At 38.4% G+C, this 285,510-nt stretch overlaps 7 protein-coding genes and 1 long non-coding RNA gene across 9 annotated transcripts; 3 read left to right on the top strand and 5 right to left on the bottom strand.

The window, feature by feature from the left end:
• Positions 1–67,667: 67,667 nt before the first annotated feature.
• LOC131971648 (uncharacterized) lies at positions 67,668–90,462 on the bottom strand. Its single transcript, XM_059333181.1, has 17 exons — positions 90,385–90,462; positions 87,495–87,599; positions 87,116–87,199; positions 86,933–86,979; positions 86,079–86,702; positions 85,091–85,717; positions 83,518–84,156; positions 82,428–83,156; positions 81,348–81,980; positions 77,359–78,096; positions 76,277–76,909; positions 75,281–75,934; positions 72,694–74,488; positions 71,536–71,712; positions 70,243–70,410; positions 69,495–69,541; positions 67,668–69,197 (listed from the first exon to the last, which is right to left on the bottom strand). Exons 2-17 carry the CDS (start codon positions 87,530–87,532, stop codon positions 68,644–68,646), a joined length of 8,187 nt encoding a protein of 2,728 aa, XP_059189164.1. The 5' UTR covers positions 87,533–87,599; positions 90,385–90,462; the 3' UTR covers positions 67,668–68,643.
• A 3,120-nt stretch (positions 90,463–93,582) lies between these two features.
• LOC131971649 (uncharacterized) lies at positions 93,583–110,359 on the bottom strand. The gene is made up of 3 exons (XR_009394398.1): positions 110,283–110,359; positions 109,405–109,616; positions 93,583–94,056 (listed from the first exon to the last, which is right to left on the bottom strand). It is a non-coding gene; the product is annotated as an uncharacterized LOC131971649 (long non-coding RNA).
• Positions 110,360–126,767: 16,408 nt separating this feature from the next.
• On the top strand, positions 126,768–128,678 carry selenok (selenoprotein K). The gene is made up of 4 exons (XM_059334102.1): positions 126,768–126,885; positions 127,598–127,688; positions 127,997–128,071; positions 128,579–128,678. The coding sequence occupies exons 1-4, from the start codon at positions 126,867–126,869 to the stop codon at positions 128,676–128,678; spliced, it is 285 nt and encodes a 94-aa protein (XP_059190085.1). The 5' UTR covers positions 126,768–126,866.
• Positions 128,679–129,501: 823 nt separating this feature from the next.
• On the bottom strand, positions 129,502–138,077 carry actr8 (actin related protein 8). The gene is made up of 13 exons (XM_059334101.1): positions 137,769–138,077; positions 134,919–135,089; positions 134,676–134,786; positions 133,764–133,868; positions 133,455–133,628; positions 133,205–133,298; positions 132,941–133,073; positions 131,768–131,921; positions 131,488–131,583; positions 131,199–131,339; positions 130,799–131,105; positions 130,531–130,694; positions 129,502–130,108 (listed from the first exon to the last, which is right to left on the bottom strand). Exons 1-13 carry the CDS (start codon positions 137,901–137,903, stop codon positions 129,965–129,967), a joined length of 1,929 nt encoding a protein of 642 aa, XP_059190084.1. The 5' UTR covers positions 137,904–138,077; the 3' UTR covers positions 129,502–129,964.
• Positions 138,078–139,698: 1,621 nt separating this feature from the next.
• On the bottom strand, positions 139,699–145,147 carry LOC131971812 (interleukin-17 receptor B). Of its 2 annotated transcripts, XM_059333434.1 has the most exons (10): positions 144,953–145,143; positions 144,842–144,866; positions 143,391–143,504; positions 142,600–142,706; positions 142,366–142,492; positions 141,901–141,930; positions 141,803–141,823; positions 141,614–141,727; positions 140,774–141,048; positions 139,699–140,691 (listed from the first exon to the last, which is right to left on the bottom strand). In XM_059333434.1, exons 1-10 carry the CDS (start codon positions 145,016–145,018, stop codon positions 140,266–140,268), a joined length of 1,305 nt encoding a protein of 434 aa, XP_059189417.1. In that variant the 5' UTR covers positions 145,019–145,143; the 3' UTR covers positions 139,699–140,265. The 2 variants fall into 2 exon arrangements, with proteins under 2 accessions (XP_059189417.1, XP_059189416.1); XM_059333433.1 differs by having other exon boundaries at positions 141,614–141,823; positions 144,953–145,147.
• A 709-nt stretch (positions 145,148–145,856) lies between these two features.
• chdh (choline dehydrogenase) lies at positions 145,857–160,745 on the top strand. Its single transcript, XM_059333989.1, has 10 exons — positions 145,857–146,006; positions 148,654–149,086; positions 150,407–150,641; positions 151,357–151,519; positions 151,662–151,813; positions 152,885–153,014; positions 153,369–153,503; positions 154,267–154,409; positions 157,313–157,415; positions 158,693–160,745. Exons 2-10 carry the CDS (start codon positions 148,683–148,685, stop codon positions 159,109–159,111), a joined length of 1,884 nt encoding a protein of 627 aa, XP_059189972.1. The 5' UTR covers positions 145,857–146,006; positions 148,654–148,682; the 3' UTR covers positions 159,112–160,745.
• A 2,426-nt stretch (positions 160,746–163,171) lies between these two features.
• On the bottom strand, positions 163,172–283,616 carry cacna1db (calcium channel, voltage-dependent, L type, alpha 1D subunit, b). The gene is made up of 50 exons (XM_059333992.1): positions 283,240–283,616; positions 280,395–280,887; positions 279,515–279,620; positions 229,277–229,416; positions 228,749–228,891; positions 227,466–227,618; positions 223,858–224,054; positions 220,462–220,565; positions 220,170–220,339; positions 206,952–207,026; positions 204,749–204,833; positions 204,567–204,593; positions 203,402–203,562; positions 203,079–203,304; positions 200,415–200,622; positions 199,203–199,323; positions 197,820–197,934; positions 197,639–197,699; positions 197,459–197,519; positions 196,008–196,152; positions 195,769–195,898; positions 194,297–194,356; positions 192,157–192,263; positions 191,925–192,012; positions 190,146–190,253; positions 189,959–190,011; positions 189,353–189,499; positions 188,524–188,725; positions 188,139–188,297; positions 187,865–187,975; positions 186,256–186,339; positions 183,966–184,007; positions 181,778–181,906; positions 181,521–181,586; positions 181,269–181,360; positions 180,630–180,789; positions 180,397–180,524; positions 179,144–179,240; positions 178,947–179,049; positions 176,461–176,562; positions 172,451–172,587; positions 170,942–171,058; positions 169,729–170,183; positions 168,839–168,865; positions 168,433–168,573; positions 167,244–167,401; positions 166,845–166,957; positions 166,568–166,702; positions 165,899–166,084; positions 163,172–165,547 (listed from the first exon to the last, which is right to left on the bottom strand). The coding sequence occupies exons 1-50, from the start codon at positions 283,265–283,267 to the stop codon at positions 165,242–165,244; spliced, it is 6,762 nt and encodes a 2,253-aa protein (XP_059189975.1). The 5' UTR covers positions 283,268–283,616; the 3' UTR covers positions 163,172–165,241.
• Positions 212,639–214,489, top strand: LOC131972205 (lactose-binding lectin l-2-like). Its single transcript, XM_059333990.1, has 2 exons — positions 212,639–212,897; positions 213,730–214,489. Exons 1-2 carry the CDS (start codon positions 212,825–212,827, stop codon positions 214,071–214,073), a joined length of 417 nt encoding a protein of 138 aa, XP_059189973.1. The 5' UTR covers positions 212,639–212,824; the 3' UTR covers positions 214,074–214,489.
• Positions 283,617–285,510: the final 1,894 nt, after the last annotated feature.

The raw sequence follows: 285,510 nt of genomic DNA, 5'->3' as shown, positions 1-285,510 counted from the left end.
ATTCAAGATAATGAATCTGGTGCATCTTCATCTCCACATTTCTGCCCGCTGTGAGCCCTGTGCATGCTTGGCCTCTCTTAACCCCTTCAGCGCCAACGGGACGTGTTCAGTAGTTTAATTAAGTTTTGGGGTTCCCATCCTGTGTGTGTCTATTCACCAGCAAGCCCACAAGTGAACACAGGGGTCACGGCTGGGTGAAGGAGAGCCATTCAAGGTGTCAGTGTTACTGCAACCCTGAGTCTTTTGGGAGCATTTGTTTGTAGCAGGAAAGAGGCTCCCATACATGTTTCATATAGACGGAGAGGCAGAAAGTGGGGGAAGAGAGGAGTGATAAAGGGTTGGAAGGAATGCTGTGGCGATTGAGATGACAGCGTGTCTCGTAGTCGTGCCGAGGGCTTGTTTGTGCCAAAGAAGGGGCTCCCATGTGCACTTCAAGTTTTGGTTTCATCGAGGAACTCTTCTAGTCCTGGCAGATCTGTGCAGTGACACAAAGAGTTAATCGTGTGCTCACAACAGTGTTGTTTTGATTCCATTTTAGCTTTTGTCACACCATCATAAGCCCCACAGTTAGAGGGTATACTTGCATAAATATACTGTTTTTATTGTGATGAAAATGATCTTTGAATGTGTATCTTGGAGATTCACAACTTGCAAATACTTTTCAAACAATAACATATCAAATGTCTTATTTATGGATATTCTAAAAGTGCATGTTTTTGCTGTATTATGGATAAGCCATATGCCAACAAAACCTCAAAAATGCAATTGGAAATGCATGTTTTCCTCTCCAGATATCAAGTCATACCATGTTTTTGCAGTGTTTTCTCCCAATTCTCTGATCAATATTTTTCTTCTTTTATTTCCATTACAAAGTGAAGACTGACTTGTGCCTTCTGCCTTCTGCTTTAATCAAGTGTTTTCAACATTGATAAATCACTGAGAAAATGATCAAAATGCCTTTTGTATAATTACTGTAGACATTAAAACCACAGAGCTGACAGCGGGTAGCCTCCGTCTCATTCCAGCGGTATTGTGCTTCTTGAAATTAAGATCATGTTTCGAGTAAACACTGATGCTTACTGATGAAGTAAAGATGTTGCTACTTGTCCTTCACCTCCGGCACATGTTTTTTGTGTACTTTAGAGGACAAACATGTAGAAAAGGATTTTTCCATCTGCCATTTTCTGGTTTCATTATGGGCCATTGCCAGAAACTCTGAAATATTATCTGTGTTTACTACTTGAAGCAATGTAGCAGATTTCACAGTGGCACATAACATAAAATGTTGTGTCATTGATGTTGTTGTGATTGGTGGTTTTTCTTAGACTTCATCACCATTGATGTGGTTTTCATTACATGCTACGAGCGGTGGAAGAAGTATTCAGATCCCTTACTTAAGGAAAAGTACTAATACCACACTGTGAAATTATCCACTACAAGTAAAAGTCCTGTATTCAAAACTTACTGAAGTAAAAGTAGAAAAGTATCAGCATCAAAATGATAAAAGTATCAAAAGTAAAAGTACTCGTTATGCAGAATGGACAAACACAGACTGTTTTATATATTCTGAATATATTATTAGATTCTTTGTATTGATGCACTTATGTAAGCAGCATTTCAATTTTGTAAAGACAGGGCTCATTTTAACTACCTAATATACTGTTATGAGGTTTAATTTAAAAACAAATGTCTAATCACATTAAATGTATCATGTTTTTCAATGTTAAATATTGATCCAAAAAGTAACTAAAGCTGGCAGCTAAATGTAGTGGAATAAAAAGTGCAATATTTGCCTCAAAATGTAGTGTAGTAGAAGTATAAAGTTATACATACAAAGGAAATACTCAAGAAAAGTGCAAGTACCTCATAATTCTACTTAAGCACAGTACCTGAGTAAAAATACTTTACATTCCACCACGGCAAGCTAAACATGGTATTTTAAAAGTTTAAGAATTTTAAAAAATTAACGAGGAAGTTTGCTTTTTAATCACAATTACAATGCTTTAAAATGAAGTAAATTTGTTATAAACCAAAGAATCAGTTATTACTGCAGTTCAAATGTATGAAATTGCAAAACAAATCTGTGTTGCATTTATACTGTTTACATGTAAATTATGCGAACAAACCAACTGAAATGTGTCTTTTTTTCTGACTTTCAGTTCTAAAAATCATGTCTGAAAAGTATTTTGCTGCATTAAAACCATAATTGACTCTTTATCTCTTTAATTAGAGCCATTCGAGCATAATCTTTGCACATATTCTATGCAAATGAAGTGTGTAATTCCAATTAATACAAATAGCAGCTCTAAATTGTACTGTTTACATGAATAATTCTAAAGACAAAGACGTTTTTTTATCCACAGCAAACAACACACCAACCGATTTCACAAGTGAGCGAGCACCTGTGATTGAAGTTGTTCTGATGGTGTTTCTGTTGGAGTGAAGTGCTCTCAGCCCTGAGTGGCACATGATTGGATAACACTCGTCCAAGTGTAGACTCTGTGAGAAGGACAAACAGACGTGGGAAAGCAGCAGAAGAGGTCACAGGCAAGTGTCAGTGTTCAACAGCTGAATTAATTAAGTTTTTTGCAACGCCGGCCATTTAAACATCCGGGATTGTAGTGGTTACTGGAAATGACCTGAGAGAAGAAATGCCTCTTTAACCACAAGATTGTAAGAGGAACATGAGGAAAGCTGATTAAACAAAATGAATTTCCTCTGCTCTTTTTCTTTTTTCTCTGCTTTAAATTCCTCAATGTCGTTTCCAATCACTGACATATGGCCTTCAAACATGGTGCTTGCTCTTAAAAATCCAGCTTTTGTGTCTCAGTTTTGCCATCCAAACTCCTGAACAATTTAATTCACTCTGAAACAAGCGCCATACTCCTCAAAATTCCCTCCGTTTCACAATTGCCGCCCATTCTCTGATTGAATTGTTCTGTCTGAGCGAAGGACCTTCACAAAACCCTCCCGGGGCTGAATTATGCTCTTCAGGCTGTCAGTGGAGTCGAAACGTAAGACCACTTACCAGCATCTTGACATTGCGTCACTTTGACAAATCAGATTGGTGCTCCTTGAGTGGTGATTGGGAATGGCAGGGCAGAAGTTCATGAATTCACAATGTGGGAGGTAGGTGCGGGGAAAGAGGACAGGGAACAAGGCGGGGAGACAGCTGGCGTGTTTGTGTGTGTGCCTGAGGGGTCATAAATGTTTCATCTTTCCTGGCAATAAATGGAGAAAGTGGGATAATGGAGTTGACAAGAGTGGAGACACAGTAAAGGACAAAGTGACTCAGGAAAGTGTGGAGACTGCAATGAAGGAATGTAACATACTAAGCAGTGCCAACACACACCTCAGTTATGTGCCATGAGCTACACTTTGTTACAAAAATAACTTGAGATTGGAGCACAGTTGTGATCAAAGATAAATGTGAGCTGAGGAAGACACAAGCTGTAAGCAGAGTTGGCCACTGAAGACCTAGTATGTATGAAGCTCAAAGAAGATGTACAGTACAAAATAATTATTTATTCACTCATTATTCAAGGTGATAACATGAAATGGAGATTCTGTATGCAACTGTTTTTCTTTACTCTGCGAGATACCAATTTAAAGGGAACCTATGTACTCATTTTTAGACTCAAATTTGTATTTTAGGTTTCTCCTTTTTTTTTAAAGCACAATTATTTTAAATTAAAATGACACATACAGTCTAGACATTGTTAATGTGTTAAATGACAATTAAAATGGAAACGGCTGATTTTCTTATGAAATATCTATTGTATATTGTCAGCAACCATCACTCCTGTGTTCCAGTGGCACATTGTGTTTATCCACGTTTATAGTGCTGAAAGGCTGATTGATCATTAAAACACCTGAGCATTATGTTAGCACAGCTGGAAACTGTTTGTGCTGATTTGAGAAGCAATAAAATGATCCTTCCTCAGGCTGGTTGAGTATCTAGAGGTAAAATTGGAGATTTGTACAGGTTGAAATTATTATTTCTACCCTTTAGTAAATGTCTTTACTATATTTTGGATTCATTTTGAAACTAATTTCATGAATAAAACAGTTTGTTTTCAGGGAAAACAACAGAGACATTTTCTGGGTGACCCCAAACTTCTGAGCACTAGTGTATCTGTGTCCACCTTTTGTCTAAAATGTTCCATTTTTGCGCCTGACTCTTTAAGAACACCTATATACAGGAAACAACGTCATGTTCTCTAGCCAAGCACAGGACAGAGTTTATGTCTTGTTTTATTTGTGTAATGAAATAACCGAAATATTGGTCAGTTGTTAGCAAAACATTAAGATAACTTATAGCTCCAATCCAAGGTCAGACAATGGGCTTCATGCAAGACAAAAACATTTTTATCCTGTAATCTTAACTTTCTCTTACTTTGCCATTTAATATTTACATGGATTTTGTACGGATATGGAGTCAAAATCAATAGTAATGAAATAAACAATCCAAAAAACTTCACATGACTCCTACAACAGGTCTGTACATTTGTAAATTGTCTTTGTGCCAAAGGGGAAATTCAGAATAAGGGAAAATTGGTGAATGCAGTAAGTTCTCGTTCAGGCCACTTCAGAATAAATCTGTCCAAACATATTCTTGCATGAGGTCCATTGTTCAGCTTCCAGTCACATTTTGTGCAAAAAGCCAGCTGACTTGGAACAAATTGCATGCAAGGAGCACTAGCAAGAATGGACAGCAATCAAATACAGAACATTTCCCATCAATTAAATAAAAAAACAACAAAGAAATAAATTGAGAAAAATGCTTTTGCAACAGCTGCTGCCTCTGTGAGCAGAGGGATGTGACCCAGTTTCCACACAAATGTAACATTTGGCCCCAAATGTAGAAACAAAGCCATCTATCTTTGACTGTGTTGTTATTTTTATGGTTTAAGTTCATGTTTGTGTGTTTTTTAAGTTGTGTGTCAGTGATATTATTTCCATACCAAACGCATACAAAACCACTTTCCTCACAGTATTTCAGCGGCTGTCTCGGACCAAGCATCTGTGATAATAAAGATCACTTTGAATATCATTCACTTGTGTTCTGCTTTATTGATTTTCTAATTTCATGTGGTGCAAATCACAGTCTGGAAAACGTCATGTTGGAATGATGTTAAAGCGAGCCAGTTAAAGGGGAGCATATGGCTGAGTAGACAGCTATTTGGATGTGATGAAATAGTGAGACTAACAAGCCAACTGTGATTCTTTTTGAAAATATTCCACTAGAGTTTATGTTACCGGTGCACATATGTGTCGGAAAAGTTACTCACCAGAAGAACCTAGACCTCCATCATTTTCCTCTGTGGAATATTTGGCTTTTCAAGAGCTTTATGTGCTGTTTGGGATGGGTCATAAAATTTAAGAAATCCCAACAAAAACACAGCTGTAATAATTCTCTCCATCTTAAAAGTTGAGGAAATCGAACTAGAAGTCATAACTTTACTTCAGGAAGAGCTGTCAAAATGCTCCGTGCGCTGAACTTAAAAACAGCACAATTTGCATGTAAACTTTAACTATATAGGATGGCAATGTCAGTTGGGCGGTCGGTTGGTCCAGAGTAAGTACTCTGGAAGTACTCGTTATGCAGATTGTTTTATACAGTCATGGAAAAAATTATTAGACCATTGTTTTCTTCAATTTTTTGTTCATTTTAATGCCTGGTACAACTAAAGTTACATTAGAAAGAACACATATAATGATAAAAACAAAAATAGCTCATAAGAGTTAAATTTGAGAGCTGATATCTAGCCATTTTCCATGGTTTTCTTGATAATGATTTTGGTTATTATCATATTACAAGGCATTAAAATTAACAATAATTTGAAGAAAACAATGATCTAATACATTTTTCCATGACTGTATATTTCAAATATAACATAGGATTATTATCATTGATGCATTTATGTATGCAGCGCTTTCTAATTTTCTCAATGAAGGGCTCATTTAAACTATTTAATATACTGTTATGAGGTTTAATTTAGAAAAAAAATGTCTAATCATTTCATATTAATCTTTTTTTTTTTTTTTTTTTTTTTTTTAATCTCAACCTGAAAAGTAACTAAAGCTGGCAGGTAAATGTTCTCAATAAGCGGCCAGTTTGTTATCAGAGATGTGAGAGCCATTGGGTCAGACCGGGACCGTCAGTCATGTGCAGAACATGCATCAGTGTGAACAGCCTCTTGGCATTATCAATCATACTCAAACACTGCTTATCATTATGTCAAGAATGTTTGAAAAATGAGTTAGTGCAGTGTTTTGGTTTATGACCAAATTCCTGCAAAACTAATGACATCCGATCTGTAATGACATGCCATCCCCAGCTGTGCTTTCTTTACTGCAAATATTAGCATGCTAACACATTGAAAGGAATTTGTTAGCTCTTTGTCTTCTTCTTTTTGTCTTTTTTTGTGGCCATATTTGGGTTTTTTGTTGTAAATCTGAATTTCACATTCACCTTTTTTTTTTCACTTTTTTAAAATGTATTTTTATTTTGGCTGACTAAAAGAAAAAAAATGCCTTTCAAAAATGTCTGTCTTCAATGGGAGCATCAGAGCTGAGGTTTGATAGCTACAGTAATAAAAGCATGATGGAATGAAAGTTTTTGCAATATCTTCTTAAAGATTTATGTTGGAGAAGGATGGATACAATTCATAATTTAAAAACAAAACCCAGATGCTGCTCACACATAATGAGAAGGATATGTGACTTAAGTAGCCATATAAGATGAACTGAATGTATAGGCTGCAGATAAGTGGAAGTGAGAGTTAAGAGGAGAGAAATGAGACGAGATGTTAGGTAACCCTCCCCAGAGAAAACTGTTTCCAGTGAGTCGTTGTGATGCAACAAACTTACTGTCCTCTACTGGATGAGTTATGTACAGTAAGAAGGAAAGAGATGGGGGGAGGAAGAGAGAAAGGAAAGGAACCACATTTCCTAGTGTGAGGTAAAAGGGACAAATGGGAGAGATGAATATAAAAGGAGTAGATGGGAAGGCAAGGAATGAGGAATTGAAGAAAAAGGAAAATGAGTGAAGAGGATGAAGAAGGGATACAGGAGTTTGAAGTAAGAGAGACAGATACCCATTTTAGACCATAGCCGGTCCCAGGCCGGTGCTCGCATGGTTCGCAGTTGGTTCAACTTGCAAACCAGCTGTGAACCAGTTTGCTTTTGCACAGGCTCTAGAGCCACGTCATTACGTCACTGTTAACGTCTGTATATGTCTCCGCCTTCTTGGCAAGTACAATAACAATGGCAGACTACATGCCTCTACAACACATCTGTGCTGCTCATTTTAATGGACACCGAATACATTGAACGTAAGATGTTAATGTTGGACATTTATTTATTTATTTTTTGTAAGCTAACGCGAGCCCGCTGATGTTGGAATGCTAACTAGCCCGTATCAATAACACTGCAGTTAAACAAATCAAATAAATGAATGATACACATTTCAGTTGGTCTCTCTCAATGGCACCGAGTTGGTCTTGTTGGTCAGATAACCAGCCCCTGAAGGACGCGGTTCTCTGTTCAAGACCAGCAAAAGAGTTGGTGCCACTATGGGACAAGTTTTCCCAGCCGGGAGCCGGCTCTTTGGCGGTGGTAAACCAAAGAACCGTTCACAACTGGGCACTGGCCTGGAACCAGCTCTGGTTGAAAAAAAGGTAAGAGGTAAGCAAGAAATAAGAGTAGAACAATAAGTAATAGAGAAGTGGAAGAGAAAAGTGACAAAGGATGAGACAGAAAGGAGTATGGAGAGAAATACATGAAGAGAACAACAAAGATAAAAGGAGAAGAGGGAGTGGGAGAAGGAAGGAATACACACTAACACATGTGGTCTGTGCGTAAATTTGGTTTGGGACTTTTGTGGAACTGAACACACACACACGCACACGCACGCACACGCACACACACACACACACACACACACACATGCACACGCACACGCACACACACACAGACCTACTTCAGGAACATTGTGTGTCCCAAGCCTCAATTCAGACTGATTGGAGTCTGACCTTAGCAGTGAACTCTCTCTCACACACACAGGACTCCTGCCTGTCCTGATTAAGCTGCGACCCTGCCACTGACCACTGGACACTAAACACTCCCAGACCAGGATAAAACACAGCTGACGCACTGGAGACCACATGGGGACTTCCATTATGCAGAAAAAAAAGAACCCCTAAGCTGTGAAACCATGAGGAAGTCATTTAGAGGTCTGTGGCGTCATTTCAGTTCACCACAGCACAGGATCCTACTATTATGACCCTTTGACCTTTTGATACTCTTATGAAACATTTACTGACGTAAAATGAATCAGTAACTGTCATCGGCTTCATCTTCAGAGCCATTAGTAGTTTCATTTTCATTTTTTCATTTTCAATTACTTTTCTCAGTAATACACACTGAACTGATTCCATCCTTGTCTTTAATGTAATGTCGTTAATGTTAATGCTTTTGGTCTTTCATACTTTGCTCTTTCAGATGCAAATCTATTTTAAAAAAGTAAATCAAATCATGAGTGTCCTTTTCATGCAGATGTCGCCACCATGGAATTTCCCTGCTGATTGCTGCAGTTCTGCTGTTGATCAACAGCTCAGAATAAATGTTTAAAAAATCCTCTGCAGCTGAAAATGAAAAATATTTCCCATAACTTGGTCGACATCACATGAATACTGTATTTCGATATAAATTATTTTATCTTTATTATGCTCTTTAATGTCTTCCAGTATTGGTGGTGTTTTTCATAGTTGGAATACGCTAACAGTTTATGGTAAAAAAAAATAAAAAAAATAGGGCATAACCAATATGGGATTTTTAAAAACCAAAACAGATTTAAACAGGGATTTAAAAAAAATCAGATTACAGATATGGCAACCAATATCATGACCTGAAATTAAAATAGGCTTTTTCTCTGTGAATTATGCCACGATATGACTCTGCAAAGGTACTTGGAATGTATTTTAAAACTAAAGACTTTCTTAAAAAATATTTAGCATTGTTATACAAGGTCACCCATAAAGTTGGAATAATTTTATTTTTAGACACAATCCTCTGTTAATTGTGGTTTCATTTCCAGTGAGTTAGGTTTGGAAGAGATTGATAAAGTTTTCAGAAGATCTACACTTTATCTGTCAAATAAATCATTGTCACAGTCATTTCATGGAAAGTGGTAAAGCACAATTTAACAACGGTGTATGTTGAACATTCAATGTATTACGTTGTCGACAACATCATTATCTTTGGAATTAGTTTCCTTACTGCCCGTTTGGTGATGCTATCAGCCACCTGTAAGTCCATCCATCCACATATTATCCTTAAACTCGGGTCATGGGGGGTGGAGCAGTTCCCAGTTGACATTGGGCAATAGGCGGGGAACATCCAGACTATAGCAGGCTGACACATAGAGACAGACATCCATTCACGCTCTCATTCATTCCTACAGCCAATTTAGAGTTACCAATAAACCTAAGAGCATGTCTTTGGACTGTAGGAGGAAGCCGGGGAACCCACACTGACACAGGGAGGACATGCAAACTCCACACCTGCAGATGATAAAGAAAAAATTGTCCAGTGCTCTGCTGATCGATGTGTATCGGACAAATTTATAATGAGCAAATATTAGTTGATAAAATCGGCTGACAGATATCAGTCTTGTTGTTCTAAAAATGCACATCCTGTTCTGTTTTCTTTCCTTTTTTTCTCCACAAAACTGAGAATGTTAACTGCCTCCCCTGTTTGTTCTCAGAGATAATTGTGTCTCTTAAATTTATAATTTACTCCATGTTTTCCCAGAAACCAACTGGGTTGTGTCGTGTGGTGGGAGGAACAAAGTCAGGTCATCAAAGATGAACAACATCTTTATTCTGCTGCCAAACACCTACACACTTACAATAACACACACACATGTTGGAACACAGTCCTGTCCTTAATATAAAAGCCTTTATTTTATTTAATCCTCATTGTGACTCCCACCTTTAAAAAAAAAACTAAAAAAAAAATAGTTTAAGTAAGAACCAAAACAAATGTTGACTTAATATCCATGTCTTATGATCTCTTTTTGCATTTCTATCAACACACACACATGCACGCACACACAGCTTTATCCTGGGTTAAATCCCACTTGAGCAGCCTCTCCTGTCTTCACCCTCCTCTCGCTCATCTAAATCATCTGCCCTCTCTCCCCCGCAGCGAGCACTCAGTAGGTTTCCAGCCCAAATGCATAAAACAGACTGTGAGGATAAAAACTAGCAGCGACCTCCTTATCAGCAGAAATGCCAACATAAATTGTCTTTATGGTTCGTTGGGAGAACTTTTCTTGTACGAAGCATTCCTCAGCACAAAAGTAATTAAAGCATTATTGTAGGAGTGCATTGCAGATAGAATTACTGCAGGAAAGTGATTAATGAAGTCCCCTTTAATAGAATGTAATGAGCAAAACTGTATCTTATAACAAAACCTCTAAGGAAAAACTAGTATGTTTATTTTTAACCTCCTGTAAAATCGCTTTGCACTCTCCTCCCAGTGGTTCCGCGATGTCTCGTCACTCATCGCTGTTCAGCATCTACTAAAGCAGAAAAGTCTTAAACAATAATCATGAAATGAAGGCAAAGCGCCGGTCGTGTGCATCCACTCTGAGAGAACAAAGTGATGACTGTTGTGTGGTTCCTACAGCACGCCGAGGTTGTGACCCCAAACTAAGGGTTACGAACCCTTAATGTGGTTGATCAGTATGATGGTGTCATTAACTCTTACACACACACACACACACACACACACACACAGACATTGGCCATGGTCTACAACCTCTTGACCCATAGATCACGGTGCCAGATGTTTATTTGTTGATTCCCTCCATCCATCATCACTGTCAGAGTGGAGGTGGAGTGTGTGTGTTTGTGTGAGTATGACTGTAGCATTATGGGTGCTGAGTGATATGCTGTGTGTCAATATTTAGCTCTAATAAAATTTAAGAGATCATGACATGGGTGGTCGTGGCGTGTGTGTTTGCTCTTGTACTTGACTCGTTTGAGTTGAGTTGAGAAGACTAAGTTTGGGTATGTAGTTGTGATAGTTAAAGTTAGATGTTACAGGTCTTCACAAAAATAAATATAAATGTGCATTGCTGGATAGCAACTTAGTACATTTACTCAATTACTGTACCTAAAGTGCCCTTGCAGACGTGTTTTTGAAGTATCTAAAATAATCTGCTATGATTAGGATTTTACTCAACTCTTTTTTTCCACGAATGGGCTAAATCTACTCTTCCAAACTCTGACCTTTTACCTACACTAACTTATATCTGGAGACATTTAAAGGGTCATAAAAATCATTTTTGCTTCATGCTATTGCTTTTGTACTTTTACTTAAGTACGATTTTGAATTGTTGAGTATTGTTACCCTGCATGTATGATAGACAGGTTATACATATGTTAGGACCTCATTTAGCAGTGTCACCTTTACTGCTCCCCTGCGCACAAACACACACACACACACACACACACACACACACACAGACTCATGCAGGCTCACTCCCAGAATACTAAACTTACACTCCTCGCAAACTTTTAACACTCCCAAAAGATGAATAAAAAACATTAAAAACCTGAAACAAAAATAAATACTACATCCTGTGTGTTTACATCATGTTCAAAGAAAACAGCACTTTTGTTCACTCTTAAAACTGATTTGTAATTTTATGTTGTATTTTACATTCCACTTACGGTTTCCTCTACTTTAATCCTATATTTCCATAAGTTATTTTTAGAAACCTACAGCGTAGAGTAGATTTTATGGAGTAAGGAAGACAATTTTTTATTAAGAGGAGAAGAAGTTGGTCTCTGTACACCTGCCAACTTTATTCTGCAGATTTCTGTCTGTATAATGACACTGATAATTGCAAAAGTCCTAAAATAGGACTTCCCTTCGCCAGACTATATCACAAATGAGATATAGTCTGAAGACTACCTATTCATTTTTCCGTAGAGGAGGCGTGGTTTACGATCGTCCACAGTCGTTTATTGGGCGCTACAAATGTCTATCATAAGTGTCTGTACATACGTAGCTCTTAGCCAATCGTATCAGTTATACCAGATGACGTATGTAGAGCGACAGAAATTCAACGAGGAAGCATTGAGAAAGAAGACGACTGATGTTTACAAGATGGCGCCGAACAATTATTGCGTTTGTGCGCTAGATAATATGAAGGAAGAAGGACACTCCATATGTGCACACTCTTCAGACATATATTTTTCCCAAAAAACAACGATCAATGGTGAGACAACCACAACGACCGGGGTCTCGCTAAACCCCATCAGCTTAGCCACTAACAGGGCTAGTTAGTAGATTGGCTTTACACTCCTCTATCACCACCAAAACGGATGTTTTAGCCTTGCGTACAACAGGATTTGGCAAAAGCCTAAACGTTCTTTTAAAATAAACTTTCGCCCTAAACTATCTAAAACACTGTCTACAGCTAGATTGAAAGAGAGCTTTGCGTCAGCTGCAGCCATGTTGGATCTGTAAGCAAACTACAGGCTTCCGTCTGTCGAATAGAACACGTCATCGTCTTGCCGTCCCTCCCCGTTCTGTGATTGGATACCAAAGGCAGGGCTAAGAATCGGCCATGGACACTATGCCGCCTTGCAGTTTGAAACAAAATCGAGCGTGCAAGGCAGCATGGGTATTCCCAGGCTAGACTTCACTTGTAACAGACCCACAAATTCAAATCAGTTTAGGTATAACCAATACATGGAAATTAAGTCCATGTCGATTCTCGTTTCATATCATAAATGTTTAATTCCTCATTATTGCAGTCAAAATAAAATCAACTGTACAAAATATTGTGACAAATTATTATCTCAAGGCACAAAGTATTTATTTTCATCAGTTAGTCAGTGGTTGAAAAGATCGAGTGCATTTTTTTCAAAACACACCTTTTGTGATCAATGATCCTTTAGAAGATTAAAAATCTTTCTTCCATTACACTCATGGCTATTTTGGAATCACATCAATTTGTCAAAGTTTTAACATAAAAAAAATTCAACACACATCACCAACAGCTGCTACATTTTTGTTTTAAACATGTTCATTTGGGGGGATTGGTCCTTTTTAATGAAACAAATTTTAATTGTTTCATTACCTATATCCTGAGCAGATCTGAACTATTCTGTTATGTTTTCTTAAGTAGAAACAGTCTGCTACCAACACTAACTGTGTTGTTAATGAGAAATGATGTCACCTGCTGACCTGCTTTTGGTGTATTTCCGGCTGTCTGGAAGTCACATATCCAAAACTAACAGCTAAAGTGGATTGACTGAAATAATATTTTACTGGATTGCATATCACATTTTTCAAACGGTGAACACATACTCCAGACACTACACACAGCCAAAGGTTATGGGCCAACTAAATCAAACTCGCTGAGCATATTGACAAATGAAAACATTCAATTGAAACAAACGTTTCACTTTCGATTAAATAAAAGATCGCAAGCCAAATTTTTTACATTTATTTTTCAAATATCTTATTTTGCCTGGAGATGATAAACACCAGCCCTGCTCCTGCTGTGGTCCCGCTCCAGGCTTTAAAGGTGGGCTGTTTAATGTCCCGTAACCCTCACCACATAATGGTTTTCAAACCTCTGAAACGAGGAAAAACAAGGTGCCACCTTAAAATTTATGAGACATTAAATTTCTTTCCATTAAATCTCAGTCAATCCATCATCATTAAGACTTATGAAAATAATCACCAAGCCTGTAAAACAACTTAACCACTGTTTCTGCTGTTGTGTGAGGAAGAGGTGTGTGGGGGAGTTTACGTGTGTGTGTGTGTGTGTGTGTGTGTGTGTGTGTGTGTGTATGTGTGTGTGTGTGCACGTCCCACCCTAACTTTCCTTCAGTTTGGGAAGGAATAAATTATACTTTTTGAAGTTAACTGTCTTTCACCCTTTCATCTCCAGGTATTTCTCTTTAAATAAAAGGTGGAGAACATTTCCAGCTATTTCCATCATTACAGGCTTGGTGTGTGTGTGTGTTTGTGTGTGTGTGTGTGTATCCACATTCAGCAACAGTGGACATCATATACCCTTTTTTGACCAGAGCCAGTAGCCGAAGCTAACAGCATATAAAGTGTAAGAATAAGGGAAACTTGCACTTTATATTTTTGTGGAACCCGAATGTAGCAAACTAACCTCATCTACTGTTGGCAATACCCCGCTAGCTGGCCAGCTTACATTACCCGGGGGTAAGCATAGTTATACTTAAGCAATCAGTATCTTGCTAATCTAAATAGCGATGAAATCCAGAGTTGTTAGCAACAAGACGAACTTACCAGGATCCGTGGAGGTTTGCAGCATGGTGCCATCCACCATTGACATAGCCATCGCGGATACAGAGTTTAAGTCCAGAATCTCAAAATGAGGATTTAACCTCAGTCTTCCATTGCCACTTCGACTGAGGGACTTTTTGGTCCTTTTTTTATTAGCTTTTTAAAGTTTTTGGTAATCTGCTCTATGGTACGATCGTACCCGGCTGCAGCCATCTCTCGTTGAATTTTCAGCAAAACTGGCTTTGTTCTGGCAACCCTTTCAACTATCTCTGAAATCTCAGCCAATGACCACACTGCAAGAAGGCAGTTTGTCTCCTCCATGGACCACTGATTTTGCATCCATTCAGTGTTTTTCATTTGGTCTTGTCGGTCCCGATAACCCAGCCCCAGGTTCGTGGCTTAAGACCAGCGAAGAGTTGGTGCCGCTGTGGAACCAGTTTTCCCCACTGGGAGCCGGCTCTTTGGCGATGGAAATCCAAAGAATCGTTTGCAATTGGGCACCGGCTGGGAACTGGCTCTGGTCGAAAAAGGGTAACAGTCTATCAAACATTTTGATAGTCCTGCTTTAAATCAGGCTAAAATCATGTTTAAATTTTCTATTTGAGCCTAGAGTGGAGGTGTGTAAGTAAGTTGATGCATAGCATAATGTGTGATATTATGAGCCTTTTGTTCCCCTTATCCATTGCTAATTGGTACATTCCCCCACATTATTACATGCATTTGTCCTTCTCTGTCCTGCCACAGAGGAGTTCTACTATAGTATAAAGATCAATAAAGTCCACATAAGGAGAAGGTCAGGGTGGATGGATCGGTCAAAGAAACACAGAACCTTGACCCAGGATACTGGTGTTAAATTATTTTAACTCATTAACATATATACCCATAAACCTACCTAACATAACTACGTTGAATCTTATCACATACTTGTTTTGACCCAAACCATGATCTTTTTCCTAAACCTGACCAAGTAGTTCTGTTCCACAATGTTAACCACATGTTTAAAACTGCATCTGTTATCCTCTCACAACATTTGATAGAATGGCTGTTAGTCATTTTGGGAGTCACTGGCAATTTTCTCTTAGGTGTGAGTGAAAGTATGAGAAAAATGGTGAATTCTCTTAAAGCAGCGGTTCTTGCAGGACAACAGATGAAAAGCCATATGCAGGAAGCTAACATATTTAAAACAAAGACAAATTTAGGTGACAGCATCACTATGTTAAAAAGCATTTTTTTTTTTTACTACAGGGCATTTACAATTTATCAATCTGACTTGGTATAATTATCTTGTGTCTGAATCACCTCCTTTACTTTTCATCTCACCATCTGATGTGTGAGTTCAGTGGTAGCAGTAACAGTCCAAAGAGAAATGCTCTTCAGGTGGCTTAGATACTTTGTTTTTGGACTCTTGAACAATAGTGATAACTTACGATGATCCAACGATGAAATATAAATCCATCTCATCATGTTTCACTTTCTCATCCTCCTCGGATTCCTTTCTCAGTTCCAAACACTTTTAAATAAAAGTCTTTATGCTTCGCTGACACTCAGTCTAGCGCCCCGTTCTTTTCTCTCCTCTTAAAAGGCAGCACCGCCCTTCCCTGTCGACAGACCGAGCCAGTGGACGCTACAGAGCGTGCCCAGTGGGGCCAGATTACAGCCCCCAATGGTTTCTGCCTGGCAGATCACAGCTTTACTGAAAAGTTAAAACGAGAAGCTCAGAGTCATCACCACTCTGTTTTCTGCCAACATTTACCTCACATTTTTTCAGCATTTTGGCACTTTTCACAAAAGGGATTTACAATGACGACTGAATCAGCTCCTCGGCTGCCAACATTACAGAGGCAACCAGCAGTCTAAGCTGTTTAAGTTAATCATGTGTCAAGGCTTAAAATATTCTTGTGCTTTCGTTCTTTATTTGTGCAAATAATAAGATAAATAAGAAAAAAGAAGATTATACGGCAACATAAGAAAATGCAGAGGGGGCATGAAAACTCTTAGGGCTTGTAAAAGTGCCACACCTTCTACTGAAATAAAGACAGCTGTTCGGTTTCACCATCACTTTCCAAACAAACCTATTACTACTACCATATTTGTTTTAGAAGAAAGAAAGGAAACAATTTCCAAACAAGAAATGCAAGTGATTAAAGTAAAGAGAACCCATGTGACATGTTTCCTCATTTTCTGACAACAAAATGTTGCATCATATCTCAGGGAAAAAGTCACAGAATAACAGTAGGGAAACCTGGTGTGACCCTTACATAAGGCTGGTTATTTTCTCCAGAGAAAACTGAAAAAAGCTCACACTTGGCTTTGATCACACTTTAATGTTCATGCACTTATTTGACCGCATAAAGGCAGTATATACAGTGTGTACAGAGTGCCAAAGTGAGCATAACTACTTGAGGTTCATTTCCAAAGAGATAGATTTTTTTAATACTAGATTCATCGCTCTTTATGCCGTGTGTCTACTTCTACCACAGTTGGCAGCTTCGTCTGACTTGGACCCAGACTCACAGTGAGCAGAGGGTTGCTTACTTGCAGAGCTGTGTCATCATATTATTTGTCAATGTGTGATGGCAGGACCCAGTGTAACTGATATTACTAGTTCCCAACCCACTTAGTGTTTTTATTCTGTGTTTCACCTTCTCTTATCCTCCCCTATGAAAGATTTCTTGGCATTTATTACTTTATTACTTTTACTGAAGTAAAGGATCTGAATACTTCTTCCACCACTGTCCTTTTTACTTCTTTACATTTTTTTTTATTTTATTTTAAAATTTAAAATTTTATTTAATTTTACTTTTTGAATTATTATTTTTTTCCACAATGCGCATGCGCGGCCCTGCTGCACAATGTGGTTATGGATATGAGCTTTGGCCAAAAATAATATGCGCAATTCTCTGAATACTTCTTCCACCACTGTCCTTTTTACTTCTTTTGTTTTTTTTTTAATTGATTTATTTTTTTAATTATAATTTTTTTAATTTTTAATTTGTTTAATAATTTTTTAATTTCTTAATAATTTTTTAATTTTTTAATTTTTTCTGCGCAATGGCCCCGTTGCGCTACTGCGCATACGTTGCCCCGTTACGCTAAATAAATAAATAAATACATTTAAAAAATTAAAATTAAAAAAAAATGAAAAAAAAATCAATAAAAAAATTAATAAAATTAAAAAAATTAAAATTAAAAAGTAAAGAAGTAAAAAGGGGGGGCAAGATATTTGCATCTAGTCTTTTTAATGTTCATGTCTCTGAAAACACAGTGGCACACTTCTGTTGACAAATTGATGATGTTTTCTCAATTTGCTTGTGTTTTGTGTATTTGCATGTGTTTTCTTAAGTTGCAGCGCTGTGAGCTCTCAGGGCCACCGTAAATATAAAAGGCTGACAAATTGTATCCTTGGTGTATCCTGGCATACAAATGTTCTTTTGGTAGCTCTTTCTCCACTCTCTAGTCTTCTGTCAGTCTTTCTTTAATTTATTCTTTTGTGGCCAAAAGTTTATCTTCTTTATCTCCTGTTGTCTCCTTTTAATTTTCTAAAGCAATCAGCCTCTCTATGACCCCATTCATCTCCTTTCTTTCATCAGAAGCTGGCCCTCTGTCACCGATGTCTTCAGTGTTTCCTTCCTTCCTCTTTCTGTCTGTTCCCCCCTTGTCCTCCCCTTGTTCTTTTATCTCCCAACTTTCCTTTTTTTTCTGTTCTTATTAGCCTGTCTCCATGCATTCCTCTTCCCCTGTCTAACATCCACCAGCTCTGTCTGCCTGTCTGGATATGCACATACACACACATTTTTGTAGAAGCACTTCTGTCCATTACTTTGTAACATCATACACATAAAATACATTTACCGTGCACATAAAGCTGCACAGTCCACCTCACAGTGTGTGTAAAAAGCTACATGAATAATGCTTGACAGGCAGCCTCAGGAACTAATTAAAGAGAGTGCACTCAGTAAATGCAATACAGTTTTTTATTTAAATGTTTTGATTTCATTCTGTTGCAAATTAATCCTCTTGCTTTTTTCTTAGTTTAATAGTCCATAACTACTATTGTATAGTAACTGCATAACTCCATAACTGAAAATTGATGAGCAAACTTTACAATTTTTTCATGTAAATCCAAAATTCCCCTGTTCCTGAGGGATCGCCTCGCTGGGCATAAATATGTAATTAGTACAGAAATAGTGATTACCCCATGGCTACACACTTAAATTTCACACAGCTAATAACTATTTATTGGGGGGTTTATCAGCAGGGAGACCAAATTCAGAAACATATTAAAAGATACGTTTTTGGATCCATTTACTGGATATGTTAAAAGATCCTGGTCTTAATGAGGACACACTGAAATCTATGCGTTTGTCTTTATGGGCTTCCCATTTTTACTTCAAGGCCTTTATTTCTACAAATGGGCATTTTTCTTCCATGTGTAGATTTACATCGCCCGTAAATAAATTGCTTCATATCTCAGAGAAAAAGTTACAAAATAACAGTAGGAAAACCTGGTGTGACCCTTACATAAGGCTGGTTATTTTCTCCAGAGAAAACTGAATGTGAAAATAGCTCACACTTGGCTTTGAACAAACTTTAATGTTCATACAATTTGACAGCATAAAGGCAGTATATACAGTGTGTACAGAGTGCCAAAGTGAGCATAACTACTTGAGGTTTACTTCCAAAGAGTTATTTTTTATTATACTAGTTTTATAACTCTTTATGCCGTGTGGGTCTGGATGTGTTAAAAGATCCTGGTCTTAATGAGGACACACTTAAATGCCCATTTATATAACTAAGGGCTTTGAAGTAAAATGGGAAGCCTATACAGACAGATTTGTCTTCTATGTTAAATGGTGTATATTTGTTTCTGTCTGATCTCTTCTCATGTTCTTGTGTTGGTTTTATTATCCTCAATTGGTTTCACCTGCCATGTGATTATCCTGGTCACGTGTTTGCCTCCTGCTGCTACAGCTGCATCTCAATCAATAAGTATATCATAGAAATGTTTATTTATGTCATTAATTCAATTCAAAAGGTGTAAATAACACATTATATAGATCCATTACACACAGAACGAAACATTTCATGTCTTTACCTAATTTCTTCTCATAATAATGGTTATAGCCTACATTTAATGAAGACCTAAAATTCAGTGTCTCAAAAATGTTTAATATTACAAAATACCAATTTTAAAAAGTGTTTCATCTCAAAATGTTTGCCTCCATCTATATGCACTCAATACTTGGTTGGGGCTATTTGACTTGAACTACTGGAAATGGACTTTTCCATGATATTCGAATGTATTGAGATGCACATGTTTTTTGGGCTTAAAAACACACAAAAAATGAAACCACCCTCCAGAGTGGAAATCTTAAACGCTCCACGGTTGTGTTTCCGTTTTAAGGGTTAAAAACACAAGTGTGCTCTGATCAGCTCATGCTGGCTCTTGTTGCGAAGGTGTTTACGTAACATCCATGTGCAGTCCAGGCAAACGACAACAAACATGTCGGACTATTTCCATCAGTCGGACATTGAAATTGTCCTAGCAGCTCTGATAACTATCAAGGAGTCATTTCAACAGTTAAGCAGAATTATCACAGAGAACAGAGAAGACGCATTAATTACCTATGGCAAATTTTTGATGTACCAATTCGGCACCAATTTGTGTGGCAGGGCTTCACAGCACCACCTAGCCACCTGTTGTGCATACTACATCAAATTTCACAGACTTTTGCGTCACCGTATGCAAGCAGATTTCCCTCTAAAGATGCTCGTCTAAACGTGCAATAAAAGTCAGAACACACCACCACTTTTGCGCTTTCTGTCCAGATCATCTCCATCTAAACAGGGCCTTAGTTTGTTTTACAGCTCTGATAAAGACCTTGTGGTCTAAACATGTTGACTCTCTCCTTCCTGTGCTTTGATCACATTTGTTCTGCCTTATTTCCTGTTTTCAAAGAGCACCCAACACATTTTTTATTTATGGTCCAAAGTCCAGTTTTCCCTCCTTGTTCCTTACATCCAGTTTTTTTTTGTCTTCAGGTTCGATCTTTCTGTGTCCTGCTGCTGACTCTCCTGTCCACCTGAATTAATCATTCGCTGCACATGGTACCAATCAGTTTAACCATCCAGATACGTTACACCAGCGTGTGTGTGTTTCACACATGCAGACTTTGAAAGTGAGATGGTTAAAAAGAAATATATACCACCATTATGAGAACTTAACCCCACTGTGATTTACAATAGGTGTCCAGTCCAATTACCTCGTCCATATCCTTACTTCACTTCTTCTCTTTCTCACACACACACACAAATGCACGCTCCTCAAAGTTTACTGCACCTCTCACTACACCTGAGAGACCTGGGTCACATGTTTATGGCTTGAGGTAAAGGGCAGTGGGAGGAACGGTGAAGTAGAGGAAAAAGGTGAATGGAGGTAAAAAAAAAACTGAGAATTGAGAGTGGAGGCAGAATGGAGATGAATTTTGTGAAATGCAGTTTTACTGTTTAATAACTTCTTAAAATGCAAAACAAGAGAGAAAGAAACCAAAGAGGACTGAATATTAAATGTCCTGTAGTATCTCATCATCTTTTCACGCTCGTACTTGCACTACTCCCACATTTCAGATTTCAGGAGTCGAGTGTCTTGCTCAAGGGTACTGCAAAAGTTTGCTGTGCAGAGCGTTTCGCCGCCTACACCTTTTTCCAGCTGCTTCAGAGTTTTATATTTTCAACTTTCTGTTCCCCCTGAGGACTCGTACTGCCAAAGTCTGTCAGTAACACAATGTGCAGTAACAGAAGTCAAGCAAAGCTGAACTACACTAAATATTATAAACCATGTGAATAAAATGTCTAATTTTTAAAAGTACAATTCTACAATGTCATTTAGCAGACGCTTTTATCCAAAGCAACGTACAAATTACAGTATTACTCTCAAATGAGAGTATTACTCTCATTTGTACGTTGCTTTGGATAAGTTCGAGTCCATTAGGACACAAGTGCTTTATAGGTCGCACAATCGGTCAGTGCGATACTTGTCGTAGTCGTCAGTGTAGCTCAAGAGAGAAGGTGTTCAGTAAAGAGTTGGTCTTCAGTCTCTTCTTAAAGATTGAGAAGGACTCAGCGGAACGGATGGAAGTTTGGAAGTTCGTTCCACCACCGGGGCACTACAGAGGAGAAGAGTCTGGTTTGAGACACAGAGGCCTTCAGCGCACAGGAGCCAAATAATCTGATTACTTATGCCAGAAATAAATTCTTCACACCTAATATATTACTTGTTGTAACACCTCTTTTTCAGAATAAAGGGGGATGCAGGTGAATCTTTACTGCACTGCTCCACCTGCCAAATGAGGAAAAATCAGATTAACAATCACCATATTTCTGCAGCAATTGTTGATAGGATTTCTCAAACTATGTTGAAATCAATACTGTAGTCTGCTACACACATCTTTACTGGAATCATACTGGCACTGGAACTTGTTTTTTTCTAAACTATATGAACCAAAACATAACATAAAAGAAAGCTGGGTTGTTATGTCAGGGTCTGATAATGAGCCGCTTTTAATCCTAAATTGGTGGTTTTAACCCCCATAAACACAGATGAATGTGTTTTAATGAGTGGTTTAAAAAAAATAAGCTTCACTGCTGTATTTAACGATGATGGTTTTGCCCATCTAAACACAAGTGTGGGCTTTAATGAGCAGCATTACCCACATAAACATAAATGCGTTTTTTTAACAGCGCGTTATAACTGTATAAATATGGGTTTGTTTTTTCTGCGGTTCTGACACTTCCTCTGATCCTGCCACTCCTGATGAAGCACAGACCGCCCCTTTAATCCCTCGCAGTCCCCCCCCCCCCCCCCCCCCCCCCCCCCCACACACACACACACACACCTCACCTTTAAGTCTGGCTTTTATAGTAAACATAACTCACTGCCCGGACGCTTAACGATGTCTTCCGATGAATGAGGCCTATTTAATCCCTGTTAGAAGGTCATGTGATGAAGTGAATGTTGGAGAGCACTCACACAAACATACATCAAACATGCATGCAGACCCAAACACTCTCCATATGTGCAGCAAATACACCCACAGCCAACCCCATCTGCTGCAGAGTATGATTGTATTATATGCAACTATTGTGCATTATGATTTAATAATCATTTCATTAGTTATTAGTTATTCATTTTTATTTTCTGAAAATGCTTAGTTTTAGTTTCGTTTTTATTAGTTTTAGTGTTGGTTTTAGTTTTTTGTTATGGGGTATTTGTTGGGTGTGAGATTGAAAAAAGTCCTTTATTTCCTTTGCCTTATCCATCTCAGCCCCAATAAGGTTATTAAGTCTTGCAGCTCCAGGTATTTTGAAATTTGGTTCGAGTGAAGAGCTGAACTTTTTGAAGGCAATCAACTCACATAGTCCTGTAGACATCCCAGTCTCCATAAAAAAATATTTGTCAACTTTTTTCATACAGGAAGCATTGGTAAAGAGGAAAAACAAGGAACATTTTCACTTTAATTTTAATTCATTTTAGTTAGATAACTAACTGAAACTGTATTGTGTGGTTACAAAACTATTTTTAAAAACTGTCTTTTATTTTTATTTCAGTTAACGAAAATGTTTTTTCAACTCTAGTTTTCGTTATTTTATTAGTCTTTGTTAACTGTAATAACCTTGGTGAGATGTTAATATGGAAAAGTGAAAACAGGTGGTGGATGAGTCTATGAGTTAGTATCCCATAGTTTACTGAATCTTGTCTGTTAGCAAGTTGTAGCACTTAAATCTTGAAACGTGTATGATTTACATTGATTTTTGACCATTTTCAAATGCATACTTTACAGTATTAGATTTAAAGAATGAAAAACTAAACATGAATGTAATGTATCACTTCTTTGCTGCAGTAAAGGTGTGTTCCAGTAGAGGATGTCGTAGTTTATTGTATCTAGAAAAGATAATTCTTTTGACGTTTGTTGTTGGGGCCGTCACACAACAAACTGCCTGCCTATTCTTTTACCCTGGTGATGTAATTGTCTTTTTCCGAGGTGATCAGCTGGTGCCACCAACCTGATCTGGAGCACCTGTCCCCGATGTTCAAGCTGGATAAAAAGGGCAGCTGGCTGCCTGGTGGGCTCTCTCTCTCTTTTTCATTCATTTCCACTCCACAGCACCCTGTCTTACATGATCAATACACTCACATGTACATGACTGGAACCACTGACGTACACACCTCATGCTTGTGTTACTTTAGGTTGTGTTACTTTATTTAAATAAATTTATTTGTATATTGGCTTTGCACTGCGTCTCTCCCATTTGTTGCATTTTGTGAGCGTTTGTAGTGATTAGGGGAGAGATCACGGTGCATGTTGGCGGATTGATCAGTTTAAGTATCAGATTTAGTGTGGAGGTTTTTTGTAGATTTATATTTTCACATGAATTTGTGTGGATTTTCTTACCTTTGGCTAAGTGAAGGGGGAGATTGCATCCTTTGGGGCCGCCCCCTTAGTTTGTGCCAGTAACAGGCGGCCGGGTGACAGCAGCCGTTTCATTTATGAAGAGAGGCAAAGGAGAAAGTCGTATAAGAGCGAAATTCCATAAAAGGACAAGGTTGGGGGTGGTGGATGGGTCAAAAAGTACATGAATTTAACCCAGGAGATCACTGTCCATGTCCCATGTAAAATGTTACATATGCAAGCTAACTTTGTGACATAGTTGAGTATCAAAGTTATGTTCGGAAGTAGTTATTTTAACCAAACCCATGATCAGTCCAAAGATATCACATGAACATTGGTGCAAAAGTTTCCGTAAGATATCATACAAACACTTTTATCTCTGTTTTTGGTCTCTACCAATTCACGAGTGAAATATCTGGCACTTTAGCTGATACATTAGACACTAGCTGACCTTTGTGACATCACGCCTAGACTCCTGCAACTCTCCCTGCATGCACATTCACGCCTCCGCAGATTATTCAGAACGCAGCGTGGCAACTCGATTTCTAATCTCTCTGCACTGGCTCCCAGTCGCAGCTCGCATCAAATTCAAAACCCTGTCTCTTGCCTGGCAAAGCTCCCACCTACCTGATCTCCTTTATTCAGGTCCACAAACCCTCCCACTCACTGAGCTCTTCCACTGCCCTGGCCCTACGTTCCACAACCGGGGACGTAGGGCCCTGCAGTGGCGGAGTTACCAAACTACATCTGATCTGCTGAGTCCCTCTCATTCTCCCTCTGAGGCAAATTGTACAGTTTGCCCCCACACCAGTAATCCATGAATAAAGAGCATGTTATAATCCTGCAGCAGATAACCAAAGATATGAATGTAAATATGCCCTGCAGTATTTTTTCTGTACGAGCATTTTATGGTTTAAAAGAAAATGTCGTCCTAGTGGTTTCTATGTTGATACTGCAAAACAACTGCACTTCTCCGCATTAGCTAGGCATACAGTAACAAGGTATCCTTATGCATATTTTAACATTTTTAAACATCCCAGTGCCATCGGTGATAAATTAGATGCAGAATATTACAGCTGTAAAAGTGGCTCCAGGTCTGTTTGTGATGCAGAACGAACAGTAACCCTGAACACTAAACAAACATCAGAGGTCTGCAGCCCCTCAGTAAAACCTGTGTGAGGTGATTAACATGCATTATCTTCAAGTGTTGTGGAAAAAGGTTTATAGTTTTATGGGGGTTTTTTATGGGGCAACATATATTTTGATTCTTTTGATATTCTCTGTCTCTGTCTCTGTCTCTCTCTCTCTCTCTCTCTCTCTCTCTCTCTCTCTCTCTCTCTCTCTCGCTCTCTTTCTTACATGCACATTTCAGCCCACACATCAGTTTCTGTGAATGCGCACATACAAACCCCTCTTCAACCCTCAGGCTAATTTCCTATTTCCACGTGGCGCCTCGTCCTAATCCTTGGGTTAACTCTGCTGAAATGACTCCTGAAGCTAAACCATACACACACAAACACACTCCTGCACACACAAACACACACACAGACTGCAGCCTTCCCACCAGCAACCCTGAGGAAGCCCCGAAGGCCTGCTCGACCTCCGTGCACAGACACAGATGTGCTCAGGTTGCGAGGTCACTTTAGGTATATATCATTATGGACTTTGCTTTGACAGATTAATGATCATATATAATTATACACTTTTTAAAACTTTGGCAGATTGAAAAATGTGATGGATTTTTATTTTCTTATTATATACGACAATTATGTACAATTTGTTTTTAGAATAAAGATGGGTACAGACAAAAACAGAAATATGCACACACAATATTTGCACCAGATTTATGAACCCCTGCACATACTGTACTACTATATATATTTCCAAAATTTCAGTCATCATGAATTATGCAATGCTTCTAATGCACAGCTCGCAGTTATCCATAGATGTTGACACACTTTTTGTTCTTGTACAGTCCCCAGGAAAATTTCTGTGTTCTTCTCCATGAAAACAAACTGTTTTATTCATGAAATGAGTTACAAAATTAATCGAAAAAATAGTAAAGACATTGAAAAGGGCAGAAATAATAATTATAATATGTACAAGTCTCCAACTTTACCTCTAGATACTCAACTAGCCTGAGGAAGGATCATTTTATCGCTTCTCAAATCAGTACAGAACAGTTTTCAGCTGTGTTAACATAATGCTCAGGTGGTTTAATGATCAATGAGCCTTTCAACTCTAAAAACGTGGATTAACACAATGTGCCACTGGAACACGAGTGATGGTTGCTGACAATATATAATAGATATTTCATAAGAAAATCAGTCATAAGAAAATCAGTCATTTCCAGCTTTAATTGTCATTTACCACATTAATAACAATGTTAATAATGTTATTTTAATTTTTTTTTAAATAGTGCAATGCCCGTAGGAAGTATGCATTCATACATTACGTGCCACCCTACAACGTCTGCAACTTCATAAAACAGTTACTTTTCATAAGGTATGCACACCATCCAGCACATACACATTGAACATTGATATTCACTGGAAACTATTCGAATATTATTGGAAAATCGAACCTTGTAGCGCACTTGAAAACTCTGAAAGATAGGTAGGCTAAATAGACTTACAGATGAGATGAGTCAGGCGTGGAAATCCAGAGTGAATTGTGTTACTGACCAGGTGTAGGACTATCACACAATGGGGCGGAGCTCCCCTAAAAGGCGTCCGATTGGAAACAGTGCAATGCCGCAACACGTCCTACGTTAATCATGATATTTTGAAAAATGTCAAAAATTTTCAAAATCGAGGATGCACACCTTCGTGCCATGCGCAAGCCATATACAAAATCTTAAGTCAGTCTGACTAACGGTCACCGAGATATGCCCTAGACACACACACACACACACACACACACACACACACACACACACACACATACACAGATGCTTCTTGCTTTATAGATAGTGTTTTTCTTTCAAAGGCAAATGACATATCTAAGTGGCCCCAAACCTCTGAGCGGTAGTGTATATCAACCAGATTCAGTCAGTGCTTGGTCTGTAGATGATATGAGCTTTAAGTTTTTTAGTTGGTGGTACAAGAAAGCCAAATTTAAGATTTGAGAGCATATTATTGTATGCATGTGAATGCAATTTTTATTCACCAATGAAAAAACTATCAACAGTATCACCCAGAACCCTTCAATTTTCTACAACATACTAAGTTTGTGTGCATGGGTTCAAATCTGCAATCAGGCACCCTTTTCTTCAAAACAAGGGCTGTTTATGGTTTATTTTATATTTCTTGTACTTGAAAAGTGGTACATTCAATCTACTTGCATACTAATGTATTATCGTGTCTGATATTTTAGGCCTCTTTTTTTTTTTTTTGAAAGATCGTCTTATTAAAAGGAAATAAATGCCATTTTTTTCTTCTTTCAACAAATTTTAGAAGAATTGAGTAACAATAGCAGCCCTGACTGAATAACAAATCATTCACATCATAAAAAAAAATCAAGGAAAGTAACAAGAAGACACTTATCAAAAAGCTTGATTGACTGGCATTTCTTTCTGAACTAAACTAAGAACCTTTAAAAACGCCAAAGAACCTTTAAAACCTTTAAAAACGCTAAAGAACCTTTAAAATGACTTTCTTAGAACGGATGGTTGTGATGAGATACTAAAACCTGACATTTTTCAGTTTAACCACTGTCTCCATAGAAATGAAAGGCTTGTAACAGCAGAATGGCGAGAAGCTCCTCAGTGTGATATTGCCCACTCTGCACATTCAACAGCAAGAGAGAAAAAAATAATCCACCATTTATGAAACAGATCCAAAAGCATCTGACTCATTCCAAAACTTCAAAGAGTAAGATGCGGCCTGTTGCTAAGCGAAGACACTGCTGATGACCCCGAAATATGGACCATTGATAGAGAAACTAACACACAAATACAGTAAATGGACAAAAACACACCGCACACACACAGAGATTTGGTGTTTCACTTCCTGATGTGATAAGTCTTAATCACAATTCAATGGAGCAGTCAGAGTGCAGCTTGGTGTGCACAGGAGTAGGTCTGACACATACACACACACACACACACACACACAAACACATACACACACACACACACACACACACACACACACACACACACACACACACACATAATTCATTCAATTCATTCCACAAACCCAATCCAGTGGTGGGCTCTGCAGACTCCCTGGGGACTCACAGATTAGCCTTGGCCAAAGCCACTAATCCCCTCACATACCTACACACACACACACACACACACACACACACACACACACACACACACACACACATTCCTGTATGACCAACAGTGGACTATAATGCTACACTGACCAAATGTGGACCTTTGCTTCTGCTTATTAAAAATATAAAATATAAAGAAAAATGGCGTCAACATTGTACTTTTTGAGGGGTTTTCCCCACAATTTTACTGCAAATGTGTGTCTAATGTCAAATGTGTCAAACTTTTAAACTGCAAAAACACTTTTAAGATGGAATTTCCCCGTTGTGGGACGAATAAAGGAAATCTTAAAGTGTTCCAGCAGCAAAGTGGATAGCAAAAAACAATAAAAAGTAAACAGCAGGATAAACTAGAAATATAAGTAAATAAACAAGTAAAAAAAATAAAGTATTAACAATTTACAATATAAACAAGTAAAAAATATAAAAAGTATGAACAATTAAAACAAATTAATTAAAAAAACATAGAAACATTATCTACATTATATTATACATTATATACATATATTTTGAAGAATATTGCGAAGTGGGGACTCGCATCTTTGAGCAATGTCAACATATCAAAGAGGGGACCTCCAAACACTGCAGATGAACTATGGGTACCCATTCTTTCATCTAATGAGTGTTTGTTTACAACAAAGACTTTCTCTCTCTTTTTTTCAAACATTTTTGAAAATAATTCAACTTTAATGTTATCATCAATTCATTTCATTTAATCTTTAAATCAGAAGAGACTTAGCTGCATGTGCTCATACCAGGACTACAGTATTAGCATATTCTGAAGTTCCATTCTAAACATAGATTACAGCAGTACGATCATTTTGTTTTTCTTTTGGGAATTCATATTCTTTTGTTATTGTTGGTCATTTGTATGACCTGTTTGGAATGGTGAATCATGTCTTTTATAGGTGGCTCCCAACATGCTGTGGACTAAATCTGATTTTGTATTTACTCTGCAAAACATAATTTGTAGTAAAGAGGGGAAAAAAGTGTCATATAGGCAGGTTTTGAATGATGGTTGACACTTTGTTGTGGCTGTTCAGGCATTTTCGGAGCATTCGTTTAAAATTCAATAACGAATATAGCAATGTCATGTTAAATATACACTTATCTGTTCTTTTTTTTAAAAAGATAATTTGTTGTGTTTTGCTCTTCAATCCTTATTTTACTATACTTGTGCATTAATGCCGCTTCTGTCAGTCTGAACAGTACAAGAGAGGACCTTCAGTAGAATCTAAATTGCGTATAACACACACACAAAGAAGAAGTGAGCGATGGAAACTGAGAGAGAGCGAGGTGAGGGGGTTTGTCTCCAGAGGGTTTACTGAAACCACTCTGCCCTACCTTTAACCTCTCTGTTCCATGCCATCTGAAGAAACCCATGTGAGAGAGAGAAGAAAACCTTTTACATGCTCTCTGAATTTTGTTAGGCTCTGACGCATCGGCAGAATCAATGATCCATATTTTAACATCCTCTCAAGGCTTTACAGGAATGCATGGGAGGGAAAGATCTGACCCACTGGAAGAGTTACGGTCTGTAGTCACCAGAATAGAATGCACGTTAGTAGGCACAACTTTGTTTGCAAGTGCAAAAACGTTTGTTAAAAGAAATTGCAAGTCTCGGGGCACAACTGATTTATCTGTACTTCTCCCTTCAATCAACATATAACTGCTCAACATCGTCAGGTGTGGTATAGCAAGCAAATTCAGGAAAGTATTCCTCGATTTTGGACTTCCCTGCCAGCACCTTCTCTGCTAGCAGGTCCTGTTTATTTGGGAACAAAATGACAGAAATAGTCCGAAGCCACCTGAATAGAAAAAAAACCCACCAAGAGTCAGCATCACACACTGAACTGTCGAGTGTGAAAAGAGACACAAGGAGAAATCTCTGCTTGGAGATGATCAAATGAATACAAACAGGCCAAAGTGTGTCTGCAGCGGTTCACAATTGCACAAAAACTTTTTGTTTCCTGAATGGTTTATCAACACATAGGGGAACATGTCAGATTATTAAAGACATTTCAATTAATTTTAACAAATTGTTTTTTGTTTTCATTGGACATGAATAAACTGATATCTTAAAATTAACTAAAGCTGTAAAAGAAATGTAGTACAGAAATATAAAGTTCCATATAATGGTATAAAGTACAAGAAGCACAAATTTGTACTTTAATGCAGTACTTGAGTAAATTTACTTACTTTCTAAAAAGAAAGAATGAGAATTAGTATGCTGCAGAATTCTTATTATTTCCAAAAGAGTCACAACATCAAGAAATATGACTCTACATGCAATGCAGCGAGTCAAATCAGAAAAAAAACTACAGAGGCGTTCGACACTTAATTCAGGTAGGTGGTTTAAAAACACATAATCACTCCCTGGCTACAACTTATTTACCACAAGTATCTGATGGTTTCACAGTGGCTAAGCTAACTGCGCCGTAACTAAGACGAGGTCACAAGGTCAAAGGTTAAAACCACACTGGCTCCTACTGGGAGATTCAGTTTCTTAAGGTGTGTGTGTGTGTGTGTGTGTGTGTGTGTGTGTGTGTGTGTGTGTGTGTGTGTGCCTTGTTTAGCCACTTCAACACACCGTAACAATCACTCTCCTCCCGCTGACCACCAACTCAATATCCTGTGTGGTTCAGTATGTTGGTTCAGAGATGTTTGCTTCTTTTCTTCATGGTCTTTTTCACCATAAACCTTTTTTTCTTATTTACTTTGTCATTCTTTCACTCGTCTCTTGTTACTATCAACCCGACTCTCATTATTCCTTTCTTTCCTTCGTTTTTTCTAAGTTGTTTCATTAAAATTATCCAGTTTCCCTCTTCCTGTTTCACTTTCACTTGTTTGTTTCTTCTTCTTTCTCTTTCTTTTCTTTAAAATAGGCTTTTCAATGCGTCCACTTATGCACACAATCCATCATCTAGACCTGCCCTCAGATCCCCACATGCCTATTGGTGGAAAATCCAGCACCAAACTAAAAGCAGATTACACTACCTTCTTAAAACGGGAAGATGAAGAGAGCGAGAACAAGAGCCGGTCCACTTTTAAAGGATTACTGGTTTTAGCCCCTTAAGAAAGAAAGGGATACCCTTCCAATTTTAAAGGATTACCTTTACGCCTTGAAAATGGACAATGCCCAAGAAGAAGAAAAAAAATGTGCCCTGTGGGTTAGGGTTTCTTAACAAGAAGCTACGCATTTTGCTTCAGGATTATCATTGCATTACACCTCTCTGGTGGCCTGTTGGTGGTCTCTTTTAAAGCTTGGTCTCAGCGCAATCTCATTCTCCACAAAAACTGTTGCATCAGCTTGCCAAATTACTCGGAAAATTAAAAAACAGCTTGTTGAAAGTGAGAATACAACTAACATTTATTCATAGTGACTTAAAAATATAAATCATAATACTTAACAACACCACAAGACCCTTAAAGAGTAACCCCACCCCCCTTAACAGATGGACCTTTCAGTCATGTTCATGTCTGGAATGTGCATTACTTTGGAAAGATGAACCCTGTAATTTATTGATGTTTGAAACTGATTAAAATTGTCAGGAATCTTCCATTGCCACACTGAAATGGCCAAAAGTCCAGATCAAACACACTCTGACACACTCTAAACCACAGACATGAACTTAAAGTTTTAATACTAGCTGAATTATTATATTATATTTTGTTTATTTTGAGGATTTTGATTATTAACAGCAGGAATCAGAAAATGTCATCACCTGCCAAGACAAGAAACTGTCCAAGCTTGTCTAGCATAGCTTTTAATGCATATTCTGACTTGTGTGATGTATTTATTATTATGCCATAGCCGATGCAGATTCTTAACTTTCTGGTTTCTAAAAGTTGATTCAGAACTTCCAGCCAATCAGAATTAAATGTTGATGCTAGATCCCAAACACCGAACACTGGTGATTTTCCTCGGATGACAAAAGCATGACCACCCTACTCTGATCTGCATCTGATGGGCTTATCCTGATAGTCTTACCTTAACCTTAACCAGTCTCACTTCTCATCGTCCAATTCTAATCAAACTACAACTATTCGGAGGTTGGTGTCAACCCCTACAGTATCATGTTGTAGGCGAAATATGAACTCTTGTAGCCCATTAGCTTATCCTAACAGAATGGAACTGAACACTTGAACATACATTAGCTAGAGAGGGACGTCTCTCCAGGCACGTCCGTACTTTGCTTAGCTTGCTGCCCCCGCGACCCGGCCCTGGATAAGTAGATGAAAATGGATGAATAAAATGAAAGAGACCACCTGGCGAGATTCTCCAGCTATACTGCAGCCAGCCACCAGGGGAGATGTTTTGGCTTCACTTTTGTGGAGCTGTCATGTTGTCTGTCTTTTATATGCAGTCTGCTAACAGGTAAGACAATTTGGACTATAAAGTCATGTAATAACATTGTATTCTGATGAGGAGCTTTGTGCTTTAAACAGAACTTTGTCATGTTTTTTGATTGCATTTAGTGATATGTATTTTCTTGATTTTACAACCTCTTGACTAATCTCTTCTTAAAACCCACCTCTTCTCTTTGGCTTTTGACACCACGTAGAGTGTTGATTTTATATATACATATAAATATGATTTTATGTGTATACATGCATATATTATTTTATGCGTTATTTTTATTTTATTCTATATTTATTTTATTTTATCTTATTGTATTTTATCGTTCTGTTGTCTGCTTATCTTTTTTATTGTGCTTTTGTGTGTTATCTATTTATTGTGTTTATCTTTTTGTGCAGCACTTTAGGCCTTGTGTTTACTTAAATCGTGCTATATAAATAAAGTGGATTTGATTGGATATACAATAAAATCTACATCCTACTGACAGTCAATCTCTAGAAGGCAAACATCACCACTATTTGCAATAACTGTTATGTATCCCGATGATAATAGTGGAATCCAACCATATTCACAGTAGCCCATAGAGAGACAATGAAAGATGAAAGGAGAAGAGAGCAAAATGGAAACGAACAGGAAGGAGGTCAATAGAAAAATTACACAACAGAAGAAAAAGTTGAAAAGAAGGGAGAGGTTAAAAACAGTGAGAGCGTAGAGGGAAGTTTGGGATCCGACTGGGGAGGCAAAAAAAGTGAAGGATAAAGAATAATGATAGGGGAGAAAAGACGAATGAGAAAAGAGAATATAAAGACAGTGGGAGGGCTCTCGGTATCCATGGAGGTAAATAATGAGAATCTCATGACATGGGGCCTCCAGGAGTGCGTCCCACTTTTCTCTTCCTCCTTTTCTTCTCCTCTCCCCCTTGTTTTCATCTGTGCCCCTCTTAGCCGACTCCCTTTTCTCTTCCTAAATCCTTCCTTTCTCTCAAGCAGCAGCACACACACACACACACACACACACACACACACACACACACACACACATATAAATTAATCTCAGCTTCATTTACATAAGAAGAATTCTTTTTTTTATTATTATTCCTCATGGAGCAGATCCGAGACAGTCATTAATGATTAAACAGTGATTACTGACGCGTCTGCCTTTTGACTCTCCACTGTCTGGGATGCCATGAATAAAATGCTAATCTGTGACACAAATTAGCTCTTCTGATATCCATGCCTCTCTGGAGGAATGTAAATGTGTCCCCCCACCCCTTGTGTGACCTTTATACTTCTCTTAATTATTTATTACCTTTATTTGTTCCATATGTGATGTTAATTTTTTTAACAATTCAATGGGGCATATTGTCAGAGCACGTCCTCCTGATCTTGATCTACTTATTTGCTGCAAGCACATCTAAGAGTTCACAGCTGTACAACAGAGACCCCGAACCACAAAAATCCCCTTCAGCTCACTGTGGTTTAAACATCAACTGCAACCTGTACTCATTTTCAGTTTCTGCTCTTTTTATGGCTTTATTGGAAGTTCTAACCAAATCAGAGATTGTATCATTAAAGTAAAAAAGCAATTAAATATCTTATCAAAGTTCTAGGGCAAAACAACCAACAGCTTATCATCAAGAAGAAATATTAATAGGTTTATTTATATTGCATCTTTTAAGAGCAGAAGTCACAAAGAGCTTCACAACATAAAACCTAATAGCAAATTAAGACATAATGACAGATATAAAATGCAAACAGCCAGTTAAAAACAAAAAAGAAGCACTAAAATAAGATCTGTGGACTATGTGGAGACTTTCAAAAAGCTGCTCAACATCCCACTTGTTTTGACTTGCTTTTTAAGTCCAATGGAGGTGAGTTCCACAGAGTGATACGGATGTTCTTGTGGGCTTTACCCATTTCTCACCACATCAGCTCTTATTCTTGACCCGGTCCTGGTCAGGATTCTCGAAACCTTGGTGCTATTTAAGAAACCAGCATGCGTTTCCACCACTTTTGAGTGGAATCATTATAATCAAAGACGCATCATCAACAGAGGGCGTGGCACAATGCACAATGGAAGGAACAACAAGTTCTTCAACCTAAACGACAGAAGAGGTCGTGTGTCAGTACCACCCATTATGACACGTACATACGTATCGCACCTTGCGGTACAGCGGCACGTTCTAAAAATATCACACACATCGCATTTGTAAATAAGGGTGCAGTTTCTATGAATTTATGCTACATAACCACTGACCTAGATTTAGGGCAAAAAACTTCCTGGTAAGACGTTATAAAAGATAGTTTAAACAGTAAATAAATGTACATAAATGTTGGAAGTGAAGTAGTTACAAGGGTCACGTGACTACTGCAAGTTCGGTAAAAAACGTAACTTGCATTAAAAAATGTTCACTTTTGTTTTCACACTTTCTCCTAGGTGAAAGGTCTGCCCTTTGTTAAACAAATCCACCACACCAACCTCCTACCGAAGGTGGAAAATTTTACACTTCGATTCGCTGTCAATCACTACTACGACATGCAAGATGGCGGCGGACGCATTGCGGCAGACGGTGAAATACGTCAATATCGCTCGTATTTCGCTGCCTGTACAAACGTCCTACATTGATGTTTTTGAGAGGAGAACAGGCTGGAAGGAAACAGTCGTAGCAAAACAGGGGGTCACATTAATTAACTGTGAGCAGATATCTGTTTTAATCCAAAACATAAGCATGGACTAACTACTGATGATAAAAAGATGTGGAAGAATACCACATGTAGGTCTCCATCCTCAGAATAAAACAGTGACGTGGAAGCAGCTGTGTTCTTGATGAGTCTAATTTGGGTTTGTCACTTTCATCATGTTAAATACGATTTCATAAGAAAATCTCTAATTTGCTTTCACAAGGGTCTTGGACACTCATTTCCCCAGTACAATTTACAATTCTTGTAACTGGCAGTGGTGGAAAGTAACTAAGTACATTTACTCAAGTACTGTACTTAAGTACAATTTTGAGGTATTTTTACTTAACCTGAGTATTTCCACATTTGTAAATGTATACTACTACATTACATTTTGAGGCAAATATACTTTTTACTCCACTACATTTATCTGACAGCTTTAGTTACTTTCCAAGTCAAGATTTAACATTTAAAATTTTTAGATTAAAACTCATAACAGTATATTAAGTAAAAATGAGTCCTAACAAAATTAAAATGCTGCTTGCATAAATGTATCAATAGAAATAATCTAATCATATATTTGGAATACATAAAACAATCTGAGTGGGGCCATTCTGCATAACGAGTACTTTTGATACTTTAAGTACATGCTGATACTTTTGTACTTTTACTTTGATACGTTTTGAATGCAGGACTTTTACTTGTAGTGGAGTAATTTAACAGTGTGGTATTAGTACTTTTACTTAAGATCTGAATACTTTTTCCACCACTGGAAACGGGTACACACTTTTACATGACGTTATTGCGATGGACAATGAATTCATGTCTTAAAGAGAAACATCTGCCAGATGAAGCTGAGTTTAGAGCTTTGTCCCTGTTCTTCAATTTGGATGTTTATAACAGCCCGAACCAATCCTCCCAGTCCCCCTCTGTCCAGTGTCCCCCAAGCTTCATTTCCTTTCCCCCTCTCAACACATATGTTGCTTTAACCCTCTCTTGTCTTTTGGATCCCTCTTTTCTAAACCTCCTCAACCCCCTTGCTTCCTTCTCTCCCAGATCCCTCTGTTATAAAATTCCTTTGGGCTGCTTAGGTGATGATAAGACCATGCTCTCTCTCCCTCTCTCCATGGGTGCTGATGAGATCATGTGATGATTTAAGTGTGTTTGTACCATCGGATTGACTTCAGAGTCAAACCTCTGGTGGACTCTACATAAACCTCCTGGAAACATCCCCAGATCAATGTGTGTGAGTGTGCGAGTGTGTGTGTGTTGTCCATAATAGATGTGTCTTCACTTTGGGGTCAGTAGGGGTAATCCCCACCTCCAGAGCACGGATAATAAGACTTGTCACTACAAGTGCAATCCTTCACAAACACATACAGACACACAAATTCACACACGCAAGGTTTATTTTTAACAGATTTCTGCAGTGCTGGTGAACATTATCCTTATTACACACAATAAATTTAAAAAAGAGTTACACTGTAGATACTAACTGACCTTTTCTTTTTTCAAATTGATCATCATTTATAAATTGAAATCTAGACTTTCAAGATGTGTACACCTCAGTCCACAAAATATATTTATGGGATGAATATACAGGGTGTCCATTAAGTCTCTTTACAACTTAAAAAATGTATTACAAAAGCAAATGAACAGTCGAATATGTGGAAATTATTACAACATGAGAAGTATATATTGAAGTTTCCCCCCTAATTTAATACACCTCTACATGGGCACTATTAGTTGCACAAAGCACATCAAGATGGTACTCGATTTCATGCCATGTTCGCTGTAGCATAGCCTCATCAGTGGTCGCCATGGCATCAGTGATCTTTTACATTAGGTCGGTGATGTCCCGTATCTTTAACATACCCCCACAGAAAGATTTTTTTGTTTCAAAAAACCGTGATACACATTACATTGTGCCTTCTCTTAAGGAGTAGCCATTTTTATAGGGGTTCTTTTCCCACTACTTATTTTCGTCAACAGGGTACCTGAAATACACAAATGCAATTTGATTAAAAACTTTGTAATAATCACTGAGTACATACAACAAATCTGATTAAGATATTTCATCAATTGCCTTTGTAATATTATAATTATTTTTAAATTGTAAAGAATCTTTATGTACACCCTGTATAAGCATCTATCAGAGTGTAAAGAATATATAAGATTGCTTTGCCTTTATTGTTACTTAAGGACATCAGACTAACACACACACACACACACACACACACACACACACAAAGACACACACACACACTTGACATTTTGACAACTCCTACAAAAAGTCACTGCCATAGTTACACTGTATTTTTTTAAAAACATGCTTGTTCGTTAACTTTACAAGAAGTTATAGTGGACAACATGCAAACTGACACCAGTTAACTAGTGATAAATACAATGCCTTTCCTGTAGTTGGTCACTGTGTGATTTACTTTTGCAATCATATAAAACCAAGTTCTGACACGGCTCTTTTGGAGACCGTTCTGAATTGTGAAAACTAAAAATTGTACCTTTCAACTATAATGCATAATGCAGAGCACACTTTTGTGTTTTCAACCCTTTAGAGGGAAATGCAACGGTGGAGCGTTTTAAAGATTTCCACTCTGGAGGATGGTTTCATTTTTTTTGCAATTTAAAGCCCCAAAAACAGTCACCGTCTAAACGAAAGGCATATCTGATAAAATATTTTGTCTTTTTCACCCGAGAGCATTGTTGTGGAAACAGGGCTTAGGTGCAACGTAAATTAGTAGTAGCACTGGTGGTGGTACTTTGGGAACATATACAACACACGTGCATATCTTTTGGCCGTGTATTATTCATTGTTATGGTCATTGTTTATACAGTTATATTTTGAGGACCTGCCTTTCTTTAGGGGATAAAATGCATGGTCCCCATATCTATCGTAAATCATTACATTTTAGGGTAAAGTTTTAGTTTAAGGATAGACTAAGGTTTGGTTAGGATTAGGCAAGGAGGGATTAGGGTTAGCGTAAGTATCCAGGAAATTAATGTAAGTCAATGTAAAGTGATAGAAACACAACCGTGTGTGTGTCCATCTTCAGCTTCACCGATGAAAAGGATTCCTTACATGTCCAGCAGTGTGACAGGAAGCATTACACCCCCATCACCCTGCCATGCACTACTGTCACTACACATTACAAGCTACACACATGCACATACACACATAAAGAAAGGGAGCATTCCCATATGAAAAATCAAGCATTCACACTTTTAGTAATAATAAATAAATAATAAAATAAATACATTTGCAGACACTCGACCTCACACGTCATGTTAGAAACACATGTACACACACATCCTGAGAGAGGGTCCCATCACAACCTGCAGCACACACACCCATCATCGCTCTCCTTCTCTCATCACCTCCACAGCTGAACCCAACTTTGTTCAGTGTGTGTGTGTTTCAACCATGCGCTCCCCTGCTGAGTGACAAATCTCTCTGCCAAAGAGGCAATCCGTCAAGCCTAGACACACACACACACGCACACATAGACAAACTGGATCATTTGAGGCTACTGTGATATTCAATCTTCATAACATACAAACTGATTCTCATCCCAAAATCTCATACGAACCTGCAGCTGATGCACAGATCACAGCAGGAATGCATGTTAAAAAAGATCCAGATGATGGTTATGTCTATGTGTGCGTGAACTGTACACACACACAAACAAAGCAAGGTACACACACACACACACACACACACACACACACACACACACACATGCTATAGTTGGAACAGAGCTCTCTGATTTGGTGCGCTCAGCAGGGAGTCTGTTGTCACAGTAAGGTTTCCCATGGCTGGACATTAAAGGGAAGATCCACATAAAAACTGCTTTCACATCCTGAGCCTTCCACACTGCCTGGCACTGACAGGGAAATGCTTACAACATGCAGAACATGCCAAAGCCCGACAGTGACGGGTCATGCTTGTGGAATTCCACATGTAAATGGTTTATTTCTTTCAGTAAATCCAATCTAGACGATCAAACATGCATTTTATTTTAAGGCTGATGTGCTACAAAGTACTTGTACATACATACAATACTTTTACATATCCAGTGATCTCAGAATTTGAACATTAGCTCAAATTTTTTCAGAAATGGATGTTTGTAGGGTTACATGGTGGTGTTGTGGTTTGCATTGTTGCCTCACGGCAAGAGGGCTCTTCTGTGTGGAGTTTGCATGTTTTCCCCGTATCAGCGTGGGTTATGTCCGGGTTCTCTGCAACTTTGGTTTAATTGGTGACTCTTAATTGCCCGTAGGTGTGAATGAGAGAGTGAATGGTTGTCTGTCTATGTGTCGGCGACTTGCCCAGGGGGGTCCCTACCCAATTTCAGCTGGCTCCAGCCCCCTGTAACCCAAGTTTGGATATGCGGTTAAGGACAATGAATTAATGAATGGATGCTTGTGTACTTGCACTTCCACTGGTTTGTCCAACTGTAGAACTGAAATCTAGATGTTCATGAAGAGCAGTGTTGTAGTCAAGACCACGTCAATGAGACCAAGTCAATACTAAGACCACGGTGTATCGAGACCGAGACCAGTCCCAGCCGTCTCAGTTAGAGTTGCTTTGCAGAATTTACAAGTTGCTGTGTTTTCTTTTTTTTTTGTTGTGCACAAAAAATCTTTGTGGTTCAGGTAACCAAACCGGATGTCCTTATGCTCATAACCACCATAAGTGGTTTCCACTGAATTGCATAAGAACTTCTCAACTTCTTCAGTCAAACCTCAAAAACACTGATGTTGAAATAGCTGGCATCTTACATCACAGCACAACTCTGTCATATCAGCCCAAATCATGTATCAAGTAATTATCAGTAGTAACAGGACTACACATTTAAACATGTTATTAGTAAATTGACATTGTTGTAACACAAGTGACAAGTGTTGTAACACTGTCATGTGAGGACAATGATTCTCAGAAAGAAGACACAGCTGCTTAAGACTGACTTTATTGCTTTTGTTTCAATCATTTGGAAGTTTGTGGCTGCTATAACTGCAGCAGACCACTAGATGTCACTGGTAGGGTCTGTCTTTGAGGCTTTGAAGCTTCAAATCTTTTTTCGATACAATCAGGAAGAAGCCTCAAAAGCTTCACAAGGTTTCATCCGCCCATCTCCAGAAAATTGCAATCATTCGGGTCAGAATTCCAGTAAACAAGCTGCAAGAGTCCCTTGGCAAGAGTTTAGCTCTTGTCTACTTAGAAATTACATTTAATGTTTTTTATTAACTTTTAAAGATCTCAACAAATATAGATACAGACTTGGAATTATCGCCTTCCGACCTGTATTTGATTCTTGCATAATTGTTCAAAAATTATTGACAAACTGCACTCAACATGTTGCATCTCTTTTAGATGATGTCATGTGACATTCATTTCTGAATCTCATAATAGTTTGTTAATTATTATTCATTATCGTTATCTTATGAATTATCAGCATCTACTATATATAGGTGCATCTCAATAAATGAGAATATCATAGAAACGTTTATTTATGTTAGTATTTCAATTCAAAAAGTGGAAATAACACATTATATAGATCCATTAAACACAGAATGAAACATTTCATGTCTTAATTTATTTAATTTCTTCTAATTATAATGATTATGGCTTACAATTAATGAAGACCTAAAATTCAGTGTCTCAAAATAAAAAATGAATATTACAAAATACCAATTTTAAAAAGTATGTTTAATATGGAAATGTTGGCCTCTGAAAAGTATGTCCATCTATATTTTGATTTGATACTTTATTTATACCAAGAGGTAGATTTGGTGTGCAGTCGAGTGAGATGTCTCAGCACAAAACACACAGCATACAGACATTAAGAACACAACAGACAGATGAAAGACACAGTAAGCATTAAGCAAATAAAAAACTCAAAGAAGTGCACCACTGCATCCCATTGAATGCCATAGATAAAAAGTCAATCGAATAAATAAGTAGATAAAAAATGTTATGATGGTAAGGATGGATAATTAAAAAGCAACTGTCATGGCCTTAGTAAATTGTATGTTTTATTTACTTCCCTGATGGCAGAGGGAACAAAGCTTTCTCTAAATCGCTTCGTTTTACATGTAGGCAATTTGTATCTGCGGCCAGATGGGAGAAGCTGAAATTGTTTGTGTAGTGGGTGGGAGCCATCTCGCAGAATGGAACCAGCTATCCTCTGCAACTGCCTAGTGTAGAGAGCTTCAGGGTTAAGTTGTGGCTCACCAATCAGCCTGCTAGACCACCTTACTATTTGTTTGAGGGAGTTTTTATTTTTAAGAGACAGATTGCTAAACCAGCACACCAAACAAAAGGATAAAATAGATTCAATAAAAGCACGGTAAAAAAGAGTCAGTAGGGTTCGGTCTATGTGTAGATAGGACAGTTTCCTCATAAAGTACAGGCGCTGGTTGGCCTTTTTAAAGACAGCTTCACAATTTGCCTCAAATGTGAGCTTGTTGTCAATAATGGTGCCAAGGTATTTGTACTTGTCCACTGTCTCCACTATCTGACCTTTTATGTCTGTAGGCATCTGTGCCTGGGGGTGTTTTCTGAAGTCAATCGCCATGTCTTTGGTTTTAGTAATATTCAGCTGCAGATATGACTTGTCACACCAGTCTGTGAACTCAGCAACTATTGGACCATGGCTTGCTTCTTTCCCATGTAGTAGGCTTACAATTACAGTGTTGTCAGCATATTTTATAATAGATCTATCTGCTCTATTGCTGCGACACATATTTGTGTATAAAATGAACAAGAGAGGAGACTAGGGGAGGAGAGGAGATATGAACTCACTACTTGGTTGGGGCTATTTGACTTGAACTACTGGAAATGGACTTTTACATGATATTCTAATGTATTGAGATGCACCCATACAGTGTGTAAACAAGAGAGTGGTGACTGTCTTTATCTGAGATAATCCACATAATATTTCATCTGATTCTGCTGAAATTCGGCAGCAATGAGAGTTTAAAACAATATTATAGTTCACAAGCCACTTGTGTTTATGTACGATGTCTGAACAAATCAAATACGTGTAACCTCACACACTGAACACATGAATAAAGAAGGAGGTGACTCTGACAGATGACGTGAGTCTCTGGGGATCAGTCTCCAAACTAAAAGCACAGCTGTGGTCAGAAGCCCCACTGAACGTAAAGTTTAGACAAGCATTTCCCACAGAGTCGCTCTCCCGTTTAGCATCAGCAGAGCAGCTCCAGGTTATACATCTTAATGACATTACATTTTTCAGCTCCTCTCCTCTGGTTTTTTGGCTTAAGAAGAGAGTCGTTCGTGTTCACAGAGGCTGAACGCTCCGTCCCAAAGACGCAGGAAAAACAAATTTCAAAGCTGGTATGTGCCTTTCTAAGTTTGGCTGGTATTTGCCTTTAAGCTCTCACCAGCATTTATATATACAACATTGGAGAAGGGCAGAAACCTCCCCAGGAGTTTATTTGTGTACGAGAGGAGCAGGATAGTCTCACAGCTCACTGTATAAGTCCGCTAGATTCTATTGGGGTTCTGATTTTACACAAAAACAGAAAAGCTATTCACTGTAATCTTTCCATCACTGTCCGGCAGCACAGAGGAATCAGACTCTATGTCAGACTGTATGTTTTCTCTCTCTTTAGACATAAATGAAAATACCTGACCTGCTTCTGCACCTCGCAGGCATAAACTGAACTGTACACTCCAGACACACATTAAACCAAACCATCTACACTGCTGCATTAAGCCTGCAGGTATGTCGGGCGCGCAGTGATTTGCAGTGTATGTTTGAACATTTCGAACAATAATTACAGTTTGAGAAATATGATAATCCTTCCCTGGGTATGTCGGACGGCCCTGCGGGGAAATTTGTAAAAGGTTTGGGAAAACGTTTTGTGGGATTTTAGTCCTACATACTGAATCAATGATAAGTTTAGCTGATTTACGCCCCAAGAGTCAGAGGACTAATGTTGGACATACGAACCTGCTGCTGCTCTGTATTTCTTTGGTTTCCAGGGGTTTTGTGCCGGTCAACTCTGATTTAAATCTCTGTATCTTTCCTGACCTTTCTTTTTCCATTGTAGTTTGTATTGTGATTTATTACATTAATAATGGTAACATGGCTGTAATTTATGGGATTAATGATTTACAGTCCTAATATATTTTTCACAAGTTCAGTTTTTGTTCACCACAGTTTTAAATAACTACTGGCATTTGTCATCATTTTCCACTTTTACATGCAAGACGTTCAAAGCAATGCAGACACTCAAACATTAATAGGTATATGGGACGTTTACCCTCTTTCTATTGCTATTTTTCTACTTAAATCAGTTTAGTATTGTGACATTTTTACGAAAAGGATTAGTTGAGCTATAATTTGAGTGATGAGTTATTAAAGAAATACCTCATGTCACTCTCCTTAATATATCATGTGCATTTTCCTGTTCCGTTCACTGTACAGTCCATAATCATCAAGCTAAAAGTGTAAGCTAAAAAGCTAAAAGTGTGAAAAGTGTATAAAGTTCATGTAAAAATACAGTCAAAAAGCATGTCCTTTACTGCAGCTTATGGGATGCTTGTCATGACATAGTGGATGCACCGAGACGTGCTTGATTTCAAGAAGCTGGTTGTGCAAACTTTACAGTTATAATGTTACACTGCAGATTAAATATGTATTTTTTTTACCCCAAGAAGGTAAGTCACATTGTTCTGCTGTAGGGGAAAAAACCCTGCGGCTTGTTTGCATTTCTTTGATGCAGTTACAATTGTCTTTGGCAGCATTAAGCCCTGCATGCAGCAATAATGAACCTGGTCTCACAGGAATCCGGGAAATAGCCACGGATTCGCTTAACTCAAAATCCGTGGAATAGCCATGGAATCGTTCAAATTTCCGTGAAACTGACACGGATTTTGCTACAATGCAAGTTAATGACAGTCATATCCCGTGGCTATTCCATGGATATTTTTTCCTATTGGTTTGTTCCACAGTTCTCTCATTTTTAGTGAAAAAATCAATATTTTGACTTAGTTTCTGCATAAAAATGGATTTTGATCACATTTCTTGCAAGAAAAATATGTTTTATTTTCTAAATATTCACTCAGTGAATGTACATAATCACTTTGTATGTTGGAATAGCCACGGGATATGACTGTCATTAACTTGCATTGTAGCGAAATCCGTAAAATCAGTAAAAGCTAAGTACTATAACACAATGGGGTATGAATGACAATATTAAGCTACAAAACTAGGTATTGCAGTAGAATAAAGTAGATGGATTCACAGTCAAGAGAAGTGGATGTTATTTAATTAACCGGGATTGTAGTAACCAGTAAATAAAGTGCACTACAGTCAAACAGATGTGAGTTACCAAGGCACAGTGAGTGTTCAGTAACAGTTTTGCACTTCAATGTTAATTGCAAAATCAACAATGCTCTGTATCTTGTGAATATTGTTATTAAACAGAGTTCAGGGTCCTGATGGCCCAAGGGTAAAAACTGTTATTGTGTCTGTTGGTCCTGCATCATAAGGGCCTTAACCACTTCTGGAATTTATGAACATTTATTTACTTTTCAAACTTTATTTTATAATGCCTTAAACTTTTTTTTATGACGTGCGCTATTTTTAGAACGATCCACTCTGTACTTTGAAATGCTCATATGGGTCGACTTATTCTGTTGTTTAGGTGGGAGATCTTGTTGTTTTTGCCCTAACCTTAGAGAAGTAGTTAGTGAAGTGCAATTGTTATGAAACTGCAGCCTGTTAACTAAATAAATCCATTTTGTTTTCAGCAGGTTCTGATAACAACCATCTCAACCCGCTATAAGGTGTAGCAGGGCCATCTCGCCCACACTTATGGGAATTATAACATAATATCATAACACCCATTCAATTGTGTGATAACGTTAAAAACGGGTGATATTTCATGTTCTACGTCACAAGGGTAACTGCTTCCAGTTGTTACATACAGAAGAAGTAACTTGTGACCTAAACCTTGTTCTTTTATCATACAAACTATTGTGCACACATTTGCATTATATATCATAGGAACCACTCATGAAAATATGTTGCATCATTAGAAACTTCTGTTCTTTAGTTTTGTGCCCTTTTTGCACAGTTCAAAGGGTACTGAAAGGAGCTAACTGGGACTTTTACAAAGCCTGCATGCTCTGGTGTTGACTTTGAACTTGTCTTGCACTTCTTGCTGGACTGAAATGAGCCTAAACAAACTCTTTATCCTACAGATTTTTATAATATAATCGCACCACTCGCTTCCAAGAAAGTTGTCTTCAGCTGAGGCTGCAGCTGCCATGCCTCTGATCATTGCAGCCTGTTAAAGATCAAATACAAAACCAGATGAAGAGAGAAAAAATGAAAAGCAATAGAAAGGATGAACAGTGACAGAAAAAGACAGATGATGAGACTGAGGCAGACGACTGTCCATGGAATATTGAATCTAGAGGTCCCAGTGGGAGTAATTGACAGGAGGCTCCCAAGGCGCTGACCCTCAACACTGTTCTTCCACACTGCTTCACTTGTTCTGATTTATCACCCAGTCATCCATCTTTCCACTGCAGAGGAGGAGAAGAAAAGAGGGATAGTGGAACAAATCAGGAGAGGATGGAGATTACAGAAAGAAGAAAATATACCAGGTGAAATGGAAAGAGGTTTGTTGAGCAGAGGGTGGTGAGATCATGATAAGAAGAAGATGAAGAGAGAAATTAGGAGGGTGAAAAGACTGAGGAAAAGAACAGAAAAATGTTGTATGCAGATTTTCTAAACTGTTTCCAATCGGTTTGTTACGGGTTAACAGGTGCAGGGCTATCAAAAGATTAAAAAATGTCAAAAAATGTGCAATAAATGTACATTCAATTTGTCACTGCAGTTTGGAGAAAGAGTAGACGAGAGAGCAACGTCAGGGAAGGACAAGACAAAAGTGGCAGTGAAGATGAGAAAAATGGACGAAAAAGGAAAAAAATCCACAAGGGAAGCGTATAAAGCAGGAGGGAGGGATGAAAAGAAACGAGGGCATCGCTCGGGGAACAGCAGAGGTGATAAATGTTGTTTTGACACGTGTGTATCCACAGGCCCGAAGGTCACAGTTTAACAGGAGGAATAAAGGTCAGTTTAAAGTCTGGGTCGAGTCAAATATGATTCCCGAAGTGACACGTTTGGAATTTAAATTTATGGTTCAGTGTAGCTTGATGGGTGAAGCACGACATGAGGGCAGCACAGATAAGGTTGCATGATGGCGCACATTTAGAAAATGAGCGTGGTGGCTGTTTAGGATAATGTCGGGAAAGACATCCAGTGAAATGTAGAGAGAGGAACAAAAGGAGGAAATAAAGAAGATACATTCACTTGTTTTTTTTATGTTTTATAAATTGTGAGTTGGACAGATGTTGGCAAGAATCCACAAAACAGTTACACACTACAGGCCAAAAGTTTGGAAGCAAGATCAAATTTGTACAAAAAAAGATCATAGTTTCATTGCTATACTTTGCAACAATATACCAAAATAAACGTGATTATTATATAAAGAGTCACTTAGCAGAAGACATTTTTACTATAATTATCAGGTCTTTGGGTTTTTTATTGCTTAGACTTTGTGTGTCCTTTCTTTAATGTATAAATCTGTACTCTTGTTTCTTTACTCAGCTGCTTCATTTCAGTGGTAGTTTGTCAGAGGTATGAACACAGTTGAGATTTATGGGGATTTTTGTATCCAAACTCTCAAAAGCCAAAGAGCTAAAGTGAATAATGCAAGCTTTGTTTTTTTTTTACTTTTGCACTGAAGTTGTGACTCTTCCAAATCTTCTCAACCCTAAAACTAAGCCCTTCTTTTCTTTTGTTAACATTTATTCAGCAATGGTCTGGTAACATCATGTATACCTAAAGATAAATTGAGGGAAATGGTTCAGTTCAATAAAGGTAAAGTCTGATCATGCAGTAAACACATCCAAAAATCCAAAGAATCCATACTGGTTTTTAAGAAAGCCATTGTGAACAGAAAATTTAAGTTGCTTCCAAACTTTGGTTTTACCGTGTCCTGGTAAATAAATAAAATGTATTTTTTAAAGTTGCCAGCCTTAATGTCGAAAATAATGATTTTTCAATATTTAATTTATATCACGTTTAAAACGATATATTACAGATTTGATAGTATCAATAAAAATAATGTTAATTACTATTATTTCAAACATGTAATGTCTTCAGTGACGTTTTCTGCTTGAGGTAGTAAAATTAATTTGTTTGCCACAGGCTTTATTAAATTATTTTTGTCATGGTGTCAAAAGTAGGTATTAATCATTAATCAGTCTCCATTATTCACGTGTTAATTAAGTGTTGTTGCACTTTTGACCAGCTGACACAGACACACAGACACACAGACACACACACACACACACACACACACAATCTGGAAGCAATTACTCTTTACCTGCAGGCTGCAGACGACCCTCATCGAACATGCTGTGTTTGGACACGGGTAATCAACACTACTGTGTGTGTGTGTGTGTGTGTGTGTGTGTGTGTGTGTGTGTGTGTGTGTGTGTGTGTGAGAGAGAGAGAGAGAGAGAGAGACTCCACCGTGCAGTGCAGTGGTCATGGGAAGTCACTGTAATTGTTTATGCTGATGTAAACTACCTGCAGGAAACACACACACACACACACACACACACACACACACAGTGGAAAGTGTTGACATCACAAACACACACGTCCTCACTGTGACTCCACCATACATGGCCGTGCTAATGTAAATAAGTTGATATCATGTCCAACCACAGGGGAGACTCTGACAGCATGTTGAGACCACATACAAGTTGTGTATTTTACTTTAAATGATTTTGCCACAGTCCCTTTTATTATTTGAGTTCCTGACTCGTATTTCGGCCAGAGGCTAACACAAATAATCTCAAACAATTGCATCAGAAACACAACATGCTCCATTATGATGAAAAGTTTTTAGATATCAAGTTAAAAAACCACGTTTGAACTATCCGTCCGCTATTTTGGTTTTGCTGTTGACACTGACTCAAGTTTACCCTAACTCTGTTTTGACTTGGCCTTAGGACTTGGTTTTGGCTGGAACTTGACTCCGCACAAAGAGATTTGCTCTTCTTGAAATCAGCAATGGGTGATTGCAGTTCAAGATCACACACATCATGTCTGCATGGAGCAGAGAGGAGGGTAAAAGCTTGAATCTGTGCACAAACTGCTGGGTAGAAAACACATAACACAACTTTGAGATTATCAGAGGGCATCTTCTTCCTTTTATGGCAGAGGCTGGCATCTTCCCCTATCTCTTGTGTAGTCAAATGTATAGTATTTATGTAATGTAAACCTTTGGTGCTGCAATCATAGAATATTCAATCAAAAGCCAAAAAAATATTAGAATTTAGAGCAAAACTGCACTACACAACTTTCTACCAAGTGTGTTGTCATTGCCAGTGGTGGAAGAAGATCTCTTACTTAAGTAAAAGTACTAATACCACACTGCATAATTACTCCACTACAAGTAAAAGTCCTGCATTCAAAACTTACTGAAGTAAAAGAACAAAAGTATCAGCATCAAAATGTACTTAAATAAAAAGTACTCATCATGCAGAATGGACCCACTAAGATTGTTATATATTCCAAATATATTATTGGATTATTATTATTGATGGATTTATGTAAGCAGCATTTGAATGTTCTCAGTGTAGGGCTCATTTAAACTACTTAATATACTGTTATGAGGTTAAATTTAGAAAAATGTCTAATCACTTTAAATGTATCACGTTTTTATGTTAAATCTTGACGTGAAAAGTAACTAAAGCTGTCAGCTAACTGTAGTGGAGTAAAAATGACAATATTTGCTTCAAAATGTAGTGCAATACAAGTATAAAGTTACATAAAATGGAAATACGCAGGTAAAGTACAAGTACCTTAAAATTATACTTAAATACAGTACTTAAGTAAATGTACTTAGTTACCTTCCACCACTGGTGAATTACAGACGGAACAAGTAATTCACAACAAAATAGTCAATTTATGACTCAATATTCATATCGGGCACCATCTAAATTTGTTCCCAGCGAAATCATTGGGGCTATACCAGGTCCAAAGCTGAATAAACTGAACATTTGTGTTGTTTAAGATTATCATGCCCCATATGTCTTCCTTCCCGTCTTCTCTCTCTTTGACAGAGACATAACTTTACAGTGAGCTCTTCCCAGATTTCCCTGTCCTTGGCAGGACTGCAGGCTTCATCTCCCCCCCAGGAGACGTTCATGCGAGTCAGTTTGTCAGCGATAAGTCCCGGGCCATGTGCGAGAGATATCTGGATGAAGTCACAACAAAAAGGATCAGATGAGCTTAACACAAGATATATGCATAAATATGACACAGCTGCATGCATATGAGGCTCCATATTATCTGTGCTCCCCAATGACAATCTCCCCAAGAGTCATGGTTGTTTTTGGTATCTTTAACACTGAAGATCTCATCATTATAGTATTTTATTTAATTTCTACTGATTTTACTGTACAGTGCAACATTAGAATAGAATATAAATAACTTTTAAAATAGACTGAACCTTGGTCTAGAAATGTAATGTTACAAAATGTCAAATCATTTTATAAACCGTATAGATGATGTGCAAATGTGAAAACACAAATATCAATGTAAAATACTAAATATTTTACTTATTTATTTTACATTGTTGTGTGTGTTCTGTGACAGGATCGGTCATATATCCTTCAACACTTGTCGCTTCTCTTTTCCATCCCCAGTGTCTGCACTCAGTCTTTCAACAAGTGTGTGTGTGTGTGTGTGTAATGAGAGAGAGAAAGCAGGCCGATGGTGCATCATAAATAAAAGGTCACTGCTGTATGGTCTTGCCTCACATGAAAGGGGGAGTCGCTACATGGAAACACATGTTGGCTCTGTGATAACCTCTGTCATAAATTAACAGAGACAACGGGACTCAAAAGAAAGAGAAATTATGTGGAGAAGGTGAGTGATAGGAGAGAGGTGGATATGTTGTTATGAATCAATCATAATATAGATCCTCCAGACATAAATATAAGCTGGCCATATAACATGCACACACAGGCAGGCTTCCACTCTCATGTTTCTGACGGAAGATAAATATGGAAATAGAGACATTTTAGATCAGAAGCTTTCAGTACATTACAACAGATTACAACAGAATAAGATGTATTCACACTGTCATGCGTTTTATACACTTACAACTATTTTAAGTGCTTATCTGGCTTCAACCCAAATTCACACCCACATACACCCCAGTCAGTGCATCCCATTATTTGTCTATAAGGATGTGTTTAGTGTTGTGTGTCTCCCAATGACTTGAGCCAATATGTAATCATGATTGGCATTATTCAATTCGACTTATTCCAGTGGATCTTCAAGTCTGATTTTTTTTTTAAAGTTTCCACTGGTTGCAGAAAGGAGAGGAGCTTGCAGTGGTGGAATGTACATTTATTCAAGTACTGTACTTAATTACAAATTTGAGGTACTTTTACTTCACTTGAGTATTTACACATTATGTAACTTTATATTTCTACTTCACTACATTTTAAGGGCAAATATTGTATTTTTTACTCGACTACATTAAGGAGATTTGGTTACAGATTTGGTTTGGTTTTCAGGTCAATATCTAACTTAAAAACATTATCTATTTAAAGTGAGTATGGTTATAAATTAAACCACATAAAAGTATATTGAATAGTTAAAATTAGCCCTACATTAACAGCAGTAAAATGCTGCTTACATATATGAATCAATAATAATAATAATCGTATTATATATTTAGAACATATAGAACAATCTGAGTGGAGTCCTTCTTCATAACAAGTACTGGTAACACTTTACAATAACCATTATTTATAGATGGTAAATAGAACATTTATAAATGGTAAACAGATAGTTTATTAAAGTTTAATCATCATTTATAAACCATTTAAAGGCCATTTAGAATGTTAAATAGAAAATGTATTAATGTTGAACTATAATTTATAAATGCCAAATACATGGTATATTAATGTAAGTTGATAGTTACTTTACCATTAACAAACAATTACATTGTAATTATTAGTGTATCAATAGTTTTGCACTCATAACATTTTTAACACCAATGTTAAGTATGTAAATTATTTAAAAATGATTCATATACCTTTAAGAAATTGTTTGAAAACATTTAAAGATGAAATATGTATAGCACTTTGTAAATGGTTAATAATTGGTTTATAAACCATCTATAAACATTACTTAGATGTTATTGTAAAGTGTTACCCAAGTACTTTTACTTTGATACTCTAAGTACATTTTGATGCTGATACTTTTGTACAAATTTTACAGTGTGGTATTAGTACTTTTACTTAAGTAAGGGATCTGAATACTTCTTCCACCACTGGGAATTTATATATCTGAGGGGAGCTCAGAGTAGAGCCAGTTAAGGCCATTCAGCACCATCAGGATTCCTCCTGGTCGGCTCCCTGTGGCGGTGAAGAGGAGACCCTCAGGCAACCGTGACTCTCTGATGTGTTTTCTGTGTTTTCAGTAGAACATTATGTAGTCCATTTGCAGCGCACAAACATTAGAAACCACATGAATATAATTCCACTGGGAGCCAATAGGAAAGTGGCAATCTTTCCGCATTGTCTGTACATCTTGTCTGTACAGTTTTGTTGTGTGTGACAGCTGTCTTACTTTGTTTATGTTGTTTTGATTTATGGTTGTGGCCATATTTTTATTTAAGGTCTTGCTCTTGTTCTCAACAAGGCTTTTACCTGGTTAGATAAATGAATAATTATGTGTTAAAGTAGAAAAACATCACCCTGACATTAAATCTAATTTACATAAGTGCATTATGCACACCTGATCTTTCCATTAAACAGAAGGAATCATCCTTTCTTTTTAACACCTATTTAACATGCTAATGTATATTTTTCTCTAATGTGCAATATCTGTGAAATACAAAATACTTTCAGGAAAAAACAAACAAACAAACAAATATATACAATAATTATAAATGCAAAATAGCAGCCAATTTAAGTAGTGCATGTATGTAATCTTCATATCATGTATTTATATGTCGATTTTTAAAAAAAATCTTTATTCTATTTTTATATTTATATGTCTGTATTTTGAGCTGCTGTGACAACTAAAAATCCCCACTACGGGATAAATACATTCTTATCTTATCTTAGTAAATTAGGATGTAGAATAGGGATGACATGAAAGGTAAAGTTTAAAATGAGCTTGATTTTGTATTAACTGGGGCCTAGACTGAGGTTCTAGCCAGTGGCTGCAACATGTCTCTCAGCCTTAACCTGACGTCAGCTCCATTACAGTTTAAACAGACATTAAAAATATGGCAGCAGTGACATAGATCTTCTTTAGTGAGTCTTAAAGAGCACAGTGCTGAACTCCGGACACACTGATGAGTTAAACCATGATCATCTTTGGAGTCTGTCCTCTGACATGCTCACATTTCTCTTTTACTAGCTGTGAATGGATGGCTGCTGGTGTTAACCATGTTTACATGATGCTCGACAGGTGATCAATTTGGAGACTTGCTCATGGTGCGAATATAGAGCATGTCAAGTGAGTGATCGTCAGTGATCAACAATCAATGAGGCTGTTGTGAGAGTCAGAGGGTGACAGAGTGAACATGTGTGTGCTCTTGTTATTGGGCCCTAAAAGTTAGGCCCGACCCTACATGATACTGAAACCCAAATGTCCACAGAAAAGAAATCATTGCACAGGTTATAATGCCTACATTAAAATAAACATAAAAAATTGGGACATTTGCACAGAACTTACCCAACAACAGAGATAATTAAAAAATTACAGCCTGATCTATCCCGAACCTGGCAGGTCAGGTTGGGCCCATTTAAGATCAGGTTGACAATAAAAACTCTATGCCCTTGTATGTCTACCTGACAAACAAGTGAGCATTAGTTTGTGATTTAGATCTTGAGAGTGAAGACGTTTTTGGTAGTCGACAGCCAAAGCTTCCCAAAAGGGTTTTAGAGTTTGAAATAGATCAAGTTTTAAGGGTTTTGATCATTATGTATTATGTCCATATTGAGTAAAGACGTATACAAATGTGGGGGAGTTTATGTGTGTGTGTGTGTGTGTGTGTGTGTGTGTGTGCGTGCGTGCATGCGTGCGTTGTGTGTGTGTGTCTCATCCTAACTTTCCTTCAATTTGGGAAGGAATAAATTATACTTTTTTGTGTTTGTGTGTCAAGGAAGTTAACTTTCTTTCACCCTCTCATCTCCAGGTATTTCTCTTTAATTAAAAGGTGGAAATGTTCTCAACCTATTTCCATCATTACAGGATCCGTGTGTGTGTGTGTGTGTGTATGTGTGTGTGTGTGTGTGTGTGTCAGATCAAGAAACATACAAATGTTTTAATGGGGGTGTTTTAATGTTCTCTCTCCCTCCCTCTCTGTCTTTATCCCTTCCTATCTCACCGCATCAGCTCTCATCTAATCACTGAAGTACCAAAGGGGGGTGACCTCATCACCCCAACGCCATGGTAACGCCCCGCAGCCGTGCACCCTGGGTCCCCGGGATCCTGGGAAGGTGGAGGAATGTGGAATGTGATTGGTCTGTGAGAAGCAGAGTGGACGCGAAGGGTGGGAGTGGAGCAACCTGAGGATGGATTAAATGACAGTTAATATACACACACACACACACACACACACACACACACACACACTAACTCTGACATTACATATTAACTCTTAAACTGTTTACCTATAACACAACTCTACAAACTGTTCTCATACAGCTCACACAAACACAATATGTTACTTCTGTTGGTCAAAGCATTAAATGACAAAACACTCAAACACACTGACCCACACACATTATAACACAAACATGTGATACCTGCAAAGCAGCAGCTATCAGAGACTAATTCACTTTGTCTGTCCGGGCTGCAGGGCAGACCTATGGAGGGGTGCTGAAAGCCCTCATTTCCATTCATTCACACAATGTCAGAGTTGAAATATTTTAAATATTTGAGTTGCACTCACTTTACTGCGCTTTACTAAATCACAGCACTGTTACAGCTTCCTTTTGAACTGTTAAAGCAGTTCTGATGTTCCTGACAATGTAAATCAAGCGCACCTCACATAGTTGACCCTGCCGGTGAATGGGATTTATGTCGGGGAAACAAACAGCCGGGAAAAAAGAAAGTGAAGTCACAAATCACTGTTCGAAATGAATGTTTAAGTTAATATTTAGAGATGCTTCAGACTTTAAATATTTAGTTTCCAAATAGGTAGAGAAAGACAGCTGTAGGTAAAAAAGGACAGTAAATCATAGCCGGCTTTGACTTTTCAGTGTGTCTGTCTCTGTGTGTGCTGTTGTGATGTGAATCTATATTTGTGAGGACCACGTTTTAGACTTTAAGGCTAAAAATATTTGTAAAAGTGAGGGAATTCTGCAGCCTCTAAGATCTAAAGGGCTTTTCTGCTTATCTATATGTGTATCAGTGGTGGAAGAGGTATTCAGATACCTTACTTTAGAAAAAGTTTTAATACCACACTGAGAAATTACTACACTACAAGTACAAACCCTGCGTTCAAAACATACTTAGATGAGCTCGGCAGATCCGTCCGGCTTCCACGCTAGAGAAAAATGTGTCGTTTTAAAAAATCAGTTGCACACTTTGAAGTCAGACCTTGACAACCTCCAGAAAACTTTTATTGTAAGTAGTCATGTAACCAAATATCTAAGGGATCTTAGAGCTGTTTTTCTTATCAAATGTTGCAACCAAATATAATCAAAGGCTGACACTGATCTCAATTACCAAAACTAAAACCTGCAAAAGCATATAACAGAGTTCATGCACTTTAAAACATAGATTTAAATACATTTCTTCATTGCTGAAGGGGGGAATTGTTTCACTTCTAAAGCAGTAACATTCGCACACACAAAGTGCCTTGTCTCGATTCAGCAAACCCACACAAACACTCATTCATCCAACCTTGAGGCTTGCACAGGCAGCTCACTAATCAAAACAAATCTTCAGAGGCAGAGCGGGACAGAGAGCGTGAGGCGCTCTGAATGTGTTGTCAATTAGCAATGATACCGAGCAAAAGACTCCGAAACAGGAAAGATCCTGAATGAATCAAACAGGTCTGTTGTTTTTATGAGGTCTCTGATGTGGACCCAGAACTAAATGTTTAAGTGTGAGTTTTTCAGCCTCTTCAAAGATTTGGTCAAGAATTAGGTTTACAGAAACAATGAGGCAGCTTGTGAGAGAGGCCCCCAGGGTGCTGGTTGCTACATTGTCCCGGACGTTTCCTTTCAGTGCTCAGTTTTTCTTGCTCCGGCTTTCATTCGGGTCTGTCCTTCACGGGTGTAATTCATTGCCGCCTACATTCAGATGCTCACACACATGTGAGCATGCACATATTAGAATCAAGTATAGTTTTCCCTGCTTTTGAAATCTGTGAAATGAAAATAGCGCGTTGGTCCTGTGCCTATTTAAAGCACACCACCCTGTATGTTTAGGATAGTATGTGAATTGGCCCCAGGACGAGAACCAGATTTTCTTATTTGAGCTGAAATGTTTAAACAATGTTCAGGATATTTGACATGTAGTTTCTCAATGTTTGGTTTGGAGGCTGAACGGTTAGCTGTGGGAAGGTTAAAATTGGCTCCCAAATTATTCGGAGAAAACCGGTGTCAAAATCGTTGGTTATGTTGTGTAACCGTAGCAGTCCCGCGGATGAAAGTAGACTGGAAAAAATAAAGGCGTCCGATTTGAAGATTGCAAAGCTTAGGGAATGTTTGAAAACACCAGTGAACAGAAATACATAAGGGGAGAGTCTTTTCTCTTATTCTCAGTTTTCTCATTTCTTCTCTCTACAAGGACATTAATGGGAATAATTGCCCCCACCAGGCTCAATCCCCAATGCCCATAGCTGAAGCTGTCTTAATGTGCTGTTTCAACATCACATCACATCCTGGATCTGGAGAGCACTGCATCTGCATTCACTCACCCATTTATTTGTCTCCATTGACAGGACTTCCTCTCTCTACTGTACTACGTAACACGGTACAACAAAACCCACAGCACCTCTTCATTTGGATCCAGATGGAGGGAAAGTCAACAAATCATGTCTGACAGCTGCTTGACTGTTCAGAGAAAACAGAGACACAGAAAAGAAGAAAGGAATACAAAGGGAGAGAGATATGGATAAAAGGACAGACGACCTGGACAAGTGATGGACTGACACAAATAGGAGGACAGACATGAGAGTCAACCTGATCTCATGAAATTATGTGAAATGACCATGAGTTCTTAACACTGAATTCATGCACATTACATACCACCAGCATGGAAAAAAGTTGTGGTCATTTTACTAAATTTTGTGTTCTAAAAATAGCACCCACGTCATTATACATACATGTACAGTTTGCAGTTGTGGAAAAGGCTGCAGCTTCATGAAACTTAGGCTACAACACTATTAAAAACTTTGTTATTATAAAAGACAATAAATGTAAATAAATAAATGTGTGTAAATGCTGGAAGTTAAGTAGTTATGAGGGTGAAGTGAGCAACAGAAGTTATGTGAACAACGGAAGTTATGCAAACAATTCAAGTTACGCAAACAGCGGAAGTTACGCAAACAGCGGAAGTTACGCAAACAACAGAAGTAACATAAACAACGGAAGTTACGCAAACAACGGAAGTTATGCAAACAACGGAAGTTACGCAAACAACGAAAATTACGCAAACAACGGAAGTTACAAAACAACGGAAGTTACAAAACAACGGAAGTTACAAAACAACGGAAGTTACGTAAACAACGGAAGTTACGCAAACAACGGAAGTTACGCAAACAACGGAAGTTACGCAAACAACGGAAGTTACGTAAATAATGGAAGTCACGCACACAACGGAAGTTATGCAAACAACAGCAGTACGCAAACAACGGAAGTTACGCAAACAACGGAAGTTACGTAAACAACGGAAGTTACGTAAACAACGGATGTTATGCAAACAACGGAAGTTACACAAACAACGGAAGTTACGCAAACAACGGAAGATACGCAAACAACGGAAGTTACGCAAACAACGGAAGTTACGTAAACAACTGAAGTTACGTAAACAACTGAAGTTACGTACATAATGGAATGCACACAACGGAAGTTATGCAAACAACAGAAGTACACAAATAACGGAAGTTACGTAAACAACGGAAGTTACGCAAACAACGGAAGTTACGCAAACAACGAAAGTTACGCAAACAACGGAAGTTACGTAAATAATGGAAGTCACGCACACAACGGAAGTTATGCAAACAACAGCAGTACGCAAACAACGGAAGTTACGCAAACAACGGAAGTTACGTAAACAATGGAAGTTACGTAAACAACGGATGTTATGCAAACAACGGAAGTTACGTAAACAACGGAAGTTACGTAAACAACGGAAGTTACGTAAACAACGGAAGTTACGTAAACAACGGAAGTTACGTACATAATGGAATGCACACAACGGAAGTTATGCAAACAACAGAAGTACACAAATAACGGAAGTTACGTAAACAAGGGAAGTTACGCAAACAACGGAAGTTACGCAAACAACGGAAGTTACGCAAACAACGGAAGTTACGTAAACAACGGAAGTTACGCAAACAACAGAAGTTACGCAAACAACGAAAGTTACGCAAACAACGGAAGTTACGCAAACAACGGAAGTTACGCAAACAACGGAAGTTACGTAAACAACGGAAGTTACGTAAACAACGGAAGTTACGTTATAAAAAACTATGATTCGCAAACAGTGAGCCACAGAAGTAACAGATGTTACGGAAGTTTCATAAACAAAGACGTTTACTTTTGTTTTCACACGGGACACAAATGCCGTTCTCCTGGGTGAAATTCTGCAGTTTTTTTCACATAATTTTCAACATTACATGCCACTAGCACGGAATTTGTTAATTTTATGAGATCAGGCTGTGAGGAGGGAAGGCTGAAAGGAGATCAGGTGGCAACCTCCAGGTCCGAGCAGTGAAGCAAACCCGAAAGTACCTTAAGCTACATTCTTTCAATGTTCCAACAGGGGTCGCCCACGGCGGTTGCAAAAGATCTCCAGTCTTATGTATTTTTAAAGAAAATGAGATTACTTCTTACTTGATTTATTCCCTCAGAAAAAAGGTTTTTGGGCAAGACTGTGGTCTCAATCACTTGTTTCAAATCTTCTTCAAGACAATATGATGTCAATTGTGTATGTAGCACCCTGCTAAATTTGTTTATATATTGTTTCTCTGTATTTCTGCATTCATATTTATAAAGACAAATTAAGAGTTGAAATGTCCTACGTTTGAGTAGCCTTTTTGATCCTCACAGGTTCTTACTACTTTTTTTCTTGTGCAGTGAGCGGCAAGGTGTCATTTTGTTATTAGCCAAACACTGCAAACTAGAGATGAATATTGTAACCGGGTTCACAGAAGGGCAGGACTAACTACTAACTATCAGTAAGTGGACAGAGGCTGTATCCCAACGTCAAGGAAGGATCCTCAAATGGCTCAATTTGGCATATGTCAATGACCTAGTATCCTTGAAAGGACTGTCCCAATGTCCAGGATCCTCAGAAATTCCCCCTAATTCCAAGGATGCATGTGTCCATGTTCTGGTTTAAACCAGCTGTTACACAATCACGAGGTCAGGATGTAACCTTTCACTAAATCAGAAGACAATAAAATATATCACTTGTAACATAAAATATACTACAATTCATTGCCAGTTAAGTTAATTGATGCCGTCTCAGTCGGCTAGAGTTATTAATTGTTAATTCATACATATGCGTCAGATCATGTACTATATGCAAAGTGTAGGGGTATCTGCTTCAGATACACATTGCCTCCAGCAGGGGTACCAAAATATTTAGAGGTAAAAGCTAATTTAGGTCAATTTTGCTATCGGAAATTGACTAAATTAATATTTAATACTTTAAATGAATTAAAGTTACTCGATGGGGCACCACCTATTCACTTAGGAATAGGAAAAGATAGCAAATCATAGTTAATCAGTCTCATAAAGTTAACAAATTATCAATTTGGAACATTGATTATTAATTATGAATATAATTATAATCAAATTACCTTATTAATATTTAGTAACGGTTGAAGGAATTTTGAGTTCTTTCCATAGCAGAGGTTAGCAAATCACTCATTCATGTGCAACATTAAAGGGAGAAGCATATCAATCCAAAAACATATTTATTCTAAATAAAGCAAAGCAAACAGAACACACAATAACTAATCTAAAAGACTATTTACAGTGGAAATGTAGGTGAGAATGTGTAACAACATCTAGGTAAGAATGTGTAACAAAATGGCTGCCGAAAGGCGGTCATTTAAATAAATCAAAATGGCGGAAGCCCTTTTGTTCTTGGAGAACAATAGACCATGCGGTCTTGAAGGTCTATGTGTTGTGGGAAGCCAGATTAAAGGTATATTTCATGTGGATTAGTGTGTGAGCAAATCAAATGAGTCATAGTTAAATTACATGTACAACTTGAGATATGTAGAGCAACATTAATCATACAACTTCAAGTGATCTAACTACACAAAATATCCCAACAAATATACTTAAACACACAACAGATCACACCATTGGTTAAAGCTTAACAAACTTGTTCTTGCTTACTAACTGCCCAGTACTATACCACAAAGTCCAGAGTTGAAAGGGGAAAACAGCACTCCTTTGAGAAAGAATCTGGTTCCTGGTTGGGTTTTGTGGTTGTAGCGTTGTTTGCTGTTGGCTCCAGAAGCTTGGTGAGGGTCTCTGTGATTATGTCCAGGATAGATCACAGGCAGGAAACTTAGAAGCGTGGTGGCGGGCCCACTTGGTTTGGGCCTCACCGGGCTTCTCTTAGAGCTGGAGACAGAGAGAAGTCTGATCTTCCTCCTGGAAGATCAGACCAGGACAGCAGGCATGCTGTTCCTTAGGGAGTTGAGAAGGGAAGAGAGAGAGAAGGGGTGGCTGCAGGACACTTTTGTGTCTCAACCTGGAAGTTGTATTTCCTGTTGGTATCAGCCAATGAGACGCCTTTAGGTATCTCCAGATACCTGTGGGGGTGGGGTCGTTTGTCTTTGTTTGGAGGGGGACAAAGAACGACCTCCATCTTGAAGAATGGAGAGAATTTGTTGACAATTCTCACTGAATTCAGTCTTTAATCCAAATGAATCTTCTGGAGTAGCTGTGAGCCCTACAAAAGTATACGTAGCTATGCCATTCAGAATACATTTGTTTATTGTGTTAACAGGGACCGACAGTCCGCTATTATCCATTATTGTTATTTATAAATAACTGTTATTGTACTGTACTGAAAAATAAAAATTAAAAAAATCACAGAACACATTTCCATGGCGAGTTATGCAATGCTGCTATTTTAAAACTAAGTAGTGGCCAAACATTTTCACAAATATGTGGTAGAGTGCTGATGCCAAAGCCACATCCATGTTGTGAACTGGTTTTGAAATTGCAGCGCTGAATTTAAGCAGGACGTCCAGTTACGCAAAAACACCTGCACACTCGAAAAGCTGTTCCATTTGTGCATTATACCAGTGAAAGGAAGGACCCTGTCTGTTTTTTCCATCCAAGTTAAAAAGCCAGGTATTTTATATCGGAGTTGAATCCGTTTAAACTGTGATGTGAGCCGTGTTTGGATAGGGTGACCAAGTGTCCTCTTTTGCCCGGACATGTCCACTTTTTACGTCCTGTCCGGGGCGTCCGGCCGGGTTTTATAAATTCACGAAAATGTCCGGTGTTCACTGTTTTTCATAGGACCAGTACACGTGTAAATTGACCGGCGCTTTGCGCACAATTTTGCGAGACGTTGTGGCGGGGTTCTACTAGCAACCTCGTCAAAATACAAAAATCAATGTTCTCAATTTTTATTCTCCTCCTCTCCAGGTGCAAACAGTGCCAATATGTACAACCCAAAAAAAAAAAATAATAAACAAATAAAACAAAGTAAATGAAGCAAAAAAAAATGCTTTATATATATATATACAAGTACCAAACAAAACAAAATAGAGCAAAATTAGTTCTTCAATAACTCTTTGCACAATAATCAATACTTTTCTCACTTCACCAATCAGTTACCTCCTCTGTAACAACAACCACTCTCCCAGATCAGGGTTCTGGCTGCCTCTTATATAGAGGTAGCTCCTCCCCCTAGGAATCATAAATTGGTGTCATTTTCCTATATAATGACGCCGGTCCTGACGCCCTGTTTCCCTGCCGGAAACGGGCAGGTAAGTAGGAGCGGGCGCATTTCTACACATCGGTAAGTTTAACATGTTTGTCCATAACTTTTTAGAACTGCCAAGTGTGCACCCTTGGCAGCGCTATTGTACAGTGAAGGAAAGGGGGATTTGTGCTTTGTAAAGTCCGTTTGTTGAAGAGCAGAGGGGAACGAGGAACGATGTGGAATATGTGTCTGTGTGCGCTGCATGTGTGTGTGTGTGGCGCTGCGTGTGTGTGTGTGTGTGTGTGTGTGTGTGGCGCTGCGTGTGTGTGTGTGCCGCTGGCCGCGTCAGTGACGGGACTGCTCCGTCACAGACGTAATTACCAAGAGGCTGCCTTGTGTGCAGCGCCACGCACACACACACAGAGAGACAGAGAGCAGAGCAGAGCAGACAGAGGGCAGATCGAACAGCGGAGCAACATTGCACAGGAAATGCCGAAGCGTAAGTGCAGCTTCACAGATGAACTGCAAAAAAAATTCCGACGTACCGTCCCGGTCGGGACAGGTGGGAGGCGGAGTGCACCGTGTGCAATGCTGGCACATATGTCTCAGTGTCTAATAAAGGTGCTGGAGATCTCAAAGCTCAAAGCTCAAAGACAACTAAAGATGAAAAGTATAGATCTTTTTTGTTTGTTAAGTTAGTATCTTTGTGAGACTCTTGTATTATTTATCTTATTGCAGTTATTAAGAGATACATTGTTGAAGCAAGTTTTTCTAACAGAAGAGTTCATATTTAGAACATTATTTCATATTATTTATTCATTTATTTGGAAAGAGTCTACGAGAGCTATTATTTTGTTACAAGTTTTTACAGATTTCATTTTATTTTATTACTGAAGTTAATTTTGCACCATTGAAGCATAATAAAGCATGTTCATCAACCTCCGAGAAGCCTGTCTGAATTTGTGTCTCGAGGCCGTGCCGATTGTCCTCTTTTTTGGAAATCAAAATATGGTCACCCTATGTTTGGAGCTGTTTTCGGTTGAAAAGTGGTAAAGTGCTAGCCAGGTGTGAGCTGTTGCTGCTAATTAGCGATCACTCATGCTAACTGAGAGGAGAGAGATAGAGTGCGTGGATAACCCGGGTCCTGAGTGAGTATGGACATTGTAATGATATGTACATACATTTATAGTATATATTGAAAAATAGGAAGCTCATAAGTATTTGTGATATTCTGAGCAGTCTTGTGTCCAGTGGTGAAATGTAACTAAGTACATTTACTCAAGTAAGTTAATTTTACTTTTTACTCCACTAAATTTAGCTTACAGCTTTAGTTACTTCTCACGTCAAGATTAAACATAAAAAACATGATACATTGAAGTGATTCGCTATTTTTAGAAATTTTTATAAATATAAACCTCTTAACAGTATATAAGGTAGTTAAAATTAGCCATATCTTGAGAAAATTAAAATGCTGCTCATATAAATGCATCAATGATAATAATACAATAATGTATTTGGAATATATTTAATAATCTGAATAATTGTACTTGTAGTGGAGTAATTCTGCAGTGAGTTATTAGTACTTTTACTGAAGTAATGGACCTGAATACTTCCACCACTGGTTGTGTCAGTTGCTGCTGCATGTGCTGCAGCAGTGGAGGGCTCAGGACTTGCCACTGCACGCTGGAGGGACAAAGCCACAGGATGGGTTTTCTTCACATTGCGTCTCTTCCAGCTGGACACAGGGGGTGGGGAAGGATTGTTGCCAACAGCTTTCGGAGTACACCAGGAACAGTGAGTACACATTTACTAGTATGGATTTCAAATGTGGTCCAACCAGGCTGCCATCGTGTGGCACCACAGGTGAGTGAGTGATAAAATCCCAGCTAATTTTATTTTGTGTATTTCAATGGGTCAACAGTGCACTACAAAGGTGTTATTCACTATTTTTGTTCTGATAAATACTAGTTGGGTCATAAACCTCAATTCCGTGACCATTCTCTGGCTAATATGTTTTGACGACTGATTTGACTTCTATACACCCTTTATAAAAAATTTAGCCCCCATGTCCCTCGCAAAAATGTCGGCATTTTTTGCTAGAAGGCCAAATCCAAAATGGCCGCCGGCATCATCTTGAAAAAGTATTTTAAAAGTATTATTTTTACCAGAGCACCTACAGTTATGTATGAATACACTTTTTGTGGCAAATTGACCATGAGGATTGTGATTCTGACATAATTTTGAGATTTAGACATCATCTTGGCCCTGAAATCCAAGATGGCTGCCATCTGGTAGAGGAAAACTCACAATTTCTAATACACAAATGTATTTTTTAACCAGAGCACCTAGAATGATGCATGAAGATGAGCAGTGCATACAGAACTTGGTTGCATGTATGAATGAGTTTGACTCCTTCCCGTTCAACCCAGCCTCACCTACACTCCGCACCCTGCAGTCAGCCATGCCTGCTTCTGATGCACTTGTTGCAGACTTCAACACAGCCCATGCTGCAGGTGAAGAGAAGTTGACATGCTTCTTGCAAGAGCGGGTGTTCAGTAAGAGTAAGTTCCTCTATGCACCTGTCCCTCTTAGCAGACGACTGACATTTGGCAAGGAGCCAGGCAAGAAGAAACCTGGAGAGGATCTCAAAGTTGGAGCTGCTGAGATGGAGCGAAGCGCTTTCAATGCAGTTATCAACCTGGTTGAGGTCAGTCAACTTGTGGACCTCTCTGTGTTGTTTGAACATCGTGTTGTCAAGGAGTGTCTGGCCTTATTCAACTTCAACAGCACATACAGGAAGACATAGAAGAGCCAGCTCCTTCAGAAGCTCTGTCTGCAGTCTGTAAACCTTCAGGAACCATACACTGCTCTCATCGACATGGGAATGGTCTGGAGAATGGCTATACCATCAGCAGAAGATCGACAGAAGCCAGATAGCACACCATACACATCACCATACACAGACTATGTCTACAAGCTGGTATCTATCATCCTTGCCCGCCATGGTCGTGCTGATCGTATCATCTGTGTGAATGACCCATACGATGCGGCAAATTCAACTAAAGATGATGAGAGAGACCTACGGGCACAGGGTAAGGCACATATCCCCAACACCTACATGAAATTAGATCATTCATTTCCCTCTGCCAGAGCATTCAACACACTGCTTTGTAGCGTTAGCAACAAGGGACGTCTACAAAAATTGATATGCAGCTACTTGACTGAAATTGCACAAACTATTGATGCAGAGATTGTTTACTCTGTTGGCTCACACTGCACTAACTTGTCAACCCAGCAACCAATGCAGAACTTTTGCTTTCGTCAATCTGAGGCAGACACTATCATCTTCTCCACTTACGCAATGCTGCGAGAATCAGGCTATCATGGACCAGTAGTCATTGATGCTGCTGATACTGATGCCTATGTTGCAGCAGCGTTAATCTCAAAGCAACTTCCTGGTATGCTCTACATCAAGAGAAAGCAGAACATGGTAGTCTGCAGTGATCTGGTAACTGATGAGATGGCAGACTGCATTGTGCAGCTGCACTGTATGACCGGATGTGATGCTAACTCTGGATTCTATGGCAAGGGTAAGAAGTCAGTGTTTGACCAGGTGGCAAAGAACCCTGTGGCACAACAACAGCTCTCACGGTGTGGAGATAGCCTTGAGCTTGAGGAGGAGGTGTTACAGGAACTATTCAAGTTCACAAGGCATATCATCTATGGTGACCACAAGAGTAACACCATGGCTGAGGCACGTGCAGTGAAGTGGAAGAGCATGAAAAAGAAATCATTCATCCGTCTCCCCCCAGATGAAGACAGCTTACGCCAACACTGCCTCCGTGCCAACTACTTGGCATATCTAGTGCGCCATCCCTCCCTGAAGCACCACCCCATGCCAATCGGACATGGATGGGAGTTGGTGAATGGTTATTGTCGCCCTGTCCGCTACACAAGACCTGCTCTTCCAACTCATCTACCTGCATCAAGGCCAGTTGAAGACAGCGAGGAAGACAAGACCCAGTATGATTGTGATGAAGAGGAAAATGATGATGTGCAGAGTAGAATTTCATCAGATAGGGGTGACTCAGAGTCTAGTGAGGCAGAATGCTCTGATTCGGACTAATCTTCTTCTAAACTTTACATTTTTCCCCTCCCAGCTGTTGGCCATCTTGGGTTTTGGGGTCAGAACAATGTCTTAATGTCAAAATTATGTCAAAATCACAATCCTTATGGTCAATTTACCACAAAAAGTATCTTCATGCATCATTCTAGGTGCTCTGGTTAAAAAATAAATTTGTGTATTAGAAATTATGATTTTTCCTCTACCAGATGGCAGCCATCTTGGATTTCAGGGCCAAGATGATGTCTAAATCTCAAAATGATGTCAGAATCACAATCCTCATGGTCAATTTGCCACAAAAAGTGTATTCATACATAACTGTTGGTGCTCTGATGAAAATAATGCTTTTTAAATACTTTTTTAAGATGATGTCGGCGGCCATTTTGGATTTGGCCCTCTAGCAAAAAATGCCGACATTTTTGCGAGGGACATGGGGGCTAAATTTTTTATAAAGGGTGTATAGAAGTCAAATCAGTCGTCAAAACATATTAGCCAGAGAATGGTCACGGAATTGAGGTTTATGACCCAACTAATACTGCTCTGTTATGTCATTCAGTAATCATGATCTGATAATCCATGTGTTATTATACCACATGAAACCTCACTGAATTATTATAAGGACTAAGGTTTGACTGAATATGAATGCATGGCTTTTAAGTTTACATTAAGAGCAAAGCTTATAAAATAAGCTAACCTGGTCTGTCAGCACCTTAGTCAGAGTCTCATGCTCAATTTTTACTGTAGACACCTATTTTACATTTTCGTAGACCCTCAACAATTCACCTCCCATGCAATGGGGTTATTAGATAATAGGGGTCTAGGGGTATGCTATAATAACCCTGTGACCTGTGTGTTTTCAGTTCATGAAAGTTTATTTGAACAATTTGGTAATTTAAAAAAAGGTCTTGTTAAGTGTTCGGTTGTACTAAAAAACAAGGAGTCTGTGGGGTTTTTTCCTGGTAAGTAACAAACATTTTGTTTTCGCGTTAACAGTTTATTTTTAGATATACCCATCCTCGCTCCTCCCCAGTCCAAGTATGGTCTCTTCCGGTTTCAAAAAACAGGTGGCTAAAGACGTAACGATGAACTCCATGCTTCAAACGGGCATTCCACAAACCAATCAATGGGTGACATCACAGCAATTACGTCCATTATTTATATACACCTGAGCCTACATATACAATTAGGGATGTAACGAATACTGGTATGACGATAAACCGTGGTAAAATTTAGTACTACCATTGAAATTTTTAACTATCGTTAAAACCGTATCGATTACCTGAACTGATTACCGAAAACTCACAGTGATACTGCTCATTTCCGGGAGAAGCAGCAGCACCTGAACAGCACTTGCTCAGAAGCGTGTGCGCATGCGCAGTTTGTCCTGTGAAAACATGGCTGAAGGCACCAGCGCTCCAGAGATTTGAATATATATATATATATATATATATATATATATATATATATATATATATATATATATATATATATATATATATATATATATATATATATATTGGATTTACAAAGGATGCTGACGGTAAAATAATTGAAAACAATCAACCCTTGTGCAGAAAATGCTGAAAAAAATATCTGCAAAGAGGGGCGTAACACTTCCAATTTGATGAGCAATCTCCGAGACCACCACCCACAGCTTTTCAGCGAGTGTAAGGTAAGTCAACAAAAACGTGTGTGTGTCAGTCAGTCAAATGATAATTAATAATAATAATCATCATATAATTAAAAAAAAAATTACCACATTTGCTTTTCCCTTATTTACAGAATGGGCGTACAGCAAACAACCCCACAATGCTACAGCTGCAGCTACCACAGCAACATCATCTACAGTTACACAAACAATACCTCATTCATTTCAGATGCAGGCTGCTTATGCACCTTCATCAAAAAATCTAATTTAAAAAATGTCTAACGACCTCACTGCAGATCTTTCATACTGTTATTATACAGTGAATGTCAAGAAAAGTATTCTTTTTAAAAATAAAACTTGATTATAAGATTTTCAGTGTGTGTTCAGTACTTTTTGAACACATTTAACAATACCGTGATAATATTGATAACTGTGATAATTTTGGTCACAATAACTGACATGACATTTTCATATTGTTACATTAATAATATATATGTTCTATATTGGAATACAGTATCCACATACAGGTTAGCTTAGTTTAAATTCAAGCTTTATTTTTCTTTTTTTACTGGCAAAACATCCCTCTTACATACATGCATTAAATTAAAAAAAAACATTACATAATATGGCAGTAGTTCATGGTTCTCTACAGTCTGCATAGGTCTTCTATGACACTTTCTATTTTTATTACAATACAACCCATATTTACACATTCTAGCATGGAATACAGTGAATTGTATATTGAGCTTCAGTGGAACTACTCCAGCAAACAGAAAAAAGCATGTCTGTACCTTCTGCTGATTAGTTTAAGGAGATCCTTATATTTTCAATCGATTCAGTCAGATTACTACAGTCATAAACATTATGTGCATGAAAAACTAATCTCACAAAAACAATTTTCTGCAGAGGAGTCTGTTTGAATCTTCTCCTGAAACTGCAAATTACTAAATTAGTAAACATATTTGTAGAAAAAACAAGTGTTTCGGAAAGACTATCTGACAAATGAGAAACAGGTAAATTTTATATTTTAAAGTCTTACAAAATGTGTATTTGTCCTCTTCATCACATTACCTACTTAAGGTCCCCCTCTTTAAGTTGGTTATGTGCAAAAATGTCTGCATAGATACAAGCCAGTATAGTCAAAGTTTGCTATTACAGTGATTTCACATTCCTCTACTGAAGTGGGAGATATCTGTGCACTTCCCTACAATCTGTGATTCATTGGCGCCTGGAAAGCTAGATTAGGTGAGTCACCTCCACAGACGAGCAACTTTTCAGTACAGAGAGTGATAAGCACTTCAACATTGTATGTACATTTCAAAATTCACACTTGATAGACATGCTAAAAGATGCTAACTATGTTAATATGAAAAGTTAAACTATGAATGGATAAAGAAAAACTGTATGGAATCATAATGTTTCACATTACGGTACTGTAACGATGCTGCCAAGTTGATGCCAATCTGTTGAAATGTCCAGTGGATCATCAAGTGATCACGTCAGTATTTTTCACCATCTCAGAGGGGCTGAGTCAATCTCACACAAGGTCACAGAGCCCTTCTTAAACCAGAAGGCTGGGTAGAGGGGTTCAGTGAATTTGTCATGGAAGGTGTGTATGAGGCTCAGCTCTTCTGATCCGACACTATAATAAGTCAGGTAACCACCTTCGCAATCCAGGAACACTGCGATTTTTTGGGAAAGAGGCACTTTCTTATTATCAATTTCTTTGGATGTCTTCCCATGTATGGCCTTGTATCCACTCTTTGAGCAGAGCAAACTCCAGGACATCTCGTTGCATCCCAGACCACCTCTTCTGTCCCATGTTCTACCCACTGCTCTATACGCCACTGCAATGCCGACAGAGCCTTTCCACTCCACCTCCCAGTAGCAGAAGCCTTTCAGGCCCTCCTCACAAAACACCTGAGACCTCTTAAACCTTATATCATTTTCAGGTCGTGGCTGCTTCTCCTCCACTTTCTTTACAGTTTTCACTGTCCTGTTACCTTCAGACAGAACAAGTCTCTTGCTTGCTGTGTTTTCATCAAGCTTCAGATTTGCATCATCTGAAAGAGAAACAAAGCACTCATAATCCAGTGGGGGGGTTTGTGCAGGAAATCAAGATGAAATGTTAAGATAGGAAAAGATTAATACATTTGTGATTTTGAATTTATTTCAAAAGTTTGACCTATTTTATGAAGATAATGAGCATGTAACAATTTTCACATGGTAAGTGCATACATTATGCAAACCTATACTACCTGTACAATTCGGTGACCAGGGCATATTATTGGACACCTTCAAATATATGAGGCATTAGCTTAGTTTTTAAGGTTCTACTGAAGTTAATAATGAAAACTTACACTTCTTCAGGCCTGGCTTCAATCGATGCTCTCCACAATGTTCAAAACTGTAGAAAATAAAGATAGTGTTGTCATGAACAGAAAGTTTTACTTCAGTAGCATACTTTGAAAAGCCTTCTTGTGAATTTTACAAGTTAGCGCTAACAAGAATTACAGACTTGCAGTTTTTTGGCTCTGCCAACCAGCCAAGTTGCTTCTTCCATGCCTGTCCACACTGGATGCTTCGGCAAAGAAGCTACAAACTCTAAAACAGGATCCGGCCAAATGTCTCCCCTTCTCAGGAGTTAGGACATTGAATAATGAAACCGAAAAAATTAGTCATTATGAAATTGACCTTTTACCTTTGGATAAAAAATGTCATCATTGTATAGTTTTATCCTACTACACATTATATTATTTATTATTTATCATGATTAGCAAATTAATTCAGTTCATCCATGAGTCCAAGTTATGTCTGTGCCAAATTTGAAAAAACTCCCTCAAGAGTTCCTTAATGTGTTCGTACGATATCGTGTTCACCAGAATTGGACAGATATGAGGTCACAGTGACCTTGACCTTTGACCCCCAGATTTAATCGACAACCCAAAAACATAATGTCTCAGCCACAGCTACCAGCATGGAGACATAAAAAACAAACAGCTCTTTCAAAAAAGAAAATGAGGCTTGAATCCTGAGCCCCATTTACACTTGGTATTGACATGTGATCTGAATCTGGATAAATTATCTGGTTAGTGACATCTAAGTTACCAGAGGCTCATTTTTCGTTCTTCAGCAATATCATTGAGCATCCTCATCCCCTCGGGTCCTGGGTGATTGTAACTCAGGTCCAGATGTGTCAGTTTCAGGGAGGAGGCCTTTTTGAGAGCTTCCTGCAGGAAAGAGCAGCCTTCCTCTGTCACCTGACAACCTGACAAACTGATAACCACACACACACACACACACACACACACACACAAGGACATCTCAGATAAACAGTACATGACCATTGATTGTGTCCACATCATCGTACACTTGTTAAGGTTTCTTTGTTGCCAATTAAACTCAGAGTAGAGTTTCTTTCACCAGTGAGAGTTACATGGTAACATATCTTTAAGTAGTGTTGTTATGGTACCCTGCAGTTTATTGAAGGATTAGAAGGGTAATTTAATTGTTCTTGAAGTTATATGCTTATTTTGATCTAATTTGTTGATTTATTAATTTTCTGTAACTGCTTATCCGAGCTCAGGTCACTGGGGGCTGGAGCCTATCCCAGCTGACATTGGGTGAGAGGCGGGGTACACCCTGGACAGGTCTCCAGACTATCACAGGGCTGACATAGAGACAGACAATCTCTCATGCTAACAATTTAGAGTCACCAATCACACCTAAGCTGCATGTCTTTGGGCTGTTGGAGGAAGCCGGAGGACCCAGAGAAAAACCCAAACCCATGCTGGAACAGGGGGAACATGCAAACTCCACAAGAGCCCCAAACAGAGTTCAGACCCAGAACTCTATTGTTGTGAAGTTAGTGCTAACCACTGCACTAACGTGCTGCCCTAACTTTGATATGAATACAATCAATTAATTATCATTAAATGTACATACAAACTTGGGTCACATGATAAAAAAATACTTTACATTTAACAGCCAATTATTTTCCATGACCATATATAGATTTACAACATAAAACAGTTTGATAATTACATTTTTTTGTAGAAACAGGAAGTCCGAAAGAGCTGAACTGTGTACAGATTTTCATAAAACTGCGATTACAGCTCAAGTTTTTTTATTTAGTTAAATTGCAATGGGTTCATCTTCTAATAGTATGTTTTCCTTACCTACTTGTTTTTATTCTGTATTTGCAATTTTACTTCACCAAAACTTTTGCTCCACTGCTCAACTGTTTGTTTGTTTGTTTGTTTGTTTGTTTGTTTGTTTGTTTTAAAAACTCTGGAACAACTATACTTAAAACCACACCTAACAACCCCCATTCCTGTTAATTAATATGGTGGTTTCCTGTTGCTCACTATAAAATGTACAGTAAATATATTCCACACTTACTTGAGACGCCCCAGTTTGCAATTGAGATTCTGTAGTCCTTCAGCAAGCAACTGCACACCTGAATCCATCAGGTCATTATGACTCAGGTCCAGCTTTGTGAGATTACAGGATGCAGAGCTGAGGACTGAGGATGACAGACCTCTGCAGGATTCCCCAGAGAGCCCACACCAACTCAGCCTGTGAACATAAATACGTTTATAAAGTCATGATGTACAAAAGAACTGCAAAATAAAAAAACAGCTATTGACAAATTGTGAGTGTTTACGCAAATTAATTTTAAGGCCACTAACTGTTTTGATGAGTTAAATAAGGTTGTGTTTGCCAAAAGGCAGAAAGTGGTGAACAAGCAGAGGATAGAGAAAAAGGTATTTTGAATGGCAAGTTCAAGTTCAAAGCCCTGTCAAATGGGTCTGTCGACAAGAGAAGAGTTATTCGCAGTTACTGTAGATATATATAGAGTTATCCACAAAGTACATCTAGTCTTAAATATTTGTCCGCCAAGCACACAGCTAATGCAGACAGTCCTGTTAGCCCTGACACATCTGGCTTGTGGCAGGTGATAAACCTACCACATCCAACTACATTACTACACTTTTGAGTTAGACTTAAGAGCCATCACTGTATCAGAGATATACATAAAGTCTGAAGAATGCACAAGTAGTGGAGGTGTGTGCACGGACTATCATTCATTCATTCGATCCCAGCTCACATTGGGCGAGAGGCGGGGTACACCTTGGACAGTTCGCCAGTCCATCGTATAGGCCGACATATAGAGACAGACAGCCATTTATGCTCTCATTCACACCTACTGACAATTTAAAGTCACCAGTAAGCTGCATGTGTTTGGACAGTGGGAGGAAGTAAGAGGAACCGTAGAGAACCCACACTGAAACAAAGAAGAGCCCCAAGCCAGATTTGAACCCGCAATCCTTTTTGCTATGAGGCGTCACTGCTTTTGTTGTGAAAAATGTTCTTCATTCTCGTGCTGCTCCCTCTACATTGAAAACAACTTGAACATTGAGCTGCTTCACCTAGAAAACCCAACCTGACGTGTACAAGCATGAGCTGGTGCAGATAAAAAAGTGCAGATTTTTATCAGCTTCAGGTCACAAAATTATATTTGAAGGATCATTTATGAGAGCATTTGAAAATACTTACAATGCAGTTGTGGAGACTTTTACCACTGGCAACATCCCAAGAAGAACTTTCTCAGATTTCAGGTACTTTTTCAGATCGAACACATCAAGCTTCTCATCTGATGTCAGAAGTACAAAAGTCAGAGCAGACCACTGAGAGGCGGAGAAGTTTTCAAATGTGCTCGTGCCTGACTTCAGGAACTTCTTCACTTCTTTCACTAGAGAGTGGTCATTCAGCTCATTCAGACAGTGGAAAAGATTGCACTTTTTGTCAGCATCACTTTTCTCTTCCCTAATCTTTTCTTTGATGTACTCAATTGTTTCCTTGTTGCTGGTCTTCTTTTTGTTTTCTGTCTTCCCCAGCAGATGTTCCAGTAGATTCTGATTAGTTTCCAGAGAGAGGCCTAGCAGGAAGCGGAGAAACAGATCCCAGCCTCCAGTTTTGCTACCTAAAGCCTTGTCCACTGCTGTCTTGTAGAAGTCTGATGCATCTCCAACTGTTGAACTGGGCATGGAAAGCAGATTTTCACCTGTGTGATTGAATGTGTGAAACACATAGAAAGCTGCCAGGAACTCTTGAATGCTCAGATGGACAAAGCAGTAAAGTTTCTGTTGGTACAACCCACATTCTTCTCGTTTGATCTGAGTGAATAATCCTGAGAAGACTGCAGTTTCTTCGATGTCAACACCACAGTCTTTCAAGTGTTCTTCGGTGAAGAGTAGGTTTCCTTCCTCCAGCCCCTTAAAAGCCAGTTTCCCCAGACACATGACTGTCTCCTTGTTCTTTGTATCACAGCGTGAATCTGGCTCCGAACTCTCACCTGTCTCATCTACACGATACTTGATATTGGCTTGTCTGCATTGTAACAAAAGGAAGTGTATGTACATGTCAGTCAGAGTTTTGGGCATCCCCCTTTCTTCATTTCTGTTCACGAAGTCTTCCAGGACTACTGCAGTGATCCAACAGAAGACAGGGATGTGACACATGATGTAGAGGCTCCTTGATTCCTTGACATGTGACAAGATTTTCTCAGCCAAACCCTTATCGCTGAACCTCTTCCTGAAGTACTCATCCTTCTGCTCGTCATTAAATCCTCGCACCTCTGTAACCCGGTCAACTTTATCGGGAGGGATATCGTTGCATGCGGCAGGTCGAGAGGTGATCCAGATTTGAGCTTTAGAAAGCAGTTTTCCTTGGATGAGGTTTGTCAGCAGAACATTCACTGACGTTGGCTTTCTCACTTCGGTCCAGTCTTCACTTTGATTGAAGTCAAGTTCAAGGCGACATTCATCAAGACCATCCAGGACAATCAGGATGTTGTACTTGTCATAGTCCTTTATTTCTGATTCCTCCATTGCCGGACAAAACTGATGAATGAGTTCCTCCAAGCTGTGTTCCTTGTCTTTTCTCAAATTCAGCTCCCTGAAAGAGAGTGGGAGCATATAATATATGTCCCCGTGGGCCTTATCCTCAGCCCAGTCCAGCATGAACTTCTTTGTAGTGAAGGTCTTTCCGATGCCTGCCATCCCCATCGTCAGCACAGTTCTGATGGGTACATTTTCTCCAGATGGTTTGAAGATGTCATGGTATTTTATCAATGTTTCTTGTTCTGCTGGTTTGAACTTCGCCTCTTGAACTTGTCTGACCTCATGCTGATCATTGACTTCTCCCCTCTCTCCCTCTACGATGTAGAGATCTGTGTAGATCTCATTCAGAAGAGCAGAGGTTTTCTGCATATCGAGCCCCTCAGCCACATGTGTAAACTGCTCCTTCAGCTGAGATTTGAGTTCATGATGGCTTGCAACATCAGGCTTACCTGTAGTAAAATAAATTAGTGTTGTGATTAAATGGGTGGGGTAAAAGCTAGATATGTCCCTTTGTAATGATTGAACGTTATCCCTTTTTTTTTTTTAGGTGTATAGTATTTGTGGAAAGCAGAAGTATTGGGATTTTGGAGCTGAAGCGAACATGAACAAAGGGAGGCACCAAAGGCAAGACTGTTTGAAGTTTGAACTGTTTGTTTTGTCAGGTAAGGTAAAGTCAATCAAATTTCAATCCTTTCTTTACTGTACTCCACTGTTGCAGCACTGCTCTCCTTAACCACAGCCTACAGTGTTGACGTTTCTTTTGTGGGACAGCCAAGAAGTTAATATCGCACTGGTTGCCTTGACAGCCAGTGGGATTTTAATATTGGATTTTGGATCATTGCAGTAAATGGGCTCTGAGGCAAACAAACATTTATGATACTTACACATTTTGTTCAGCTAGATAATCTTCACAAATGAACGCTACTTGTTTTGTTGAACTGTAAATGCATTCGCCAGGAGTGAAAAGCTAATGCTAGGCTATAAACGAACCACAATCACTTATTATGACTACAGCCACACCAAGCTGACAAGGACTGTAAGGTCTGAGACAAAATGCGGTGTTCCAGATTTAGTTATCTGTAGCAGTTATACATCACTGTGTCAGATACAGTACATACTGTATATAACAGTATAACAGGTAAATAAGTATTTTGACCACTTTTGCTACCTTTCACTCTGATTAATCAATCTCAAACATGCTTAGGGTTGATTGTGGCCTTCATCCACACCCATTAGCTTACATCGTATTTGTGTTGTCCTGTCGACACGTGCATCATCAGGCAGCTTCTGTCGGGAGGTGATCCAGAGCCGGGCCGAAGGAAGCAGGGTTCCTCTGATGAAGTTTATCAGTAGCACATCCATTGAAGCTTCCTCTCTGACATCAGTCAAGGTGACTTCGTTGCCAAAGTCAAGAGTCGATTGATAAGCATCCAGTCCATCCAAGACAAACAAAACTTTGAATTGTTCAAGGTTAGAGATTATGAATTCATTAGTTTCGTCGAAGTATGGATTAAGAAGTCCCATCAGGCTGATTTTTTTCTCTCTCATTAAATTCAGCTTTGAGATCTTAAGTGGAAAAATAACATAATCTTCTTTGCCCCTGATCGATGACATATTGTAATTTTTAGCCCAGTCTTTTATGAATTGCTGCACATGGTAGGATTTTCCAATTCCAGTGTCTCCAGTAGTCAGCACAGTTCTGACCTTTTGTTCTTTTGTATCTTTGAAGACATCCGACACTGTAGTCACTGGCGTCACTTCACCACTTCCTTGTTTTCTCATGATGTGTTCTGTGTTTTTCTGATTGGGATGATTTATGTTTTCATCTTGAGGGGTTTCTTGATGAAATCTTTGTCTCAGGGCTGACGTCAGTTTCTGCCGCCGCTTCGAGGTCTCTGTATGAGCAGAACAATGTTATTGATGATGAAGTATAGTAGCAGCATGCTTCATGCATAAGTTATCTTAAAGTATTATAAAAGTGATGTTTTGTCTTAGTACAACACAGTGAAGAAGTACCAAAACATGAACGTATAGAAACCAAAATGAAAAACATATTTCATTTATTTTAAAGGATATTTGTTCCCAGTTAAATTAGGTTGAAATAACTTTAGAATAAACTGAAAAAGCTGCATATTATTCTATAATCAAAATAAAATTTCCCAATCTGACAGTGAGACTCCATACAGATCATAAGAATTATGAGCTGTTAAAATATGTTATTTGTTGTAGTTTCATACCTCGACATTCGGTCACTTTCTGAATATATTCAGGAGGAATTTTATCAACTCCTGAAGGTTGAGAGATGATCCAGAGACGAGCAGAGGGAAGTAACTTCCCTTTAATGAGGTTTGTTAGCAGCACATCCATCGAGGCCGACTTTTGCAGATCAGTCAGGTCCTCGTTATTTGCAAAATCCAGAGGAAGTTTACAATCTTCCAAGCCATCAAGGACGAAAACTACTTTACACTCGTCATAGTCTTCATACTTGGAGACTTTATTTTTTTCATCATTGAGGGAATGGTGAAGTAGGTCTGTCATGCTTAGGACTTCATCTTTTCTTGAATTCAGCTCGCTGAAATTAAATGACACCATAAAGTCTGTCTTTTTGTTGGATTGTCCTTTTGCCCAGTCCACCATGAACAACTTTGTTTGGAATGTTTTACCAATCCGGGGGACTCCCTTCATTAGCACTGTTCGCACTTTTTCCTGTGACTCAGGAAATATTGCATTAAAGGTTTGTGCTTTATCGTTTTCGCTTTTGCCATCCTGTATCTTATAGATTTCTGTGTCCATTTCATGTGTTTTGAGTTCCTCTTCATGCTGTTTGCGGATTCTACGTTTCAGGTCTGATGTGAGTTTCTGTTTGACATCTAAAAAAATGATAAAGAGCATAGAGAGAAAGGGATTGCAATTAGTTTAACACCTCTGCACACTATAATGGCAGTTATGTTGCACAAGAATAAAGAAATGTAAGTATATGTTTGCAGCGTGTTTTTAATAATTTGTTGAAAAACGTATTTATGTCAAAGCTAAAAATATGAGCTAATGTAGGGAAAGCCTACTAAGTTACATCTTGCTAGCTTTTACTATTTTTTCCAGGTAAGCTAAAGCCAATCAATTTCAATCTTTACTGTACTTTACTGTTGCAGCACTGCTGTCCTTAACCACAGCATGTTGACATATATTTGAAGGACAAGCCAGAAGTGCTGGTTTTCATTTCATGGTAGTTTTGACCACTTTTGCTACCTTTCATTATGATTAATCCATTTAAAACATGCTTAGGGTTGATTGTGGCCTTCATCCACACCCATTAGCTTACATCGTATTTGTGTTGTCCTGTCGACACGTGCATCATCAGGCAGCTTCTGTCGGGAGGTGATCCAGAGCCGGGCCGAAGGAAGCAGGGTTCCTCTGATGAGGTTTATCAGTAGCACATCCATTGAAGCTTCCTCTCTGACATCAGTCAAGGTGACTTCGTTGCCAAAGTCAAGAGTTGATTGATAAGCATCCAGTCCATCCAAGACAAACAAAACTTTGAATTGTTCAAAGTTAGAGATGATGAATTCATTTGTTTCGTTGAAGAAATTACTAAGAAGTCCCATCAGGCTGATTTTTTTCTCTTTCATCAAATTCAGCTTTGAGATGTTAAGTAGAAATCTAACTTCTTCTTCTTCATCTTTGCCCCTGAACATTCCGCTTACTTTATTTTTGATCCAAGATCCAAGACTTGAATTGTTATTATTTTCAGCCCAGTCTTTTATGAATTTCTGCACATGGTAGGATTTTCCAATTCCAGTGTCTCCAGTAGTCAGCACAGTTCTGACCTTTTGTTCTTTTGTATCTTTGAAGACATCCGACATTGAAGTCACTTGCGTCACTGATTTTGGAGCAGGACGTCTCGTTTTCTCGTCATCCTTAACTTCACCACTTCCTTGTTTTCTCATGATGTGTTCTGTGTCTTTCTGGTTGGGATGATTTAAGTTTTCAACTTGAGTCTTTTCTCTACGAAGTCTTTCTCTCAGGGCTGACGTCAGTTTCTGCCATCGCTTTGAGGTCTCTGTATGAACAGAACAAAGTTATTGATGTATCTTTATCAGTATCATAAAATTGTTTTAAAGGGGACATTAAGCTCATTCTCAGTTCTATACTTGTATTTTGCGATTCAATTGTAACATGTTTACATGCTTTAATGCTAATGTCTGGAACACAGAGTTTTAGCCCCTCCCATTTACTTTCATTCTATGCGGGCATAGGGATGAATAAAACACACATTTATGGTTGCCAAGCAAATTCACATCTATGCATCCTGTTCAACAGTGGTGAACTTTAACTGGTGAATTTGCTGCCTCAACCAGTAACAAAAACGTGTGTGGTTGACCCCAATTGGCTGTCAAATGGAGTTTAAACAAGCAACTGGTATCCGTGTTTGTCACATCCTGCACTGCCTACCTAACTGTGTTCACGTATGAGTGACCTTTAGGGAAGGGGAAAGCACACTGTCGTATATAGAGGAGATTTATTTATAACAGAAAACAAATCGAGATCATTGTGAAACAGAACAATCCGTGTATCATTTGTTCTTTCCATTTTCAATTAGCAATAAAAATCAAATAATGAAAAATTGACAGGTTATTTTGTTATTTGTTTTCTATTACAAAACTAAAAACTAAAAAAATGCTTGTTTTTTCATATTTCAATTTCAGGCTCAGATCAAAAATACGAAATGGAAAAACGGGCACCATGAATGAATTTGATTTGAATATTTAATTGGTCGGGTTTACGTGACGCGGTTGTTTGACTGCGGTCAAGTGAGCCATCACTCGCTTCTCCATAGTCAAACCAGCCATAACTATATAATGTAGTGCGCCCGTATTGTGATATTTATGGTGAATTCAGTGAGACTGCTCAGAGCGAGCTGACATGAAGGATAAACACCTTACTGTCATTCTTTCTCACTTTTTTCAGTATAAAACTCTTGCAGAGAGGAGATGAAGTATTAACTTTACATCAACACACCACGTGAAATAATTGTGTCGCGCCGAAAATGTACTTGTTGTGTCGACGTGCGGTTTTCAGTTTTCAGAATAAAGTGTTACACAACCAGGCCAAAAAACAGATAAATATGGAAATAAAATGAATTGCATGATATTCACCGAACTGTTCACTGTGGATTTTCTTTTTTAAATAAAACACCTTTGGCTATAGACTGTACAGTAAAATATTACATTATATTAAAATTCATAATAAAATGCAGTTGAATATTCACAGTACAGTAAATATTTTGACTGTGGATTTGAATATTTACTGTACAGTAAATATTTACTGTACAGTAAATATTCAAGAGCATTTTAAACTGATATTCCACAGTGAAACGTCCTGTAAGTTTGTGAGAATATACCTGAGGTCCTCTAGAATGTACCTGAAGTTGAATAAGTTACTGGAAACAGACAATTTAATTTTAATAACTTCTCAATATAATGTAATATTTTACTGTACAGTCTATATCCAAAGGCGCCATTTAAAAAAAAAAAAAAAAAAATCCACAGTGAACAGTTCTGTGAATATCATGCAATTAATCTTCTTTCCATATTTATTTGGTATTTGGGCCTTGTGGTGTAACACTTTATTCTGGAAACTGAAAACCGCACGTCGACACAACAAATACATTTTCGGCGCAATGCAATTTAATTATTTCACGTGGTGTGTTCATGTAACGTTAATACTTCATCTCCTCTCTGCTGGAGAGAGTTTTGTACTGAAAAAAGTGAGAAAGAATGACAGTAAGGTGTTTATCCTTCATGTCAGCGCGCTCTGAGCAGTTTCAATTAATTTACCGTAAATATCACAATACGGGCGCACTGCATTACATAGTGAAGGCTGGTTTGACTACGGAGAAGCGAATGACGGCTCACTTGACCGCAGTCAAACTTCCGGGTCACGTAAATCCGACCAATGAAATATTAAAATCAAATTAATCCCTGGTGCCAGTTTTTCCATTTCGTATTTTTGATCTGAGCCTAATATTGAAATTAGCCTGGGTATACCCATACTGCCTTGCGCGCTCGAATTTCATTTCGAACCTCCAGGCGGTCTGGCAACCAGGGAGGTTTCTTAGCCCTGTTTTAGGGATCCAATCACAGAGCGGGGAGGGACGGCAAGACGATGACGCGTACTTCTCTGCACTTGGAAGCTTGTAGTTTTGTAGTTTTCTTACGGATCCAACATGGCTGCAGCAGACGCAAAACTCTTTAGCTGTAGATGGTGTTTTAAATAGTTTAGAGTGAAAGTTGAAAGGCGAAAGCGGGGCTATTAGCGCCGCTAGCGGCTAATAGCCCCGCTACCGTAACGCCGGTGATCTCGCTACGAGCCGGGGGACAGCGGAGCCGCCGAGAGACCCACAGCAGCTTGTTTATTGCCCAGAAAATCAGTGGATGTGTGTGGCTGAATGACATGACGGGGGATAAGGCGTGAAAATAAATAATTTTGCAGAAAGCAAGAACTGGAGAAGCAAAGCAGCAAGCAACACTCTCTCACAGACACACACACAACAAACATCCATTTCTGTTGCACTACATACGTCATCTGGTATAACTGATACGATTGGCCAAGAGCTACCTACAGACGCTTTTGATAGACATTCTTAGCGCCCAATAAACGGCTCCGGAGGATCGTAAACCACACCTCCTCTACAGAGAAATGAATGGCTGGTTCCCAGACTAGATCTCATTTGAGATTAGTCTGGTGTTAGCCAGGCTATATTGAAATATGAAAAAACCAGCACTTTGTTTGTTTTTGTTTTATAATAAAAAAACAAATAACAAAATAACCGGTCAATTTTTCATTATTTGATTTTTGATTGCCAATTGAAAATGGAAAGAACGAATGATACACGGATTCAGAATGTAGCACAGTGGTCATTTGATCTAAATTATCTTGTTTTCTTAATAGTTAAGAGCCAAAATTGTAATTGAAAATAACTTTCGCTTAATCACACAGCCCTACTGGAAAGGCTAGAAAAATGACAGGTTGTCTTATATCTCAGCATGTTGGTTGGTAGGCACTCCCCATACCCAAATATGTTGCACAAACACTGATGAAATGAGTTTTTTTTCAACGTCCCCTTTAAACATCACCAGCTAAAACTATTTGTAGTAAAAAAAGTGGACAAGTCATATCAAAACACCAATGGGTTTTTAAAAGATAATGAAATATTTCCATAATAATGTAATTTGTCATAATTCAGCTCTTGCAGTATTTTCTGTTTGATGTATGAGCTGTAAAAATATGTTTTTTGTTGTAGTTTCATACCTCGACATTCGGTCACTTTCTGAATATATTCAGGAGAAATTTTATCAACTCCTGAAGGTTGAGAGATGATCCAGAGACGAGCAGAGGGAAGTAACTTCCCTTTAATGAGGTTTGTTAGCAGCACATCCATCGAGGCCGGCTTTTCTAGATCAGCCAGGTCCTCGTTATTTGTAAAATCCAGAGGAAGTTCACAATCTTCCAAGCCATCAAGGACGAAAACAACTTTACACTCGTCATAGTCTTCATACTTGGAGACTTTATGTTTTTCATCATTGAGGTAATTGTGAAGTAGGTCTGTCATGCTTAGGACTTCATCTTTTCTTGAATTCAGCTCGCTGAAATTAAATGACACCATAAAGTCTGTCTTTTTGTTGGATTGTCCTTTTGCCCAGTCCACCATGAACAACTTTGTTTGGAATGTTTTACCAATCCGAGGGACTCCCTTCATTAGCACTGTTCGCACTTTTTCCTGTGACTCAGGAAATATTGCATTAAAGGTTTGTGCTTTATCGTTTTCGCTATTGCCATCCTGTATCTTATAGATTTCGGTGTCCATTTCATGTGTTTTGAGTTCCTCTTCGTGCTGTTTGCGGATTCTACATTTCAGGTCTGATGTGAGTTTCTGTTTGACATCTAAAAAAATAATAAAGAGCATAGAGAGAAAGGGATTGCAATTAGTTTAACACCTCTGCACATTATAATGGCAGCTATGTTACACAAGAATAAAGAACTGTAAGTATGTTTGCAGCGTGTTTTCAATAATTTGTTGAAAAACGTATTTATGTCAAAGCTAAAAATATGAGCTAATGTAGGGAAAGCCTACTAAGTTACATCTTGCTAGCTTTTACTATTTTTTCCAGGTAAGCTAAAGCCAATCAATTTCAATCTTTACTGTACTTTACTGTTGCAGCACTGCTGTCCTTAACCACAGCATGTTGACATATATTTGAAGGACAAGCCAGAAGTGCTGGTTTTCATTTCATGGTAGTTTTGACCACTTTTGCTACCTTTCATTATGATTAATCCATTTAAAACATGCTTAGGGTTGATTGTGGCCTTCATCCACACCCATTAGCTTACATCGTATTTGTGTTGTCCTGTCGACACGTGCATCATCAGGCAGCTTCTGTCGGGAGGTGATCCAGAGCCGGGCCGAAGGAAGCAGGGTTCCTCTGATGAGGTTTATCAGTAGCACATCCATTGAAGCTTCCTCTCTGACATCAGTCAAGGTGACTTCGCTGCCAAAGTCAAGAGTCGATTGATAAGCATCCAGTCCATCCAAGACAAACAAAACTTTGAATTGTTCAAAGTTAGAGATGATGAATTCATTTGTTTCGTTGAAGAAATTATTAAGAAGTCCCATCAGGCTGATTTTTTTCTCTTCCATCAAATTCAGCTTTGAGATGTTAAGTAGAAATCTAACTTCTTCTTCTTCTTCGTTGCCCCAGATCATTCCGCTTACTTTATCCATCCACCCACCTGACTTGTCATTATTTTCAGCCCAGTCTTTTATGAATTTCTGCACATGGTAGGATTTTCCAATTCCAGTGTCTCCAGTAGTCAGCACAGTTCTGACCTTTTGTTCTTTTGTATCTTTGAAGACATCCGACACTGAAGTCACTGGCGTCACTGATTTTGCAGCAGGACGTCTCGTTTTCTCAACATCATTAATTTCACCACTTCCTTGTTTTCTCATGATGTGTTCTGTGTTTTTCTGATTGGGATGATCTATGTCTTTATCTTGAGGGGTTTCTTGACGATATCTTTGTCTCAGGGCTGACGTCAGTTTCTGCCGCCGCTTCGAGGTCTCTGTATGAGCAGAACAATGTTATTGATGATGAAGTATAGTAGCAGCATGCTTCATGCATAAGTTATCTTAAAGTATTATAAAAGTAATGTTTTGAACTTAGCCTTCTAAAAGTATTTATAGTACAACACATTGAAGAAGTACTTAAACAAAAACCAAAAAAAATTAACGTAAAAACATTTTTATTTTATTTTAAAGATATTTGTTTCCAATTAAATTAAGTTGAAATAACTTTAGAATAAACTGAAAAAGTTGCATATTATCCTATAATCAAAATAAAGTGTCCCAATCTGACAGTGAGACTCCATACAGATCATACGGAGTATGAGCTGTAAAAATATGTTATTTGTTGTAGTTTCATACCTCGACATTCTGTCACTTTCTGAATATATTCAGGAGGAATTTTATCAACTCCTGAAGGTTGAGAGATTATCCAGAGACGAGCAGAGGGAAGTAACTTCCCTTTAATGAGGTTTGTTAGCAGCACATCCATCGAGGCCGGCTCTTCTAGATCAGTCAGGTCCTTGTTCTTTGCAAAATCCAAAGGAAGTTCACAATCTTCCAAGCCATCAAGGACGAAAACTACTTTACACTCATCATAGTTGTTGTATTTGGAGACTTTGTGTTTTTCATCATTGAGGTAATGGTGAAGTAGGTCTGCCATGCTTAGGACTTTATCTTTTCTTGAATTCAGCTCGCTGAAATTAAATGACACCATGAAGTCTGTCTTTTTGTTGGATTTTTCTTTCGCCCAGTCCACCATGAACAACTTTGTTTGGAATGTTTTGCCAATCCGAGGGACTCCCTTCATTAGCACTGTTCGCACTTCTTCCTGTGACTCAGGAAATAGTGCATCAAAGGTTTGTGCTTTCTCGTTTTCGCTTTTGCCATCCTGTATGTCATAGATTTCCGTGTCCGTTTCATGTGCTCTGAGTTCCTCTTCGTTCTGACTGTAGATTCTATGTTTCAGGGCTGATGTGAGTTTCTTTTCAACATCTTTGTCTAAAAAAACGACATGAAAGGAATTGCAATTAGCACATCTCTACACACTATAATGGAAGCTATAAATTGCATGAGAATAGAGAAATGTAAGTATTTGTTTGCAATAGGTTTTCAATAATTAGTTAAAAATATTTATGTCAAAGCTAAAAATATGAGCTAATGTAGGGAAAGCCTACTAAGTTACATCTTGCTAGCTTTTACTATTAGGATTATTAAAATCGACACTTAGCGTAGCAGCATAACATTGTTCATGAGGATCAAAATCGGGGGTTAATACTAACATATTTTAATGGATTTTGGTCAGGTAAGCTAAAGCCAATCACATTTCAGTCTTTACTGTACTTTACTGTTGCAGCACTGCTGTCCTTAACCACAGCGTATTGACATATATTTGAAGGACAACCCAGAAGAGCTGGTTTCCTCAACAAAAACTCAGTGGGATTTTTTTATTGGATTTCTGTTTGGATTTTGGACTGTTGCGGAAAATAAGATATCTGACAAACACATGTTTATGATACTTACACATTCTGTTCAGCAAGATAATCTTCACAAATTAACACCAGATTATAATTTTTAAAGCATAAAGGGAATCGCCAGGAGTGAAAAGCTAATGCTATGCTATAAACAAACTAGACCACCGTCACTGTCACACCAAGCTGACAAGACAGTAAGGTCTGCGCCAAAATACGGTGTTCCAGATTAAGTTATCTGTAGAAGTTATATCACTGTGTCAGATACAGTGCATACTATATATAACAGTATAACAGGTAAATAAGTATTGAACTCTGTAGAGACAGATACTCAGTGTTAAAGGACTTGGATCAGTTTTCATTTCATGGTAGTTTTGACCACTTTTGCTACCTTTCATTCTGATTAATCCATTTCAAACATGCTTAGGGTTGATTGTGGACTTCATCCACACCCATTATCTTACATCGTATTTGTGTTGTCCTGTCGACACGTGCATCATCAGGCAGCTTCTGTCGGGAGGTGATCCAGAGCCGGGCCGAAGGAAGCAGGGTTCCTCTGATGAGGTTTATCAGTAGCACATCCATTGAAGCTTCCTCTCTGACATCAGTCAAGGTGACTTCGTTGCCAAAGTCAAGAGTCGATTGATAAGCATCCAGTCCATCCAAGACAAACAAAACTTTGAATTGTTCAAAGTTAGAGATGATGAATTCATTTGTTTCGTTGAAGAAATTATTAAGAAGTCCCATCAGGCTGATTTTTTTCTCTTCCATCAAATTCAGCTTTGAGATCTCAAGTGGAAAAATAACATAATCTTCTTTTTTAGCCCAGTCTTTTATGAATTGCTGCACATGGTAGGATTTTCCAATTCCAGTGTCTCCAGTAGTCAGCACAGTTCTGACCTTTTGTTCTTTTGTATCTTTGAAGACATCCGACACTGAAGTCACTGGCGTCCCTTCACCACTTCCTTGTTTTATCATGATGTGTTCTGTGTTTTTCTGATTGGGATGATCTATGTCTTTATCTTGAGGGGTTTCTAGAAGAAATCTTTGTCTCAGGGCTGACGTCAGTTTCTGCCGCCGCTTCGAAGTCTCTGTATGAGCAGAACAATGTTATTGATGATGAAGTATAGTAGCAGCATGCTTCATGCATAAGTTATCTTAAAGTATTATAAAAGTGATGGTTTGAACTTAGCCTTCTAAAAGTATTTATAGTACAACACATTGAAGAAGTACCAAAACATAAACAAAAAAATTAATGAAAAACATTTTTTAATTTATTTTAAAGGATATTTGTTCCCAATTAAATTAGGGTTGAAATAACTTTAGAATAAACTGAAAAAGTTGCATATTACCCTATGATCAAAATAAAATTTCCCAATCTGACAGTGAGACTCCATATAGATCATACAGAGTATGAGCTGTAAAAATATGTTATTTGTTGTAGTTTCATACCTCGACATTCGGTCACTTTCTGAATATATTCAGGAGGAATTTTATCAACTCCTGAAGGTCGAGAGATGATCCAGAGACGAGCAGAGGGAAGTAACTTCCCTTTAATGAGGTTTGTTAGCAGCACATCCATCGAGGCCGACTTTTGCAGATCAGCCAGGTCCTTGTTCTTTGCAAAATCCAAAGGAAGTTTACAATCTTCCAAGCCATCAAGGACGAAAAGTCCTTTACACTCGTTCTTGGAGACTTTGTGTTTTTCATCATTGAGGGAATGGCGAAGGAGGTCTGTCATGCTTAGGACTTCATCTTTTCTTGAATTCAGCTCGCTGAAATTAAATGACACCATGAAATCTGTCTTTTTGTTGGATTGTCCTTTTGCCCAGTCCACCATGAACAACTTTGTTTGGAATGTTTTACCAATCCGAGGGACTCCCTTCATTAGCACTGTTCGTACTTTCTTTCTTTTTTTCTTGGCAAATAATGCATCAAAGGTTTGTGCTTTAGCGTTTTCGCTTTTGCCATCCTGTATCTCATAGATTTCTGTGTCAGTTTCATGTGTTCTGAGTTCCTCTTCGTGCTGACTGCAGATTCTACTTTTCAGATCTGGTGTGAGTTTGCGTTTGACATCTTTTGACAGTAGAGAGAGAAGAAGAATGCAGTGATTGCAATTAGTTTGACACTGCTAAACAATACAGTGGCAGCTATAAAACACAGTGTAACATAATGCATTTTGTTGAACCTTATAACAGTTAAAGTCAAGGGGAAATGTATGAATTTCAAAATCTTGCATTTAATTTGAATTAATTAGTTTAAAAAGGGCTCAGGCTGTGAGTCTGTGTAATTTATTGTTTGTTTACCTTTGCTGAGGTTTCGGCCATCCTGTTCAGTTACCATGGAAGCATTTCTTGGATAAGAAAGATACATTTACTGTAAGATGAATATACTTATGTTGCTGTGAAATGTATCTCTCAGGCTTCACAGCTCTACTCCATCATTTCCTCAAATTGTTACTAAAAGTGTACATATATTGTTTTTCCTACCTTTGCTCAGAGAGGAAGTCCAACGGATCATCCTGGGGTTTGTTGCGTTGTGCAGAGGGGGCTTGTCGTTTTTGCTCAAGTGGGCTTCAACACAGATTAATTTCAGTGAACAGGATTGAACACAAATAACAATTGACAAACACTGAGCCTTTTAACATATCTAACATTATTGTTGGGCCTCAGAGGGGAATATACAGTCTTGGCTGGTCCTTAAATAGACTTTAAAACAAGATTCTTTTTTTTTTTTTTACATTGTCAAACTATAACACGTTTACCATCTTTTAAAGTTATTTAAGAGCTTCAACATGGCTTTACAGTTTATTTTCACCTAGTTCCTGAACCTCTGTATAAAAACACAAACATAACCAAAAGGTCTTACTTTGGTTCTTCTTTACTGGCGGTGGGAGGATCCCTCATGGACTTGTCACTTTTCAAGGACACATTGCTTGGTGCAGGAGAGATTGATTTTTCTGGCTCAAACGGGCTTGGACACAAAGAACAATTAACAAACATTGAGACTTTTAACATCTTTTACAAGACATAATTCACATCGCTCTGCTAGACGGATTTAAATTCAACTAAAAACTGTCTGACTTGAAACACTAACTTATCCCCAGGTGCTGGAACGGACATGCTAAAGTCCAAGGCTAGAAAATCTGGTGGAGAAAAGGTTGAATCACAGTACAGCCAAAGCTGAGGCTAACAGACTTTCACTGTCGTAGCAACACACAGAAGGCTACAGAAAACATGGTGGAGGAGGGGGCCTGGGAAGGAGGGCAGCCTGAGGATGCGGAGACTAGTGCGGTGCTGGCAGCCTTGAACGCCATGAGAACAGAGTTTTTGGTCAGATCCGATGGAGTTATGACAGCAATAGAAAGTATGAGAAAGGTGTGAGGTGAGACCCCTCAAGTGTTCATCAACAAACTCCAAGAAGAGGCTAATAGTAAAAGTATAAAACATGAAAAGGGTGGAACATGTGAATATGCACAACACTATTAAACAATCTGATCTGAGGCTTCAGTACTAAAAACTACGGTCTGCAAAATACCGATGTCCTGAACTTGTCAAATGTTTTGAAAATAAGTGACTGTATAATTATGAGTTTATCTAAAGGGGCACACATTTTTTTTAAATGCAGGTAATATGATTAATAGTGGATATATACTGCTTACAGATGAAGGTGATGTGTGTAACTGATGGAACAGAACTAATGTAGGCTAAATGATGATGTGATGACAGGAATAAACAGATTATACATTGTTTGCCTTGTCTCGCATTACAATCAGGGTATTTTGCATGTTTGCACGTGAAGCTGAGCCTGCAAAATATTGAAGATATAGGTTAATATAAAAGAGATTCAGTATTTTAGACATGGAGGGGGAAATGTCCAAACTGGTTATTAGTGATAGAACAAAGAGTAAATCTTAACTCAATCTAATGGAATTGCAGAGGTCTAACTTAATCTAATGGACCTGCAGAGGTCTACAAAAGCTAAAGAAAATAAAACAAGTCATGAATAAAATAAAATAAATGGATTCAAAAATTGTATTTCTACAAGAAACCCATCTATTAGAGGAGGACATCATAAAAATTAGCAAAAGATGGCAAGGTAGTGTATTCATATCATCCTTCTCGTCCAGAGCTGGAGGATTTATGATGCTTATACACAACACAGTCCCATTTCAGGTGAAAAAATTTAATTAAGGATAGAATGGGAAGATATTTAATAATTCAAGGTTCTATGCTATCAGAAAATATAAACTTAATTAACTTATATGGACCCAATATAGATAATCATAACTTCTTTGTAGATCTATTTGTTTGGATCCTAGTCTGTCCGGTAATCTCCCTTCTGTTTTCCCCCATCCTTTTTCCCTTATGTGTTCCTGTCGGTGTCTGTGGGTGTGCCTCTGTGTGTGTGTGTGTGTGTGTGTGTGTGTGTGTGTGTGTGTGTGTGTGCCTGTGTGTGTGTGTGTGTGTGTGTGTGTGTGTGTGTGTGTGTGGTCCTCCTCCTCAGTGGGCCAGTCCCTGCCTCAGCTCATCAAGAGCACCTGAGCCTGGCACTCAGCTGTCTCCACTCATCTCATAACCTGCATACTTAAACCCTGTGGCTCCTTGGTGGAGCCACTTCGTTCTACGTCGTTCGTTGTAAGTAATACTCCAGCCACTCTTGATGACAAATTTGTCAGTTGTTTTGATGCGTGTTTCTAACCGTCTTTTTTCGAACTGTTTTTCTTGCCCATTCAGGACCCCCCGTTGTCCCTGGCTCGTTTTGGTTTCCTGCCTTTGTGGCAGTGTTTTTGTTATATTTACCTCATATTTAATGAATTTGTTTTTTGTACTAGACTTGTCTGTGTCCTGCATTTGGTTCCAGTTCTCTACCGAATCTTAACAGATCAAACTGGCCAACATGGACTCAGCGGACAAAGAGAATCTCTGTCAGGCTCTCGCGGCTCAGGGAGTCCTCGTGGGGCAACACGAACAAACACTAAGGGATGTTCTTGATAACCTAAACGTTCTCTCCCATCATATGTCAGATCAGTCAACAAGTGTCTCAGGCCATTAACGAATGTGTCTCCATAGCTCCCGAAGTCCAAATTCCCAACACCTGCCACGCCGTTGCTGCCACTCTGTGAACCGTCTATTCCCTCGCCAGAACGTTTCGCTGGCACTCCGGGTAAGTGCCGCGCCTTCCTTATACAGTTCGTTAGTTTTCGAACTACAGACACGCACATTTGTTTCAGATCGTTCCAAAATTGCCTTTATTACTGGTATCCTCATGGGGGACGCCCTAGCCTGGGCATCCGCCGTGTGGGAGACTCAGTCTCCTCTCTGCTCCCAGTGTTTCGCTTTTGCCGCGGAGATGAAGAAAGTATTTGATAATGCTATTGGCAGCAGAGACATGACTCAGCGTCTCCTGGCTATTCGCCAGGGCACCCGTAGCGTAGCGGCATACTCTAGCGGGGCTTATTGGATGTAGTCAGAGACGAGATAACCTTTTGTGATTACCCAGCATTCTAGGCTTTAATATCACTATCCATAAGCCTAGATAAATGGCTCCGTGAACGCCTTGCAAGTTGGTCTGCGGCTTCATGTCGTGGAGTTCGAGAGATTGATCTTTCTGGTTTAAACAGGCTTTTAACACAAAGAACAATTAAAAATTGAGATTACAAACATTTTTCACATTATTTTTGAGCATCAAGCTGGGGCACACAGTTTAGTTTTGTGTTTACAGAATCTCTTTGTATGTGAGCACCAACATGTCTTACCCTGGTAGATCTCCATCACTGAAGTTGAGAACATCACCTTTGGACCGGTCACTTTTCACAGAAAAATTGCTGGATGCAGAAGAGAATGCTCTGTCCCTAGAAAATTAACATTATTTACTAGCTTCAAGCAAGTACTTACAGATTTTTTTTCAGAATGTCTGTATGTGAGCACCAACATAACCAACATGTCTTACCCTGGTTTTACGACATCACTGAAGCTGGGACCATCACCTTTGGACCAGTAACTTTTCACAGAAACATTGCTGGATGCAGAAGAGAATGCTCTGTCCCTAGAAGATTAACATTATTTTCTAGCTTCAAGCAAGAGCTGAAATATTATTTTTTTTCACTATCTCTCTGTACGTGAGTACCAAAATAACCAACATGTCTTACCCTGGTTTTACGACATCACTGAAGCTGGGACAATCACCTTTGGACCAGTCACTTTTGAGGGAAACATCACTGGATGCAGAAGAGAATGCTCTGTCCCTAGAAGATTAACATTATTTTCTAGCTTCAAGCAAGAGCTGAAATATTTTTTTTTTTCACAATCTCTCTGTACGTGAGTACCAAAATAACCAACATGTCTTACCCTGGTTTTACGACATCACTGAAGCTGGGACCATCACCTTTGGACCAGTCACTTTTCAGGGAAACATCACTGGATGCAGAAGAGAATGCTCTATCCCTAGAAGATTAACATTATTTTCTAGCTTCAAGCAAGAGCTGAAATATTCTTTTTTTTCACAATCTCTCTGTACGTGAGTACCAAAATAACCAACATGTCTTACCCTGGTTTTACGACATCACTGAAGCTGGGACCATCACCTTTGGACCAGTCACTTTTCAGGGAAACATCACTGGATGCAGAAGAGAATGCTCTGTCCCTAGAAGATTAACATTATTTTCTAGCTTCAAGCAAGAGCTGAAATATTTTTTTTTTCACAATCTCTCTGTACGTGAGTACCAAAATAACCAACATGTCTTACCCTGGTTTTACGACATCACTGAAGCTGGGACCATCACCTTTGGACCAGTCACTTTTCAGGGAAAAATCACTGGATGCAGAAGAGAATGCTCTGTCCCAAGAAGATTAACATTATTTTCTAGCTTCAAGCAAGAGCTGAAATATTTTTTTTTTTCACAATTTCTCTGTACGTGAGTACCAAAATAACCAACATGTCTTACCCTGGTTTTACGACATCACTGAAGCTGGGACCATCACCTTTGGACCAGTCACTTTTCAGGGAAACATCACTGGATGCAGAAGAGAATGCTCTGTCCCTAGAAGATTAACATTATTTTCTAGCTTCAAGCAAGAGCTGAAATATTCTTTTTTTTCACAATCTCTCTGTACGTGAGTACCAAAATAACCAACATGTCTTACCCTGGTTTTACGACATCACTGAAGCTGGGACCATCACCTTTGGACCAGTCACTTTTCAGGGAAACATCACTGGATGCAGAAGAGAATGCTCTGTCCCTAGAAGATTAACATTATTTTCTAGCTTCAAGCAAGAGCTGAAATATTTTTTTTTTTTCACAATCTCTCTGTACGTGAGTACCAAAATAACCAACATGTCTTACCCTGGTTTTACGACATCACTGAAGCTGGGACCATCACCTTTGGACCAGTAACTTTTCACAGAAACATTGCTGGATGCAGAAGAGAATGCTCTGTCCCTAGAAGATTAACATTATTTTCTAGCTTCAAGCAAGAGCTGAAATATTAATTTTTTTCACAGTCTCTCTGTACGTGAGTACCAAAATAACCAACATGTCTTACCCTGGTTTTACGACATCACTGAAGCTGGGACCATCACCTTTGGACCAGTCACTTTTCAGGGAAACATCACTGGATGCAGAAGAGAATGCTCTGTCCCTAGAAGATTAACATTATTTCCTAGCTTCAAGCAAGAGCTTAAATATTTTTTTCTTTCACAATCTCTCTGTACGTGAGTACCAAAATAACCAACATGTCTTACCCTGGTTTTACGACATCACTGAAGCTGGGACCATCACCTTTGGACCAGTCACTTTTCAGGGAAACATCACTGGATGCAGAAGAGAATGCTCTGTACCTAAAAGATTAACATTATTTTCTAGCTTCAAGCAAGAGCTGAAATATTTTTTTTTTTTTCACAATCTCTCTGTACGTGAGTACCAAAATAACCAACATGTCTTACCCTGGTTTTACGACATCACTGAAGCTGGGACCATCACCTTTGGACCAGTCACTTTTCAGGGAAACATCACTGGATGCAGAAGAGAATGCTCTGTCCCTAGAAGATTAACATTCTTTTCTAGCTTCAAGCAAGAGCTGAAATATTTTTTTTTTTTCACAATTTCTCTGTATGTGAGTACCAAAATAACCAACATGTCTTACCCTGGTTTTACGACATCAATGAAGCTGGGACCATCACCTTTGGACCAGTCACTTTTGAGGGAAACATCACTGGATGCAGAAAAGAATGCTCTGTCCCTAGAAGATTAACATTATTTCCTAGCTTCAAGCAAGAGCTTAAATATTTTTTTCTTTCACAATCTCTCTGTACGTGAGTACCAAAATAACCAACATGTCTTACCCTGGTTTTACGACATCACTGAAGCTGGGACCATCACCTTTGGACCAGTCACTTTTCAGGGAAAAATCACTGGATGCAGAAGAGAATGCTCTGTCCCTAGAAGATTAACATTATTTTCTAGCTTCAAGCAAGAGCTGAAATATTTTTTTTTTCACAATTTCTCTGTATGTGAGTACCAAAATAACCAACATGTCTTACCCTGGTTTTACGACATCACTGAAGCTGGGACCATCACCTTTGGACCAGTCACTTTTGAGGGAAACATCACTGGATGCAGAAGAGAATGCTCTGTCCCTAGAAGATTAACATTATTTTCTAGCTTCAAGCAAGAGCTGAAATATTTTTTTTTTTTCACAATCTCTCTGTACGTGAGTACCAAAATAACCAACATGTCTTACCCTGGTTTTACGACATCACTGAAGCTGGGACCATCACCTTTGGACCAGTCACTTTTCAGGGAAACATCACTGGATGCAGAAGAGAATGCTCTGTCCCTAGAAGATTAACATTATTTTCTAGCTTCAAGCAAGAGCTGAAATATTTTTTTCTTTCACAATTTCTCTGTACGTGAGTACCAAAATAACCAACATGTCTTACCCTGGTTTTACGACATCACTGAAGCTGGGACCATCACCTTTGGACCAGTCACTTTTCAGGGAAACATCACTGGATGCAGAAGAGAATGCTCTGTCCCTAGAAGATTAACATTCTTTTCTAGCTTCAAGCAAGAGCTGAAATATTATTTTTTTTCACAATCTCTCTGTACGTGAGTACCAAAATAACCAACATGTCTTACCCTGGTTTTACGACATCATTGAAGCTGGGACCATCACCTTTGGACCAGTCACTTTTGAGGGAAACATCACTGGATGCAGAAGAGAATGCTCTGTCCCTAGAAGATTAACATTATTTTCTGGCTTCAAGCATGCACTGAAAGATTTTTTTTCCAGAATCTCTTTGTATGTGCACTGAAATAACCAACATGTCTTACCCTGGTTTTACGACATCATTGAAGCTGGGACCATCACCTTTGGACCAGTCACTTTTCAGGGAAACATCACTGGATGCAGAAGAGAATGCACTTATCCTAGAAAATTTCCTGCATTTTAGTTATTCTTTGTGCACTACATTATGATGTAAATGTCTTTGTGTAAGGAAAACATCAACACCAGGTCAACACCAGGTGGCAATTCAAAATATAATGGAATATAATGGATGGAAGGTTTTAACGCATTCTCATTACTTTCAAGTATGTATTCTTATCATTTTATATTTTTGCGAATACTGAGCGTATTCTTTCATTAAGTACAAAATTTTACTCATATGAATTGGGATAACCTATCCTTTCTTTCTTGGGCTTGATTAGGTTAATGTTCACCGCTGTAACAGCTTTTCAACCAAACAATGCAGTGTTTCCCACACATAGACCATTCTGTGGCGCACCGCCACAGATATGGAGACCGACCGCCACAAAATGATTCTGGTTTTTTTTTCCTCTCTAGGGGATTAAAAAAACTGTAACATCTGTAACGTTAGCCAACACACAGAAAACACCACATTCACATCAATAAATAAATGTTTTACAATGAACCGGGCCAGTCTCAGAGCTGTCAAGACTCTCCGGTAACGTTAAGGCATATTAAATGGGTTCCTTAAATGCCGTTAACGGGACGAGAGCAATCAAAGCGGCTGCTTCAAGCTAGCTACATCGAGGGTAGGTTCGCTTCCTGTTTTCAAAGTAAAAGCACAAATTCTAACGTTATAAAGGGCAACGGGCGTTTTATTTTTGTGAATGTAACCGGAAGTGCGTTGCTTGAGTAGCGCCGAATTCGTCCGAACAAAATTGTAAACAGCTGGTATTTAGACAAATTAACAACGCACTGGGGATCTAAATGGCTACTTTCTCACCTAAAAGGGTTTAAAATGATAATAAAGTGATATATTTAAAGAATTTAGGACTTTACAGCCCTAATATATGAGGGGATAGAGTAGACTACTATGCCCACAGTCAAATCAAAAAGAATAGACCACATTTTTTAAGTTATTATGAATATTATTATTGTTGTTGTTATCAGTAGGTTTTTTTTTTCACGGCAAAAACGGACTCGTTAAGAGGACAAGGAGCAGCAAGAGGAGGTATCAGTCTGAAACAAAGTTGAACAGTCAGATGGCTCGTAAATGTTAATTTATCTGAATGTTCTATAGGCATCAAACAGTGGTGCTCAGGGAGAAATAGAGGAGGACAGCAGACAAAATGCTCCTGTAAGACAGGCAGCTGCTGAAACAACAGGTGAGGTGGAAACAGAGAAGTTTAGACTTTAAATAAATGAAAAAAAAACGAGTGGGGAAAGTAGCCTATTTTAATTCTGATTTGTCTGTGGCTGTTTTTTTGCGGTTTCTCAAGCAAGACTATCCATAAATGGGCCTGAACCCAAGGAGGTCCCTTATGAAGAGCACTTGAGTTGTTTTTCAGGAAGCCAAGAAAAATTAGGTGTTCTGATAGGACATGAAGCTGCGCACTAAATAGGCTACAGAATCTGAATCAGGCTTTGTTCCTTAGTAGTGGGGCGGATTAGCTGAACAATCGTTCACTTTGTGATAAAAGCATGAAATTTGGTAGATGTGTTGGTGAATATGTTTCAAACAAATCTGGATATTGGGCCACCTCAAAAGCGCCCCCTAGTGGCCGTGGCAGGCATTTGTTATACAAATAAATCAATGATGAATAAAAACTGCCCTTTTAATAATACCAACTGGTGATGAATTGTATATTGTTGGAAAGCCTGATTAGTCACCTTTACAACGAGGTACAGCTTGTAAGGATCGTGCATTCATGGAATGAGCAACGGGGCTAAACGTGTGGGTAGCATCCCCCAAACATGTGCATCCCCTGTGGGGCGGATTAGCTCAATAAATCACAAGAATTGTTTATTTTGTGATAGAAGCACACAATTTGGTGGATGTGTTGGTGGATATGTTTCAAGCAAATCTGTATATTAGGCCATCGCAAATTCGCCCCCTAGTGGCCATAGCAGTCATTTTCTTAGTTAAAATTACAAAAAATATTTAAATTATTTCTTAAAATATTTAAAAAATGTAAACCAAATATACAAACGTAAATTAAAAAATGTAAATACACATATTAAATTAACAAAAATCCAGTTAGACACTCTTTCAGTTATTTTTCCTGCCCCACCACAATCGGGCTAGCCATCGAGCTAGCTAGCAAATGAGCTAGCTAGCAAAGGAACTAGCTAGCATTTGCTTCCTGGGACAAGCAGTGCAGTGGACTGTCCATCAAGGTATGTCTAAATATTTTATTTCACCTGTTATAACTATGAATAAAATATGCTATGAACATCATAAAGGCTAAAGAGAAAAACAATCATCATGGGCCTTGGCGGAAAAGTAAATTAGCAAGATAGCAAAAATAGGTACTTAAGCTAGCTAGTTAGCTTGGAACATGTATCAGTGGCTGTTGGGTGTGAAAGCTTAATAAGACACTGTTAAATGATGTCCTGTGGAATGTGGACATCCCTCTCTGCACACACACACACACACACACACACACTATATGTAATGTCTCCTTTGCCCATGTGGTTCTTTTTTTCTTTTTTTAAATGTATTTTATAACTCCATCACAGTTAGTCAGGCGGCTTAGGACCAGATTTGAGAAGAAAGGGGACACGCCGGACAAAAGCACCAAAATTTTTCCACATGCTCTCTATCACCAAAGGTTTCAACTTTTGGTAGGAGCCACTTCATCAAGATTGCAGATAGGAGATGGCAGCCATATAAGCCATAAGTCTATGAGAACCAATATATCTTCCAAGCCACTTAGAAGGTCAATCTTGGTGTCAAAATATACATTTTCTGGGTCAAAGAATCATTTAAAGCTATTGAGAATATCACTGGATGACTCACTGTAAATAATTTGTTGATCAAGATCTGACATGAGATGAAAGCGTACCCTTGATTTTTTTGAGCAGTGTACATGGCAGCTAATCCACACTCTCCCGTGAACATTGATTCCAAACAGTTTCAACTCAGGATACCCTGCTGCAGCACTTGAAGCGAGTTGCCCAGTCTGAGTGAAAATGAACATATCTGTTTGATCAAATAATCATCTAGCGATATTCTCAATAGCTTTAAATGATTCCTGGACCCAGAAAATGTATATTTTGACACCAAGATTGACCTTCTAAGTGGCTTGGAAGATATAGCATTTCTCATAGACTTTATATGGCTGCCATCACCACAATCTTGATGAAGTGGCTCCTACTAAAAATTGAAACCTATAATGATATGTAGATGTATGGTATGTGGAAAAAATGCGGTGCTCTTGTCCGGTGTGTCCCCTTTATTTGGCTAAGCCGCCTGACTAAGTCACACACCTCAGTACAAGGATTTTGCCAGAAAGAGTAACCTGCTACAAGTAACCCTAGTAGAATTTTTAAAATGTATGATTTTTTTCTCTGTCTAAATGTGTTTTGTTTTTATTGTTGCAAGTCATACAATATTGAAAATTATTTTTTCTTTTTAAGGAGCAACAGAAGAATACAAGCCAAAGAGGAGGCCGTAGCCTGTGAATGGGAATATCAAGACCTAATAAAATGTTATACAAAGTTAATGTTCTTTTCTATTAGACTGTAATAAAGCTTTTGTCACTTTAACATGTCTCTAAATTATATTTGTGGTGCTGAAAACATGAAACAGCAGCTGTAGGGTAGGCAAAGCATTCCTCGCCAGTAACCACCGGTGGCCATTTTTAAAAATGGCCGCTTTTAAATGGCCATTTTTAAAAATGGCCGCCACAGCCATCAGAATTTTTTTTGCGATGGCCTAATATCCAGATTCATTAAACATGTATTCAGCAATGAGTGTACCAAATTTGATGCTTTTATCACAAAATGAACGATTGTTCAGCTAATCCGCCCCACAGGGGATGCACATTTTTGGGGGGTGCTACCCACGTTTAGCCCCGTTGCTCATTCCATGAATGCACGATCCTTACAAGCTGTACCTCGTTGTAAAGGTGACTAATCAGGCTTTCCAACAATATACAATTCATCATCAGTTGGTATTATTAAAAGGGCAGTTTTTATTCATCATTGATTTATTTGTATAACAAATGCCTGCCACGGCCACTAGGGGGCGCTTTTGAGGTGGCCCAATATCCAGATTTGTTTGAAACATATTCACCAACACATCTACCAAATTTCATGCTTTTATCACAAAGTGAACGATTGTTGTAAAATATTGACCTAATCCGCCCCACTATAGGTAGTTTCTTTATTTTGTTTATTTTATTTGTGTTAATATATTTTATTTTTTACATTATTTTACCAAAACAGTTAGAACAGGTTATTGGTTGAGGTAGGTCTTAAGTTAATCATTTGAAATAAAAACCTCCAATTGAAGTTGTTTTGTGCAAATCATTCCTGTCACAGAATCTAAAGATTGAACTAGTTGGGGTGAGGAATGAAACCAGGCAGGGTTCTGGTAAAAATGTTTTTAGTTGTCTTCTCTTAAATAACTTACTTTTAAAGAATTAAGATTGAGCTGAAATGCTGTAGCTTTATAGTGTCTCAGCAGGTGACTCTGAAGAACAATAGAATCAGGTTTTTTCATGTGGCAGCTTCAGAAAGTGTTGAACACCGCCCGCTGCATCCACCCGATGACCGACTGCACCACACTGTGACACTCGATTCACCCACCGGTGTCAGTGGAGCACCACACATTGCTACCTGGTCTGTGGGAAACACTGCAATGCCAATATTCCATCTACTGTAGAGCCAAAAAATTAAACAATTATAACTAACTAATAACCTTACCTAAAGATAATCAATCAATTTTTACCTTTACCTGTAACAGAAGTTGATGAGTCATGTTTTTTATTCACATTTTAAACAAATTAACCTTTTAAAAAGTCATAGGGACAATTTGGCCAATGTGGTTGGGATATGTACCCACTTTAACTTATTTTATGTGATACTGGCCAATGTGATAAAATATCTTTTGGTGCTGACTTTTAAGTTTGGTCAATATCACCTCTGAAATCTAAAAAAAAGTTACTGTATATATCATTGAAAAATAGACCACCTAATATGATGTAAGGCTGCATAGTGGAGCGGCTAAGTGCTAATTTTTGCCAGAATCTTTCAGTTTATGATACAAGCGTGAAAATTGGTATGAACACTCTCCATGGGTCACTTAACAAGAAAATTGTCCGAGACATTTGAAATTTTAAGATAGCTGCCATTTTTTAAGATGGCCGACACCTAAGTGGAGCAGCTAAGTGATATAATGGTTTATTTGGTGATACAAGCACAAAAATTGGCATGAGCAGTCTCTGCTGGTCACTTGACAATAACCCACCCACAGTTACTTGAAATTCCAAGATGGCGGCCATTTTTCAAGATGGCCGACACCTTAGTGGAGCAATTGAATGATATAATGGTTTATTTGGTGATACAATCATAAAAATTGGCCTGAGCAGTCTCCATGGGTCACTTAACAAGAAAATTGTCAGACATTTGAAAGTGTAAGATGGCGGCCATTTTTCAAGATGGCCGACACCTTAGTGGAGCAATTAAATTATATAATGGTTTATTTGGTGATACAAGCATAGAAATTGGCATGAGCAGTATCTGTGGGTCACTTCACAATAACCCACCCACAGTTACTTGAAATTCCAAGATGGCGGCCATTTTTCAAGATGGCCGACACCTTAGTGGAGCAATTGAATGATATAATGGTTTATTTGGTGATACAATCATAAAAATTGGCCTGAGCAGTCTCCATGGGTCACTTAACAAGAAAATTGTCAGACATTTGAAAGTGTATGATGGCGGCCATTTTTCAAGATGGCCGACACCTTAGTGGAGCAATTGAATGATATAATGGTTTATTTGGTGATACAATCATAAAAATTGGCCTGAGCAGTCTCCATGGGTCACTTAACAAGAAAATTGTCTGAGACATTTGAAAGTGTAAGATGGCGGCCATTTTTCAAGATGGCCGACACCTTAGTGGAGCAATTAAATTAAATATAATGGTTTATTTGGTGATACAAGCATAAAAATTGGCATGAGCAGTATCTGTGGGTCACTTCACAATAACCCACCCACAGTTACTTGAAATTCCAAGATGGCGGCCATTTTCAAGATGGCCGACACCTTAGTGGAGCAATTGAATGATATAATGGTTTATTTGGTGATACAAGCATAAAAATTGGCATGAGCAGTATCTGTAGGTCACTTGACAATAAGCAACGCACAGTTACTTGAAATTCCAAGATAGCGGCCATTTTACAAGATGGCCAACACCTTAGTGGAGCAGTTAAGTGATACAATGGTTTATTGGGTCATATACGCATAAAAACTGGCATGAGCAGTATCTGTGGGTCACTTGACAATAAGCCAGCCACAGCTACTTGAAATTTCAAGGCGGCAATTTTTTTTTCAGGATGACTGCCGCCTGCCATGTGGGCCTTTAAATTACAATAGGCCACCCACAGTTACTTGGGTTGACAAAAAAACACTCCCAGCCACTTGAAATTTCTATTTTCAAGATGGCTGCCCCCTGGATCCTCAAAAGATAAATTTTCTCATAGAAATGTATTGGGTTTTAGATTATTCTGGAAAACAAGTTTTAACACATCATAATACAGTTGTTTTGATTTGTTGATCATGGACAGATTAGACACGAGTGAGTATCTGCACTACCAGGGCACACTGGTGATATATGACTGCTGTTAAACTCAGAGTGGGGTTCAGTGTCAGCCAATTGTAAAGTTAGTCAAAGAAGAGACGACAACTCTCTGAGTAGTTTTAGTTAACCGGGTGGTGTACAGATTGTACAGGGTAAAAATGGCATCGGATGAACAATTGGACTAAGTGTAGGGTTAAGGCATGAACTTAGTTGTATCCCATACATCAAAGTGCTTATTAAAAAGTGGTAAAAGGCTAAACCCTCGGCTTCTGCCTATGAATTTGCTGCAGACATTGCAGAAGCCATCATAACAGTTGAGAAAACAAACAGCAGGACACCAAGATCATACTGGTTATGATACCATTGCCACAAATGTTCCATAATTTCATAAAATAAATGCTCTGCCTATCTTACGTAGTCCAACCCGACTAGATGAAGGTGATGGCATAGAAAGCACATTGACAAGAAACAGAACAAAATATCATTCAAGCTGTAAACTTATGTTCAACAACACACAGCTGGAAAGGGCACAAAAAAAGGCATCCACTGCTCTGAGTTTAACAGCAGTCATATATCACCAGTGTGCCCTGGTAGTGCAGATACTCACTCGTGTCTAATCTGTCCATGATCAACAAATCAAAACAACTGTATTATGATGTGTTAAAACTTGTTTTCCAGAATAATCTAAACCCAATACATTTCTATGAGAAAATGTATCTTTTGAGGATCCAGGGGGCAGCCATCTTGAAAATAGAAATTTCAAGTGGCTGGGAGTGTTTTTTTGTCAACCCAAGTAACTGTGGGTGGCCTATTGTAATTTAAAGGCCCACATGGCAGGCGGCAGTCATCCTGAAAAAAAAATTGCCGCCTTGAAATTTCAAGTAGCTGTGGCTGGCTTATTGTCAAGTGACCCACAGATACTGCTCATGCCAGTTTTTATGCGTATATGACCCAATAAACCATTGTATCACTTAACTGCTCCACTAAGGTGTCGGCCATCTTGAAAAATGGCCGCTATCTTGGAATTTCAAGTAACTGTGCGTTGCTTATTGTCAAGTGACCTACAAATACTGCTCATGCCAATTTTTATGCTTGTATCACCAAATAAACCATTATAGCATTCAATTGCTCCAGTAAGGTGTCGGCCATCTTGAAAATGGCCGCCATCTTGGAATTTCAAGTAACTGTGGGTGGGTTATTGTGAAGTGACCCACAGATACTGCTCATGCCAATTTTTATGCTTGTATCACCAAATAAACCATTATATAATTTAATTGCTCCACTAAGGTAGCACCGGCAGCAGCACCGGCAGCAGCACAGGCAGCAGCCACCATCCCTCAGGCCCAGGCATCTAGCCACCAGGCCCAGGCCCAGGCATCAGCAGCCAATATCCACCAGGCCCAGGCATCTAGCCCCCAGGCCCAGGCATCAGCAGCCACCATCCACCAGGCCCAGGCATCTAGCCCCCAGGCCCAGGCATCAGCAGCCACCATCCACCAGGCCCAGGCTCAGGCATCAGCAGCCACCATCCACCAGGCCCAGGCTCAGGCATCAGCAGCCACCATCCACCAGGCCCAGGCAGCAGTAGCCACCATCCACCAGGCCCAGGCTCAGGCAGCAGCCAATATCCACCAGGCCCAGGCATCTAGCCACCAGGCCCAGGCCCAGGCCAGGCATCAGCAGCCACCATCCACCAGGCCCAGGCATCAGCAGCCACCATCCACCAGGCCCAGGCATCAGCAGCCACCATCCACCAGGCCCAGGCAGCAGTAGCCACCATCCACCAGGCCCAGGCATCAGCAGCCACCAGGCCCAGGCCCAGGCATCAGCAGCCACCATCCACCAGGCCCAGGCATCAGCAGCCACCATCCACCAGGCCCAGGCTCAGGCATCAGCAGCCACCATCCACCAGGCCCAGGCATCAGCAGCCACCATCCACCAGGCCCAGGCTCAGGCATCAGCAGCCACCATCCACCATCCACCAGGCCCAGGCAGCAGTAGCCACCATCCACCAGGCCCAGGCCCAGGCAGCAGCAGCCACCATCCACCAGGCCCAGGCCCAGGCATCAGCAGCCACCATCCACCAGGCCAAGGCAGCAGTAGCCACCATCCACCAGGCCCAGTATATCAGGCAACCACCAGGAATAAGGCTATCTTTAGCTCAGCCTCAAGCCTGCTCCAAGCTACCAAGTCACCAAACAGGACAAGGCTACTACACTAGTAGCTGCTGCAGTGGAAGGTTTGATTTTCTAGTATTTTAGGTGCTTACTTATCTTTATTCTTCTCTTTATTCCTTATTTAAATCATTTAAAATGCCACCTAAGAAAAGTGAAGAAGACCTCATTTCTCTCTCATTTGTTCGTGAGCTTTTGGACCAGCAAAAGTCCTACTACAAAGACCTTATCCTGCAACAAGAGAACAGTTTCAAGGGTTTTGTGCAAATGATTAATGATTCAAGCAATAAGCGTTATGATGATTTGTCTAGAGAAATGCAGGAGGTCAAAAGGAGCCTTGAATACTCTCAAAGGGAAGTGGATGAGTTGATGGCCACTCTCAAATCTGTGACAACTGGTGCTATTAAAAATCTCCAATCCAACATTGAGGCTCTTCAAGCTGATAACAAACACTGGTTGGCCAAAGTCGAGCATCTAGAAAATCAGTCTAGAAGAAACAATATTGTCATTGACGGTATCCCAGAATCACCTGACGAAAATTGGGCTGACTCTGAAAAGATATTTAGAGAAATTTTAAGTGAAAAAATGAAAATGGATCAAAAACATATAGAAATAGAAAGAGCACACCATATTGGAAAGCCATCGACCGTTGATGAGGCCAGAAGGCCAAGATCAATGATAGTGAAGTTATTCAGGCACAAAGACAGACAGGCAATCCTTTCTAAAGCCAACTATCTAAAGGGTACCAACATTTATATGAATGAAGACTTCACGGATGCTGTGCGCCAAAAGCGCAAAGAACTGTTACCGGAGATGAGAGCTGCAAGAGCAAGGGGAAAATGATATATATGATATCTGAAATATGATAGACTCATTGTGCAACCCAGGAGAGAACAGCAGAATAGTTCTAGCAAGTAGAATGGAGTATTAATGTCACCCAAGACTTTTGTAAACCACGTATCCATTTGCTTCAGATAGTTTATGTCTGCACAACCCCAGTGTCTATTCGTTGAAAGGGATCTTAGCTCATGTTATGCCCAGTCCAATGCACCAATTAATGATTTTTATTCACTGCAACAAAGTGATGACAAGATCTACAATACTTCATTTAATCCTGATTTATTTTTGTCTTTAAATAATATATCCACAAATGATGATTTGTATGGTTTTGCTCATTGTCCATCCTCATGTGAGTATTTTTCTGAAATTAATTTTAATTATTTTATTTCAAAATACAGTGAGTCCATCATCTTTTCTACTCTACGTCTAAATATAAGAAGTCTCTCTAAAAACTATGACAATTTCTATCATTATCTTTCATCATTGAACCATGTTTTCTCAATTATTGCATTAACTGAAACATGGCTTACAGAGGATATTAGCTCACTATTTAAAATAGCTGACTATACAGTCACACATAGATGTAGAGGAGGTAGAGGTGGTGGAGTTTCTCTCTATGTCCAAAAGGGTTTTGATTTCAAATAAAGGGAAGATCTTGAAGTGAAGTTTCAAGAATGTAACAGTGAAGTTGTTTTTCTAGAGGTTCAAATTGTTGTTCAGAATCTGAAAAAAAGAGTGATAGTAGGTTGTATATATCGCCCTCCAAATACTGATATCAACAAATTCAAAGAAGGTTTATTAGATGTGTTAGAACATGTTGATAATGAGAGGAAACCATGTTATTTACTAGGGGATTTTAATATCAACCTTCTAAATGAGGAAATCAAACATCACATTTCTGACCTCACAAACATACTGTCCTCCTATTACTTTTATCCTCTAATTAACAAGCCCACAAGAATAACTAGTAAATCCTCTACATTGATAGATAATATTTTTACGAATGAATTTTTTAATGTTATAAAATCTGGTATTCTTTATACGGATATCTCAGATCATATGCCTGTTTTTCAACTTTCTGTTTTGCACGGTAAATCAAGTATGTCCGAACCAAAGAGGTCTTTATTTCGAAGGTTCAATGACAAGAATATTAATATTTTCAGAGAGATGTTGGCAAAATTATCTTGGGAAGCCGTATATGAGGCGTTGAATGTTAACACAGCTTATGATTCTTTTTTTACCAAGTTCTACTCTGTTTTTGACCAATGTTTTCCTCTGATAAATAACAGTATCAAAAAAAACGCAAGCCTGAATAAACCATGGTTTACTACTGAACTTAGGAAATCTGCTCTGAAGAAAAATAAATTATATAAAAAATATCTTCAAAGTCCTACTCCTTTAAATTATGCTATGTACAAATCATTTAGGAATAAATACAACCATCTTGTTAGAAATACTAAACGGGAATATTATAGTGACCAATTTAACAGCTCTAAAAATAACATTAAATCTACATGGGACACTCTGAAAAAATTGCTCAATATGAGACATGCTTCTTCGCCATCCCCGTCTGAATTTCAGGATGGCCAAGTAAAGATTACAGAGCCATCCCAAATTGCAAATCAATTTAATGACTTCTTTGTTAATGTGGGACCACATCTTGCAAATAATATTGGCAGTGTTTTTGGTTCTCCCACTGATTATATAAGTAAAGAGTATGCTTCCCTAAATGTAAATGTTTTTGAGCCTGCAAAGTCTTCAGAAGTTATTTATATTATCATGAGTCTTCAAAATTCTTCTCCTGGCCATGATGAAATTCCAGCCTCTTTGATCAAAAAAGTAGCTGCTTTAATTATTGAGCCCTTAACATTCATTTTTTCCATGTCCCTTGAATCAGGTACTATCCCTCAAGCCTTCAAAATTGCCAAAGTTATTCCGCTCTTTAAATCTGATGATCCATCTGTATTTTCAAACTATCGTCCTATATCAATACTTCCTTGTTTTTCTAAAATTCTTGAAAAGCTAGTATACAGTAGAATCATGAAACACCTAGATATTAATAATATTTTGTTCAAACATCAATATGGGTTCAGAAAAAAATATTCTACATATATGGCTCTTTTACATCTCAGAGAAAACATTACGGCTGCTCTGGAGAAAAATGAATACACCTTAGGCATTTTTTTAGATTTATCAAAGGCTTTTGATACGGTGAATCATGAAATTTTGCTATCAAAAATGTTATGTTACGGTTTCAAAAAATTGGTTTTACAATGGGTAGAAAATTACTTAAATAGAAGAGAGCAATTTGTTGTTTTTAATGGTAATCGATCACAGAAGACTGTACTAAAATGTGGTGTCCCACAAGGGTCCATTTTAGGACCTTTGTTGTTTTTGATATATGTTAATGATCTTGCCAACGCTTCAAGTTTATTGTCACCTATAGTATTCGCTGATGACACAAATCTCTTTGTCACTGACAAGAACTTTGATTCCGTTATTGTTAAAGCAAATGCTGGACTCATCCATTTTTCTTATTGGTTCAAGTTAAATAAGTTATCAATCAATGTCAAGAAATCTAACATTATTATTTTTAGAAATAAGAACAAGATTTATGCAGAGAGAGCCAAAATATATATCAATGACAGTGCACTTGCACAAGTTTCATCAGTAAAATTCTTAGGTGTCTACATTGATGAAAAACTCTGTTTTAAGAATCATTGTGAACTTGTCTGTAAAAAGGTCTCAAAATCGTTGGGCATTATAAAAAGGGTTAAAAACCATTTGAAAAAGAGCACACTTCTAACATTGTATTACAGTTTAATTTATCCTTACATATCTTACTGTAATATAATTTGGGCGAGCACTTACCATTCTTATTTACAGGCAATTCATAGATTTCAGAAATCCTTTGTAAGAATTGCCACTAACTCTTCTTATTTAGCCCCAACTAAACCATTATTTAAACAATTGCAACTACTTACAATTTATGAGGTCAATAAGTATCAAACAGGGGTTCTTATGTAGAAAGTAATTTGCCTTCCTGCATCTTTACCTAACTTTTTTCATAGTTACTTTGAGTTTAATTCTCATTATCATGCACATCTTACAAGAAGAAAGAATGATTTACATATTCCTTTCTGTAGGACCTCTGTTGCCAAATTCTCATTTGTTTATCAAGGTGCAGTGCTGTGGAATGACATAAAACATCTAACAGAATCATGTTCCTCTTTAAATACTTTTAAGACCAAGCTCAAAAAATCCCTATAGATGTTTTACATCTTTGTATTTGTTTTGTTTGTATTTTGTTTGTATTTTTTTATTTTCATCTAGCTATGTCATTTACGTAAAGTATAGTTATTTATAGGTATAAGAGGGAGGGTCGCGTATAAGCCCTTTGGGCTTTTTGATCTTTCCTGCATTTTCTTTTACTGTTTCTTGTACTGTTATTTCCTAACAATTGTATGTTTTTTAAGTGCAAACAACAATAAAAAAAAAATAAGGTGTCGGCCATCTTGAAAAATGGCCGCCATCTTACACTTTCAAATGTCTCGGACAATTTTCTTGTTAAGTGACCCATGGAGACTGCTGAGCCCAATTTTTATGCTTGTATCACCAAATAAACCATTATATCATTCAATTGCTCCACTAAGGTGTCGGCCATCTTGAAAAATGGCCGCCATCTTGGAATTTCAAGTAACTGTGGGTGGGTTATTGTCAAGTGACCAACAGAGACTGCTCATGCCAATTTGTATGCTTGTATCACCAAATAAACCATTATATCACTTAACTGCTCCACTTAGGTGTCGGCCATCTTGAAAAATGGCCGCCATCTTAAAATTTTAAATGTCTCGGACAATTTTCTTGTCAAGTGACCCATGGAGAGTGTTCATGCCAATTCTCACGCTTGTATCATAAACTGAAAGATTATATCACTTAGCCGCTCCACTAGCAGTCATGTACTTTTCCTAAGTATTGTTTGTATTCCTCCTTGCAAACATATATAAGCTAACATTAGCTACAAGATCTGTAATGTAATGTAACCACCTAATAAAACCAATGCTAAAGTTATTAGAGAAACATTTACTTTTTGTTGCACACAGAACAAGAACACTGCTCTCATACACATCCAGCAGCCTTGACACCCAACTTAAATGGACTCTATTGCCCTTTATATTCGCCAACAAACAACAAACGTAAATATGTGTTGCAATAAGATGCTTGTTCAAACAATCTTTATTGCTATTTTCTGGGTGAAGACGGTCTATCTGGGTAGGCACATGAGAAAAACAAGTATGATTTTGATCCAAATATTATATGAAAAAGTTTGCAAAACTCCTCCCCCGAACGATCCTCGTCCTATCATACCATAGCAACAGTTACTAAGAGAAGAAGGTCCGTCAAGCGTTGAGCTCTGTGCAACATGGTTAAACGGTGTGTATACGGGATTCGTAAATCTGACGCCCTGTACCCTAAGAGTTTAGCTGGAGGAGTCGTTTTTTTCCCCCTTTTCCAAAACTCAAAAAACCAGGTCCAAATCCAAGCCAAGTTAAGTTGCTAGCTAGCAAACATGAGCTAACTAACAATTGTCTAGCTGTTAGATGAGGCAACCCAAACTGGATTTAACAGTTATGGTTCCTGTCAACTAGTATTCTTATCACTACTAGTGCAGAACTAGTCCAACAAACTTATGTTAGTGACACCATCTGTAAAATAAGCATGCTAAGCTAGCTAGCAATGTTGCTAGGAGCCCCACATAATACTGTGCTGTATAGTGCTAATGGATCGGTCACTTAAATCTTGCTGTAAAACAATGGGGGCTGCTGATCTTTTCGGGGAAATTGGATGTTTCTGGGTAAGCCAAATAAATGTCACTGTTATCAACCATCGTTATCAATACACCTGGTCTGGTTCCAAATTTATTCAGTCCTTCACAATAAGTCACAGTACAGTACACACAGATGTAGCCCATTGCACATGCTAACGTTACATCAGTCTGTACTATGGATGATTTACAATCTTGGCACCAGTGACATTTATTTTACATGTTTTCTACAGTGTAGCCTACAGATGAGGTGTTTGAAACAATCGTTACATAACGTTGGCAATTATAGAGATTTTTTGGACTGTGCTAACGTTCCAAAACTATCAACCTCTGTAGCACCAGTGCTATAAGCAAAAAAAGTTAATGTACAGCCCTGAAATCTATATCAATGTTGAACATAACGTTTAACAGGCCATTATGAACCTATTTTATTTTAATCTTTGTGCATTTTGTGAATGGGCAGCCTACCTCTCGGAGGTATTACTCCGAAAACACTCGCTAATACATCGCAGTCCGCTCCATGATTGCTGATGGTCCTGGAAACTTGACGGACGTAGCAACAGTAACTAGGGTGCGGAGCTTTTGTGAACAGTCAATTCTGTCCTCCAAAATACAGGCTGGGACATGTCTCTACCGTCCATTTGAAGACCAGCGCCATTGATTTCAATGGAATTACAGCTATCACCAGATCCGCACACACCGGTGACAAGGAAAATCATTTGGAGGTGAAATTAATTTCTGACCTTACTTAGACCTTATCACTTTGTCAACAATAGTCAATTCAGTATGCGTGCATGCATGCATCAAGTGTTTGATATGATTTGATGTCCACACACTTTGTAAGTTGGGACTGACCCAAAAAAAATTTTAAACTTCAACTTACTTGTCAAATGATGTGACATCACTCTGAGACATGTTGGTTTTAGAGGCCCTTTCATGAGGCTGAATACTGTAGTGGTGTCATTTTGCATTATTTCCAGCTCCTTGTCCTTTTCACCGGGTTATAGTTGAAGCAGAGGGTCTGTGTCCAGTGTTGGTGTCAGGTTGGGAATGTATCAAAAAGGACTCTCAGAGTAGAACCAGAGTACAATTTCCCTGCAAAACAAATAAAATAATAATTCAGTTCCTCTGGCTTACATATTAACAAAACACGATCAAAGTCTAAAGAGTAACATTTCATGCAGGCCCCCCAGGATTCCATGGTAGAAAATCTCAAATTCCACGGTAGAGTTTTTTAAGTTCCACGGTGGACTTTGAGACTAGTTTCTTTGCAAAAATCTTAATATTTTCGTGATTAACAAAACGCGATCAATGTCGAAAGAGTAAGTTATGACTTTCTCCGAAGTTATTGAAGTGGTTTGTGATCAGTAGCATCAATATGACTGTACAAATGTGGACATTATTGTATAGCTTTAACATCAATGATGACAATGTATAAATCAAGCTAGTCTAAATTAAATTTAGTAAGGAAGGCTAAAACTCTGGACCTTCCTCCCAATAATTACTAAACTTATTTATTTATAAATGTTTGGAAATAAGCAAATACACATGAGAAATAAGCATCAAAGGTAAACATAAAGGAAAGTGAGCACATTCTCTCACAGCACTACCAAAATGTCCCGTTGGAGGCCTCAGGCCACACACGCAGTTTGTCCTTTTTTATATGTGAATACTGTATTATATACAGTCGATGTGTATAACACGTCGGCCGACATGATAGACAGTTACTAAATACACAACCACAGACTGCATCAATCTTACCAGTTCACTTGAAAATCCTTCAGTTCTCCAATTGGTTGCATTCCTACACAGTTTTCTGTGATACGGTGTTGAAAGTGAGTAGTAAATGTCGCCCACCCTGCAGCAGTTGACAGTTACTCTTTTACTTTCGTTTTCAAGCAGCACCTTATCTCCCTCCATCCTCAGTGCTACTGCAGCTTACTCGATTATTATAAAAGGAAATTAGGCATAATGCATATGATATACGGGTTCTGTACATCAGTTTCACTTGTTTCCAATTAATTAATGTCTGTTTATTATATTATTTTATTCTGTGAAGAAGTTTGTAACTGTTTAAGCATCTTTAACTCTCTACCAATCACAAGCTGTGTAACTGGGAGGTGCACTCTGCAGCTGAGCCAATAAGACTCACTACATGGCGGATCCCTGATCTTCAAGCATGTTTGGCAGTGATTGTTCTGTGTCCACAGCATTTAGAAATCTGCTGCAGAGAAGCAGGCATTTATTCAAAGACGAAATCATCATTTATCATCAAAACTCCGGAGCTATTTTAGCGTGCTGCCACGATCCCAATTTTTTTTTTTAAATGATTGGACCCAATAAAAACAAAGTGAAACCGTATTTGTTTACTGATTACAATAAATATTTTTTAATAGACGTTTTTAAGAAAAGAAAAAAACCGAATGAAATATTAAAAATTGATTGGTTGATAGAATATGATTTTAATTTAATTCTAAATTATTGATCTTCTAACTACATTCTTGTGTGACCTCATCACATACACATACACATTTAATTATCCTGTTTACTTTTTTTTCCTGTTTACTTTTTTTTACTTTTTTATTGAAACGTAAATGTATAAATTACTTGCTAGTACCTTACAGTATTGTAGTATACACATTTTGACAGTGGAACAAATAATGGGGGGAAACCAGCAAAGACAGATTAATCTATTTTTAGCTTTTTAACTTTTAAATATTTTTTATTAATTCTTTTTAAATGTAGTGTTTTTCAATGGCTGGGCGAGGCTGGGTTGTTGACTGGGATGAAGATTCACCTTTCAACCTCAGAGAAAATATGTGAAAATGTGTAGTGTGGAAAACTACCAAGAATAATCAAGACATTGATTACTGACTACATTCTGGACACTGAATAAATAAGAAAACTGCCTGTAGTTGTTTTTCCTCACTTTGTCATCAAGTTGAGGTATTGTATAATTTAATACAGCGCAACTTTCTCACTTTGTTTTTATTTTATTCATCAGGATAATGGTACAGGGATCTTTCTCATGTCTGATCTTAAGTTGGGATGGAAACATTCATTCTGTCGGACGGTTAGCTGGTCCAACACTTGTAACAACTAATGGATATATTTGTCATGACATTTAGTACAGATATCTATGGTGACCAAACAATGAATCCTAGATTGCCATGTGATTTTGCATAGTTTAACATTATGGCTCCTCTGTCAATGGATTATTGGTAATAATTAAAAAAAATCTTCCAACACTATCAGGTCAAATTTAGACCATAATTTGTCCAGCGTTTTGGTTTCGAATCAGATGTGTGCAGAAGTAATGATATTCCCACTTTTACTCTTACTTTTGACTATTTGATGCTAATTAGCATGCTAACTCGCTAAACTTAGATGTGTCATTATTAGCTGGCTACACAATCATAATATTAAGCATGATGTTGGCTTGTTAGCATTGTCAATATGGGCAGCTTACGTTTGCAAGTATAGCCTCATAGAGCAGCTAGCATCACTGCAGACTGACAGTCCTTCTTTTTGCCTTTTCAGACCAAATTTAAGCGTTATGGCTGCCAGTTTTCTCAAACTGCTATCTTTTAAAGAGCAGATTGTTCTGGAAAATACATCAGTAAAGAAATCTCACTGTTGTGGTTTTAACAGGAAAACTGCATTTTATTTGTGTCTGCTTTTTGAATGTTTACATGCATTATTGGGTCAACATGCAGCCCTGACAAGCACTATGATCCACAATGTTTCCACATCACTGACAGAGCCAAAGCCAGAGCCTTCTGAAACCAGGGTGGACTATTTTTGACCATGCAATAAAGACTAAAAGCTCTCTGCTACTCACTCTGTGCATTTAAAATCAAATATTGCCTCACCAGTGTTGTGGTAGTAGCTTATCGGCTGCACACATACACAATACACAAGCCATGTATTTCCACATTAGAGGACACACACACTTTTGGGATGAAAGTCTTCATCAATATCCAATGACAGTGCTGTTTTGATAAACCTGCCTCTGGGTCACACGCACTTATACAAACACACATATTCACTTCTTCTTTTTTTAAGTGAAAGTGCAAATGAAAAGAAAATGAAAATTTGAGAAGTTCATATGGGTTTCAGCAAAGTAGTAGTTTAACCATAAAGAGGTTAGTCATTGACAGCAACACAGTAAATCTATTTGTACCATCCACTCTGGTTTCATGACTGACTGTAAACCTTGCCTCTGTTTTGTGGAGTGCAATACAGCTAAAAAAGAAAACAAAAAAAGATGTGCCCCTCCATTTTGGTTCATGTTTTCTCGGTTTCCTCAAAGATTAGCAACTTCAAAGCAGTTCACAATTGGTTAACAGAGCAAAATGACGTGCCGAAAATCAATAAAAATATTCACCATGAAAGCACCACAGTAATTTACTCTATTTAAGATTCTTGGTCCACATTTTAGCCCTTAGACATTGAGACTGAGGATATGTTTAGAAGGTAAGGATATTTTTTTTGTTTGTTCCTTGCTTCTTCAAAAGGCTGTCTGAGGGTTAAGACTTTGGTTTATCTAAGGTTATCGTTGGGTGAAGTTTATGCTAAGAGTTGGTATTCGGTGTGCAGCTTTGATGGCTAAGGATGTGGGCTAGGAGCTAAGGAAAGCTGTCAACATGGATCCCCACATGTAAAAGAGTACAAACGTGTGTATGTGCTGCAGTCTTAGAGATGAACCCTAGTGTCCCTGCTCTTAAGGTGGGATTCATCCTCACTGACCCTAAAATGAAGACAGATATGTTTCTGAGTGTTTTTGTGTGTATAGGGCAGAGTCTGAGTATGTGTTTCAGAATAAAAGCATGGAGCAAGGAAGGTAAATAATTGAGAAGGCTCCCCATAGAAATGCAGGAATTTAGGATCTCTTCAATCTCACTCTGTCACGCATCGCCACTCATGAGGTTCACATACACACAATGCAAACATACAAAATGACAGACACACATATGACCCTGCAGACCTGCGTAGTGTTTTGTCCAACAGCATGTGTGTGTGTGTGGGAGAGGCAGAGATTCAATGTGTGTGTGTGATTTCACTGCCTTTGCACTGTGTACACATGGTCAGCACCTGTTCACCGCTCCCCTCCATGTCTTTTTATTACTCATGCAGCTCATTGAACCCTCATTACCCTTCCACACTGACTCACTCCCTTCCCACTGCTTCTCCTCTCCTCTACATCTGCTAACTATTCTCAACCTTGCCTATAATACTAAAAGAACCATTTTCTATTGCACTTCCTTAAAGCTGACTAACTTAAATTAAAAGGAGAATGGTAAAAATCTATGCATCAGAGGCTGGATTATATTGATTTTAAGTTGCAACAATGTCTCAAAGAACAGCAGGAAGTGATACAGAGGACAATAAAAGAAGTCACAATGTGTGTGTGCCCTGTCAAACTGTGGCTACTTTCAACTGTGGATGGAACATTTTGTCATGTGATGCAGCTGGCTGTGCTTCAATGAGCATCATCTGAATTATACAATTTCACGGCCACTGTGTAAAAGTTATCTGAAGTTACTTATGGCCTGATAAAGGGTTATCAACTGTCACACTGACCGCAGGAACATAGTTAATGTAAAACTGGATCGTAAAGTTCCACATTGTAAATCGAGATTCTTGCCACCCAAGAGACTGGTGCTCGTTTGGAGTCGACTGAACTATATTATATTAACAGTAGTTAACTCTGGAGTCGCAGATGACGGCGGCGTTCACCATTTTGTGACGTTACGACTTAAAAATGAAGCAGCGTCGAGCCCTGTGGTCTGCTTTCCTCTAAAGTACTGGCTTCTAACTCTATGCCAGTTTTTGTTTGATGATTAAAGGGCCAAGTAAAACCAGAGATAAGGTAAAATATATTTAGTATAAAGATATATACCTCAATGTTATCCTCATTTAATCTTTATATGTTATATTTGCAGCCAGTGTTTCATTTTCAAAATCCATTTTTTTGTGGGGGGTTTTGGGTAAACATGTTGATCCATTGATTCAAAGTGAAAAAAGAAATTATCAGGTCATAAAGGTGAGGTTGTGCCAAATAAAATAATACCAACATGGCATGGTAAACATTTTTAAGTGGTATACAGGCAGAATGAAAAATATTCAAAGTTGACAATACGTAGGTTTGTGACGAGTTTGCACGATAACATGCTGAAATATCACCTTAAAGAAATCCCACTTAATGTTTTCTAGTGAGAGATGTGACGGTGTGAGATCTGCCCCAGTTTACTTGGTCGATAGCTGTTAGAGACGCCTCACTCCTCACCTGTCAGATGCTGTTAGAGGAGAGGAAGTCGTTATTAGCTGGTAGTGACCTGGAAACTGGACACACACTCTATGGTGTCCTTATGGGGCCTTTCTTACATTAATTCCCTCGCCACTTTACCAGGACTTGGACCAGAATAGCAAGAAAAAGCAAGTCAGCTGAAGGTACAACGGTACTGTGCTGCACTTCCTCTCTGCGTGTGTCTGTGAACACCATAATGAGTACACATTTGTTTATAAGACAGTCCTGAACAACAAAATTAACTAAAGGACTTTAAATTACAGACACAGTTTAACGTAAAGAGCTGTATCTTACGATACATATTACATAATTATTATTATTATTATTTATTTACTTTATTATTATTTTCATTATAGTATTAGTCAAGTCAAAATAGTATCAAATAGGGAAAAAAATCTTTGCATAAAATACGTTTGTAGGGGGGAAAAAAACAACAGAATTATAGTAACAAGAAATATTCTCAAACTGTGATTTGATTGTCTATATTACATGCTATATACCAAGGACTAATTTATATTCTTATTTTTACTTTTTTTATATTTGACAGAGGTTCTAAGTAGTCTGAATATATACATAATTCACATATTCAGTGTAATGAGCATGGCTAGATAACGTTTAAAAAATGACCATACCAGTACCAATACCAATACCCTTAAAGTGATACTGATTTGGTACTTTATTCGATACTCATCATGTGGATGGAAGTATTCAGTTGCATGAAACTTTCCAGCATTTTAGTTGAATCTCTGCACACCTGCCAGCTCCGTCAAATACACAGAGCACCACTTCAGCATACCAAAGACTGTATGAGTTGAAACTGACAAAAATTGGCCGCAAAATCATACAAATAGTCTTCTTCTTTTTAAATTCAGATTTTGTTTGACTGGACAAGTTTCAGTATTAATGGGTAATGGGTTATTTCAGTCAGTACCTCAAAGGTATAGAGTATTCTAAATGATCTGTGTCAACCAGTGTGTGTCTGTCTAAATAAGATAAAGCGTTAGAGGCTCCAGTAGTTTCAGATGAAGAGGTTTTACAAGAACCAGTAGGCCGCCTTTATTGTTTTCTTAGAGAAAGGGGGCGGGGGGTTAAATGGAAGGTAAACCACGACTAAATCTGCTTTCTTTAAACGACGTTTCACAAGCTGGAGTGAAGCCATCGCTGTCTGTGTTCACTTCAAGAATGTGCTCCTGCAGAGCGTGTAGCACTAACCCTGTCCTGCAGAGCGGGCACAGAATAGTTCCTCCTGCAGAGCACAATTGAATAGTATTTTAAGGCCTCATTCTGCTCTTTTTACTGTGAGAGTATGGTCAGGGCTTTGTATTTTCAGTGGGATGCTAGACAGATGCACTTCTATTGAGAATGGGCTGCTCAACTAAAGTGAAGGCAACAACAAAATATTTTCATTCTCTAGCCTCAGTTTAGCTATTTTGTTTCTTTGGCTGACATAAGATAAGATAAGATATGACTTTATTTATCCCACAGTGGGGAAATTTAGTTGTCAGAAGACAGAATAAAGAATATAAAAAATATAATGTGTGAGACATATACATACATTCTATACACATTATATACATACATTTCTGCTATGTGGCATAATATTTATTATTAATATATATTTTTTGTGTTTGTTTGTTTCCTGAAAGTACTTTGCATTTTTACAGATATTGCACATTGGAGAAAATATATTTTTACATGTTCAATAGGTTGTTGCATGTAGTAGTATGAACATCAATGAATAAATATATTTATATATTTATATATAAGTGGTATATGACATATAAAGAAACAATTCAGGCCTAATATAGGCATAATGTGGTCAGATGTAAACAGAGATAGTGCAAATAAACCCGTAAAGTGACCTGGTTGAACAAACTGCTGTATTATGTGGTGCTGCTGTTAAACAGTCTGATTGCAGCTGGAATGAACATGTTTAAGCAGATCATCGGAACACCGAGCACAAGCAGTGAAAGAGTCACTCGGTGGGAAGAAAGACTTGACAACCTTCCACCAGAAACAACAATGGAGCTAAAGGCGAGTGAGGCACTGCCCCCTGGAGTAGACACCAACTACACAATGTGGAAATGCTTAAACAGACGAAGATCTGGTGTTGGATGTGCAAAAGCCACTCTCACCAAATGGGGACATCTGAATGATGGGGACGCCGTGTGTGACTGTGGCACTGAACCACAGACCATGCAGCACCTCCTGATATGCCCCCTGCTGGAACAGCCCTGCACAGCATCGGACTTAGCAGAGTTTAATGAGGAGGGACAGAAATGTGTTCAGATGTGGCTGAACCACATCTAGCCAAGCCTTGTAACTGACTGTCTTGTGGACACGATAAGAAGAAGAAGCAGATCATCAGTCATCAGTTTGATATACTTTAATATTTAAGCCACACTGTCTGTTCCGATGCATGAAAGCCAAAGAGAGAGAGACCATTACATAAACTGGATTTTCTGGATTATAATTCATCCTGTTACTGTTCATGTTCTCACCAGCACAAGGCATTTTTTGACACGTGTTGTTTTTGGTCCGCCTCCTTACCACATTATAACCAACTCTTCCAATCAGAGTCTTCCCCGAATCAGATGAGTAATTTCTAGTTTTAAAAATAACAGGAAATCCCACTTGTGTAGCATAAAAAGCCCCTTCTTGATCTACTGATACTATATATGCAACAGTGAAAAAGTCCAAGCAATGTTACTGTTACTGTTGAATAATTCGTTCGGTCTACTGTGACAGTTTCTGACTTCCTGTCAGCACTTTTTGCTTCACCCAAAGTGTGTGATGGTACGATGTCACAGGTCCTTCCTTCCTGCAGCAGTTAGACTTCACAACCAGCACTGCTCCCAGTAGACCACACACACCTGAACTCACTATTACTGTACAATGATGTACACAAGTGCGATATCAGTACTGTCAATACTTCAATCAGGTGTTTTATCATTCCACTGTACAATATAACTATTTTTCTATGTAACGGTGCAATTTCTTGAGGCTGTCTTTATTGTATATATTGTTCCTACTTTGTATTCATTCTTCTTGTTTTAATTGTTTAATACTTTTATATTTCTTCAGGTTTGTATTGCTTGTTTACATCATTATTATTTTATGAAGGCTTATTTCTATTTTTGCTATACACTTGTGCTGATGTAACACTGAAAGTTTCCCTGTTGTGGAAATGTTTTTTTTTTTTTTTTAGCTTTTACATTGGTTGGCACTCTACAGACAGCAAAGCAAGAATTTTATTGTACAGGGAAGCATGTTTTCTTCTGTGCATATGATAATAAACACTTTGATTTGATCTTATCTCTTATCTCTTATCTTTTGTTTTTGCAGACTCAGTGTCTCCTGACAGTTTTTTCTGGAGAACTGCACAGCGATTAGTCGATCCTGTCGTCCCATACTGTGTCGGGTGAACACTTGTTGAAGCCAGTCTGGACTTACTCACATCCAGGACACAATTTAGCTGAAGGTGCTCTGCTTTTTCCTGTGTGTGTGTGTGTGTGTGTGTGTGTGTGTGTGTGTGTGTGTGTGTGTGTGTGTGTGTGTGTGTGTGTTCCCAGGTGTATAAAAAAGGTTTGAGTGTCTAAATGGTTCCAGTATAAGAATTTAACCTCTGAACTCCAAAGGAAAGTGATTTCCATTCATCAGTCACAAACTGGACACACACTCATATACACATACAGTCACGAGCAAACACACTAATAAGAGCATGTGGGAATACTACACACACATATACTTAGTTATAAGCTGCCATGATGATTCATGAGGACACGGTGCGTGATCATTTCCCTAAAGGCCAGACGCTGACCTTTGACCCTTCTGGTGGCAACGTGGTTCTCCCTCAGAGAACCACATGCGTACAGTTGTCTGTCCTCTTCTTCCTTCACCTCAGTTTGTCCCATCCATCGTTCCTCACCTTTACTCTTTGCCTTCTCCACATTTCGCCACTCAGAGAGGATGCATACCAAAACAAAAAGTTGATAAAAAATTATGAGCTACTCGTTAAGTTCACATGTAATTTCTTGCATCTATTATGTTATGTACTTGATGGATAAACTGAACATCAATACTGGGCATGGACATTTATGACACAATAAGTGAACATATGAGCTTCCTCTCCTTCATCCTCTCAGAGATGGTGAAATGGAACTGTGGTTAAGTTATTTTTATGCCAATTACTGCAAAGGGAAATATGATTTTTTGATTTTTTTATGACTTTTTAGCCAACATACTTTACAAATATATACCCACACAAACAGATAATAAACCAAACGTTTTTCTTCTTTCCTTCTCTCTGGTTCCTCCTTCTTCTCCTCTTTTCTTTTTTCTTTTCCTAATTTTAAATGCAGTAATTTGCCCAAAGTTTCCTATAGGCTATCATTATCCACCCTTATATATACACAGAGACCAGCCCCAATCCCTCCTGGCAATTTCCTTTCTTTTCCCTTATCAGCTGGAGCCAAATATTAAGTCTAGATACACAGCTCACCAGCCGAGCACCGCCTCATATCTAATCTCCAATAACCATTAACAGCTGAAACCTACTTAGCTGCAGTAATAATGGAGGGTAGAAAGAAAGAAACAGCTTTCCTCCATGCTCCTCATTGTTTTGTCCTTTCTGCTCATTTTTCCATCCTCTCTATCCTAAACCCCATCCATATGTCTCCAGCAGGCCTGAAAGACCATTAATAAAATGAAGACAAGACTAGCCCAAAATATACACGCTCTGACATGCTCATTCACACAATTGTGATCTCTATTTTGGGGCATATTATAAGGTTACCAGAAGATGTGCTATCATATGGACACTCAATATGAGCTCTTTCTATTACTTTTTTAGACTTTTGTCTTTACTTTTTTAGACTTTTGTCTTTGGTCAACACCTACTCTTACTTAGCACTCAAATGTTGAAAGAAAGTGTATTTGTCTGTGCTGGAAAAATATTTCCACTTGCTTTCCCTTAAACTTGACTTGTATTTGCCTGCTGACCACAGATTCATTTTTTCATTTAATTTTGTATCATGAAAATTTAAATGTATTATGCTACCTATACACCAGAAGACTTTGAAAAGATTTGGAAAGACTCCTGCAAGACTATCAGCTCACACCTGCTCACATCTGAAGACAAGTGTTTAGAGTTTTTAGTCCCAGCCTAGTCTCAGACTGAGATCCTACAAAGACTGTGAATCTTGCAGGGTCACTATTTACAAGACTACAACTAGATTCTTTTAGCATTTTTTACCTACCATGCAATGTTTGTGTGTGCAGTGGTTTGTGTTGGAAAAAAAGAAAAGAAAAGAAGACGCCACAAAATGCCCCTCGCAAAGCTGAAAAGGGGTTTCTGTTTTTCTGACATGAAAAGTTGACTATTTTACAGTAAAAATAGACAAGAAGAATAGATAAGGAAGAATAAAGGAAAGGAAAATTTAGAAAAGAATTCATGATATACATTTATGTCCTATTTAATTATATTTAATTTATTTGTTTAATAAGAATAATTATACTTATCAGCTCTATCAACTTTCATTTAGTTAATCACACATTAATCATCAATTATTTATTACTTATTTATGTATACATTTATTTATACATTTTAACTGGGTCTGCTTACTATTACTACTACTAAACAGCGCCCCCAAAATCCCGCTTGTGGCCGTAAATATATTACATCTCTATATTTGTATTTAGGCTTGAGCTTACTAACATTATTGTGATGTAACTTTTTCCTGTCGAAGTGGTTTTACTGGCCGGTCTGCTCATCTATTGGTTGTTGATTGTGTTCCGTCACTGCGACTTGCGATCATATCAAACACGTTTGATATGATCGCAAACCAAAGACTAGGAAAAGAGTGATATGAAACAGCGCAGATTACTACCTTACACTTAACGATCGGGATGACGGGAGCGCGCTGTGACTCCAGTAAGACTCCTAGATTTACTAAAGACTTTTAGTTTTTAGTCTGGGACTGGGAAAATCGTTTGGTGTAAGCCCAGCATTAAGTAGTGAAGAGAAAGACTGAAAGGATGAGATGAGAGAGTGGAAACTTTCTATATATTTCATCATAAGAGATGACTGTGCTGAAAGCTCTTCTTATTGTGAGAGGTCCGGCCCACTTTTGGCCAAGTGAAGGTGTGAAAAATATTCAACGCTAATGGACTCATACATTACAGTCTTGTGAAAAAACGAGAGAGAGAGAGAGAGAGAGAGAGAGAGAGAGAGAGAGAGGCATTCTTCTCTCCACAGCTGTTGCTAATCAACCTGCACACCTGAGACCCATCAACTTATCAGCTCCTGCAGCACATATACTCCAGCTCTTCATGCAGCCAGTGTGCCAGTTCAACATAGTGGTACAACTTGTTAGCAAATGTGTTCTAGCTTCATATTTCTCTGGTGATTTTTCTGAGCCTGCCTTACTCTTTTTTCTTTTTACCTGATTTCCCTGTCAGTCTGTGTCCCTGCCCTCAGCTCTGCTCCCCTACCTGTTTTGCTCTCAGTGGAAGCTGATTCAACACTTTAGACCAGCTGCCTTATCATCAGACAACTTCTACTGCCTTGTTCTGAGATTTTTGTATTTGGGTCTGAAGAGTTAACTGAACACAACAGGAAATGCATGTGGGAACGTGGGTGAGGAGTGTTGTACAGATTTTGAGCTGTTAGTAAACCAGGAAGGTTTAGGCAGTCCTGCTCCACAAACCCTCTTACTGTTAGTTCAAGAAACAATATAAATAGCTGTGTGACAGTGAAGCTGGGATTTGCTTGAAAAAAAAAGTGAAGACCTGTAAAAAATGACATTAAAATGTAATTAAAACTTGTGTTTGTACATTGAAATCATTTACTCCCAATTTATAATCTGACTTTTACACCATGTGTTTTAGGATTTTCTTTTCATATACACCTGAGTCCTATTTTAAGAAATGAAAATGACAGTTTGAGGAAAAAGTGGGTCAACTGCAACACTGCAGTCACAATCAAATTCATGGAAACCACAGATGAACGTGTCACAGTCAGTTTCCATTTTCAGTTTGTGGCTACAATTGCCAGATTGTGTAGTTTCAGCATAAGTACCATGAGACCATACCAAACCAAGTATGCAACACAACTGCTGGTACAGGCCCTCATGATATCATGTATAGACTACTGCAACGCTCTACTTGCAGGTCTTTCTCTGCATGCACCTTCATGACTCTGCATATGATCCAGAATATGGCGGCACGTCTGGTCTTCAAGCAGCCCAAAAGAGCACACGTCACTCCATTTCTCATCTCTGCACTGGCTCGCTGGTCGCAGCCCGCATCAAATTCAAAACCCTGTCTCTTGCCAACAAAACAGCAACTTGCACAGCTTCTGCCTACTTGAACTCCTTTATTCATGTCCACAAACCCTCCCGCCTACTACACTCTTCTAGTGAAAGGCATCTGGCTCCTCGGCCGCTGCAGGGCCCTACGTCTTAAACTAGACTCTCCTCCTCTGTAGTTCCCCTGTAGTGAAACAAACTTCCACACTCCATCCGATCTGCTGAGTCCATCTCAATCTTTAAGAAGAGACTAAAGACCCAGCTCTTTACTGAACACCTTCATGCAAAATGTACACAGTTGAAGAAGAAAAAAAACAACTGCAATAGTTTGCACTGTCCTTATGCATTGGTGGATGCCAGCGACGTCCTACTGGACTCAAACTTAACCCATGGCACTTAATCAGGTGTTCTTCTGACTTTGGATAAAAGCGTCTGCTAAATTAAATTGCATCATCATAAATCTGTATATATATATATATATATACATATATATATAAATTATTTGTATTATTATATATACCAATTCATGGTGGATGTTTCCCTAAACATTCAAGTAAAACAGCTCCTAGTTTACTTGGCATGCACACACTAAATATTAAAATGTGTGAATGATATTTGACCCAAGTCAAAAGATGGAAATCTAGCAATGGAAATGGAGAGCAAAGTACACAAAGCAAACTCCAACAGTCAACAAGCTCTAAACGTTTCCCTGTGGAGTTTTACAGACATATTGACATTAAGCTGAAAAACTGCATGTTGGCTGCAGTCTATAACATCCTCATCTGTTCATGGGTGTGTCTGAGAAGTGGTCATTTTGGATAATAGATGGAGGGTAATTTTGAACGAAAGCAAAATCCTGGAGAGGACTGTAGAGGTAATGGAAGGGGAAAATGTTGAAAGTATTTGTCCAGCTGCAGGCCATGATTTTATCTCACTATGTGTGCTCTTATGTGAGTTGAATCATAACAAACTGCATATAAATACACTTTTTATGGGGAGTTAAAATACACTGAATGAATACACTCCTTATCATCTCTCTTGCTCCTCCTGTTACTATGTGGGATCACTGTTCTCTTCCCCTGATAGTTATGCATGAACTTTGACCCCTCTGCATGGGTCATCCCTCAGAAGTACAGCCCTGTTTTGTCTGAACTTTTGACCTTCAGTCTGGGTCATGGCCATCAGAAGCAGCAGCAGAGGAACACCAGTGTGGTAGCAAGCTGCTTCAAAGATGCACAGCATTCAAGTTGTAGAGATGTTTCTTTTCAATTCATTATTTTTTCCCAAGGGACATGTGGGAACCCTAAAAGGCCTCTCCTGAGGTCAAAAAGGTCCAGAGCAGCCAGGCACTTTTTCTCGTCATTCTGCTGTCTCTGCTGCCCTCTGGTGGCTCTAAAGTGGAAACAATACCTTCCTTCAAATAATTTCCCTTTTAAAAAAATACGATGGGCTTGACTGTCCTCAAAACATTCAAACGTTCAAGTGGACCTATTTTGTTAAATTCAAATATACAAAAACATTTCTTTTTTAATTTCTGTCTTTTTTTTTTTTTTTACTGTTTGTGGAGCAGTATTACCATTATATCGTACTGTGAAATGATTTCTGTAGTAAATACGTTTGTGTGCTCTGTCCTCTGCACCTTTCCTGTGTTGAAAGCGCAAGTAGTGACCCTTTTATTCTGAAAACCTCTGACCGGAAGCACCAGTCTCTTGTGCTCCCGGTGAAACATAAACGGCTCGGTGATAAAGCCGCGGTGGACAGGCAGCATTTTTAAGTACGTACAAGTAAGTACAACATAACAAGCAATGCACACGCTTGTGTGTTACATTTGTGGTTGTGCATTAAAATAATAGCACTGTATTCTCAGAACGTATTTTGTTGTGGAAGCTAATCTAATAGCTTGCTACCTGGCTAGCCTAAATTACAGCATATATGACCATCGAGATTATTAATAATCATCAATGACTGTCAACAAAAAAAACTAATGTGCTCTACTGTTTTTGTTTATCTGCCTGACGTTATGGGAAAGTGTTTTAGTTGTCCAACCCCTATCAAATGTGTCAGGTAATGTTAGCTGTCACACTGTGATTGTTTTGAGTCCTGATAGTGGATTCAGTTGAATAGAATATAATGCCTTTTATTGTCATTGCACCGAGTACAACTAGCAATCCTGACGGTGCACTCACCCGGAACAGTAATTAAAAAACACTATAATATAAGATATATAATGTTTTTTTAAAGGTAATTTCTGGTATTTATCATCCATTTTCCATATCCATTTACAGACACAGTGGTGGATGTTTCCCCTGGATGTCTCTGCTCCAGTGTCCAACCAAAATAATGGAAACACCATATGACTGAGGACTTTGGAGCACCTGAGTAGCATTTACAGGCCGTGCTACCTTCCTGTCAGTTGGTATTGCATGCCGGCTCCAAAAGACACGTCAACTCTTAAATATCAGTGTTCAAACCAATATGAGTGACTTAACAGAGTTTGAACGATGCCAAATAGTTGCTGCACGGCTGTCTGGGGCATCTGTCACAAAAACTGCACAGCTGTTTAATGTGGCAAGGGGAACCGTCTCCAGAGTCATGACTGTATACATCAAACATGGACGAACGGCATCAGCAAAGAAGAACAGCGGGCGCAAGTCAAAACTCACCGAAAAGGATAGACAGACACTTCTCAGGATAGTCGATGAACATCCTGAATATACAGCCTCAAAAATAACCACAGAGTTGAATAGACACCTCTCTCACACTGTCTCAGTAAAAACTATACGGCGTGAGCTTCACAAAGCTGGTATTTTTAGAGGAGCAGCCAGTCGGAAACCAGAGAATGACACTGACACACAGGAGCCAGATGAAAAGAACACTAAACCTGAACCTAACAAAGAGCGTGACATACCGAAACCTGCTGAGAAGAATACAAGACCTGAAATGAAAACAAATATAGAGTGTGGCACACAAAAGCCTGTAGGGGACGAGATGACATCAGAACCCTTGGCTAGTGTCATAGAGCACAGCACAGGAAAATCTGAAGAGAGGATGCAACTAGAATCCCAAATCGGTGAAGAAGAGCAACACAGCTCACAAAAGCCTGATGAATAGACCTCAGAACCAGTGAAAAGGGATAACGTGTTCTTTGTCAGCCTTTCAATTACATCCAGATTGGTCATGTTATTGGAAAACCACAAAATGCCTTCATCACATAATGTTGCCATGAGACTATGAATCTGAAATAAGATTTCAGTTTCTCGATTTTATTATTTATTTTACATGATTTCAAAATGTTGCAATATTCAATATGTTCTCTATATTTTATTAAATTGTGTTCCAATAATATATTGTTCAATGCAAAACACTCATTCACTTTTTTTCTTCTGATTTGTAAACCAATGCAACCAGAGATCATATTTGCTGTTTTACACCATTGTTTGTCTTGTATTGCCTTTTTAACGTTAAATGTATCAGAAAAACTTAATGAGGATAAGGTGTTAAATCAAGCAGAAACAACAATCCTGTAAGATTTTCTATAGACCTTTATACTGTCTCAAAGAAATCAAGTCCTGTGTCATTTCTTCTTTGAAAGCATTAATGCTTAAAGAAAGTATTGTAGTTTTGGGGTTTGTTCGACAGGTTCTCTGTGTATCATGCACACCTGCAGCGGTTGCTGCTTGTTCATCCCTTCTCACCTTCACTCAGGCCCTACCTGAACACAAACTGGGGTGGTGGCCATCAAGCACTTTTGTCTACTTTTTATAAAAACAAAAACCTTTGTCAATGGAACTACTTAATATTTGCTACAAATATATTGAGTAAAAATCAGTGACCCTACCATAAGCTATTGAATCATCATATCCCTCCCATGCTACCTGTTTGCCTTTGTATGCTACATTTAATGTTTATAGCACCTGCATGTGCACAGCTTTGGCAGGGATGTGAGTGGGACACAAAGCATCAGACAACATGTGTAATATTTGTACTGCATATTAAAACGTCACACTGAAAAACAAATGTCTATGTTCTGTTAAAGTAAAAATATACTCTGGTCTCCATATTAAATCTACCCCATTCGTTAATGAGGGTGGACAATATATTGGAACCATCTCTCAGAGCAACAAATAACAATTCAACAGTGATAGAATAAGTATTGAGATTATCTACCTAAGTAAAAGTATCAATTGTTACTCAAAAACAAGTAAAAGTCCTGCGTTAAAAGTTATTTAAGTATCTGAAATAAAAGTACTACTTCGGCAGAAAAAAAAATATTCCTCACCTTCCTGTTTTATGATTCTAATGCATTTATGTGGGTGGGATGAATTTTAATGCGGTGAATGTTTAAGGTTTTGACCAATTTAACTAATTTTATATCCTGTTGGGTCGTTAAATTTAAACAGTGCAATATACTAGGTCAGTAAAGGACACGAAGGTATTGAAAAAAAACACAAAATAAATGTAGTGAATTAAAATGGAGCAGATGTAAGCCTACAGAATTGCATAAAAAGAAAAATTCTGTTAAAAAAATACTGCAGCCTAAAATGATTATAGAAATGTGAGTGGAATGTGTTTTAAGACATAAAAGGCACTGACAGATATAAATATGCACATTTGCTGCATTTCATTCTTTTTTTCACATCCGGGAATGACGTACAACAACGGAGGCGGAAGTGGTGCAGTGCCGACTGTAAACACAGCTGTAAGAGCTGTGTTGTTACTTTCGTAAACATGGTGTACGTGTCCAACGGTGAGTGGTTTTGCTTATGTCTTCAAACGTTTTCTTATCTTCGTAAAGGACTATGTAGCTTTATGGTGGATCATATGTTAGTTTAACTGTAAAGCAGGTTTTATTTAAGTACCGCCGCAATATGTAATATTTAGGCTACACTGAACTAATTCACAGCTAGCTCGTTAGCAAGCTTAGCCTAGCTGTATATGCGTAGTAAAAATAACTATTAATTGTTCTAACAGAGAGCATCTTCTAATGTTTCATCCATTGTTAACTTTATAATTTCAGTGTCCTATGTAGTATTTAATTGGCTGTGATATGTTGAACATTAAACGAAAAAACAAACCTGTGACCTGGCTGCTCTTAAGCTCTGCTAACGCTAGCTGTTAGCCTGTGTTTACTGACTGCCAAAATAAGATTAACCTTTATTACTCCCACGATGGGGAAATTGTTTCGCGACAGCAGAAAGAAGGATCAGTATGAACAAGGGTAGTGTAAAAAAATAGCATAAATGTAAAAATAAAAAAAGGGGGGGGGGGGTACATAAAGGTATAGAACATTAGCAACAACAATAAATAAAAAATATATATACACGGGAAGTGGGTGGTTAAAAACAAAAAAAGAGGTAAAACCGGTGAAACCACGGACTGGTAAACAGGTGGAATGCTGCTTACATACACTCTTTTATTTTTTAAAACGCTCTTCTGTCGTTAATCAAATGTCTAATCAGGTCAGGTCCTGGACAGCAGGACCCAGTCACCATGGCGACTGTCCTTTCTGGTCGATTTCTTCTGGGGAGCAGTGGAGTTTATCGGCCTGTAGTAAGTGCTCATGTTATAATGTTTACCTGTTGCTGGTTAAACTGATGGAAAGTGGTGGAATAGTAAGAGACTACAAAAGTCCACACAATCACGGCGTACGTACTTATTCTCAATGTTAATGGCCGTATCCTACTCGCAAAGACAATGCTGACATGCAGTTTAGCAGATAAAATGTTTAGACAGCTGACATTTTCTATTGATTTGGATCGAATGAAATCATTTTTTGTGAATCAAAGAATTGAGGAAAATAGTGATGTTTTTGTATCACCACATAACATTCCTCTCTGATCTTATTTTTCTTCCACCAGTTTTAAGACATTGATCAACCCCGACATGACAAAAGATGGGAGCTGTGCTTCGTCACGCTTCAGTGATGGCAGAGGGTAGGTCTCTGAGGCACAGTCATTTCTTTACCGTCACACACACTCTCAGGGGACATGCCCTAAATGTCCCTCTAATGGTAACCTAATCTCGTGAGAGGAGTAGAGCTGGGCGTTATGGAGACAATGACATATCACAATATTTTGATCAAAATACATCAATATTGTCAAGTTGACAGTTGGTGCTTTTCAGGAGATAATGAAGTTTCTCATACTCAACTATGAGCCATGCAGATTTATGTCTTAACTGTTCAGAATCAAGTCCTGAGCTGAGAGCTGCAGAATTTAAATGTTATTTTACGCTGTTGGACACTACAGTAGTTGTGAGTGAATTGCAGCATAATCAGTCAAGTGTATTTCAGTAAGGGATTGTATTTATAATTTATGTTTCCCGTTCTTCACACCAAATACCTGATTATAGCAAAAACATTTTGATGACTTTAAAAAAAAAAAAAAAACCTTTAGCCTCGTTTTATAACATTGTCACTGCTCTGCTGCTTGCTCTTTCAGTCCTCCAGGTCCCCCTGGTGGCAGAAGACGAATTGGAAGAATAAACCACGGTGGAGGTCCCGGTGCTCCACCAATGGGTGGAGGAGGATGAGGAAGGTGAGGAATAGTTTTTTTTTTTTTCTGAATTAAATGATTAAATTAGCCCTATGTTTATATGTTGTACCTTTTATTTCTGTAGCCCATACTACAAAGTAGGGTTTAAAAACTATTAAGAATATAAACATTTTTTAAATTGCTCAACAGATCTGTCGAGATGATGTGAAGACATTCCTCCATTTTATAACCCTGTCTTCTCTCTAGGTAAACGCCTACACATCCAGTGTAGGCGTGGGGCTCGGCGCAGTGTCTGTCTGTTGAGAATCTAAAGAACGAAGGTGACGTCACAGTGCTGAAGCCCCCTTCCCAGCTGCCACTGCCATGAGCAGTTTCTTGACGCTTTTCTGGGAATTCCTACACGTAGGGGCCAGAATGGCTGATTCAGCAGCTATCCATGTTATTTCCTCCCTTTTCCCCGCTTCTGGTCGCACCTGTCTCTGAGGGATGTGTGTCACTGACATTTCTGTTATGATCATCTCTCTGGGAAACATGAGGTTAATTTGTCTTTGTTTTGTATCCTTCTGTCTGAATAAAAATGTGTGATGTTTATTTCTTGTCCAATTATTGTAAGACTTAGTAACAACACAACTTGCCACTGTGTAGTCTTATGTGGCAAAAAAGGTTTAATCCTAAAACAAGTAAATTGTGATTACAAAAAGAGCTTAAAAGAATCACATCACCTCTTAGAGACATCCATATAAAAGGCAGACAGTTTTATGAAGAGTTAAGAAGTCCTAGTAGTTGCTTTAAAGGCATCAAGTTACTGGGTTTGTCAGGAGAGATTGGAGTCATACTGGAGGCAACTGCATTTAAATTCAGTATGTTCATAATTTCAAGAATTGTATTTGTTCTAATAAAATGCAACAATTGTGTAGCCAACTGTTTATTTACACTCATTAATATTAACATGGCAGAGTTGCAATACTATTTACAAATTATTCTGAAACTGTTTAAAAGTTCATCAAAAAAAAAAAGACAATCTGGGTTTCAGATGGACGAAACACACCAATGAAAATGAAACCGGTTTCCAAAATAATACATTTTGTCAATCTGACAGTGCCAACATACTTTCCCATTTTGCACAGATAGTGACCTGATTTTGACATTTGTCCAGTGTTTTCATTCCACAACACCAGTTAATCTACTGTATGCAAGCGACAAAGAATTGTAGCATTTTGAAAGTCTGCAAGTTTTATCTGTGACGAAAGCATCCTGTGTAGACACTGAGCACTGAAGCTGCTGCTCTAACCTACTGCTCACACTACCTCCTGTGTGGACTCTGTGCTGGTTTCACCAGACGAAAGCAGCTCTCTCACGGAGCATTCGGACCCCAAAGCGCTGCCACTCCCTCTGGTGGATCCACATCTCCTGAGTGGTGTCCAGACATGCCAGCACGGCTCCACCCTTCCACGATATCAGCCGAGGGTCCATGTCCTGTAGTACACAGACATAAACATAGGGAGGAGCTGTGCATAGTATATCATGGGTGTACAGTAGTGATCAAAATAATAGCAGTCCAATGTGACTAACCAGATTAATCCATGTTTTTAGTATATTTTTTATTGCTACATGGCAAACAATTTACCAGTAGGTGCAGTAGATTCTCAGAAAACCAACAAGGCCCAGCATTCGTGATATGCACGCTCTTAAGGCTGTGCAATTGGGCAATTAGTTGAAAGGGGTGTGTTCGAAAAAATAGTGTCTGCGTTCGGGGGTGGTCTCACAAACTGTCTGTCTTTTTGGGTCCAAGGGCCGCAGACAGTTTGTGAGACGACCCCCGAACACAGACACTGCTATTATTTTGAACACTACTGTATATACAGTATGTAATCTTTGTATAGCATATTTGGGGTTACCTTTGGCCTTGTAATAACTTCCACGTTGTCTACCAGCCGTCTGAATGACGGCGGCATCTTGTTGATGATGCGGTGAAGCAGAAACTCCTGAGCACCGTGAAACATGAGCCCTCCTCCCACTACCAGGATGGAGCTGTACATCTTGCGTTTGGTTTCGTCTGATCCTATAAAAAATATATATATGTGACCTAAAACATCCTGAGCAGTGTACAACATCAATTCTCCTCTGCATCCTTTATTATTTGTACTTCATCTCATCCTTCCTTACCACAGCAGTCGATGCTGTGCAGGATGGCCTTATCCAGGCCCAGTGCTTTGCTCTCAAACTGGCTCATGATAGCAGTTTTCCTGGAGAGGTGTGCAGACAGGGGCTCTTCCACCTCTCCTGCCCCCATCAGACACTCTCCCTGGGCAGGCCCAAGCTCCATCTCCCCCTTCATCCCTCCACCGCCGCCACTCCCACTGCCCCTGGTCAGGTCAGAGAGCTCCCCGATCCCCCCCTGACTGCTCATTTCACCATCCAAACCTCCACCTGGTCTGGAAATAGCCTTCCGGTCTGCAGCGGATTTGGAGGACTGGTGAAGAAAATCACAATAATACATTTTTTTTAAAACGCCATCGAGCGGCTTTCTGAAGCAATGATGTCTACACATCTCTCTGAGTGTTACCTGGTCCTGCTTGCTCTGTGTAGCCAGCAGGTAGTGCTCATCATGAGGATCTTCTGAGTCGCCTTGGGAACGGTACTGAAGTGATGTCATCTTCATGCCTACAATGCCAAATGTGGTCGGGTAGAAGAGACCCATGGGTGCCTAATATACACATACAGACACAAGCCAGAAAACATGTATGGGGACATAAACAGAGCCATAGATGAAAACTGTTGACAGAACAATGTAGTAAGGATTTCTACACCATTCTTAAACACCATTGTTTTTCATTGCTATTTGAATGTCGTACCTGTAATTTCTCATCCCCTAGTCGAACCTGGTAGAGAAGAGCTGGGGCTTCTGGGAAACGTGTCTGGAATTCATGATCTTGTAGTCCTGATATGTCCTATTAAGAATAAGTGGAGGAGAGGAGGCACATTTTTTAATTTATCTGTATAACTGTAGATCACTGTATTCTCAAGAATGTACAGGAAAATCTGCAAAGACACAAATGTGACAGAAACAGATCAACGCACAGGCTACAGTTCCCCCTCTGAACACACAGATCCCGCCCCCTGACCAACACACACTTGATTTAGATGGCAGAAAGTCTCTTTCAGATGCTGCAGGAGCTGACAGTCCAGTCTGCTTGACAGCTGACAGTCTCTGTAGGGAAAACCCGCCCTCTGCAGGAGCCAGAAGAAAGTACGGGTCACATCTGAACCACCGTATGCCAAACAGAGCCTGCACAGACCAACAGACAGAACATATAATAGAATACTGTGGAGTAGGTCTGCAGCGGTATCCTTGGGTAGGAAAAGACAGTTCTTATAGAGTCACTTATTACTTGTGCAATATTTTTTGTCTAAGTCTGTATTCTTTGCTATTTTCTACTGTTTATATATATGTACAGCTCTGGAAAAAAATAAGAGACCACTCTCACAAATGTTTCTTAAATCAGCATCTATGACAGCCCGTCCATTCCAGTGTTTGTTCGATTCCAACACAAGCCTCCTCATTCGTCTTACTGAGACACTGATCAGGTGATCACCTGAACCAAATCTTATTTTATGAGGAAGATTATAACATCCACTGTTGTGATTAAAGATTTAAATTATCCCACCAATAATGATTTCTAAACTCTTCCTAAGTTAAAAATGAATATGAACATGTTTTCTTTGCATTGTTCGATGTCTGAAAACACTGCATCTTTTTTTGTTATTTTGACCAGTTTTCATTTTCTGCCAAAATGCTCTAAATGGCAATATTTTAATTTCAAATTTGAGAGAAATGTTGTCAGCACTTTACAGAATGAAACAAAAATGTTCATTTTACTCAAACGCATACCTATAAATAGTAAAACCAGCAAAACTGATCATTTGGCAGTGATCTCTGTACATATATATATATACATATACACTTCTTTTTTTTTTTTTCCTATTCTTCGGTGGAGCAATTGGGGCCAAACCAGATTTCCTTCTGGGGATCAATAAAGTATTTCTGAAAAATGTATATTGGATATTGAAAAAATGGTTTTAAATTTCAATTAAAAGCAGTTTGTTCGGCTAAAAACATAACCAGGACACCAACATGAACTGACCAGGCACTGCCATTATCTTTTTATCAAATATTCTGTATTATTGTCTATTGTATCTAACGTGCGTATAAATATATATATATATATATAAAAATATATATATATATATAAAAGGATCAATGACGTCTACAACTGTAAAGACATCAATTAAAAATAAATGTCCCACCTGGAGTTCCGGTGGGACACTCCGTCCTCGACACAGCAAAGACTGGTCTTCTGGTCTCCTACATCCACGACACAAGCGCTGCTCAACCCACTGCCGAATGTAGCACACACCGACTCCTGGTGCACGATGATCGCTGTGCACAAGAGAATAGAGGGTAAGCTGATGACAGAGATTGGTTCTCTAACGTACCCTGAACAGCTATGGTAGAATCTAACAGTGTATACGTATACGTGTTTTTGCCATGCGTGTATAAACGTGTCATACCTGAGAAGCCCATATTAAGCAGCAGCATGTTGACAACTTCTTTGATGTGCTGCCTGTTGTAGATATCAGGGACCAATAGGATGCATCTGTAATACTGGCAACCAAAAGCGAAGCATTAATGTGAGAAAAAATATGATTCCACTATCAGCGTAGTTTGATTTGCCTTATTTTTTTAAAATATCTTCTACTTTTATCATGTTTCAGAAGAATCTGAACACAGAAGAAAGTGATATGATGAGGTGAGGTTTACCTTTAAGTCTTTGAGGGGGATCTCCAGCTGCTTTTGAATAACATGGCTCCAGATCGTCTCCAGGTCAGCCAGGACAGCGGTCAGTGAGCCTCCAGGACCGGCGTGCACATTGAGCTGACCTCTGACCATAGGCCAGTGGGTGTTGTAACAGTCAGATGGATTCACATAAAGAGCCTGTGTGGTGTTGGGATGGAAGGGAGGGGAATGAGAGGGAGAAATCAAGAGAGAAAAAAATCAGACAATCAGTTTAGGTGATACAGTTTTAGAAATCTTGTTCTATCTGTGACACATTCAGACATGTGCACTGACCTCCTCCCCCACCAGATGAGGAGGCTGGTGGGCTGTGTTGGTCCACTTCACCCTGGAGCTGTTGTCTAGTACTGCCGGACGGATCTGACAGTTATAGGCTCTGGCCTTAACACACACAAACAGGTAGAAAAATAGATTTTACTTTTCTGCACATGGAAGCACACAGCACTAGTCACTAGAACAGGGGTCAGCAACCTTTACGAACAAAAAAAAAACATTGTTGGCCACAAAAAAGAGCAAAGATGTTAGAATAGAGCCGGAAATCTTATTTTGAGCCTTATAATGGGAATAAAACAGCCTACTTAGTCTAAAATCACCCCACCAACATTCAAAATACTTAATGAGCATTTATTAATATGATTTATTTCTGTCAGAATGCAGCGAGGACCCAAGTGCAAATGGGAGGCTGAAGAAATATTGAATGCCAGCTTAGCTAGATGAACTGAAAACTACATTTGAAGTTGGCAAGTCGGCTGTAGACTTCCATGAGCTATGATGCACATTTTAATTGACTGAAAATTTTTATTTAATGCCATTTATATAAGAAATACATTTTTACAATACAAATACAAAATACAAATTGCTTTGGGCCTGCACCAATGATAAATGAAGTTAAAATGTAAGGAAATAACAGTTTCATTTGGTATAACTTTTTGCCACAGGGAGCCACTGCAGATGGCATGAAGAGCCACATGTGGCCCCGGAGCTGCAGGTTGCCGACCCCTGCACTAGAACAATTCATGATTCTTTAAGTCAGCCAATCAACCATGAATTTGCTGTGGAACCTTTCATATAGGCAATGCAGCCAAACGTGTTTTACATCACTACAGCAAACAATTTAAAGGCAAAAAAAATATTATCACACATATCACTGCTGTCTGTGAGTTTTGCAGTATTTGATATGCAACACACCTGCTCAGCGGACACGGGTGTCCTCCGCACGCCATTCGACATCTTCTTGGACCAGATGGCCTGGTCGACCATTTTAAGCCCATTCTGCCTCTGCTCATTACTCTCTGCTTTCTATCGGCCAGGAAGAGGAAACAAGCAGGATGTAAATTAAACATGAAACCAATATTAAACTAATTGGAGTACAGTGGAGTAAGACACAAAATAGAAAAAATGTTTGGGTGCACCTGGTCATTAGTGACTTACATTTAGACCATCACGCAACAGCCACGCATCCTCATATCTTGGCTGTCCACTCTGCTTGTGTCTGCGTGCTATCACATGTGGGAGTGTCACCGGGAGAGTGTCGGTCGCTCGGCCAATGCGGAGTGTCCTTGAACCAGGGTGGATGACAACTATGAAGTTGCTCTGGATTTGCTGTAAAAGAGGGATGTACATATAGACCGTAAGAGACAGCACAAGAATAACCATGTCATAAGTACAAATCAAACATGTGGACACCTGAACATTAAGGCTACATGTGATTGCTGAATATTTCAGAATAAAAGCATGGGAATTGATATTCTTCTATAACAGCCTCCAGTCTTCTGGCAAGGCTTTCCACACACATTCTCAACCTGACCACAAGGGTTTGCTCCCATTCAGCCACAAGAACATTAATGAGCTCCAACACTGATGTTGGACGATGAGGCCTGGCTTAGAGTCAGACTTCCATTTCTTCCCAAACGTTATTGGTGGAGTTTTGAGGTGGGAATCACCAGAGGCCCCATGATAAAATTTTATCCCAATACTTGAGTCACAATACAATATATGGCGATTTAACCGTTTAAGTGCCTTGTGTCTCCACAAAATTAAACTCAATCAAGACTTATTTGGTCAAATAAGAGAAAATTCTCAGTTCCCAATTGTCAGGCAGCCATGTATATGGGTGGTTGACGTGAACTCAAATTCAAAGTGAAAAAAAGAATAATTCTATATGTCAAATGACATACAATTATATTCCCTTATATGTGAATAATTCAAAACTGAATGTGTCCATTTCTAATTCTTCATATATTTAGCATATTATTAACTTTTGGTGTGGTAGTCCTAAAATGTGTCCACCGGTGCAACAAAATAAAGAATGTCATTATTTAATTCAGAGAATGTTGGACAGATAAGATAGATAAGCCCAAGGCATATTAGTTATGAATATTTTTATCAATTTACATTATTTTCAATGATCGGAAATAGTAATATTATGAAAATATTTGAGACAGAACTGATCTTGTGTGCAGTCCACCTGCTCCAGAGATGTCTTCTGTCCTTCCTGATTCTGGAAGGACCCCTCTCAGTAATGGGGTGGTCACATTAATGCCTGTTTTATATCTACATCATGGCGTTGCTCCAGGAGGACACCAGTTTTGCGGACAAAATGTAATGTGTCATAATAACTCTACATAGGGACCTTAACACTTATATCCTCTAGATTCATAAAGTAAACACTCGTATGACATGTATTCAAGTATTTTAATGTATTTAGATTAATTTTTCATTAAATTACAGTTGTTTTAAGATAAGTTATGCTACCTAGGACAGTTGCACCGGTGGACAAATGTCATGTTCAAAACAGAATATTTGCATAGTTGAAGAACGATACTCATTGTTTGCAGATGGATTAGATGTAGAAGAATTAACTGCATATTAAAACATGAATTTCAATGAAATATTATCAAATTTTAGTAATATTTGTCACTGGGAACACAAAAATTGAGCGTCACGTCAACCACCCATATAAAGAGGAGACATGTGGGAACCGAGAGAGCCTATTTTCATTGAGATAGCATGATGTCAGGGCTTCCCGACACGATATCCTGACATACTTGGTGCCTATAGATTCCTTAAATCTTCTAGTTTCATATGATATCATTTCTCCAGTACATTCCTAAAAGTAAACCCAGCAAAACAGATTCATTTTGCAGTGGTCTCTAAATTTTTTCCAGAGCTTTATATATACTGACTTCTTTTTCTGTCTATTCTTAGGTGGAGCAACTGGGGCGAAACCAAATTTCTTTCTGTGGATAAATAAAGTCTTTCTGAAAAATCTATATTGGCTATTAAAAAGATGGTTTTAAGTTTCAATTAAAAACAGTTTGTTCGGCTAAAAACATGATCATAGCTTTCCGCAGGTTCAAGCCCCCTCTTCAGCCAGTGAATACCTGTGGGGTGGACATCGAGGTGGTGCCAAGTTATAAGTATCTAGGTGTATACCTGGATAATAAGTTGGACTGGTCCCTAAACACTGACGCTCTCTACAAAAAGGGACAGAGCCGCCTCTTTTTCTTCTTGAAGCTCAGATCTCTGGACATCTGTAGTAAGACGCTGCAGATGTTTTATCAGTCTGTGGTGGTAATGTGTTGTTTTATGCTGCAGTCTGCTGGGGAGGCAGCATCAGACACAGAGATGCAAGGCGGTTGGACAGACTGGTCTAAAGAGCTGGTTCTGTGGTTGGAGCCAGGTTGGACACACTGGAGGAGGTGGTGGAGAGATGACCTGTCAACATGTTCGAGTTCATCTTGAAATACCCGGATCATCGGCTACACAAAACCTTTATGGACCAAAAAAACAGCAGTGGACGGCTCCTCTCTCTCCGTTGCAGGACGGAGAGATTCAGAAGATCCTTCACTCCTACAGCCATCAGGCTGTCTCATTCTTCAAGAGCTAACAGACTAACTGAATGTCCCCTCGGGATAAATAAAGTCATTTTGAATTTGATCTTTGAGCGGTAAGGAACACCATTCCACTGAATCTTGATTGAAATTGTTAGTAATGGGAGTTATTAATGAAATATAAACAATGTTTATTGGGAATTTTTAGTTTCTGAGTTTCTTTTGGATAATTAAACATGCCCCGGGTTATTGATATTCCTGAAACAATTCGAACATAACAGGAGGGTTAACAGAAGAGTTCAAACACCTGTGAGTCCAGAATCAGGGTCGTCTTTGCCCGTGAAAGCTCAATAGGCTGAGTTATAGAGATTTAGATTATGTATTCGAATACGTTATAGTTATAGGAAGAAGAGACAACAATTTAAAGACTCCTTTCTTCCTGTCTCACCTCCTGAAGGGGGTCTGGGATGGCTGGAGGAGCGATGGGTCTCTTCACCCCGCGTTGCTGCTCCTTCTCTTTCTCCTTGTCTCGCTCCTTTTCTTTCTCCTTCCCGTTGTCCTGCTCTTTCTCAGCCTGAGTCATGGCTGCTGATAAATTTAGTCGACCAAAGACTAAAAGGAATACTGAGTCTCGTCTTTCTAGTGCTTGTGAAGTGGTTCAAAATACAAACCTAAGCGTGGTTACTAGTGCCCTGAATGGAAAGTTGTAGCAGCGATAGATTCCACTTCCGTGTTTGATCATGTGATGCAAAACAGCGATTTCTATTCGTCGAAAGAGATTCAATGCCTTTTGTGTGTAGCTCGACCCCTGGCTCTTTTCTTATGGGTCAATTTGTTTGTACTCGACTGTAAAAAAAAATACATAAAAATGTTTAGATATGTTTAGATACTAGATATATGCTTTGACATATGGATTTTTTTGTGAATTGTATGTTTTAAAGGGAAATGTTTAAATATAATGACTTTACCCAACTCAGATATTCAATAGTAAAGCACGTAACTTCTGCTAAATACCAGCCACAGGGCCCTCATGACACAGTACTACCATGGTAAATGCTCTAATGTAGCATAACAGAACAACAGAGTATCTTCATCATATAGTTAACAAACTAACTCAGTAGATGCAGTTGCAATAATATCTGTGAGCCATTTGCTAGCATTTACTAACATACACTGATCAATAATGTGCTCTCCTTAATAGGGATGGGAATTGTAAAGAATTTAGTGATTCCAATTCCATTATCGATAGTGCTTATCGATATGATTCCATATCAATTCGCTTATCAATTCTAATTGGGTGAGGAATTAAATTATACAAATGAGTTTGTTTGCATTAACTCTTTAATATCTTCATCTTTAGACGGAAGATACAGAATATCCAGCATGCACTAATAATTGCTCAGTTCCACTCTTATTGGTCCAGAAAATAAAATTTGGGTTGTTTTTTTTTCAAGCCCAACTGATACAACAACAACATAAAACATAATAATACACCTTGGCTACTAACATTTGGAAATATTTAAGGTGCTTTGCATTCAACTTGATTTTAACTAATTTGGAAATAAAACAAAGAATGCTTCTGTAAAAATGAACATATTGAACAAAAATACAACCGCACTTTTCAACCTTGGCAGTCTTTGTTCAGAAATATTAACAGAAAGTATAGGAAGAAATGGGACATAACTACACTGGTTAAAACAACATGCAACATTGATAATTCGAGGGTTCATCTGAGCAGATTCCCATCCCTACTCCTTGATCTATTTTAATTTTGTTGCAGTTGTCCAGAGGCCATCTATGCATGTGTCATATGAGATTTATTTTGTTTTGTAATTATTTTTTATCAAGTAAGCCTATTTTCTTATTTGTTGTAGTTGACTTTTAATGATAATATTATTGATTTGGGAAATGTATTAAACTTTAATAATTTTGCCTAACTGTTATTTAATTTGGAACTACTTTATCTTGGTTTTGGAATGACTTTAGGTGATTGGGGTCGAGGGGTGATGTTCTCTTCTTGGGCATGTGTAGTACTTTTTCTTTTCCTGCACACCAGAGTAAATGGTGGAAACGTGTACAGGTCCTTGTGCTTTTTTTTTTGATGAATCAGTTAACGTACGGAAAGACCTGCCTTACATGTTTATAGCAGTGCACTCCTGTTCTCTGATAAACATCATAACAAATATTATTTTACCTATTATCTCAAGATAACAAAACTTATCTCGACATCAAGGAAATAATTAATCTGTGATCTTGAGATAAGACATTAAAAAATGATTGCAATCAAGGCTGTTCTCAGCTTCTGTAACTATGTGATTTGGGTTGAACTCTGACCAGGGTGAGGAGAGAGAATAAAACAACAACGAGCATTTCCCCACTTTTGATAGTTACCCAGAGGGTTAGTTTATTCATTCCTTCCTGGACAAAAATATATGAACTGTGTATTTATACACTGTAACTGTACAGTATAGTGCTACATACTGCTGCTGCTGTATATCTTTGGCAGAGCCCTTAATAATATTCTTTCTTTTTTCACGTTGTGTTTTTACAAATGTTTTTATTCACATTTGTCAGTGCATTTTTTAAAGAAACTTCAACTACTAACACAATTCAACTTTTTATCACCTTTGCAACCACCTCTTCCAGATGAAATAAGTATAATAAGCAAGTACAAAAATACATTAATTCAGAAGGTTATTACACACAAAAAAGGAGCAAAGTTGTCTTTGTTGATGTTGCAACAAAACAGATAAATACAGTATTCAGAGCTGCAAACAACAAAGACCTGTTTCCACTTGGTGGTGTTCATGTTGTAACCAAAATAAATATATGTTTATGTCACCTCTAAAAAATAAAACAAATATATCTTATAAAGCATAAGAAAAGACTCAACTATTCTGACCTATCCTCTTTATCCATCTATCTATATATTTTATTAGAGAGGTTCAAACAACAGCGACCACAGATTTCAATGGTTCCTTCTCCCTGCAAATGCTTGCCTGATGACCACCAAGCTTTTCTACAGCCTCCATTAACTTCACTGCATTCTTCTCACTGTAGGCAATCTGTGGTCCGAAGATCTGATTGGATAACTTCTTGTCATCCTGACTCTGGGTGTGAAGACTCTTGTACAGCTTGTTCAAGTCCTTCATCAGACAAAAATTCTTGCAGGCCCTCAGTTCTGGCACCAGGTCACTAGACTTCTTGTCCCGCTGCTTGCCCAGCTGCACCACGCAGAACTTGGCCAAGTTGCTGGCACTCTTAGCATGACTCGCCACCATGTTGAGGACCAGGGGATAAAGATCATGAGCCGCAGCTGGGATGTAGGCTTCTGGGTGGTTGGGAGGAGAGTGGCCGGGCTGTGAAGAGGGCTGAAAGAACAGAAGTGTGCTTTTTTGTTTGTTTTTTAATCATAGTCAGACAGAAATAGGTATTACATCTTACACTCTCTACCTGCGGGCAGACGATCAGCACTCTGTGTGCAGCCTCGGTCTGTTCTGCCAGCCAGCGCATTGGCCCCAGCTCTGCGATTTTCCCCTGCTGCCACATGTCGACAGCCACGCTGCAGCCGCCGTGCCACTGCAGGAACTCTGCCAGGGCCACCACAGCCCGCTGGAAGGCTGAATTCTCAGCAGGGTACACCACGAGGACAGGGACAGCAGCCGTGGTTGATGTAGGCAACTTTTTAAAACCCAATGAGGTGGCAAAGTTGGCTCCACAGCGTTTATCTGGAGAGTAAGAATAGGTCGTTATCTTCAGCACCACGCACGACTGTATAAAACCCAAAGGGGATTTCTGACTTTGTTTGTGGTGAGCTTCATTTCAGTACTTCTTTTATCCAACCCTGAGATCTAGCACGGGAAGTGTGTTTCCTTTGCAAGAAACTTTTAGCCACTCAAGTAGTTAAAGTCTTGCTCCTTTGCAATGTGACAGAAATGTCCTTTTAATTGTTTTGTGAATCATTTTTTTTCAAGTTTGAAATATTTTGGTCAAATAGCTAATAACTTAGGACATATCAGATGTATATACACACACACACACACACACACACACACACACATATATATACATACATACATACATACATACATAAATACATACACAAGCTTGTGCATCTGTCTCAATGGAGCATTTTTACTAATTTTGTCATAGGTATAACACATTCTAATTCAAATTTAACCTTGTGGTAAACAGTGTTGTGCACACACAGAAGAAGACTGCATTATGTCAAGCTACCATTTTGGCGCAGAGGTCTTTTTTTAAATGTGTGTTTAAAAAGTGTTATATATTTACAGATTATGTAGCAGGAAGCCAGGAACATCAAACCAGCCAGTCCACCAAAAACAGCTACTGCTACGGTGGTGAAGTTGAATTTCTCAGAGCTCTTTGTTGGTGCAATTTTAAAAACTGAAAAAACACAGTTGTTGTTATTATTATATAACAATTGTAATGACAGTGCTTTCATTAATTTTGGAATCTTACCTGGTGAGGCAGTCACAGTTGCTGTGAAATATTTAAAAAAAATATTGTTAAAAATAGATGTAAAATAGACATATGCACAAAGAAATGAGATTTCTCACCTGTACTTGAAGTTTGCATTGTTGGAACACCTGAAGAGAGAACCGAGTAGAGGGTTTAAACATTTTAATGTGAGCGGAGAACAGACAAGCTTTTTTTTTTATTTTATTGCGTTTTCCCAGGATTGGGAGATAATTACCTCATTATCTTGAGGAAACAAAATGTTTTCTTTTATATAATGTTAGGGTGAAATCAGCTGACAGTAAATGCATTCAAATGGCTGTGATCCAGCTGACCGTGACAGACTTGGTAAAGTTAGCGGAACATCTTTTTCTTCTTAAGTTGTTGACAAGGATATTTCCAAAATAAATATAGTTAAGTTAGATGAAAATGGTTATATAATGTTCTCTATATTATCAAAAAAAATGTCACTTACTCCATTAAGTCCAAAAATCCGACATTAACTAATTACTTTTGACTCATACTGAGTTGCATGTCTCATAATAAAAAAGAAGAAAAGAACTTACGCTCACGAGGTATTCTTATTTGTTCGTACTTGTAGGTAGAGTCGCTCCCCATCGGAGGCAAAGGGAGATTGGAAACCTGGACGACGTACCTGCCATTAGTGGCTTTTACTCGATGATGAAACTCGATCTAGTTTTGAAAGATAAGATGGAAATCATTGCATTGATTAACATTTTTTCAATGCTGTGCAGACAATTTCTGATTAAACAACACAGGAATAATTTAGTCAAAATTACCAGTGGTTCATTGATTTTTGCCTCGGCCAAAACTGGGTTGTATTTACAGTGGTATGTTGATAATCCCGTAATAACGATACGAGTGCCTGTCAGACTATGAATACTACCTGCAGAGAGACAGAAAATGTTAGAGATCATGTGTATATAAGATACAGTCATAAAAAAAATACTGGACCATTGTTTTCTTCAATTTCTTGTTCATTTTAATGCCAAGTACAACTAAAAGTACATTTATTGGACACATAATGATAACAACAAAAACATTGTATTACTATTGCAGAGCATCTACACACCAGCCAGTGTACACTTGCATTAAAAAACATACAGTCATGGAAAATATTATTAGACCACCCTTGTTTTCTTCAGTTTCTTGTTCATTTTAATGCCTGGTACAACTAAACATACATTTAGGTATATTTATTGGACACATATAATGATAACAACACAAATAGCTCATAAGAGTTTAATTTAAGAGCTGATTTCTAGCCGTTCCATGGTTTTCTTGATAATGATTCTGGTTATTATCAAGAAAACCATGGGAAATGGCTAGATATCAGCTAAACAAAATTGAAGAAAAAGGGTGGTCTTATGCTGTCCTTTCCTTCTCTTCTTACTTTCTTTTTCTCCTTCCATACAACACATTCAACAAGCACACACACACACACCCTACCAATCAGACGAAGGTGAACCATAGTCCCCGCTATCAAAACACCATCAGGCCAATACATGCACTCATGTGTGAGATGAACTGTACTGGTAGAATTTAAAGTTCATGTGGTTGTGTCTCCTACCATCCATGCTAACATTCCAGTTTATGTCGATCATATATTTTCCTCCTACTTCCACCCTCTCCACTCTCAGGTCCGCAAGGACAGATGGAGAGGATTCACTTACAGGAGGACTGTCTGGAACAAGAGACAACAGTGGTGCACTTAGGTTAAAGTTACATTGTCAAGGTGAAATCTGATTTCCATCATAACCAATGCTATAACTCAACATGAGTCTGACAAACAGGGTTAGTTATTTGATTTGTATTCCAGTTGGATTAGACTTCTTTTTTATTTGTAATTCCATGGATTGCTTTACTTTGCTCCATCTATTGAGCTCCAGCCTTATTTATACCACCTGTGAAAGCTTGGGCACTGTTTGCCAATATGGAAAGCATGTGTTTGCTCAAACATTTTTGTTGGTTTTGTCTTTGCAAATGATTTTAAGGGTCTGAAAAAGAACTATAGCAATAACAGGCTTTTAACTTTTGGCACTACAAGAGTTTCCTTACCGTTTTTCCTTCTAATTGTATATTATTTTAAACGATAAAAGAAAAATATTGATATACCATAGGGTTCCTACAGCTGCTGGATGTCCTTGAGAACGCTTGATTTTTAATTGCGTGTTTTGAAAGACTTGAAACTGCTTGAATTTATGTTATATAGGATGCTAAGTCTACTTTCAAATAGGTGACACATTTTGAAACATGAAACTCTTCACTTTAATACTTTAAGAGTTTAATTTGTCATCCTTAAAATAAGTATACTGTCCCAACTGTATATTTTTTTCAGTTTACCATGGTAAAGTGCTGTAAAGTGCTGGTGTAAAAACGATCCTTGAAAATGTGAAGGAACCCTGATACAATTTAATGTATGATTATCTCTGTTATAATATCTTGAAACCTTTTTTCATCATAGCCAGTGCTATAACATCAGTCTGAGAAGCAGGGTTGTGTTTTTGTAAGGGTCATTTGATTTGTATTCCGGTTAGATAATGGACTGCTTACTTTGCCAAAAAAAAATACAATTTGTATCCAGCAATATTTCAATGTAATGTGACCCAACCCTATGTGTATTTTCTCTGAGATTAAATCCAATGCTGTCAGATAATTAGTATTGTACTTTCTGTATAGTTTGTGTGATGCTCAATGTCAAAACAGTATTAACATTCACAGGGATCTGAAGTAAATTAGAATTAGAATATATTATATACATTTGAATAGAATAGAATAATTAGAACACAATCTCACTTCCTATCAGATACTTCCTTTGTTCCTATAGTTTCATAATAGTATTATATTTAGAGATAATTTCATTTGCGTCACCCTGCCCACATGTTCCATGTTCTTTCAGAAGACAATCAAAGCTTGGGAGGAATAAAACTGTACAAAATAGCGTACAAGACTGTTCTCTACATTCACCTACACAAACAAGCTCAGAGTCCTGATTCAGAGTATGAAAAATTAATAACTTACCATGATATTCATGACACTCCATTTTCTGCAACAACAACAAAAAATCCAAGAAATAAATAACTTGATTTACTTGTAATTCAAGTTACAAAGTCCCAAAAGTAGATAACTTACAATATCATGTGATGACGCCTGGGCCACGACATAGAAGAAAAGGAACAGAGTGGCTCCCCACATCATCAACACCTGGTTGAACCTTTTAAAAAAAAAGAAATAAAGACGAGTACAAAATAATAGAAAAATAAGGGGTACTGTTACCTGCGCTGCACAAGTTGAATGACCCGTCAAAGTGACACACTCGTGCTGTCCCTTTTACTTATAAATAGTCAGCTAAGCCCCGCCCATGGTGCTTTGTCCCAACTGGGTTTTAGACTCAAGGTTCCCGTGCGCGTGCCCGCTCTGTAACTGAGGATTTTAAAGTCGCACTTCATTTGTGCTGATGAGCCAGAGACAACTTTACACTTATTTTATACTTGCCCATTGTCATCTATAGTTTGAAGAGATATGGAAAACTTCATACTAGATAAGACTGGACAGACCATCATTTCTTTAACCTAAAGATATTATCTCAAAATTTGAATCTAATAACAAAACAGTATGCTTTTTAACAAATCTTATGCTTCTGATGGGTAAGTTTCACATCCACAAGATAGCTTTAGTGTTTTCACAATAGAATTTAAATTTTACATCGAAACTTTAGAGTTGATGTCAAATAAGAAATGTGAACGCACTCTCATACACTTTAAAAACTTATTTTCAGAAACCCTAGAATAATATAAAGGGAAGCACCTTATATCCTATGTGCCTTATTATGTTTTTATTTTATTTTTATATATATATATATATATATAATTCTACAGATACTGTAACTGACATTTTTCTTTGTATGTCTTGTTTATATACCGAATGCCTGTATTTCTTTCATTGTTAATAAAGATCTGGAAAAAAAGAGAATTAGTAAAAAGTCGCAGTTCATATCATATCATGGTGCAGCAATATGATCGTATAAATGAGCACTAAACCTATAGTCACTTAAGACGAACGCCTTTGAAAACAAAGCGTGCACGCGTACAGGAATCGGTATATTTGAAAACCAGTTAGGACATAACGCCGTTACTGTTCGCAAACGACAGGCTATAGTCTCTCAAGTTAACACTCCAGTTTAAAGGTAAGGTTTACTTTTCCTAGAGCTTTATTCAGTGACTTGTGATGGCCTTAAACTACTCGGGAACCACCTCGTTTTATATTAACCGGAGTTTGTAAAGTTACTTTTAGTAGCCGTATTTCCATGTCCTGCTGTGAACTGGACGACATAAACAAACGCAACGGTTAACTGACGCCAAGTCCAGTAAAAAAAAAAAAGTCTCCCAACAGTGCTGTCAACACCACACAATTCCCTTTAAGACTTTAAATACAACTTTAACGCGTTTGTAAATGTTTGAAGCAGTTGTACTAGGTTTTAACCATGCAGAAATGTGTCTAAAATGTAACGTTAGCTCGGTCCTGTACCAGACCTATCGACCCTAGACTGATAAGCTATCGGTTGCGAAATTTGCCTTTTATCGTAAACATTTAATTCAGACTAGCATTAAGACACGAGTTAGTGAAGCTTGGAGAAACCATGCACTTTCCCACTTTTGCATGGTTTGTTTCTCAGTTAATTAGAAAGTATTTGCCGACATTTTAAACCGTTTTTGAGCTCAGAGAGGCTAGTTTATTGCTGAGACTCCTGACCAGGGCCGGTTCTATGCAGGCATATGAGGGGGCAGTCAGAAATGTGAAGGGGGCACCATGTGTACACATCATGCTCCAGCACTTTTTTTTCTGTGCTTATAGTAATGATGCTTTTTTCATTGAAAGGGGTCTATGTGTCCAACCCCAACCTGGAGAAGTGGATTGCACTTTGTCAGGCCTCTACCTTCAGACATGTCCAGGTGTCCCACCTGAAGACTAAGCTCCTGCTGGTCTTCAGCTCTTAAGGTCACTGAGGCACGCAAACCCCCCTGACAACAATAAGTTGGCAGTCCCTCAGGGGGGGGAAACTGAAAAATAAAAATAAAATAATGAATAAAATAAAACATCCTTCATACAGATTTCAACCAACAATCGTGTGTCCCTTTTTTGGCGGATTTTTCCGCTACTGCAGATAATTTTGTCAAATTGTAATGTATATTAATTTTGTGAGTATATAACAAGGTGCTTTCTCAACTTCTAAAATTTTGATTTCAGGGGGCAAGACATTTATTTAAGGGGGCTCGGCCCCCTCTTGCCCCTGCGTAGAGCCGGCCTCGCTCCTGACCTATATATCCCTGCCTTGTCCTGAACGAGGAGACTCCATTTTCTCTATGGTGTAAAAACAATATTGAATAGCCCTTACATAAATGATTTACAAGACCAGACAGTTTATTGTAGGCTTTGGTGGCCTAGTTGTGTAACCTTTTACTTAGAGCAGACATGATATTCTCTCTCTCTCTCTCTCTCACACACTCACTCACACACAAACACAACAAGCATGCAGATGTTTTTGTTAATGATCTTGGGGGTATATCAGGTTAAATCACAACGTGAGACCACAGTAAGGGGAGCATTTCATTCCTACTAGGAGAGAGACGCATGACAAATGACTCCAGGGCATTTGTTTACGTTTATTTAATTCCATGTAAGACTCAATATTGACAGAAGGACAAGGTGTGACTGGAGTATTAGTTAATAAATGCAAATGAGTGTTACCTCACATGTACTTCAGTATTTTTGCGATAACGATATACTTGACGATATAAAAAAATACTGAAAATATATAGAAAATTATTTTTTAGTCTGTATAAATAAATAAAAACAGTACAACAAAATAAAAAGTAATCATAAATCTAAATGTAGTGTAAATTGCAAATCTCAACAGTTGCCAAATACAAAAAAAATACTCTTGACTCTTGATTGTTAGGCCTAGCAAATAAAAAAAATAACCATCTAGGGGGTCAGGCAGCCAATCATGTCCACTTTGAGAGCTAAATGTGAGCACCTCACATCACATTTTTCACAGTCAACAGGGCTTTCCACTAGGACATGAAGTAGCCAGACAGTGTTGAAAAATAGCTGGCTCGGGGGGTCTGGGGCCATTCCCCCCTGGAGATTTTTTTTTCTCGTAAAAGCCCAAATTTGTTGCCTCTTACACATTCTAATGCCACTATTCCATAATATACACTGATCTTAATCATTGCCTATTTTAAATTTTCTTTGTAAAGGAAAATAAGGGTTCTTTTATGTTTTATTTAAGGCGTCTTATTTTGAAAGTCTTCTTGTTAATTCTGTGGTGGATTGTTTGCTCTTATGTTGATAGCTGCATTGTTTACAGCAGGAAGTAATAGTAGCTTTTTGTGATTAAAACAACTTTAATTGTTAGCTAATGTTACCCAGCAGCTAATGAACGGCATAGTGCAACAGTGTCTTTGGACTATTTGGACCTCTGAGGTGCTCGGGTGACAGACACTCTGCTGAGCAGAGACACAACGCCAAATAACTTCATATTATGAATAGTGTAGGCTACAAATACTTTCAGTAGCTTGAAATATGAAGTTAGCACAGCACATGAGACTATAGCGGGCCGCCACAGTCTAGGTAATTAATGGGAAACTCTTATGCCACTACATCAAGAAGTAGGAATGTTACCATATCACGATACGCATTTTTTTTACCCATAAAAAAATATACCGGTATAATTGTGAATGATATGATATTAAACACCCCTTCTTCAAACACAGAGTTCCAGCCTACACCCTCAAGTGCGTCATTTAATGTGTTTTGTTGTGGTTTTACAGTGAATGAAGACAGCCCTCCCTGAACAAGGATGTTGTCTTTGGCAACGCTAGGCCAAACTGGAGCCAGACGAGTTCTGACAGTGACTTGTAGGAGATTCATGAGAGATGGCAGGTGCCTGTTTACCAGTTTGCCAGAATCTGTCAGAAACATGGGCCACTCCTCCTTTAACCATTACAGATGTTTTAGTGCCACTGCTGCTAGTTGGAACACTTCAGCATCACCTACAGTCAATCAGAAAACACCGTCCTACAGTTATATCATTGTTGGGGCAGGGTCAGCGGGCTGCGTCCTTGCCAATAGGCTCAGCGAGGATGCTCATGAGTCCGTACTGCAGCTGGAGGCTGGGCCAAAGGACATGGTGTTAGGCAACTTACGACTATCATGGAAGATCCACATGCCAGCTGCGCTGACCTACAACCTCTGTGATGACAAGTACAGTATTTTAATAATTTCCCTTGAAATGTTATGGGGCTGATGTACAAAACTGTTTTATTTGCCTTGTCATTTATTAGGACACAATACACTGTTTCCAAGTGCATGCAAACATAAAAGAATAACTCAAATGTAGAAAATTGACATGCAACGCTTTGAATTTTTTACCAACAAGTCAGCCCTCCAAATCTCCACCTTAAAATACTATCATGCTCTGGACTGCACTTAGTTTTTAAAAAATATTGAAGAAAGAAATTTGCTCTGTCATTGCAAAAGAAAAAATATGATTAGAGTTTCTAGAAATGTACAATAGAAAAACCGAGCACTCATAGAGAGAACAGTGAACCAGAGGGTGCACTTTAGTGGGGAGTTGTAGAAATCATGAGGGAAAACACTAAGGCAACTCTTCTATATGTAGGAGTTAAAATTATTAAAATATTTAAATAATTTGCAGAGAAAACAAACATGTTTGAGCCAACACATGAAATACATTCACAAACAAAACCCCTCAAAGCCCTTCATGCTTGGCTAGTTCATTCTCAGAACATTAAAGGCATTTGCAGAGACAAAACCCACATGTTTCAGCTGACACATGGCTTCATATGGGCAAGATGGGCACAAGAATTCACAGGTGGTATAGATAAGGTTGGAGCTCAGTGGGTGGAGCCCCACAGTGAATCAATGAACTACTGAGACAACAAATTACAGGTGTTACTTTGCCTAAGACATAAAAACAGTGCACTCAAAAGTGACCGTGATGGCAAACAACAAAGCACAGACTCGTAGATATAACAATATAAAGACAAAAGTTAATTGATTCACTGTGGGGCTCCACCCACTGAGCTCCAACCTTATTTATACCACCTGTGAATGCTTGTGCTCTGTTTGCCCATATGAAGGCATGTGTTGGCTGACACATGTTGGTTTTTGTCTCTGCAAATTACTTTAATGTTCTGAGAATGAACTAGCCAAGCAATAAAGCAAGCAATATACTTATTGCATATTATTTTAGAGTATAAAAAATGATATACAACATGGTTCCAGTTGAACATGTACATGAAACCTGTTGTGTTTTTTTTAAAATTTGTCATCTTTAAAATAAGTATACTGTATGAACTATATACTTTTTTTTTGTTTACCTTTGCTGTAAGGTGCTGAAGGGGTGTAAAAATGCTCCTTGAAAATAAAGTGCTTGAATTTGACTATACTCATAAGTATATATATGAGTATTTTGACAGCAGTCTCAATATAATCATGTTTAGAAGACAGTTATTGGTTCTATTTTGATGGCATGCTGTATTTCTTTTCATTTCTCCTAAGGTATAACTGGTTCTACCACACGTTACCTCAGGCCCACATGGACAACCGCGTGATGTACTGGCCAAGGGGCCGTGTCTGGGGCGGGTCCTCCTCGCTCAACGCCATGGTGTACATCCGTGGACACGCTGAAGACTACAACCGCTGGCAGAGAGAGGGGGCAGAGGGCTGGGATTATGAACACTGTCTGCCTTACTTTAAGAAAGCTCAGTGTCATGAGCTGGGAGAAAACAGGTACCTAACAATAAAAATACCTGTAGGAAATTATATATCAAAAGGCTCTTGGATGTACTTTCTGACTTATGTTCAAATCATTCTAATATGTATGGGCCCTAACTCTCACCAGGCTTCAAAATGCATTCTGGGTGGTGAATGGAATAGTATGTAAATGTGCTGTGGCATAGTGAAGATCTTATCACACAGAAGCTGGTCACATGAGCATTAAAGATCAAACGCAGTGCGTCACTATTCTAATTTCAGCACAACAAAGTGGGAAACATGCAAATGAAGAGAATGATAAAAACGTGTGCGGTCTGGAAACAAATGTGACTTTCTATGAAGCATGTATCGCACGCGATTGGGTGATGACTGCATGGAAAGGCTTAATCAAATCAGATACAGTATCCATGTGCAAGAATTAGAAGTTCAAGTCAGTCCCAGTTGGCACATTCTCACATTCCTTTATTTTAATGTGTCAAATATTTAAATGAAATCGCTTTGGGAATTGTTTTCTGGACAGATGGCTTGTAGAAACATATAGATTGTTTTACAACATGAATGCAGGTGTACCAAGCTGTCTACAGCAACAGCACTGCTGGTAACAAAATAATAAATATCAATGCAATGTTAATCATTGAACATTTATACACGCTTCCCATCAACAAGTTGCATTTTTAAATGGAACTGCTCTTTCGGTGACACATATGTGTGTTTCTTGTGTGTACTTCAGGTACCGTGGAGGCAGCGGACCTCTCCATGTATCCAGAGGGAAGACCAACCATCCCCTTCACAAAGCTTTTATTGAGGCGGGGCAGCAGGCAGGATACCCCTTCACTGATGACATGAACGGGCACCAACAGGAGGGCCTGGGCTTCATGGACATGACCATTAATAAAGGTTAAAAGAAAAAGGAATGACTATAACCAACAGCCATTGAGAACATTTGAAACCCTAATACAAAATGTATCCATCTTTGGTAAACCGATCATTTTAATATTTGTATCAAAATCTACATCCTACTCTGTCTAAATATGTCCAGGGAAGAGGTGGAGCACAGCCAGTGCCTACCTTAGACCTGCCCTGGATCGACCCAACCTGAAAGCAGAGGTGCGCTGCTTGACAACCAAGATTCTGTTTGATGGCAACCGTGCTGTGGGCGTGGAATACACACAGAACGGAGAAAAGAAAAGAGTAAGATAGATAGAATTTCCTTAATATTATGTTGTAAGAAATATTAAAAAAGGAAAGCAAGAATTGTGGATATGGATGGCAATGTTGGTCTGTTGGTCCACCATTATGGTTCAGAGTTAAATATCTCAACAGCTGTTTGATGGTTTGGCTCAACATTTTGTACAAAGAATGACTCTTACGACTTTTCCTCTAGTAGCACCAAGATATTGATAGTTTTCAATTTTAGAACTAACTTAATAATATAATAATAACTTTATTTATATAGCACCTTTTAAAAACAGCAGTTTACAAAGTGCTTCGACAGAGAGCGTTAAATCACAGAGAGGATGATTCCATAAGGCTTAAAACAATTCTTACGTTAAAAGAAAATCAATAAGAGACAGAGCAGGAACAATCACAAGACATTCTCAGATACACAGAAAATAAAAGGTAAAAGGAGTAAAAAAGTAAAAAGTGAAGACAAAAAAAAAGTGAAGTAAAAGGAGTGGTGAGATAGAAAGCATTACATAAAGCAATTCTATAAAAGTGGGTTTTAAGAAGTGATTTAAAGGAAGTCACTAACCCTTATCTCCTTGGGCAGCTTGTTCCGAAGTCGGGGCGCTCTGGTGGAGAAAGCCGGGCCACCTTTGGTTTTCAGTTCTGACTTTGGAATGGTCAGAGGGATGCCACCCGAGGATCTAAGGACACGGGTCCACTCGTATGGAGTTAATAGTTCTCTTAAATAGCTAGAAGCCAGACCTAAAAGAGCTTTAAAAGTGATCAGTAAAATCTTAAAATCGATCCTAAAACGAACAGGGTTCCAGTGCAAAGACGCTTAAATCAGATGTGATGTCGTCTGTTAAAACCGGTAAGAAGCTTGACAATCTTTTTGTCATGAATGTGGCATACATGTTCATGTTGCAGCTGACTTGCCACTGACTCTTGTATCACCATAGCGTTGACATTTCCATATTTTCATTCTCTTGCTGACCTTTATATCAAAGCACTACTGTGGCTGCTCACGTTGCCGCTTGTAGGGCCTTAGATTCTTGTTCAATGATTCACTTATCAGTATTTGTGGTCTTTCCTCAGGCGTTTGCAGATAAGGAGGTGATATTGAGCGGAGGAGCCATCAACTCCCCTCAGCTTCTCATGCTGTCTGGGGTGGGAAATGCTGATGACCTTAAACAACTGGGCATCCCTGTGGTTCAGCACTTACCAGGTACATTCTCTGCACCTTAAGATGAAAGCATTTAAAAAGCCTAAAAGCACAACTGAAATTGGAAAAAAGGAACAAATTAACCTTATCAACTGAAGATGCAGGTTTTATAGCGTTTTGCCCAGCTTATTTAATATATACAGTGGTAAGGAAAAGTATCAAAACCCCTTGAAACTACCTAGTTTTCTGCAAAAATTAATGCAGAAAATTGGGTAATTTCAAAGGGTTGACAGACAGAATTAGTTATTTCCACCTGCTTCATGCTAACAAAAAGACAGGAGCTAGAGTGCATTTTATTATAATGATAGGTATTTATGCTTCTCTTTGTCCTCCTCTCTTGTCTCTGTTGTTTCTCAGGTGTCGGCAGTAACCTGCAGGATCATTTGGAGCTGTACGTCCAGCAGCAGTGCACTCAGCCTATTACCCTGTACAAGTCTCAGAAACCTTTCCACATGGTCAAGATAGGCCTGGAGTGGTTCACCCGGTTCACAGGTTACTAAAGCACACCTCCCAAATGTTCTGCAAAAATAGTGCATTTCTGTGGGTTTTCATCACTAAACTTCAAGTAAATCTCTTGTAAGCAGTGCTTATTAATAATACAAGAAATATCAGATATGGATAGGTACAGGTAAAGATCGTTTTTGGAAGCCAGTGGATATCCAGATAATGGATATCCGGCCCAGACTTCCTCTATTTCTTCTACTGTCCGATAAGTAACTTGAGCTGTGACGAAGTGTTGGAATTGAGAGGCGACTTATTGACCTGATTACTCTCTGCATTTGAATGCAGATAAATTAAATTAAGCTCAAGTCAAGTCAAACACTAAAAACAGCTGTTTTCCTCCCTCCAAAGAAAAAACAGCCAGGAAAGCTTTAGGGAAGGCACTGCTAACATTCTAGCATTCTAACACTCCTATCTTACATGCTATTAAAACAAAACACAATATAACACAAATGATTTTCTGGTGGATTAGCTCATTGCACACTAATGGAAATGCTGGTGCTGTGTGTGGACGTGTTCTAGTGGCACAAGTCCAGCCACACCTTTCTAATTAAAACTTTGATACATAACTGTTGGAAGGCATCATATGCACAACAAGACAAGACAGAGCCCACAAACACACACATTGTCAATACATACGCTCAGAGTGTACGAATGAAGTATGTGTCATCTGTTAATGAGTTAAACAAGACAGATACTGGCTGTATGAAGATAGTGTCCCACCATCTCACTTATCATGACCACTGTTCCATAGGTTATGGAGCATCAGCCCACTTGGAGAGCGGAGGGTTCATCCGTAGTCGGCCACATGTCACACACCCTGACATCCAGTTTCACTTCCTGCCCTCGCAGGTCATTGACCACGGACGAGTTGCCTCTAAGATCGAGGCGTATCAGGTGTGTGTTTAGGAAATGTTGGGTTTTGTGTGCAGGTGGAAAATGTGGGGGAAGTTTAATTGGTAATACACAAGTTGTTTGGGTTTGACTTTGTGTGTGTGTGCCAGCATGTATGATTGTGGTTACATTTGATCTTACAGGGAAATGTGTGTCTGTGTGTGTTTTGTCAATAGTGTATCCCAGGAAATTCAAAGGAAAAAAGTGATGTATAAACTCACTGGAACTAACCCACCAATCCACCCACAACTAACATGATAAGTGGTTATAGGGTCATGTGCCGTTCCATTGAAAACTACAATTACCTGAGACATTTAGTCAAACATCAGGCGCTTCCCAGATATTTCCTAAGGAGCAGTGGAGTGTTTAATTTGCAGTATCCCTGCATTGAGAAAGTTACAATTATGTTCATCCTGACATGAGGTTTCTGTTGGCATGCCACAGAGGCTTTACTTAGTTTGTGTTTAAAGAATGGGCAGGTTTGTTTTGTGACTAACTGAATTTCCCCTCGGGGATAAATAAAGTAATTGATTTTGATTTGATTAAAAAAAACTGACTTCTGGAGTTTTCAAGGAACACAGTTTATGGTTGTGGTGGGTCCTGATGCAACAGAGCAATTACAGGGAGTGCAGAATTATTAGGCAAGTTGTATTTTTGAGGATTAATTTCATTATTGAACAACCATGTTCTTAATGAACCCAAAAGTTTCATTAATATCAAAGCTGAATATTTTTGGAAGTTGGAGTGGGGCTTTTTTAGTTTTAGCTATTTTAGGAGGATATATGTGTGTGCAGGTGACTATTACTGTGCATAATTATTAGGCAACTTAACAAAAAACAATTATATTCCCATTTCAATTATTTATTTTCACCAGGGAAACCAATATAACAGCTCAACATTCACAAATATACATTTCTGACATTCAAAAACAAAACAAAAACAAATCAGTGACCAATATAGCCACCTTTCTTTGCAAGGACACTCAAAAGCCTGCCATCCATGGATTCTGTCAGTGTTTTGATCTGTTCACGATCAACATTGCGTGCAGCAGCAACCACAGCCTCCCAGACACTGTTCAGAGAGGTGTACTGTTTTCCCTCCTTGTAAATCTCACATTTGATGAGGGACCACAGGTTCTCTATGGGGTTCAGATCAGGTGAACAAGGAGGCCATGTCATTAGTTTTTCTTCTTTTAGACCCTTTCTTGCCAGCCACGCTGTGGAGTACTTGGATGCGTGTGATGGAGCATTGTCCTGCATGAAAATCATGTTTTTCTTGAAGGATGTGGACTTCTTCCTGTACCACTGCTTGAAGAAGGTGTCTTCCAGAAACTGTCAGTAGGACTGGGAGTTGAGCCTGAGTCCATCCTCAACCCGAAAAGGCCCCACAAGCTCATCTTTGATGATACCAGCCCATACCAGTACCCCACCTCCACCTTGCTGGCGTCTGAGTCGGACTGGAGCTCTCTGCCCTTTACCAATCCAGCCACGGGCCCATCCATCTGGCCCATCAAGACTCACTCGCATTTCATCAGTCCATAAAACCTTAGAAAAATCAGTCTTGAGATATTTCTTGGCCCAGTCTTGACCTTTCAGCTTGTGTGTCTTGTTCAGTGGTGGGTGTTTTTCAGCCTTTCTTACCTTGGTCATGTCTCTGAGTATTGCACACCTTGTGCTTTTGGGCACTCCACTGATGTTGCAGCTCTGAAATATGGCAAAACTGGTGGCAAGTGGCATCTTGGCAGCTGCACGCTTGACTTTTCTCAGTTCATGGGCAGTTATTTTACGCCTTGGTGTTTCCACACGCTTCTTGCGACCCTGTTGACTATTTTGAATGAAACGCTTGATTGTTCGATGATCACGCTTCAGAAGCTTGGCAATTTTAAGAGTGCTGCATCCCTCTGCAAGATATCTCACTATTTTTGACTTTTCGGAGCCTGTCAAGTCCCTCTTCTGATCCATTTTGCCAAAGGAAAGGAAGTTGCCTAATAATTATGCACACCTGATATAGGGTGTTGATGTCATTAGACCACACCCCTTCTCATTACAGAGATGCACATCACCTGATATGCTTAATTGGTAGTAGGCTTTTGAGCCTATACAGCTTGGAGTAAGACAACATGCATAAAGAGGATGATGTGGTCAAAATACTCATTTGCCTAATAATTCTGCACTCCCTGTATAATTACACAAAGGATTTTAAAGATTATAAAATGTATTTCCACATCCCCATACCTCATAAATCAACTGTCGGATCCCCTTCCAAAGATAAACAGTTAGATATTGTTCAGTTTTTGTTGATGGGAATTCTACACATAACACATTAGTTTGGGGGAAATCCATATTGAATAATTCTGAAGCACACAACAGTTGCATTGTCAGTGAATATTAGATAAGTTGTGACTTCTGATATGACGCACACCTTCTTCTTTACTTCTATCTGAATGAAGATACAGTGACTGATCACTCCGTCACTTCTTCCTCTGAAAAGAGTTTTCCTGAGTCATAGCCAGCAACTTGTAATGTTCCGGTCAGCCTGAGTGAGTTAAAGGCTGACGAAAACTTCCAGCAACATGCATGCAATTATTCCACCTTTTTCTCTCTGTCTCTCTCTCACAACACGCACATGCACAAACAAATGAAAACAGGTGTATGGTGCTCTGTGGTAACCATTTGAGAGTTTTATCTTGTGGCCCTCCATAACGATATCAATCAGTAAAAAAAAAACATAATGAGAAGATACACAACAGAAGAAATGAGAACACATTTTTGATATTTTCCCCTGAAAAATAGATATGTTTCTATCACATTATTTGAGTAGCTTATTCAGATTCAAATTAAGTCCATATAGTATGTAAGTGTGAATATAAAACACCACACAAATGACTGTTTCTGTTTGTGTTCTAGGTTCATGTCGGACCTATGAGAAGCACCAGTACGGGCTGGCTAAAGCTGAAGAGCGCCAACCCTTTGGATCACCCGATTATCCAGCCAAACTATCTCTCTACTGGTAAGATTCAGTCACTGAACCAAATCCATCATATCCACCATCCAAGGTTTTGACAACTTCTGGCTTCTTCCCAAGAGAGCCCAACTTTCTACGAGACCTGCTTAGTTCTCATGTTGCTTTTTAATTAGCTTTGACCCTTCCCTCTGAAGGCTGAGCTTTTATTTTGAAGGATCATTTTAATTTAAAGGCATGCTGTGCAGGAACTGTCGATTATGGTTTGTCAACACAATATTCACGCTTGGCCCCCCTCCTCGACTCAAGGAAAGTAAAAGCAAACCCGAGTTGACTCTCAATATTTCTAGCTGTGTCCACTGTTTTCATAGCTTTGTGCTCAATACTTTTGTCTAGTCTAAAGAGTCTATAGAGTGGCCACTGGGAAAATCTCAGGCCACGCCCTTTGAAATGGCTGCTCACTCGGCGTGTCTCCATTACAACAATTACCCCAGAGGGATTTCCGAGACTCCGGAGGTGACGTATGGTTTTCGATCATCGCATAATCTTTTAACGACAGTTTTGACAGCCTGTGCAACAGCTGCGGCCGCCGTCGCTAACTGTGCACAGCGTCCGCCGCTTACTGTAAACAAACAGGCATGCTAACTGTGCACAAAGTGTCCGCCACTGATCATGAGTTAACCGGCATCGCTAACTGTGCGCAGTGTCCGGTCATTCCGCGATGCCAGACTGCACTATGAAAGGGTGGAATATCACGCCTTCATTGGATCACTATGAACGCCCTAAGGCGAAAAGCTGGCACTGATATTTCCAGCAATGTAGTGGGACAGTTGCTGGACCACACTATGAAAGGGGCTCATGTTTCGCTTGTGACTACTTGATACTTTGCCGGCTTTTACAAATGGCGTGTGTTGTTGTGTAGTACTACGTCACATCCTGCTTAGCACGTCACATCCCCCTTAGCGTTCTATCCAATCAGCAACCAGGCTTTTTCAGGGGCGAAAAATGGCTCTGTTCTTTGACAGGGCCAAAAAACAGCCGGTCAAATTGCCGCTAGGGCCAGCTCACATTCAAATTAGGGGCATTTTGGTGAGGGAGACCCGCCTCATTCAGGGTATTCGACTATGGTGGAAACACAACTATCACTCTGTTTTTTTTAGGAAAATATGCATAGTATATGTTTAAAAGATTTGTACTAACTGTTACTCTAAATATTAGTGTAGCTCAGCAATGTGGAGAATGATTATTAGTTGCAGCCTGGAGTTCAGTTGAATGGGATAAGGCTGATCATTTTGACTGAATTTTCGTTTCCTTTCTCCTCTCAGATATTGATGTGTGGGAGTTCAGGGAGTGTGTCAAACTCTCCAGAGAGATTTTTGCCCAAAAGGCCTTTGAGCCGTTCCGCGGCCCCGAAGTCCAGCCCGGTCCTCAGGTCCAATCCGACGCCGACATCGATGCTTTTGTTCGGCGGAAAGCTGACAGTGCCTACCATCCGTCCTGCACCTGCAAAATGGGCTCACCGTACGACCCGATGGCGGTCGTCGACTCAAACACGCGCGTCCTGGGGCTGGAAGGGCTGCGTGTTGTCGATGCATCCATCATGCCCAGCGTCGTCAGCGGAAACCTGAACGCTCCGACCATCATGATAGCAGAGAAGACTGCTGACATCATCAAAGGTCGCCCTCCTCTTGTTGACCCGGGGATTCCTGTGTACCAACCAGCAACACTCAACACACAGAGATGAACAGCAAAGGGTAAACAGACCACAACACAGTTTGTGAACAGTTTATTGTGTGGTAGTTCATAATTTTGCCCGGTAAATGAATAATGTGAGTGTGTTGTTTTGTTAACACACCTGATTTGCACACATAAGGAAGCTTAGATGTGTAGCCACAGGTTAGCAGTAATTATGAAAGGCTGATCGATAAATTCAAGACCATAATGGTGTCAAATACAAGTAATTTTAGTAGTTTCCATGTGAAATTTTGCCTTAGGGGCTCTGTCACTTCCTTGTTTTTTCAAAATAACTTTAGTCTTATGTTCTAAATACCAAGTCTTTAGTAACTGTAAGTCTGACTTATTTATGGTCAGTTGTGTGCTGGCGCTCCATTATGGTATGTCATGTGGCTGTGAAAGATCACTGGGAACATGATGCAAAACTGCTCATCTGGAAATTTGACTTCATTTGCATTACCTCGTTGACTACGAGCAATGAATCAACTTTGACATGTTTGTGTATACCTGTGTGTAGTAAGCTCACATATCTTGAACAAATGAACACTTTTTTATCACCACAATATCCTGAGATCAAGTCAATATGTGTCACAGTTCTGGGGAAAATAAGAGAAGTGGTTTATGTCAGATCAGTTGTCAGTATGATAACATTCCTCTTCCTTCCTGAGAAGTGTTTATTTGTTTCACACCAGAGACAAACACAGGTAGTTAAGGAGGCTGACCGCAGTGGTTTTCTAAAGATATACCAACAGCCTTCCCTCTTTCACTGTTAACTGTGCATTCCAATACCCATACTACCATAGAACATACATATAGTATGCCAACACTAACAGGATGTCCTACTACATTGCATTTTGCAGTATATAAGTTCAATGCTATGTGGTAGTAGTGCATCCCAGTTATAGCAAACTGCATGCATTAGGATGTACTTTGTAAGGACAGCTGCAGGACGTACTAAAAGAAGAAAAATATTTTTTAATGCAGCACCTATTTTCATCAAGAGACGCATATTTCCGAAGCAGGCATCTCTGCATCAGTAGAACGATTTTATATACAGGAGCTTTGACAATCACACGAAGATAGTCTGGATCAGGTAGTAAAAAAAAGTCACAACACTCCACCTGGAATAGTACGACAGTACTGCAGTATGAAGTATTACAGCTCGCAGCTTTTGGTTCAGAACACTTGTGTTTAGATTTTTTTTCAAAATGTAACATGGATGTTTACAGAGAAGCTTCAGAGAAGATGATTGTGTATGACTGATCAAATAATACCATATGTGCCTATAAGATAGTTATAAGATATACGTTTTTAAGAATCAATACAGTATCAAAAAAACATATTATCGCAATAAACAGTGTTACTGATAAAGTGTATTCATTTGGTGTCCAGGACATATTTGAATCCGCTTCACTGAAAATCTTAAGCATTAAATATTGATTTATATTAAATTCATGTTTATTTTATCAGCTCTAAGGGAAACAGCCAAGTGCTAGAATGAATTGTATTAAGCTTTGCACTACTCTATAAAGTATCTTTAATACAGTGACAATAATTGTTTACATTATATGCAGTGTTATACAATGTTACTTGAATGTTTAAATCACTTGTGTCTTAATAAAGAAGGAACACATGGATTGTAAAGGGGAAATTGTTGTCATATTCGAGCCATAATGTCTTCATGTTATTTTTCTTGTTCTGATTGTAAACAAACACTAGAAACCGCCCTGACCTTGTCCTCGTGACTTTATTCAGTGATCCTTACAAAAATCCTCAGCAGGTTCATCATCAAGATTTCAAATGTACAAAATGGGGTTTTTTGTTTTCCATTGGTACAAAATCTATAAGGTACTAGTACTTATGCTACAAAGTAGAATAGAGCTATATTTGTTTTCTTTAAATTCCATACAACAAATGGGTAGAAAGCAGAAATCTTTATCACTTACTTTTTACAAACACTGTACAGATTGTATACATTGTAAAGCCGTGGAACAGTACAAAAAAATAAAGCTGTCAGTTGCACAACAAAGCTTTGTGTTGGTTTTTGTCACTGGGCTTCTTTTGATAAAAGTCTAAATTTTGATGCTTAGCAGATGATCCAGCTGTCACTGATTTATGTTGGTTTTATCCACACAAAGTAAATCTGGACTGCACAAAGTCATACAGTGCTTTGATGTTTGTAAATCCAATCAATGTTAACACTGAATGACTTGTGGATTTTTTATGTCATAAAGGGCTTTGATCTAGTAATTATTACCTGTTTCTCTCATCAGAGAAACCATCACAGGTTTGATCCCCACATCACCAGAGTGTCTATCTGACTGTACAAGACGCTGTGCCTAATATGGCTTTTGAAGTGATTACTCAGATGTTTTTTTTAAAAAGTGAGTAGAATCTAAAACAGAAAAATAGAGCCTCAGGCTGTATTCGCACAAAAATGAATAGATTTTAAAGAGGTAACTGTGATTCTTAACTCATTTCTGATCAGTTTTCTCTGCTACACATTCACCCATCAAACACCTAGCTGACTTTGGAGATGTGAGTCTGCATCTCAGATCAGATTTTTATTATAAACTGCAGATATATATATATATATATATATATATATATATATATTTTACATTATTACATCTTTAAATATCGTTTTTGTGCAAATGCAGTCTTTGCCACATCTTCCCTGACACACTAACCAACACACAGAGTAGTAACAGAGGTAATAACAATATTTGTCAAAAGTTCGTAGTTAAACACAATTTACATGCAGTTAAAAAATGCATATTTATTAGCTGGCCACTAAAACCTGTGATATATAAGGAATGAGTGCATTTACACTACATACAGTACGGAGCACATTCCAGATATCCGCTCAGGTTAAATTAACCTATATTCACTGTTAAGGGTTTGCAAGAAATACAACTTTTCAATATTGGAATGAACCTTCATCAGACACGAAAAACCGTGTACACTTCAACAACAACCTAAATCTGAAAAATGTATCTGGAATATTTGAATATTGATGTGCGTGTAAATGCACTTAATAACCCCTCGTTTTGGTTTCATATTTGAAGAGCCCTTTGATTGCACAGATCAAACATAGTATTTAGATTGAGAAAAACAGAAAAAAGAAAGATTGCCCTGTCACGACCCAGTGTTGGTTTGTAGAAGTTGACCTGAAGACATTATTCCAGTTGGCAGTGGGAGATAAACAGGGATTAGTGGTGGAGTAAATGTGAAGAACAGTAGGTGAGAAATGTTGCTTTTCCTTATTGTGTTTTTATCTACGAGTAGGTTCAGTTGTGTAGTTCTCCCTTCAAACAGCAGCTGCTCTGGACAGGTTTTGCGCTCACACTGGTGTGGGAACAAAAAGGAAACTGTACAAATACAAGGCCACAGCTGACATCAATCATTTCATTCCAAAAACACAAATATACTTTATATATTCTCAGTACAACATGTAGACAAATGGCAAATGGCAAAAAGAAAGCAAACGAAATGACGTGTTTTTGTAGGCTAACCCAGAAGTTAGCATCGACATGGGGTCTATTGAGAATTCATCTTCGGGATTATGCATTGGATTTTGGATCACGGCAGAAAATAAACTCTGTGGCAAACACACATTTACACAAATAAACACCACTTTTATGATGTTTGAAGCGTTACTGCAGCCGATGAAAGTAAAAAGCTAACGTTATGCTATAGTGAACTACACCATGGTCACACGACTTGAATGTCATGACTGTAAGCTTCAGACGCTCTCCAATAAGCTAACCAGTGGTTTTGACAAGCTAGCGAAACTATAGCCTAATAAATAGTTTATTAACCTAATCTACAATCTACAAGAGCTCTGAAAAACACAACTAGAGGCTGCAGGACTAGTGATAGAGTTCCTGTTTGTGTTCGGCATGATGACATAATGTCCCCGACAACCACTGTAGTCTCATTTAGCCACTTGTTAGCAACCACCTTTTTTAGGACACCTATTAACTTAAATACAATTCACAAGTGGGGGTATTTACTAACATATTTTATGTCATACAACAAAAAGCGAACATCTCTTAAGCTTGTGTTAACCACAGACCTTATTTCAGACATTTAACCACAAACCCATTCAAAATCCTCAGTGAGTTTGAGAGGAGATACCACAGGGCGCTAAAATGCTGATCATGAGTTTTTAACTGATCATGAAATGGCCTCAACGTAATACTGATGCCTCCTACATAAGCAAATCAGCGTGAAGATTGTCTGTTTCTATTCAGTTTTAAAATACAATTTAGTTAGTATTTCTGACATGCAGATCATAAAAACCTACAGTCGGATAATGATTTTGGTTATTATGAAAACCTTGGAAAATGGCTAGATGTCAGATCTTAAATTAAACTCTTATGAGCTAATTTTGTTGTTATTGTTATATTTGTCCAAACAAATGTACCTTTAGTTGTACAAGGCATTAAAATGAACAAGAAATTGAAGCAAAAGGGTGGTCTAATAATTTTTTCCATGACTGTATGTTTACATGCAGGTGAAGTTTCACAGGGAGTAGTACGTTCACATTATTTTGTAGTAGATCTTTCACCTTAATTTGACTCATCATGAAAATGAGCACACAGCTGCAGGAAGAATGATTCAGCTTTAATGGCTGCTCAACTGGTGAAACCAAAACCAATAATCGTAGTTGGTGATATTGAATTACGTACATGGAAATTCCTAATTAAAGTCGCCTGCAGCGGTTTAACATACCAATTACCCTACATGTGTCTACAGATGTTTTGTAATCTTTTTCTCACGGTAAACAAGCGGTTTGTTGTATGTTCATGACTTTTTGTTCTTGCATATTCTTCCAAGCTTGTAACAATGAAATGGTCTCTCCTCACAGTTTTAAAGGGGCTTTGAAAACAAAGTGTGATATTGTACTATCACCCCGAAATCTTTCTTTGTTTTCACTCTGGTTAAAGTAATGGAGTTGAGTAAAATAAGTGTAATTTATTGTCTGTTGTTGCAAAAAAGGGAAGGATGATGAGACAGAGGAAACACATTCCAAGGTTTGCTTGTGTGTGTCAAATCTGCGTGCACATGGAACAGAAGGATATGCCTGAGGACAAAGTCTTTTTTTTTTTTAGTGATATGTGATTTCCTTTTCAAGTCAAGTATGGAGACGAGCAACGTTTAACCCGAACACCCTGAACCCAGATCAGCCTGATCGTCACTCTGTGCTGAGATTAGCTGAAATAAATCAACAAAAGAAAAAATAATTTATATGTTTTTGTAATATTGAAGTCATGGAGGCCAAAATGTAATGTAAATAACCAGTGTCTGTTACCATGACCATTTAAAGGTGAAAATCACACATTATATATACATGACATGAAACTCTGAATACAGGGGAGTCATTGGAGAGCCAAAGACATGTTGCAGCGGGACAAATGGAGCTTTGCAAAGCCAGCTTCACTTTCTGAGTGTGCTTAAATTGGGAGTATATTTTCTGTTCTATTGGCTCTTCTTATTGAGTGAACAGTGTACAATTTATGCCCTTGTTTATACAAAGTTACACAAATCTGGGACAGTGTAGCACAACAATGACAAGGCCCACAGTGCTGATATTGTTCACTCAATGTGGATGCAAATTAAAGCCTTACGAGATGCTGTTTCATTTAAAATCCATGTGCTGCCGTACAAATAAATAAAAAATAAATGGAAAAGTACAGATTGCACATCATCCATACTGTGATGCAACAGCCAGTATTTTAACAAACTCGACCCTCAGTGGGTGTTGTTGTGAAACTAACTTGGCAAGCTCTAGGCTGGCTTTGTGAGGCTGGCAGGTTAACCTGTTGTATGAATTAAACAAATCAAAAACACACCCTAAAGAGTATCCTGAATTCCTGCTTAGAGGCAGGCAGGCTGGCAAGTAGATGATTCCATCTGATTTCAATATCTTTTTCTCAGCTTTTCCGTATAGCCATCTGTTTCCATTTCCATTCTCCACTTCACAGAAAGAGAAAACAAGGCACTTTGTTCTCTTATCCATCCATTTTTATATTTCTGTCTACTACAGGACGCTTCTGAACTGAGACGTCCCCCCACTGTGGAATAGTTGTAGAAATTCAATTGAAAAAACCTAAATAATCCTGTGTGAGCCGCTGCTATAGCGACGTGATGCATATCATCTCGTCCGTTAGGTCCTCCTCGCATTTCAGAACCACGTACGGCTCCTCGTCACTGTAATCACGGATACTGCAGTCTCTTAGATGCGCGGTGGCGTGTGTGTCCGAGCCAGCGCTTTCCGTTCCCTCATTGTTGCCGTTACCCATACTGCCGTTCAGCAGGTTACTGGCGGCGCTCTCCATCTCATCGATGGTCATCTCGCAGGCGTCTGCAATCTCGTTTTTGGTTGCTGTAACAAACTTGGGGTCCCTGGCGTATTTGCCCAGACCCTCAGAGATCAACACCTGACGAAAACAGAAACATAACCAAAGCTTAAAAGATGATTTTATCAATAAATTCACATCAGAATTCACCTGAATGTGAGATTCAGGCAGCCTCAGAGACACAACATGCTATTGGCTTATTGCTCTTAAATCTGGTTTCATGTAGTTAATAGTTTGAGTTTTTGGTTGCATATCAAAGCTAAAAAATGTTCAAATTCAAATGTGAATCCTTTGTACATCTCTATGCTGATTCACAAAGAAATTGACATTAACAGTCATATTCTAATTTTTCTCTCTTAAACTATCCTACCTCCCCAGATGTATTAATTAAATCATATCAAAGCTGTCTTAAAGTTCATGTTGTGTACTCACAGCCTCTACCACACTGTTGGCGCTGCCTCTCTTCTGCAGGCAGTGTGAGCAGCTCTCTGCAGGTAACTGCAGACGTGACGGAGAGTGGCTGCGGCTGGGAGGACCGTCCTGGCTATCTGTGTACCACAAACTCCTCTTCACCGCTCCAGGGATGCTGCTGACGCTGCCGGGACTGCGCCAGTCCACCTGATCACACAAACAAATACATGCACACACAGGCATTTGAAACCACAAGTTCCATCTTTCTTCCTGTTTCGTCCAGTTCCAAAGCACTCAAATATGAGTCTTGATCTATCGATAAATATAAATAGATCACCCACTGGCTTGTATATAGCTGTTCTGAAGCTTCACGCTGTATTGAAGAAGACTTAAAACTAGCGATTACGACCATAAACTCATTAGTAATATGTTTACTGAGGGTTAGGGTTAGATCAAGTGTGAAGCAGGATAATTTTCTCATAGACTTCTATATAATCAAAGTCACCCCCTGCTGGCCTTAAGAAAGAATGCAAGTTTAAGGCCCTTTTACACACTGGTCATACATACTAGTTTGAGCTCATTTGACAAGAACCTTTAAGTCTGTCATCTTGTTAAAACTTGCTCAATAAAAACTTTCCCTCCATGTGGTTTATCTTAACATGTGGTCTTTCATCACACAGGTAACCAGACCTGTATGAGTGGTGTGTAGCAGGGCGAGCAGTCACGGCTGATGGGTGAGGCGGGAGGCGTAACCCAGGAGCGCAGTGACCGTGTAGGAGACAGGCGAGGAATTCGGCTGGCATCGAGACCGGCCACCGCCATTACCTTAGGATCAATCGAGTAAGACCGACATTTTGGGGTAGAGAGAAGAGAAAAAAAACAACTGCCTTTTATGAAAGTACCACTATATTCATGAATGGAAAAAGTGTGTGTGTGTGTGTGTGTGTGTGTGTGTGTGTGTATGAACCTGTTGCTGCACCAGGTGCAGTGGAAGAGCTGTGCAGGATGGAGAGGGAGGAGCATCATCCTGACTACTTCTTCTGCGAAGACACTCAAAACTAAATGTTGGTCTGTTGGAGGCTGAGAGAAAAAATAAGAAGAAAATTAGCCCTCAGTCAGTAAACAGTAGAATAAGTAGAAAAAACAGTCTTCAGGAATTGGATTCAATTGGGAAATGTACAATTGCACCTCAAGCAAGCATAAAAAACCTTTATTCGCATTTTTTAAAGTTTTTTTGAAATTTGGTGTTTCCATCAAGCTTTTGTCATGCAAATCTTCAAAATATGCATAGAAATTAATGGAAACGACTAATAACTCAACAAAAAGATAATAAAATACAGACAGTTGCTGTGCAGCAGCATACCACCTTGAGGTGAGGGTAAAAGCCATCTCCGCGGTGACCGCCTGCCATCTTGGTAGATCGGCTGTTGGTCATCGTCATAGCAACCATCCTGCTGCTGGTCGCCCCTGGAAACTTGGAGGTCAAAGTCCCCCTCAGCATCAACCTGCTCCTTGTTGCACAACCTGTGAAACGAAAAATACTTCACATCTTTAGAGGAGCTGTTTAGCAAATTGATGTAGCCCGAAGAATTATTTCAGTGCTACAAAAAAAACATAACTCTTGGTCACATTTATCCTCTGTCTCCCAGTAATTTTCCACTCACTGTCAGCCAGCCACTCCCCCCTCATTAGCCCTTCACCTATTCACTCAGCTGCCTCTGATCACTAATCAAGTCACTATTAAAACTCCTGCCACTCAAACACTCATTGCCAGATTGTTTTTTGCCACTTGATGCCAGATGTTATCTCAGACTGATTTCCTGTCTGCCTCTGATCTACCCGTCTCGTCTGACTCCCAGTAAACTCACCAGCCTTCTGTCCCTGACTTGGAGTGATTCAGCCTGCTGTATCAGCTGCTCTGCCAGAGACTTTATTGGGAGACTTTGCTGTTGTTATCAACCTGTTCTGTGTGCATGTCCCTTGCATTGGCCTGAACCTGCTGAGTCTTCCATTAAAAGTCATTACCAACTGTTCCTGGTATCTTGTGTGCTGCAATTGGGTCCTTACATAACCTGTCACACTCTTGTATGAGGAGTACAAATATTTAGGGGGGAAAAGTTCGAAACGGTTAGCAAATTAGTTCATTGTTATTTTGTTGCGTGATGGTCTGCACTTATATATCGCTTTTATCCACAGCACTTTACACTACAGACTGCGCTCATTCACCCGTTCACACTCACATTCATACTGGTGGCAGAGGCTACCGTAAACGGTGCCACCTGCCACTATCAGGAATTCATTCACACACCGATGAACGTAGCATCGGGAGCCATTGTGGCTTCAGTATCTTGCTCAAGGATACTTCGGCAGTAGGCTGCCATGGTCAGGATTATCCCACCCAGGGATCGAACCACCGACCTTCCGATCAATGGGCAACCTCTCTACCAACTGAGCCACAGCTGCCGTGATGCACCATGAACCACAAGTGCTCATTTTAGATATATTTCCCATAAATTATTTTCCAATCAGAGAAAAAAAGATTGCTGCCACAGTACCTGTCCTTTGTGAGCATGATGTCGTCTTCATGAAACTCCTCCCCGCTGAAGTACTCTCCCGAGCCTCGCTCGTCATCGCTGTCCCCGCCCCCTGGATCCTCTCGGCGAATGGTGGGGTACAGCCCACCACCACTCTCTGACCTTGCATTGAAATGTTAAAGATAAAAGAAGTCAAATCTGTGCAAATTGGGCAATTATACATAAATACGAATCACATGTTGCTATCTTTTTTTCTTTATTCTTCATTTGCTGTGTTGGAGGTTTCATGCCAATTCAGTGCAAAAAAGCACACACACTAATACTGTGAAACATCAGGAGTTATCATGGAGCTTTGACAGCATGTTTCTGTGATTCAACCTGAAAAAACAAGCCTATTTTAAAGATGAGGCTAACATCATGCACATACCTAATGTAGGTCTCATAGTAGCGTGTCCTGCTCCGAGGAGAGGAAGAGGGCGGTCAGACAGAAGGGATCATTTGCAACAGGAGAACAGGAAAGGTGGTGGAAGACAGGTTGCATGCAGTGACAAAAGACAAGAGGACACAAATTCAGGTGCTTCAAAAATTGTTTTTTTTACAGGCCGAATATGACATCAGTGGTTTAACTTTACAAGCTAAAAGCGTACAGGGAAAATAAAGTAATGCTTTGTTTATACAAGGTAATTTAGGTACCTTGTATAAACCAATACCCATGAAGTTGCAATCAGCTGCATGGGTAGTGATTTGTACATCTGTGGGGGAAGTTCTGATATGGACCACTGAGATCTGGTTATGCTGAACAATGAATAGCTTCAGGAGTTTCTCAAGAACATGCCCTCACATGTGAAAAATGTCCAGTATAATTTTATTTTTTTTACAAAAGGCTTGATAGTTTAACAAGAAATATCTAATCTTTTTTTTATCTAACTAAGTTTATAGAATTTCCTTCAATTCTAAAAAAAAACTGCATTATAAAATACAATAAAATCGGAATCTGGGTTTTATTTAGCTTATGTATGCACTAAGAGTAAAACAGACTTTTCATAGTGACCTGTCAACCATAAGGTAGCTCCACCCTAAAGCATTTATCGTAGTACTAGTAATTGAGACTCTGAACCCATTATAAGATAATAAATAAAGTAAGAAGTAAGGTCATTTTCTCATAGACTTTTTTTGCAACCACTGGAGTCACCCCCTGCTGGCCATTAGAAAGAATGCAGGTTTAAGGCACTTCCACATTGCCTTCGCTTTCATAACTGGATATCACCACTTTGGAGTACTACTGCATGTGAAGTTATGAATCCTTTTTTCACTGACCTTGCGGAGTGCGACTTCCAAAGCTTGTCCTGTACTTCTTTGCTGTATGTGGACACTGATGATCCATTTTTGGTGGAGGACGGACGATCTCGCCTTAACAAACACTTCTGCTGCCTCCCATTGGCCATGGAGAGAAGTGAGGGCACGTTGGCATTGTTGAGGTTGGCATTGGAGGGTATTGGCGATTGATGGCAAGTGGAAATACAGTGAGCATGATTATATGAATGAGGGGTGTGATAATGATGGTTATACTGGATGGGTGAAGAGTTAATCTCTGTCTCCCCTCTTCTGTCCATGTCGCTGGCTCTCCTGCCTGTTTGGGTGGGTTCGGTTGAGGCACTACAGGAAAAGGGCAGGATCTGTAGGGGCCGCTGGGTGACAGTGGTCGGGTGAGAGTAGCCTTGCTGATCAGCACTGACATGGTTCACATGGTTTCCAAAAAGACCGCCGTTTCGCTGCAGACGCACACCAGAAACCAATGAGTAAAACAGCATAAAAAATAGTTTCACTTCTTCAAAAAAAAAATATGATTATAACACTGTGATGATAACAAAATGTGGATCCTGTGTGTAACATGTGAGACATTGTGCAGCAAATAAAATGAGAGCAAAGCTACTGGGGTGTCTGAGTCCATTGCAGTTTTGTAGTTCTAAGTAAAAAAAGGATATCAACAGAAAGCTCTCGCTGAAGTGTGGAATTAGATTAGCTATCAGCTTCATTTAGGAAAAGTGTCTCATCAATAACAATTAAACCTAAAAAAAAAAGTCAATGTAAATGTCTGAAGGGGATCTTGTCAGCCGGTAAAAGCCATCCGACCTCTGCAACTCTGGTTGCACTGGTTACCGGTGGCTGCATGGATAAGCTTCAAGACTCTAGCTCTGGCGTACTGCGCTGCTAATGGTTCAGGCCCAGTTTACATCAGGGATCTAGTCAAACCCTACACCCCTGCCCATCCTCTCCGATCTGCATCAGCCAAACAGCTGGCGACTCCCACACTGCGAGGGTCAACCCACCTCAAAACCACTTCCAGACTTATACACTTATATAGCACTCCTGTAGTGGTTACACTTGGCTCTTAAAAGTTATGTACTTACTTGCTTCCTGTGTTCTAAGGCTTGTACCATCAGGGTTGAATGCACTTATTGTAAGTCGCTTTGGAGAAAAGTGTCAGCTAAATGACATGTAATGAAATGTAATCTTAAAGAACCATTACCCTGTAGATTTCCTCTTCCTCCTCTCCATTAGCATCTACTAGCTCTGCCTCTTGCAGGTCACATGATATAGCTCGACGGATCTCCGGTCCAATGTCATGCAGCGTGCGCAGGCCGGCCTGCAAAGAGAGCAACTGTAATACCAAATCTGCCATCAAACACCGGTTTTATCTACATCTGTATCTCTACTCAGTTCAGATGGTAATGTATTCATGTTTTTTCACCCAGATTAAACAGATCTTTTCACTCTTGGTATCCACCAGGATAGTTTCTGGTTACTCTGAATATAATACTCTATATATTACATTCATAACATTATTATAGCAGCAAACAATGATTTACTGAGTAAAGATAAAGTGGAGGAATGGCCTGTGTGCAGGAAATCCTGGCCCAGACACTGAATGTAGTACATCAACTAGATCTCACTAAATCTCAGTTTAGTGAGATCTCTCTTTCAAACCCGTAACAACAAAACTGTTAAGGTGAGGATAACAGATCGTCTTATTCCCGAGACCTGAGAAAAGAATAACACAGATATCCTATCCACCTTAGTCACTCTCTTTTGACTGTTTTGTTGAGACACAGACAATTGGGAACTGCTGAAGTATTTGTTGTGTCTGGTATGAGTAATGAGGGTTATCTAAACATGTTGCTGAATAATCCCTGAATGATGATGATCTGACATCATCGCCATCTGATATGACTGCCACACACCTGAAGGCACTTCGACCTGACTTGTAATGGAAACAGCCAAAAGTGCCAATAGAAAAGGCCTATACCTGTGTTCCGCTTGTGATATTTCCCGGAAATTACTATACTATAATAATATAATAATAATAATAATAATAATAATAATAATAATAATAATAATAATAATAATAATAATAATATACTGCAAACACTATGGCTTTCATCAGTGGGCTAAAAGCTTAATCACCACTGTGTTACCTCATTCAGCAATATGTAGTGACTTATCAGGCATTTATTTAAGTGAACATGTTTAAATGTTTGTAAGTAATAATCCCAAAGTTGATTTTTGGTTTCAGAGTTGGCTCTCATATAGATGAAGGATAACAAGGTGGTGTAGTGGGTCGTGGGTTCTAATCTGGCTTCTGTGTTTGCATGTTATCCCCGTGTTGCCGTGGGTTCTCTATGGGTCCTCCGGGCTTTCTAAATTGCCCGTAGGAGTGAATGAGAGCGTGAATGGTTGTCTGTCTCTATGTGTCAGCCCTGTGATAGAATGGCAGGGTGTACCTAAATTTCTGACCAATCGAACAATAGTTCTTGGACACCAAACAAAAAAAAAGTTCTGCCAAGATGATGTGTCAAGAACAGAAAAAAATACATCATTCTGTTCTTGCAGTTCTTCCCTGTGAGAGAGAACACATTTCTCTGTTCTTGTGGAGTACGTATTGACCTTAAGCAGTTAACGATAATGTGTGGCTGTTTAAAAAACATTCAACGACTGATTTGTCCAGGTCACTGGTGGAGGGAATGGATTCTTTACTCACCTGTAGAGCCATGGTTGTGTTCAGCTTCTCCCATGAGCGCTTTCCTACAAGACCTTGCTCTTTGCGCCTCTTGAACTTCCTGAAGTAGTCCTGTATCAGGAATGTGGCATAGAACTTCCCCACTGTTACCTCGTCATCTGAGTGAACAGACCAGACACACCAAAGCCTCCCAAATCAACACCAAAACACCTCAACATTAACATAGAACTCCTACCAACCACTATCTCACTATCACTATCTATCTAAGACGACAGAAACACATGTAGTAGAAAAACTGAACTCCATTAGCAGTAAAAAAGAAAATGCACCACTGCTGTACAAGGCTGTAAAGTCAATACCTTGACAATGAAACAAAATACAATTAATACAATTCAAATGAAAAGAATACCAAGACATGTTGATGAAATGCCAGAAACCCTTGCTGCATGAGCATTATAAAAACACTATTTCAAGAGAATCATACGCACACTACGCTGTCATAAAGTCATTTTACAACAGCAAATTAAAGAAACTGTCTTCTTTATAATCTATATGGACATAATGCTGCCAAAGCAGCTTTAAATTCCCTTTCAATTCTCACTTCAAAAGCAAAAAATACAAAGGTGTAGCTCAACATTATTCACGACATGGTTTAAATATCAGAAAAGTCAACAGCCTGTGGGAATTTTGAAGACTCTGCAAATGACATCAAAGCTGTGCTGCAGGCCTTAACCTGCAAGCAGATAACATCTACATGTGCAGCTCCCATCTTGCATCTCTGAATACTTGCACATGATTATGAAATACTCAAATATGAAATAAAGCACACACCCACACATACAGTACATTCACAACTCTACATGCTAGCAAGTTCAATATGACCTCTTAATGCGCCATCACCAGACTTCAGATATATTACATTTTAACTGCATTGTCTATTAATCTAACTAGTTACTACCACACAAAGCAATGCACCATCGTAAAGCGACTGCACACTTCACTACATTTAGCATCCACAGCTAGGAGACAGAGGAGCAGAGATGTTTTATATCTTTATACTTCCAGGAAAAAACAACATGATCTGCAGCGAGAAGTACATGCAAGAAGGCAGCAAAGAGAAGCAGCAGGGGTCGGAAACTACACAGATTAAGCTATGACTACACACACTATCTGTCATGCATGGAGGCTACTCATGTCTGATTCACTCAGATAAGGCTGCAGAAGAAAGAATGGGGAGACTATACAAGAGAATAACAGGCTGAGTATCAGCGCGTGGGAAATGTGAGCTTTTTTTTGTTTTTTTCATCGTCACCTTTCACTGACTCATATTAGCTTGAGGGGAATCGAGTAAAGGTGACAGATTTCAGCAGGATGGATGCTTTAAAATGGAAGTACCATTTAATAGTCTGATGATTCCACCTTAAAGCAGCGAACACATTTCTCTACGTCACCCGACACGGCCAGAGAGAAACTGTGAAAGGCTCTGTTCAGAAAGAAACCTGTGAGCAAAAGCATATTCAAAGTATTTCACTTACACTTAACCACAGAATATGCAAAGAGCATCTTATATCTTACAGCATCTCTGAATCTGTGCTCCAGATTTTCAGGCTTATTATTATTCTTCAGATAAATCCTATTTTCACACTCTTTGGTTCAGATTTTCATGTTTTTTGTGCAAGAGATCTGCAGAATTTTTACATAACTTCACTAAAAAAAGAGAGTAAAAAAGAGTACAGTAAAAGAGAGTGAAACAAGTGATTTTACTGTGTTCAACGATATAAGGTTCGTTATATTTTTCTTCATACTGCATCAACCTGACTGCAGGTTCTCTTTCTGTGCAGAGCCTGATTAAGGTTTTTTTATCAGAGGTATCAGTAGTTTCATGCCATCAGACTAAAACAGAACTGCCCCAAAAAGCTTAAGTCGGCAGAAAGAGGAAAGAAGAAGAAGGCCAGCAGCTGAGCGAGCACTAAAGCACAGGAAGCTGTGAAAGAGACAGACTTGGCAGAAAAGATTGAAGAAAACAAGAGAGGCGGGTTAGCAAACTAATGCACACACAGACATGCAGTTCAGTGAATAAGTCAGAAAGCAAAACAGAGCTGAAGCATTGTAAGCAAAGATGGACACTGGACATGGACATGACTAGAGGCAGCTGTATGTACATGCGACACTGATTATTATTATTTGTATAACCCATAGCAACAACAACAACACATGACTCAATGTTTGGACTGCTGTGCATGCTGGTATTAGATGGATATCATATTTCACGGAAGGAAAGAATGTCACATTTGTTTAGGATGATGTGAAAACCTGAAACTTTTTTAACAGATAAACAACAATGAACAATAAAGAATCTGCATACATTTTTAAAGTTTGCTGGCTAAAGTGCCAGAGCAGCCATGAATGATTTAATGTGTAAAGAAACAGAATGTAATTATTGGCATATCTCAGCTTGGCTTTCATTGCAGTGCACCTTGCAATTAAGATATGTGCATTTCTAAATTTGATACATACTTTGAAATACTTGGACAAAAACCAGTCATAAATGCGCTTACACATAAGAACAAGTTTTTGTTGGAATTGTTGAAAAAGATGATGTTGACAATGATTTTTAAAGCCAGAAAGAGAACTAAAAATGTGCTAAAGCTTGGCCTGTATTATCAGCACAATACAAAAAGTTCATGACGTTTAAAAGGTCAGCATTTAATAAAAAAAAAAAAAAAATCTATGCAGCTTTTTTCAGTGTCCTTATCTGATATGTGCAGCGGGGGAGAATTGGAGCAAGAGAGAGTGCAGAGAGCGAGATCACTGATAAGTGTAGGATTCTGGCAGAAACCACAGAAACAATGACTGTCTAACTGCGATAAGAGAGTTTCTGTGAACTGAGGTGAAATTTTTGTAACTCTCTCATTTTGTCGGTTTTCTGTCAGTGAGTAGGCCCCGCTACTTCAGAAAAGCAAAAACAGGATGCTCAAGGTCCATTAAGGATTTTCCCTCAGCAAAAAACACACATTTACACAAGCAGGCTACAAGAGCAGCAAGTATCACCCTGGCTATACGCTTTATGACACCCTACCCTCAGGCAGGCTTAGGGTCATGAGTGCACGGACTAACCGCGTGAAATATAGCTTCTTTCCCAGGGCCATAAGTGAGCTGCTGATAGGTTAAACAAGCTGGTCTGAACTTAACTGTGTTGATTTGCACGTTAATGACACTTTTAAATTGCTTTTGTATTTTACTCCTTGTGTATTTACTTATTGATGTTGACTCTTTTTATCTTACTTTCTTATGCTGCTATGTGAGTGCTTGATGTCATTTTAATTTCGTTGTGTAGGGATGTGCAATGACAAAAAAAAACAAAATAGATCACTTGTTTCTGAAAGGGGAAATCCTCATAAAATCTAGCTTGTGTGTTAAACTTAAAAGGCTTTAAAAAGTTTATAATTAACTTCCTTGTAGTGGGCATCTGCAGTCAGCTTGGATTCATGGCTTCTTTCTTATGGTGACCCAGTTTTTCATTATAAAAAGTATCATTGTGCATAGAACTCAACAAATAACTAGAATTTGTTTTACATTTCCTTCTCTGTAACCAGAATGATTCTGTTAACTTATCACACCAAAAACGTGTTTGAAGTATGAAGTGTGGTGTAATTCTGAGGGGACTGTATGATCATAATTCAGTAAAGGAAAATTGTGTGACTTCCTTTTTTTGAATGCAAATTAAAGAGGAAATCAATTTGCATTTAATGACATTTCCACTGTTTCCAGTGCATCCTGCTTCTATTAATAGAAGCATTGACGTGGATGTAGAGTCTTTGTTGTGCAACTTCCAAAACGACTCACGACTCACATCACCCAAGATTTCCATTGCTAACTCTTGGAAAATACAAATGAGAACCAACGTGTATTTAAATCAGCTGATATGAAAGAACACTACAGAGGAAAGAGGGACACTGTGAGGTTACTGTTGATGGGAAAGTGATCGTGTTAACCACGTGCATCTGTGTGTTTATGTAATGACCACTGACCGCCTGCAGGGGGCACCACTTGGTCCAGCAGCTTCATGCTGGTCCTCTTCCAGATCTTTTTAATTACAGCTCTGAGCTCCTCATTGGCTTGCTCCAGGTTACCTTGGAAGAAAAGGGTGTAATGTTTAACTGCAAGGTCACTTTGGTTAAAAGAACCAAGTGGTTGATCATTAATTTGGTATATGACATAAGTGGCAAGCAGTGGTGGAATGTAACTAAGTACATTTACTCAAGTATTGTACTTAAGTACAATTTTGAGGTACTTGTACTTTACTTGAATATTTCCATTTTATGTAACTTTAGACTTCTACTTCACTACATTTTGAGGAAAATATTGTACTTTTTACTCCACTGCATTTAGCTGACAGCTTAAGTTACTTTTCAGATCAAGATTTAACATGAAAAACATAATACATTTAAAGTGATTTGACTTTTTTTTTTAAATTAAAGCTTCTAACAGTAAACTGAGTAGTTAAAACGAGCCCTACCTTTATTAAATTAAATGACATCAATGCATCAATAATAATCTAATAATGTTTTTAGAATAACTTTACAACTAACAATCTTAGTGGGTCCATTCTGCATAACAAGTACTTTTGATACTTTAAGTACATTTCGATGCTGATACTTTTGTACTTTTACCTAAGAAGTTTCTAATGCAGCACTTTTACTTGTAGTGGAGTAATTTCACAGTGTGGTATTAGTACTTTTACTTAAGTAAGGGATCTGAATACTTTCTCCACCACTGGAAGCAAGATGTTTGTAAGTATTATCTCTCGTTCTCATACACACAAATATCACTACAAATATAATGGGATTTAGCACAAAATGCCTTAGGTATTTTAAACATATAGGTAAACGATCCGAATTGATCATGTATATCTCAGGATTTCCTCACAAAAAAATGGGAAATGTAGTTTATAGCTTTGATGCTGCATTACATGTATTAAATGTTAAAAGCTCTGTTGGCCATAGAGGAGAAACTACTGATGGAACATCTATAACTCCCTCTTGTGGCAAAATGTTGAACTGGAATATGGGCATTGAAACCACCAGGACACATTTGTTAATGATTATACTAAAAGTCAATCTAGCATGACGTGATATTAACTAAAAACTCACCACTTCCCAGATATAAAATTCAAAAGAACTATTTTCACAAAAACAAAACAACAAAACTTTTATATTTGTAGATTGCAATTAAAATATATGGCTCATGCAAATCTCATATGACCTTATCAGTGGTGGAATGTAACTAAGACAACATTTACTCAGGTACTGTACTTAAGTACAATTTGGAGGTACTTTACTTGAATATTTTCATTTCATGTAACTTTATACTTCTACTCCACTACATCTTGAGGCAAATATTGTAGTTTTTTCTCCACTACATTTAGCTGCCAGCTTTAGTTACTGTTCAGGTCGAGATTTAACATTAAGAAATACATCAATTTAAAATGATTACACAAGTTTATGAATCAAACCACACAACAGTGTATTAGGTAGCTATGATAATGAGCCCGACCGTGACATTAATTAATTAATTAATTAATTAATTAATTAATAAATACATTAATATTAATAATCATATAATATATTTGAAATATATAAAACAATCTGAGAGAGGCCATTCTGCATAGGGAATACTTTTACTTTTGATACTTTAAGTACATTTTGATGCTGATACTTTTGTACTTTTACTTTAGTAAAATATGAATGCAGGACTTTTAACTTGTAGTGGAGTAAATGAACAATGTGGTATTAGTGCTTTTACTTAAGAGAGGAATCTGAATACTTATTCCACCACTAGACCTTATTAAACTCTTATACTGCAGAACCATGTGATCAATATATCAATACATTTTATTCTCAAAGGAATTTTAAAAAAAGGAAAAAAGGTTAAAATATGGCACCTTAAGTGATGTTTCATAACTTTATGATTTAATGCTGTCACTGAAATTAATTCCTTTTTTATAATGCATGAATGAATTATACATTTTCATGCTGTGCTTGAAGTATGAGCTCATGATTTTTTGTCCTTTTTTTTCACATTTGGTATCATTTAATTGTTGTTTTATGTCTAATTGTGCTGAAACTGTATTATTGTCAATAAGGACCCCCTGTAAAACAAGATGGTACAATCCAGGGGGTCAATCTTAAAAAAATAATAATTGGAAAAAAAAATTTACAATGAAGAATAGGAAGTACAATGTTGGCTGCCCAATGGACAAAGTTTCCTTTTTGGTTTTTTTTAAATAGCCCATCATGCTAAAGTCTCTCTGTTCAAAACAATGTTGATCATTAGTAAGTAATGAGTAACTGGTTTAATGAAAAACACACTGCAGTGGTTTCTCTGGGCTGTTTAAGTCTTCAGTGCACACAACAGGACACTCACGCACAGCTCAAAAAAGCTCAAATCGGACCAATCCATAAGAAATGAACCAATAATATTGCAGATCTCTGATGGCTTTAAAGTGCTGACTCACCCTCAGTCTTAATCTTGAGAGCAGTGCGGACCAGAGCAAACAAGGTGGCATTGAACATGACTGTCCCATCACTGTTCAGGGGCATGTTCATCGCTACCAGACGCTGCAACAGAAGTACAGATTCCAAATGATGCATCAAATGTAAAAAGTTTTAACGTGTGTTTGTGTGAGTGTGTTGTTATAATGTGGGAACCCACCTTACAGGCCACTCTGTGAGGACAGAGCTTGCCGAAGCCCAGCGGAGGCTGGATCCTCCTCAGCAGGGTCACCACATCAAGGTGCTTTATCCTGCCCCTGACAACAACATGCATTCAACTTTTAGGGACAGTAACGCTGAGCACAGTCTTCACTGCCACCACAGGTCCTCATAAGTAACTGATAATCAGTTGGTGCACTTCAGAGGGAATCACTGACACAAAACAAACACGATAGAGTTGGGGGGACAAATTGATACAGCATAGTATCGCGGTATTTTGTGTGGCAATATTATATTGATTCATGGCCGCCAAGTATCGATATTTATGTATCGATTTTTCCGGAGGCCGTAGTGGGCTCACTTTTAGGACTATACTGGAGACACTGGTATATGAAACTACAAGATCAAAGGAATCTATGTGCGTCAGGATATTGTGTCGGGAAGTTGTCAAAAGAACGCTGCAAAGGTAGGCTTTTTTTATGTTTCATTCAAAAAAATTCAGAGCAGTGAAGCTTAAAGTTGAGGAAAGTTTGATAAAATGCTGCAGTTGTTGTCATCCATTCATGTTTGATATCAGTTAAGTTCAGTTTGACTTAATATTTATATTTAATATCCCTGCTGTTAAAACGGAGGTAGGGAAATTCGCTTTTGTTTATTTCGCTCCTTTTAAATGGAATAATCTGCTGTCTCAGCTTCAGTTGGATACACTGATTCCTTTTAATCATTTTAAAGACATTCTTATTGATCTTATGATTTCTGAATGTGCATGTGCTCATTGAATTTATTGTACTTCTGTTGAGTATATATTATTATGGATATGTAGTGTAATGTGTTGAATTGTATTTGTACTGTAATCAGGGCGCCATTGGAAATGAGAGCTTGCTCTCAATTGGCCCTCCCTGAATAAATAAAGGTGAAATGAATGAAATGTCTGTGGGTTTCACTCTTTTTTTGTGGAAACATAAAAAGACTGAAGTGAGATTAATAGACTGAGAATTTTCTCTTATTTGACAAAACAATTCTTGATTTAATTTAATTAATTTAATTGTAATATACCGTATTGCAATACTCACCATATCGCAAAATGCTTAAAATCAAAATAATATCGGATCATGATTCAAATATCAGGATAAAATCGTATCGTGGGGCCTCTGGGGATTCCCACCTCTAGCTGACACACACATTCCTTAGCAGTACACAGGACAAGTACGGGGTAAAACACTTCTGATGATGGTTTTCTTCAAAACAACTCACTTGGCTTCAGGGTCATATTCAGACCAGATTCTTTTAAACTCATCCAGGTGATGCGGTCCAAGAATGGACCAATCACGGGTCAGATAGTCAAAGTTGTCCATGATGACAGCAACAAACAGGTTGATGATCTGAAACCAGGACATGCAATCATTTTACGCATTATTTCAAATCTGTGCCATTCTCTCTACTCTTTACCATTGCTGCCACTGCACAAGGTGGAAGAACAAGATTACCAGGAAAGCACAGAGCATGTAGAAGCTGATGAAGTAGATGATGGCGAAGCCGCTGCCACAGGTTCTCTCCTCTCCGGGGTTGTAGTCCGACTCTGAATCACACAGCTTCCCTGGCAGACAGGCCAGCATGATCTCCTGCCAAGCCTCACCTGTGGCACACCTGACACGGAACAATAAACAACATTAACACAGGAGCAGACAGGGATTTTATTTCAATGCATTTATGCACTTATAATGGCTTGTAACCAACAATTGAAGCTACACAAACACATGAAATTGCATACGTTTTTTAAGTTTGCTGGCAACAATGTCTGAGCAGCTATGAATGTTTTAATGTAATTATTGGCATATCTCAGCTTGACTTTCATTGCAGTGCACCTTGCAATTAAGAAATTTGCATTTCTAAATTTGATATATACTTTGATATACTAAAACAGCCATAAATGCACTTACACATAAGAACAAGTTTTTGTTGAAATTGTTGATAAAGATGATTGCAAGACATGTTAAGAATGATTTCTAAGCACAGACAGTAAACTGAAAATGTGCTAAAGCTTGGCCTGTATTAGCAGCACAACACAAAAAGTTAATGACTTTAAACGGGCAGCATTTCATTTTTTTTAAAAAGACCACAAACACCTAAAGAGCATCAGGACAGCTTGAGGAAAAGTCTGAAAGTTGTTGTTGCGGTTAATTTGTGTTCCATCCACCATGGCTATTTTCCCAAACACCTAAAAAAAAAGAAGAAGAAAAAAAAGACATAAATATCAGCCAGCCTCCTCTCAAATTCTTCCAAATGCAAAAAAATAAGGTTACGATCCATTAAGCACAATAAAGTGGAAGCAACTCATATATCCTGCAGCGTCTCAAAGAGGATATAAACAATTTTACCTGCATTCCAATTACAGCATAGATGAAGAACAGCATGGCTATCAGGAGTGCGACATAGGGAAGAGCCTAGGTGGGAAAAAAAGACAAAAGAGTGAGTGACACTGCTACGAACACTGGAATCTGCCCATGAATAGTGGTTATACTGGTTGTACGCCAACTACCCAGAAACCAGTCAGAGATTATACTTCTGATCATTTTAAATGTTCTATCTCATCGGTTTATTATAGTGCAGTTTCAAGAGGGATGTTTTTTGTCACCTGAAATGACTTGATGAAGGTCCACAGCAGAGTCCTGATGCCCTCCCCCCTGCTCAGAAGTTTGACCAATCGCATCACTCTGAACAGGCGGAAGAAGGTGATGGAGATGCGAGCGCTGTCCTCCGTGTTCTGAAGCGGAGTATGTGAAGAGTGATTAGGGGACACAGACACAGATACACAACACAGACAATGATAAAGCTCTGTACCACTCATTCATTCATGCAGTCACTCATACATGCACAACTCTTACTTGTCTTAGCTTACAAGCCACGTAAAAGTAGATGAAAGAAATCTTCTTATTTATGATCTTTTGGCATCTTTGCAATAACAACAGTCAATGTGCATGCAGAGTAACTATGTGTTAATCACCATTCTATGACCAGCAGACCTGGAGAACTTACACATACAATAAAGGTGCAGTAGGTAACTTTTATTTAAAAAACTTTTTTTTTTTTAAATGTTCTCAAACTACCCCTATATTATAAAAGAGATAATCTGTGAATAAATCTGGTTCCTCTGGCTCCTCCTAGGGCTCCTCTTAGCATTTGGAAGACCTCACTGCGCCAGAACAAATACAACCAATCACAGCCAGGAAGAGAGGCTGCTTGTGAGTCGGACAGCTGGCCAGTTAGCTAGCTAGCTTATTTATTATGCATGTATTCCATCATGCTTCCATGCAACGGTGGTTGCAGAAAATGAGCTGGACACAGTTGTGTCTGGTGAAACAATGTCCTTTCCAAACTGTGGCACAAGTGTATGGATTCATTCATTGTCCTTAACAGCTTAACCAGACTCCAGTCGCAAGGGGGCTGGAGCCTACCCCAGCTGACATTGGGCGAAAGGCGGGGTACACCCTGGACAGGTCGTCAATTTAGAGTCACCAATGACACAATAGGCGTTTCCACTGACTACTTTCTGAGTGCTTTTTGGAAAGCGGCTGAGTGTTTTGGCTCAGCCCACTAGTTAGTTCCCCTTGGCCTCTGTTCCCATACAGGTACTTTTGTAGCGGCTAACCAACGGAGTCTGAATGTGACAACAGACCGACACGGCAAGCAGTGTTGCCAACTTAGAGACTTTGTCGCTATATTTGGCTATTGGCTATATTTCGACTATTCAGACCCCTCTAGCAACTCTTCTTCAAAAATGCCCATGTTTTGTTTGTCTCATGTAAAAAAAAATATGTATTGTTCTGTGTAGCTCCACCAACTATCTCTAACTTGGACTGAGGACGGAGGACACGTGGAGAACATGCAAACTCCACACAGAAGAGTCCCAAGCCAAATTTGAACCAGTGGCCCCTTTGCTGTGAGACAACAGTGCTAACCACTGCATGGATAGAGTTTTAAAAAGAAACTTCAAATGGCACTGTGTCACTGCAGCATGGACAAGATAACCTGATGGCCCGGGAGACTTTTACCACACATGAACAGGTGAGCTCTGGGTGCTGCTGCATACAGGGAGACGATACTATTTATCTGCGTATACTACGTCTTGCTACAGTGACTGCTGCTGCTCCTTCTGATGAACAATGAATAACACTGTGTTAGACTCTTCCTGTCTCTGATTGTTTTTGTTCAGGCACAGTGGATTCTTTCAAATGCCATTAGGAATAGAATGAGAAGCCAAAGGAACCTGATTTATTGACAGATTATCTGTATCATGAACTACTATCAGGCATTCAAAAAAAAATAAAAGACAGCCCTTACAAAAAGCAACATATATAGAATCTGCCATCTAAAGACATAACTGTACACACTACAATCACATTTTTACAAAAGATGAACATCAAAATGGATCTTTGACAAGAAATGTGAACTCAAAACCTTGCATTGACAATGTTGGAAATCTGATAGCAAACACTGCTGAAATGAAGAAATGAGACAAAAGACCATACAGTATCATCTGTTCATCTGCTTCATGCAATGCACCCAGACAGGACAAGGTCTCAACAACAACAAAAAGTCAGTTGAACCAAACAACTGGAGCCAAAATGCAACAAACCAGGTGGATTCAAAACGAGACTTTGACAAACATTGATAGTTCAATCACAAACTATCACAAAATTAAATAAGTGAGACCATAAAGCCTCTCAATGTTTTCATCAGTAAGTGAGCGACAGAGTGACAACAAAAAAGATCTTGATGCTGGGTGATCACAGACGTGCGAAGGGCTTTAATCAGTTTCTTACCCCTGGCTCCACTATCACCTTGACGACAGGAATGGCTGTCGACTTGAAACCAAAAGCCTAAAGTTAATCCGAGTTATACAAACCAGCTGTACAGCATCAAACTGCTGCCAACTTCACACAAAATCAGTTACTTTGATTTATTCAACATGTAATAGCATTAAAAATGCTCAGACACACCTTCACTTAAAAACAACAACACAGCATTACAATTTAGGACATCGAACAAGAACATTATCATCGTAATGTCTGTCATGCAAAAGCTTTACCACGTTTTCAGCAATAACACCAAACATGAGATGCAAGCATTCAGTGCTGGAAACTTTGATCCTAAGCAAAAACCTATATGATGTTGTTTCGCTGTTGACAATGGCAATAAAGCACTGATTTGCCTTCTTAAAGTGGCGGTGATATAGTTTGTTTCACCCAGTGATTTTGCAATTTATGCTGGATGTGCATGTGAAACATTAAGGTGATATTGGGTTTAAATGATATGATCCTTTAATATCAAGCCTAATTTACACTTTTAAATTGGCTAACATTGAAAATTAAATAAAATATTGATTTAATTATAAAAGTAAATTTTTGCTGTAATCATTTTGTTACTGTAGTTTTTGCTCCCTTTCTTTCAAAGACACCAGAACATGCTGTTTTAATTGTCTGCAGGCCACTAAACTGATAAGGTCTTTCTTGCAGTGACAGTGCTCCAAGCTGCTAGAGCGAACTCTCTCTCCTCTGTCCTCATACTGTCTGTCTGACATTTCTGCTGCATTTGACACAGTAAAGCCTGGAGCACTCTACAGGATTTTCACATCTTAAAAGATTCAAAAACAAAAACAAATCCGATCCAAAAGCAGTCCAATTATCCTCTAGTGTGGGAATGGTTGATCCTTCCAGGTGACATGGAAAAGTTGGTGTCTGAACCACGCAGCCTAACAACAGGAGTTCCACAAGGCTCTGTCCTGGGTCTTCTCTTCTTCTCCCACTACACACACAAGCACGGCTTCTCCTGACACCAGGCTTCCTGTCATTCCCCACTGCCACTCAGGTGGAGGCAGGCGTTGCTCCTTACCTGACTCATATCTCAGAATGTATATCAAGCCACCACCTGAAGCTCATTGAAGGGAACTGCTACCTTCGTACCTCCAACCTCTGGTTTACACCCCGGCCCAGTCATTATACTCTGCCTCTGGACAACCCTGTGGTCACTCAAGTTGAGGCTTTTTCTGTTTTGACTACACAGCGGTGAAATGAGCTCCCAAATGAAGTCAGCACAGTGGAGACCCTGCCCATCCTCCACCCCAGACTACTTCTGTGCATATCATAAGTTGTTTTTTTAATGTAATGTGATGTAGATTAGCACACTAAAGAAGAACTCAAAAAATTTAATATGGATTACACATATTAAATTGCCATGTTTACTGCGATTGTTCATTTAGCTTGAGGAACCTCGAAGTTGGTTTTCATAGTTTATAAACATTTATGCAACGACAGGAAAATTATGTGACACTTCCAGATATATGGTGTCTGTGTGCAGGAAAAAATGACATTCAAATAAAAGAGAGAAACCGTGATAATGGCCGGTAACATGAATAAAATGCAACTGTATTTTTACCAGTTGGTCTAATTTAGACAGTATCCAGGGTTCTGTGTACAATGTTTATGATAAAAATATCATATGCTAGAGTTTGAGAAAAGGATTTTACAGTGTGTTGTTTATCTTAAACATCAATTCAAAGCAAGAGAGAAACAAACACATTTATATGGACAAGCCTGCAGCAAGCATGGACTTAATGTTAACAGCAGCTGCAAACCAGAATACAGAGTGGCCTTGAAGTAGCAGCAGAGCGCATTCAAACGAGTTACAAGACAAAAAGGATCAAATCCAAGATTTTTAAATAACTGAGCTGCATTCCAAAACTTCCCATTTAAATCAAGAAGCTGTTTTTAACTTGTTACCATATAGATTTCTTGTAAAAATAAAGAAATAAAGACATAAAAGGAAAGCAAATACAAACAAAAGATAAATCAATCCTCAAAAACTTTGACACAATTAGCAGAAACGTCCTTTTTAATATATATTTGATGAATATAATCAATAAACAATATATAACAAATTTAAAAACTAATATTGTGCATCCACCGCATTTTTAAAGTGGAGTGACAAATTACAGCAGCATTAGTTGTGAAGAAAATTAATTTAGGCATCTTGAATGCAGCTCTGATCTCTGATGCTAGAGCAAGGCCGTCACAGTCAGGCAGGGTTGTTTGTGTGTGATGAATGATTACTTACATTGATCTCAGTGATGGCAATGTCAACCACGCTACCCACAACAATTAAGGCATCAAACGTGTTCCATGCATCAGCAAAATAGTTCTGCAAGCACGAGCAATGAAGACACAGAACAGAAGAGAGAGAGCAAGAAAGAAAGAAAGGTAAAAAAAGAAAAAGAAATAAGGTTTATGAAAAATAGGAACATCATAAAGTTGTGATTAGATTTAAGTGAGAGGTTGAAAGTCAAATCCTTCCAGCTACTATTGAAATGTATTTAAATTAACTACTTTCACAGACAAAGTCATTGACTCCCACTGATTCAGTGGCAGGCTGACATAAATGGCCACCATAGACTTAAAACTAAACAATTTATCTATATCAAATGTGCAAAGCATTTAACACGCAGTTAGCTGAACAAAATTATTCCAGCCAATTAGCAGGTATTCTGTGGTGCTCATCAACTATTAATCTAAAATAGATTCAACAAACTTGCTTCAGAAGCAGAAATTGGCCAACCTAAAAAGATAACACAAAAACAGAGACAGGAAGTAAGGAGGGAAGGAAAGGAGGAAAGATGCAAAGGGCAGAAGAAGCAGAAGAAGCAGAGAGTGGCAGCAGCAGTGGGAGATCAGGAAGAGGGAATGACAGATTTGTACGTACTAACGTCTTTCTACCTGGCTGAGTATGATGTCGACTACACTGCCAATCACGACCAGAGCATCGAAGACGTTCCAGGCGTCCCCGACATAGCCCTGATTATGGCAGCATGCACAGCCAGCGGGAGCACAGGGGGAGGCAGGAGAGGAGAGGAGAGGAGGGGGATGCAGGAGAGTATAAGAGGGAGAGAGGTTACGGTGAGGAGTATATTAATAGAAGGGGAGGTGCTGGTGGGCAGAGGGCCCGAGAGGGAGGTAAGAGGGTCAGGGAGAGTGTTCAAGGCCTGGGCTAACAGGAAAAGTGCCAGGTAAAAACTTTCTGTTTTTATCCGGGATGTTTCCAGAGACTAAAAGGATAAACTCTAAACATGATGATTTTGCATATATTTTTAAAAAGGAGAGGAGAGGAGATGAAACAAGGGAAGAGGGAAGGAGAGGAGAGGAAAATAGAGGAGAGGAGAGAAGATGAAACAAGGAAAGATAAAGGGAGGGGAAGACAAGGGAAGGGGAGGAGAAGCAAAGAGAGCAGAGAAAAAGAGAGGAAAGTAGAGGGAAGGAGAAGAAAAGAGGAGAAGAGGAAACGAGAAGAAAAGAGTTGAGGAAACAACGAGAAAAGAGGAGAGGAAATGAGAAGAAAAGAGGAGATGAAACAAGAGGAAATGAGAAGAAAAGACGTGAGGAAACAAGAAGAAAAGAGGTGAGGAAATGAGACGAAAAGAGGAGAGGAAACAAGAGGAAACAAGGGAAGAGGAAAGGAGATGAACCAAGATAAGAAAGAGAGGAAAGGAGGGGAAAGACAAGTAAAGGAGAGGAGAGGAAATGAGTGGAAAAGAGGAGAGGAAACAAAGGAAGAGAGATGAGAGAGAAGACAAGGAAAGGGGATCAAACAAGGGAAGAAAGAGAGGAGAGGAAAGAAGAGTTAAGGAGAAGAAAAGAGGAGAGGAAATAAGGGAAGAGGAGAGGAGACTTACTCTGGGTTTGAAGGCGATGAGCTTGAGGATCATCTCCACAGTGAAAACTCCGGTGAAAACCATGTTGAGGATGTCCATGGCGTAGTTAAACAGATGAGACTGGCCATGGTGCTGGAAAGAGATGGAGACAGACAGACAGTCATTGTTGAAAACAAAATAATGTGCACTACATACATTACTAGGTCTTTGAAACTGGAAAAATCAGACAATTATGATGACTGAAGGATGACTTACCAGCTTGTTTATGTCAAATGAGTGAAAGGAGAGCACTTACCTGGATGGCCAGACACAGAGTGTTGAGGATGATCAGGACGAACATGACGTATTCAAAGCCAGTAGAGTTGACCACATACCAGAACTTGTACTGGTAGGGGTTTTTGGGGATGTATCGGCGCAGAGGACGAGCTTTGAGGGCATATTCCACACACTGACGCTGCGGTGGCGGTGAGGACAAATAGAGAAACAGACAACAAATATAATAAGACATAATAGATGTTTCATTAGATCTGAGCAAAAATGGACTGCAACTCTTTCTGCATCATTTTTAGCCAGATCCATTTAATTCGGAGCATCAAACACACTTAAGAATCTAAGATAAACAGATCTTGTCCAAAATGTCCACAACAACATGCACAAACACAAACTGGGTCCCTTCCTACCTGGTTCTTGTCCAGCTCACAGTTCTTGTACTCCTTCTCCCCCTGCTCCTGAAAGGTAACGATCACGAAACCGACAAAGATGTTCATCATGAAAAAGGCGATGATGATGATGTAGATAATGAAGAAGATGGAGATCTCGATGCGGTAGTTGTAGATGGGACCCATGTTCTCTCTGTTGGAGTCGATGGCCTTGTAGAGTAGCCTGCAGGAGCACACAAAACACAGGTCAAAGGTCAAGATAATGAACAGTAAATACAGGTGCATCGCAATGAATTAGAATATCATAGAAAGTTTATTTATGTCAGTAATTCAATTGAAAAAGTGGAAATAACACATTATATAGATTCATTACACACCGAATTAAACATTTCATGTCTTAATTTATTTAATTTCTTCTAATTATAATGATTATGGCTTACATTAAATGAAGACCTAAAATTCAGTTTCTCAATAATTATTTTTTTTTACAAAAGACCAATTTTAAGTATTAAGTTTTTAAGTATGTTTAATATGGAAACGTTGGTCTCTGAACAGTATGTCCATCTATATGCACTCAATATTTGGTTGGGGCTATTTGACTTGAACTACTAGAATTTGACATTTCCATGATATTCTAATTCATGGAGATGCACCTGTATTAATTAATATCACTGCTAGTTTTGTTTGTTTAAAGTTACCACTGTATCTTTTTTAAGTACATTCATACTCACAAAGAAGTCAAATTATGGACAAAAATATTATCAAGGATTAAATATCAAGTACTGACAAACATGTCTTGCCATTTTTTTAAATAATAAAGATCCTGTCTCAGGTGCAAAGCGGTACTTACGTGGGCCATCCCTCGAATGTGGAGACAGTAAAGAGAGCCATCATGGCCATGAGGACGTTATCAAAGTTGAAGTCACTGTTGTACCAGATCCTCTCCTTCACCATGGGCATCGCCGTGTCCCCATTGTTGTAGAGAATGTAGGTACCTCTGTGATTCAAACATGAAATATCAACAAAATGTATGCACTTGCACATACAGGTGCATCTCAATAAATTAGAATATCATAGAAAAGTTTATTTATGTCAGTAATTAAATTCAAAAGTGGAAATAACACATTATACGGATCCATTACACACAGAATTATATATAATATCTAATTTCTTCTAATTATAATGATTATTGCTTACATATAATGAAGACTTAAAATGCAGTGTCTCAGAAAGAACAATTTAAAAAAAGTATTTTTAATATGGAAATGTTGGCCTCTGAAAAGTATGTCCATCTATATGCACTCAACACTTGGTTGGGGCTATTTGACTTGAACTACTGGAAATGGACTTTTCCATGTTATTCTAATTTATTGAGATGCACCTGTACATAGAGACACTCATGTAGGCAGATATTCGATGTGGGAAACTTTTAAGAATAAAAATGTAAAAAACTCACTTGCAGTCCTCTGGGCTGGACTTCGCATCATCTGTGCAGCGATAAAATTTCCCCTATGTAAAAAAAAAAAAAAAACAACAACAGAGAAAGGTGCTTTTTTGGTCCAAACCTTTTACTTGTGTATAAATATTTTTTGCCTGTTGATTTGGTTACTACCCAATCACCCACATCTCTTTTTCCACTGTACCTTGAAGAGCTGCACTCCGATACATGCGAACATGAACTGCAGCAGCGTGGTGACGATCATGATGTTGCCGATGGTCCTGATGGCCACAAACACACACTGGACTACATGCTGCAAAGGAAAAACAATTATACACAGTTAATAAGGAAAGGGATTTGCATACACTAGTACAGTGCAGTTGGGCGATATTAGTAAAACTTTCCAGCCTGAGGTTATTATTAGGGCCAGTTGTGGCTCAGTTGGTAGAGCGGTCACTAATTGGTCGGAAGGTTGGTGGTTCACCATATCATCCACAGTCATTTATTGGGCGATACGAATAACTGTCATAAGCGTCTGTACGTAGCTCTTAGCCAATCGTATCAATTATACCAGATGACGTATGTAGAGCGACAGAAATTAGACAAGGAAGCATCGAGGAAGAAGATGACTGATGTTTACACGATGGCGCCGATCGATTATTGCCATTTGTACAAGATATATATGAAGGATGAAGGACACTCCACATATGCACTGCACACTCTTCAGACATATATATATTTTTCCTCCATCAAGGCGATCAATGGCGAGACGACCACAACAACGGGGTCTTGCTGAACACCATTAGCTTAGCCACTAACGGGGCTAGTTGGTAGATTAGGCTTTTGCCAAATCCTGTAAATAAATAAATAAAATTAAATAATTGTTATTTCAATAACAATATCATGATATTGCATGTTTTTTGGTAACTTAATAAATACAACACATATAGACAGTTGTTTTTAGGTGGCGACCTCTCATGGCTGTATTAATGATGACAGGAGCAAAGGAGGAAGTCAGGGGACATATAGTATATAGTATAGTATAGTACATATAGCAGAGTATAAAGAGCAACAAAGTCTGCATAGCAGGGGGTTCGGGGTGGATGAACAGGTAAAAAATAAACAGAGGAATTACGCCCAGGAGACAATTTATTGTGTTAAACCATCCCTTTCGCATGCAGCTATAGTAGACAAAAAGTGCCCTTAGGTTTGCCCTACCAGGAGGAAACACAGTAGCTCCCTCTCATACCCCTTTTCGACCAAAGCAAACCTATTTCCTTTCCTTCGCAGTTGGTTCAACTTGCAAACCACCTCATAATCTGTTTACTTTTCCACAGGTTAGAGAGCCACGTCATTACGTCACTGTATACGTCTGGAAATGTCTGCTCTACGCGACAATAATAACAACAATGGCAGACTATATGTTGCTCCTGGCTTTGTGAGCCTACATTGGCATCCAAACATGACATGTACAAAACATTTGTTCTGCTCGTCTTGAGTGCTTTGGACGGAGATTACGTTCTTATTAACACTGAATGAAAGATGAAAGATGTGTTTGTTGTCTGCTAACACTAGCCCGCTAACACTAGCTCGCTAATGCTAGCTCGCTAATGCTAGCAGTATCAATCACATTGGAGTTAAAAAAATACAATGAATGATACATGTTTTAGTTGATCTTGTTGGTCACGGTAATCCCCCCCAGCCCCTGACATAAGAGGTTCGTAGTTCAGCCAAGAGTTGGTGCCGCTCTAGAATCAGTTTTCCTGGATGGGATCCAGTTCTTTGGCAGTCAAAAAGTGAGAAAATGGTTCAAGATTAGGCCGGACCGGCCCTGGAACTGCCTTGGTCGAAAAAAGGGTTATACAGTGCCCTTAAAATTGAGAAAATGTGCAGTTCCATATAAGCTGACCTACAGATATTATACGAACAGTAAAACACTGAGGATACGTTACACTGCACCATGTTGTGTCACTATCATTCTGACCTTTAGTCCCTTGGCTCTGTTGATGGCTCTGAGCGGACGGAGGACTCTCAAAACACGGAGAATCTTCACCACAGAGATAGCAGAGGATCTATAGACAACACAAGGGATTCAGCTCAGCAAGTCTCAGGGCATATTGCCACCAGTAGAGCGATGCTTATATGTTATGGCAAAAATACCACACAGTTGCTCAACCTTACATTTCAATATTAAAAAGAGATTGAATAATACATACTGAATGCCGAAGGAGACCAGAGACACACCGACGACTAGCAGGTCTAAAAGGTTGAAGTAGTTTCTACAGAACGCGCCTTTATGAAGGAACGCTCCAAACGCTGTCATCTGGACAGAAGAAGGAGACAACAGTCAGGACTAAAGAAGACACATCTGCCGTCGAACACACGGACACATAGATGGGGCAGCTTCAAGTCACGCTTAAAAAATCAGGCTTAACTGTTACTTAAAACTATTTACAGTGTATTTACAGCAACGTTTGCATTTTTTTTGTATAACATTCACATTCATTTTGCATTTCAAACATGAATGTTCATGACAATACACAACATATTTTGTAGTTTAGTAGTTTCCTTCATTGAAATTGAGCTGTTATGTTAATTATTAGAGGTGGGAATCAGCAGAGGCCCCACGATACGGTTTTGTCCCGATACTTGAGTCATGATATGATATTATTGTGATTTTAAGCATTTTGAGATATGGTGAGTATTACGATTACAATATATTGTGATTTAACTGTTTAACTGCATTTTGTGTCCACAAAATTAAATCCAAACAAGAATTGTTTTGTCAAATAAGAGAAAATTGTCAGTCTATTCATCTCACTTCAGTCTTTTTATTTCTCCACAATGAGATTCAAACCCACAGACTAACCAACAAAGTATTCAGTCAAACTGAACTTAACTGATATCAAACATGTATGGACGACAACAACTGTAGTATTTTCTAAAACTTTCCTCAACTTTAAGCTTCACTGCTCTGAATTTTTTTTTAATCAAACATAAAAAAAAGCCTAACTTTGCAGCGTTATTTCTACAACTTCCTGACACAATATCCTGATGCTCATGGTTCTTATAGAATCCTTTGATCTCCTATGACATAAGGAGTATCTCCAGTTTATTCCTACAACTGATATTGATGATTGCCGGCCATAAATCGATTTAATATTGCCACCAAAATATTGCGATACTATGCTGTATCGATTTTTTTCCCCCACCTCTTTTTTTTTTTAAGGTGAGTAATTTATTTATTTATTTTTCAAATAGATTTTATTGATTTTTATCAAAACAAAAACATAAACAACATATAAGTGCTCTCTATATTCACAAAGATAGGAAAATAATTATTAATTAATAATATTTCCCCCACCTCTAATAATTCTGTTGTTAAAATTTTGATACAAAATATTAATTTAACAAGGTAAGCCTGGGTTCACACTTACTGACACAGTAAGTACGTACAAAAACACACACACACACACACACACACACACACACACAGAAATAGATCATATACAATGTAAAATATTCAGACAAGACATGGGAAACATTATTTAAAGCCACTACACTCATTTCCGATGCAGATTAAGCTAGGGACAGGGCCTTTAATCCTCTCCTGAAAATTTTAGTCTTAAGCCGTAATACATGACGTTTACCTGGTGCAGACATGCAGCGAGCAAAAGGGTTAGGCAGAGGATTTAATTCTAACAGCAGAAATGATAAAACTGTTCCTGATTTTTGTGGATTTCTTCAAGCACGTTATTTTGGGAGTGCAGAAAAGACACGATACAGGGGTCATATCTATGTGTACAGGATGCATTTAGGCAGTGGGATATAAAGCTTGATGTTAGTTCAAGTTCAAGTTCATCTCTCCACAGTTCAGAATATTTCAAACAGAATTCTAATTAAAAATCAAAAATATAAGACTCTATTAGTCAATGGTGCTGACAGTGATCCAGGTTAAGAAAAATGGTAATGGTTGGTGAAAAGTTTCAAAATGCCACCAGTCATAGTGCCAATCAATCATATATTTTTTAGTCTTCAGAAAATAAATAAAAGAAAGAATTGTCACATTTTAGTTCAAAGAGTAGTTGTACTCTGGAGAGCCACTGGTCCATAAACTGTTTGAGGATGAAGAGGGGAAGTGGGCCGTAATGGAAAAGTGACTGACAGACAAAAAGTATCTGACGAAAACGCATGATCTCCACGTTAACTGACCGGAGCCATGACAACAAGACAAGCAGGTGGCCGCTTTATGACCCAAAAATTATAGAGACAAAAATGAGGGGGAGGAGGACGTGTGCAGCAAGCTTGGAAGTGGTGGGTTGTTGCTGAGGCAACGCAACAGTTATTATTGTTTACCTTAATTAGGATCTCAAATGTAAACATACTAGTGAAGACATAGTCTGCATAGCCTAGGATCTGAGGAGGCAATCAGAGTGACATAAGCACGCAGGGTTACTGAAGCTCTACCCAGCACAGCACAACACAGCACTAAGGTCATTTACCTTCAACAGGATCTCAACAGTAAAGATTGCGGTGAAAGCATAGTCAAAATAACCAAGTATCTGCAAGAGGCAATGCACAGGTTCAAGTCATCAATCCAAGATAACAGCACAACAGCATACAGTTTATATTTACAGTTAGAGTCTAAAACACACATGAAAATAACTTCACAACTTCTATATACTGCCCCTGTTCTCTGTGTTTCTACGTAGCTAAGCCAGCTGGTAAAATCTTCTGTTATTTGAGTTTCATTTGCCAAATCGTGCTTTCCGTAGACCTTTTATCACAGCAGACATTTTGACTTGTCAAAGCACAGGAGTTACTGGTAACATTAATGATGGCTCCTTCCCAGTGGTGAAATGTAACTAAGTACATTTACTCAAGTACTTAAGTACAATTTTGAGGTACTTCATACTTCTACTCTGCTACATTCTGAGGCAAATATTGTACTTTTTACTCCACTACATTTAACTGACAGCTTTAGTTACTTTTCAGGTCGAGATTTAACCTTAAAAAACATGATCATTTTAAAGTGATTAGACCTGTTTTCTCAATTAAACCTCATAACAGTATTACATCGCTAGTTAAATGAGATTACATTGAGAAAATTAAAACGCTGCTTACATAAATGCAACAGTAATCTAATAATATATTTAGAATATCTTTAATGACATTTTGATACTTTTGTACTTTTACTGAAGATTATTTTGTAAGTATTTGTGAGTATATGAGTGAGTATCTTTCCATAATATTATTATTTATTTTACTTGTCTCAGTTTGTTCATTTTTTTTACCATACCTATAGTTAATCGGGTGTGCTTGGATTTAATTTGTTTTGTTTTCTTCTGGTTTTCTTCCATTGATCTGTTGTAGCAGCTCACTTTTTGTGCCATTTTGTTTTTATGGACCCTAAAACTGAAACAGCTCAATGTATTTTGGTCATTGTAAATTTTATTATTTACACCTGTGCTTTTCTTAATGTGGCAAGTCAAAATGTCTTCTGTGATTAAGGTTGATTGTCAATTACAGTGAGACACATAAACCCTCTAAATACACATTCGCCCATAAAGTTGGAATAAAATATTTTTTACCTCTTTCCATGAAATGATTGTGACAATGTGATTTATTCTTGACAGATAAAGTGTATATCTCAACACTTTATTAATCAAACTCTTCCAAGCATATCACAATAAAAATGAAACCACAATAAACAGAGGATTGTGTCTGAAAACACAGTTATTCCATCTTTTTGGGCGAACTTGTACAATAAACGTGGAGTAGCCTTTTAGGTCAGTTAAAGACTACAGTCCCAGTGGTTGTCTACGTACGATATTGCGAGCAGAGAAGTTGCGTATCGGGTCTTCAGCAGCCAGAGAGACGGAGCTGAGCATGATGAAGACCAGGATGAGGTTGGTGAAGATCTGATGGTTGATCAGCTTGTGGCAGAATACACGAAACCTACAGCACAAAGTTAACAAAGAAGGAGAAAAGACGGGAGCAGATAACGCACAGTGAGGTTGGTTTTATGACACATCACATATCACCAAACAGCACGTCAGAGACTCACGGGTTGGTGCTGCTGAAGATGAAGAAGGCGCTGCCCGCTGGGATGGGCGGGGTCTTCTCTTTGATGGTGAGTTCAGACAGCCTCTGGGGGCGGGGCCCCAACGGGACTTCTGGCAGGTGGTCGTTCTCTTCTTCTTCATCACATGCTGGGAAACAGAACTTTTTTTATTACCTCTTAATATAAATAATTATAATTAAAAAAAGAATTGTTACAAGAACTAGTGAATTAAGGAGAACTCTATAGAAATAAATAGATCATAACTGAATACTTAAAGGTCTATTTTGGAGTTACAGTCATGGAAAAAAATATAAGACCTTTTTCTCTTTGCTTTCTTGTTCATTTTAAAGCTTGATACATTTGTTTGGAGAAATATAATGATACAAATAAAAACAGCTCATAATAGTTTAATTTAAAAGCTGATATCTAGCCATTTTCTGTGGTTTTCTTGATAATGATTATGGTTATTATCAAGGAAACCATGGAAAATGGCTAAATATCAGCTCTTAAATTAAACTCTCATGACCTATTTTTGTTGTTATCATTATATTTGTCTAACAAATGTACCTTTAGTTGTACCAGGCATTAAAATGAACAAGAAATTGAAGAAAACAATGGTCTAATATCAAAATGTGACTTCATATCTTTCTGTGGTCAAATGTAAAAAACAAAAACTTCCAACTGAAAAAGTTTTGCAGCCTGTCTATACTGAAAGTGTTCTAGAAAACGAGACTCCATCAGCTTTAGTTTTATGGAGAATTTTAATGTTCAATAACTGGAGGGCACTGTTGGAGTTCTCATCTGACTGTAGTTGGTTGAAATAACACTTCAGACCTCTACCTCTGATTTTTCTCATTTTTCAAGTTTAAGTGCTGTACATAAGTACATTTTTTAGGTACTTTTAGTTTACTTGAGTATTTCCATTTATGTAACTTTCTATTTCTACTCCACTACATTTTGAGGCAAATATTTTACTTTTTACTCCACTACATTTAACTGACAGCTTTAGTTACTTTTTTGTTCAAGATTTAACATGAAAAACGTGATCAATACAAAATAATTTAGCATTTTTATTAATTAAACCACATGACAGCATATGAAGTAGTTAAAATGAACCCTACCTGGACAACAGTAAAATGCTGCTTACAAAAATGCATCAATACAAATATTCTAATAATATATTTGAAATATATAAAACAATCTGAGTGGGTCCATTATGCATAACAAGTACTTTTACTTTTGATACTTTCAGTACATTTTGACGCTGATACTTTTGTACTTTTGCTTGAGTAAAGTTTTGAATGCAGGACTTTTACTTGTAGTGGAGTAATTTCACAGTGTGATATCAGTACTTTTACTTAAGTAAGAGATCCACCACTGGTCACAACAACATGAAATTGGATGAAAAGGTTCTGGACCCCAGTTTGGGCCCTCATCACTAAAGACACTTTTACCTGGAGGGTCGATGTTTGGATACGACTCCTTGTCATCCTCCAGCAGGACCTCTGCTGGCACCTACACATATAAAAATGTACAATTAGATGAAAACTAGTAACTAATGCACTGCAGGGCAGGTGGTCTGTTAATAACAAAAGGTTTCTAAAGAGAACTAGAGCTAGTCTCTTGTCTTTTACCTTGGTTTCTCCATCACGGATGTCTATTATTTCAACTCTCTTTTTATCTGTGCACAGATCCCTGTTACGGACAGATGAAACAGTGAGTAACTAACGATAAAAAGTGCTTGTAACAAATTTGACCAAAGGTCTACAAATACAATCAATGTGATTAGAAATGAAAATGTGAAAGCAGCTGTACTTGGCACTGTTCTTCCTCTTCTTGGCCTCCTCTTCCTCCTTCTGCGCCGTGTTGAGGCTCTCTGCGTCGGCCAGGTTGTCGACAGCGATGGCCAAGAAGACGTTCAGCAGGATGTCTGGTCATGTGACTTAAGGAGGAAGCACTGACTGGCATGAAAAGACACACCTGGGCTTTAAGAATATAGAACAACATAAATGGTAGAGGTGTGAATCACCAGAAGCCCCACGATATGTTTTTATCCCAATACTTGAGTCACGATACCATATTATTGCGATTTTAAGCATTTTGCAATACTAGTGCAGTGCCCGTACGAAGTATGTATTTGTACATTACGTGCCACCCTACAACGTCTGCAACTCCATAAAACACCTACTTTTCATAAGCTAGGCACACCATCCAGCACATACACATTGAACATTGATATTCGCTGGAAACTAATTGAATATTATTGGAAAATCAAACCTTGTAGCGCACTTTAAAACTCCGAAAGATAGGTAGGCTAAATAGACTTACAGATGAGATGAGTCAGGCGTGGAAATCCAGAGCGAATTGTGTTACTGACCAGGTGTAGGACTATCACACAATGGGGCGGAGCTCCCCTAAAAGGCGTCCGATCGGAAACAGTTCAAAATCGAGGATGCACACCTTCGTGCCATGCACAAGCCACATATGAAATCTTAGGTCAGCGAGATATGCCCTAGACACACATCCACACACACACACACACACACACACACGCTTCTTGCTTTATAGATAGATGGTGAGTATTGCGATACAATATATTCCGATTTAACTGTTTAACTGCATTTAATTCAATCAATTCAATTGTTTTGTCAAATAAGAGAAAATTCTCAATCTATTCATTTCACTTCAGTCTTTTTATTTCTCCACAATGAGAGTCAAACCCACAGACTGACCAACAAAGTATTCAGTCAAACTGAACTAAACTGATATCAAACATGTATGGACGACATCAACTGCAGCATTTTATCAAAATTTCCTAAACTTTAAGCTTCACTGCTCTGAATTTTTTGGAATGAAACATAAAAAAAGCCTAAATTTGAACGTTATTTTGACAACTTCCCGACACGATATCCTGATGCACATGGTGCCTATAGATTCCTTAGATCTACTAGTTTCATATTTCAGTTTTCAGTATCTCCAGTATATTCATAAAAGTGAGCCCACTACAGCCTCTGTTGAAACGCATAACATCGATACTTGGCGGCCATGAATCGATATAATATTGCCATGCTAAATATCTCAACACTATGCTGTATCGATTTTTCCCCCACCTCTAATAAACTGGCTCAATAGTAAAACAACTTTTTCCACACAGGCAAGCGTGAAAATGTGGATTCGTGCATTTATGTGTTAGGATACAGTTTCCACAGATGAAGAGGATGATGAAGTAAATGCAGACCACCATTCCAGAGGAGGCCGGACCGCCGTACGCCATGATGCCGTCGTACATCACCGTGTTCCAGTCTTCTCCTGTCAAGATCTGGCAGACACATTACACAGTGGAAGACATGTTAATCATTTATTCATGACTGATTAGAGGAATGTGCAATATTCTCTGTGCAATGATCCATATCCAACTGCTGACTCTGTCTACATTGCACATAATGTTCCTAAAGTTTTTATTTTATTTTTGTTTAAATTGTTAATACTTTTTATATTTCTACTTGTTTATATAGTGATTTTCTTTTTAATCCCACATTTCATTGTATTCTTTCTTTTACTGGCAGAAACAGGCTTCGATAATAGAGCCCTACAGATATATTAGTTGTCAGATATTATTGGCAGATATTGGCCTATCAAAGGTACAACTTGGTGTATATGCTGTCCAATATGTGCCGTTTTGAAAACTCATTTTACACTATATATAATGCAGCAAATGTTGTTTGATAATAATCAGCGATTGACCGATACTCAGTGGTGGAATAAGTATTTAGATCCCTTACCTAAGTAAAAGTACCAATGCAACACTGATCTTTAATATATATATATATCTTTATATATTCAATATCTTTAAATGTATCATGTTTATCATGTTAAATCCTGACCTGAAAAATAAATAAAGCTGTCAGCTAAATGTAGTGGAATAAAAAGTACAATATTCGCCTCAAGATGTCGTGGAGTAAAAGTATAAAGTTACATAAAACGGGAATACTCAAGTAAAATACCTCAAAATTATACTTAAGTACAGTGCTTGAGTAAATGTCGTAAATTAGTTACTATCCACCGCTGCTGATACTGAACAGTAATGATGTTTACTTAGCTATTTATTTTATTCCTATTTATTCTGTATTATCTCAGTTATCATTCATAGATTTGGCTGTCAATGAAATACATTGTTTGTATAATGTAGAACAATGTTAAATTTTATTTTAGTTTTATGTTTGAGAAAGTAGCTCTCTGGGTAACGAGTGGTGAAATATCGGTGCTTAATCCACATAAAAAATAATAATTCCAGCTCTAAAAATTACTATATTGGCTCTGTATTGGTCGTCTCGCTCTATTCCTTAGTAATCATATAATATGATTCTTGATAATCATATCCAAATGAAGTAAATAAAACCAAGCAGTCACCTGAAACACAGTGAGCAGCGCCTGTGGAAAGTTATCAAACGTGCTCCTTTTGGTCACAGTCTCATCAAAGTTGAACTTGCCCCCGAAAAGCTGCATGCCGAGCAGGGAGAAAATAATGATGAAGAGGAAGAGCAGCAGCAACAGGGAGGCGATGGACTTCATGGAGTTGAGCAGAGATGCCACCAGGTTACTAAGAGATGCCCAATGACTGGAAGAAGAAGGAAAATAAAACAAGTTAACAGACACACCTGTGAAGAGGAAGATGGATGGATGGATGGATGGATGGATGGATGGATGGATGGATGGATGGATGGATGGATGGATGGATGGATAGATAGATAGATAGATAGATAGATAGATAGATAGATAGATAGATAGATAGATAGATAGATAGATAGATAGATAGATAGATAGATAGATAGATAGATAGAAGCATTCAAACATACATGAGCATACATTAAAATGAACTTAACTTAACCTATAAATAATAAACCTATGAAATTTGAATTTCCAAGTATTAAACATTTGTAGAGAAATTTGACTTTAACTGGGAAATTAAACATTGCAGGAAATTAAATAATGTGCAGATAAATGTGCAGATAAATTAAACATTTGCAAAGATGACCAGGAAAGAATAGTGTACAAAACAGAGAATAAAAATATGGAAATGAAGGTTGGACAAGGCATGAAGATTATTCTCTGGCCATTTTGATTTGTATGGCCATTTTTCAACATTTCCACGTGTCATACTTTAACAAACTCCACCTAGGGATTTAACCGGACTGGCTTCAAATCTGGTCAGTCCACCAGACATGTACAAAGATAAATTGCGAAGCTTTTAACTTTTTATCAAAGGGCGCGGCCGTGGCGAGGCCTCAAATTTCACTCTATCGCCATAAAACAGGATTTGGGGGCGTGGCCTTGGTGGCACAGCGAAATTCGATGTAACGCCATGACATAAAAACCTGCTGTTACTCCACTAAACATGTTCAGATCTTTTCCAAACTCTTCAGGTTGCATGCTGTTGCCGTGGTGACCATCCACGCGGTGAAACAGGAATTTGTTGTAACTTCACCATACATTGTCCAATCTGCCCCAAATTCGTTATGATTCACAAGGGTCCATGCCTGAACACATCCCTATCTCAACTCGACTGGCCAGCTCCCTGGGTTGCGAGGGCCCGTTCACTGCTGCTTGCAGCCCTAGTTTACATGTGTTCTCATTTGGCATTTTTTGACAAATGGGAAAAAGAGCTAGCTACTCACATTATGAACTATAGTATGTCAATAGCTGTGTAATGGTCTGCTTTTATTTTGTGTGTGCACTTCCTGTTTTATTTTGTAGTATTGGCCTGTGTTTCATCCTACCCTTTGTGAGATTGTCTTTGTTTTTCCAGAGAACACGTCTGATTTTTGCCTGCCTGTTTTTTGGATTTCTATGGATTACTGTTTTTTTCGTTTGATATTAAAGATTGGATTTTTGTACACCAGTCTTGATTTCCCTGTATTGAATCGTTTCAAGCTGTCCCATCAAATACCCTATAAAAATATTCATACATTCATTATCCATAACCGTTTATAGGCCGTACTTGGTTTGCAGGGTGCTGGAGCCGATCCCAGCTGACATTGGGTGAGAGGCGGGTACACCCTGGACAGGTCGCCAGACTATTGCAGGGCAGACACATGAGGCGTGTTTCCTCTGAGTACTTTTTGGAAAGCGGCTGAGTGGTTTGGTTACGCACACTATTTAGTTCCTCTCGGCCTCTGTTCCCATACAGGTACTTTTGTAGCAGCTAAGCAACAGAGTTCGAATGTGACATAAATAGTTCTGTGACACTTACGTGATTATTCAGCGACAATTTTGACCGTGACATCAGCGACGCAACGCTGACAACAGACTGACGCGGCAAACTTCAAACACTTTTTCCTTTGTCCATCGTCTTCTTTGGTTTCTTGTTCTCGATTCTCTCGTCTCAGTCTGCTCTGCTTATTTCTTTTAAAATGGCGCTGATATGTTGTGGTTGTGTTGAGTTCTACTCACATCATATCTCACCTCAACCGTATCCAATCAGTGTCGATTAGTTAGTAGCGGCTAAGAAAAGTACATTTACAAGAAATCATTCATCCCCTCTGCAATAACTGTCCTAAACAGCACAACATAGGCTACACTGTTTTTATCTTGTTATCTGAATGTTATAATTTGTGATGCCGTGTCAAAGACAAATTTCTGTTTTTACTGTAGAACAGACAATAAAGTTTTATCTTATCTTATCTTATCTTATCTTATCTTATCTTATCTTATCTTATCTTATCTTATCTTATCTGATCTCATCTTATCTTCCTGAGCCGCTAACCGGTGAAGTTGGTTAAGATCTTGGGCGGATCCTCTCTCCCAAGCCACAACCATAGCGGCTCACTAGAGGGAAAAGTACCTAATGAAACACACCTATAGAGACAGACAACCATTCACACTCTCATTCACACCTACAGGGAATTTAGAGTCACCAATTAAACCTAAGTGCATGTTTTTTGAATGTGGGATAAAGCCGTAGTACCCGGTGAGAACCCACGCTGACAGCGGAGAACATACAAACTCCACACAGAAGAGCCGCAGGCCGGAGTCAAACCGGCAACCCTCTTGCTGTGAGGAAAGAATATTGCTCACCGTGTAACTTTGAAGATCCTAAGGAGTCGTACGCAACGGAACACAGAGATGCCCAGCGGGGACATGATGGCCAGCTCCACCAGGATGGTCTCCACGATGCCTCCACACACCACGAAACAGTCGAAGCGGTTAAACAGAGACACAAAGTACGCTTGCAGCCCCAAACTGTACATCTTCACTAGCATCTCCAAGGTGAACATCGCCAGGAGAACTTTATTGGCTGCGTCTGGAGAGAAACAAGAGGAAATAATTAATTCATTAATAAATGATCAAACATCTCATAATAAAAAAAACTGATCTGAATAGAACAAAAATAAAGATACCCTGAACTTCTGTCAGCCAGTTGGGCTGGTTGTAGTGCTCCGAGGCGATGGTGAGGGTGTTGAGGAACACCAAGATGATGACCAGCCAATAAAACGTCACCGATTTCACAGCTGCGCGACACTTTCTGCGGCAGAAACGGTTCCACCGTCGCCACTGACGACTGATAGACGAAAAATTCCACTTTAGGATCAAAGGTCAGTATACGTACAGACATATTCAGAAAAGCTTCAAAATAAGACTTAATAAGCTACAATAAATAAATAAATAAAAAGATCTTTGAATTTAAAACATTTGGAAATTTACTCTTCTGACTTTGGGCTACATGAATATGTTTTGATTTAAACATTTTCTAAGTATTCAGATCCTTTACCTAAGTTAAAGTACTTATACCACACTGTGAAATTACTCAGCTACAAGTAAAAGCCCTGCATTCAAAACTACTACTTAAGTTAAAGTGCAAAAAAATGTCAGCATCAACATGTACTAAATGTATCAAAAGTAAAAGTACTCATTATGCAGAATATACCCACTGAGATTGTTATATATTCCAAATATATTGCTGGATTGTAATTATAGAAGCATGTAAGCAGTATTTTACTGTTGTCCAGATAGGGCTCATTTAAACGACTTAAGACAGTTATGAGGTTTAATTTAAAAAATGTCTTTAATTGTATCATGTTTTTTATGTTAAATATTGTCATGAAAAGTAACTAAAGCTGGCAGCTAAATGTAATGGTGTGAAAAGTACAATATTTGCCTCAAAATGTAGTGAAGTAGAAGTATAAAGTTACATAAAATGGAAAATACTAAAGTTAATAACAAGTTTAAATAAATTATACTTAAGTACTGTACTTGAGTAAATTTGGTTAGTTACTTTGCATCACTGCTTGTGCAGTTGTACATGAAGTGACATGAAAGCAAAAGATCACTATAAGTAAAACTGGACGTGAGGAAACAGGGAAAGAACACAATGATAAAACTGTACCGAGATCAGGATAAAGAGTGATTGGTCAGATATAAAACATGGCAGACATTGGATTAATTGCAACAGACAAGATGAAAACATCAGGGATATGATTCATTCAAATACAAGGTGAGAATGAGCCATGCAAGATGATTTGAATACATATACCATGCAGTGCCATACAGTACCAAGGTACTAACCTGCACTTTGACTTAGTAATTTTTTGACTGGAGAGAATAAAAGATGAGGAAACTTTAAATAAAGGTCAATCGTGTACTCTGTGCATATGTGATATTGTCATATTTTTAATATGTACAACAGCCATTGTACTTTATAAACCTCTTTCTGTTGGCTCATAAAAACAACAATACATCAGACGTACCATAGCGGCCCGCAGCATCGTGATTTATTTTCCTCGCCATCGTGATTCTCTGTGTTCGCCGACTCGGTCTCACTGGGCATGCTCGCTGTGGTATCACACACACACACACACACACACAGAAAAAAGTAAAGACAGTAAGGGCAAGTTAACAAAGAGATTAAGGAAATAAAACTGTGTGCTGAAGGAAACAGGATTTACCAAAAAGAGAAAAAAAAAATCACATTAAAATAGATTTTCCTATTGACACGCATGCATTTTTGGTTTGGCTTGGTTCCATGTTGAATAGAACAATTTTTCTTGTTATCGCACATTAGACTGATGACTGTAAATAAGCAAACACAGTTCTTGTAAGCCTTCACTTACAATACAATACTTTACATTACATGTTAATTGTCAGATATTCCAGTTTCACCTTTTCTGCCTGTAGATGTGTCAGCTGAAATTGGATCTTTTCTTTCATATTCTGCGAAGTTAATAAACCAAGCCAAACCACCAAAAAACAGAAAAATGCAGGTGTTAATAGTTTTTGAAAGTAGAAAGTTGATAAAAGGAAATTCTGACAGGTTTTCCTCAAGTACAGAGTATTCTTGGTCTCAAAGAATGAGAAGAAGTTGTGAAAACAAATATGAATTGGAAGGTTTCTGCATAGATCAAGTCACAGTGAGTACATGCTGCCAGACCTGAGTCAAATCGGACTTTGTAAATAATTCATGTCATTTAAAAAACCCACTTGTGAATTGGAAACATCAGAACATTGTTGCTCATATAAAGAGGTTTACTTGTTAAAAGTTACATATTTTTAGTACTGACTGCATTGTCCAGTTTAAATATTTGATCAGACTATTTGGTCCAGGTCTGCATGCTTCAACAGGCATTAGTTACATAGTCACAGGGTTACAACGCACAGTATATTGGAAACCATATATACTGTACATGCATAAAATATTGTCATTATAAATGACAAATGAATGGAAAAATGGTCATGATTGGATGAGTAATCTGAACACAAATACTTTGCCAACTCTGTTTACTTCTGACCCTATATGTTGTAAACACAGTCAAGATATAAACTGAAAACATCATCATGTATTTGTATACATAAGAAGCTGTGTCAGGATGTTATATTTAAACGTTACTAAAATAAAAAATAAGACAATTTGTTACTTTTATTGTTAGGCAGCGACCTCTAGTAGCTATAGCAATTACAATGGGAGAAAAGGAGGAAGTCGTAGTGGTATAAAGAGCGACAAAGTCCATGTAAAGTCGCATATGGAGGAGGTCAGTGTGGATAAATGGGTCAAACACACACATGAGTTTAGATCAGGTGATCGCTGTTCATGTGTCGTGTAAAACCAGAAGTCAACGTTGAGTTATTTTAACTTAATGTAAATAATGTACTTAAATTACATTTGTAAGTTTGTCATGTTCTACATAATGTTTAGGTATGAGGGTGCTAATTTAGTAAACGCTCCCGTGGGTGAAATTAGAGGGATGGTACAAAAACACTTTCCTGTGCTACACTTCTGTACAATATAAATATTCAGTTTTTACAGTTTTATATTTTATATTCATATTTATACTTTATTTATCTGACATTCTAGAGTACAATCACTGTGAGCCAATGGAAAATTTCATTCAATGTGCATATATTATGTGTAAGTCTGTCTAAGTCAGACAACCTCTGTCACCGTATGGGTCGGAGGACTCGTTGAAAGTCACACAAATTTGCATGATTTACTTAAAACTGTGACTCAAACTTTTGTTTTTGATCTCACCCTGCCCCTGACCCTAACTGGGCAGGTGGGTTTTAAGAGGTTAAATCTAAATTTCCCATAAACTGCTGCTTTTCCCCTTCATTTTCCCTCCATCTGCATTTCATCCGTTCTATGGCACACAGTGTGGATTCATTTTACTTGAAAGGCCCTGTTTGCTGGGAGGAGAAATTGTGACGCATGAGTATAAAAGAGTTCACTCCTACTGGATGACAAGGTGGTGTATGTTTCTGGTAAAATGGATTTGCTTATGATGAAGATGTTACGGAACAGACATTGATCCATGAAACAAAGGGCATGCAAACACGAAAGCACAAATAAATGATAAGCAAAGCACATGCCAGCAGAGGCGCGCTCCGGGACAAAGATGAACTGCCATTATGAACATGTGCAAATAAAACACACAATCCCAGACACTCAACTGCATTTACCCTGGGTCTCTGTGGACTGGGTGAACCAGCCAAACTTCCCTTTCTTCTTCTCAGTGAGGTCAGCCAGCGTGACCCCTTGGTGTTACCAACATGCAGTTCACACAGCCAGACAGCAGAGGAAGCAGTGAGTCAGTACACAGCAGAACAAGAGAGAGAGGAATGCTCGGCAAAGGACAACTGCAATACAAACTACAGTACAGACACAGCTACCATGTCCAGAAGAGTTACATAACACATGTACAGGACATGAATACACAATCTAAGCATGGACGTTCTTGTCCTACGTTCTTGTAAATTATTCAATTCTAGCAAGAAGGGGAATAAAGAGGCCTTACAGTAGCTGAACTAGTTAAGTGCTTGTACATGCTGCACAAATGCTGACATGAGAATAAAAACATACTCACTCAGTGAGACAATTTACATTGTCTACTACACATTGTTTAAAGCAGCTACAATGATTATTTTAAGGCTGGTTATGGAACTATTTCAATTTAATATTGATGCCTCTATATGTTCTACATTAGTGGAAGTGACCATCAGAGAGTAGTCTGGCTGTTTCTGATAAGTGAAGAAAAAAAAAGAAGCTTCACAGTGATTGACCAAGGCTGAATCGTGTTTTCCCTCATACTCTGTCATACAACAGATGGGGAGTATAGCAATATTTGAAAATATTCTAAACCGATCCTGATTGGCTACCTGTAGACAGGTATGTACTATGTTTATTATATTTATGAATTACAGTACAAGATGTGGTTTAATATCAGTATATGAATTTAAATTGGTGGCTAAAACAAAGTTAACTTTGTTTTACCATTGTGGTGTTAGAGTTATTTATCTTACATAGCCACAAAACAGATACATTACAACATCAGGTTACATCCTGCAAACAGCCTCTTTCTTTTACTAGCCCCTTTCATTGTGCGGTCCCGCAAATGTTCCGCTATAAGGCCGGCTTTTTCACCTTAGGGTGTTCATAGTGATACCGCGAAGGAGTGATATTGGTGCCCTTTCATAGTGCAGTCTGGCGTCGCGGAACGAGTAGGGCGGATAGTGGGAGGAGAAGATAGTGGGAGGAGACAATAGTGGGAGGAGACGATAGTGGGAGGAGACGATAGTGACGATAGCCAGAGCAGCAGCAGTGCTGCACAGTAACACAGTGCTAACAAGCTACACAGTTAGCTCTGTAGCAGTACAGTGTGTATGTGCTGCAGCAGCATGTGTTCACTTAGCGATCTCCGTTTGTTTACAACAAGCACCGGACACTCTGTGTTAGCACAGTTAGCAATGCCAGTTTTGCGATAAGCGTGTACAGTTAGCATGCCGGTTTGTTTACAATATGCAGTGGACGCTATGCACAGTTAGCAATGGCGGCTGCAGTGAACATTGATTCAATGACTGTCGGACTTCAAATATTCCGCCTTGCCGGGATGGCCTGTTCATAATGGTCACACTTCCAACAGTCCCACCAATTTTCCGCCTCTGTGACTACCTCTGGAGGCGGAAAATTGGTAGGATCACTTGATCCTGGCATCCCGCTTTGGGCAAGTTCATAGTGGAGGCAAGCCGTTACAGAGCCCTAAATGTCCCGGCATGAAACGGCACTATGAAAGGGGCTTCTCACTTCCATAACAAATGCAAATTAAGATCACTTCCGTTTTTGTCCACAGGGATCGCCAGAATCAGCTGGTAATGAAAGTCCCTTGTAGTTGCTTTAATAATCTGTGTATTAGCCAGTTTATGTCAGCTGAGGAATAGCAGATGCAGTACAGAAATGCCAGCGATATGTTTGAGGTAGTTTTAACAGATAATGTCATTACATTGTCCTGACAGCAAAATGTCCTGCTCAACACATATATCTTGGTCAAAATTTGTTCAAAACTTACCATACTAAATTATCAATAATAATAATCAGTCAGACTTAGGTGTTAATTTGTAGGTGTGTGATTTCTGGAGAGAGTAACTATTCATACAATGTTAGACTGAAAAGAATTAGTAATAAACAAGGCCTCAGGAAGAAAAAGAGGAGACAAAAAGCAGAGGAGAGAACAACTGTTGGCAACAAGACAAGAAGATGTGAAGAAACAAAAGGAAGAAAAAGGAGAGAGAACGGGAAAACTAATGTTAGCAGGAATCTACAGACAGTTTTTTAAACAAGGCACACAGTCACTGCAGGTATTAAGGAGAGAAAGTTAGTGTGTTATCTCGGGTGTCTAGTCTAGAACAGCAGCAGCAGCAGCAGAGGTAGAAGCAGGGTGATTACTGGAGGACACAGAAAGCCGACAGGTACATTTGTACTGACCGCACTGTAAATTAATGTAAGGCACTGTAGCAGTATGTGAAAACCGCCTGCCTACATTACCCACAATACAACTCTCCCACCCTCAACTGGGTTGGAGATTTTGGTGTGTTATGCTAGTTGCTATTAATGTAGTCTCCAGAAGCTAGCCTCAAGCAGAGATGAGGAGCAGCCACCAGACTTCAGACCCAACCCAACTTCAGAACACACCCATATTTTTTTTTCTGAAGAAACCAATGGGCTCGTCTTTGTGTTCAGGATGTAAACTCTCTAGGTGGTGTCTTAACTTGTTCGGCTTCATACTGTCAGAAACTAATATTTTGAGACACACAACACACTTTTCACACTCTTCGTTACCCATCGTTGTACCGGTGAAGCCGAGGGCGAGCTATGCCTCATCATATTTTCTTGTCTTTGTTTTAACAGTTGTGACATTTGATGTGGATTCATCTTGTTTTTCGTTTACCTGGCTGTATTTACACAAACGTTTCCATGATGTGCTAACTAGCAGTGAAGAAGAAAAATGCATCATTTATATTTAGCCTCACCGCCCCCAGTTTGAACCACTGCATTAACTGAAGTACTGTACTTAAGTACAATTTTGAAGCACTTGTACTTTACTTGAGTATTTACAGTTTATGTAACTTTATAATTCTACTCCACAACATTTAGCTGCCAGCTTTGGTTACTTTCCAGGTCGAGATTCAACATAAAAAACATGATCAATTTAAAGTGATTAGACATTTTTTAAATTAAACCTCATAACAGTATATTAAGTAGCTTAAATGAGCCCTACCTTGAGTTGATTCAAACACTACTAACATAAATGCATCACTAATAATAATCCAATACTATATTTGGAATATATAATTAACAATCTGAGTGGCTCCATTCTGCGATTCAACGAGTACTTTTACTTTTGATCCTTTAAGTACATTTTGATGCTGATACTTTTGTACTTTTTCTTCAGTACGTTTTGAATGCAGGACTTTTACTTGTAGTGGAGTAATTTACAGTGTGGCATTAGTACTTTTACTTAAGTAAGGGATCTGAATACTTTTTCCACCACTGCTCTGGGGTCACAAAAGGCTTCATGCAACTTTTTTATAAATATGAAGTAGTACTAGGCTACCAAAACCTGTAAAGAGGAACTTATGAGCACCCTAGATATAAAAAAAGTTGCTGTTTACAATTATATCCACAGGGCAGTCCGTGGCCTAGAGGTTTGAGAATCAGGTTTGTAACCCGAGGCACCAATTAGAATCCCAAGACTGACTGAGCACACACACACACACACACACACACACACACACACACACACACTGCTCCCTGGGCACGTAGAAATATGCTGCCCACTGGTACAAAGAATGGTATGTTCACTGGTGTGTAAAAAAAAAAAAAAAGAGGATGGGTTAAATGCAGGGGTTGAGTTTCGTTGTTGTGGGACTTATAAGTGAATCTTAAGATTAAGCTTTTTTAAGCTAAACAACCAGATATGAACACTTCCATTCTTCCATCATCAACCTGTATCAGTTTGAGAACCATGTCCAGGAGAGGCCGAGGGTGGCCACCCCTGAAACCTGATTAACCTAAACTATGATTGGGTCTCTGCCCAGAGGCAGGTCCTCAGTTTCAACCAACTGTTTGACGAGAAGGGTGTATATCTGGACTGGACTGGTGATCATTCGTCACATCTGTCTACCAAACAGACAGATGCAGATTGAGATCACAGGACACAAAACTCACAGATTAACCCAGAGGGAAGGACTGGTGGCTTCTTTTTAATGGTAGGTGGAATTGATGTCATAAAACCAATAATCTATGCTGTGTAAAGAAAGTTTCAGTGCTGAATTATTATTAGGTAGACATTTTTAAGATGCAATTCTCCTTCTAAGAGACATGATTCAACATGCTGTGTAATAAGTATTTTTTCCTTAAATAACTGTTTTATGGATAAATATCAGGATCTACATGAGGTTATAAATAATCTCTGCTCACCTTGAAATATTAAACTGAAACATTTTGTTGCTAGAGTCAATGTAATGTGAAAACATTTGATATTAGATGCAACATGGAGTATCCGCTGGAGGAGAATTGAGTTGTTTCAGTGTTGTAGAATTAAATATATCACAGCCTTTATGTGACCATATTAAACAACCAATTTCAAATGCTGTCATGAAAAGGTAATTTATGATATACAGTATTAGCATATGGAACTGAAAAGTCTGATAGGCAAACAAATTATTTCTGTCACCACTTTGCATTACGTCGACGAAAGTGAGGTAAGAGATTAATGGATAATTCATTTCAGCAGCTATAAGCTGAAGTCACAGACTTAAGGAGAGAAACAAGAGAGCTCACAATGATGGAGAAGATTCTTCTGAGCATCACGGCTGCATCAGGCAAGTCTTTTATATATCTTTTATTCATTTTCTTCCATCCATAATTATGTGTATTTGTGGTGTCTTTGTGAATTTAATATATAAAACATGGTGAAAATATATTGGGTTAACTTTTCTATTAACTGATGTTTAAACAACCTTAATACAAAATTAAATCTAAGTTAAATTATGTTGATGAATCATGATATCCATATGTGAAGTATTCTAGTATATAATGTTTTAAAGTCAAACTAATTCACTTTTAACTAATTTATTTTCAAAATGTAATCAACATGTACAGTCATAGAAAAAATATTAGACCACTGTTTTTTTCAATTTCTCATTTTAATGCCAGGTACAACTAAAGGTATAGGCTTATGAGCTATTTTTGTTGTTATCATTATATTCGTCCAAACAAATGTGCCTATAGTTGTATCAGGCATTAAAGTGAACAATTAATTGTATGTCTGTCCCTACAGTGCTGTGTACTGTCTCCTCACATGTTGAGCGTCAGTACCATCTGGTTTATGACCGAAAGAACATGACTGAAGCTCTGAAATACTGCAGAGAGAAATACACAGACCTGGCCTCTATTGACAGCAGTGAGGATGTGAAGATCCTGAAAGACATGGCAAATTTAACAAAGATGGTCCCCATCCAAACCAGCTATGCAAGTTATCCACTTTTTTTCATTTCATTTTCATTCTGTCTATCTGTGATGTTGTGTGTAAATGTCACTAAATTAGACAAAAAGGGCCAAATGTGATATTTGCAAAACACACGATTATAAAAAAAATGTATTCATTTATTTATTTATTTTATTTAGATTTAACAGAAATAATGATCAACAATAATCAACTTTTCCCAACGCTGTAATGTAAATTCCTCTGTTTTTGCTGCGAAGAGATTAAACATTGAAACGGCTCACTTTCACTGAGGCAGTATCAAGAGTGCAGTTTGAATTTTGTGGAATTTTGCTTTGCATATGATTTGCATTACATATGAAGCAAAATGTCCCGAGATAAAGAAAGACACATGATCCCTTTTAGATTGCCTGGATTGGGCTGTATGACGATGTGGACAGCTGGAGATGGTCGCTGGCAGATGGCAGTTTCTACAAAGACGGGGAGACTGAGTTCAGGAAGTGGTCGACTGATGAACCGAACAATAGAAACAGTGGCGAACACTGCACAGAGATGTATGATAAAGGAACGTGGAATGATAAACGCTGTGATGAGCTCTCTGCAGCAGTCTGCATCAATGCCACTGGTGAGAATTTTGAGGTTCTTCTCTTGTTTTATTTTGCCCTAATTAACAAATACAGAGTGATGTATTCACCCTGCTGACATCATCTTTAAGTCTGCATTTCTTTATTCAGAGGTCAAGGATGAGGCTATGATGATTTCACCTTTATGTGATTTATGAGATTTGCTATGAAAAAAACATAGTACAAACGAGAGTTTTATGAATAAATAAACTGCCAGAGATGTGGGTTGTATGAAAAACTACTGTTTTTGCGGTACTTCCATGCAACATTTCTCTTATTTGCACTATTTTCCTGGTTATCTTTGCAAATGTATAATTTATCTGCACATTATTTAATTTAATTTAATTTCCTGCAAATGTATATTTCACAATAATGTACATTTTCTCTGCAAATTTCTAAATTTTAGCATAGGTTTTAATGTAAATCAGGTTTATTATCGGTAATTATTTATAGGTTAATATTATTTTTTATTGTATAGTGTATGTTCAATGTATGCTTGAATGCTGCTACTGGATGCTTGAATTTCCCTCAGGATAAATAAAGTATCCATCCATCCGTCAGTCCATCTATTTCCATTTTTATATTTATTTGGAAGACTATTATAATACATTGTCTAATGATATATATTTTATATTAATTTGTAAAACATGTTTCAGATCAAATTTAAGAAAAAAAAATTCAATCTTTTAAGGCGATTTTTAATTTTAAGATTTTTTTAAGAAAATATGTTTGGAGATTTGGTGGGAAAAACAATTTCTTAATATTTAAAAAAAAATGTTTGCCACCGTTTGGTATCTATCTCTCTGTCTTTACTGAAATCTATTGTATTTTCAGGGCCAAATCACACATTTGTCTTCATTTCCCAAAACATGACATGGGCCGAAGCCCAGAGCTACTGCCGAGCAAACCACAGAGACCTGGCCAGTGTGAGAAATGAGGCAGAAAACCAACAAATAAAGGATCTGGTACCACCGGGACAAAAAGTCTGGATCGGACTTTTCAGAGACTCCTGGAAGTGGTCAGATGGAACTAACTCCTCGTACACATACTGGAACGATTACGAACCCAATAACATAGCTGGGAAGGAGGCTTGTGTAGCAGCAAACATAGACCCACATGGCAAATGGGAGGACTGGAACTGTGATACGACAGCAGCCTTTATCTGCTATGGTGAGTGATAATCCAATGATTCCAGGAAAAGCTGACAGTCAAAGCTTCGCTGGCTTTCATTGTTTAAAAAGTTGAAATGTGAAAGAATGGCAATTATTATCTCCCAGACATTCTGTAACTGATAACACTTGCTATGTTATTGTTGTTTTTCTAAGCCGTGCCCGTGGTTAAAAAGCAACTGGTGAGACTGAGGCTGACGAAAAAGGACTCGTCTCTGGATCTGAACAACCCTGCTGTGATGGAGAAGCTCTTGAAGCAGGTCGTTCACCTCTGACCTTTGTCATTTTAAATTTAAAAAAGGCTAAATTAAATGTGTGATAGACAGTGCAAACATGTATATGTCATCATTGTTGAATGTAGACTCACATCATACAACTGAAAACAATGTAGCAGCTATGATTAAACTATAAGAAGACAAACATAAAATAATAAATAATGAGAAATACAAGTGCATCTCAATAAATTAAAATATCATGGAAAAGTCCATTTCCAGTAGTTCAAGTCAAATAGCCCCAACCAAGTATTGAGTACATATAGATGGAAATACTTTCCAGAGGCCAACATTTCCATATTAAACATACTTTTTGAAATTGGTCTTTTGTAATATTACAATTGTTGAGACAATACATTTTAGGTCTTCATTATATGTAAGCCATAATCATTATAATTAGAAGAAATTAAATAAATTAAGACATGAAATGTTTCACTCTGTGTGTAATGGATCTATATCATGTGCTATTTCCACTTTTTGAATTGAATTTGAATTGAACATTACTGACATAAATACATTTTTCTATGATATATATATATAATTTATTGAGATGCACCTGTAAGTGTCTAAAAAACAGCTTTTGAGAATTTGATCAAGTTTGTTTTTTAATTTCGCTCTTCTCTGTATCTCAGCTCAAACAGAAGCTAACTAACAAAGGAGTGCCTGGAGACATCAAACTGAGCTTTAAGAGGCAGCCAGATGGAAAGTTCTTCCACAAAGAAGAGAAGAAGACGAGGAACAGGGGGAAAAAAGACGAGTTTTAAAGTCTCCTTTCATGGAAGATGGGTTTCCTTTGTCCTTTTGAATAAGCAATGTTTTGTCAAACAATATTTGGCTGTTGTCCACCTATAATTTGCACAACAGCCTTAAATTATAGAATGTGTTATTTTATGCTGATTGAAGTTAAACTACTTGTGCAATTTTGTGTTATTTTGGTCAGAAGTGGCAAGGTGCATTACTGTCTGCCACTGCTTATTCTTCATACTACTGTTATATGGTCATGAACGCCAGTAAGTTAGCAGCTATAACAATTAACTATACTGTGATGAATGCTGATTTGCATTCAGTACTGTAGATCCTGATAGATTGCTCTGTGTCAACAAGTCTCAGCAGGGTGTGGAGAAGTAGGGAAATTATAGATATACAAATGAATGAACTGTTTGTTCCTACGAAAGCTTACCTTTCCCATTGATATACAAATATAGAAATATGTGTTATCATTTGACTATTTAAAAAAAATAATATTCATGCCAATCTCCTTCAAATATGTAAAAATGTATTTAGGGGGATTCTTGACCTATACTATACAGTAGCTTGTTGCTTAGTCCCTTCTTCCAATAGCAGATATTAGCCTATTTACTACAGGGTTGCCCATAAAGTTGGAATAATTTTGTTTTCAGAAACAATCCTCTGTTAATTGTGGTTTTAATATTCATTGTGATATGTTTAGAAGAGATTAATAATACAGTTTTGAGAAGATATACACTTTATCTGTCAATAATAAATCACATTGTCATAATCATTAAATGGAAAAAGGTAAATATATATATATATATATTTTATTCCAACTTTATAAGGAACCATGTACATGTACAGTCAAGGAAAAATTATTAGACCATTTTTTTCTTCAATTTCTTGTTCATTTTAATGCCTGGTACAACTAAAGGTACCAGCAAAAATAGCTCATCAGAGTTTAATTTAAGAGCTGATATCTAGCCATTTTCTATGGTTTTCTTGATAATGATTTTGGTGATTATCCAGAAAACGACGGAAAATGGCTAGATAATATCAGAAATTGGAGAAAACAAGGGTGGTCTAATATTTTTTCCATTTTTGTATATCAAAGTAAAACACCATCTGACTTACCCTATTCTTTAGCATCTGTGTACCTCATTTCAAACATGTCATTGAAACACTTAAAAAAGGCTTAAATTATTAAATGAGACTGAAAACTAACTAGAAACATAAAATGAGAAACAGTCAGAGGAAGGACACACCTGTTGTCTCCATCTAATCAGACAAAACGATCATAGCACCCTTATAACCTCATGGTGCTACAACAACAAACCACAGTGCATTTATTTACTGAGGATGAATCACATAGCAAGAGGAGCTTTACTGAATATTATAAATGAAATAATAAATTATCAAATCACAGGAATAACTATTAGTGAAAGATGTTCAAGTGGGTGTTTCTTTATTCTGTATTCTACAGATTTAAATGCTTATGTAGAAGTTTAACAATTTAAGATTCCTTTATTTAATATACAGCTGATTATGGGTATACAATAAAGAGAATACTTGATGACTTTTTGTGGTGTGTTTTTAAGCATAAAAGAACAGCATTTTCAAAGAGAGTCTTACAATGCTTCATGCAACCACCTGCAGCTTGTTTAATCCAAGTCCATCCCCATTTCTACTGACTGTCAATACAAACAGTCTGAGGATGCCGACTAGCAGTGACAAGTCAGATATGTATGTGTGAACAGATTCTAATCATCTGAATTCTGTACTTGAGGTTTTCTCACCGGAAAACCACACAGGGTGCAAACATCCTGTTAAACCTCCTCCAGATCAGCAGAAGCAATATCGTCTCTCTCACACACACAACAAAACATCCACAGTTACCCCTGTGTTGTCATGGTGACAGCACATACAAGGTCAAAACATAGAAAGGACCAAGAACCACAGAATTGCTGTCGCCCACTGTTTTACTGCTACTTCAGAAGTCACTGCCATGGCTGAAGTCACAGTTTTTACTTTCCCATGAGAGTATTTTTTTCCATGAGCATCTACATGTGTAGCTAATATACTGATGTTATTTGCATCTTTAACATTTAAAAGAACATTTACAGAAAAAATGATAAAAAATAACCCTGTAGAGCCTACAACCCTTTTTGTATCTGATTGTTACCCAACTATCCGTCTTTATCATCATATAACATTATATACAGTGCTCAGCATAAATGAGTACACCCCCTTTGAAAAGTAACATTTTAAACAATATCTCTATGAACACAAATACAATTTCCAAAATGTTGACAAGACCAAGTTAATATAACATCTGTTTAACTTATAACATGAAAGTAAGGTTAATAATATAACTTTTCATTCATAATTTTCAGTTTTACTCAAATTAGGGTGATGCAAAAATGAGTACACCCCACTGAAAGTCTCGGGAGCAAAGCTAAGTTTTAGACTACAAATGTCTAATTTAACAATAATCGACCACAGGTGAGTCTAATTATTCATTACACAGGTGTCCAGCAGACAGTTGACTATAAAAGGGTGTTACTTAAATAAAACCCCTTCCCATTTCATGTTGTTAGCAATGGCACCACATGTCTCAAGACCTGAGAAGGAAAATAATTTATTTACACCGCAAAGGTGAAGGCTACAAGAAGATAAGCAAAGCTTTACTTATCAGTCAAGAATACTGTAGCAAAAGTGGTACTGTTGTGGCGAATCAACACATGGCTCATTTGAATATTCAAATGAGCCATGTGTTGATAGGTCACAACACGAAAATGGAACCAACAAATTACTTACTTTGACACAGCTTTTTTGACAGATTTTTAGCCAATAATTATTAAACTAACAAGGTAACGTGTCAAAAGGCAGACCTTTTTTGTTATTTTCTCAAAAGGAGGACAAAAGTGTCCGGCTTCACGCTGCGCCTGCAGCCGGACAGGACATTTAAAAGCTGGACTGTCCGGCCTAAAGCAAGACGGATGGCCACCCTAGTTAGCAGCAGTTAACCAATTAGCCGTGTTGGGCAGTTTGTAGCACTGAGGGCCTGTGGAGAGTGATCTCAGGGTTGTACTTGAACCCGAGTCCAGGTTCAGGGACCAGGTTCAGCAGCCTCTGAGGACATCACAGAGACAAAGAGGATGATGACGGAGGAAATATGACTGTAAAGAAGAAAGTGACCGAGCAAGAAGCAGCCTGACGAGAGTAAATCTGGGATGGCCTTTGGAGAACTTCGCCGAGCTGGTCTTCTTGCAGTTGGACTAGTAAGTAATGTTTATATTAGCTGGCTTGTTATTTTTGTGGTGTTGCACTTGGTTGCATGTTTAGCGAAGATACTAGTACACTAGTTTGTGATCAGTAATCATAACAAATGCTTGTGTCATGCTTCCGACATTCTCCTCGCTCTAGGGCTGTCAAATGAAGTGATGATTCAGACACAGTATAAGGAGAAACATCCTCCGGTTGTTGCTCATGGTAAAAAAAACAAAAAAACAATGGCATACAAATTGATAGTTATCCAAATACATGATAAAGATCTATCTAGAGCAGGGATGGGCAACTGGAGACCCGGGGGCCACATACGGCCCTCACCCTCACTTGAAGTGGCCCTCAGTACAACTACATGCATTTGAGCATGAAATCTTAAAAGTGCCGTGTAAAAATGCACAAAATTACTTCTTGCAATTAATGTTGGTCTGCTGTTCTTGCACTAAAAAAAAAGAAATCACAGTAAGTGGATATTTATTTTTGCTTCAAACCTTTTGTATTCTTTTTTATACTGTTATACATGAATTTGAGCATGAAATATGTTAAGTTACTGCACTGTAAACATATTTAAAATTGCAGTTTCATCATATCTGGTTAAGTGCACGGTCCTATATGTGGCCCTGTGGTAGTGTCGATGAAAAACTGTGACCCCCTCCAGCATTTAAGTTGCCCATCCCTGATCTACAGAGTCTAACATACAATGGCGATCAAGTGGTGCAAGAGAAAAACACTAAATTGCCACACACTCTCTGGATTTTTAATTAACTGCAATGATATTGTAAAGTAACTTATTTCTTGCAGACGAGTGTAGCTAGTAATATGCAATACATCACATTTTCAAAGTAACTGGCCCATCTGTACCCCCCAATGCAGTCAGCCTAGGGGAAACAAAAAAATCACAAAATAAACAACATCGGTATCCATATCGCCTCATAATTTCAAAATCGGTGCAGCCCTATTACTATCACTGGATTAATTATTTCATGTGTAAATCAACGTCAGGCTTAACATCGCTTTCGTAAATTTGTCAAACAAAAAAAAAATACATACATTTACTGAATTAGTGATTATTATAAAAAAATAATAAATCATTCACCAGCAACCTGGTAAAAAACATTCATTTTTTTGATTTTGTACTTGAATTGTAATTCCTGTTAATTTTGGTCAGTCAACTAAAATGTATAATATATAAACATATAACTGAATTGAATAGATTAGATTAGATTAGATAGATAGCTGGGTAGGCTACCTGATCCAGCTATTTGAGTCAAAATCGGCTGCTATCAAAATAAAGGCTGCTGCCAAGGAAAAACGTTTTCTGGGATGATTTAGAAATGGCCGGTTATACTAGACTGCACAAGATGATGCCTGCAGAAAGACATGTTTTATTGAATGCATCTTTTTCAGGTGACATTTGATATTTGATATTATCCCCAAGTTCTGCAGATGAGATTTGATTGTTTTCATTTTGTTTCAGTGTAAGCCGTCAGTTTGTCAGAGGTTTTATTCAGTCACTCTTCACATGCTTGAAAGAGTTGGTCAATGTCTAATTGAGGGAAAAGTTTATGTATTATTTGCTGAGCCAGGGCAATTTTTACCAGACACAAAACATTTCCTTTATGATTCATTAAAGGCAAAGCATCAGTGAGCTTCTCAGAGTGGAATAACAACGGATAGGTGAGCAGGGCAAACCATTACTCATCTGCCTCCTTCACTATCAATGAGACAACAACATCATTTAAAGGCAGAAAATGTTACTGCATTCTACATTTCCCTACTTTAGAAGGACAGACTGGATTAAATCTAGGAAACTCACGGTTACGCTTGCCCTCCTCGTCTCCCTCCTCCTCGTTCTCGGGGTCGATATCCTCGGCCTGGGTGATCCAGTCCAGGTAGCCTTTCAGGTCTTCCTCTAACTGCTGCTTCTCACGAAGCTTCTGGAAATCTCCCCGAGCCTTGGCCTTCTCTCGCTCTTTGGAGAACTCTCTGTACGGGGCAGAGCAAACCAGGGTCAGATAATACTGTACAGGGTCAGAATAGACCAAATGATCAATTATTACTGGCAAAAGAATAGCACAAAACAAACCATAACAACACTGAAAACGTACCCGCTTAACACTCCCAAAACCAGGTTGAGAACAAAGAAGGATCCAAAGATGACAAGACTGACAAAGTAGACCCACGGCAGCTCAAAGCCCATTGCATCATTCATCTAAATAGAAACACAAGTAGAGAAGGAGACATGTTACACAGGGTTTGTATTCATATTTCAATTGTGCACATATTTTCTTCTGTATATCTCTTTTATATATATATATGTATATATAAAATTACATGTAAGTATTTCCTTTTTCATATAACTTGTTTTGGTAAATTGTTTTAATTCTAGTAAACCTGAAGGGACTCGGAACACTTATCTGAGAATTACAGGAGAGAAAAAGAATAAGGGAAGAAAACAGAAATGTACACAGACCAGCCTTGTTGTGGTATGATCTGATCAGATGTTTTTTATGTTTTTAAGCTGGTTTACTGTTGCAGCCATTCAGGTATGAGTGACTGGTTAATGCGCTGCCAGTTAAAAACACCTCTACTCTTCTATAGCCCACACATAATATTACCTTTGAGCTGAATCATTGAAAAAACTTCCAGGTACATCATAAAAATTAAATTTTTAAAGTAAGCAATAACAGTCATTAGTGTAGTTGTGGTGTATTTGTGTACTATTTGGAGAACAAGCAGTACTGGATTATACCTGCTGTGCATTCTAAGGGACATTTTTAGCTTTCAATCATTTTCAATAATTTTTGTATTAATACACATTTTTTTCTGAATTTTGGCAGTTCAACCACCAGCTTCTATAATAGGTTTAAATGTTGTAGCCAAATGAGACACTGACCCTTCATGGCAAAAGTGTGCCCACTGAAACGTATTAAAACCACAATATCTGATCCATTGCAGGTCATTACAGCATTAAAAAAATCATGTATTCTTTATTATCAGGCTTTAGCACCCTGGCTTCAAAATTGTAGTTTTTACCATTGTCCACCAGATTGAGCCATTTCATCATGTTTGTCCTGTAGGCTAAGCCCCTATGCCCGAGGAAAATCTCCTCTATGGGGCATAAACAACAGATAAATGTGCATAAACAGTGTGATTATGTAAACAAACTGGCATTCAAAGGGTTATATTTGTGAAAAATGAATGAATATTTGGTAGGTAGATGGTTTAAAGATTTCACTCAAAGTGGGGAAAAATCTAATGTTAAAATCTAATGTTATGGAATGTTTTTGACTCTGACGGTTTATCCTCTAAGTTAATGTTTTTTTTAGAGGGATGCACAAGGGTTAAATAATATGTAATCAGCTCATAATGTCCTTCAGAAGGAAAGAGATCTGCAGAGAGATATTGCGACCAGTAGAGGGCGCCATGTAAGAGACAACTGGGTCAGTAATGAGTGGAGGAGGTATTATCATATGAGATATTATTTCCTGATAATGAGGATGTGGCAAATGACCACAATACAGAGCTAAAGTGCTTTTTAATAGAGCTGTTAGGCAAAGAGACAGTTTTGTCCATTTATAACCACACAACTGTTTTTTTTCCACAATTCCAAATAACCTGCACACACTTGACACTCAAGTTTCTTTTGCCTAATGTACATGCTTTCAATCCTACTTAAACACTCATATTCCCTCTGGAAAAAAAAACTCTCACCAGCTGGCACAGCAGAGCGGACACAATGCTCCGACACTGCCTCCAGCCACAGCACAATACACAGCCACCCACCCTGCAGTGATATATAAATCCTTAGGAAAGGTCAGAGGTCAGATGTAATATATTCAGGGTTAACCCCATCTATCCATCTATCTATCCATCCATCTATCCATCTATCTATCTATCTATCTATCCTTCTTTAGGGTTTATCGGGACTTCTTCCGGCACAGTTTTATCAGCAGTATTAGCATGGGATTGCCATGGTAACACATACATGCATAAGAGAAGTAAAGAGTCTGTGAGGGAGAGAGAGAGAAAGGAGGGAGAGAGAGGTTCATTATTTCATAGATGAGGGTCTCCATCAATAAAAAGGATGTGGGTGGATTGTGATGAAAACTCATTCTGAGTTGAGCTTCAATGCTGAGTATTTTGGCTAATTAAAAACTGTTGGGGATTTTTGCTAATGAGAAACTGAGGGTTTTGAAGTGAGCTGGGCCTTTTTAGTTTTAGAATACTTCTTCTTGTTGTTAGGTCAAATAAGGGTGGTGGTTCAGACCCAGACCACAGCTCTAGATGACAATTACTTAGGCATAAAATATTTATACAGCCAGTTAGATAACCATGTAAAGTTCTCTATTAACACTTTTACAAATCCCGATTCCAAAATAGTCTGGACGCTGTATAAAATGTAAACAAAAAGTGTATAGTTTAACAAAAGTTTATCAGTTTAAACATAAAATAAATTGTCTTTGTACAGTTTTAATCACGTTCTGTTCTGTCTATGAATGAACTGTTGTATTCCAGCATCTCATTCATTATTTCATTAACTATTTCAAATGCTTAATTGATATAAATTTCTTTAAGCTTACTGTTTAAACGGTTTTGCATAACTTTTAGCATTTTCAGCTAATTATTTCAACCGTTTAGCCATTACTCTTGACAAACTATTTGAAACATTTCTCCATATATTTTAACTACTTCAACTATCAAACTACAATTTATTGTATGATAAGCTAATGATTTAACATGTAAAATTTTTCTATGTCATTCCACCATTACTTTTAGCATTAACGTTACTTGTGCTCGCTTGGTATCTAATTTTCATGCACTCATACAACTGCAACATGAAGTTTAGTTAGGTGTTACATCATAATTATAATTAATAATTTTTTCAAATTAGTTGATCATGAACCCCCTCGTAACCCAAATACCCCCTGGGGTACTCTGGTTGGGAATCACCATGGACTGTATGGGGAATCACTGGATGTAAACCAGACTGTGCCACCACAGACTGATAAAACATCTGCAGCATCTTTACATCTGTAGTAAGATGCTGCAGATGTTTTATCAGTCTGTGGTGGTAGTGTGTTGTTTTATGCTGCAGTCTGCTGGAGGAGGCAGCATCAGACACAGAGATGAAGGCGGTTGGACAGACTGGTCTAAAGAGCTGGTTCTGTGGTTGGAGCCAGGTTGGACACACTGGAGGAGGTGGTGGAGAGATGACCTGTCAAGATGTTCAAGTTCATCTTGAAATACCCGGATCATCTGCTACACAAAACCTTTATGGACCAAAAAAACAGCAGTGGACGGCTCCTCTCTCTCCGTTCAGGATGGAGATATTTAAAAGATCCTTCACTCCTACAGCCATCAGGCTGTCTAATTCTAAGAGAGCTAACAGACTAACTGAATTTCACCTCGGGGATAAATAAAGTCATTTTGAATTTGAATTTGAATTTGAGATATATGGCTTCCCATTAGGGCCTCATGAGAGTAATTGTAATGCAGATTACCCAGTAGAGAACGTCGGTCCAGCCCTCCATGGTGATGCACTGGAACACAGTGAGCATGGCAAACAAAAAATTGTCAAAGTTGGTGATGCCGTTGTTGGGGCCTTGCCAGCCCTCTCTGCAATATGTACCGTTGGACAGGCAGTGACGGCCGTGCCCTGACACCGCGCACGGCGTGGGCTCTTCTTCTGCGAGGGCACCTTGGGGCACAGAGACGGAGAGATAAATATACTTGTCAACAGTTTTTCTACGGGTGTGTAAAAAGGCTAACTGAAGTTTAAACTGAATTAAAACCATTGAAATGGCATCATCAGAATGTGCTCTAAAATCACTGGAGTCAATGCGGATGGTCCAGAAAGCAAACAAAATCTTAACCCAACCTGACCACAAACTTGGCAGTGAATTTGCAATCATGGCCTCAGGTGGGCGGTATTATGTACCAGTGCGGCAGACAAACAGACACAATTATTTTATCCCTTCTGCCATGAGGCTGCTAAATGCACAAAACGCAATATAAATTGAGAATCATTCCACATCCCGGTTAGCTGTACGGTCACTGGTTGTGGTTGTTATTGATGTCACAATGTGTTATTTATTTCTTTTACTGTATTTTAATATACATTTTCGTACTATGGACAGGCATACTGTAAAACTGAATTGCCCTTCTGGGACTAATAAAGTATTCTGAATCAGAATCTGACACTAATTGACCTAATCCTCTTGGTTTTCAACACCTAATGCCTCTGCCACTAATGCCTCTGCTTTATAACAGCCTTACGTACTGTATATCCCTCTATTGTGCCAATTCTGAGCTTAATATCTCAGTCAGAATCAAGTGTTGTGTGTGAGTATACCATATTCGACAAAAAGGCGGTATTTGCTTTTTGTTTTGAAACTCCAGGTGAAGTTTGGTGCATATAAACATTTTACTTAGTGAGTTACAGCGAGTATTTTTAAAGTAGACTGGACAATGTGATAGTAATTAATTTTGGGGTTGTCCAATATGTTGACCAATCAATGAGTAGTATATCAATGGAAAACAAGCCACCTTATCTGTCCATATGTGGAAGACTGCAGCCATTTACATTTTGAAAAAAACACTAAAACCCAAAAGCACTCACACAAAAAAACTTTTGTATTGTATAACTATCGTAACTGTCCGTATCACATGAACACATGCACCTTAACGTCAAAGAATAGCTTTCTCTGTACTTAAATGTCACCTCAGAACACCTTTTATTGAATTTCTATTGCTATTTTTTGCTACTTATAGTATATTACAGCATGTTTATCATAATTGTGTTTTCCTTTCTCCTACTTTTAACCTCAAGTCCTGTAAGTGCATTTGCTTTATTTTTCAGAAATGATGATCATTATCATTCTAATAATTACTCTATGGGAAGATAATCCTACACAATTATTTAAGCTTATCACAGAGAACATACCGTTCAGCAGTCCATAAACCCTCCATGCAGTCCTTTCGGTTACATTTCATTACTACATGTTGTGTCATCAAACAGACATTATATAACCACTGCAGAAAATGATGCAAAAGCACACATATACAGTATGAATATTCGATTATGTTAAATGTTTTCTCCTTAAAATATCCACAGCGCTCGCGCGCACACACACACACACACACACACACATACACGTACACATACACATACAATCCACACATCCACATCTTGTTTTGAAGAAGACACGTGCCCCCTCCATCCACACAAACATGAAAAACCACAAGCTACAGTAAGTGCCTTTCTGGGGGCAAACCGAGCAGACACGAGCGAGGGAGAGGGGATTAAAGGGAGCTTCCGTCATGAACTCTCAACTTAAGTCTACAATGCTTCTCCTGAGGTCCACAAACAAACAGATCAAACCGACAAAGAGGGAGAAGGGGCGGAGAGTTGCTGAAAGGTGTGTGTGAGAAAGCTGGCCCACCAATCCCTGTGATTTAAGCCTCTGTCTGTCAGCCACCTTAGTATATGAAAGTGTGTTATGTGCGTGTGTGTGTGTATGTATATACAGTACATGCTTCAGTCCAGTTATCCTTACTGCTTGAATCATTCTGCCGTGTTGGAAGCAATGCTAGAGTAAAGGTCAAGCCTGTTTACATAATAGCCAGATATTAGTCATTTAATCACTGGATTTAATCCACCATCTGTTGTTGAGTCCTGTTTTCAGCAGCTTGCCACCATTCACATACAAGGTACATGTGTCCATTCATTTCCCAAGGATTAAATCATGTATCGCCCCTCATCCGAGGATGAGATGTATACGCCTGATCATACTGTACGTTTGATTTTGGACCATAGACTATAAAAGCCAATCCAAGAATGCCTTAATCTTGAATTGTTTCTAATGGTCAGCAGGGGGCCACTGGCTGCAGAAAAAGTAAAAATGCGTAGAAATCTATAAGAAAATTAACCTACTTCTCACTTGATTTATGACCTCAGTAAACAATTTTCCAAAGTTTGTGGTTTTAATCGCTAAGTCAAGCCATCTTCAACACAGCACAATATTAATTTTGGAAATGATGGTCATATTAACAGTACATGGTAAATGGAGTGCACTTATATAACGTTTTACACTACGCTCTACGCTCATTCACCCGTTCACACACACATTCATACTGGTAACTGAGGCTACCATGGCACACTGGTGCCACCTGCCACCATTGGGAATTCATTCACACACCGATGAACGCAGCATCAGGAGCAATTTATCAGGGGTTCAGTATCATGTGAAGGATACTTCGGCATGTAGGCTGCCATGGTTGGGGATCGAACCACCAACATTCCGACCAATAGACAACCACTCTACCAACTGAGCCACAGCCGTCCCTCAAATAGACTATTAAGCAGGGTGTGCTTTAGGACATGGCTACCCGCTACCTTGAGCAGTTGCTGCCATAGTAACCTGTCAATCAGGATAGAGGTGTGTATCCAATATGTATCCATGGTAATTTGTACATTTTAAGTTCCTGTGAACTTGTTTTGGGTTGTTTACCTCTTCGAACTTTGACCCTTTCACAGTGTGTTTTTGCCTAAAAATGTTCTTGTTCAGTATTCAGTTTTACTAGCAGCCACTCTAAGGAGTCAGCTGTACATTTCATTTCAAGCCTGTTTTTCTGGAACCCAAATTAGCATTCCTAATTATATCACAGTTAACATAAATTACTTACTCACTTTGCTAACCAAGCTAGCTAGTTAGCAATAGTATTAGCTTATAACATAGCATTCAGGTTCTCAGTGAGTTCCACCCTCTTGACAAAATATGGTGACTTCTCACTCCAAAAAAACAAATATGGCATAGGCAAAAGTGCCAAACTCAAGGCTTCAAAATGGCAGTCCACAAGCCAGTGGGTGACGTCACGTTGACTACATCTACTGAGTTTACAGTCTATGTGTGGGAAATAATAGAAATGCAACAGGACACAACAACAGATGGTGGATTAAATCCAGTGATTAAATGCAATAATTGCATGAAGTTCACCAAGTAAGTCTCAAAGCTACATGGAGGGGGAAAATCTGACACAATAGAATCATAAAAAAATCGAACTAAATGGAAATTTTTAAACAAAATTAAAGTATTTGGCGCTACCTTACCTGTTTGACTCACGTAGCATGTGGCGTGCATTTTGCCAATGAAGAGTTCCAGGCCAATGATGGCGTAGATGATAATGACGAAGAGGACCAGCAGAGCGATGTGAAGCAGGGGAACCATGGCTTTAATAATGGAATTTAAAACCACCTGTAAACCTACAAACACACACAGAAGATATATGTGTATACTCAGGGTGTAACAAAAGCAGCAAAAGGGTAATTACATTTTTTGAATTAATGACTGATAAATGATAATAATATAATGATAAAGTATGTGTTAATGCCAGCAAGAACAGACACGTATGCTTAATACTGAATAAAACAATTACTTTGACCATTGATATGCACAGAAAAGCAAACAGAACGATTCTCCAAATCTGTCAGTTGCTGTAATGGCATTATATATATATATATATATATATATATATATATATATCAATGCCTCATAATGCCACTGAATAGGCGTAAAAGTCAACAAACCGGCATAAGCAAACAAGCCCAAATATCATAGCTTAATTAAACTGCACATATCATCCGACAAAGATAAATATTAAACCAAAATGGAACTGAAAATGTCGTCTCAGTTTAGTTCATTGTTCCCAGAGGTCCTTTCCTCCCTGAGACCGGTGGATGACACATTGCTATGGCAACTCAAAGAATGCAGACACATTAGGGCAACTTCATGTGAGGTCAAATATGGACTGAACAGAAACAGGGAAGGACGTAGTGTCTCCTAGGTGATAAAGGGATTGGGTAGAATATTTAGAGTTTAGATAAATTTAGAAATTTCTTTTCAAATATTTAAGGGAAAGGTCATAATCACGAGCCCAATCCGAGGGAAAAGGGCAAATTATGAGTCCAGAGGATTTTTACAGTGCTAAGTTAATGTATGTTTTGGCTGATTCAGATATCTTCTTCTTATTGTATTTTTAATTTAATGGTTATGGATAATTTCAGCCTTCAGTAAAGGATTGAGAGACATCCATAAACCGCTGCTATGTGGACAGCCAGCGCGATAGAGAGAGACAATGGAGGAAAAAACAGCATGTAGAGCCAGCACATCAGAACAGTAAGAGAGCTTGTGTAACGCAATGCACCCTGGTACATGTAGGCAAGGCCGGCATGGCTCTGTAAACAAGAGAAATTAGCTTTCTCTGTCAACATAGCACACAAGAGAATTTATTTCTTCAGTTGACTACATTTACCGTCAGCACTGACTGGACATCTACTTTAAAGGTGGAAAGTTTTCCTTTTAAGATTAAAAGGGGGAAAAAACAGCTGCTCACTAGGAACTCCCGAGACAAGGCGAAGGGGTCGTAGCACGCGAAAGGCTCGGAGGGCCTTGACATCAAACCCCCCAGGTTTGCCCCCAGACTGGCCGCCAGAGTCAGCGTCTTTGGTTATCATCTCTAGAACCACGCTGAACAACCTGATGGAGAGGAGACAGAAAACGGGGGAGAGTGGGGAGAAGAGAGGGAAAGGAAGGCAGAGGTTTAAGAAAGAGGGAGAACAGAGCAGTGTCTTCAAGAAAGCAGATCAAACACATGAAAGCAAGAGACAGAGCCATGTGTTCTCTCTGTACCTGCTTCTGTGTACATCCACCTGTGTGTGCTAATATACATGCTCTATGTGTGCGTCCTTTATGTCTGTGCATATTTACTTTTAGTTTTTCACACCTCATCACAGTTTACATTGAAGTCCTACTGAGGCCAGGTGCTCTGCTGGTCTTAACAAGGCCGTGTGTGTGTGTGGGTGTGTTGATGCTTTGACTGTTTTTTTTGCACGTACACATTACGTGCTACGTATGAACTCACCCCACTATGACGATGACAAAGTCCAGCATGTTCCAACCGTTTCTGACGTAGGAGTTTTGGTGCATGACCAGGCCGTAGGCAATAATCTTCAGAAATGTCTCTATAGTGAAAATGATCAGGAAGGCATATTCTACTGTTTCCTGTAGAGAGAGAGGGAAGAAAATGAAAGAAAGTGAAGTTTAGTCATGCAACTTTCAGGATGTTCACTGTGGGCAAAACACTGTGCAGGTCTCAGGCACAACAACAAGAAAAGCATTTGCCCAGGTTATTACAACAGTTGGCATGGCAACTGGTTTCTTTTTTTTTTTTTTTACAAAGAAAGCAGAAAAGTGTCTTTGGATTGACTTTTATGAGCTCCAAGGCCTCTTGCTGACTGGCAGTAAAATCAGGTCTCCAACAAAGCGTCAGAAATAATCTAAAAATGCATCCCTGTTATTTCCAATTACATAATTACCTTCATCACAATACACACTGGGCCAAAATCACAAAGAATGGATTGCGACAGCACCATGAATTGCGCATCACTCGCAACTGCTATCTGCCCCATTATAAGGACCTAATCACTAAAGATATAAAGCTAATTATATCACAGTGCAAACACGGCCATAAAGTTTTGAAGCTGAGAACAATTTGCCTCCTTTTTACACAATTGCAATTATAAGTGTAAGAGTATAAATGCGCTAGATGTTAAAGTGAGGGTTATGAGAGATAAAGCACTGAATAACTCTGACGTGTACTTGGGCAGAGCCTGGGCTGTTTTTTTAATAGATTGGATTTGCTCATTTAACTGCAAAGACAAATGATCAGACACAGTGCATATTTATGCACATGGCACAACAGCGTCGCTCCATTGATTATTTAAATATCCAGAGTCAGACCAGACCATCGGTCAGGACCTAATATAAATTAATGTTCTGTGTTCGTCTACACATGAAAAAGATAACACACACACACAGTCCACTTTCACACAGTGAGCGTATGTGAGCGCATTAGCTTTGGACATTGCGAGAGTCAAACTGAGCCAGAAATCTATTTAGCAACCTTATTTTTAATTCATTTCTCATGTATTTTCAAAAATGACACTTAGGGAAGCTGAGAGGAGTGTCCTGCCACTGAATCCCAAAGTGCAGGAGTTTGAGTCGACCTTACATTCGCTTTATTGTGTATTTTACTTTAAATGAAACCAGTTCACTTTTGATGACTATACAAACATTAAACTCTTCTTTACTTCCCTGGAGTCAATGAGCATGAGGGTGGCAACTCAAGCTCTGTGAGCTTTCAATACAAACTATGTTACCACCAACATGTAACAAAGTTCAGTGATGTAGCAAGAAGGGTTGAACTGATTAATCGACTGAGGGGGAAAAAAAGATAAATTATGAATATATCAGATCTGAAATTCACATGCAATGATGGAAGTGAATTTGATGAGTGGGTGGACTAAATGTCTGGCTGTAGGTTTACTGTATGTGTGTCGTGCCAGTTTGTGAGTAGGAGCCTTAAGATGACATTGATTTGGTCCAGATTTCTGAGATTCAACAACAGCATTGAAATGCAACCATTTTATTAGTTATACAATAAAAATAATTGATTAAATTATGCTACTGTCATTTTTTTTATCTTTATGGATGTTTGAAAAAGTGTGTATAAGAGGGAAACCTATCCTTACATATGCATTTTAACATATACTGTTAATTGTGCATGTCTTCTACTTTAAGAAATAATATGTTTTCTAGAGTTTTTACAGCAGGTGAACGCACATAGAAACATTTTTCTTGTGTTTTTCTTGCCTTCAAAATGTACATTGTTCTTTATTTATTGAGCAAGTTTTCACAGTCAAACTGTTGCATTCACAGAACAAAAAGCATTCAAACCTCGAACAAGAACTTGATTTTGTAAGCAAACATAACATACATAAGATATTTTAGGAGCTCAAGGTTTCCATCCAGCAGCAGCAATGTGAAACATGTCAAACACCAGCCTTTTATAGACGGTGTGGGTGGAGGAGACCTGTATAAAATTATAACCCTCGTGCCTTGGACCACATTATGATGCATGCATATGGGTGACCCTCCTCACACACATAGCACAGGAAGTGATGCATTTTAAAAGGGAAAGCTTAGCAGTGATGGTCACATAGGATGAACAGACAAAAAACTCCAAAGATGTCTCAGATGCTGTTTGATTGGCAGCTGGTGTCTGGGAAATGTGGTGAACAATAAAGCAATGACCACAGAAGCAACAAAAATATTATTTCAGGGTCAAAAACAAACATTATTCAAGAGATGAAAACTCATCAGTCATACTGTATGTCCTGCTTCATCATCAGCATGTTTCCATGGTAACGCTGTGTCTGCTAACAGAAACAGGTCCCTGAATTTGGACATTTCCACACACATCTATTTATTGAGCTTACACATTATTCCATTTTCTCACCTCCACTTTCTTTCTCTCTCTCTCTCTCTCTCTCTCTCTCACAGAAACACCTTTCACTCTCCTACGTATCATTTCTCTCTCTCTCTATCCCACACAAACTCCCTCTCTATCTCTTTCTGTGTGTGTCTCTCTCCGTCTAACTCGATGCAAAAGGTTAGTGAGTCGACAGGTTTTAAGGCCCATTAAGCTAAGCACTTCTCTTGTTGATTTAAAGGACACAAACACAGAAGGCGCACACGGACAGCAGCTCACAAAGACACGCACACACACACACACACACACACTGAAAGACACTGAGGACAACAGTAACACGCACACTCAGACTTCACACCCACACATGGGCAAGAGACCTGCAGTAGTACACACACTTCTGAAAGGCAGCACGCCAACCAGACAGACAGTTTCACACAGGGATTAAAGACGCTGCTGGCAATAGCGATTTAGCCACAGTTAGGATATGTAATTAAACAGCAGCCACTGTAAAAACACCACAGCTAGCACCAGTTTGTTTTAGCTCCATTACTGCAAGTTTTTTTTTCAAATGCTGACTGTTTATCATTGCATGAATGCAGAATGCCTTTTCTTTTCATACAGCCACTGCGCTGCTGGCTTTCATGTATTTCTGTAAAGTATAAAAATCAGCGGTGCTGCTGTGTCCGTGGCCATGAGCAGTGTTGCCAACTCCTCAGTAAGGAAAGTAGCTCTTGGCTGTGCAAAAAGTCGCTAGAAGTCGCTAAATGATGTCATTGCCTAATTTGCATAATTTACCATGCGCATGTACTTGTAATGGACGCTGTAGGAGAGAGAAATAAGGTTGTGGGGAAGTCAGTAAAAACACTGTCTTCTGTCACAACTGACCCAACAGAGACAAATGCAAAATTTGCAGACTAGACGGTAAGGGGTTAACATCCCCTCCGGCTCTGTGACTGCAGCTGGGAGAGACTGCTGCAGGAGGACTGTGCCGCATCGACTCGTTCTTACTTCTCTTAACGAGCCACGGGGGCCAGAGGCTCGTTAAGAGGAGTAAGAACGAGTCTCCGAAAGTCTCCTATAACACCAGAAAAAATTGCTAGATTTGTCGCTAGTCGCTCTTTTGAAAAATGGTTGATAGGGGGGTCTGAAAAGTCTAAGCTAAATCAGCGGCGCACGTAATTCATAATGTATTGTAGTGTAAATGAATGTAGGGGAAACACTGCATCATAATGAACATTTCTAACCATGTTAGGCTCTAGAGATGGCAATGTCAGTCAGCAACTTTGGTTCAGAGACATTCATGTTCCCAAAAGGTGGAATCTTACTGATCCTCTTCATTTCTATCTAGCACTAACATGAGGTTACAATTTGTTTTATTTTTTGCAGGCATTTAGTCCTCATAAACATAAATAATGCAAGAATAAAGTTTAATATTTCATGGATCAGGCTGGAGTATGTCAACAGATTTACATGGTTCTCAGAGGATGAATCCCACTGAATTTGGTGAGCTAAACTAAGCTAAATACTGCGTCAAAGCTGTATACCAGCATTAAGGCAGTCAAACTGATTTTCTTTTTATAAACAGCGGTAAATAGAAATGGGTAGCAAGTGATAACATGAGATCTAGAGGATATTAACAGACTAGTTTGTGTATGTTAGTAGTGTGTTTTATGCTTAAAATATCACTTCTTGAACTATAAAAAAGGCACTTACTGAACCGTACAATTTTCAAAATAGGAATACATTTTCTTTTTTCCTTCTTGTTTCAGTTTGTTCTTTTATTCTCAGACCACTGTGAAGGCCATGCCCTATCTTTCAGTGTTAATCTGCCCTGTGAATCTGATCTGCTCCAAAATGAAACATGTTTTTCCTCGACCCATGCTACACCCTTACACAAAGCTTTATGAAAACTGGGCCAGTAGTTTTTCTGCAATCCTGCTAACAAACAAACAAACAAACAAACAAAAACTAAACCTCCTTGACAGCAGTCATAAACACTCAATTCAGTGTTAAGATGCATTTCATCTATCTTTGCCCATGAACTGTTACAATTTTGTGTCTCTTGTGTAAATAATGTATGATAATATTTGCCACAGTTGTGTATGGGGTCCGGGCTTAATATTACAAGGACACTGGTCCCCTCTCACCCCTATTAGAAAAGCCATTTGATTTTCCTATTGTAAAGGCGTTCTTTGTGGTCTAAAAACATTTCAGCATGGTTTACATACATTTAGCAGGAATGTAAAATATTCCATATTCTTAGTACATATTTTAAAATATGTAAAATCACTGCTGTGACCCTCTGGTACTGCAGAATAGCCCAGATGCTTCAGATGAACCACTCAGCTGCAGTGTAAATAGTGTTTTATCTACAATGGCAATGTCTGACTGGTGTAACCTGAGTGGTGTGCCATTACAGTAGCTGGGTGATGACCTGTTAAGGTCAACAAGCGCCAAGACTCGGAGCTGTTTAACACTGTTAAAGAGCCTCCGTCCAATTCAGCATTCTTGCTCCATCCTCCTGTTTACATAGGACTAAAACGTCCGCTCATCTGCCTAGTGAACAGCTGACAAAGAGTGTGTGCGTATGTGTGTGTGTGTATCTTTCTGGTTTGGTTGTCAGGTTGTGACCTGGGAGGACGGCTGATAATCAACATGGTTGTGTCTGTAGAATGGAGATTACTGCAGTACAATGGAGACAACAAACAGAGCGGTCACATGATCTAACATACTGAATTAACACACACACAATAGAAACAAAGCTTACAAGAGTAAGCAATTACACGAAGGCATAACAAAAGTGTCAGGTGTTCAAAAACATAATCAACAGAAAATAATCATTCATTCAGTTGCAAGTTTACAAACTGCTTCCATTACCTTGTGATTGTGTTTGCCAGCATCAAGTGTTTTGAGGAATACTTTGTGATGAAGAGCGGCGGGGAAATTAAACCAGATAGGGTTCAATTTTATGCACATTTTAAACTAGTAGACCCTTAAATACCTAAATCCACTGTATTCCAGGGTTGGCTCTGCAGGATGAACTGTTTTATTTTTAACCACCTGAGCCAAACTTTAAAAAAGGAAAGTCTGACATAATGAATGGTGGAGACAAGACATTGCAAGAGCAGCAGGCAGCTGTTTTCAGAAGGCAGGTGCATGTGTGTTAATGAAAACTAAACCCTTACTGCAACTGCTTCACAGTAAAAGCTTTCTTTCAGTGAAAGGACTGAATTATGGCTTTTCTGTGAAGCAGCCACAGGAAGTAATTACTGTGGTTAGCTCAGCTTGGGTTTTTTTAGTTTTAACTAAGTAAGCACACTATATTTCAACATTTCAAGCATAAAGACGTAAAAAAAAAAATAATAATATTGCCATAGCTGGTTAATTCAAATCACTAACTTCTGTAAACTGTTGTAGAAAGAACAGCTCAACTATTTTAAACTACAATCATGGAAAAAATTATAAGACCATTATTTTCTTCAATTTCTTGTTCATTTTATTGCCTGGTACAACTAAAGATAAATTTGTTTGGACAAATATAGTGATAATAACAAAAATGGATCAAGAGCTGATATCTAGCCATTTTCCATGGTTTTCTTGATAATAACCAAAATCATTATCATAAAAACCATGGAAAATGGCTAGATATCAGCTCTTAAATTAAACTCTCATGAGCTATCTTTGTTTTTTTTCATTATATTTGTCCAAACAAATGTACCTTTAGTTGTACCAGGCATTAAAATGGAAAAGAAATTGAAGAAAACGTGGGTGGTCTAATTTTTTTTTTCCATGACTGTATTTCTTGAATACACAATATTTTTTTATAATAAAACAATTTATTGTGTCACCTTGGGTCTTAGGACAGTTTCACTCCTACCATTTCTCTGACTCAGCAAACTAAGGAGTCCTATCAGAAATGCAATTTGCACTTAAACCCGTCATTTAGTTTGTGCTCATGTAACTTCCTCTCTCCTCCCCGCAGAGTACAGGAGTGGATTTAATAAGTAAAGGCAGAAAAGTAATATTCTTTACCCTCTGCCCTATTACGTACCTCATGATAGCTTTAATTCACATGGCATGATGTTACATAATAATGATGAAATCCCTTTCATGTCTCACATCCTGGATAGTAAGTGAGTGAAAGAGTGTTAGAGTAACATGTGGTGCTGTGTGACAGAGTTAAAGTGGGGCTGACCAGGAGGTGTAAAAAGAGAGAGTCAACAAATGGCAACCGAACCCTGTCAACCCTCTTCTCTGCACAACCCTTGTGTGTAGCCTCCAGGTCTGAAAACACAAAAGTGCCTTTAACCTGTATTCTTCTAAATAGCCAGCAGGGGGCAACTACACTGGTAACAAAAATAAGTCTTATTATATGAAAGTCAAGAGTGAATAATCCTGTACTTCTGATTGGATTTATTACCTCCAGACGCCTGAGCTGGCTAATCACCTTTTTGCCTTTTACGCTGCCATGATCGGAGAACTAACATTAGATCAACCTCCTTGTTTGTTTAGATCACACCTTTCAAATTCAGAAGCTCTACTTCAGTGTTTTTTTGAGCCCTTATGCATTTTTATTTACGTGGTGCTCCCTCTAGAGGAATCACCCAGTAGCATGTGCTGTTTTTACAAAGAACTGGACCATTGGCGGCTGTGGCTCTGTTGGTAGAGCAGTCGCACACGGGTCGGTGGTTCGATCCCCGATCATGGCAGCCTACATGTCGAAGTACCCTTGAGCAAGATACTGAACCCCAAATTGCTCCCGATGCTGCATTCATCGGTGTGTGAATGAATCCCCAATGGTGGCAGGTGGCACTGTTTAGGGTAGCCTCTGCCATGTGTGAACAGGTGAATGAGCACAGTCTGTAGTGTAAAGCGATCTGAGTGGTCGCAAAGCAACAAGAAAAGTGCTATATAAGCACATTTATTTTATTTATATGGGAATGTTTAAAGTTTTATGTGTGGGGTGCACTGGTATTCCCTGAGAATTTTTTTTTCTTCTATTTTGCACTGTACAACTGCTGCTTTGCAAGATGACAATAAAGACTTTGAATTGAATTATACACAGGCAAGTATGCGAACATTTACGTTCACGACTTGTTCCTCTAGCTCTACCCTCTCATCCAAATATAGTCACTTCTGGCTCACAAAAAAACAAGATGGTGATGGGCAAAATGCCAGGTCACAGTGGCTGTATCCACTTCTTTTATACAGTTTCTACATGAATAGACGTAGAGAGCTTTTGTGTTTGGTTTGGTGTTCATTCATGCTGCTTCACAAAAAGATAATTGAAACCTGTTAAAGTTACAGGGTCCAAATGTTCTTGTTTCCTGTGTCCGAGCCCAGTGAAAACCACAACACTGGTGCATCGTGGTGGTCTCCTACTGTGCTTATAATACAGCTGTAAGAGGGAAAACGTTGCCATGGAAATCAGGTTGGTTTCATGTGTGGGCAGAGATTGAGACTTGAAGTTGGGATACTCAAGACAACTGCCTCTGGTACAAACCCAGTCACATAAATAGGAGTTTTTACTGATGAACGTCAGTGAATGCTCAGTCCTTTGTTTATTTCTATTCGAGCAGCACACATTAAAAATGTAACGGACCAGTTTTAAAGAGCAATTCAGTTGGTTATAGGTTTTTTCTTTGAGCATGAATTTTGTTTGTTTGTTTTTTAATTCAGAGTACACTTTTACTCTGTAAATATTAGGGCTATCAACAGTTAATTTAATTTCTTTGTATACGTGTGTTGGTGGTGATTTAAAAAATCATTGCTTTTTTTATTGGCGATATATTTAGAGTGGTATTAACCTTGATTATAAAGGCCTTTAGCTCAGTTTTTGCATTATGCTTATCCAAAAACAGCTCCACTCAGGTTCCACCCACATTTGGGAGACTGATCTCCCCGCAAAAACGAAAATATGGGAGCGTCCCGGTGGCACACCTGGTAGAGCATGGAACATAGAGGCCCTGTCCTCATGAGCGGCCCGGGCTCAAATCCAACTTGGAGCCCTTTCCTGCATGTCTTCCCCTCTGTCTCCTCTCCCTCACCATCAACAAAGCTTTAAAAATGGCAACAAAAAAAATCTTTAAAAAAAAAACGAAAACATCAGGCGTTTGTACAGGCAGCAAAATACAACTCATATTTACATTTTAGAATTTCATCCACTGCCATCTTGCTGACATAGTAGTAATGATTGATGCCAATGCAAAGTTTAAATGTGTCACACTTGAGGAGGAAGGGAGAGAGGGGAGATAGATGGGTCAAACAAACGGCAGACTTTCATCCAGGAGAACAGGCTTTGTGTCCCATGTGAAAACAAAAGTAAACTTTTTACGTAACTTCCGTGGCTCACATCACCCTTGTACCTACTTCACTTACAGAATATACATACATTTATTTACTTTTTAAACTGCCTTTTATAACACCTTACCAGGATTTTATTTGCCATTAACCTAGGTCAGCTCATATGAGTCATTTTGACAAACACTCATGTGTGTCGTTATCCGTGGAATTGACAAACGGTCTACTCTGTCGTAAAGGTTGGAGATCTAGATGAAATTCAGATTTACTGGCTTCAGCAACTACCAACATGGCAGTGAGTGTTAATCCCGAAGTATAGTCCTAAATGATGTCCCTTCAAAAAACTATAGAAAATTCCATGAACATCATTGTACATCCATGTTTCTCTACAGTAGTTATTTGCCACTGGCTACAATCGTAGTGAAGGCAGGAGGATTACGTGCATTTGTCCTCCTTTCCCTTTAACTTCACCTTCCATGGCTTTAAGATGTCTTTACTAAACACAGCACAACACAGGACCCGGGCACACAAAGCAGAGAGAAAGCGAAGCAGCTTAATTGATTTAAGGAGGAGCAGTGCATCCTGTAAGCTCCCAAATCCCCTCTTTTGGGAGCTGGACAAGAAATGTTGGTTGCTGAAGCCAAGAGAGCTCACAGTCTCTGTACAGAGGACAGACAAAATGTCCTAGATTATGTTTTTTAGATGCACAGAGACTCAACAAGTATTTTTCCAGTAAGGAGTAACAGTCAATAACAGTATGGTTTGAGTTTTTGAAAAAGCAGTATACGACAAAGTGCAGTATATGATTCTGGAGAAAGATCATTGAAGACTGGGAATGAGACCAACAGTCAATTATCTTTCAGTCTTTCCAGTAAGCCTTGTCCTCCATCATCATGGCTTTATTATGAATTTATTAACCTGGCTTAACCACAATCACAACTTATTAGAGTGATCTGTACAATAGATGACAGGCCTTTCCTGCAGTCAGAATTCAACATGACCCGTAAACTGATTGGACGGAAAACATGACAACTCTTCTGGAAACATTCCTGAACTGTGGAAAAAACACATTTTCATGATGAATAAATGCCTGGTTTGATTATAATATTAATTATGATATATGTAATTTTACTGCAGTTCAGTAGTTTAGAGAGGAGGTGAGTCACTGTAACATTTGCTGACTGGTTTGTATGTATCTGACCAAGTTGAATCAAAACTCAGGTGGCTGTTTTCAAAGTTAAATCTTGTAATGCAGATGTGCAACATGTGTGCATGCTGTATGAGGATATTCAACTTTGTTAATAAGTTGCAGTCTTAAAGGGCCAAAACACAAAGTAGGTCACAGTTAAGGTAAGGAGTACAAAAGATGGTTAATAAAAGTAAAATGTGATTACTGTACATGTGGTAGTTGCATGGATAAAGCATTACCTAGACATGGAAGTTAATTTATTTAACTATAAATAATAGACCAACATTGGTCTCCTGAGTCAAAATCCTGTGTTTGACCCATCCACCACCTGCCTCACCCAACCAACAGGATGTTGTAATTATTTTTATTCTGTATCCTCAATTGCTTTCATACTCTGTAATGTAACTTCCACCTTGGCATCCTTCATAATTACTATGGGAATAATGACTACAGGAGGACACTCTCCACAAAACACCTGAACCATTATGTCTATTGTCAGTAGATAATGTAGATGGTTAAATGTAGAGTTTGCACAGGAAAGTTTGTTTGTGATGGAGGAGAAATAATGTTATCTTATTTCTTATATTATCTTTAAGAGGTGGAGGAAAAAAACAATACAGCATAGTATCGCGATATTATATACTTTGCATGGCAATATTATATCGATTCATGGTCGCCAAGTATCGATATTTAGTGCCGGCGGGCTGTCAGTATTTTCAATGTCTGGAGGCCATATTGTTGCTTTTAGGAATATACCGGAGATCATATGAAACTAGAAGATCTAAGGAATCTATATGCATGTGTGTCAGGATATCGTGTCTGGAAGTTGCGAAATAATGGTGCAAAGTTAGGCTTTTTTTTAAGTTTCATTAGAAAAAAACTGAGCAGTGACGCTTAAAGTTGAGGAAAGTTTGAGAAAATGCTGCAGTTGACGTCGTCCATACATGTTTGATATCAGTTCAGTTCAGTTTGACTGAATACTTTGTTGGTCAGTCTGTGGGTTTGACTCTCGTTGTGGAGGAATAAAAAAGACTGAAATGAGATGAATAGACTGAGAATTTATTTGACAAAACAATTCTTGATTTAATTTAATTTTGTGGACACAAAATGCAGTTAAACAGTTAAATCGCAATATATTGTATCGCAATACTCACCATATCGCAAAATGCTATTATCTTCTGGGGTTTGACCTTGGCTTGGGAATCCACAACCAATCATTTTGTAAAGTAAAGGATTAAAGTAACTAAATTACAGCAGGGACAAAAATAAGAGTAGAGAAGTAGAAAAAGGAGGGAGCGGGATGAGGTACAGATTATGAAATGGCAGAAAAGAGAGAAGTAAAAGTAAGAAGGGATAGGAGAAAAGAAAAGTGGGGCAGCTGAAGACAAGGCCGACAGATGGAAAGACCATAAGTGTAATGGATGCTTTAAGGACACACAGAGGCATAGAAAGTCTGAAATAGAGTGTGACAGTTTAGTATCCATCAACTCACTGATAATCTGTTTGTGAACTCTTGATGAACTAAAAAAGAAGGATCTATCTGACTCAAAATATAGACACTGAGTTATGGCTAAAATAAGAAAAAAATCCTCAAGGCTTGTTTTGCATTTGTGTTACAGAATGTAAAATGTTAAGAACTGAATACTTTATTCTCCAGTAAGAGAAACTGGTAGCAGCAGTGGTGATTTGGCTGTTCTCTGCAAGCGCCACATTATGTTGTGTGAATCTTTGCAGTTATACTAACAAGTTCATTTTCTGCACGGTCCCACTACACATGACCACCTAATTAATTATCTGAATGTGATTTTTTTTCTGCCAGGAGTAGTTTTTCTAATCTCTGTCCATGAATACTACAGTATAATGTTTTATACAGTATTGTTGCATTTAAAAGCCATATGGGTTATATCATATAAATGCACAAAGGCAACAATGTAATGTTTGTACCACCAGGTCACTTTGATGCTTTATTTATTTGCACTATCTCTGTTTACATCCGACCATATTAGGCCTATATTAGGCCTTCTTTGTTTTTTCCTGTATTATATATGTAATTTAGCACTTATACTATACTGTGTATATCTCTGCATATATTTAAATATATAATAATATCTATAAAATGCAAAGTATTCTCAGGAAAACAAACAAAACAATAATGTATATTAATAATAATGCCAAATATCAGAAATGTATGTATAGAGTGTGTATAGAATGTATGTATTTGTCTTATTTTTTATATTCTTATTCTGTTTCTTATATCTATGTCTGTATCTTGAGCTGCTGTGACAACTTAATTTCCCCACTGCTGGATAAATAAAGTCATATCTTATCTTATCTTAATGAGTCAAAATTAATGAAAAAGTAAAAGGAAACATTCATCACAAACAGGATTTTATGGAGAAGTAACATACACAACACAAACACTTTTTATATTTGTACTTGTTTATATTTTAAATTGTTATTACTTTATTATATTTTTACTTGTTTATTTGCTAATGCCTTTCTTATATTTCTAGTTTATACTGCTGTTTACTATTTATTGTTTTTTGCTATCTACTTTGCTGCTGTACTCTGGAAATTTCCCTGTTGAGAGACTAATAAAGGAAATCTTAATCTCAAAACAATAAAATTAGCTATGATATGTTTACAAACAGCTGACACATTTCCCTTCATGCCATATTGAGTGAGGTAATACAATGTTTCCTTGTACCTACGTTTATAAAAAAAAAAAACATTTTTGGGAAATATGGTTATTCCCCTTGGTTAGCAAGGTGCATTCATAATTACAAAAAATTAACAACTGATTCGTTTGAGTGTCCTTTAGTAAAACAGAGTGCTCAACGACATTTTAAAGCAACCAAATGGTGAAATTTTGAACTTTCATGAACTGAAAACACGCTGTGAAAGGGTCAAAGTTCTAAGACTCAGTGCAACGTGGTAGCTAACTGTCTTACCCTCTATGCTCTGCTTTATCGTCCATTTTACTTTAAATGGGATCATAATTTACACAATGAACTTCATGCTATGTTGAAGAAGACTTGAGACTAACTATTGAGCCCATAAACTCATGATGAAAATATTTACTGATGTTATATATGAAGTGAAAAGTAAAGTAATTTTCTCATAGACTTCAATATAATCAGACTTCTTTTAGCAACCAGAGTGGTCTAAGCTAAACTAGCCTGCTGCTGATGGGTGCTTCATGTTTAACCTACAGACATGAGAGTGTCTTTACATCTAACTCTCAGAAAAAAGAAGAGTATTTCGGAAAATGTTGAACTGCTCTGTTAAAAAAAAAAACAGGAAGCTCAATAATTTTCAGTCAGTGTGTGACATGTTAAAGGCTATAAGACACTGCTTATTTTTCCTCAGTCATCTTCCCCTATTATCTTTTTTTTTAACTGTAAGACACAAACAAACTATATATCATTGGCCAAACAGATCATCCTTTAACATTTTTTAACCAACCACAGCAGCTTTAGCCTCTCCTGGGGTGCACGGCCTCTTGAAGAGCAAATGCAAATTTCTGTAAACGGTTTATTTGTTTCTCAAAAACATTGTTCGTGTTGTGATGGTGAGCGGCTGATAAGTGCTGAACCCTCATGAATTATGCAGCACGATTTCCTGTAATTCACAATTATACAAAACTTGTTTGTGACCACAAACTGCAAATTGAGAGTATATCTGCAGTCTAATGATTTGTTATTGGAGCCATTACGCATTTTCAGCTGAACCTCCACCACAGTATTACACCAGCAGGGTTTTATGTTTGCTTCAATCCACATCTACCATGTCACTGGGGCTTGTATTATGTTATTTGATTGTTTATACTTTTATCTTCTAGCTATGTCATTTTGTTTTCAGTTGACTGAACAGAAAACAGCCCCTTTTTCTAACCCCCCCTTCCCGTTAATCTTAGAAATAGGTTTGGAGTAAGTTTATAGTCAGTGCTGCGGCATATAGTGGGAGTGCATTATGTCAATGAGGATCCCTACAAGTGTGGAAGTGGAAACATGCATCATTGTGTCTTGAACAGGACCATGAATCAGCCAGGCTGCTACAGATTCACTGAAGCTGAGGAGGGCCGTCACAGTGCATTAAAATGTGAACGCGCACACACCTGAGTACACAGAAATACATAAATAGCAGGTCAACAAAATAAGAAAAAAAATAGAAATTATTATTTAATTTAAAGAATATATCAGCATATTAACTGTAACACCTGAACACTGGAAGAATTATTCAGATCCATTAGTAAAAGTACTAATACCACATTGTGAAATTACTCCACTATAAGTAAAAGTCCTTTATTCAAAACCTCAATCAAAACGTACTTAAAGTATCAAAAGTAAAAGTAAACTTGTAATGCAGAATGGACCCACTCAGATTGTTTTATATATATTCCAAATATATTATCACATTATTTGTATTGATGCTTTTATGTAAGCAGTGTTTTAACTGTGTAAAGAAAGGGCTCATTAAACTACTTAATATACTGTTATAAGATTTTTTTTTTTTTATCAAATCACTTTACATATAAGCTTTATATAAGTACAAAAAAGTACAATATTTGCCTAAACATGTAGTGAAGTAGAAGTATAAAGTTACATTAAAAAGAAATACTCAAGTAAAGTACAACTACCTCAAATTTGTACTTAAGTACAGTACTTGAGTAAATATACTTAGTTACTTTTCTACCAGTGAAAATGTGCATCCCAAAATAAAAGATAATGATAATAATAATAATCATTATTATAATAGTTGTTATATTACTGATATTTAAATATTTCTATTACAATCAAAACTGGTACGAGACAGTGCAGCATGTCAAATTAAATGACAAGTTCTTCTAATCCAACAACTTCACAAATGACTGAGGAAATTAATTCAACTGGCCAAAAAGGATGAACCTGAACAAAAAACAAGTTTGTGAAGTCTTGGTTGGTGGAAAATTATACTGAAGCATGTAGAACATACAAACAAACATAGATTTCACATTTTCACATCTCACATCCTTATTTAGCTGAAATATAACTGCATAGTATCTTAATTACAAAAAAAATATAAGGAGACTAAAATGGAAACAATATTTTCAGTTTCAGCAACCATAAGTGACCAGCCAGGCGATCATTTAAAAGTCAGAGTTGAGTAAGAGTGTATAAAAACTGATGCAAGCAGGTAGAGAAGTTTAAACAGCAGTAATGATAAGGGAATGAATACACAGTTGAAACACTTAGCTTCACTCCAAGTAGTAGTGGAGCTGACCAAACCAACCCAAACACTGACAGTTCAACTGTATGAAGAAATTACAGGGTATGTGAGTTCATCTGACAGGACTGTGGAGGTAACTCACACCAAGAAGGTTTGGAAACTGTGTAAGTGACACAAATCCAGTCAGCCAGACTGAGATTGACAGGAGGTGACAGCGGCAGGGTTGGTAACTGTATAACACTTGTACAATAAAAAAAAGTGGCGTTCCACAGACTGCTGCTGTACTGACAAATTCTCTTCTGCCCCATCAGTTAAACACACATTTTGGTGCATATATAAGGTTTACTTTGTGTTTTTCAGGAGACTGTTTTCCTCCTTGTTCTGTGTGTGTGTGTGTGTGTGTGTGTGTGTGTGTGTGTGTGTGTGTGTGTGTGTGTGTCTGTGTGTTTGTGTGTGTGTTTTTTTTTTCAATTGATCAGAGAGGGTTGGCCCTGCACCGCTGGGAGCATCACTCACACAAATACACACACACACACACACACACACACAGAACAGATGCAGGGTCACTCGATGTCACTACCCTCATTGACGATAACACGAGCTGACATAACACTCAATGCCATGTGGCTTAGTGTGTGTTTGTGTGTGTGTGTGTGTGTGTGTGTGTGTGTGTGTGTGTGTTTGTTTGTTTCAGTCTAACCCATAATGCTCTGTCTGTGGCAAAGAACTGCAATGATGTCACCCTGAGTCACATGATGTAAACAGGAAGCTGCTTTTATAAAGAACTTTTTTTAAACAAGCTTTATTAACCTTATGAACTAGATTCCAGATCGTCACCAGCCCAGCAATGGATTATTTGAGAAAAACACCTCTGTACTCCAACACACAGGCTTCTTCCCTCAGGCTGCCAGGGTGTTGACCTCTGACCTCTGTATATCCTCAGTCTTATCCAGCACATTGCCCTCTGTGAATCCTTTGCATCGCCCTGCACATGGTATATTTGCACTTAGGTAAAATATTAGTTTGCCATACAATTGAGACATTTTACTACTATTGCAGAGCATCTACACACCAGTGTACACTTGCATTGTAAAACATACAGTCATGGATTATTAGACCACCATTGTTTTCTTCAGTTTGTTGTTCATTTTAATGCCTGGTACAACTGCAGGTACATTTGTTTGGACAAATATAACGATAACAACAAAAATAGCTCATAAGAGTTTATTTAAGAGCTAATATCTAGCCATTTTCTATGGTTTTCGTAATTATGGTTTTGGATATTATGAAGAAAACCATGGAAGATGTCAAGATATCATCTTATGAGCTATTTTTGTTGTAATCATTATATTTGTCCAAACAAATGTACCTTTAGTCGTACCAGGCATTAAAATGAACAAGAAATTGAAGGAAACAATAATAATATTTATTTCTTGTCCTTATTTTTTTTTTTTTTACTGTTATTATAGTAATTATATGGGGCAATCACACCAAGCACTGGCCCCTACAGTAATATTGTTATACTGTGGATTTTTTCTTCTTCCTCTTCCGGACACAATTTCGTCCCGCTACTAGTCCTACAACTCTTGGAGTTGTATATCAAAACGTGCAGTTTGATAGGGATCAGTGTGCTATTACGTCGCGAAAAACTGGTTAACTAAGTTAACATGGATAACAAAATCGATAATTATCACTCAAAGTACATCCAAGGGTTATTTGACGGTCATTAGTTTTGTAGGTATTTAGCCATAAACCATACTGGACATATTAAAAATTTAACCCAGTCATGGTGCTGGATGAAAAGTCAGGAGATCACCAAAAATCATTAGGATTCATCCTCTAGGCACAATTAATATCTGCAAAATTTCACCAGAATTTTCAGAATCAAGAGCACACATTATGTCACATAGCAAATGCCACATATTCATATATTCACATATCCTATATTCACATCATGGTAGTCAATCAGAGCAACATTAGGTTAAAAAAACATTTGGTAGGCTCAATATAATTTATTAATACCACAGGAGCAAAGAAGCAGCTCTGATGGTCAAGCACTGAGTTCTGGTCTGAAGTTTGACATTTTCCAGCAAGGCTTCTATTTTCACAACGGTACCTCGGAGTCGTTATTATGACTCTGAGAAGCACAGCCTCCGCTCTGCCTCTGTTTTTGTAACTACTGACCAACTTTCCCAGAGAATCCCTGCAAGTGTTATTTATACTTGAATACATATTTGTGGATGTCGGTGTAAGCCCGTATGAGGGTGTGTCAGTGTGATTCTGTCAGTGTGCTACTAGTGTGTGTGTGAGGCTATGTGTGTGTGTGTGTGTGTGTGTGTGTGTGTGTGTGTGTGTGTGTGTGTGTGTGTGTGAATGAGTGCATGTAGGTGAAGCAGCCAGGCAGCCAGAAGCAGGCTAATCAGCTCCTATTAGCCTGTGTTCCCATTGGTCTTAATAAGATTAATGAGGGCCAGAGAGGCTGAGGATGTTCATGCTGATTGCTCCAGAACATGACCACAGACTGAACAAAGGAGCAGCTGATATCTCCAGTATGAGTGCACTACTTATTCCTACATGATGACTAATGGAGGGTTTTTCGTAAATCCGTCTTCTACGCTGTGTCAGAGTGATGCTAAAGCTTTTTTACAAACATCTACATTTATAATATTCTAAGCACCTCTGAAAATTCCTCAATTAGGAAAAGTAAGATTGGATTATCATCATCATCACACACACACACACACACACACACACACACACACACCAGTACATTCATAGAGTGTAGCTGTCAAGCGAGGAATAAGGTCTCCTTTGCCCGACTGTTCATTTCTCTCTCTGCACAAAACTGGCATGGTTACATTATGGATGCTTTAATGGGACCTTCATTATCTCCATCTCTCCTGTCTATGTAATGCAGTTTGAAGCTTCACATTTTTCAGTTTCAAGTTTGAAGATTGATAATAAGGCAAAGAAGAGAAAACTGTCTTTGATGCCTGATCCTCCATGTACAAGGTCACATAAAATCCTGAAAAACCCTAAAAAAGACATGACAAAAAGTCACAAAGTAACACAAAACAGCCACAAAAAGACACAAAACAGCCACAAAGAGACACAAAACAACTACGAAGAGACACAAAACAACTTCTACATACAAGAAAGACACATTGCTTCTCTTTGGAGAGATAGTGCGGACTTATGTCTGTAGCCAAGGGGTCTCATAATCCGCCCATGTGTACAGGATGTAGAGAATGGGAGGAATTACAATATACTATGAGTCATCTGTCTCCCCACTTGGCTGCACTACCTGAATTATCTTACAATATCGACCAAGAAAAAGTTTACAAAGCTGTTGCAAACTGCATAATATTGGTCACTTATTTGGGGTGATGTCGACATGTTACCTTCTATTAAATGATTTAAGTTATGTAGGGAAGGCAAGAAGACTGTCAATAACCCTTCTCTGACTGGAGCACACAGGAGAACATGAGTAGGGAAACGAAGATGTGATGAGGGCCACGGGGCAAAGCCTAGGTTATACCAGGCAAAGCCCCGAGCACTACTGTTATACTGTGGATTTTTTCTTCTTCTTCTTCCGGACACAATTTCGTCCCGCTTCTAGTCCTCCAACTCTTCGAGTTGCAGGACAAATTATATATCAAAACGTGCGGTTTGATCGGGATCGATGTGCTATTACTTTTCTCTACAGAATATGAATTTTTCGTGACGCAAGTCGCAAAAAACTGCCCAAAATTTTGCACTGAAGTGAATAGGACGTCCAGAAAAAAAAGAGCGAAAAAGTAGAATAATTGGAGATTTTTGAACGTCTACTTCTCCGGCATAATTTCACCTAGAGACTCCATTTAAACTTTAAACAGTAGACACAAGTCTTGTGTATTGGTGTATTAATCCACGTTTCGATAGGTCATATAGTTTTTAATCAATCCCTGTTCAGTGACCATGATCATTTTTGGAGAAATTCTGAGATTATAATGGCTGTGTATTGCATCGAATGTTCATGTCAGAGTGTGTGATGTCATCGCTCAGAGTGTAGAGGGAGAGGTAAAAAGATGCGCCACCAACACGCACCAACAGCCTCATCGGCTCCCATACTAAAAACACAGAAAGATTTCTGTAGAAAAGCATATTTCACAGTTTTTCAGATCGCTCTTACAAAGCTATTTCTTCATTTTTCTTCACAAAAAAACACATGTACAGTAGCTGTTCAGGAAAAACTCAGGACGCTCAAAGTGAAGTCGGATCAATGATAGGTATGATGGTTTTGCCAAAAATGGTTTTTGTTCGAGGCCAGAAATTCCAGTCTGTTCACCTCTGTCTGCTATCACTGTTCCGGAACATTCGACAACTGCAGTTAATTCCGTTGACTGCTCTGCCTTTGATCTTTGATGTGATTACAGTTACAGATATTGCAAATCTCAACAGTTGCCAAACACAAAAAAATTACTTACTTGAGTATTAGCAAATAATAATAAAAAATAACCTTCTAGGGGGTCTGTACATTTTATAGTACAATGTGATCAATCTCGTCCACTTTGAGAACTAAATGTGAGCAAACACCTCACAAACACATCATGCCTATTTTAATTAATTATTGTAAAGGAGAATAAAGGTTCTTCTATGTTTTATTTAAGGCATCTTATTTTGACAGTCTTCTTGTAATTTCTGTAGTGGATTCTGTGCTCTTATTTTGAAAGCTGCATTTGTATAGCGACAGGAAGTAATAGTAGCTTTTTGTGATTAAAACAACTTTAATTGTTAGCTAATGTTAGCTTGCGGCTAACGAACGGCACAATGCAACAGTGTGTTTGGACCGTTTGGACCTCTGACAGGACAGGTTGATAGTATTTAGATCGGCTCACGCACACACACACACACACACACACACGCACAGAGAGAGAGAGAGTGGGGACGGGACTGATACATTACAGACAGGTAGGTCCTTGTTTTGAAGCGCAGTGGGAGGGCAGCTCGGTATATTCAGTGCGTGTGTGTGAATGCGTGCACATGTCTCGGAGGAGGACAGAGAAGTGGGTCGGGGTTTTGACTGACTGAGTGTCTGTCACCCATCAGTGACAGGTGACAGACACTGCTGAGCAGAGACACAACGCAAAATAACTTTATGTTATGAATAGTGTAGATATACTTTCAGTAGCTTGAAATGTGACGTTAGCGCAGCACAAGAGACTCTGGCGGACCGCCAAGGTCTAGGTAATTAATAGGAAATCCTTATGCCACTATATCAAGAAGTAGGGCATGTTGCCAATATCGTGATATGCATTTTTTTTACCCATAAAAAAAATATACTGGTATAATCGTGAATGATACGATATGGCACACCCCTAACACACACAGGTAACTTTATGTGATTTTAGTTACACAGTGTGTAAGCACACACTCCTCCAGATGCACATGCTTCACACACACACACACACACACACACACACACAGGTAACTTTATGTGATTTTAGTTACACACACACACATGCGTACGTAAGCGCACACACTACTCCAGATACACATGTTTCACACACACACACACACACACACACACACACACACACACACATCTTGAGGTTAAAGGGCATAGGTTGCTGTATAAATAAATACTTGAAAAGGAATGGTTGTTGTAGGTGTGCTCCTTGTATATTATATGGTATTATAACATTACTAATATTAACTGTTATAAATTTCTGAAGAATCTCATCATAGTGTACACACACCGGCAGTAGCCCCCATGGCCCTTTCAGAATTTCCCCAGAGGACATTTTCTAGTTTGTATTGTCAGCCTCCAGCCTCTCTTCCACAGCATGTCTGCTTCCCTCATGTCTCTCCCTTTTGTGTCCCTATTCCTCTGTCTGCTTCCCTTTTTTCCTCTTCCCCTTCTCAATTCTCTATCTTCCCATCTCTGGATATAGAGGCACATCTGTGATACCATGTTTGATGTAAATGAAATAAAATATGAATACCAAGGGGAACTCTTTAATTGCTACTTGCTGATTACAGTGTTAAGCTGATACTGTAAGTCTTTCTATTTAGTATCCATAAGTAAAAATATACACGAACAGTATATTTCAGTGGGTTATGTTATCAAGTCTACTTTACATCTCATTTGACCAAACCCAATCTATTCACTTCTTACCTACTAAGCCTGAGGTATACAGACTCTAATCCAGCACACAGACAAGCAAAAGCCTGAAGATGTGGTGAAATAAAGGTTATAGTCATTAAATATTGCCAGATATAAACCTATTACCAAACCAAAGACTCAAAGGAAAGCTACTTAAACATTGAAGTTGCTAATAAGGTTGTATAAATGTCTTTTGAGGAAAAGAACATCGTATATACAGGTATATCTCAATAAATTAGAATATCATGGAAAAGTCAATTTCCAGTAGTGACATAAATACACTTTTCTATAATATTCTAATTGATTGAGATGCACCTGTATGATAAAATCTGGTTGTTAGCTGCTGGGAACATGTACAGGAAGGTGAACCTTGCAAATAAAAATCTTCTCTTGGCATGACAAGGCAAGTGTATTTTATAGCACATTTCAGCAACAAAGCAATTCAAAGTGATTCACGTGAAACATCAGAAGCATCAAGTCAAAGTGCAAAAGAAATACAACAAAGAAAATATTTAAATACAGTTAGATACACCCAGTAAAGAGACACTGGAATATAAATTGCAAAACAAGCTAAAACAGAAATACCAGTGGAAAAAGGCAAGAATAAGAGTTGTGGTGCAGCATAATGTATAATTATTTGATTGCATTAAAGGCAGTGGCAAAAAGAAAAATCTTCAGTGAGAGTTGCAGCAGACTAAGTTTTCTGGGAGTTTTTTCCAGACATGGTTTTCATGGTTTTCTTGATAATGATTTTGGTTATTATCAAGAAAACCATGGACAATGGCTAGATAGCAGCTCTTAAATTAAACTCTTATGAGCTATTTTTGTTGTTATTATTATATCTGTCCAAACAAATGTACCTTTAGTTTTACCAGGCATTACAATTAACAAGAAACTGAAGAAAACAAGGGTGGTCTAATAATTTTTCCATGACTCTATGGTGCATAAAAACTGAACACTGCTTCTCCATGTTTAGTTTTGACTCTAGTGACAGGAAGCAGACCTGTCCCAGACAACCTAAAAGATTGGGTTGGTTCATACTGTAGCATCCAGCAGTTTTATTTTGAAATCAATTATTTGACAGAAAGGAAGTCAGTGCAAGTGCCAGTACTCTCCTATTTGCATGTTGCATGTATGCACCAAATTCTGCCTTTTCTTTACAGTTTATGGTGTAAAGGAAAACACCAGATGCAAGCGCTATAGGTGACAATTTAAGGTATAAAAATATAATGGAGTATGACACAGGTAGGCTCTAGGACATTCTGTATTGCTGTTAAAAAATATATGTATTCTCCTGTATTTACAAGGTGCACTTGAATGCACCATGAAGCGCCCACTGTACACAGCGAATGCAGTTGTAAACAATGGACAGAAATGCAATTTGCCTAAAACAAAAGTAACTAACTGCATACAGAAATAAAATCTTAATATCTGATGTACTTTTTTATTTGGATTTCATGACTTTGTGAGTGAGAGAGAGGGCACAGAAAAGAATACTGGCAGCTTATGGGTGCAAGTGCCAGTGCACAAGAAAAAATCTCACCACAAAAAAGACTAAAATGTATAAGTGCTGGTAATGACGGGTGAGTACTGGAAATTAGGTAGTTACATTGTTGATGTAATGACGTATATTGTGACGTTGCCTCACACAGGTGACACAAGGACTTCAAATAACAACGTTGGTTTCACATGGAACACGAACATCAGTCTCTTGGGTGAAAGAGTTTTATTGATTTGTTTTTCCACTAATTTAGATTTGTGACTATTAACCAGTGGTGGAGTATTCAAGTATTCAGATCCTTTACTTAAGTAAAATTACTAAAACCACACTATATAATAACTCCACCACAAGTAAAAGTCCTGCATTCAAAACGTACTTAAGTAAAAGAACAAAAGTATCAGTATCAAAATGTACTTTAAGTATCAAAAGTAAGTTGTTGGTTTTTTTTGTTTTGTTTTTGTGTGTCGTTAGTTTGTTGTTTATTCCTTTTCTTTGAGATCCTCATTTGGGGAATACCAGTTTGCCTTGTATATATGTTTGTCTGTCTATGTTTTGTTATTTACTTTGTGAATATATACCTTGAAAAAAAAAGAAAAAAAAATGCAAGGTATAATATTGTAAAGAAAACGAAATGACTGATTATGTTTGTGAAAGTAAGAAGCCTTGCAATAAAGTATTTTTTAAAAAGTATCAAAAGTAAAAGTACTTGTTATGCAGAATGGACCCACTCGGATTGTCTTCTATTCACTCCTGAACAAAATCTTAACCAGGTTGTAAGTAGAGCTTTGAAATGCAAAAATAATAAACAGAAGCAAGAGACAAGCTGATGAACAGCCTGTTTGAGTTTAAATGCAGTTTTCAAATAAATTGCCAACTCAATTTTTTTTACGCTTGCTCCTGTTTATTCTTTTTGCATTGCAAAGTTCTACTTACAGTCTGGTGGAGTGTATTCTAAATATATTGTTTGATTATTTGTATTGACGCATTTATGTAAGCAGCATTTTAATTTTGTAAAGATAGTACTCATTTTAACTACTTAATATACTTTTATGAGGTTTTTAATAAAAAATGTCTCATGACCTGAAAAGTAACTAAAGCTGTCAGCTAAATGTAGTGGAGTAAAAAGTACATTATCTGCCTCAAAATGTAGTGAAGTAGAAGAATAAAGCTACAAATGTGGAAATACTGCTATACTACTAAAAGTAAAGTGCAAGTACCTCAAAATTGTACTTAAGTACAGTACTTGAGTAAATGTACTTACTACTTGCTACTTTCCGCCACTGCTATTAACAAGACTATAACTGCCAATTTAAGTTACTGAGTTATTCTATAATTATTTGTTATTCATCCGACTGAAAAGGGAAACCACGCACAGGTTTTATAACCATCATTGGTTAATTTTGAAAGTGTGCAAATCACAAAATAATTAGTATTTGAATCTGTCTACAACATTTCCTCAGAAATAACCCGTGGAGCTTCACTTCAACAAATGACATTATGAACACTGCTGTCTAGCACTGATCCTTTCTATGTGTTCTAGCTCTGTGGCAGCAGCAGTCCAGACAGTGTTTATTGATGCTCCAGCAGCTGGGGTCCGCCCCTTTGCTTTCCTGTCCTCTTCTCTGTACTGGTTTTCCAATCAGTCCTGTACGATTCTAGCTGGGCTCTATTTTTAGTCGTGGATATTCATAATCCTGATGTCAAAACAGCAAGCAGAGCCTCCAACACAGTCAGTCAGAGCATCGCTACTGGCTGACCACCAAGAACGACTCACTAATCCAGAGGTGGTATTAAGATTGGCAGCAGGGAACTGACTCGCTCTAAAACATAAACTCTTATATGTACGCTCACATGGCTACATCACACACACACACATTACTGCTGCTGATCAAACAGCATTACTTCAATTAGCAGCTAAGTGAGTTTAAACATGTTAATAACAGATAACGGCTGGTCTTATTCCAAACTGTCTCCCCTCTTCTTCTTTTTCTTCTTCCTGCTCTGATCCTCCTCCTCTCTCATCTGTTCCTCACCTCCAGTCTTAACCTCTCCTCTCCTCTCCTCTCCTCTCCTCTCCTCTCCTCTCCTCTCCTCTCCTCTGTCTCTCCTCTCCTCTGTCTCTCCTCCCCTTCTCTCTCAGTCCTATTATCTCCACCTTGTTCTCTTTGCCCTCTCTCGACCTCTCTCCTCTCCTCTTTGCTCTTTTCTCAATTTCCTGTCCCTCTCTCCTCCTTTTCTCTCTCCTTTTCAAGAGCCTTCCTGTCGGATACTCCACAAGTCTCCATGGCCACAGTTGTCAGGGCAGCAGGCTGTGCTGTATGTAAAATGAGGTGAAGGAGTAACACGATGAATATGAACACCCAGCTTTAGTTCCCATGCATATACAGTACATGCATGGGAAGAAGCTTACATTAGCATCCTCGCTACAGACGTTTTGTTTTCCCTGAAAGTGTTGTGTTCTGTTGGTATTTCAGAGATCCAGGTGAGCAAACACCTCGTGAGACATGTTGAAATGACAAAATATCATTGGTCATGATGTGTAATATATTAGCTGAAGCAAACGTGTTGTCATGCCAGTTACGTTTGGTAACTACATTCTAGCATCCACCTGAAAAACTAGTGTTAACTTCAGGGAACAATCGTGGTCCTGGTGAAAAGAAAACAGCAGAGTCACAGGATCTGCCAAGAGAGGAGAATCAATTCTTGTGATTTTAATTAACATTTTAATTGTATTTTATTTTATTTCATATTTTTAAAAGCAAGCTCAAGACATAGTTTTACTTTACTCTTTAATCTATCTACTTATTTATTGTCTTTTTCTATTTTAGTGTGTCTTTTATTAGAGCTTTTTTATTTATTTTAATATATGTCTAATTATTTACTGTATTTTACTTTATTAGTGTAGTCTTTAATTAGGGTCTATAATAATAATAATTGTTATTATTATTATTATTATTATTATTATAATTATGTGTGTAACTTTTTATTGTTTTCTGTTGTTTTAATTTATTTAAATAAATTAATCAGTTTTTATCTCTTGGTACAGGTTGCTTCCTCTGGTGTTTCCTCACTGTAAATATTCCTATTTTCTGTCTCATCTGTATATTGCAATATAAATGGGCAGTTATAAAAAAATAATAATATATAGGTTATTGTACAAGTTATAATATATCATTTTTAAGATTCCAAACAATATCTGTATCGCATCATGTTGTTTTGTGAAGCAGCATCTTCAAAATGAACTGATTACAGTGAAAACTGATTGTAAGCTCTAAATGGCAGTGAAGTGGCAGCAGGTGGTGTTTGGTTTGGTCAAAGCAGTGCAAGGTCACAGAGCAGCGAGGCTGTTCTGTTCTGAACACAAAGGTGGAAATAAAACCATTGATGACCAAGAAAACAGCAGCATGTTGACTGTATTGTCTGCACTGTTATTTTTACCATACAGTATGACTCCAGTGTAGTGATAAGTATCTTTAAATCATCAAGAAAAACATATCAATCAATCAAAATAAAAGTCAAAACAGCAGCAACTCAGATGTCATGAGCCACAACGCTACAATGAATGGAGCAGAGAGTATTTCTTTCAAATCTGAGGTAAAAATAATAGATTTGAGAGCAATGTGTTGTATTCATAAATGTGTTGATGCATATCCAAAACCTTTGGTTGCAAATTTAAAAGATTTGTTTGAAAATCTGCAGGTTAGCAGGCCACAGCTAAAGTCAGCTAGAGTGAGCCAAAGAGGAAAATACGCTAAAAGAGGGGGAAAAACCCTGCAATTTCAAAATATATTATAAGTCATTTAATGACAAGCAGTTGTATTGCCACTGCAGACACCGTGAAGACTATTTCAAAGTCAAATCTTCAATTTTACTTTAAACAGCAGATCTTGAGGGCACAGCGTGGCACCCTCCTGTAAAGGAGGAAACTGTTGCACGCTACAAAGAGATTTAAGTTCTCATCTATCCCACGAGCCATAAACCTGCTTAGCTGTAACAGATAATCTCCTCATCATCATTTCCTGTCCATTCAATCTACCACCACTTTCATTATTCATTTTCAACTGTTTCATCTGAATATAATATACATTTGTCATCTGAAGCACAGAGCTGAGGCAAAATGTTTTGCTAGTGCAGCATGAATCACGTTACATTTTCACGGGAGGAAAAATTACTGTGATTAATCCAGATAATAACAACTGACACGTCCACACTTTAGCTCGTCCAGTAACTCATGATGATGAAGAGTTAAAACACATCTTTCATTTCAGTATTCCTTCTTACTTTATTCAATATTTTGATTGATTTTATTGACCTTGTTTGCATTAAACACAACACCTGGTTCATGTCGTATGAGTCAATGTGCAGAATGTAGTATATACTTATTAGTAATATTATGACTATTAAACTATATCATGCTGTACTATATCATATCATACTCTTTACAGATTACAATATACACATACTTTACTTTACTATACTATTGTACTAGATTATACTAGACTATATTATGTTATACCATATTACTTTTTTTATATTATGACTATTGCTATTACACGCTCGCTCATAAAGTTGGAATAAAATGTTTTTTACCTCTTCCATGAAATGATTGTGACAATGTGATTATTGACAGATAAAGTGTATATCTTATCAAAACCTTATTAATCAATCAATCTCTTCCAAACATATCACAATGAAAATGAAACCACAGTTAACAGGATTGTGTCTGAAAACAAAATTATTCCAACTTTATATGGTGTGTATTTTACTATTACACTGCACCTTATACCCGATAACTCATACTATACTATTGTACCATATGCTACAATACTTGTTAATATGTCATATTGTCTTACCACATCATATACTAATTTATATTTCTATGTTGCTTTATTGCTTTATTATATAGACAACCCATAGTATCAATGCTTAATCACTGTTTATTTTTCTCAGTGCACACTGTTTACAGGTACACACTATCACAATCTGTTTTGTCAAATAAGAGACATTTCTCAGTCCATTCATCTCACTTCAGTCTTTTTAATTCTCCACAATGAGAGTCAAACCCACAGATTGACCAACAAAGTATTCAGTCAAACTGAACTTAACTGTATGGACGACAATAACTGCAGAATTTCAGTGCTTCAACTTGCTTGAACTTTCTTCAACTTTAAGCTTTACTGCTCTGAATTTTTTTGAATGAAACATAAAAAAAAGCCCAACTTTGCAGCGTTATTTCAACAACTTCTCGACACAATATCCTGACGCACCTGGTGCCTATAGACTCCTTAGATCTTATAGTTTTATATATGATACCAGTATTTCCAGTACATTCCTAAAAGTGAGCCCACTACCGATTCTGGAAAAAACAAAAACAGCAAAAATACTGACACTAAATAAACGCTTAATTACGATACATGGCGGCCATTAATCAATACAATATTTCCACGCAAAATGTTGCGATATTATACTGTATCGATTTCCCCCCCACCTCTACTATATCATATTTATACTTATGATCTTATTTATTCGTGCAACACTGGTTCCAAAAAAGCTGGGACGCTGTTCTAATGCTTTTATGACATTTTTTCAATTTTTTTTTCATATTCTGTATTTGATGCATTCTGTTGTTATTTACGTTTCACACATCATCCCAACTTTTTTTGATTTGTATATAGCTCTTATTATTAAATTCCCCTCTGGGAATCAATTAAGTATTGTCTTATCAAACAAATATTCTTTGCTCTTTGCGTCCCACCTTTTTCGTTGAAATTCATTTCAATCCAACAAGCTGCTACTCAGCAGACAGCGATTTGGGTCAGATCCAGCAGAACACCGTGTTTTTTCTGAAGTACAAGGCTTAACACTGCATTCATAAAGTGTGCTCTGTGGCTAATGTCTCAACAAAACGTGGTTTTGGAATCCAAAAGCTTTAAAATTATAGTGTGTGTATGTGACTGTGTGAGACAGAGAGTATAAGAGAAAGAGAGTGAGCATGTGTGTGTTTATGTGTTTGTGTCCCACATTCCCAGCAGTGACTGTGGTCCCTGGGCCTTTGGGTGCTAAGCAGTCTGTCCAACAGGCCTCCTGACATCTGGGCATCTGTCACCCAACGGCCTAAAAACCTGTAAAGCCCCAGAGCTCCATTTAAAATACACAAACACTTGCATAACGCTCAGACATGCCCACACAGGTCTTGTGTGTGTGCGAGTCACAATTCATAGTATATTGTTCATTAAACATGAAATCATTTTGCCCCTCCAGGGTGGTGTCACATGAAAAAAAGTCAGAGAAACATCTTCTGATAAGCATTTTGGTCCCACTTACTGAATCAAATGTTTCATTGAGAGTTTGAATTTAGCAGAGCGTGTATTTCTGAGCATGTTTGCTGTAGTTATAATGCAGAGTCTATATTTAACACATGATAATGATGAAGAGGAGTGACAGCTCAGAGGAGGAAGGAAATGACTCACAATGATGGGACTGCTAATAAAGCTGTATGATCGCAGATGTCCTGAGGCTACTTTAACGCTGTCTCTCACACACACAGATAGTGGCTCCAAAAAAAATGTATCCATCCATCCATCCATCCATCTATTTTCCTCCGCTTAACTGGGTCGCGGGGGCAGCAGGCTAAGCAGGGCATTCCAGACGTCCCTCTCCCCAGCCACAACGTCCAGCTCCTCCTGGGGGACCCCGAGGCGTTCCCAGGCCAGGAGAGAGATATAATCCCTCCACCGTGTTCTGGGTCTTCCCCGGGGCCTCCTACCAGTTGGACGTGCCCGGAACACCTCCAACGGGAGGCGCCCGGGAGGCATCCTTACCAGATGCCCAAACCACCTCAGCTGACTCCTTTCGACGCAAAGGAGCAGCCTTCCGGTTCAGCTCCTTCTTCACCACGACGGTCCGGTACAACGCCCACATAACTGCTGACGCTGCACCAAACCGCCTGTCCATCTCACGCTCCGTTCTACCGTCACTCGTGAACAAGACCCAGAGATACTTGAACTCCTTCGCTTAAGGCAGTGCCTCTCTCCAGACCCAGAGGGGGCAGTCCACCATTTTCCGGCAGAGAACCATGGCCTCAGACTTGGAAGTGCTGACTCTCATCCCAATCGCTTCGCACTCAGCTGCAAACCGCCCCAGTGAGTGCTGGAGGTCTCGGTCTGATGAAGCCAAAAGAACCACATCATCTGCAAAAAGCAGAGATGCAATTGAGGCTTTTAACGTGGCCCATTCGGACTCCATGTCCTCAGCCTCACTCGGGATGCTGGAGAAATTCTTCCGGAGGTGTGAGTTGAAGACCCTGCAGACAGGGGCCTCTGCTAGACGTTCCCAGTTCACCCTCACTACACGTTTGGGTTTGCCAGGTCTGTCCAGCAGCCTCCCCCACCACCTGATCCAACTCACCACCAGGTGGTGATCAGCTGACAGCTCTGCTCCTCTCTTCAAGCGAGTGTCCAGAACATGCAGCCGCAGATCTGATGATACGATAATAAAATCGATCATCAATCTTTGGCCTAGAGTGCTCTGGTACCAGGTACACTTATGAGCAACTCTATGTTCGAACATGGTGTTTGTTATGGACAAACCGTGAGTAGCACATAAGTAGAATAACAAAACACTACTCAGGTTTAGATCAGGCAGGCCGTTCCTCCCAATCACCCCCCTCCAGGTACCATCATCGTTACCCACGTGAGCGTTGAAGTCTCCCAGAAGAACTATAGAGTCCCCAGGCAATACCCCTTCCAGGACACCACCCAGAGACTCCAAGAAGGCCGGGTACTCCAAGCTGCTGTTCGGTGCATAAGCACAGACAACAGTCAGAGGCAACCCTACCCTGGGCAACTCCGGAGAAGGAGAGAGTCCAGCCTCTCTCCAGGAGTTTGGTTCTAGAGCCCACGCTATGCCTGAAGGTGAGCCCAACTATTTCTAGCTGGTAACAATCCACCTCCCGCACAAGCTCAGGCTCCTTCCCCGCCAGCGAGGTGATGTTCCATGTCCCCAGAGCCAGCCGCTGAAGCCAGGGGGCAGCACGCCCAGGTACCCGCCTTCCCCTGCTGCCCGGCTCACACTGCACCCGACCCCTATGCCCTACTCTGCGGGGGGTGAGCCCACAGGTTGGAGGATCCATGTGGCTTTTTCGGGCTGAGCCCGGCTGGGCCCATGGACAAAAGCCCGGCCACCAGACCCTCGCCTGCATGCTCCCCTCCCGGGTATGGCTCCAGGAGGGGGCCCCAGTTTACCCGTGCCGGGCGAGGTACACCAATGTTAAAATAAATGTATGCTGCTGGAAATTACAAAAAATGTTCAGGTTTTTATATCACTTTGTAGCTTCCTAATTATGTTACCTATGTATTCAAATCCAGACACTTTCCCAGGCCTTTCTACAAACTTCTTCTTCCCGTGTGACCTGACGTAGCGTTCTGGATAATGCAGGACTACATAAAGTATATATATACTTATCCATAGCCAGTTTGTGTTGCTGATGGTCGGTACAGCTGCCGTCCATCGTACCGGCACAGGAGCTAAGCAATGTACTGCTGAGGAAACACATTAGGCGTGTCCCCATTAGGTACTTTCCCTCTAGTGAGCCACTGTGGGTGTGTCTTTGGAGAGAGGATCCACCCAAGATCCGCTGTGACTCCCCGGATAGTGGCTCAGAAAGTACCTGCCTCGGGTAGGTACTTTTCTGTGCCGCTACTAACTCGTCAAGCTGGTAGGATACGGTTGAAGCGGGATATGACGTGAGTAGAACTCGACACAACCACAACATAAACAGCGATTTTGTTTTTTTTAATCTCCTCATCAATAGCTCGCATCCTTGACTGGTGCACGGTCTCCAAGACCAGGTGTACAAACACGACAAACAGTAACACAGTAACCATCTCCTCTACTTCCATGTCGACTGGTTGTCAGCGTCGTGTCACTGATGTCACGTTCAAAATTGTCGCTAAATAATCACGTGAGTGTCGCAGAACTACTTACGTCACATTTGAACTCCGTTGATGAGCCGCTACAAAACTACATGTATGGGAGCAGAGGCAGAGGGGAACTAACTAGTGGGCGTAGCCAAAACACTCGGCCGCTTTCCAAAAAGTACTCAGTGGAAAAACACCTATTATTTTAGTGGACCAAGTCCTTCTGCAAGGAAAAATTAAGTTTCTTATCAAAGGAGTCTTTGGTGGCTTTGAGCAGATCAATAAACTGCTTAAGACAGGCGCCACAGCAAAACTTATTTTAGCCACCTAAAAAAGAACCAACTACAACATCAATACCTTTACCTTTCCTTCACCTCTTTACCTTGCCGTCAGACAGCCCTTTGACGGGGAACTGCAGCCCTATTCTACATTCTCTTCCACCAGACTCCGTTGGCAAAACCAGCAATTTTACCTCACAGAACACGGGAGTGGCTGGTTTAATGTTACTGCCACCTCACTCAGTTAGTTTGTTTGCGTTATTATGTGACTTTTAGATGCTATTATGATGTTACATCCACAGAAGTATATTTGGTGTTGTAATAACCAAGTTTAGCTTAACTAACAGTGACTCAGCTTTTGCTAGAAGTCACAGCTTACTGTGGTAAGATTTAATGATACAGGGGTTTTTTGACTAACCAAAAGACCTTTTTCACAGCAGACAGTCATAGCAGGAAAATCACAGGTTTAATTCTAAACAGTAAATGGCTGCGTTACACTCAGGTGAGACAGTTCCTGGGTCCAGCTATTCAATCACACTGAAATTAACTTTTAAAATAGATTGATTAAAATTCTGCTATAAAATGTCAAATAACAAACACCCATCACAGGTTTTTAAAAAAGCCTCATTTGATGCACTCATATTGCAGATTTGGTTTCAACAGTTGGAAAATCTAGCAGAAATGTTTTAGCAGAGAAATCAAACAGCTTCTCATTTTGACCTGTAATTTTACGGCATTATTTTTTACAAACAAAATTATCAATATTCATCAAATATCATGAATTCAATCAGTTTAATGTGCTGCTACCAACGACATGAAAAAGACACATTGTTGCTGATAAACACACACACACACACACACACACACACACACACACACCCTTTACAATCCAATCCAGCATCATTCAAAAACTGTGATTTAAAATGAAGACAAGCAGCACATTTACATGCACCCCTTGTTTTCTTCAGTTTATTGTTCATTTAAATGCCTGGTACAACTAAAGGTACATTTTTCTTCATAATGATTTTGGTTATTACCAAGAAAAGCATTGAAAATGGCTAGATTAAATTAAATTAAACTCTTTTAAGCTATTTTTGTTGTTATCATTATATTTGTCCAAAGAAATGTATCTTTAGTTGTACCAGACATAAAAATGAACAATATACTGAATAAAAAGAAGGTCTAATATTTTTTCCATGACTGTATCTCAGAAGCTGTAACAAGATAAGGTTTGGTATTTTTACTTGATTAGCAACAGATTCCTCTCTTGTCTAAATACACATAGCTTTTGTTTTGTTATGGGGTTATTTTTTTTTTATTAGACAGTTCACACACACACACACACACACACACACACAATATATGACAGCCTTGAACATACTGCAGTCCCTTTGTTAACAACACAGAAAGCTACCAAGTACATTTACACAAGATTGACGCATGATCCTTCCTTCCTGCTCCTTCCTGCTCATCATGGTGTGGTAGCACAGTAAACAGACACACACACACACACACACACACACACACAGAGAGAGACCTGAAAAGTCAGTGAGCTTTAACTGTTGTAAACCAACAGGGTAAATGAAGCTTTAAGGACATTAACAATGGTCCTTTTCACACTCTCCCACCCACTCTCCATCCTTTCTCTCTCTCCATCCATACATCCATCCTGCCATCCCTCCTTTAACGACGAAGGCTTCTGCCAATCTGGCAAATCAAGACGTGAGCATTGGGCCATTGATCAAAAGTCTCCTACAGACACATTTATTAAAATATAATCAAGTAATGACAAAAGAAGTCTTTGTGCATATACAGTCCCATCAGGATGAAGCACTCATATCCCGTACAGTCCCTTTAATTCAGTCAAATTTTAATGAACTAATTTTAGGACTTCTATTAGTATTACTAGTGTGTGGGCAGTGTGATCACTTGTTATCTGATCACAGTATAGACAACACAGCCTGTTGGTCTACACTTTACGGGTACAAGTATAACACTAAAAGCCATTTGGCGGACATCTGGATGAAAAACAATGTGAGGACTTCATTAAAAACTTTTTTTTGTTAATCACTCTGACTTTTTCATACTGGGTAAAAGGCTCTCTCATATGTTGTGTAATCCTACACCAGAAATTCAATTGTGAAAGTAGTTTATTATATACCATGTCACAGTATTCAATTGTATTTCTATTATCTACTTTACATTATGTACTTTATTATATTGTTATGTCTTTTGTACTTCTAACCAATACTATAACACTTATAATATAGTTCACACATGTTGGGTGCTGTTTGCGTAAATTTTGGCATTGGAATCTAATCTGTAAAAATGTTCCAATGTTAATAAAAAATCTGAACAAGGACAACAAGCATCTACTTGAGCTGAAGGAAAACTATGAGTATCATTTATACCACACACCATATTATTAACCTGCATATCAACACCAACTGATCCAAACCAACCTGTTCTTCTCCCAACTGATCACATATAAAAACTTGATCATGAGGTGTGTCTTTTTAACTCATATTTTTCTTTTTTCTTTTTGTCCCAATACTTTAACAACGTTAACCACATGAGACTCACATCAGACTAGCCTCCACATCCAACAATGACACTAAAGGAGTACCCTGAGTGTGAAGAAGTGGCCACATTTGACTGGTTGGGAGTGACAATGTGACCCAAAAGGTAATGGACCACAACAACAACCTACATTTGACAGGAGCGTAATACTTGTCTTGAATAATAATTTTAACAGTGAATGTAAGTGTCAGGGAAAAGCAAGACATCTGTTCATTGTATGAGTTTTGTATTTCATAGGGATGACCTCTGTATGTACCCTAACCTTAACCATCACAACTAAATGCCTAACCCTAAACCAAGTATAATTGTAACCTTAACCTTAAAAGCAAGTCTTTAGAAGTGAAGAAAATGTCCTCATGTCCCAAAAATGTCCTCACTCTGTTGGTTAAAAACTTACTCTGGTCCTCACTGTGTCTGATGTACAAGGAGACACACTCACACACACACACACACACATACACATACACATACACAAACACTGCCTGGCTGGCTGTTAATGAGAGGGCTTCACCTCACATACTGCAAACTTGCATAAAGACACCTACACCTTTCCTTTCACCCACCCACACACACGCACATACAGTGTATACATATATATAAATACATATACAGGAGACATGCTAACAGTGGTGAAGTGAAGTGAATGTGTGTTCTTTGCATATATAGTGTGTTTGAATGTGTATGTTTGTATAAAAGCAGTGCACTAAAGGCTGACAACTTACTAGGTCAACAACAACCAGCCACACGCAGCCATAGCTGATCACCAATAGAATCAATTGATCCCACCCTCACCGCCTCTTTCTCCCTCTTTTTAGATGTTTAAAGTGACAGCAGCTGACACCCAATACATTTACAAATATGACAAAAAATCTACAATATGCAGTCGTGTTATAAAGTCATGGAAAAAATTATAAGGCCATTTTTTGCCTTCAATTTCTTGTTCATTTTAATGCCTGGTACAACTGAAGGTACGTTTTTTCGGACAAATATAATTGTAACAACAGAAATACCTCAAATGAGTTAATTTAAGAGCTGATATCTCGCCATTTTCCATGATTTTCTTGATGATAACCAAAATCATTATCAAGAAAACCATAGAAAATGGCTAGATATCAGATCTTAAATTAAACTCTTACAACTATTTTTTGTTGTTATCATTATATTTATCCAAACAAATGTACCTTTAGTTGTACCAGGCATTAAAATGAACAAGACATTGAAGAAAACATGGGTGGTTAGTCATGACTGTAGGTAAAAGTCCTGTTCTTATACTCTTACTTAAGTAAAAGTATTAGCCCCAAGATATATTTAAAATACCAAAGGTTAACGTACTCTGTATGCTTGAATGGCCAATTTCCCAACAACCACTGCCAACATGGATAACAAGATGTCAAATGTAATCAATCTGTTCTTTAACATCACTGTCAACAGAATTCTGTTAAATGCATTACGTTGATATAATCTTATGACATGATGAAACACAAAACACAACCTCTGAATCCTGACTGTGTATCTCTTCACAACATACAAACATGCAAAGAAGAAGACACGCCCATACACACACACTCACGTGCGTGTGTGCTGCTTAGTGTGACTCTCATTTCCTTCCCTCTCTTTAAACCTTTAATCCCTGACTGAGAGAAAAATGACGCAACCTGTCATTCTGTTCCCAGAATCACACGCACACGCAATCGAAAAAACACACGTCATGCATGATTGTAACGCATGCGTATAACCTTAAACTCAAGAGTGTTTGCAGATCAATCAACATGTAGACAAGCACAAAAACACACACCGCAGTTTGGGCAGAGGTCACCAGCAGTGCATGCTTTGACTGTCTGCTTGACTGAATAACAACATACACAATATAACACACACACATGCACACATCCTTATACTTCTATCTTTGTGAGGACACTTCATTGACATAAATCATTAAGTCATTTCTTAAAACCCACTTTTATAGACTGCTTTCTATTTTACCACTCCTTTTTACTTCTTGACTTTTTACTTTTTTACTCCTTTTACATTTTCTTTTCTTTTTTTTCTTTTAATATAAAAATTGTTTTTAGCCTTGTGGCATCATTCTCCTTGTGATTAACTGCTCTCTGTCGAAGCACTTCTTAAGCTGCTGTTTTTAAAAGGTGCTATATAAATAAAGTTATTATTAATATTGTTGTTGTTATTATTATTATTATTATTATTACTCTAACACTAACCTAAACGGTTTTTTTTTTAACATTAACCCTTAAAATTAAGTCTTTGAAGTGAGGACCAGTCGAAATGTTCTCACTTTCCAAAAATGTCCCCACTCTGGTTATAAACATATTCAGGTCCTCACTATGTAGGAAGTACAAGTATACACACACACACACTCACAAACACACATTCACTACTGAATGAAATCACTCCTGTTCTGTTGTTTTGGATTACCTTGCCCACCTTAAAGCATTCAGGTCTTATGATTGCTGTTATACAACCAAGTCCGACATGTTTCTGACTCACAGTGAGGAGACGTGAATCATCATGTGACAACACATTGCCTGGTGCTCTGCTCTCTTAATGTATTTGTTCGGATTGTCCTCCCTTTTAAGATGCTAACACCATAAACATAAGCTGCATGTCTGAAAAAACATATTCCTATTCATTAAGGCTGAACAATAAATCAGAATTGTATCAAAATCACGATATGGACGAGTGCATTATCCAAATTGCAGGAGGCGCAGTTTTGTTAAAGGTAAAATATGTGTCTGAAAACTGAATTCTAAATCAAGTATTGTGGTGCTGTAGAGATGTCCCAGATGGTACAAATAAAAAAATCTCTCCATTATTAATATTTTTAAATGAAAATGCTGGGGCTGCCCCAACTAATCAGTTGTTTTGGTCTTGTCGACGAGGTTTCTTTGGTCAATAAGTCATGTTTTTATGCATTATTCTTTCTGAATGACTTATTTGCAAGAAACTTATGAGTTTACATCTCTGGTTAACAAGATTGAAGTGATGCTATTGCATGATTCTTTGCGGAGAAACTCAGTTTTAGAGACCCGCTGATTAAATCATTTAATCTAATAAACAAGACGTACACTCTACAATTTTAGAAATGTTGTTTTACTCCAACTTCTTCTGTACGAGTAAATACATTGTAAAGTAAAAGTGAGTTTCACTGTAATAAATTGACAACACGTCAGCCCCTGTGGTCTGTTCTGGCTATTGACAATTCTTAATATATAAAGTTTGTTTGTTAAGAAGATGAGATCTCTGCAGTACTGGATCCTTTATCTATATGTTTCGCACAAAAACGAGTCAGTCCAAATTGTGATTCCCTCTCTTATTTTCTCTCACTCACACACAAGTTAGCAGCACCAACAAACTAACAAGGATGGCTCTGCTTTAACTGTGTGAGAACGTGACAATGTGTGTCCAACATTTCTGACATATTAGAAGTTCATTTGAACACAAGGCGGAAATGCGGTCCGACTTTAAAATGAGTTGTGTGGCTCCAGTCTTTGCTCTTGTCAAATAAATTGTAAGAGTGTTAGTTCACTAAGAATTTCTTTTGTCAAGGACAGCCTTATAATTCTCTCCAATGTCATGAATCAGAGCCTGTAATAAAAAAAGCTGTTGCACTTTTTCTTTTTTTGTCCTGCAAAATTAACCCCCTCAATGCTAAAACCTGGAACTTAAGAGAAAAAAACGTACTCTGGTTGACAACCATCCACGTTTATTATACCAATGACCTTCTCTTCTTAAAAATTGAGACAAATCACTAAGACCTTAAACACTCAGAGACTCTGAAAGTCGTTCAAAATCACTCCACAAACTGGAGCTAAATTTGGGCTGAAAGAATTACCATGGAAATTACATTTTTGCAGGCAGATTTATGACAATTGGTTTTACATTTAAAAGGAATTAAATTGGAGGTGAAGGCTGAATGTTTTCTGCTGTGTGCTTTGACTCTGTGTCACGACTCAAACTGAAACACACCTGCTGCAGATGGTTTTAATCAGAAAATTATGTGACTTGTTACCATGCTTTCACCTCCTTAATGCAATCCTGCATTAGCCACAAGGTGATTTACCCTCTGATCTCTGACTCATGCTGTTCATGTCAAGGATCACCCACGTGCAGTTAAAATGGACTCCACAAATGAACACAATGCATTCACAGCCAGGTTGACTAAGCATCGAATATGAATACATCTGATCATAACCTAAGTCTTTTTGGTTTGGATAATTCTGGATTATTATTGTTCTTGCTTGCTTACTTTTATCATTTTTCATCACTTGTTTCTCGTTCTTACCAGTGTTAACTGTGAAGCACTTCAGGTTGCTTTTGGGTATGAATTTGCCTCTCCTTGCCTTTTCATTCTTCATCTTTTCATTGTTTGTTCTATGCATTAAAATAGCCTCAAACCACTCCTGCACCATAGCACATACAATAGATTTTCTCACTGACTATCACAGCTGCTCCCTTCACTTCATGCCAGGTTTTATACATACAGCAGGTGCTCTCACAGAGCCAAGTCATGAGTCACATTCTTCTTTCCATTTAAACAAAATGATCATATTATTCTTTGTGATTTAAAGATCTTTTTTTTAAAAAGTGTGTGAGATCTAAAATACCTCAGAACATGTATTTTATTTTGAAAATCATAGAATTGTGTTCTAGTAAAAACTTGGTTTGTCCATTTTTTACTATAACAAAAACCTCACTTACAGAATGAATGTACATTTTATTAAAAAAAAAAAATGTTAAAGATTTTTTCAAATCAAATTTTAAAAAAATGTATATAATTTTTGTTAATATCGCACCATTACAGAGATATTATTACATTAATTATGGTGCCATCTTTTCTGTTACCACCAACTTTGACTAGATAGTAGAATAAATATGTATGTCAAATCAAACTAGAAGTCCTTTTACTGAACTTTCATCAACATATTGTGATTTATAAATACACATAATCCAGGACAAAAGTCACCATAAATATTTAAAATGTAAATATAGATGCCATTTAGCAGGGAGAGTTTGCCAAGAGCACGTGTCTCAGTTTTTTTAAGCGCTGACATGGCTAATGGTACACACACTCTGCACTGATCAGGTTTACTCTACCAACATTGTATAGAATTCAGCTTATACACTCACCATCCACTTAATTAGCTAGCAAGGTGTACCTAATAACGTGGCAGTGTGGTCTTCTGCTGCTGTAGCTCATCTGCTTCAAGGTTGGACGTGTTGTGTGTTCAGAGATGCTCTTCTGCAGCCCTTGGTTGTAACGAGTTTTAAATTGAGTTACTGTTGCCTTTCTACCATCTCAAACCAGTCCAGCCATTCTGACCCCTGGCATCAACAAGGTGTGGTTGTGCATGAAAATCCCAGTAGATCAGCAGTTTGTGAAAAACTCAGACCAACAACCATGCCACGTTCAAAGTCACTTAAATCACCTTTCTTCCTCATTCTGATGCTCGCTTTGAACTTAAGCAGCTCGTCTTCATGTCTACATGAATAAATGCATTGAGTTGCTGCCATGTGGCTGATTAGATGTTTGCATTAACAAGCAGTTGAAAAGGTTTAAATAGTAAAATGGCCGGTGAGTGTAAACCTCTATTACTGATGCCGTTGTTACTGCCACTATGTAGTCGAACTGAAGGCCGTTTCATTGACAGTGGAAAGATGGGGGTTTGGAGTGATGCCCCCTTTTAACGGTTCATTTTTTAATCTTAAAAAAACCCCTAACCTTCGGTCTTTAGGTGGGTCAGACATTATACCTCATGCTCAGTGGCCACTCTGTTCAAACTCATGAGACTTTATTCTGGATTTTAACTGAGGTCCTTTTAGTGCTATTTATTTGGATATTCATGATGTCTAGCATCCCATTGGGAAAAGTACTGTTGTCCTTGTTGTCAGCTTCTTGAAGCCATATTTCCTAAAGGGGCAGGAATTGGCCTGCTTGAGACCAACCAAAATACACAGAGAGACATTATGTTTCCAGGCTAAGAATAGATAGGCCTACTTTATGGTGATGATAAGGAAATTATATTTTAATGGAGCATATATTTGTGATTATTGCTTTCTGTTAGTAAGCCATTATTTTTAGATGAAAACATTTTGCGACAGCATTTCTATTAAGTTCTTCCCTGCTTATTAGCTGGACGTAAGTAGTTAAAAAGAGAATTATTGTTGACATGCAACATCTTGCCTTCATAGTTGCCCAGATTAATATCTTTTCAACGTGATTTATCCTCTAATTTGTTACTGTTCTCTCCAGACTTTACGTCATGATCATTTTCGTCCGGGTCACTTTTCACTGACCTGACTGAGCATGTCCATTTTTCAAGCATTTAAGCCGTTCATTCACTCAGACGTACACACACACTCCGCCCCCTACTCCTACACTCACACAGCAGATTCATATAGACTCTTATGGGATTACCAGCTGATCAGCAGTGTATGTTAGTCAGCTAGCGGTCAAAGGGGCCGTCATAAGTCTGCCTATTCACTAACCGGCTTAATATGATATTAATGATGCTCCTCTCTGCACAGGAACAGGAGGTGGGGGGAGAAAAGGAGGTGTGTAGTGTATTTAATACAGGAAAGAAAAACAGACAGAGGAGAGAAGACAGAGGGAGGAAAAACAAGGATGGAAAGCGTAGGATGAGACTGAGCCAGTTAAGTGGACAGAAAGACAGATTTGGTAATTTGAGAGTAATGGAGACATGAAGAGTGAGCGTGACACAACAGTGGGACCCACAAACAAAACAAAAGGTCACAAATAAGCAAACTGCAAGCCTTCAGGATCAATTTCAAACTGCTTCTTGCATGTAAGATTTGAGATGACTGCTGATATCTATGTTAGCGTGTAATTCATGAGCAGCATAAACACGAGTGGACAGCCGTGTCAGAAACACGTGCAGAATAACAAAATATGTCACGTTGTTTCATGAACTTCCACTTCTATTTGTTTGAACACGTTTCAGTTACAGTCGTGGCTTGAGTCTCTGAAGTAAATAAAGAATCTTTACAGAGAAGTTCTCGTGCAGAAGCAAGAAGGAATAACACAAGATTAGGGCACATAGTTTAATTTAGAGCCTGGCAGATATAATCGGCTGATATTTATCAGCATCAGTGTTTGTTGTCCGATATGTGCGGATACTACATATTTTTTTACACAATATATAATGCAGAAAACAATGGATCTAGCTATTTAATTGTTCTTGTTTGTCTCTAATTTAAATGGTCGACAATTGACTGACACTAAAAGCACTTTTTACATCCCCCATTCTGTTTTACATCCCCCATTCTGTTCACTAAGTATTTAAATTATTATTGTTATTTATTAGTTGTTTTTTGTTATTTGACTTTGAGTGATAAGAAAGGCGCCTATAAATAAAATGTATTATCATTATTATTATTATTGTTGTTGTTGTTGTTGTTGTTGTTGTTGTTATATTTAATACTGAAAGTACCGTTTTTTATATTTATTGCTATTTATTTAAATTGTATTTATTATTTATTTTATCAGCTATTATTTCTCAAATTGCCTGACAACATAACACAATGTATGTTTAATATAAAATATTGTGAAATAATTATTACATATATATTATATTATTTAATAAAGTTATTTGTATGAGAAAGTTTGAGTACCTTTGCAGAAAATTGTCCGCCATATCAGTTATCTGTGAAGTTTTTCCCTCTAAAATCAGTATTGGCATCATTTTTAAAAATCCCATATCAATCTGACTCTAGTTTAAACATGTTTACATTTTCTTCAAAATATGTGAAAGCATTTGCATTGTTACTTCTTTTTTTAAAAAGGTAAAAAGTGGATGAAAATAAACCAATTTTGTAAAAGTCCAAGGTGCATTCTGATTGCATTAATACCATTTGCACAAATATTGACTTCTTTTTTTGTTTTTCTAAATTATCCATTCATTTATTGATTTTTGCAGCATTTTGTGGAGCTCTGTTGTAGTTTCTCCCCATTTATTTCCCTGCTTTTTCAGCTTTTAGTTGGAAACCTAATCAGTGATGTTTACTTTCAGCTGTGGTGGTAAGAGCACAATTTCTGATTACCATAACAGGAACTGGAATCTGGGATAAACAACTATTTGAATCACCTTTTTTTGAGAAAAATCAATTTGTTGAAAATGTTTAGCCTTCTGCAAGATTTTAGTTAGTTTAGTTTAGTTTTTTTATATATAAATGCTGAGTCACATGCAACTTGAAGGAGTTCAATATTACAGCTGATGGAGGGTAGCTAAATGTGATACAGAGCATCTCTGCTTTCGGGGCGAGATTAATGTTGTTTGGTCATGATCCCCGACAAATAGATGTAATGAAATGAATGATTATAGATAGATAGATAGATAGATAGATAGATAGATAGATAGATAGATAGATAGATAGATAGATAGATAGATAGATAGATAGATAGATAGATAGATAGATAGATAGATAGATAGATAGATAGATAGATAGATAGATAGATAGATAGATAGATAGATAGATAGATAGATGCTTGCACTTGTAAGCTCGTGCCCTACATCTCTCCACCCATCCACCAATCCTCCCATCAATCCAGCTCTCTTTCCCCTCTCTCTTTCTGCAACCTCCACTCATTTACTGACGACTAATCCACTGTCCAGCTTAATCCCTCAACCACTACACACATAACTCTCACACACGCACACACTTTCTCCCTCCTCCTGCATACTCACACTCACACACAATCTCTTATATTAAAAAAGAAACACACCCAGATAGTACACATCTCACAAACTCATGACAAGTGGGGACATTTCTTCACTGTAAACACTTAAGTGATTTGTTCTACTTTGTAGGAATGGATATGAAAATTCTTACTTAAAATTCAGAGGCAGAACTGAAAAATGGCTTGAAAGGTGCAGAGGTCAAAAGCATTTTATATTCCTGCAAAATTATTTATTTCCACAAATCATCCCACACATTTCAGATTGTTTTTATGCTATTTCTTGCACATCAGGTCAGGTTCAATGAGGAAATCTAACATGGAGACTTAAATGTCGAAGTAGTCCAGTGCAGTATCTATAGATTGCAGCAGTCGCATTATTTGTAAAAGGCAAAACTATGTTTTAATATTTCCTTGGTACAGATATGCATTAAAAAATCACACTATGATCATTTTAATATATTTCTCAATGAAAATGAGAATAATGATGCAAAAATGATCATTCCCTCCAATCGAGAATAATTTAGCAATATACAGAAAAAAAGTTTAAGGCTGGTGTGGAAAAAATGCTCTAAAATGAGAATGCTTTCAAAAATAAATTTTTAAAAGTTCATTTTTTTTATCAATACACAAAATGCAAAGTGAGTGAACAGAAGGAAAATTATGGAGCTAGAACATTTACAGTTAACTGAGGTATTGGAAAAAAATTGGCATCCACTTTCTACTCATTTTCATGGTAAGATCATGTGAGGACTTTTAGCTGGTGTAAGTGTGTCCCTCAGCTGTCTGTTTCTCTTCCTCTTTCCCACCCTTCACTAGGAAGGAGCCGATCAAACAACACCTACACGCTCTCTAAAAAAGGATGAAGCCGTAGTTGTGGAAATACTACTGTGGTGGTGAGAGAGACAGACCGAGTTCCCCAGAACTTGAATGGATTATAGAAACACACTCACGGCCTCGGGAGAATATCTGCTGTTAATGTTCTGTGAATTTATGAGTCGCACACAAGCATATGAGCTCACACAGCAACACATTAAAGCACTGCATTTAGATATATTTGGAACACTTAAATGTGAGTGTTTGGATCATAATGAGTGAAGACGGAGGAGAAATTGATTCATCTGTTTTTTTGTGTACATTTTTATAAATGTATAGCTGACAGCAGCGGTGGAATGTAACGAAGTACAATTACTCAAGTACTGTACTGTTCAGGTGATTTAACATTAAAAAAAACATGATTAATATGAAGTGATAAGACTTTATTTTTAGCTAAACCTCATAAAAGTATATTTAGTAGATAAAATTAGCTCTATCTTTACAAAATTAAAATGCTACGTACATAAATTCATCAATAATAATAATTCAATATATTTGTTATATATTAAACCATCACAAGTACTTTACTTTTGAAACTTTAAGTCCATTTTGATGCTGATACTTTTGTACTCTAACTTAAGTAAGTTTTGAATGCAGGAGTAAGTAAGTGGTAGTTGTACTTTTACTTAAGTACAGGATCTGAATACTTTTTCGACCACTGGGTGACAACTTTAGTTACTTTTTATTTCAAGATGTAACATAAAAAATATGATAAATTTAAAGTGATTAGACTTTTTTATTAAACCTTATATAGCATTTAAATGAGCTCTATCTTTACTAGATTAAAATGCTGCTTACATAAATACATCAATACAAATAATCTAATAATATATTTAGAATATATATAACAATCTGAGAGGGGGCATTCTGCATAAAGAGTACTTTCACTTTAACTACATTTTGATACTGATGCAGGACTTTTACTTGTAGTGGAGTAATTCTGCAGTGATCTAAATACTTCATCCACTACTGCTAAAGACTCAGCTCCTTCATAAACACCTTCACAGAAGAAAACAACAACAACAACAACAACAAAACCTAAAAACCTTCTATGAACTATTTGCACTCCCTGATAGCACCTATAGTTCCTATGGGACTCAAATGTAACCCCATGGCACCTATTCATGTGCTGTCTTCTGACTTGATCTTTGCTTGTGTTGTACACGGTTGCCCATAAAGTTGAAATATAAAATATTTTTTACTTCTTTCCATGAAATGATTGTGACAATGTGATTTATTATAGACAGATAAAGTGTATATATATTCAAAACTTTATTAATCAATCTCTTCCAAACATATCACAATGAGAATTAAACCACAATTAACGGAGGATTGTGTCTGAAAACAAAATTATTTCAACTTTATGGGCGCCCGTGTATGAACTCTCGGGTGTAAATCGTTAAATTAAACTGTAACATTGTAACATAAACAAATTAAGCATCAATGATTAAATTAATCTGAGCAGAACTTGAGCAGGATTTTGCACAGTAATTTGAGAGCATTTTGTAAAATATCAATTTTTCAAGTCTCATGTCCGAAATAAATTCTTTCAGTAGCTGCCAAACCTGCCAAAAAGTGCATTTATGGACTGCACTTCATTATATACAAGATCAAATTCTGTGCTCCACGTAGAATTATATGAAAGATCAACACTCTGCATTTGTTACAAGTACATACATGGTAAACTACCAATTCAATGTGAAAATGAAGTAGATTAACAATAGCAGCCACAATGACATGAGGACAGTTAGTCTCCATCTATGGAATACTAAGTGAGACAAATTGTTAGAAAAAATCTATTAATGACAAACTACAGATTATTATACATCTCATCCCTGAGAGCAGAAAAGAGCAGTGTCACATGTGACTCTTCCAGAGATACAAAAAACTGTGTATACACACACACACACACACACACACACACACACACACACAAACACACTGTACATTGTGCAGTGAATGATGACTTGGACAGCGTGAATAATCCCCATCTGTTGAGGAAACATGCTACGTTTCTGTGTCCGTCTCTCACTATAACACACACATAGGCACATGCATAAACACACACACACACACACACACACACACACAATCCCCTATGAAGCTAAAAAAGGTCCCTTGCCAGCCTCAAAGGAAAAAGCTAATGTTGGCATGGCTGCATGACAAAGTTTTCTGAGGACATTGCTACACTTGCAGGATTAAACGACAACCACAAAAAATGCTCTTTTGGCAATGAAATGTGCGGGGACATGATTTTCAGTGAAGTGAAGTAAATAAACTCACAAAATTACTAGAGCACAAGCAAGACCTGCCACAATCATTACAATATCGACTTATTGAGGTCAGCAGGAATTATCGGGGTCACTTCCATGTAACCCATGACATCCCTCGTTGTGTTTACATAAGACTGACACCAACATTTAACATGATGCCATAAAAACTGCAGGGTTTCCCCTATCATTATAACACAACTTTTTCTTCACAGCACCTATGTTGAATGAACAGAAATACATTTGCTGAGGTTACAAAGTTTCTAGCCACTGAGGAAGTGGACTGCCACATTGTCTGTTAGAGAATGAATAACTCTATATCTCTATACAGGTGCATCTCAATACATTAGAATATGATGGAAAAGTCCATTTCCAGTAGTTCAAGTCAAATAGCCCCAACCAAGTTTATTGAGTGCATATAGATGGACATACTTTTCAGCATTTCCATATTAAACATACCTTTAAAAATTGGTCTTTTGTAATATTGATTTTTTTGAGACACTGAATTTTAGGTCTTCATTAAATATAAGCCATAATCATTATAATGAAAAGAAATTAAATATATATTAAGACATGAAATGTTTCATTCTGTGTGTAATGGATCTATATAATGTGTTATTTCCATTACTGACAAAAATAAACTTTTCTATGATATTCCAATTTATTGAGATTCACCTGTACCTATACAGCTCCTTCCCTCATTTAAATAACTCCATTTTTTACATACTGTTTCTACTGTTTATATTTTCTTTATATACAGTCACCCATAAAGTTGGAATTATTTCATTTTCAGACACAATCCTCTGCTAATTGTGGTTTCATTTTCATTGTGATATGTTTGGAAGAGACTGATTAATAAAGTTTTAAGAAGATATATACACTTTATCTGTCAAGAATAAATCACATTGTCACAATCATTTCATGGAAAGAGGTAAAAAATATATTTTATTTCAACCTTGTGGGCGACTGTGTATTCTTTAAATATTATTTGTATGCTCACTTCTATTCTTCATATTTTCTATTTATGCTGCTGTTTTGACTTGAAGTACTTGTTTCCTAATATATATTTATATTTTGTTATTTTGCACCATTGCACCACAGCAAATTCCTTGTAAGTGAAAACCTAATTAGCAAAAAAACCTGATTCTGATTCTGATTTTCCAATCTAATTGCAACTCTGATTTACTTTCTATGGTTAATTAAGCTAATTTGGCTGTGTCTGGTTTCACTTGAACTGGTATAAATATGCAACACAATAAATACGTCACATTTAGGTTGTTTATGTGGTTTGATTTTAAGGATAAAACATCTTGGTGCGAACGTGTCCAAGCCAGAACAATTGAGATTTTCCCTTCTTGCTCATACTTCCTGCAAAATATTCCTGTTTCATAAAACACGGCTACATGGGTGTTGACCATTACTCTGTCCGGTTAGTTCCAAACAGGTGCAACAATACTAACAATACTATACACATTGATATAGACATAAAAATGAATATATTTTACATGTGGGGATGCATAAATGGCCTGATGTTAAATCATATTTTTATGTTAAGGATGTTCAGTAATACTAGTCTTTGGACATGGAGTGGACGTCAGAGCTGGGCGATATATCGATATATCTTTTATATCGATATATTTTTAAATGTGATATGGAATTAGACCATATGGGATATATCGATATAGTTCAATTTTTTTCTTTCTTTTTATATCAATGCTGCCCTTCTTAGAGTTTGTCATATTTAGTTATTTTGTAATGTTCGTTATTCTTTTCTCATATAAATAGATTTATAGATTTATTTCAGAAAAAGATTGGCCTATTTTATGTCATAGGCTATTTTTATTTAATATATTTTTTATTTAAATGTGCATAAACCTCCATAAAGTTATGGAGGTTTGATTTTAAAATAGGTACTCTGTTGTCATACAGTATTTATGTGCACTTAAATAAACAGTTTCAATAAAACTACTTGTGACATGTCATATTTGGCTTTGACTTTGACTGAGCATTTGCTCTCACTTTGAGATTAAAATAACGAGATATGTATCGTATATCGATTTCAGCCTAAATATATCGGGATATGACTTTTGGTCATTCACAACCAAATGCATTGTCAATCAAATGTTAGTGGAGATATTGTTTATATATTCTGTTTTCTACAAGAGAGTCTGACTAGACCATTTCTGTCCATGAACACAACGTCACTCAGTAAAAAATATTCAACTGTTTGCTTTGCAGTAGATTTCAACAAGAACATAATTTCAATGTAACATGTAATTAAATCTGATCTGGATTCATACACTGAATTGTATTCAGTGGTAATATTATTTTTTCAATAGTTTCAGATGACACTGTAATTATAGAGGCACCAAAACAAGCAGCTTTTCATCTCTCTGTCTTTTCACCTCAGTGCTGCTCTCGCACCATGGGGAGCTGCTGGGACACACGGAGGGATGACCCGCTGGGTGCGTGTGTGTGTGTGTGTGTGCGTGTCAACAACAATGAAACCCGACACATCCATCCAAATATTGCCGGGAAAGCCCTCTGACGCCACCCTGCACGTCAGGCCCATCACAATCATGCGAAAGGTGTTGTGTCTGGCCTTTGTGTCATCTGGCTGATGACAAATAGTGGCACGAGCAGCTAGCGGCACAGTGACAAAACTAAACTATCTGCAGGGCTCCATACCACGACAGTTAAGTATGTTAAAATATGACAGCATCTCTCTTATGCAAACAAATTCAAGTGCTGTGGCATCAATGAGATGAAACACCAAGCCTGTTCTGAATGTTCTCACTGCTTCATGTGTTGTTCCACACGAGTGAACTACCAAGACTAGGTCGAAGCGGAGTATATGGCTGGCTAAAACCTACACTGTACTACTACCAGCGCCACATTCACTCTCTCTCGCTCGGCCACACTGCACACTAAAGTACTGCTCAAAGTAGCAACACTACTCTTATTACATTATGCGTCAAACTTTGTTAACACCTTGCAAATGATGAAGGAAAGTGGAAACACTGGCACCATAAATTAGCACCAAAAGTTTCTCCAACTACGCTTTCGAGCTTTGCACAGCAACAACAACCACATACAGTCATGGAAAAAATTATTTTTAAAAATGAATGCCTGGTAGAACTAAAGGTACATTTGTCTGGACAAATATAATGATAACAACAAAAATAGATCATAAGAGTTTAATTTCAAAGATGATATAGCCATTTTCCATATATAGCCATTATCGAGAAAAGCATGGAAAATGGCTAGATATCAGCTCTTAAATAAATATATATATATATATGAGTTATAGCCTGCCGTGCCTTATCATTTTTAAAAAGCAACAGCAAAAGCCAATGGGAAAACACACACTCGACCAACCAATGGTGTAACGTCAACACTCAATCAATCAGGCACAAACTTCTGTCTTTGTAGGGCCCTTTTTTGAATAAATTTTTTGCAGATCTCTCTATTTCCCCTACTTTTTACGTGAATGTATTTCCCTCTGAGATATAACAGGCCTTGCAAAGCTTCAAAACATTATCACAGTGTTCTTTTTACAATCCAATTTAGCTCAACACACTTTCTGGTAACACAAAATCCATACACACACACACACACACACACACACACACACACACACACAGGAAATGTGTAACTTCTGATTACCCAAACCCTTAAAAATCTCTCTAGCATGCTGATCTGTACCATCACACAGTGTACCCTGCTGTGAAGTGCATTTTACAACAATATATAGCAGTATGAACATGGTAATGGTGTGTATCGTGGGATGTGCAAACCCCAGCGCCTCCATTACATCACCAAGCCTTGTTTCTGTTTTTTCCACTGCCACTCACCAGTTCTTGGTTGGTAGAGTTGGAGTCGTCTCCTGGGAATGGGATGTAGATGGCTAAGGCCACACAGTTGGCAAAAATAGACAGCAGTATAAAGATATCAAATGGTCTGAAGGAAAGAAACTGTTAAGGAACACAGTTATCTCAAAGAAAGACATAAAAACATGTGAATATTGTGTATTCTGAGTTTTACATTCATTCTTTCACCTCCCCAACCATCCAGCCACTCAACTACGAAGCAATTCATACAAAATACAACAAATGTATAACTTTCCAGCAGTTGAAAGTATTGTTCCATTCATATTACTACAATCGATGTATGTTTTAATTAGGTTTGTTTGATTAGAATTCCCTAATCTCACGACTGTATGTGTGAAGTGGGTGAGGTTTGTTAAACATCCAGTTAGTCCTTTGATTTTGTTCCACTTCACTTAATTGATTGTGAGGACTGGTATGCCTTGTCAGTGAGTGACATGTTATACAGTCATGATAACATACAGTCATGGAAAAAAATGATTAGACCACCCTTGTTTTCTCAAATTTCTTGTTCATTTTAATGCCTGGTGCAACTAAAGGTACATTTGTTTAGACAAATATAAAGACATCAAGAAAATAGCTCATAAGAGTTTAATTTAAGAGCTGATATCTAGCCATTTCCCATGGTTTTATTGATAATGATTTTGGTTATTATTGTATATTTTATATTATATATTATTGGTTATTACTGCCGTACTTTTCCTGATATCCCTTACAGAGGGGATTGTAATAAGCTATAATAGTAATTTAGTAAAAATCTGGACAACGAATAACCCGTGCAGACTGCACCCACGTATGTGCCATCCCTTCACAGAAGCAGAGCGTCTGTCTCCGCACTAAAGGATACTTCCACTCCACCAGGCTGATGCAGGCCCTGCGGATGGGGTTGTTGAGGGTGAGGCAGAACAGAGCTCTGGGTGGCCTGCTGTTGGTAGATCCTCCTTGCTTTTTGCTTTTGGCGTACTGTTGCCTCTTCCTCTGTGCCAGCGAGCCCACAGGAGCTGCTCCGGTGGTGCAAACTGAGGGCCGTGAAGTTACCTCTGGCTTTTCAGCATCACCCTGCGCTTGGCGAGCAGCACTAATAGCGGCATGCCAGGCGAGGACCGGGCTGACACCGGAACTAGTGCCACCGGGGTCCTGAGTGCCACCGGGGTCCTGAGCGCCACTGCTGGCCCCGAGGAGGCCAGAAGAGCAGCCAACGGGCTTGCCGGTGCTGGACGGGGCCTGCAGGGGGTCGGGGGGGTGGAGGTGGTGGAGGTGGTGCAGACGGGTGTGGCTTCCTGACCAGAGAGCCGAGTCAGCGGAGGAAGTGGTCCTTTTGTTGCTGGCATACTGTGCCCCTGGAGAGAGAGGGAGGAGAGAGTGTGAGTATAAACAAAAACATCATGATGCTAATGCAACAGCTAACGTTGTGTCATGTTGAATGTGTTGGCTCACTGATGCTGATGAGATTTACTCCTCAGGTATACCGTACATCGGTTTAGTAGGCTATCAATAGTTTTAATAATGCATTCGGTCAGTGCCATGAAAGTTCAATCAGTCTGATTTCATAAAGTTGCATAAAACCAGCATACAGACTAAAACCAACACTTTTATACATTTCTAATAAGGATCCTATATATTTGTTTTTTATAATGTTGGTGTTTTTTTAAAGAATTGTGACCAAAGCTTGTCCTGAACGTAAAATTATATAATTATAATTAATGTAATTATTTACATTTTTATATATTACTTTTATTTTATTTTTAGTATGATTAATTTAAAAAAATAGATAAATGGGGAAATGTTCTCAGTTGGATGAACAGCCTTGGAGAAACTGACATTGACATTATCACAAATACTTGCGACACAGGTAATACATTGGTAACTACTGTATATATCTGCATTAAGCAAATATCTGCCAATGGTATGGTCCACCAGAATTTATCAGTCAGCCTTTAATCTGCACCGACACCTTTCATCACTGTCTGATTTGTAGTGATGAGTAGCTAGAAAATATGAACCTCAGTATCTGTAAATCACATAACACAAGAAATAATATAAGGTGACACTCTAATTATATATATTTGTGTGTAACTATAGCTGGTGTTTGTTTTTTTTACAACAAAAGGTAAAGAAACAAATACTGATGGGTCTGACTTTACAGCAGTGAGGGAGTTAAAGGATGGTTTTGTGTTTGATTTTTTTTTAAGTCAATTTCTTTGAGCAGAGAAGAGCTGGCATTGAATTTACCATAATATAAAGAGCAGTGGACTGAAGATACTCATTTTGTAATTTATGCAGATAAGAACAAGTGTAAAACTTTAATAAGTGCTGGAAATGTATACTGTCCACCAGTACAAAAGAAGATGAAAGCTGACTTGCTGAATGATGATGGGATGTAGAAATAAGAAGAGGAAGAAGAAGGGGATTGGTTCAAAAGAGTGTGGAAGACAGAGAGAGAGAGAGAGAGAGAGAGAGAGAGAGAGAGAGAGAGAGAGAATGGGCAGCCTGCATTAATGAGAGAGACAGAAAGAGTCATTAAAATCAATGCAAACCACGAGTGCCCTTGACACAGTCACTTTGGTTCACTGCAGCTCGACAGCAGAATCACATCAGAGACTACACAGTGTCACAGCTAACCAACATTTCATGGCATCCAACTAAAACTCACACTAAGAAGATCATAATCTAAAACCATGGCCAATCATCAGAAATTGATCTTAAAGCACAACAGCTCTACATCCTTGAGGCGGAGGAAAAGATGAATGAAGCTCCTATTGAACAACTTGTAGGGAAGAATAGCCAGAATACCAATGGAAATATATATATATATATATATATATATATATATATATATATATATATATATATACATATCAAATGCTTACAGAGAGTTACCAATATTTGATATTTTACCAGGTGATTTGCTCATTTTGATTGTATTGGGATAATTCTGCACAAAATCACTTTTTCTAAACTGAATGATTGCTCTGCAGGACAGCAGACCCTCATGATTCCACCACACAACACAACATCTCCACAGGTGCAGAATAACAAATGCAACCTGTTATTTAATGATGATGTGCAGCTTCTCTGACATTTCTGGGCTGCAGTAGCAAGAATAATCCCAGCAGTGCTACACATCTGTCACACGCTGCTGGATCACAACTGTTGACTGCTGTTGTTCTCGACTTTACTTTGCCCTGTGGGGGCTTTTTTAAATAACATTACATGGTTTGTTTGGACTACTTCTAAATAGTGAAACTGCGGATTTAAAACTAACGGGATTGCAGACTCTTGAAAAGTTGCTTTAGCGTCTCTCGGTTTATTGTAGAGGGCGCACAGATCCAAGGCATTATCCATCAACTGTCACATGGTTACAAAACGACCGCTTGGACATAATATCAGACTAAACATAGTCAATCATTTTTTCGGAGAACTAGCAGCAACTCGTTTCCCAGTGGATTTGCTGTCATTACAATCACGCAGATAGAACAAGCGCTTACAATGTCAATACTCAATCGGTGGGATAAAATAAGTTGGGGTGGAAAAGCCTGGCCCCAGACACGACTCAGAGAGCATATAATCACAGAGAATAAACAGACATCCAGAGAATAAACCAAACGAGCGCTCTCGCCCCCTCTCTCTCGCTCTCGCAGCGCTCCAAGTCTCCTCCTGCGCTCCACGCACGGGTTTTTTTTTTTTTTTACCTTCAGACTGTTCATCTGCTTCTTGCATCCTCGAATCCACATTGAAAAGATCCGTTTTAAATCCAACTCATCGTTGGAAGAAAAACATCCAAAGGTGTCGCAACGCGCGAGCCGGAGCCGAGCCGTTAACCTGAAATATAAAATGTTTTCCGAGCGCAAACCCTGACAGGAGCGCCAAACATTTTCGCCACATCCGGGTGCCCGCCTGCAGATTCACGGCGGATCCGAGGGGACGCGCGCTGACAGCAGCAGTCAATCCACTGCTGTCAATTATTCTCACTGAGTCTGGGGACGGACTCATACAAGTTACAGCGGCCACAGGATGCAGCATACAGGCCGTTACTGGAACCACATCCACACTGGATGTGCACCAGTTGCTGCCCACTAAACGTCAAAAGCGCGTAGTGGACTAAACATCACAAGTCAGGAATGAAGTCTGGCAGAATTCCTCACTATTTTCAGACTGGCAAAGATGCTCATTAATGCTTTAAAAGAATACTATAACGAATACATTACATGTTATGTGATTGGGGACAAATCCATCTTTTATAATATATATAGGCATTTTTTTTTTTAAACGGGGAGAATGCAACAACAACAACAACAACAACAACAACAACAACAACAACAACCCGTAAATAAGGCCAACAAGAAGTCTTATTAGATCAAGTTGTATAAATCTTATTAACAATGTTTATAAATGAAGCAGCATGTGACACAATGACACAAACCCATACAGAGACACCCCCTCTCCTAAAGTATGCCCTCTGAAAATGAAGCCTTATATGCATTTTTGTCTACAATGAATACGAGGCCCGAAACATTTTTATAATAACGATTAAGACCAGCATTTAATCTGACCTGATCTATATTTCTGTCCATGGCCTACAGTCATATCATAGTCTATGACTCATCATGATGCAAAAGAAAACATTCAAATCACTGGAGAAGTAGTCTAACATGACTCTAGCTTTTCCCCTGCCAGGATAAACAACATGTCCAACATGTATCCCAGGTCCTTGGACTTACCGGCCAGGGGTCTTCCCCTTATTATAAACGGCATTCTGTCACCTGGCTCTTCTCTGGGGCCTCATAGCGCCGTTTTTCTGCCCTCACTCCGCGGCGATTCGAGAGGAAATGAGTTGTCGGAGCTGTGCTGGAAGGTTACCAGTGATTGGATTACCTGTGCCTGTATGGAGGATAACAGTTCACAGTAGCGCGTAATCCCTCCCGATTATAATCCGTGCTCCAATGTTCCCTCAACAGAGGCAGGTGAGGCAGGCAGCTGCAGCTAAACTGGACCAAATAACTGACCGGAGTTGTGTTTTTCTTTGGATTTTTATTTATTTAAAGAAAATGTGTTGGGGTTTTTTTAAGTGTCCAAATAATTACAGTTTATATACAACATTGGGGGTACTTCATGGACATGAGTTCTAACATTTATATTTTTTTCACTAACCGTTTTGCATTTTGGTTTGGCTGCGTAAAACTAAAAAAGTCATGATTTAAGACAACTGCAGAGATCTTGTGAATTAACTTGAAATACAAAAAAATGGTTTACTGAGAGCGAAAACTAAACTGCACAAAGGTTATCAGAGAGAGTGAATTTAAAAAAATAAGTATGACAGCGCAGCCCTGTGGTGTTTTACGATACTGGCAGCATTTGTTTCTAAAATACATGGCCTTTAATTCTTTAATAAAGGACTGTCTTTAGTTCGCATATTCACCAGTACTATTATTATTATTTTATTTTATTTTATCTAATTTTAAAGGCAAATAAACAGCAACAATTAATGCCCGGTATTGCTAGGTTTTCATCTTAAAAAAACAGTGTATTATTTGTTTTATTTATCACTTTATTTATTCTGTTTACTTGTCATATAACCTGTTGGATTTTTAAAGCATCCTGGCTGAGGCTATGCTCACCAGGCTGCCCCTATTTTCCTACAAACAGTTATTTTTTTAAACTGCACTCTAACAAATTGGGAGTGACCTAACGTTGTATTCAGATTAAACCTCTGAGGTCCAGGAGATTTTGGTTCAAATTTGTCAACTTCCTATGCATTCGTTTCTGTCTCTGTTTAGCATCTTTCAGTCTTGTCCTTACATCACATGCATGGCTCCTTTTTCTCGACACAAACTTGGCTATCAGTCAGATTTTTCATTTTATTTTAATTAACAAAGTATAAAGCTGCCAAGAACCGAAAATACAAACAAAAGACACAGGTGTCCATGGAAATGTACCATTTTTTAACCATTTATACACACAGA

Source organism: Centropristis striata, chromosome 5 (assembly GCF_030273125.1).
Source record: "Centropristis striata isolate RG_2023a ecotype Rhode Island chromosome 5, C.striata_1.0, whole genome shotgun sequence".
NCBI lineage: Eukaryota > Metazoa > Chordata > Actinopteri > Perciformes > Serranidae > Centropristis > Centropristis striata.
Note: the sequence above shows the minus strand (reverse complement) of the source record. Positions and strands in the feature narration are given on the sequence as shown.

Bases quoted from the DNA above. Each gene is read 5' to 3' on its own strand.
- cacna1db (XM_059333992.1), bottom strand. From the start codon at position 283,267: ATGCAAGAAGCAGATGAACAGTCTGAAG. The intron at 280,888-283,239 runs GTAAAAAAAAAA...CTCTCTCTCCAG, and splicing joins AGCAGATGAACAGTCTGAAG to GGGCACAGTATGCCAGCAAC. The intron at 166,958-167,243 runs GTGGTATGCTGC...TTTTTCTCTCAG, and splicing joins GCTTTTACCCTCACCTCAAG to CCTCCAACAGACCAACATTT.
- LOC131972205 (XM_059333990.1), top strand. From the start codon at position 212,825: ATGTATGATAAAGGAACGTGGAATGATAAACGCTGTGATGAGCTCTCT. The intron at 212,898-213,729 runs GTGAGAATTTTG...TTGTATTTTCAG, and splicing joins AGTCTGCATCAATGCCACTG to GGCCAAATCACACATTTGTC.
- LOC131971648 (XM_059333181.1), bottom strand. From the start codon at position 87,532: ATGAGGGATCCTCCCACCGCCAGTAAAGAAGAACCAAA. The intron at 87,200-87,494 runs GTAAGACCTTTT...TCTGTGTTGAAG, and splicing joins GCCAGTAAAGAAGAACCAAA to CCCACTTGAGCAAAAACGAC. The intron at 81,981-82,427 runs GTAAGCTAATGG...TTATTTTTTTAG, and splicing joins CAGGACAACACAAATACGAT to ATGTCAAACAGAAACTCACA.
- LOC131971812 (XM_059333433.1), bottom strand. From the start codon at position 145,018: ATGATGTGGGGAGCCACTCTGTTCCTTTTCTTCTATGTCGTGGCCCAG. The intron at 143,505-144,841 runs GTAAGTTATTAA...CTCTTGTTCCAG, and splicing joins GGAGTGTCATGAATATCATG to ACAGTCCTCCTGTAAGTGAA. The intron at 142,707-143,390 runs GTAGGAGACACA...GTCTCTCTGCAG, and splicing joins CTGGAATGTTAGCATGGATG to GTAGTATTCATAGTCTGACA.
- actr8 (XM_059334101.1), bottom strand. From the start codon at position 137,903: ATGACTCAGGCTGAGAAAGAGCAGGACAACGGGAAGGAGAAAGAAAAG. The intron at 133,869-134,675 runs GTGTGTTGCATA...GTGTGTGTTAAG, and splicing joins CACCCGTGTCCGCTGAGCAG to GCCAGAGCCTATAACTGTCA. The intron at 130,109-130,530 runs GTAACCCCAAAT...TGTGTACTACAG, and splicing joins AAGTTATTACAAGGCCAAAG to GACATGGACCCTCGGCTGAT.
- chdh (XM_059333989.1), top strand. From the start codon at position 148,683: ATGTTGTCTTTGGCAACGCTAGGCCAAACTGGAGCCAGACGAGTTCTG. The intron at 150,642-151,356 runs CTAACAATAAAA...TACTTCAGGTAC, and splicing joins AGCTGGGAGAAAACAGGTAC to CGTGGAGGCAGCGGACCTCT. The intron at 151,520-151,661 runs GTTAAAAGAAAA...AAATATGTCCAG, and splicing joins GGACATGACCATTAATAAAG to GGAAGAGGTGGAGCACAGCC.